This window comes from Cervus canadensis, chromosome 8, assembly GCF_019320065.1.
Source record: "Cervus canadensis isolate Bull #8, Minnesota chromosome 8, ASM1932006v1, whole genome shotgun sequence".
In the NCBI taxonomy this organism is placed as follows: domain Eukaryota; kingdom Metazoa; phylum Chordata; class Mammalia; order Artiodactyla; family Cervidae; genus Cervus; species Cervus canadensis.
In genome coordinates, this window is record NC_057393.1 from 14,969,296 (window position 1) to 15,257,653 (window position 288,358).

The 288,358-nt window shown below is 44.3% G+C and overlaps 1 protein-coding gene and 1 non-coding gene across 6 annotated transcripts; one reads left to right on the top strand and one right to left on the bottom strand.

Moving 5' to 3' along the window:
* The first annotated feature begins 12,460 nt into the window (after positions 1-12,460).
* On the top strand, positions 12,461-236,811 carry GFRA1 (GDNF family receptor alpha 1). 5 transcript variants are annotated; one of them, XM_043476412.1, is made up of 11 exons: positions 12,461-12,476; positions 13,056-13,349; positions 14,194-14,487; positions 15,730-15,813; positions 77,627-77,641; positions 168,744-169,080; positions 199,058-199,167; positions 202,004-202,138; positions 205,913-206,094; positions 233,713-233,766; positions 234,694-236,811. In XM_043476412.1, the coding sequence occupies exons 2-11, from the start codon at positions 13,310-13,312 to the stop codon at positions 234,847-234,849; spliced, it is 1,407 nt and encodes a 468-aa protein (XP_043332347.1). In that variant the 5' UTR covers positions 12,461-12,476; positions 13,056-13,309; the 3' UTR covers positions 234,850-236,811. The 5 variants fall into 5 exon arrangements, with proteins under 5 accessions (XP_043332347.1, XP_043332343.1, XP_043332348.1 ...); XM_043476408.1 differs by lacking the exon at positions 12,461-12,476 and adding an exon at positions 12,599-12,755; XM_043476411.1 differs by lacking the exon at positions 12,461-12,476 and adding an exon at positions 12,807-12,933.
* On the bottom strand, positions 49,775-49,846 carry TRNAC-ACA. The gene has a single exon. It is a non-coding gene; the product is annotated as a tRNA-Cys (tRNA).
* Positions 236,812-288,358: the final 51,547 nt, after the last annotated feature.

Here is a 288,358-nt window from a genome sequence, read left to right on the forward strand (position 1 = left end):
TTCTAAGTGGAGTCCTCTCCCTCACCACCGCGGCTGCCTTTGTTCAGCTCACTTTTTCGCCATGCACCCCGGGCTGTGTGATTCAGTCTCATTGTCTCCAACCTCTTCCCTTTCCAGTCTCCACTGCCGTCCTTAATACTGTCACTTCCCTGGTGAGAAATTCCGGAGACGTTCTAGATGAATCTCTGATACATCTGCTTTCCCCAGAGGGCAGAATCCAGAGAAGCTTCTGGCCCCCATCCACTTCATCAGCCAGGCCTCCTGCCATTTGCCTCCCCGACACCCTCTCCTTCACCTCTGGGCCCTCTGCACTGTAGCCAGACAGTCACACAGGTCTTCTCCTCTTCATCTCTCAGTCTATGCTGGGAAATATTGTTTCCATGGGGTGTTCACAGGAGTTAGGCCTTCAAATAGTTAAACATGTTGGAAAATGATGATAGTTTGCTATGCACTAAATGATGTCCCTGCTACCCCAAAGCTGGGCTTCCCAGGTGGCACTAGCGGTAAAGAGCCCACCTGCCAATGCAGGAGACATAAGAGACACAGGTTCAATCCCTGGGTCAGGAAGATCCCCTGGAAGAGGAAATGCAACCCACTCCAGTATTCTTGCCCGGAGAATCTCATGGACAGAGGAGCCTAGAAGGTTATGGTCCATAGCGTCACAAAGAGTAGGACATAAGTGAAGAGACTTAGCATGCACACGCACAAGGGGAGGCAAATATGCAGTGAGTGTATGAGTAAACAAGTTCTCCCAATGTTGTGAATAACTAATAGCCATTTAATATTCCTGAATGTTCTCCTCCACAAAGTGCATCTCTGATGGCTAGAGGCTGAGGCCCTGTGGAAAACAGTGAAAAACTGCCAGGGGTGAGAGGGTAAGCATTTGGGGGTGGTAAGATATTCCATTCTTTTATTTCTTCACTATCACTTGATCAAGGTCCAGTTTTGTAATTTGTGGGGCACAAGGCAAAATGAAAACGCAGGATTCCTTGTTCATAAATTATTAAGAATTTCAAAATAGCAACAGCAGAGCATTAAGCCAAGCTCAGGACCCTTGTAAACATGGATCCCATCTCATGCTCATGAAACCACTTCTTGTTTGATGGGTGTAACCTCGTCCTTTGTATTCTTAACACTGCTTGTCTATTAATTTCTTGTATTACATGTAGAATATTTCAGTGTTGGAAGTCCCCCAAACTATGCCCAGGTTCAATGATTTTCTAAAAAGATGCATAACATTCAGCATCTAGCTGTACTCATGTGCTTGGTTGCTAAGTCGTGTCTGACTCCATGAGGCTCCTCTGTGCATGGGATTTTCCAGGCAAGAATACTGGAGGGGGTTGCCATTTCTTTCTCTGATTTTCCTGACTTAGGGATCAATCCCACATCTCCTGTGTCTCCTGCATTGGCAGGCGGATTCTTTACCAGTGAGCCTCTTGGGAAGTCCTGTTGTACTCGTGGCCATGGTTTATTACAGTGAAAGGAGACAATGCAAGATCAGGAAGGGAAAAAGTATACGGGACAAAGTCTGAGGAAACCAGGCACAAATTTCAGAGTTTTCTCCCAGACGAGTCACAGAGGATCCATTTAACTCTCCCAACAAGGAGTTGTGACACTATGTGAAATACTATGTAACAGAGAAGTTCACTAGAGACTTGGTGGCCAATGTTTCTATTGGAGCTGGTCATATAGTCACCCTCTTTCCAGCATGAACCAAAATTCTAGACTCCCAGAAGAAAAGGGAGTATTTAGGATAAAGCATATTGTTTCCACAAACCATTTAGGCACAGTGAGTCATTCTTGTCAGGAAATGCTGGGAACCCTCCTGAAATCTAAGTTCCCTGATGCCAGTCAAGGGCCAACCTTTAAAACAGAGCATTCTCAGGATAGCACTTTAAGATCTGCTGTGTTGCCTTTTTTTTCCTGAACAGTTCCAAAGACATGTTTTCCACAATTCATTAGGTTTTGCTAATAAATGTTTATGCTAACAGGGAATAGTGAATTCAGACATTACTCATCTTCTCGGAACACTCTTTCCAACTCATGCTGGGTTGATATACTTATCAATGAATTCAGATTTCTTCTGTTTAGCAATTAAGATGACGCCTCTAAGAAGCCTGTAAACGATGACAGAGTGAGTCTCAGCTATCTGGCAAAGAAACCTTTCTATCTCGGTTCCTACAACTCACTTGACCATGAGGTAAAAGTGGGAGCTCATCATACCTTTTTTAGAAGTATTACCCTCAAGCATTTGGGTGCTGTTACAAACCAGCTCCAAGCTGACCACAGGTTTCCAGAAATGAGTCTCTTTTTGGTGAGCTTGATGCTCATCTGCTCCAGGACATGCTTGTCTGCTCCAGAAAACGGTGTAATCGGCAGCCCTTTCTCCTTTCAACCAAGTGACCACAAACTCAGTTACGCGAAAATAAAATTGGCTGAAAACACTTTCAAGCTAACTCTTGCAAGGATGTTGGTGTTTGACAGTGGGCAGTAAGTATAGCAAAGCCTTAAAGACGGATCCCCAGCCAGCAGAGCAGGGAATCATTTCGGTAGGACAGGAAGCTGTCCTGAACCCTCAGGCGCACCTTCTAGGCACTCTAAATTGTAAGTGTTCAACAGCAGCCTCAGTCAGTTCACTGAAAGGCTGCACTGACTTCATGTTCTTCACCATTTCTTAGTCTTCACAGTGATTACAGTGAGAATGACTCAGGTTAAGCCAACTGTCTCCTAATATTTTGCAGAGGCATATAGGTGAAGGGGTCTAGGGTAATAATTCAAATTATCCATATTTCTATTTGTCCATATTGTGTTTGGTCTTGATCATTCTTCAGCATTTCACGAAGGGAGCGATTAGACAATTCACCAACCAATGTTAAAGACATGTTTGTATTCCACACTTATCAATTCAGTGCACTAGGGAGTGTAGAATATAAACACATGGGTTTTACCCTTCAGAACATCATGGATCTTGGATAAACACTGTGGCATAAGGGGAAGGACGCAGGACTTAGAACTTGGCTCCTTGACTAAGAAGCTGGGTGGCCTTGGGCTAGTCACTCTTTGGTAAGTCATTAAACAGTTCTGAGCTTCAGTTACCTCATCTGTTCAATCAAATAAATAACTTCTCTCCATCACAGAGTAGGTATCAGGATCAAATAGTATGATTGAATTAATGTCAAAGTGGTTGGTAAACTATAAATTGTGTATGCTTGTGTATATGTGTGTGTGCACATGTGTGCATATGCACTTAAAGAACAAGAGAAAGTGATTGCATTTAAGAAAACCAGCACGTTTAATAAATGATGGCAATAACCCAGCCCCATTATGGGGAGCAGTTACTGCCATCCTTTGCATCAATGATGGTGCAATTAACTTAATTAACACATACCTCTGCGGTGAGTCTGCTGAAATAACACTTTGCCTTTTCACATGGCCCAGCCTTGCCAGCAAGGCGTCTCCGACTCATGCATCTTCCAAGTTGAGAAGCCAGAATGTTAAATGGTTTTGAGTTGGTATGCAGAAAACAGAATTCCAGAATACCCAGCTTGAATTACCTAGAGAAATATAAGAAAACTCATCGAAAACTTGTAGAATAAGGCAGACACCTTATTGGGAAAGAAGGAAGGCAAAAGGAGAAGAGGGCAGTAGAGAATGAGACTGTTAGCATCACTGAGTCAATGGACATGAATTTGAGCAAACACGGGGAGATGGTGAAGGACAGGGAAGCTTGGCTGCTGCGGTCTATGGTGTTGCAGAGTCAGACACAGCTGAGCAACTGAACAGCAGCAACAACAAAGGCAGACACCAATGCATCTAAAGTGGAGGCATGGATGGTTGTGACCCCCTAAGGAAGTCATTCCCACCAATGCCAGAATAACTTCCCACAGAGATAGCATCCTGTCCTTGCATGTGAAAGTGAAAGTCGCTCAGTTGTGTCCAACTCTTTGCGACCCCAAAGGCTATACAGTCCATGGAATTCTCTAGACCAGAATACTGGAGTGGGTAGCCTTTCCCTTCTCCAGGGGATCTTCCCAACCCAGGGTTCAAACTTGGGTCTCCCACATTGCAGGTGGATTTTTTTACCAGCTGAGCCACAAGGGAAGCCCAAGAATACTGGAGTGGGTAGCCTATCCCTTCTCTAGCGAATCTTCCCAACCCAGGGATCGAACCGGAGTCTCCAGTATTGCAGGTGGTTTCTTCACCAACTGAGCTATCAGGGAAGCCCTGCATGAAGTACAAACAAAAGAGCTTTTTGCCCATCAAGATGGCAACAAGGGCTTTGATAAGTGAGAGTGAGTCTGTGCCCGGATAAGGAACAAATCTGAGGATTGGCCACTTTGCTGTAGCATGGAGCCTTGACTGAATGCTCTAGAGGAATGGTTTAGGGAGACCTGGGATAAAGGGCATAACACTTCTATTTGGGGGTCTTCAGTTTCATTCTAGTCCTTCAGAGTAGCTGAAAAGCTCTCAAGAATGTTCCTTCTACTTCATGACCTTCTCTTTTCTCCTTTTCTCAATTCCATGGATCCACTCATTTTCTATCTTTCTACCTATCTCCTGTGACTCTGAGGAGCTTTATTTTTTATTTCCTTTCATGTTGACAATTCACCCTACACTCCTTTACAGTATTGATTATTTCAGGCACGCAGTTCATCAATGAGATTACATTTTCCTTCAGCTCCGATGTTCTTCTGTTATTTCCCACAGCAATTGAGCAGGGGGCTGGTCCATGATAGAGTCTCAGGAAACAATTGCTGGATTTCTTTTTCTTTCTTTTCTTCCGTTAGAAAGTGGATGTACTAGTTCCACCAGATTGGCTGTCTGTATTGGAGACTTAGGGGCTTCCCCGGTGGCTCAGTGGTAAAGAATCCGCCTACAATGCAGGAGCTGGAGGAGACACGGGTTTGATCCCTCGGCCAGGAAGATCACCAAGAGGAGGGCAGGGCAACCCACTCCAGTATTCTTACCTGGAGAATCCCATGGACGGAGGAGACTGGGGGGCTATAGTCCACAGGGTCACAAAGAGTCGGACATGACTGAAATGATAGCACAGCACAGCATTGGAGACCCAATATAACAGTGGCTTAATAACGGGCTTATTAAGGGGCTTATTAATTTGTCTCTCACATAATGCTGTGGAGATGGAAGGTCCAGGGTAGGCAGGCAGCTTTGCTTCAGGAGGTCATCCTGGGGACTCAAGTCCCTTCTGTCCACTGTTCTGTTTCTCTAGTTGCTCTTCTCACATGCCTGGTCAAATGTAACAGGCTGAGCAGCAGGATGGAGAACAGCAGAAAAATGTAGAGTAAGGATGGCCCTCAGTGATTCTTCACATCCTCTCTGTTACCTCTGATTCATCAGATCCAGGCCACAGGCCCACAACTGGCTGTAATGAAGGCTCAGAAGTATAGTCTTTATTCTGTCAGGTGTCCAAATAAAAATCAGAGCATTAATTAATTTCGAGCAGTGATTTTTCAAGGTTTTTAACCATGATTCATGATAAGGAACACATTCTACATGACAATCCAATACAGGCATCACATACATTCAGAAATTAAAAGTTTTTTGAAACTATTTTTACCCCTTCTCTGGATAATGCATTTTTATATTTCATAAATGTTGTTTGTGACCAATGAATGGAGCATGGCCTGCAATTTGAAAGGTACTACTCTGAAAGGATGAGAGAAGAATCCTAGCGGGTAGTTGGGAGTCTCTATTGGGAAGGAAGTATTTGGGTCTGACCTTAGGCAAGATCAAGTACCTGCATTCTTTGTAGTGTACATCACAGTACTATCCACCATACTGGATACATACAAGAAAATAAATAAGTCAACCAAAGTAATCAGACCACGAATCAATTGGGCAATCAATGAAATCTTAGAGAATAAAGGTGAATCTCTACTGATGCTTGAGACAGAGTATTGAAGGCTAGAGGGGCCTTTCCACCAAGAGATCCTCTAGGGATGGGAAAAGAAGAAATTCTTTTTGTCTCTTATTATGCGTTATGTGCAGATAAAACATTCACACAAATATCCATTCTATTGATCCTTCTGTATTTTAAGCTTAACAGATAATTCAGGTCAAAACCAAATTGATCTTGTGTTAATTCTTTGTCATGGCCTCAAATTTATGAACTGTGTCAAGGGCAGTCTCACATCTTCATTGCGCTAGTGTATCTCCTAGACTATCCTAATTCACTTTTGTGCTAGAATAATCTATATAACAGATTTGTCATTCCTTTGATACATTTCAAGTCTGGGGAAAACCTCATACCGTGTGATGTTTTCTTCTTTGACAGTTTCAACTGACTTTTGTCAGATTTTTGACAGGGGAAAATAAAACCAACAACGCGAAGAACATTACACTGCATTTGTTTTCTGAGCAACAGTTTTGGATGAGTTTGAAATGACTTTTAAATGATGTCACAATTGATGCTTTAAAACAGGCCCAAATCCTTTGTGCTGCAAGCACTGTTGGCTTAATTAGTTCTGGTGGGGGCTGCATCATTAACTGCCGGCTAATTGTGTTAGTGGGCTCCTACCGCAGCGCTGCCAGAGGTTTGGGTTTTGGTAAACAGTGCATTTCCATGGCATTCATTGAAGGATGCCTGGGCAAGTGGCAGGACAAGGGTGTGCTTTGCTACAGAGCTTTTCATTGTTGCAGGCAGGGCCTCCGAACCACTCACTCCCAAGTTTTTGGTCGTCTTTCCTGCTTCTCTATTTCATCACTTCTGGGAGAGGCCCCATCCTACCACTTTAGACCTAATGAGTAGCAAAATAAGTCAGAAGTTTTCACTGCCTTTAAGGCTGCTAAAAGGCTTCTGAAGAAATGAGTCAGTGTTTTCAGGCTTGTTTTCATTCCACGTCCCAAAGCTCATCCGGATCGGCATCTGTGTTTGCTGCCTCCGGAGAGTGAGAGGCTAATTACTGGACAAAGCTGGGGATTAAGCTTCCCTCTTGCCCTCATGATGGAACAGTCCCTCCGGAACAGGGTTTAGGGCTTATTAGGAGAGTGGTGTAGAGAAAAGGTGTTTCCTCAGTGCAGCCCTTCCCCATCCTTTCTGGATAAAGAGGAGTGAAATGTACAGGGCTTTTCATCTACCACCTTTGGCAATCGCTAAGAAAACCTCGCAAGTCCCCTGCAGATGGGGTATCTCTTGCTACCTAGCCAAGCTAAGACATGACAGGCACTTTATTGCATCAGAGCTGCACACCTTGAATGCATTTTGTGGCATAAGGCCAAAGTACAAATGACTTCCAACTCTCACAAAATGCAATATTCTTTCACAAATGCATTAAAACCCTTGCATTGGCTTATTACTACTAAGAAATGAAAAGTGCTTGAAAACTAAGGAGGAAGTAAGGTTTCCTACCAGAGGCTCCTAAGGGTCAGGCACCTTGACAGCCAATAAGAAGCTTCCATTTGCAAATAATGTTCAAAAGACATATTTTAATATAGTCAGGCTGGAAAAGGGCTCTGAAATCTGAGAGCAACGGCTCTTCTTGTACCCCCAAAGGGCAAATGTTGATGTACAGCCCTAAAGGGTGAAATTGGTGCTGCCATATAGATCCTTATGCCAGCCTCCTAGATTTGGATGATTTCTAGTTTCTCATTTTCCTGAAAGACTGCACGAGGTCTTGCATGTTTATAAAAGAATCACTAACCCTTGGCTTCTAAAAATTTGCTTTCGAGGATGAAGCCTCCAGGTTAACTGTAGTCTGGCCCTTCTAAATTCTTCTCTCCCAGAGAGAGACACATTTCCAGATGATTAGAGAACTTCAGGTGGGACTGTTACTCTGCCTCTGGCTTTATGCCTTAGAATATGACCTAAGGCAAACTATCATTTCCCAGAAATGAAATATGTCATATGTTACTATTAAAGTGAACCAGAAAAACAGCATTCTATTACAATAATGTTTTTTTAAAAAAAAAAAGTAAATGTCAAATCCCCAAAGGAATAATACATATTTGATACTATTATTGAAGCAGCAGTACCAGCAATTGCATGAGGTACTTATATTTAGTATTTTTCCTGTAGCAAAGGGATTTTATGTAAATCTTTTGGTTGAATTATTGTGTCGGAGGAAAATGAGAAACAGCATCACTTATTATGCGTGCCATCAGTGTACATTTCTTGGAGGTGACTGTGTGCCTGTTATCAGTCTAAATGGTGGGGATGCAAAAATAAAATGAATAGGAAATGTTCCTGCCTTCAAGGAACTCACATTCCAGTTGAAGATGCAGATATAGCAACCAACTATAACGCAGTGTCACAATAGTTGTGATAAAGACTCCAACTGGTCCATGAGAGTACACGTTATAGACAACGATTCTTCATAACCAAAGTCCTCACTGTCCTTAGCGACCTATTAAAGCTTAGCTGGATCTTCAAATATCAGGAAGAAAAGTGCATATGATGGAGACAGAACAGCATGGGCAAGCTTGTAGCAGGAAAAAAAAAAACAACATGGCACATTTAGGTAATAATGAGTGGTTTCTAGTAGTTACAGAGGTAAGCCTGTCAAACTGTCTAATGTCAAATACTTTGATAGACTAGTTTGAGTTAAAAAAAAAAAAACCTTGAGTGATTTGTGAGCAGTATAATTTGACAAAATGAATGTATTTTGCATTATACTCTATAGGGCCAAGGCAGTGAAAGTAGGAGACAAAATACTGCATGGAATAAAACTGTCATACTCACCATGACTCATCTGTTAAGTTATGAAAATACACTTACATCAAGAAATGCAAGAAAATTGCTCACTTCACGTGCTTATGGGTGGATTGAACCTAATTTTGTAGCATTAAAACCAATTTCCCACTGAGAAAACATGTCACAGATGATGGCATGAACCTTTATAATTATTAATAATATTTGATATTTCAATGTCACCTTTCATCCCGAGATCAGTCCTGGTACACACGGGAACAGATAAGCTCCAAGGGAACAGAGATAATACTAACACAGTAATTCACACTGCATTTCTATCTTTTATATTCCAATGGCTTTCCAGCTATGTATTTTTCTCGCTTTTAGAAAGTCGTGGATATAGTTGTAAAGCAGAGGCTTTTTTGAGCTCCTACTATAAGAAGTTTTAGGGTGGTGTACGGGCCACATCTTTCTGCACACAGCTATCCTTGGGAGATTACTTCTCTTTCCTTAGTTTCTTTACCTGTTGATCTCCTTCTGAGAACCAGCAGTGGGCTATGTTCTTATGGATTCTCCAACTTCCTTCAAACGATTAACATCATCATCATCATAATTACAATAATGGTGACTACTACCCTTGCTGCTTGTAAAACATTCACTTTAGGCCTGCTCTGTTCTACTTTCTGAGAACTTTATATACATGCCGCATTAAATAATTTCACACCAACATTATAGAGTAAGACTGTTCAGCAGAACTTTCTGTAATGATGGACATGTTCTATATCTATGCTGTCTGATATGGTGGCCACTAGCCACAGAGGGATATTGGGTACCTGAAATATAGCTAGTGCTACTGAATAGTAAAAAATCTACCTGCAAAGCGGGAGACCAGGTTTGATCTTTGGGTCAGGAAGATCCCCTGGAGAAGGGAATGGCCACCCACTCTACTATTCTTGCCTGGAGAATTCCCTGAACAGAAGAGCCTGGCTGGCTACAGCCCATGGGATCGAAAAGAGTCAGATACAGTTGGATGACTCACACAGTGCTACTGAGGAACTGCGTCTTTCTTTTATTTAATTTTCATTGACATACTCACATGGCTAGTGAACTTGATATACACATCACATAAAATAATTTTACACCATTGTAAAGTTCTGTTCAACAGACCTTTCTCTGATGATGGAAATGTGGCTAGTGACTATTGAGTTGGACAACACAGTTATATAATTTGTGGTTTATTTTTTCATCATCAGTAAGAACTTAAGACTAGGGTGAGTGAAAAGTTCAGAAATATCTCAAAGCTTACAAATATTTTAAAAGAAGTCCCATATTTTACATTTGAAGAACTTTTATTTATATCTTCTCCCTGTCAAAATTTTATTTAAAAGATGCCTGTGGAATGGTAGGAAAGCACAGGATAATTTCTTAACAAAGAACCCTTATAAAAGACCTGGGTGATGTCCTTAAATGAAATCTCATTGTCCTCCAACCATTTCACATGGTCTGCAATGACAGGCACTAGTCCAGCCACTGAAAATTGAAATTCCAATTACTGATACTTCCAAAGGAAGACATTCACCACCACTAAAATGGAGTGATGAAAGTTTTATGTTTTGGGTGTCCATGGAGAAACAATCTTCAGATAAACTCTTAATTCACATTTCTGTAATTCTCTCACTGAAACCACCTCCACAGGATTTCTCTAGTCTGTGTGTGAAAACATGGGAATAAACTGTTTTGACATGGAGAAATTGATTGGAAGACTTAATTGCATTTCCGCTTAGTCCACTCTGTAACTTAGACTGTTACCACTGCCAGAGACAGAGATTGCAAGTAGCCTTTGGTTTGAACCATCTGTCGCGAAAATGTGACATATGTTTGCTTTGTTTACTCAACAACCAAGCGTAAACTGATACACTGAACAAGAAATCCGTGTGTGGTGTGACTGCGTGTGTGTGTGCGCGCGCGTTTGTACGCGCGGCGCGTGTGGGGAGGGGGGTGCTTGCTGAGGGCTTCATACCCGCCCCCGAGGAACACGTGCACAGGAGCGCAGATCCATCGGATGTCCCCTGGGTTTGGAGCGCGTGTTGATGCCTCCGCGCACTCCAAACAAAGCGCAGCGCGCAACCCAGTGGCCGCCGCCGCGGTGAGGCACACGCCTGACTTAAGTGTAGTTGAATGGAGAGCTACGCAGCCCTCCGCGTCCTTCCTCCTTTTTTCCCCGCCCTTACACCCCGGCCTCAAACTTCAACCCAAGCCCCTGCCCTTTTCAATTATCCACCCTTCCGTCAATCAAATTGACCATTTCTCTCTCTCTCTCCTAGGCAGCCCATTGTCTAGTACGATGGGTTTGCATATTTGACAGCTGGGCTCACCTAGACTTGAAAACTCGGCTTCCCCAAGAGATGAACTTAGACACCAGCAAAGATCCCACGTACAAGTCCTGAGCCCCTGGATGAGCTTGCCACCGCGAGCTGTTGCCCAGACCCCTCTCTGGACCCAGTGTAGACGTTAATGCCCCGTGCGACCCCCGGCGTGTGAAGAGGGGAGCGTGTCTTCAGGGTGGGGTGGGGTGGGGGTGTGGGGTCAGCAACCTGGCTGAGAACGAGTGGTCCCAGGGGTTGGGATCAAGGGCTGCGCGTGTGTTGAACCTTTAAATTTATTATTATTTTAAATTTTACTCTTGAAACAGCCAAGATGGAGGTCAGCTTATAAATTTCCCAAAGCCAGGTCTGACGCGGTTTAAATGCAGTGGGCGAGGGGGTGCGCTTTTGTCCCCTTGTTCAGGCTGGAGAAGAGAGGCAGAGACTGCGTGTGCATGTGCGAGTGTGAGTGTGAGCATGTTGGCGTGGATGACTGGCTGGGCACATCCCGCGATCGCAGCTCCGAGGGCCAGGGTCTGAGCGTGTATTCAAACGCGCCCCGAGGGCCAAGGTCTGAGTGTGTGTTCTAACGCGCCAAATCTTGAGTCACAGCCGCGGGTGACGTGGGGAGAAACTTTGCGGTGAGAAGAAGGGTCTGGCTTGATTGCGCTAAGAGGGAAGGAAGAAAGAGGCCTTGTGCATTGTGCGTGTGTGTGTGAGAGAGAACTGAGAGAGAGAGACTAGCGGCGCTCGCGGCCGGCTGCATAGCGCTGTGTGTCCTGTGCGCGCTTGCGAGATCCAGCCCCGGGTCCCACGGCCCGTGAGTGTGTGCATCTACGGCGTCCCTGCGGGCGAGTATCGGAGGGGCTGGCGGTGTGCTGCGGCTGGCGGGAGCAGGAACAGGCGGAGGGTGCTCCGACAAAGAAATCTGGCCTCGGAACCCACTGTCCGCCGAACAGCTCCCAGTAACCACTAACATCCCTAAGGGACCTCCCGAGCCGGGGCTCTGCTCGGAAAACACCCTGGCCCAACTTGGTCCTCTGCGCTCTCGAAGATTACCGCATCTTTCTTCCTAGTGCAGAGAAGTGAGATTGGAAAGGGAAGGAGGGGGCGAGTACAATCCCCCCACCCCAACCCCCCACCCCCCAGTAAATAAATAAATAAACTGGCATCTTGCCGCAGCTGGTTAAGCCCAGGTTGGTAGCATTTGGATAGAGTTCTCCCATTCTGTCGGTTTGGGAACCCGTCGCCTCACCCTCATTCTCCCCTACCCGTCTTGTGGGCGCCCCTGAACTTTGGGGCGCAGCGTCTTGCGCGGCGCGGGGCTGCACCTGCCCTGGCGCTCCAGAGCTGCGGGCCCTGTGCGCTCGGCCAGGGTGGCGGCGATGATGCGCGCGACTCCGGGGCGCTGGGCTAGTGTCTACGCGGCGCGGACGCCAGGAAGCCAGCCGAGGACAGTGCGGCGGGTAGGGGCTCGCGAGCCGGGTTTCAGCCCCAACCGGGACATCGGTTCCCCCTCTCGCGACTGCCTCTGAATGGAGGCGAGCCCGAGGAGGAGGGGATACGGCAATGGGGGGCAGCGATTGGTGGTTTGGGTGGAGAGGGCCGGCTGAGCCAGCGAGCTGGCGCGAGGAGGGGGCGGTGAACTTCCCGGGAGAAGGGGCTCTTTCCGCGCCAGGGCTGGCGAGAAAGCTGCCGCCGCCGAGTGCTTCGACTCCAAGCAGCGGCCGGCTCGCTCTCGGAAAGTAACGTTATTTATTTATTTGCTTGCGTTCAACCTCTTGGATTGGACCCAGCAGACACCCCCTTGGACTTTGGGAGCTCGCGTCCGACCTCTCTAGCCTTTACCCTGCGCGTGCGGGCGGCTCCCGGGAATACACGCACATGCACCCCCGGGGGCCCCCTCCCTGCGCCCCGACCCGGGTAGGGGTGGGCCCTCACCCGGGCGCTAAAAAGTCCCCCAAGGCAGGAGCCGGGGAGGGCAGAGGGGCGGGGGAGGCTCCAGCGCTCTCCGCTCTCGTTTGAAAGCGCGCTCTCCCTTCCAGGTTGGGTCGGACCTGAACCCCTAAAAGCGGAACCGCCTCCCTCCCTCGCGCCAGCCGCCCGCCCGGAGCTGAGTCGCCGGCGGCGGTGGCGGCGGACGGACCGGGGAGTTTCCTCTCGCCCTGGATGGAGCTGAACTTCGGGCGGCCAGAACAGCGAAGCCGTCCGGGGATCGCTGCATGCTGAGCTCCCTTGGCGAGACCGAGCGGCAGGCCGGGATTTTCGGGGGGGCGGGGACCAGCTGCGCGCCGGCACCATGTTCCTGGCGACCCTGTACTTCGTACTGCCGCTTCTGGGTAAGTCGAGGCCGCCTCTGGCTTTCTCATCCGCGGAGTCTTTCCGGGAATACCAGCGGCAGCAACCACCCCCCCCACCCCCGGCCCCGGCCCCAAATTGCGTTGCTGGTGCGGTGGGGGTGGGAGCGGGAAGTTTCGTTGCTGAACCCCTCAGCAACCCCGGCTGGGGAGTGGGGCGCGGGCGGCGCGGCACTTGCCCGCAATTTTTCTTCCTTGGTTTTTGTTTCCTACGTTTTGTATTGACCTAGCCTGCGGGCAATGAAAGGGTCTGAGCCCTCCAGCCCCGAGCCCGAAGCTCCTTGGGAATCCACGGGAGCTCGCGGAGGCGCGGCGGGCAAGTGGGGTGTGGACGAGCACCCGGCCAGGAGAGCAAAGTTGGAAGGAAAAAACTTTTTCCCCAATAGCATCTCAGGGCTCCCCACCGGGCGGGCTGGGGACCAGGGTTCGTCCTCACCGCGGCCAGTGCCCAGCCCGTTGCTCTCGCCTTCCGAAAGCCCCTGGGCTTCAGTCGGGCCAGGCGGAGCGAATGGCTGCAACCGGGGCCGGCGGCCCTGGAGGTCGAGCGTACGCTGAGGCCGGTGGGTCCCGGGGCGGCAGGGCCGGCGCTCGCGGTGGGCAGCGCTGGCTCCGGGCAAATCGCGAGAAGCCCGCAAGCTTCGGGATGAAGTAGGGGGAGACCGGCGACAGGAGGTGCGAGGCGCGAAGATGGACTCGGGCGCAGCGGGGCGGGCGTGCTGGGTGCGCCGGGAGCCCCAGAAGCCGGGTCCTGCGCGCGTCCTCCCTCCCCGCTGGCGCCCCGCGCCCATGCCCCGCCGCACTCACGCGCCCTTCCCTCCGCCCGCAGACATTCTCCTGTCGGCCGAGGTGAGCGGCGGGGACCGCCTGGACTGCGTGAAAGCCAGCGATCAGTGCCTGAAGGAGCAGAGCTGCAGCACCAAATACCGCACGCTCCGGCAGTGCGTGGCGGGCAAGGAGACCAACTTCAGCTTGACCTCGGGCCTCGAGGCCAAGGACGAGTGCCGCAGTGCCATGGAGGCCCTCAAACAGAAGTCCCTTTACAACTGCCGCTGCAAGCGGGGCATGAAGAAGGAGAAGAACTGTCTGCGAATCTACTGGAGCATGTACCAGAGCCTGCAGGGTACGCGCGGCCGGCCCCTTCACCCGCCCCCAGCCCCTGAAGGCAGCGGGCCCCCAGGCCCCGGGGTCTGGCTGACCTCATCTTCCACTCAGTTCTCCCCAGCTGCAGAATGAGGACCTTTCATGGGCCCTCAGGGACGTCGGCAGCTGGTGTTTGCTGCCTCCCTAGCAGCCCTGTTGGGGCCTGGTTGTTGGCAAACCCGTGATGGGGTGGAGGGACAGCCCAGGGACCCCCGCTGACCTCTCTGAAACTTGGTCATAACATCGGAGTAGGAATCCATTAAAGGCCGCCTCGAGGAACCTGTGTCTTCCCTCCGAGGAGGAGAGCTGGCTCCCCAGGATAATCCGAAAGCTTGCACTGCGTCTTGCCTGGAGTTTCTCTCTCCTCCCCTTCTGTTCTGACACAAGATAAAGAACTCAGGATAAAAAGTCCAGTGGAATCTATTCTATCTTTACCATCCCCCCACCTCCAAACCTGATCAAAGGCAGATGTGGCAGAAAAAAAAAAACTGTCATCTTAGGTGATCTGAGTCTTGAACCAGCTAGTGTGGTTCAGCCTTGGTTCATACAGAAATGACTCAGAGAGGGACAGGTCTGCTTGGTACAGTCATCCATTACAATGGCAGTTTTTTGGTCCTTGTGTGCCAGAGGTGGCTCATGTTTGTAAATCTAACACAAACATTCAGTGCCTTCATTCTCCACTGAGACTCTTGCTGAAAATCTGTAATATACAGATTTGACCTCTCAGCTGCTACTTCCTCCAGAACCTGTTAATGAAAACCTATTTCACAGGCTGAGTGTTTAATAGCCAGAGTACCTGCTTTGTGACCGCATGTCATGTTTTGGGAGCCAAAAAAATAAATAAATAAATAAAGCAGGAGAGTGGGGGCTCTTTAGGGTCACCTTTCTTCCATTGGCTCCTGGAGGCAATCTGGGCTTGTGACGTCACTGATTCCTTCCTCTCTGGTTTCCTTCCTTTGCAAAGAGTGGGAGAGTTTTCTGGCAAGATCAGCCTGGGTTGCTCTCCAATGTTTTCATGGCACTCTGGGGAGATCAAGGACAACAGAGGCAGAGGGAATGAAAAGAAATAACCAGAGCCAAATAGATGCATTTGAAATCTTTGAAAGTTTCAGCATCTTTTTGTTACACAATCATCACATAATTAGAATTCAGATTCAGTAACAAAAACTGCCTGAAATATGCCTGTTTTCCAATCTGAACCCAATCTTTCTGTTGTTTTTAGGAAATGATCTGCTTGAAGATTCCCCGTATGAGCCAGTGAACAGCAGATTGTCTGATATATTCCGGGTGGTCCCATTCATACCAGGTAAGCAGATTCATACTTCCACTCTGATGCCCTCGCCCGCTTGAAATCCGTTGGCTTGCATTCTCTTTGGCTCTCAAGCAGTGTATAAGGAGATAGTTGAATGGCACAGTGTTTCTGGGAAATTAGAAACAGGATGATGATAATGAAGAGGCAGAATGCCTAGAGATGATTGTATGACTTGAAAGTAATTCTAAATGAAGTAATGTGGTGTGGTGGTTTGAAAGAGGTTGGAGGAAAGTGACTTGGTTGAATTCCTCCCCACCCCCCTGCAATAAAATATGATTGGCCAACTCTTGCAAAGGGAGTGCCACTTCTGTCTGTAGGTGGCAATCGTATTCCCTTCTTGCTGCATACTGTACACAGTGCCTCCCTGGAAATGGGATCTATTTAAATGATGCTGCTTTACTTTACAAGATGCTTGAAGATAATCTCAGATTGCTGAAGACTCTTGGACGGACTCACGTGTCTGCCTTTGATTTAAAACATTAAGTTCTATTATTTGTTAACTTTTTTTTTGTTTGTTTTTGATTTTTCCTGAGCAAGTGTGTGCATATATGAAAGAATGTGTTATTGCCCTTTCTAAAGTGGTCTCACTTCCCATGGTTTGTTTTGTCTTTGCAAAGCTACATTTGGTTTGGAAGTGAACTTAGTTTTAGAATTAAGTTTTCTGTAACATCTGCATTCAGATAGCCCCATAAATAATGAGTGAGGCAGTAATTTCCCTTAATGACACACAGATTCCAGACTGATGTTGTCTTTATTTGTTTACAGTTAAGACTTTCTCAAGTATACATGGCCATCACAAATTGTATGTTTCTTGGTGGTTAGACGTGGTGGTTCACATTGAATGCGATTCTATGAGATGGTGTTTTGGTCCTGGTGAGAGTGTTCTAGTGTTTTAAATGTCTTATGCTTTCCTGCAGAAAGTTGTAGAACCAAGAAAGTATGTGAATACTGAAATTATGTGTGAGTGTATTATACATAAATTCATTCACAGACATCCATTGAGCACCTGCTGCATTCTCACCATTGGGAGTTTGGCAGTGAGCCAGATAGAAGTCATATCTGCTCCCGTGAATCTCAGAAGCAGCCAGCAACTGGCATTTATTAAGCTCTTGTTATGTGCCAGGCACTGTTTAAGATCTTTTCATCACTAGCTTATGTAGTCTTCATCAAGTGTGTCTTACATATTGTTATTTCCATTTTAGAGATGAGATGATTGAGGCAAGGAGAAGTTAGGAAACCAGCCTAAGATCACAGAGGTCGTTACTGGTGAAACCAGCATTTAAACTCAGATTTATTTGCTTGGTTTTGTAACATTTGTCTCTTACTGCTCAGAGTGTACTCCTCAGACCATCAGCATGGACTGATGTCACCTGAAAGTTTGTTAGAAGTATGGAATCTCAGGCTACTTCCCAGAGCTGTGGGATGAGAATTTACATTTTAGGAAGCTTCCTGGGCTGAGTGCTTTATATGCTCAAGAAGCTTGAGAATCACTCCTCTGTATTATTTTTTGTGTGTGTTTATGTGGCCTGTTTCTGGGATAGAATATAAGAGGACAAGTTTAGTATCAGAGGCATTCATACATGATCCTAAATAATGTTGATAGCTTATATCCCAGATCCCTGTTAATATTCTCTGTCCCTTTGGCCCAGCCAGGACAGTGGCTCAGACAGTGGAGTAGGAATGCGCAGGCAAGAGTGTATGACCATCAGAGTTTTTGTGTTAGCAGATCAGTAGGAACTAGGGTTGGGTACCAGAAATCCGGCTGACCTTCCTGGTACCGTGAGGCGCAGTGCCTCCTGCTGGCTGCCTGTGCCTTGGAAGCATTACTGCTCAGTCTTTGTACCAGTGCCTGGAAGGATGTGAACCCTTCTCGCCTGCTGGGAAAGTGAGAGTAAGGAAATAGGTAAGGAAGAAGGTTCATGTGGGTTTTAATTTTAAAACTGTTATGAACTATAGGGCTGTAATAGACTCATTTTACTTTCTCTGGGTCTCTCTTTTTTTGGTATAATGAGACCATTGAAGTAAAAAATCCCCAGTCCTAACAGTCCATGATTCTGAGGGTGGATTGAGGTCACCTCCAAAATCCCCTTCTTTTCAATCCTTGCATTCTTTCTCCACTTAAAGTGACCTGGCCATTCTTGGATACCACTGGCTTGTCTGGATTTTTTTTTTTTTTTTTGATGATTATCAGAAATGCTTCTGCCTGGACCAAGTCCCAAGTCCCACCCATTCATTTTTTTGGATTGCTCTCTCAAACAGGTATGTTTTCGTAACAAATACATTGTAAGACCCAGCCTACCGAGGACCCAGAAGTTGTAATGAATTACTCAGGGCCAGGAAGATCTTGTCTGGAGCTATATTTTAAATCTCAAGGGCATTGGATTTAGGTTCCAGCTGTAATGAGCTTTGACCTCTACAGTGACTGTGTTCCTTAAGTGGGTATAAGAGAGCCAAATGGAGCCTCGAGAGGTTTCCAGCCATTGAATAATGCATATGATCCAGTTTGGCATTTGTAGGATGGAGAGGGACAGAGGATCGGGATGATGAATGCTGCTCTTCATGGTTTGAATCTGAGTTTCTAGAACATCTCTTCTGTTTTAAGAGTGTCTCTGAGGAAACCGGGACAGCAGGTCCTTTGCCTTTTACAGATAGGGTAGCCATCAAGAGTTTCCATATTTGGATGTCTCTGCCCAAGGTGAAGAGAATGTTTATCCACATATGCTAAGGGTGAGCTGAATCCTTTCACCGAACAAGACATGTTTGACGTTCTTGCATTTCCATTTTCCTTGGACTCATCAAACCCACAGCCATCTTTGCCACTGTTTACTTGATCACTAGTTAAAAGGCCATATGGAGATATTATCAGTGATGGGAACAAGGAAGGGACCAAAAATAAGGTTGAATAATGTAAAAACTGTCATCTGAAGCCTGAACTGCAGAAGGGAAATCAAGCAGGCTAGTCTGGCGAGAATTGAGGTGGGAAGTTGGAAGGATTCTTCTCTTGGAAGCACAATAGCAGAAGTGGAAGCATTGGCCTCCAAGGCACTTTGAAGGGCTCTAGGAAGTGCCCTTTCTGTGGGTGGATGCTGGTGTGGTTTTTAGGGGTCCCACCAGACAGTGAGCTAGAGGACACAAAGGAACAAGTGAGTCAGTGCAAGAGGACGTCAGAAGAGAGGACCAAACACAGGAAAGTGTCTTGGGAGCCAAGAGGGCAGGGCTGTGTGGGTGCTCAGGGTGTCTGAGGTTGGAGCTATCAAGTGATAATTTCACATCTGTGACTCTTAGCCATGACTTTACTCTTTCACTTCCATTCTGCCTCACCTTTTCTTCTTCACAAAAGTTCAAATGCAGCAAGAAATAAATAGTGATTTGAAAGGAAGATGAGCTTGTTGGCACTGTTTTTGGACTCTGGAGGGGGAGCGCAAAGCAGTGAGAAATTTGAAGAGTGGAGTGGGTGCTGAGAAGAGCCTGGAGATGGAGGATCAGAGAGTGGATATTAGCCCCTTGAAGGCAGCAAGAGATTTTTTTTAAGAAAGGGCTCCAAGATTTAAAAGTATTGATTGGGAGGTCGGATTTTGTAGAGGAGTCCAGAAATGCCAGACCTTCCTCAGGGGTAATCAAAGTCAATGGTATTTGCAAACAAGAGTCAAGTGGAGAGATTGTGGGACAAGAGTGACGCTGGTATTTGAACATCCTATATCTGCTTTGGTGAAAGACAAAGTTCTAGTTCTCTGGCTTTGCAACCATTTCCCTGCCAAGTCCCAGTCAGTGGCTTAGATTTTCACAGGAAACCTTAGGATCTTGAGATTGGTTCCCAAGTAATTGGAAATGGCTTGTTGCAGCATCAGATGCCCCTAAGCTCTCCTGAGTTTGGCTCCTTTTTGAATGATGCTGTAAATCATGAGCCAAGTTTAACATTTCTGTTTTAATGCACCATCATATTTATGTAACTATTAAATGAAAAGTTTCTTAAAATGTTTACATGTTGAAGAAGAGCCTTATAAGACCATCTGCTGTCTTGTCAAATTATGACAAGAGAGAAGAGCTTGTAAGTACTAGCTGCTAGGGGTGTATGGTGGTCCTCTCCTTTTTATTCAGCTCTCTAATCGTGTGTCCCTCTGTTGAGAAACCCTATAAGTCTTTTGTTCTCTATTCTGACATATGTTAAACTCCTTCACGGGGCTTCCAGGTGGTGCAGTGGTAAAGAAACCACTTGCTAATGCTGAAGCAGCAAGAGGCGTGGACTGGATCCCTGGGTTGGGAAGATCCCGTAGAGTAGAAAATGGCAACCGGCCCCAGTATTCTTACCTGGAAAGTTCCATGGACAGAGGAGCCTGGCAGGCTACAGTCCATGGGGTTGCAAAGAGTTGGACACGACTGAGCGACTGAACACACAGCACACGACCATCTTCCACACCTGGGCTCTGCCCTCCCTCTCAAAGCCACTTCACCTCTCCAGTCAAGCTCACTCTGTAGGCCATTCCCAGGTATTTCGTGTGTGTTCACTTTCCCATGCCTTGACACTTGGCTTTGCCTCCGTTTGGGAGGTTTCTATTAGTTCTTCAAGAACAAGATCAGGTTTCATCTCTGAGGGCCATGCTGGAATTCCCCCAGACAGGCACTTCCACTCAGGATTCTCTCACGCTGCAGTTCTCTCTTGCCTTTATGATAGCTGTTAATCACAGACTATCGAGAGGACTTATTTATGCGTCTGTCTTTCTCACTGGAAAGTTGGGGATTTGCTTATGCTGCCGGGTGTTTGCTCAGCATCAAGCGTCCTTCCTGGCTCCAAGCAGGCGTTAGCACAACCATATGTGCTAAGTCACTTCAGTCCTGTCCGACTCCTGGAACCCCATGGACTGTAGGCCGCCAGGCTTCTCTGTCCATGGGATTCTCCAGGCAAGAATACTGGAGTGGGTTGCCATTTCCTACTCCAGAGGATCTTCCTGACTCAGGGATTGAACTGGTGTTTCTTACACCTCCTGCATTGGCAGGCAGGTTCTTTCCCACAAGTACCACTGGGGAAGCCTTTATCAACCATGAAATTGAAATTGAAATTGAAGTCACTCAGTCGTGTCCGACTCTTTGCGACCCTATGGACGGTAGCCTACCAGGCTCCGCGGTCCATGGGATTTTCCAGGCAAGAATACTGGAGTGGGCTGCCATTTCCTTCTCTAGGAGATCTTCCAAACTCAGGGATCGAACCTGGGTCTCCTGCATTGCAGACAGATGCTTTATCGTCTGAGCCACTAGGGAAGCCCTTATCAACCATAGGTGGTTGAATATCAGAGAAGAGCCTTAGAGATCTAATCCTTTGCTTTTGCAAAATTGAAGTTCAGAGATGGGAAACCATTTGGCCTGGGCCACATTGCTTGAGGGTCTCCTCCAGAACCTTTACTTGGATCTGGTACTGCCTTAGAGAATGTCGGCGTTGGCCTCTTTCTGTTCTGCCTACTCTCTGAACTGACATCATCTGTCTCTGGGACCTCAGCTACCATGAACACTGATGACTTGGAGTCTTCCCTCCTGCTCCTCTCTAGCCTCTCCTGAGCTCTAAACCAGCATTTCCAGTTGAATCCCAGCTGAATCCATCAGGTTGTATCTCAGTTACTTCAAACTCAGTGCATCCAAACTGGATCTCATCATCTCCCCTTTTCTTCTTAGATCCTCCTCTCCCTGAGTCTCTTGTTTTATATAAAGACATTGTCTGCCTAACTCATAAGCTTTGGAATCATCTCCACCATCTCCCCTCCCCTCCTCAACTCCTTCCACTGGACCCATGACTAAGTCCTCCTGAAATTACCTGTTGTTTCTTGAATTGCCCTTCTCTCCATTCCCATAGTCTACCTATCTTATCTTTCACTTGAGCTTTGCATTGGTCTTCTTACTGGCCCCACGCCTGTGTCTAGTTTCTCCTTGTTCAACCTGGCCACCCATCGCCATCTGTAACCTTAGCACCTTGGTGACTTCCAGGAGTGATCTGGTTTCAGTCTCCCTTGTTAGATTCTTCTGTTAATCAACCTCCCATCTCACCTCAGTCACCTGTGTCTAAACAAACTAGGTTGACCAGCTGCTGTCCCCCCAGTGCTCTGGGCAGCTTTGCGCCTCTTTCATCTTTGTGTGTGCTGGTGCTGGAGAAGGGACGCAGGCTCCGGAGTTGCACTCACCTGGGCGGATCTCCAGCTCTGCCGCTTGTTTTGGGCAGGTCATTTGATCTCACTGTACCTCGGAATCCTTGGATATCAGATGAGATGGTGATAATACCTCCTTTACAGGTTTTGGGGAATTAAAAAGGCTATATGTAAAAAGCCTTGCCTCCTGCCTGAAATATAATTGGTCCTCAATAAAATCTCAGTCATCTTTAATGCTGTGCCAAGGCCGTGTTAGCTGCTGGCTCACTCCTGACTCCAAAAGTGGGGCTCATTTTCGACAGACCATATTCCCTGGTCCAGGCTTCCCAGGTGGCTGAGTGGTAAAGAATCTGCCTGCCAATGCAGGAGATCCCAGAGACACAAGTTCGATCCCTGGGTTGGCAGGATCCCCTTGACGGGGGAGTGGCACCCCACTCCAGCATTCTTGCCTGGATAATCCCATGGACAGAGGAGCCTGGCGGGCTTCAGTCCATGGGCTCACATGGAGTAGGATGCTGCTGAGTGACTGAACATGCACACGTGATTCCCTGGTCGTGGAACCATGATTCTATGTCTTGAAAAGCATAGCAACCCCCAAGCCTTCAGAAAAGCTGCTCATCAGCTGGGTTGGACAAGAAAGAAGAAATCTATCCAATATCTAAAGGGCCCTGGCAGAAAGCCCTAACTTTTAATAGCCCAGTTTGAGTCTTAAATCCCCCTCGGGGAGGGTCTTCCTTCTGCCTGCTCTGAGCCCCCTGTCCCTTCCTTTGGCTCTTTGCTGCAGCTGGCTGTCACCCCGGGTGGGAGCTCTTGCTGTACTTAAGGATTCTTGTGATCAGCCTACCCTTCTCAGCTTGACTGATTCCCATTCTTCTAACCTCTCCCCATAAATCTTCTCTGCAACGCCCCTCATAGCGGGAAGAATTACTGCTGCCTGAGAAGGGCATGCCTCAAACCTGGGAAAGGCTTCCGTCTCCACAGGCCCTGCTAAGTACACTTCCATTTCACTTTCACAGACCACTACTTTTCGCTTTTACTCCCTCACTCCGGCCCCACGGCGATCCATGTTTATGGTACGACAGTAAGAAATTACAAACAGGTAGGAAAGGAAAGCGAATTTAAACCATTCGTAGTCTCAGCTCCCGAGGATAACCACTGTAAACATCTGATAGGAGCCTTTGCAGCTTTTTTCCTATATATATGACTATATACAACTGTGTGTGTACATATATATTTATCTATTTTTTTCTTTTTTACAAAAATGAAGTCGTAGTCTACACTTGCTTTCTTATTGCCTGCCTCATGACCTGAGGAATCTGGGTCTTCTTATGTCACTGACCACTTCCTAAAGGCAAGTTTTATTATTTAGATGAACTGTCAACCTTGAGAAGTTTCATGAGTAAGGCGTCAGCTCTTTCCAGCGTCTCAGTGCTTCTGGCAACGGCCGGAATGTTCCAGTGCAGGCTGTGAAAGTAGAGACAGTCAGATATTTTGCATAGAATTACTGTAGGTCCCGTAACCCGAAGAGGGGAGATAAAACATCGGTGAGTGACAGGTAATTGCATGAACTGAAGATTGTTACAAGGTGCAAAATTATTTATAGCCAATATGTCTGTCCTCATTCCTTCTCCTTAGTCTTCTGAAGTATTTCTTTCTGCCACCTCTTAATTTTTCTGCTGTCGAAGCTTGTTTTTTCCAAAGAATGTCCTTTTTTTGTTGTTGTTGCTATTCTCTGGGATACAGTGGAGAATCGTCAAGAGAAGTCATCAGGATTGTTTTATCCAAAGAGCACACTGGTCCAGGAATCAAGAGCCTGTGTTCTGCCTCCAGCATCTAGCCGGTGACCTTGGGCAAGTGTTTGCCTTTCCGGAGAGACACCCTCTCCTTTTGTAAAATGAGGGCAGCAGCTGAAGATGACCTGTAACGTCTTCCTTCTTTCTCTAAGGGCCTAACTGTGGAATCTTGTGTTATTCTGTGACTTACTGTTTTTCTATCCAGCCTTTTCTTCCTACCAGAGAAAATCATCATCTCACCATATAGATTTTCATATTAATAACATTTATAAAGCATGATTTATTCAATATGTACCTTACTTTGCACCAGAGTGTATTTAAAGCATCTCATTTGAATACATGCAGAAGATAAAATAAGAAAGTGGAGAAAATAAAGGAGAGGGGAAAACGAGAGTAGGAAAGAGAAAAGGAAGCCAGGAGTGAAGACAAAATGCATGTCGTAAGATTATATTTTAACAAATCAAATTATTGGAAGTACAGTGCGAAAACAAAGGGATAAATATAATCCCCGATGGTAGATGCCATAGGACTTTTGGAGGTCATTCTAGTCCAATCCTTTTATTTTACTGATAAGAAAACTGAGAGTTCCATAAATTTCCAGGACGGTGAAACATAAATTGTCGAGGACAGTGATGACAAGTAAAATTAGGTATGTGTTTGTTTTTAAATTGATATTTGAAATTCTCCATCTCCTGGCATTTCCTCACCTCCTTTAAATTGTCCTTCACCTGCTCCTCAGCCATGCACCCTTTTATCTTGCCAGACTTTGTTCTCACAGTTAGAGTGAGAAGCACAGCCTTCGACTTCAGTTAAAGGGTTGGCTGTCCATTGTTTCGGAATTATTTCAGAACAAGGGTTAATTAATAGGTCTCTGTTTGGCAACAGAACCCAGTGGCCAGAATGTTCATTTTCTTATCTTTTGACGCCCTTCAGAATTGTCTGCAATGAAAACTAAGAAATTATTTGTTGCTTTAAGCCTGCCCAGCCTTCACATTTAAAAAAAAAATTAATCTTTTGTCTGGATTTTTTTTTGTTAAAGAAACTAACCGCTTCCCGTAATTTAGAGACTCAACTAGCTGGGTCAGTGATGAGAACGAATGGGTAATTTGCATAAGGGGCTAATTTATTATGTCCCCTGGGCATTTCTTTCATCTCTCTTCCCATTCTAATTAATGTTCTAAGAGGGTCTATCACCATATCAGAAATTAGGGGTGAAAGCAGCCATTGTTAACCTTTATTCTTATGATTTTTTATCTTCTGTGATCTTTTAACCATTTTCTTTTCATATTCAGGGATTTGGCCAGATAGAGCTGGGGAGAGCAGGGAGAGGAGATTTTAGGGGTGTGCTCTTTGCTGATCTTTCTTCAAATAGTGGGTTGTTGTAAAAATAAAAATGACTTAGGGTGGCTTTCCAACCACAGAGGGATTTGTAAAACACACAGAAGTGTACAGTCATGGTGCATAATTGTTACTGAATTTGAGCCCTCTAGAAACATCTATATAAACATGTATATACACACGCACAGATAGAGATATATTTATATATCTGCCTGTTCATGTGTGTATTTATAGCATGTGTGAGTGTGGATGTCTGTATTATTAAACATTTTGCCTCTAAAAGATCTTCCTTGACACGTGTTTCAGTCTGTTTTGGCTGTGACAAAGACAGCTGTGTGTGAGAGAGTGTGACACAGCTGAGGAAAGGCAAGAGAACAAGCAATTTCTTCGAAAATCAATTGCAATTTACTCCCGCTAAATTGGCCCATGGTCCGCCCCGTCCAAGCATTAGCATATGACAGACTTTTAATCATTTGGTCAAATGGCCTATTTCTGGTCAAACCACAGTTGCCTCTGGGACTCTGCCCTTAGTCCTAGAGCTGTGTTGTCTCCAGACCTGCTGTCTCTTTAAAGAGGATATAACTGTGGGGGGAGGAGTTCCTAGGGGAGCCCCAGCTGAGTGCCCTCAAGGCCATTATTTCCTTTTGATCCCCACCTATGCTAAAAGGTGAGCTCCCCTGGTGCCCGAGACAGTAAAGAATCTGCCTGTAATGTGGGAGACCCAGGTTCCATCCCTGGGTCTGGAAGATCCCCTGGAGAAGGGAATGACAATCCACTCTAGTATCCTTGCCTGGAGAATTCCATGGACAGAGGAACCTGGCAGGTTAACAGTCTGTGGGGTCGCGAAGAGTCAAACTACACTGAGCAGTTAACACTATGCTAAAAGGTAGGTATAATACTCTGATTTCTGAAAGGGAAACATGAGATCAGAGAGGATGATTAACTTTCTCAGCACCACACCGCCAATAAGTAGAAGAGTTAAGCCTCACATCTTATTCCTGCATCTTCAAAGCCTGTGCTCTTTCTAGTTATGTGATGAAATTTTAAGCACAGACCTGATCCTTTATTAAGGAGGAACCTACGGAGTTCCTGCTGTCTTCCCTTAATTCCCAGTTTCCCTTCCTCTGTTTTCCACCTTAAAGCACTATTTGACAAAAGGCCTTTAAAGTTGAAAGATAAACCAATATCTATTATTTTAATACTTAGCCCTGCATTCCGATGGGTTCTTAATTGACAAGTAAAATCCAGAACACGCATGCTATTAAAACCATTCCTGTGGAACTGCAGAAATATTAACCAAAGAAGCAATTTCTGGTTTGTATCTTTTTTTTTTTTTCATTTCAGTGTGAGATGGAAGGATTCTAAAGTAGAGCAGAATGCCTAGAGCCATTTTTTTGTCATGTTGTTGTATAAATAGCATTATACAGTGGTAAAGAAAGAAATACATACTTTAGTCCCACTTGAAGGTGACCTAATAGGCTATTCAGAAAACTAAGATCATGGCATCTGGTCCCATCACTTCATGGGAAATAGATGGGGAGACAGTAGAAACAGTGTCAGACTCTATTTTTTAGGGCTTCAAAATCACTGCAGATGGTGATTGCAGCCATGAAATTAAAAGACACTTACTCCTTAGAAGGAAAGTTATGACCAACCTAGATAGCATATTAAAAAGCAGAGACATTACTTTGCCAACAAAGGTCCGTCTGGTCAAGGCTATGGTTTTTCCAGTGGTCATGTATGGATGTGAGAGTTGGACTGTGAGGAAAGCTGAGTGCCAAAAAATTGATGCTTTTGAACTGTGGTGTTGGAGAAGACTCTTGAGAGTCCCTTGGACTGCAAGGAGATCCAGTCAGTCCATCCTAAAGGAGATCAGTCCTGGGGTGTTCATTGGAAGGACTGATGTTGAAGCTGAAACTCCAATAATTTGGCCACCTGATGCGAAGAGCTGACTCATTGGAAAAGACCCTGATGCTGGGAGGGACTGGGGGCAGGAGGAGAAGGGGACGACAGAGGATGAGATGGCTGGATGGCATCACTGACTCGATGGACATGAGTTTGAGTAAACTCCGGGAGTTGGTGATGGACAGGGAGGCCTGGCGTGCTGCGATTCATGGGGTCGCAAAGAGTTGGACTCGACCGAGCGACTGAACTGAACTGAACTGAACTGAATAGGCCATTCATTTGTCTTCCATCATACTGGTACCACTTTCCTTCACGTCCCTCTGATGGTGTAAGAAACACCATGCCAACTGTTATTCCTGTTGCCCTGTGTACATTATTGTTTTGTATATAGTTAATAATGTATGGAAATAAGTATTGATTGCATTCTTTGTAGAAATAGGCCAGCAGGTTTTCTAAAGCCCGTGTTTATGAAATGTTTCATTGATCCCTGTTAGTATGAGTTTCAAATAAACTCTTGATGAAGAAGATACCAGGAGATCAGAGAATTCTGGAGAGTTCTTGATGGAACCATTATATTCTCATATGTTTAGGAATGGCAAGTGGGATTTGAATGGGAGGAGTGACCAGGTGAACTCTAAACATACTCCTGGTGGAAATGGTTACACTCCCCATGAGACCTTAAGAAAATAAATAATAATTAGCAACATCTATGAGAGGCAGTGAGCTAGGTGTTTTACATGCAATAGCTTGTGTTAACCTTGTTCAGTAGAGGGTACTCTTAGCCCCACTTCATGGGTAAGAGGACTGAGACCCAAGTAAGGAACTGGCCTGAGGGCACATGCCCGGGAATGGGTGGAGCCACATTTTCACCCAGGAGGCCTGGCTCAAGAACCCACGCTGTAGTGTCTTTGCATACGTGTAACAGGAGAGAGAGTCCCTGAGAGTCAAGGGCACAAACTGCATGAAGTTATAGACATTTCATACTGAGTTATATATATGTGTGTGTGTGTATGATATACACATGTAATATATATTGTATATAAAATAAGTACACTATAACAAAGAGAAGAATTGGTTGATTTCTGTGATCTCTGTTGACTTTCAGTATTTTGGTGTGATAGAGTGGCATTTCTGTCAAATTCACTCATCACATACTTATTGAGAACTTATGATGATCCTAGTAAGAGGCCTAGGTGATTCAGACCCTGCTGTTGTCTTTTAAGATTTCTTTTTTCTTGCTTTAGGGATAGGTATAAAACAAACAAAAAAAAATAGGTTATAGGGATAGGTATAAAACAAAACAAAAAAATAGGTTATATGAATAGGCATAAAAGAAGCAGGTTATGTTGCTAAGTGGTAAGCAAATGAGTAGAACTCCGTACAGGTTCAGATGTAGCCTTAAGGAGAGAATATCTGACTAGATGGAGATATGGACCAGAAAAGGCTTCTGAAGGGGACTTTGAGCTGAGTTTTGGGGGGTAGATAGAAATCTCATACATAGAGTGGTTGGGGAGGGCATTCCAGGCAGGGGCAACAGCATGGGCAAAGGTGCAGAGTGTCCAGGTTGCAATAATAAGCTGCTTTCTACAGCTGGCGATGTCGGTATGAGCAGCGGTGGGAGACAAGCTGGGCAGAGAGGTGGGTTTTTCACGCTCAGGGGCTTGGCCTTTGTCTTAGCAGAACCAGGGAAGGATGACGGCTCGTGTATCTTAAGACTATTGGGATTTTTAGGTTGAATCGTATGAAATTGCCATTTTTGCAGGTCAGCATGGTAGAATAGCACAGATTTCACATGGCTCAACCTAATATAGTTTTGTGTCATAAAAGTACGTGGGGTTCTGGATGCTCCCAGGTTGGAGAACGGACATAGGGTTAGGGTTCGTAACTCCTCATCTCAGAAGGTACCTGCTTACTTCAGCTCCTGATAGACACAGAGCAAGTGGAGGTCAAGTGTAAGCTTCTCTCTTTCAGACCTTCTCCTTGGGGGGAGAAGATGCCAAAGGCACCCAGTGCACACAGCTCCCCAGTTAGGTGCCCAGGGCGGGCAGAAGAGCAGGAGTCGGTGAGGCCTCCTGGACCTCACAGGGTGGTCTCGGAAAGGGAGTGGGGCACCTGGAGAGCAGGTGACAGCAGGATTGAGTGCAGGAAGCAGGGTGGTCTGGGGCCAGGTTATGAAAAGTCTTCATGCTGTTGTTATAGGAGACATATTGACTTGTAGCAGGAGAAAGGGTGTCATGGAAAATTGTTCAGTGGAGCCTCTTAGACACCGAGTGATCTGGCTGGTGAAAAGGGAGAGCCTGGAGGTCAGTGGGAATGTGGACAGTCTTGGATCCCCCAGAGGAATGGCTCCCCACCTGCCTTCCTTTTTTTTTCCCCCTAAGATTAAATGTATCTATTTTTGGCTATGCTGGATCTTCATTGCTGCATGCGCGGACTGTTGTAGAGAGCGGGGGCTACTCTCTGCGGTGCATGGGCTTCTCATTGTGGTGTCTTCTCTTGTTGTGGAGCACAGGCTCAGTAGTTGTGGCACATGGGCAATGTTGCTCTCAGGCATGTGGGATCTTCCTGGAGCAGGGATTGAACCTGTGTCCCCTGAATTGGCAGTGGATTCTCTGCCTCTCAACCACTCGGGGCTTCCCTCATAGCTCTGCAATGCAGGCAACCCGGGGTCAATTCCTGGGTTGGGAAGATCTCCTGGAGAAGGAAATGGCAACCCACTCCAGTATTCTTGCCTGGAGAACCCCATGGACAGAGGAGCCTGGTAGGCTTTATAGTCCATAGTGTCGCAAGGGTTGGACACGACTTAGTGACCAAACCACCACCATCTCAACCATTCCAATGCTTGCCCGTCCACCTTTTGCAGTGCCTAAATCCAACCCCAGTGCTGTCCTCCAGCCTGGAATCAGGATGGGCTTCTGCTTTTTTGACTTGGGGACAGTGGTCAGTCATGGGTCAGGTTTGATCTCCAGGCCAGAGTTGTCCTCCTGGCTGGCAGAGATGGCCCTGCTCAACCAGTGTGTGTCCACCTGTTGGGAGGACTTGATATATGGGCTTGTTTCTGCATTTCTTTTCTAGATACTCTTTTATTCTTCTGGCTCCCTAGTCCTGGGTCTCACTTGGCAGTTTTCTGTGCCCCATTCTCGACTTGCTTCAGAACGTTTTTGCAAGAGTCTTTCTGAATAAAAACTCTAAGATTCTAAGTGCAGGGAGTTGTCTTAATTGATAGAGATGCCCACTAACCCCAGGGCAAGCCCAGTGAGAGAAGGATGAGGAAGGAGGGCCTTTGGGATTGCAGCCAGTAATTACCGAAGCTCATGGAGTGGTTCCTAAGAAGAAACCAGACCCTCTCTGTGGTTTTTTGAGCCCAAAGTGTGTTTCTGATGGTGTTTTAATGATACCGCTGGGGTGGGAGCAGGAAGAGGTTGTGCTTTGCCCTTTATGGCTGCTGCCGATCTCCTATAAGAACACACCCAGAGCCAGGGAGCTTTTTGCTAAAGCGCCACTGGGCAGACCATCTGTATTCATTCCGGAGATTGGGGTGGGGCTGGGGAGGGGCAGGGGAATGAGGTCCCAGTGATCCTAGGAAATTATGGAATGCAGAATAGCAGTAGTAAAGAGCAAAGTCTTGGGGTTAAGCACATCCAGATTTGAGTTCCACATTCCAGCACTTACTAGGTGTGGGACCCAGGGTTAATAAAGACTCAGCCTATAAGTGGGGATAATAATAGTATCCAATTCATAAGGTTATTGGCAGTAACACTTAGGATGAGCACTGAAAAGTGCTTGCGAAATGGTAGGTGAATGACTGCCAGGAGCTTCCTTTTACATGCGCCCTAACTTCCTGCCTTCTCCCTCCTCTCCCAATTTATTAGCATGAAACAGCAATAGTAGATTATTTGAGTGGATGTAGATTTCTTTTCTGCTCTGAAAGAAAAAAAAAAAAAGACACCAAGAGCCATACGGGAAATGATGATCACCAGTTCAGTTCAGTCCAAAACATCAAGTATCTTCTCTAAAAATAATAGTAGTTGCATTCTCTGAGAACTTCCTCTGTGCCTGGCACTGTGCTAGTTGCTGGGGAGATGGTGGAACCAGGAAGAGGGTGCCAAGCACAGGGATTGTCAGGGAGGGAGCGGGAAGGAGGAGCCACAGAGGGAAGTAGGATGCATTAGAGAGAGGAAAGCTCTGGAAGACAGGTGTAGGGATGCGAGGAGTGGACTCCAGGTGAACCAAGGTGCATTGGTAGAAAGGGAGCACAGAAAATTAACAATAAAATAGCCTAGCCCTGTGTTGAGCAGCTGTGAGCATGCAGAAAACCTAGTGTGTCTTTTTCTTGATTATTCTCAAGAATGTTTTAAAAAAATGTAATGTTTGCAAACAAAGTAGAAACAGTCGAAGCATTGTTTTCTATTAGCAGTATAAGGTTCACTGGCTATGGGTATTTTTTCATCCTTGTCTTCCAAATTGTAATTTTAAAAGATGAGGCATTTCATATTCAAGAGTTTCCTTTGTCTGAAATAAATTATTCATTTCTACCCACTTTCAGAAACAATGAACATAATACTTAATGCATCACAATTAAGCGGGTGTAGCTTCATATAAAATTATGTTCTGTGCATCTTGGTGGCAGACAGAGCAGCGTATCCTATATCTTGTCGACATTTGTTCCTCATAAGCAAAACACAGAGAAGGAGAGACTCCGAAACATGTTTTCTTTCCTCTCCCGATGGAGGAGGGGTAACTTTAGACCCGAGCAGCCCTGTTTTTGACATTCCACAGCTGCTGGGGGCTGTGTCACTGTGCAGAGAAAGTGAAGTTACTGTTACTATATTGTGCACGGGGTCAGGTGAGGGTCAGAATTCTTGAGCACTGCCCATTCATCTCAGCCCCCTTTGTCTGGGTTTGCGATCCCTCTAGAATCCTCTCTGAGAAGAGTATTGCCTGGATATGACTTCCTTTTGGATTTAGTGGCAACTGCTTCCTGAATGCTGGCCGTTTGGTCACACAATGCACTGTTTCTGAGCCTCTGGCTCTTTGAAGTACCTTTTTCTGTGTGTTTGTGACAAGATTCTGCCTCTGGGACATAGGCATTGCCAGCAAGGATTGAGATGTCCATCGCAAGCCTGTTCAGTCTTGAAGGGGATGGTCCTCAGGAACTCAAGTCCCACCTGAGAGGTCAGAGTCAAAGCTGGCTATGATTGCCAGAGAGCAATTGTGAAGAACATCACTTGTGAAATGCCTGCTGGCTTCCCAGCAGTAGGATACCAGATGCCTCCTTAGATTATTTCATTTCATCCTGAGTGTTGGCCTGGGGTGGGGTGGAAGCATTATTTCCCTCTTATGTAAGAAGAAACACAAACTCAGAGAAGTCAAGTGTCGTGCCGAGGACCACACAGCTAGTTTTTGGAAGATGTTGAATTCAAGCCTAATTTGTCCAGCTCCTAAGACCTGGGTTCTGGTATGCTTTTCTGCTTGTTGCTTTTTTTTATTGTTAGGTCAAGAACAAAAGCAACCACATGCAAGATGAGTTCTCAGTTATCTCTGGTCTCAGCACTATTGTATTCGAATAGAAATAATATCTTTCTAATTTTAAAAAGGGTTGAAACTTAGCTAGCAGGGCTTCCCAGGTGGCTCAGTGGTAAAGATTCTGCCTGCAATTCAGGAGCCACAGGAGATGTGGGTTTGATTCCTGTGTGGGGAAGATCCCTTGGAGGATAGCATGGTAACCCATTCCAGTATTCTTGCCTGGAGAATCCCATGGACAGAGGAGCCTGGAGGGTTACAGTCCATGGGATTGCAAAGAGTTGGACACAGCTGAAGTGATTTAGTTCACACCCACGCACAACTTAGTGACTGAACAACAACGACAAGGAAGATGCCCTGGACTTGGCCAAAGGTTTTCCCAGATACTTCCCTGCCCTTGACTCTGGTGTAGAGTGCTGAGTACCTGCCTTGGCTGGACTGACTGTGTCTGGCCTGTGGGTGTTCTCAGGGTCTCTGCTTCCACCTGCGTGCCTGTGCAGCTCCTCTGGACTTTATTCTGAGTCCCTTGCTCTGACCAATATCTCCCTTGGAGTCTTTGTACTCTCAGTGTGAGGAGCCCTCTTTGAGTCTCTTTGAGCTATGTCCATCCAACTTCATGCTGGGTGGTGCCACCAAGTATTGGAGTTATTCTGGTCGTAACTCAGATGTGCTCCATGTTGAACTCGTCTCTCTTAAACCCGGGAAACCAGGAAGAGGCTTGTTTAGAACCTTTAGGGAGATACTTTCATAGGTTGGGGAGAGTAGTGCCCAAGTGGAAAGAATGTGGATTTGGAGTCAGACCTGGGTTTGCATCCTGACTTCATCATCTCATAACTTTGGCAAGTTATTTACCTGCATTAAGCCTCCATTTCTTGCTTTTTCCAATGTGGATAATATCTATGCTGCAGGGTCAGTGTGAGAACTGAGTTGTGAGACATTATGTTTAAGTAGAAATGACAGAGGGCTTCCCTGGCGGCAATAGTGGTAAAGAACCCACCTGCTAATGCAGAAGACACAGGAGATGCAGGTTTGATCCCTGGGTTGGGAAGATCCCCTGGAGAAGGAAATGGCAAGCTACTCTAATATTCTTACGTGGAAAATCCCATGGACAGAGGAGCCTGGCAAGTACAGTCCATAGGGTCACAAAGAGTCAGACATGACTAAAACAATTTATCACATGCACGCAGAAATGATAGAAAATCTTACTTAAAAAAAAATGATTCTTACTAAAAAAAACATGAGAACTTACTCCTCAGCCTCAAGACACTGTGCTGCACCCAGGGAGGGGGTGGCAGTCCTGTGCGCAACCTTCTAGATTTCTCTCAGACCAGGTGATTGCTTTCTGCGGACCTACTAGTATATCTGAAGTTGCAACCTTGAGATGGTCGGTGACCAGTGGCCTGGTTCAGCTCGTGAAGCCGAGCTATGCCGGCTGTTTCTGTTTTCTTGCTGTCATCTGAAACCCTGCCTTACAGCTCCTTGATTTCCCCAAACATTCTGCAGCCTGGTGGAGGAGGGTCTGTCCTGGACTTGTTCCCCTGTGCCCTCACTCTTAATTAAGAGAAAGTGCAGTGCACATGGGTAGACATTCCAGAAAGTGCTCTTATGCACATCCTGTTCCTACTACTGTTGGGGTGCACCTTGGAGACTGGGGCAAGGAGAGTGCTTCGTGGGTTCACATGCCGGGTGAGGATGCTGAGTTGAATGCAGAATTTTCCTATCGGGAGCAGAACCAAAGAGCTTTTTAGATAAGCGCTCTGATGTGGGCCAGAAACGCCGGGCAAATATTTATCCTAGATGTAAAACACTCACTAAGTTAAATGTTATTTAGAAGCCCTAAAATAGAAAAAATTACACTCAGGGTTTTGTATCTGGTGATTGTTTAAAAAAAAAAAAGGCCGACTGCTGTTACCCCTTTCCTCTGAGCTGTTTTTTGTAACATGGAATGACAGCGGAGTGGTACCCTCCTGGCCTGCACATTCTGGAACTTTCCCTCTTGGTCCATGTTTACCCCATGCCCCTCTTAGACATGTACCCTTCCCTCCCACTCCCATTCCCAGTGACTCTGCTCTTCTGCTCTGGATGCCCCGACCGTGGACCTGACGCCACTCCACCTGTCCCTCCCCGTGGGTCTCCACGTGCCAAGTGTGGCATGCTGGCTTTGGCAGACGTCCCTCCCCACCGGTTTCCAGCTCCTGTCGACTAGGTTGTTTAAACTCCAAGAAGACCGGCACACTGGGGTCCTTGAGAAGGTCTATGCAGGTGTCAGACACCTGGGTTTGAGACTCTGAGCATCCCATTAAAAAGAGTTACTTTGCTTTGCTAGACCCCTCTGTTCCTCTCTGGCAAAGCAAGTGTATGTGCAGTGGTTCTGACCTGGCATCATCGAGCATTACGTACCATCATCGTCCTATGGGCAGGTTTATGACATCCTGATGGCACTCCCCACCCCCACCCCAGGCGTGCTGTTTCGGTTGAAAATTGTTGGGCTACAACTGCATGCTTTCCTTAGGAACTTGTCGGTTCTGACCTGTCTTGTGGTCTTTGATGCTTTGTCAGGGATCTTAGGATGACTTCTTCCTTCCGTTTATCAACAAATTTTTACCGAGTCAACCGTCTGTGGGCTGGACACAGCACTGGGTCCTGAGGACACGGCATGGGTGAGACAGATGGGGCTCTGAACTCAGGAAACTCATGGTCTAGTGGAGGAGGCATAATGAGTTCAAAGAAGCTAGTGGTTTTTGATAACAGTAAGTCATCTGAAGAAGATAGACCAATATGACAGCAAATAGAGGGGAGAGGGTAACCCCACTGCATCAGGATAATAGGAGGGCCTCTCTGAGCAAGTGACTTTGCCCAGGGACCTGAATGACAAAGAATTGCCTGTTCTCAGCACTGATCGGAGTGCATTTAGCAGAGTGCAGAGGCCCCCAGGTGCCGTCTCCGTGAACAGGGAGGCCAGTGTGGTAGGAGACGTGTACCGTTTTGCCAGTGATGGTCTCTTGCTGCTGCCCTGGGCAGGGGGCCAGTGAAGGGGGCAAGGCTGACACCGTGGGTCAGAAGGGAGCCACGGTGGAGCTGGGGGCGCAGAGAGCACTAGGAGACTTTGGAGCCATGGTTCCTGCTTTGGGGAGGCGCATGCATTCATTCACCTTACACAGGAAAGGTTCCGTGTCTGCATTAACCACTCTAGAATTCTGAGGTGTGAGCAAAGCAGCTGCTGGGGTTGGACCCGGAGGCTTTGTGTTTGAGTGTTTCTGACTTTGCTCTGTTGCCCTCCTGATATATGTTTTGAAAATATAATTCTTAAGTGAGAGTTCTCTTTCAAGTCTGGATTTATGGTTTCCATTGATTTGCCTCTTCTTTTAAAGACAATGAAATGGAAGTTAATTATAGACCATTGAGGATAAAAGAGTCTTTCTGATCCCCAAGTCCAGGCCCTTGGCTGATGAATGGATGACTGGACTGGAGACTAGAATGGCTGAGGGGCTTGCTAAGGGGGCAGACTGATCCAGTAATGGGGGTCAGACTCGGTCTGGGTGGAAAGAACATGCTGGGCAGGGAAGGGAGAGGTTGAGGCTGTGTGATGTGAGAGAGCAGGCAATGAAGGAGGCCCGTGGGAGCTGAGACTGGAGGAGCCACCTCCGTCTGGTTAGACTGGGCGGGGGAATGCTGGTCTGCACACACAGCCTGTGTGTCCGCTCGTCGGAATCCACTGTGGCAGGAGCTGCGGGCCTGCATGGTTTTCTCAGCCCACGGTCGTCATTGTCGCATTTGGGAAGGACTGACCACAGTCATCTGGAAAGAAGAGGCCCTGAGCCCAAGCTCTGGATTTCAGGGCTGCCGCTCACTTGCTTTTCAGAAAGAACCCCCTTCTCTTGATGATGCCCTCTGCCCTCCCGGGCTCGGTCTCCTCAGCTGTGAACGGGCTTACACTCCGCCTGCCCTGGGTGCTTAATAGATTCCTCGGCAGGCAGGCATGAGATGACACGTGGCATGAGATGCTTTGTGAACTGCACGGGTCAAAACCAGGTGGTGTTGATCTTCCTTCAACTCTGGGGAGAGACATGGATTCAAGACAGTGTGAAATGATGAGTTCTAGAACTCTGGGATCTGAAGGAGCCTGAGGGAGCCTTTTGGTTGACAGCTCTTTTCTCCTCCTCCCCCCTTGGTTCCCAGGCCACCGACATTCTAGAAGGAGTTTGAGACCACAGGTCTGTCTCATTCAACCTGTGGAACACACAAATGACTCCTCAGTTTGCCTCTTATCTTTTTTCTAACTTTTTATTTTACATGGGAATGTGGCTCCACGGTAAAGAATCTGCATGCAATTCAGGAGACGAAGGAGATGCAGGTTCAATCCCTGGGTCTGGAAGATCCCCTGGAGGAGAGCATGGCAACCCATTCTATTATCCTTGCCTGGGGAATCCCATGGACAGAGGAGCCTGGAGGGCTACAGTCCATAGGATTGCAAAGAGTCAGGCATGACTGAGGCAACGTACACATAGGTGATTAATGATGCTGTGTTAGTTTCAGGTGTACAACAAAGTGATTCAATTGTACACATACGTGTATCTATTCGTTTTCAAATTCTTTTCCCAGTTAGGTTGCTACAGAACATGGAGCAGAGTTCCCTGTGCTATATAGTAGTTCTTTGTTGGTTATCCATGTGAAGCTATTATATGTAAAGTTGATGTGTACAAACGCATCACTGAATAATTGATTAATTCTACAGGTATTTTCTGATTCTTTCTCTGGGCCAGGTACTGTTCTGTATGTTGAGGATACAGTGAGGAACAAGCCAGGAAGAGGCCTTGCCCTCAAGGAGCCCACATTCTGTCCAGGGGGAGACAGTTGGTAAAGGGATGTAGAAGGAAAACAAGCAGAGGAGAGAGAGATGAGAGGAGTGGAGGGGGAGCACTCGCTTAGACAGAGGAAGCCTTCTCTGGTGAGAAGTTTGACCCGAAGTAACAGTGGAATCTGATACAGTGTTTGAGGAACCAGCCAATGCCCAGGCCCAGGGCTGGGGGTACTGTTGGGTCCTGAACATGGTGACCAATGGCAGGACAATGGAATGAACGGGGGTAGAAGAGCCAGCTGGGGCGGGTGACATGGTTGAATGACTTGCTGGGCTATGATAAGGACTTTGGGTTTGTACCTCCTGGGACGAGAAGCTCTTGGAAGGACTGTGAAGGGTTTGTAGTTGTTGTTCAGTGGCTAAGTCATGCCTGACTCTTTGTGACTCCATGGACTGCAGCACACCTGGCTTCCCTTTCCTTCACTGTCTCTCAGAGTTTGCTGAAATTCATATCCGTTGAGTCAGTGATGCTGTCTAACCAGCTCATCCTCTGCCGTCCCCTTCTTCTTTTGCCTTCAATTTCTCCCAGCATCATGGTCTTTTCCAATGAAGGATTTGTGGCAAGATAAAGTCATGATCTTATTTGTCTTAGAAGTAGTACTCTTGATGGTAGATCTTGCCTCTGGTAGGGCAAGAGTAGAAGCAGGAAACCCAGTTAGAAGACTGTGTAGCATCAACCCTTGAGCCAATGGCAGCTCACACTGGGTTAGTGATTTGGAGCCGTTAAGACCCAAGGGATGCACTGGACTTACTGATGGGTTGAGTGTTAAGGGCGGCAGACAGAGAGAAGGCGGGGATGACTTCTGGGCAATTTGGATGCTGTCATTTAGCTGGGTGAAAAATGGTGTCATTTTCTGAGATGGGGAAGACCAGGGGTGAGTGCTGTTATTTGCTTTGGGAAGTGAGGATTTAGAATTCCGTTTTGGACATATTAAACTTTAAAATGCTTTCAGCCTTCTGAGCGGAGGTCTTCCGAATCTCTGGAATTCAGTGTTCACAGGGTGGCTGTTCATCTTGTCCATGTTTTGTGCTTTAGTGTATATGTATTTCCATGAATAATAGTCCACTGTGGGTGGGCGTTTAGGTTGTTTTTTTGTTTTTGAGATTACAAATAATGCCACAATAATGTTTTTCTTCTGGCCTTTCTGTATGTATATGGCAGAATTTATACTTGGAAACAGAGCTACTGGGCTATGGGCCATGTACATTTTATTTTTGGTAACAGTTTTATTGAGATATAATTCACATACCATACAAGGGGATGGATATTTTCATGCGTTTTTAAATCCTCCAAAACCACTTTCATTGTTTTTAAGTAGTCGGTACATTTTTCAATTTACTAACATATTTAACTGATTTATGTGCTAACCCTTCTGAGTGTTCTTTTTGCTGATGCATATCTTTAAATAGTTATTTCATAAGGTGTCCATGCCTAGTAATTGCTGCCCTTTTTTTTTCTTTTTAAAATCATAGACAATATTTTAAAATTTTAGATCTGTGGAAAAGCTAAGCAGATGGTATAGAGGTTCTTATATAGCCTCCTCCACAGTTCTCTCATTATTAATATCTTGCATTAATGTGGGACATTTGTTACAATTAATGAGCCAATATTGACATGTTATTATTAACAAATGTACTGTTCCCTTTTTCTGTTACATAGTTCTGTGGGTTCTGACAAATGTAGAATATCTTGTATCCACAGTTACAGTATCATGGCTTCCCTGGCGGCGCAGCAGTAAAGAACCTCCCTGCCAATGAGGAGATGTAAGAGACGTGGGTTTGATCCTTGGGTCAGGAAGATCCCCTGGAGAAGGAAATGGCAACCCATTCTGGTATTCTTGCCTGGAAAACACCATGGACAGAGGAGCCTGGCAGGCTATAGTCCATGGGGTTAAAAATGAGTTGGAGAGGGCTTAGCGGCTGAACAATAGCAGTATCAAATAGAATAGTTTCATGACTCTAAAAATCCCCTCTGCTCCATCTGTTTATTCTTGCCCTTTCTTTGAGCCTTTGGCAACCACTGATCTTTTTACTTCCTCCCTAGTTTTGCCTTTTCCAAAATGCCACAGGTTGGAATTATACAACTTTCCTCCACATCTTTTTGTGACTTGGTAGTTCATTTCTTTTTATTACTGAATGATAGCCATTGTCTGCATGAACCACAGGTGTTTTTTTTTTTTTTTTTTTTTGCATCCATTCACTTATGGAAGGATGTCTTCCTTTCAGCTTTGGTTGCTTTCGGTTTTTGGAGATTATAAATAAAGCTGTTATAAACATTTGTGTTGAGATTTTTTGTGGTGGATATAGCTTTTCAACTCATTTGTGAACATAGCTTTTCAACTCCTAAATACCTAGGAGTGCAATTGTTAGATTGTATTTTTGGTGTATAGTTAGCATTGTGAAAACTGCCAAACTGTCTTCCAAAGTGGCTATGCATTTTGTGTTCTCACCAGTAATGTATGAGGGTTCTCTGTATTCTCATCAGCTTTTGACATTGTCAGGTTTTTGGATTTTAGCCACTTTAATTGATGTGGAGTGATAGCTCATGGTTGTTTTAATTTGTAATTCCCTAGTAGCATATGCTGTTGAACACTTTTTCATATGCTTATTTGCCATCTGTGTATCTTCTTTGGTGAGAAGTCTGTTCAGATTTTTACTTATTTTGAAAACTGGGTTGTTTGCTTTCTTACTACTGATTTTTAAGAGTTCTCTATATGTTTTGTATGTAATTTTTAAAATCAGATATGTGTTTCACTGCATCTTTTTACACTTCAAAATGTCTTAATTTAGTCTTCATTCTTGGATAATTTTCCTAAGTATAATACTTTAGTTTGGCAGTTATTTTCTTTTAGCACTTTTACAATATTATTCCACTGCTAGTTGGCTTCTGTTGTTGCTGATGTGAAGTCTGTTGCCAGTCTACTGATTGTTTCTTTGAGCAACCTTTTAATTTTTATTTCAAATTTTTCTTTCTTTCTACTTAATCTGAGTAGTTTAAGGTTTCCCTGTTGTTTTCTATTCACTGATTTCACGGATATTTAGGTAGGATTTATTTTGAATTTCTCCTGTTTGGCAATAGGTATTATTCTGTCTTTTATCTGAACACCTGTACTTTTGTGTTGTTTGGAAAATTCAGTGATGATCTCTTCCAATATGTCTCTGTTCTTTCAGTTCTCTTTCTTTTAGACTTCTGTAAAACAGAGTTGTTACTCTTTCCTCAATTTCTCAGAACTGTGGATCCATAATTTTATTTCTGTATTTCTCTGAGTTCTTTAGGCCTGTCTTCCTAGTCATTCTCTCTTCTATGTTTCACTGAACTCATCTATGGAAGTTTTTATTTAAACAGTATATTTTCATTTTAGAATCTCTATGTTTTTAAAAAATCTTATTTTTTGGGCTGTGTTCTGTGGTTCCCATTTCTCTTTCTATCTCACTGAATGTGTATTTTTAAAAACTCACTTTCACATTCATCTCTTCTCTCATTCTTCCAGTTGTTGCTCCTGTCTATTTTGGAGTAGGTTTTAATATTGCAACTGTAAGTTTATCTGCAGTGACAATGGCTCTTCCTAGGAGTACTGCAGAAGTCTTGAAGGCAGTGTAACTTCGCATAAACAGAGTCAAGTCTGAAGTTTTGGAAGCATGTTTTGAAAATCTGAATAAAAACAGAGATCATTTCTTTTAAACTCCACCATCTATAAAAAGTCACTTAAGCAGAGAATGACTATTTGCCCCTCCCCCCCGCCCAAACAAATGCATATAAAATAACACATGTTCTTAATGGCTCTTCTTTGTGTTTCTCATTATTTCAGGAGAGAAGGTATTCATGAAAATAGGTGTTTTTTTTAAAAATTGCAATATAGTTGATTTATAATGTTGTGTTAGAAAACAGTTTTTAATAACAGAGAGCCCCTTCAAAAATTGCTGCCTTCTTATTCCAGAAGTCAAATTCAAGACCATAGGCTCTTGAGGTAATCTCTATTACTTGGCTGGGCTCTATGGATTTTATGGGTTTGGAACTCACGCATCATGTGAAGAGCATTCTTGGGACTCCAGACTCTTAAAAGATTCAAGCTTCTTTTTGTATCTTGCTCCAGGCTAGTGAGCAGAGATACTCTGGGTCTCTTTTCAAGTTCTAGAACTGCTGGGTCTCTGGTTTCATGCAGGGAGGGCTTTCAGAGTTTTCTGGTCAAAGGTTTGTGACCATGGCAGCTGCTCCCTTAACATCCTTAACATCCTTTAACATCCCTGTAACAGTGTACATTGGAATCACCAATGTACATTGGGCTGTACACTGGAATCATTGGAATTCCATGTACATTGTACATGAAATGTACAATTCAATGTACATTAGAACCACCAGTGTACATTCGGCTGTACACTGGAATCATTGGAATTCCAGTGTACATTGCAATCAACTGGGAGCTTTAGTATCCTGAAACCTGCACCTCACCACAGAGATTTTTTTTTTTTTAAGCTTCTAGATGATTCTAAATGTGCAACCCACATTTAGTAAGTTGAAAATTACTGCCTTATAAATATATGCCGAGGCTTCCCAGGTGACGCAGTGGTTAAAGAATCCTCCTGCCATTGCAGGAGACATAAGAGATGTGGGTTTCATCCCTGAGTTGGAAAGACCCCCTGAAGTAGGAAATGGCAACCTACTCCAGTAATCTTGCTTGGAAAATCCCATGGACTGAGGAGGCTAGCAGGTTATAGTCCATGGGGTCCTAAAGAGTCAGACACAATTGAGCATACACACATAAGCATGTGCCCAGTTCCCCGGACTTTTTCTAGCTTTCATGAGTCTTTGTTGTTGTTTTTGCATTTAGTATTTTATCTTTTGGGGGGGTCGGGGAGGAGTTTATATATCTGCATCTGTTCGGGTTATCGTATTGACCAGAAATGAGAGGCACATTTTAACCAATGTGTTTAGATAATCGGACTTAAATGGAAGGTTTCAAGAGCCCTCTCTGGCTTGTTGAATTCTTCGTGCGATTTTTAATTTCTCTGAAAAAGATAAGTCTTTTTCTGGAGCCCTTCCCTCTTCATTCCTTTCAGCATGTGTGCTTATCAAATATCTTTAATTAAAATGAATTTATAGTTTGGGGCTGCATTTGAGTTAGTGGCATTCTCTTCTTCTCCTTTGTGATATGAATATTTGAATATTTTCTGTGGTTGGAGATATATTCCAAAATAAGTTAGCTTTGGAGGGGGTACACATGGGAATTATGGACTTTTGGGAGGGGGGAGAAAGCTGATAGTTCAAAAATCAAGGTGAAAAGAAGTAATATTTAGAAAGGAGGTCATTTTTCTAGCTGATTTGAGAAATATATTTCTGAAGTGAAAAAGGAAGCAATTTTTGAAGGGATTCTTTGTTACTAAAGCATTTGCTTTCATAGATACTTTCTCTCCTGAAATAATCAAAGAATCAAATTAGGGCAGTTTTAAGGGTTTGTTTTATTTTATATGGATTAGGTCTTGGGGATAAATTGTCATTATCTGTGAAAGTGACTTTTTATAAGAGGTGGAGTTTAAAAGGAACAATCTCTGCTTTTAGTCAGAATTTCAAAACAGGTTTCCAAAACTTCAGACTTGACTGGTCTGGTCTGTGTTGAGTTACATCTGCATGTAATTGTAACCATAGACACTTGTGTCCCTAAGTATGTACATCTGCAAATGATTGTATTTTCAATTACCAATGCACAGGTTGGGTTTTAGGCTATGTCTAAATAAGAATAGTGGCGAGATGAAGCAATTATCTGGATAATTCAAGCTAAAAAATAAGAGTCCCCCATATTATATCTTCACTTTTCTGGATATTTCACTTGAGAGGATGTTTTGATTGAAATCATCTGGGTAATTGCCTCAGTTTTCCACTTCACTTTGTATGTGTAAACACAGCTGTTGTATGATTGACTTTTTTCTTCCAATTTCCATTTTGGAAAGCACCATTTTTCAATATCAAAACTCTTACTTGAACCTACTTTTCATATACTTGGGTACTCTCTGCCTTCCAGGGGAAATAGCTGGGTAGCAGGTTGATTTTCCTGCCCCTGATGTTGAAGGAGCTTCTTTCTGAATCGAGTGATATTTCTAGCTAACCTCTAGAGAAATCAGATGTCTAGCCAGTGCTGTCAAGTCCTGTACATTAAAAAAGCTTCGGTCTTCACCTGTATCTAACAATCACAAATAGCATGGCAAATACTCCTGTGTTTAGAAAAATATCCAATTTGACCATCCTATCAGTTCCAGATGGTACCTGCTTCTGATGAGCCTCTGTTTACTGCCAAAGTGGAGGCTCAGCCAATGCATTTTAATTCCATTCCCAAACTCATCTGCATTGTGCAGCAATACAGATTAATACCCATTGAGCTGCTGCTTGGATCAGCTGGGGATGCTAACACGGTCAAGGGGGACAATGATGAGATTCTCAGCTAGGAGGTTTCGAAGACCTTCAGAGACTCTGCATTGTTGCATCGGGGTGAAAGTACGATAAGAGCTGAGCAATTGTGTGGCTGAGATCTGTTTTGACAGATTTGGTTCTCCAGGGCACCTCTGTTTTCTCAGTCTCTTCCAGGCAATTTGAAATGCTTACAACCAGAGAGTTGGACCAAAGCATGGGGACCATGAACCTCCTGGTGACAGGTTCTTGGAAATGTGTGAATTCATTTTGCCCCCTGTTGTTGATTTTTAAAGTTCTTTAAGTTCTGGCAAAAAACACCCTGATACTACAATGTCTGAGAGTATTGTTTTTCAAAAATGCACATGTTTTAGAAATCCAGTGTGTCATGAAATTATAAATTATCCATTATGTGAAAATAGTTGCATCTTAAGTAAGGACTTGCTTTTGAGGATTGAGAGCCATTTTATTAATCACTTAAGTACTTTAGCACAATGGTTGAGAGCATAAGTTCTGGAACATATGGTTTTGTGCATGCCTGCTAAGTTGCTTCAGTTGTGTCTAGCTCTTTGAAACTCTGTGGCCCATAGCCTGCTGGGTTCCTCTATCCATAGGATTCTCCAGGCAAGAATACAGAAATGGATTGCCACGCCCTCCTCCAGGGGATCTTCCCAACCCAGGGATGGAACGCATGTCTCTTACATCTCCAGCATTGGCAGGCAGGTTCTTTACCTCTAGCACCACCTGGGAAGCCCCATATGGTGTGATACCAGGTCCCAACTCCTTAAGTCTTGGCTGGATAATTTTAACCTTTCTAAGCCTCTGTTTCATCATCTACAAAACAGGATGATCTTGACATACCTTTACGCACCTTATGAGATTGTCTTGAAGATTAAAAGCTTATTGTCTTCCCTGACATAGAGTAAGCACTCAGCTGGTTTCATTCATTTATTCCTTTTAGTCTACAAATATTTGTGTGGTTATGGAGAAACATAAGATTTAGTCTGTATCCTCTAGCAAGCTGCTCATGGCTAATGGGTTTGAAAGGCAGATGAAAGCTACCTGCGATACCCTATGATGAATGGTAGGCAGACATACCCTTTCTAGTTGTTTTCTGCCTATACGAAGACCTTCTTTTTTGCCACTCAAATGTCATTTATGTGTCCCTAAAAGGAAAATGTTCAAAGTGAGTCATTCACTCTTTGGGTTCTTTGGTTTTTGAGAGAAGCTAGGACTTAACCCCTTGAAGAGAAATCCATCTTTAGAAAACACCTCTTTGTAAATGTAGTTTTGTTTCTGTGTAGGGAAAAGAAAATAGCCATGGGTGCCAAGATTTTAGTCTTAATTTTTGCTGCCTGGGGAGATGGGTGAGGCATTGTCTGAGCCTAGAAAGAGTAATGCGAGGATAAAGCTGAGTAAGTGAGCCCAGGGTTGGGGGGTCTCACCATCCAGCAAGAACAGAGCTGTGGAGCAGTTAAGTCACAAGGATGGGAGTTAAAAGCAAGTGTGTTAGGTTAGCCTGGCAAAACAGTAGGAGCTTTGTTCTAGGATTTAGGATTATGGCAGCTGCTTCCTAAGACTCAAGTCACTTGGATTTTCTTGGTGGCTTGATGAACCAGATACAGAATATTTAAATGCAGTGGCTTCCCATTTTTTATAATATACCATGGAGAAATCAGACAAACACCTGCTGTAGATGCCTCTTTTTCTCTCGCTGAAGGTGAAGTGCTCTGATTTCCCGGATCCAGCAAGTCCTAAGAGACACATTGTGACCTTTTAGTCTGATGACCCTCAATTCATATAATGAGGATCCGTGCTAATAGGGCTCCACTGTGAAACATTTTCAAGGTTGCATTTATGGTTTTGCTCAGACTTAACTCTTCAAAAGTTTTGATAAATCCTGGGAGACTTGACTGTCGGCTTTGCTATTGTTGTTAGATTAAGAAAAAACCCAAATATAAATTATCTTTTAATGAAGACCAGTAACCTTCTTTTGTTGATGATGATACTTGTCTATAACAAGATAAATAATCATTTTAATTATTACCGTGGCATGGGAAACTACCTTTTCAAAAGAATTTCATTCTAAGTACATGACAGACTAAATTAGCATTTAGGAAGTATGAAAAGGAATTCATTGTTAAGTTACGTTTTTATCTTATGTCCTATCTGACTTTCTTTCTTTAATTGAATGTTATTATTTTGGACCACATAATATTTGCTGTGGGTAAAATAACAATAACTCATTAGATTCACTGCCTCTGTATGAGATCAATAACAAAATTTCCATTATTTATTTTCCCAGAAGACCTTTAGACACTGCACTTCCAGCACGGTATAAAGGAAAGAGATTTTTATAATGATTTACTTTAAAAAGATTTTCACCTCTGATATATATCCGGCAAAGACCCACTAGAATTGCACTGTGATAATAATAATTATAAAACAAAAATGTCAAGAAATTGTTCTGTCGTGATCTGCATTTTGACTATATATGAAACCTGATAAATACAGGCATGCAAAGCATAACAGTGTTTAGACACAGGCTTTGTTCACACAACATTTATTAACATAATGTGTTAGAAAGAACTATGTCTATAAACATTTTTAATGGAAACCCACAAATTAAGATGAACGTGTTTGTTGACTGATTGGCTGGGTGTTGTCTGTCTCTTTCTCTCTGGACATCTTGGTAAAATGCATTTTTCTGTTTGTTTCTAAGATAGCTGAATGTGGCTCCTGATATTCCTGCTTTGAGATTTCTGTTCTACGTGTTTCAGGGTGAGCCCAGTTGAGGAAAATGAAAGGCAAACACATAATCTTCAGAAATTTCTCACTTTAGGGAAATTGCAAATGTTAATCCTATAGCTAGCAAGCTAGCCTTCAAGATGGGCAAAAATGATAGATTCTTTTTTGGTATTGCAACCTTTAAAAGGAATGGCTATTTGTTTTGCATGTCAATAGTTTGGAATTAAATGGGGAGGAAGAGATTGAACTATTCTGTCTCAGGAAAATCTGTAATGTCGCATGGATTTTAGATTAAATGGATTAGATTAGAATAATTGGAGAGGACATTATTTCTTCATTGAGCAGATGACAACCAATTAAGTTGTAATTCTGAGCCCTTGTTGAATAAATAACTCTTATTATCAAACACGACAGCAAAGGATCAGATGGGTGTGTGTTTCTCAAGGCAGTCACTCACTTTCCAGAAATTTCACATGTTGTATACATATAGAGAATACATATAGAATACATATAGAGAATGTAGACGCAGCATGGTATATGTCACATTCTGAGTCGTTTTAAGTCTGGTTCATCTGAAGGCAGGCATCCCATGTCTTTGGAGGGGCTGGAAGGCTGAGTGCAGATGGTGATGTTTGTAATGTTCTCCTAACACAAGTCAGGAGAATTAAACCCTTCTGATACCTTGTGAGGTCACAGGGAGGTTACCTTCCTGGCCAGTGGTCCCTGGGGCCTGTAGTGTTGAAAGACGCAGCTTTCCTGCTGTCAGATACTTTACCTTCCCCGCAGCTGCTCACAAAGGCCTGTGAAGAAATCAGCTGTGTTTGAATGCACTTAATGTTGTATATAATTCTGGTGTTAAATTTATTGGACGGCTGAGCCGAACGTAAAACACAGTGTAAAAACAAGGCTACATGTGTCAGCTTTTTGGCACATTTGGAAGGAGCTGAAGGTTTGGGGGATGTCTGCATTATAGAGGAAAACCGGCTGTGAAGTCCGGGAGTGATCTGGAAGTTGGCTGTCTAATCCGCAGTGACGCTCAGATGTCTCACTGTGACCCCCGGGGTCTAGGCACAGGTGCTGTTTGGCCCCAGGAACTCTCATTTCCCACCTCCTTGTGACCTTCTTGAGCAGCCCTTTGGGGCTTTTGGCCAACAGAGGTGATGTTGCATCCATTCTAGGATATCCTTCATCCAGAGTCTGAATAGGATTAAATAATGTACACGGCTCCGGCAGGACCCAGGAATGGCTGCAGGTCTTTGTTCTGCTGTTACGATACAGTGTACAGAAGTAGATGTGGGTATCTAGAGAGTGAAGAATAGTGGTTATCAGTGAAGAATGCAGGAAAGAAAGAACAGAGTTGCTCCTCTTGCTATTTTTTCTTTTTTTTTTTTTTAATTTTTATATTTTTTGCAGTTTTGTTGGCTCATTAATCTACTCATTAAATATTTATTGAGTATCTGCTACATGCCAGGCATTGTGCCGGGCAACAAATACAGCAAATTGCTTAAGAGTTTAGGCCTGAATCGAATCAACTTGAGTCCTTTCTCTGCCACATACCAACTGTGTGACTTGGGACAAGTCACTTAACCTCTCTGAGCCTTAAGTTTTCTCATCTGTAAAATATCATAATGTAAGCATCCATGTGTCTATCAGTAGAAGTGTGGTTAAATATATTCTGGTTCAATCACAGAGCGGAATACTATATAGCTATAAGAAAAGTATGAGATAGTTTTCTGTGTAAAGATCTCCAAGATAAGTAAACATTTCCAAGTGCAGAGCAACTTGTATAATATGCTACCTTTTATATAAAACATGAGGCTTTTATATACATCAGCTGTGGTTGGATACATAAGACACGAATAATAATAGTTATATGTGAAAGGCCTTCTCTTGTGGCTCAGTGGTAAGGAATCTGCCTGCAATGCAGGAGATACAGGAAATGCGAGTTTATTCCTGGGTGGGGAAGATCCCCTGAAGGATGGAAATGCAGGAAAGGAGGAAATGGTAACCCACTCCATTATTCTTGGCAGGAAAATCCCATGGACAGAGGAGCCTGGCAGGCTACAGTCCATGGAGTCGCAAAGAGTCAGACACAACTGCGTGACTAAGCGCGGCATGTATGTGAAAGGGGTATGGGAACTTGGCCTATGGGGGACTGCAGTGGGAGGGAGGCTGTACTATATGCCTTTATGTTGTTGTTTTTAAAAATATTTTTATACCATGTAACTATATTGCCTCTTATAAAATAATAATAGTAGAGCCTTACAAGTTAGTTGTGAGGATTAAATGAGATCATGCACCTCAAGTTCTTATCCAAAGCCTGGCTCAAAAGAAGCACAGGTTATGTTGCAGTGGTGGCAATGTTGAAACAAAGTTACAGGTAAGAAGGAAGCCTTTCCTGTGAAGTGGAGAAGGGATACTCACAGGATATTACTAATGGGGTGCCTGGGAAGGTATAAAACATTCTGGAAGCCTAGTTGAGATTGTTTCCTGAGTGTCTTGGGAAAGTGATAGGGAGCCTTGCAGAGGTGGTGACAAGACCATATACCTTCATATCCTTTCTTGATTAAATAAATGTGTCATTTAGTTCTAACAGCTGCTTCTTCCCTCATATGGGATACCCACAGTGGATATTTAATTTGTATATATATGGAGGATTTATTTAGTAGTTTTCACTAGTTGCTTGGTTTTAATCATATTTTCCCCCACCTCTGGGTCTGTTTTTCCTCAGATTACCTGCCTCCTGGAAGGCAGGAACCGTATTAATTTAGCTTGTTTTCTTCCTAGTGATTTGTTCTTACTTGGTAATTTTTATAAATACGAAACAGTATGTACTTTTCTCCTTTTGTATCTGGTCCTGGCAACCTTCTTTTTGGGAATGGAGGGAAAATTTTCCACCCGGGGCCCTGTTCCGTGCTGAAAGGAAATTGTTGTTCTCCGTTCTGTGGTTCCTGGCGAAGGCATTGCCTCCAGGCTCCTTCCGGGGAGTTGCTTGGTGAGGCAGGGGAGGGAGTGGCAGCCCCATTGTTTTGGGGCCCCTCCCCTCGGGGGACATTGGGTAGGGGTGGTTATCCTCAGCAGCCACTAGGGGGCGCCCACGTTCATCCCTTGCTGGTTATGTGCCTGCAAAGTGAAAGTGAAGTCGGTCGTGTCTGACTCTTTGCGACCCCATGGACTGTAGCCTACCAGGATTCTCCATCCATGGGATTTTCCAGGCAAGAGTACTGGAGTGGGTTGCCATTTCCTTTTCCCGGGGATCCTCCCAACCCAGGGATCGAACCTGGGTCTTCTGCATTGTAGGCAGACGCTTTACTGTCTGAGCCAGCAGGGAAGTCCAGTGTGCCTGCAACAAATGCAGAAGCAAAGGTAAATAGGCTCTGGTCAGAATAGACGTGACCTTTATGGCTCCCTTCACTGGACTCCTCCTCTCTCACTGTCCTGAAGGGCAGTTGCAGAGCTCACAGGGGTGATGTCTTTCTCAGTTTACCCTTGAAGCCCTCCAGGTTCCTCTATCCATGGGTTTCTCCAGGCAAGAATACTGGAGTGGGTTGCCATGCCCTGCCTCCAGGGGAATCTTCCTGACTCATATCTCTTGCATTGGCAGGCGAGTCCTTTACCTCTAGCACCACCTGGGACGCCCTTGGGCTAGCATAACAAACACCACAGACTGGGTGCCTTGACCAATAGCGATGTGTTTCTCACTGGAGGCTGGGAAGGCCAAGATCAAGGTGCCAACAAGGTGTAGGTTTCATTCTGAGTCCTCTCCTCCTGGCTTGTAGGTGGCTGTCTTCTCTCTATGTGCTCACATCACCTCTTCGTGTCTGTTGGTGGTTGGGGGGTGGTTGGAATGTGGGGAGCAAGCTCTTTCTGGTGTCTCTTCTTCTAAGAGCTTTAATCTCAGCATGAGGGACCTCATCTCTACCTACCTACCTCCCAAAGGCCCCATCTGCAAATACCATCACACTGGGAGGTAAGGTACTAGCATGGTGTAGTTTGGGGGGAGGGTGGTCATAGACATTCAGTCTGTGAGAAGTGGACATCTGTCATTTTGGGGGAGGGAAAGTTGCTGAAACCCATTCTGGTGGACTCTGCCATCTTACTCAGCGTGGGGCAGCCACTGGCTGGATCAACTTCTTTGGTTCGGATTGGGGTTCCAGGTACCGGGGGTGGGTTATGAGTTAGCAAAATGTTTGGATATTCAATCAGATGTGGTCAGCACCATTTCACTCATTGTTAGGGAGAGTACATGCACTTGGAGATTTATTTCTTAAGAAAAAGAAATCTGTGGATCAGAAAATGAAACTGATTAACAGCCTGGGGCTTCTTAGGAAATGATGCACTTTCAGGCAAGTTATAATGGCCGTTTCAGCTACACGTGTCTTCCCTTTGAGTGGCCTTGGCAAACCAGCTCCAAGGGTTTGGTGTGGTTTGGTTATCTGCTCTCTGAGAAGGATACAGATGATCCTGACTCAGTGGATCTGGAGCTTGAAGACTGATTTTCCTAGTGCTACTCTGGGTTAGTGGTGTGGGTCCTTGTGTAACCTCTGGGCTCCATGCAGAGGCCCTGAGTAATATAGTTTTTGTCTGTCTGTAGTATAACTTACATTACCGAGTATTTGTGTATATAAGGGGGACAATAAGAGATCAAATGCATAATCTAACGGAGGGCAGAGTTTACAGGCCCATGTCTATGAAGAATTAGCTGATCCTGGACCCCAATGAGTGGACCTCCCTTGAGTGAGATCTCCATTGCTATGTATCCTGAGTTTAAGGTATACTCTGGTCAGAATAGACATGACCTTTATACTCTGAGGGTTCAGAAATATCCATCTCAGGTGAAAAAGGCTGTCTAAATGTTAGAATTCTAGCCCTGATTTCCCCACACCAGTTGGAGCTGGTTTCTTCTTTATGTTTGTCCCTTTATATCGCTAGATCCCAAGATGCTCTCCAGTTAAACAAGTAAGTGGTGTGACTCAAGTCAAATGAGAATTAAATGAGTTTCTGTAGCTGGAATTTCTTCCCAGCACTTTAAAAGTTACACTGGACAGGGAATAAAACAAGTCAGTGTGGGCATTTTCTTGAAAGGTAACCAAAAATCAGTGATAGTGGGGTCATCAGAGCACTTTTCTGGATTAGCACAAGAACTCTGCATTCATCAGAGCTGTAAATGTAAGTACAGTTTTACCTATTCCCAAAAAGTAAAGAGATTTAAAATGTTTATTTAACCCAGGGGCTGAGGAGCAAAACAAAAGGAACCATATCCAAGAGTGAATCGATTCACAGCTGCCCATTCCAGGCACCAGTTATAGTAAATAAAAGACTTTTCCCCAAAGCCATGTTAGTGAGGTTTAAGGAAAATAAATTATTTTTCCCCCTTTTATGTGAGATGGACTTTTATCCATAATTTGTGTTGGGGGAAAAAATGAAAAAGTGTGTTTGTTAAAAGAAGCCAGGCAAAGTAATCAGATTGTTCAGTTTTCAAAGAGGAAGCCATTTGGGCTGGACAGAAGGAGAAAGATGCTGATAGATTGGGAGTGTCTCACGGGTCGTGGCTCTGGGCGGGATGGAGAGAGGAGCCAGGTGAGCAATGGAGCAGGCAGGCTGTGTCTCCGTGGAGCCCTAGGTCTAGCAGGGCTCGGCGGGAGAGGGTCACAAGAGAGGAGAGTGAGTCCTGGGTCCTTAAACCAGGGAGACTCAGCATCCTAGCTGGGCCGGGCCAGGTTGCAGCAGTATCCGCCCAGGGCATCTGTGCAGGGAAATCATTGGATTGCTCTGAGATACTGGGGATTAATCCTGGGAACTCCCTAAGACAGGGAATCCTTATAATTTAACATGCTCACCCACTGCCAGGTGTACTCAGAAATCTGACTCACTCAATTCAATGTAAGTATACTTTTTGAATTATCACAAGACGGAACAGAAGGGAGTGTCTTAGAATTCTGGTTTAGGCCTGAACTTAACTTGTTCTTTGACCTCAACAAGCAAGCTGTATTTATTGAAAGGTCAGAGATCTCCTAAGCAGGAAAATACCTGAGAAGTGGACTTTCCAGGAGTTCCCTCTGAAGTGACTTATCAAGATCAAGATGGCACTTCACACTGATGATGACCCTTAGTTGTAGATCCTGGGAACATCTGAGCCTTTGGGGCCCCAGAATTGGAGATGGTCCCATAGCCTTCCTGATTACTTTTTTTTAAAACACCTTTGAGGAGTTTAATGATTAAAATGTGTTCCACTTCAGAAAACTTCAGAACAAGCTGTAAAAAGTAATTTGCAATTCTTCCTTTCTCCATATCTATGCCGAATGTGGTGTTTAATTACTCCATAATAGCTTTTTGTTCTGGTGATTTGTTACAAAAATAGACAAGTTCTTTATCATCATTAAACACCAGGATTAGTTGTTTTTTTTTTTTAAATTAGGAATCATTTAACTATCTTAAAGGTTTAAAGAAAAATCCCAAGAACTTTTTTTGAGATATGAAATTTTAAATACAATATCTTGATATTTACAATAAATGAATTCATTCAAATGGTGTATATTTAAAGAAAAGTCAAGGCACTAAAATACTCATCTCTTTAAATCACCCAATAGCTGTTTAAGACAAGATCCTGGAGGGCAGCCAAATTACACTCTGTAATGTATATTCCCTGGGAGGATGAATTCTCTGGTGTTTTCGCTCACGGTATTTCTGAATAGTACGGAATATGTTTAATCTTTAACCTATCTATTCTAACAGTTTCCAGAGTTCAGCAGCAGTTTTGGATAGTTTGACATAAAGAGGCAGCCTTCTTATCTGAAGCTCTTGCCCTTTGAGTCATCAGATATTTGTTGAAAAGAAGAGAATGTGAACCACTGAGGAAGAGAGAGGTTTGCCTCCTCTCTTCTCTTAGGCCATCCTCTCCATACCAGTAATAACATCATCATTCACATAGCCATATTTTGGGGGGAAAAAAAAAATCCCTCTGAAATGGTCCTCTTTGCAGATGGAAGTGCAGTTGATTCATATCTTGGCTGAATTCATTTTAAATAAGCTTGTGTGCCCAGGTCTTGATTTAGGTGCTGTGGAAATGTGAAGTAATGCCTGCCACAGAGCATTAGCTTTTATATTGTAGTTAGAATTTAAATTTATGGGTATATTCCACCAGATTATTTTTCTTCACTAAGCAGGTGAGTTGGGAAAAACTTGGCAGCTGTTTTTAGTTAAGACAAAGGTCTTGATTTGGAAAGGGAAAAGGGAATACTACTTTTTAAGGCTGGGAAAGGAAGACATTATGTAATCAAGGTAGCCTTCAAAATAAGAAACTTTCACTTGGATTTACTTAACATATATAATACATTAGAAAAAATACTTTACATAAATTATGTCTTTTGACTCTGCAATGAGATCCAAGTGACTTTAGGACTAGTTATCTCCATGCTTTTCATGATGCAAAGGCGCATTTGCTGTAGTGAGTACAGATTTGTAACTTTGTATCATAGTGGTTTAGAGTTAGATGGATTTTTAGCAATTACTTAGTTCAACCTCATCAGTTTAGGTATGGGAGGACTGAGGTTCAGGAAGTTATCATAACTTGACTCATGTCAGAGAGTGGTGAACAAGTTGGGACTAGAAATCTAGGCTCTTGGTCAGACCTCACAGACTCAGGACACTCACAAAGGCTGTACAGGGACCCATCTGCCATTGCCAATTCCCGTACCTCTCTCCGGAAATCTCTTAAAGCACAGCTGAAAACAGTTCACTTCCCTGTTCAGAAGTCTTCATGGCTCCCCTTGGAATGCATTTTAAGTATATATATATAAAACAATAATTTTATAATAGAAAATAATGTCCAAACTTCCCTTAACATCATATTCAATGCCTTCCCCAACCTGGAATCTACCCCTCTCTTACCTTTCTAGCTTCCTCTCTGTTTTTCTTCTGCCCTGAGAACACTGAGATAGATGCTCCTTTCATCCCAAGACGCTCTGTGTTTCCACATCCCCATGTTTTCCTTCTGCTTCTGCTTTTGGAGTGTATCTTCCCTCCGAAGCATACTCAGTTAATTTCAGTGCATGATCAGTTGCACAATTGTGTCTGATCTTTGTGACCCCCGGGGACACTAGACCGCCAGGCTCCTCTGTCCATGAGATTTTACAGGCAAGAATACTAAAGTGGGTTACCATTTCCTTCTTCAGGGGATCTCCCCAACCCAGGGATTGAACTTGTGTCTTGTGCATCTCCTGCATTGTCAGGTGGATTCTTTACCACGAGCCACCTAGAAAGCCCATTAATTTCACTGGCTGCTGCTTATTTAGCCCCTTTCTAGCTGACAGCTTTGATACAGTTCTTATTTTCTGTCCTATGATTGTGTGTATGTGTGCACATGTGTGTGTGCAGGCCTGATTTCTTTAGTAGAATGTGGGGTTCTGGCCTGTTTATATGCATGGCTTCTGTCTAGTAGTTGCTCAATAAATATTTCTAGAGTTGAAACCAGTCTTGTTTATGTCACCAAGAACCCTTCCCTGTACTAGCTAGAGAAGCTAGATTTCAAGTGAGAATCTCATATGTGTGTGTGTGTGTGTGTGTATACACACACATTGTAGCATTTTTTAAGAAATTTCTGGGGAACAAATATTTTCCATCTGGAAGGCCATCCAACATAGTGAGAAGAACCTGGATGCTGGCATGAGAGAGACCTGATTCTGAATTCAAGCTCCTTTATTTAATAGCACTATGACCTTGAACATGTTATCAGCCTCAGTTTCCTCATCTGGGGATAATGAACTCATCTTTTAGGGACACTATTGGAATTAAATCAGAAAACACATATGCAGTACTTTGAATAGGGTAGGCCCTCAGGCAGTGGTGCTGAGAATCATCCTAATGGATCAGGAATCCCTTTGGTTAGGAACCATACTTTTGACAAGTTTGTATGTTCTCAGTTACCCTATTTGCTATTCAATGATAAGCCCTTTGGGTTGATGAGATTAAACACTGAGACCTCCAGAAGGTTGTCAGATAGGTGGATGACTACTTCCTTGGATGGATGATGTGGTCAAGTACAAAGTGGCTCAGAGAAGCTCCAACACAATTACTTTCATCAGTGATAACTGCTTAAGATAAACCATCATCTCTTCCTTAAGGAGAAAAGGAAGAGGGAGAAGGGTGCCTACCAGTCCCTCCATCATGAACTAAGCCCTAACAGTTAGTTCCAGAAACTAACATATTTCCTTCAAACATGTGTGTGTTGAGGGGAAGGGCAATCCTACAACTAACTTTCTGTATAGAAGCATCATAGGTTTATGGTTTAAGCCAGGAGAGGAGCACCCTCCTCATCTCCCTTTGTCACTCCAAGTATCTGCAATGAACACAGCAGGCTACACTTAAGGAGGTTGGGGAGGATCAAAGTCTTAGGAGCAAGACTCGGGGAATACTACTCTTGCTTTCCCTACTCGCCTTCCACAGGAGAAGAGGTCTGTCTGATACTATGATGCTGAGCAGGTCCTAGATGAATAATGACGCAACAGTTCTGCAGAGCCGACAAGAACATACAGAGTCAACCCAAAGTGTTGGCTCCTTCTCTGCAGCCCAGCGCTTTGATGCAGTTTATACTTTCAATCTCATCTTTGATGGGAGTTGTATGGGGTCATTCCATAGAAATGCTTGAGCTTTCTTTGGGACAGAACTGATGAGTTGGTTAAGCCAGTTGTTTTGACTGTGTAGGCACTGTCTGGTCACTTGTCCTCATTGCCTGATATCTCAGTGTTTGGTTTGATGTAACCAGGGTGTTGGCTTTCTTTTGCTGCCCTGACAGATTATTCCAAACTCAGTGGTTTAACCAACGCAAAGTTGTTATCTTGCAATTTTGTAGGTCAGAAGTCTAGTATGGGTCTTACTAGGCTAACATCAACTTGTTAACAAGACTGTGTTCTTTCTGCATACCCTAAGGAAGAATCTATTTCCTTGCCTTTTCCATCTTCTTGAGGACACTTGGATTCCTTGGCTCATAGCTCTCTTCCTCCATAATCAAAATCAGCATTTTAGCACCTCTCTGGCCCTTTTTCTATCTGAGCATCTCTCTAGAGAAAGGCTCTCTGCTTTTAGAGATTCATGTGATTATATTGTTTCCACCCAGATAATCTGAGATAACCTCCCCATTTTAAGACCCTTCATTTAATCAGATCTGCAAAGTCCTTTTTGCCAATTAAGGTAAAATAGACACAGATTCCTGGGATTAGAACATGGGCATCTTTGAGGGGCCATTATTCTGCCCAGCATACCCAGAGATAAAGGAGAGAGTGTTGGCCCTGGCTATCCTTTGAAGCCATCTGGCTTCCTAGGAGTCGCTAGCTGGAGATAATTGAGATATCTTTGAACAGAGGGATTCAGACTTACGATGGTCTACAATGACATTTCCATCATAATTTCTTTACTTTTCCAAATCACACCACCCAGGGTTTTTCTAAGGCAGGCAATTGCTTACTGTCTCCCAGGTCTGGGAGAAAATGGAAGTGGTGGGAGGAGAATGGTTAATGAGAGCTTTGATTACCCGAGCCCTGAAACAGGCCGTCTAGAAATAGCCATGTTACAGCGGGTTCTTTTGAAACACAAAATCAGGTACATTTGGTAACGACTGCTATAATTTGAGACAACATCTCAAGCCACAAACCAGCTCCAGAAATGAGCTTTGTTCTTTACAGCCCACTTTGCCCCAAACATAGGCCCTTTAAAACGACTTGGTAGGCACTCACTGAGGAACAGCTGAGAGGGCAGAGACCCACAAGTGTGCATCTCCGCGTGTCCGGCGCCGAGCATGGGGCACGGCCAGCCTTGGGTGGTAGAACGAGCGTGGTACAGTGTGCCCTCCACTTGTGAGCGTGTGGAAGAAGTGGGTCTTTGATGACAGGACACTGAAGGAAGCCCTGTGTTCCCTACTTCTACCCACCGCACGCCCAGAGGAGATGAAGGATCCTGAGAGATTTTGTCTCTGCTTCCACTATGCGCAGAACGGAGGTAATTAAGCCAATGAAACTTGCCTTCCATTTCAGTTTACTGGAGCTACTGAACAGAAGTAGGTGTAGGAATTGAAGAGCATCTCGCTTGAGCAGGCAGGATTCTGGTGCATATTATCTTTTCAAAACACGTCACCCTAACCTTCTATTCCCACTGCACATACCCTAGAGTGGTGTTTGTGCAATGAAAGGATGACAGTATAGTTCAGTGCGGAAAAAGGTTGTTAGCTTTGGACTTTAGCCGTCCCATGTTGGAAGCGTGGCTGTGCCACTTACCAAGACTGTGACTCTGGATACCTTACTTCACCTCCAAACCTTCTCTCTCTCTTTCTTTTTAAAAAATATGTGTCTATTTATTTGGCTGCATTGGGTCTTAGTTATGGCATGCGGGATACTCACTGTGGTTCACAGGCTCACCAGTTGTGGGGAGTGGGCTCTCTAGTTGCAGCAGAGGGATTTAGTTCTCCAGTGGCATGTGGGATCTTAGTTTGCCGGCCAATGATCGAACTCACACGCCCTGCGTTGCAAGGTGGATTCTTAACCACTAGACCACCAGGGAGGTCCCCAGACCTTCTCTCTTAACTCCAGAGAGCCCAGGAATAAAAAGGTCAGTTGGCACACTTCTTTGGGCATTTGCTGAGTAAAGAAGAAACAAGATGTGTTGGTAGGGGTCTCAGCTACTTTGTGATCGCACTTCATCTCCATAGCCTGCCACATCTGAGGTCCATTTCTGTGTCCTCTCCAAGGGCACAGACATACCTCTGGATTTCTTATAAAGCTGCAACAAGGTCGGAAGTGTAGAGCTTGCCTCTGCCCCATAGGCCCAGTTCTTATTACCCTGGACATGTGGATCAAAGAGGGAGTCAAAGAAGGAGAAGTGAAAATCTCTAATAAACAACTCAGGGTTCACAATTGAGGGCTGAAGGGAACCCCTGCAGATGACATGCAAAGCCCCTTGTAGATGGAATTTCTTTCAGCAGAAATTTTCTGTGAATAGGCGCCTGTCATTTCAGTGTGATCTTTAATCATTTTCAAAAGGCAACCCTTTTGATCGTGAGTCTTAAAGAGTTCAGATGAAGTTTTCTGGGCCTGCCTTATTTGGGAAACATTTGTGCTTTGTGAAGACTTGGGCACGCCAATATTTAAAAGGCCAAGCCGAGCATCTTCATCTCTAGTCCAAGGGACCAATTGGCAGAGGGCAGCAAACAAGAGACCTTTTGTGCCTCCGTAATTGTAGAGCAGTGGGCATTTTATAACCGCTGAGTGGACTTCAGAGTTAATTACCATTTAGAAGTCTGTATAAGATAATCTTCCAAAACACTGGGGGTCAGGAAAGTTTCAGTGCTTTATTTATATTTAAAAACCTAAACCGGCACTGCCCCATAGAAACAGAATATGAGCTACAGATGTGATTTTAAATGTCCTGGTGCCACATTCAAAAGTAAAAAAGCACAGGTGAAATTAATTTTACCATCTACTCTAACCCAGTCTGTCCAAAATATCATTTCAGCATGTTATTCAGTATAAACAATTATTAATGAGCTATTTTACTTTTTTTGCTCAGCCCTTGAAATTCGATGTCCTTGAAATTTTACGCTTTCAATTCAGACTCAGCACGTTTAAGTGCGCGGTAGCCACCTGTGGCTAGGTTACACTGAAGCCCTGGGTGGTGATCCCTTGAGAAGTGAGGATGTTGTTTTTCATTTATGCACAGCGTTCTCACTGCTCAGCATGGTGCCCAGTACCTGAGCATGATTCTTTAGATGTGTCCATAGGATGAAGTGCTAGTTGCAGTTATGAGATTGGCTTGCCCTGCTGCGGCCCAGAGAAGTAGTGACATTGCCAGTCATTAGAAGTGTAACCAGCAATCCAAGACTCACTCTTTTTTTCCTCAATCGCTTTATTGAGATATAATTCACATACTATATAATTCACTCAAAGTGTACAATTTAGTGGGTTTTAGTATATTTGCTGGAAAAGGCAATGGCAACCCACTTCAGTACTCTTGCCTGGAAAATCCCATGGACGGAGGAGCCTGGTGGGCTACAGTCCCTGGGGTCGTGAAGAGTCAGGACACAACTGAGCGACTTCACTTTCATGCACTGGAGAAGGAAATGGCAACCCACTCCAGTGTTCTTGCCTGGAGAATCCCAGGGACAGAGGAGCCTCTGGGCTGCTGTCTATGGGGTCGCACAGAGTCGGACACGACTGAAACAACTTAGCAGCAGCAGCAGCGGTATATTTGCAGAGTTGTCCATCTGTCAGTCAGTCAATTTTAAAATGTTTTCATCATCTTGAAAGAAACCCTGCACCCCTTAACTGTCACTCCCTTCATCCTCTCCTGCCATCTACCCTAGCTTACTAATTTATTTTCTGTCTCTAGATTTACCTGTTCTGTACATTTCATACAAATGAAACCATACTTAGCAAACTATTTTCAAGATTCATCTACACTGTAGCATGTATTAGGACTTCATTTCTTTTCATTGCCAAATAATATCCCATTGTATGGATATACCACATTTTATTTAAATATTTACCAGTTGATGGTCATTTAGAGTGTTTTCAGATTTTGGCTATTATGAATAATGCTGTTGTGAACATTCATGTACTAGTTTTTGTGTGGATGTATGTGTTCCTTTGGGGGGGGCGGTAAACGGCTAGGAGTGGAATAGCTAGATCATATGATAAACTCTCTATTAACCATCTGAGGACCTGCCAGATTTTCCAGTGGGTACACCATTTTACATTCCCAGCAGCAGTGTTCCAGTCTCCCCAGATCTTTACCAACAGGTATGTTTTTGATTATAGCCATTCTAGTTATCATAGTCGTGTGGTATGGTGTCTCACTGTGGTTTTGATTCGTATCTCCCTGGTGCCTAGTGATGTGGACCATCTTTCCGTGTGCGTATTTGGCCATTTATATATCTTTGGAGAATTGTCTGTTTGGATTCTTTGCCCATTTTAAAATTGAGTTATTTGTCTTTTATTTTTGAGTTGTAATACATCTTTATATATAGTTTAGGTACAAATGTCTTATCAGATATGCGATTTGCAGTTATTTTCTATAATTCTGTGAGTTGTCTTTTCACTTTCTTGATGTTGCCCTTGAGACACAGGCGTTTTTAATTTTGAAGTTGTTCAGTTTATCTATTTTTTTGTTGTTATTGTTTGTGCTTTTGATTCCATACTTAAGAAACTATGGCCTAATCTAAAGTCAAAAGATTTACACCTGTGTTTTCTTTTAAGAATTTTATAGTTTTACCTTTTTGAACCATTTTGAGTTGATTTTTGTATATGGTATGAAATGAGGTTATTTATTAATTAAATAATTTAATTATTTTGCATGTAGATATCAAGTTGTTCCAACACTATTAGTTGAAAATATTATTTTCCCCCATTGAATTGTCTTATCAGAATTCAGTTGATCATAAATGTGAGGGTTCTTTTTATGGATTCTTAATTCTATTTCATAGATCTGTGTGTCTAAAATACATAACCATGCCACAGATCAATGTTGCTTTGTAGTAAGTTTTGAAGTGAGGAAATACAGTCTTCCAATTTTGCTCTTCTCTTTCAAGATTTTTTGGCTGTTCAAGATCCCTTACAATTCCATTTGAATTTTAGGATCGACTCACCAATTTCTGCAAAGAAATAATGGAATTTTGATGGGATTGTGTTGGATCTATAGATCAGTCTGGGGAGTATTGCCATTTTTTTCCACCCTAGATTGATTTTCCTTTTCTAGAATTTCACATTAATGAAACTGTACAGTATGTGCTCTTTTTGTGTAAGGCCTCTTCCACTCAGCCTAGTATTAATGAGATTCATTCATATTGTGTATTATTACTATTTATGTTCCTTTACATTGTTGAGTAGTGTTCTGTTTGATGAATATGTTGTACTTATGGTTATTTATCCGTTCTGTTGATGGACACCTGGACTATTTCTAACTGTTTTGAAGATTTACATACAAGTTGTTTTTGAGGAATTTGTTTTCATTTGTCTTAAGTAAGTACCTAGAAGCAAAACTGCAGGATCATGGTGTAGGTGTATTTTTAGTTTTATAAGAAATTGCTAGACCTATTCCCAAAGTAGTGCGGTTTTACATCCCTCCTAACAATGAAGGAGAGTTTTAGCTGTTATTTATCCTCACTGACATATGGTTTTGTGAATCTCTTTAACTTTAGCCATCCTGGTAAGTGTATAGTGATATGTTATTGTGGTTTTAATTTGCATTTTCTTTATGACTAATGATGTTGGACAGTTTTTGTGTGCTTATTGGTCATTTGTATATCTTCCCTTGTGAACTGTCTGTTCAGATATTTTGCCCATTTGAGTAACAGGTTGTCTTTCTATTAGTGAGTTGTAGATGAATTTACCTACTTGTAAGTCACTGGAGTATTTTGCTGTTTTTTTTTTTTTTTTCCCTAGAAATGTTGCAGTTTTAGCATTTATCTGCAGGTCTATGACTTATGAATTTTTTTGTGTATGGAGTGAAGTAAGGGTCTAAATTTGTTATTCTCTATATGGATGTTCAGGTACCATTTGTTGAAGAGACTTGCTTTTCCTCACTGGATTGCATTGACTCCTTTGTTAGAAATCACATGATTGTAAAGCTGTAGGTCTGTTTCTGGACTTAACTATTTTGCTCCATTGATCTGTTTGTCTATCCAAATGTTAGCAACACTCTGTCTTGATTATTATAGCTTTATTATATGTTTTGAGGTCAAGTAGTGTCAGTCCTCTGACTTTCTTTTTCAGGATTATTTTGATTACTCTAGATTCTTATATTTCCTATAAATTGTACAACTGGCTTATCATTTCCCACCAGAAGTCTGGTGGAATTGCTATTAGGATTGTGTTCCATATGTAGCTCAATTTGGGGAGAATTAGTATCTTAATAATATTCATTCTTCCAGCGGGTAAATACTGGAATGTTTTCTGACTCACTTATCTTGCCGGTCCCTTTTCTCTCGTTTTCATGTTTTGAGTCCTAAGAGGTGCAGTGGTGAGGAAGGGCCCTACAATCAGCTTGCCTGTGGGGTCTTTGACAAATTAACCTGATTGGTTAAATGGGAATAAGAAGGATAGTTACTTCTTTGAGTTTTGGGGAGCATTATGTGGAATATTTAAGAAAAGTCCTTAGAATTGAGGGTCATAAGTGTTGGGTTTGTTTAGGACTGCCCTTCAGGATCTGGCTTAGATTGTACCCGGTCCATGAAGACTGCTCAGAGTCCCAACCTTGAAGTATCTCTTTTCCTCACTGTGCTGTTTTCCTCCTTGTGTAAAATTTAGCACCTTTTTCTTGAGTGTATCTCACTCTCCTTATCATCATAAGCTCTTTGACTCTGAGGTCTGGATTTTAGCTTCTTTGGGGTCCATTAAGTGCTCATTATAGTGTGTTAGCTCTGGTGGACAATAAAAAACTCTCAAGAATTTTAAGTTTTTTTTCTGAAGGTGATCACATATACTTTCTTATATTTTCCTCAAAGAAATAGTTAAAGCAGAGTTTATTCTCAATTACAGATGAGGAAACTGAGGTGGAGCCCAAGAGAAGCTAAGCTACTAACTATAACCAGTTAGGAACAGAGCTAGAACTAGAATCTAGCCCTCTGGACTTGAAGAGTAATAATGTGATGTTTTCTTCTATTACATAATTTTTATATATTGTGTATTATATTATCCTTGTGTGTATATCATATTTATTATATTGTATATGTATATATTTTTATTATGTTATCATGCTTGTGCTCACTATTCAGTTGTGTCCACCTCTTTGCGACCCCATGGTAGCCTGCTAGGCTCCTCTGTCCATGAGATCTCTCAGGCAAGAATCCTGGAGTGGGTTGTCATTTCCTACTTTAGGACATCTTCCAGACCCAGGGATCGAACCCATATCTCTTATGTCTCCTGCATTTACAGGCAGTTTCTTTACCACTGAGCCACCTAGAAAGCCTTATTATGTTATAGATGCATATTATGTACAATGTGTATGTTATGTATGCAATATATGTTACAGTATTTTTATATATGTATATATAACAATTTCTTAAGCTCTGTGAGATGCTGGAATCCCTTTTATCAGGGCAAGCCAGCCACAAAAGTCCTTCATGAAAATGACATTTACATTTTGTGACTTTGTGATTAGGTGAATAATATCATATAGGTTTAAATGAGCACCTTTTGCAGAGGTGCTCAGTGGGGTACGATCTGTGGTAAGCACATTTACTGCCTGCTGACTCTTCTTCACAAGGATGGACATTTACAGCTACAGAGGTTGTTTGTAAGATGTCCTCAGCACTCCTCTCTGTCCCTCTGATCTGCTTGACTTCATGGTAGAAGAGCCCAGCGCAGCCTGAGGTCCTGCCACGCCCAGCTGTGACTGATGTGGATGCCGGGGGGGGGGGGCGGGGGGGGGCGGGGGTGGTGATAAGAGTTGCATTTGCTCCCAAACCTATGAGTGGGTGACTTTAAAAACGTACTGCCTTCCCCAAGAAAGACCTGTGCTCTGACCGATTCATGATGCATCTAGAGTTCACCTTTGATTACTTGCTCCAAGTTACCCATGAAAAATACTAGCACTTATGTGATGTTGAGTGTGGGGGTAATACTTGTAGGGTTTAACGTTTTTCTTGTGATAAGCATTGATCTTGCTTCCAGAGCACACCTGTGACTAGGAGAGAGTGAGTGCTCCCCTGCTAAAGATGTTTTCTATATCTCTCCCTGCCCCATTGCCCTCAGCAGCATTTCTCCATGCTGGAGGGTGGTGGACCTGGGGAGTAGACTGTGATATTTTACTGGCGTCTGGTTGTTTGATTTTAGAATCCACGCAAGTACATTTTATTCATCCCAATATAGGCATAATGGCTGGGGTGCCAAAGAACTTCGTTGATCTTAATGATACCCTGAAACTCAATTTCTCCCAAGTCTCTGTCCAGATTACCTGCTTCCAGTAAGTGCCTTCTTTGTGTCAGGCCCTGTGTTGAGTCTTCAGGAGCTTAATATCCTTTAATCCTGACAACAGCCTCTGTCACTCCCACCGTATCAGGTGGAGATGCTGAGATGGAGAGAGGGCTTCTAACTTGGCCAGTGGCAGAGCTGGGATCAAAACTCAAGCACTCTTGACTCTGGAGCCCGCATACATATTACCTGCACTGACTTACCAGTTACCTCCATTATTTCCCTCCCACCACCTCTCACCACCTGTCACACCCTCCTTTCCATGAATCCTGGTAAGATGACAGCTGGATCAGGGGCAGCTGCACACATCTTTGTAACTCCGCCATGTGTCCTTGTGTTGTCTCCTTTTCGTGATCCTCCTCTTGGAATTCTCCTGTTTTCATTCAGGTCTGCATCCTCTCCCCATGCCCTACCTTGCCTTAGCTGTTGCCATAAACCTAGTGAGATAGTTGCATTTTTTTAAAAGAGAATTTGTAAAATTTTAAAAATGTAAAGGTGCGTCTAGGTGGTTTCTGCAATTGGACCCCAGATTCACAGATAATAACGGTTAGAATTCTAGACATACAGGGATTATGGTATTAAAAATATTATGTGCATGGCTCAAATTAACTCCTGGGTGTGGGGGGCTTGGAAAGAATGCATGCTAAGTTGCTTCAATTGTGTCCCACTCTATGTGACCCTCTGGACTATAGCCTGCCAGGCTCCTCTGTCCATGGGATTCTCCAGGCAAGGATACTGGAGTGGGTTGCCATGCTCTCCCCAACCCAGGGATCGAACCCACATCTCTTATGTCTTATGGATTGGCAAGCAGGTTCTTTACCACTGGGGCCACTTGGGAAGCCCCAAGAATGTGGTATGTTTGCTTAATCATCTGTCTACACATCTACCAACTGGGCAATCATTGAGAGACAGCGTAGCTTAGTGGTTAAGAGTTAGGTCTCTGAGCCCAGGCTGCTTGGGTTGAATCACAGATCACTTTCTTCCTTGTGACTTTTGGCAACTTTAATTATTACCTTCTCTGAGTCTGTTTCCTTATCTGCTTGTAGTTATAACTACCTCTTATGGTGATTGAGAGGATTAAAGCAAAGTCTGTCATACACTTAAAATAGTGCCTGATACATGAGAAGCTTTGAAAACACATTAGTTATTGTTATTGTTCAGTCGCCAAGTTGTGTCTGTCTCTTTGCGAACCCATAATCTGCAGCATGCCTAAAAAGGCCAGCTGTGCGCTGATATTCTTCCCTGGATTTGGACACATCAGTGGACAAAACATCCCTGGAATCATAGTGCTTTCAGCTTAGTGAGAAGGAGAGAGAGAGAATTGTTAAGTGTGTATCTGTGCACTAAGAAGACATACAGGTGGGGTTTGAGTGTATCACAGAGGGTCCTACTGAAAGATCCTAATTGTGTTCTCTATAGAACTTTAGAGCAGGAAAGAATTGCGGTGACTCTCTAGTTAAACCTTTGGAAACTAGAAAGCTTAGATGAATCGCCCCATTTATTCAGAGATTTATGGAAGAGCCAGGACAGAATCTGTATCTCCTGAAACTGATGTCAGGCTAGTGAATATCACGTGGCCAAACCTCCTCCTTGAAGACTTGAGCCAATTTGCTGAAACATTTACTCCAAAATCATTCTCATCAACAATGCTTGATGCTGGGGCAGCTTCTCTGAACTCAGACTTTAATTGTTTCTGGCTCCCGGGAGCTCTTATGACAGTAATTTGTGCCAAGTCATCAGAATAATGATGATGGCCATTGTCTTACGTTTACTTAAAAGTTGTCCATTCTGGTAATGATCACCTGGCAAAGAAAAATTGTCTAGATTATTCTGCTAGACATTTGTAAATATCTAGTTTGGATTTAGGAGACTGGGTAACCAATCAAATTAAAACCCGGATCTCACAGACCTGCCTGAGGAATTCACATATGATAAAACTAATCAGTTGGCTTTGAAATGGGGATGAAAGCATCTTTATATGTTGGATGGGAGTGGAAGGGGATAAAAACTGATTCAAGGAAGTATAACCCTTAAAAGTTTCAGATGGTTTATAATTTATCTGTAATGGGGAAAATACTTTACCATCAAGATAATATCTTGGAATAAATTTGAAATCACCAGCCATATTATGGATATGTTTGTGGATGTATGTGAATTGTAGGGATTGAAATTTTTTCTGTGAATGTAATTTAGTGTGAATGAGATGACAGATAAGCTGTATGCCATAAAGCCCATTTGATATAATGTGTGTAATTTTAAACTTAAAACCATCATGTTTAAGAACCATAAGGGACTTTAGAGATCATCTAATACAAGTCACTTGGCAGATGGAGGAACAGAACCCCAGAGAAGGCAAATGGCTTGTCCCATAGTGTGAACTGGAATCCAGATATTTAGATTATTGAGTTTGGAGATTTTTTTAGAACATAAGGAGTGATACCCACACCCTCACTTTTAGTATTTTTTATTTTTTACCCATAGTGGTTTTATGGCATTGTTAATCATAGCTATACTTGATTTCTTTTGCAAGATGAACCAATTCTTCAGCTCTTTATACATGTTGGTGCTTAATAAAAATATTTTCTGTGACTCCTAATTAATGCTGAAATAAATTTAGGGAAGTTAGAACAATATTGTTTGTCAGCGTCTTCCTTGGTTTCAGCTATTAATGTGGTTTCTTATGATTTCCCAGCTAGCTGATTTAAAATAATTCAGAGAAAGTCATATATGCTGTGCTTTTCAAAGCAAAGCCCTGGTTGCTAGAGGGATGGAGTTTAATATAGTTTCATATCACAGAGGTTTTAATAATGCAGTCTAAAGTATTTGTACATGAATTCATTAGGCCTAGATTAGTCTTATTATAATTACTCAAAAAGTAATTCAATTTAAGAGAAAACATTTTAAATGGATATAAAATACCCTGTTAGCTGGGAAGCCATACTGTTCTAGTTTATCAGCTCCATAAAGTACTAGCAGATTTGAACATAACTTTCACAGTATACAGAATGCAATCATAAAAAGTATTATTCCTAAATCTATTTTTTTATGTTCTTTCAGTAGTTAAGAGCTTTATCCTTCTGTGCTAGGAATGAGATATACTCGGGATAGAGTGTCATAAAAATGTTAGGGACTTAACTAGCTTGCAGCCCGTGCACTGCCTCCCCAACTCAGCGCCAGCTGATGGGTCACAAGTACAGAGCCTCAGATTGATGCTGGTCGCACATTCCAGAGGAAATGGAGCAGGAAGAGACTTTGGGGCTTTTGCAATTTTTTTCTTAATAACAGTGACAGGCGGAGGAGGGGGGTCTTCATTTCTAACATGGTTAAAGGTGATGGGAGCCAAGAGCAAGGAAAACAATAGAACTTTCCCTGGCCCGCATCCAGAATGGGACAGAGAATAAAAAGGAGAGAGTGATGATATAGATCATACAAGTTAAAGAACAACTTAGTATTTGGCACAGAGGGCAGGAGGTGGGGAGTGAGGCCTTGCAGTTGGTCCTTAATGACCAAGACTCACCGGGCTCTGGGCAGTGGAAAGCTGCCTGGGTACCCCTGGGGAAGCAGGAGGGGCAGGGAGATGAGTTCTGTGGCCACGTGGCTGCCTGAGCTGTCTGTGCTGTCTGGCTTTGGAGACACAGAAAACTAATCACGGCCCCTGTGTGGTGCCATCGAGGCCAGGCAGGGGCTCTGGCTGGACTCCAAGAGAGCACAGACCTGCACTCGGACAGGAAGGGGTTCCACTTAAGTGGTTTGTTGTGTTCAAACTTTTACTAATTTATTTGATGAGCAGCAGAACCCTTTCCAGGCAAATTCTTCATCAAACCCCACTGTCCTGAGCAGAGTGGTTCTCAGTTCAGCTGCCACGTGCAGTCTTAACTTTTTTAAACCCTGGACCTGCACTCCTCACACCTTAGGGCAGGGATGGGTGAGCCCGTTCCCTGGTGGCCTTGAGACATAACGGCACAGGCAATGCCAGATGGGTGAGTGGTGCCAGAAATGAAGGCCAGGCTCTGGATTTTTGGAACATCTGGTGCTCATTCCAACCCCGTAAAACTGGTGTTTGGAGATAGGATGGCAATGGATCTCTGATCTTAAAGATTAAAAATAATTGATTCATAAAATAATATTTAATAATTGCCTTAGAATCTCTTAATGGCACGTAGCTACATGATGACAAGAAGGAATTAAAATGATCATTTAATTTTAATGGATTTTCCTCTTATGATATTTTACAGTCCTGTACAAGTCACAACTGGTGATTATTTTCAGATAAGATCTCCTGGAGATGGGAATGGCTACCCATTCCAGTATTCTTGCCTAGAGAATCCCATGGACAGAGGAGCCTGGTGGGCTACAGTCCATAGGGTCGCAAGGAGTCAGACATGACTGAGTACCTAAGCACATTCCCTACATACAAGTCACAAATGATGATTATTTTCAAATAGTAGACAATCAATAAGTGTTTGTTGGCTAATAATGCTACAAGTTATAGAAGTCTATCTAAATATTAGTCACTGTGCACTTTGTATGCTTTACCTCGTTTAATCTCCAAAGCAATTTATGAGACAGCACAAAAATTAGCTATTTTTATTATCTGCATGTTGCTGATAAGAAAAACACGGTTTTGGGAGGTTAAGTAATTTGCCTAAGATCACACCGTGAGACATGAAACCAGTTCTGACTTCAGGACCTGAGCTCTTTGCTACCCTACTGCCCTATTCTGTTGCTTATTGTTATACCAACATTAAAGTCAGTTACTGAATGTCTACCGTAAGCCAGCTCCATGTGCTAAAAGTGCTTTACATATATGATCTGGGTTGTCCTTATGAAGTTTGAAAGAAATTTTATTTTCATTTTTTACATATAGAAACTGAGACTCAAAGAGGTTGAATAGTTGCCCAAGATAGCTAGGATGGTAGACCAGCAAGTATTTGAACCTGGTATTATGTGACTTTGAAGTCTATGAGCTGCATGCTGATTAAATGAGCTAATTTGACCCTCATGATACTTCTATGGTAGTATAAAAGCTTATCTCTATCAGCTGATTTTACAAGTCAGAACATAGGCTACAAGAAGCTTCACTTTGAGTTTCCACCTGGTGAGGGGCTGGGGACCCAATCTTAGGTCATGGGTTCAAGTGGCCACCATCATGCAGAGACCCGACACTGGACTGTATTTAGGAGAGAAGGTGTTAACCCTGCTTTCCCTGGGAAGATCACCTGCCATTTTTGGACCTAGACTTCTTCAATTTGAAGCTGAACTGTTCTGGAGTGCTGAGGAGACTTTGGTGAGCCCCACTTGTCAACCTTGAAAATAAATAATTTCAGTTCATTTACAGAGATTTACAGAAGTATACAGACTGAATTCTAGAAAACTCTTCAATATCTGTGCATAGAGCTTGCTGGTTTTTGAAACTTCGCGAGGGGGCAGCTCTGCTCATCTTGAAATTGACTTTGGTTAATGGTGAACTTGACCCCATCCAACGAAGTGGTGTTCATTCCAACTGCTCCCTACATCCCTTCTTTTGCTCCTGGTTAGTTAGGTCCCAGTAGCATTTACGGGGCTTTACTGTAATGGCGTTTGAAAGAGAGTGGTACTTGAAAGAGAATTTTCTTTCTGTAGTTCAAACCACAGGAGGACTCACAAGACAGCTCTCTCCCCAGGTGAGACTTCTTAAATGGGAGTTAAGTACAGGCATTTTCAAGAAACTAAACTCCCCTCATATATAATTTAACTTAGAAAAGAAAGCAAAATTCAGAGAGTAGTATGATCACATTGTTTGAGGGCTAGTAACTTTACTTCCCCCAGTCTTACGGAAGTCAGGCACACTTTCACTGTTTGGCATATCTTTAATGCTGTGGGATGTGGGCTAGATGTGATACTGTAATAATAGTGAGGATTTCTCTAACCATAGTTATGAGCTGAGCTATGGATTGAAATAGTAAATTATTCCTAGCAGACTGAATGGGCAATAAGACTGCCATCTAGTTCTCCTCATAAAACAAAGCAATAGATAAATAAAGGAGATCCAACTCACTTAACCCGCGCGGCTCTGTGCACCGCTAATTATTAACCCAGGCACAAGAGAAGGGTTCACCCAGAGTGTGGTTAAATCATTTTTAATAGAGGTAAACACGAGCCATGTGGATGAGTAGCACTCAGGCAAGTTTTTAATCAGCAACGTTTAGGAATCACCCAGCCTAATTGCCATAACTTATTAATAATAATAAATAATCTGGTCTTTTTATGGCTCCTGTCTCTGGAGGACTCAGTGCATTAAAGATCTCTGGGGTGTGAATCTCTCAGTAGCTATGGGGGAGGTGGGCAAATATCCCTGATGCTCATTCCTAACAGAAGAAAGTGGACATTGAGGCCAAGAAAGGCAAATCTGAGTTCTTTCGTTCTTACTTGCTTCTTCCTACATCTGAATCGCCAATTTATAGATGCCCTTTCATCTATCTATAGGACCAGAATGGCTCTGGTGGGGGTGGTGTCGGAGAACAGGCTTTTCTTTGTTGACGTAAATGATTGGGGTTGAGGTTTTTTCCCTTGGGAAGTGAGTATGAGCAGAGCTTTGTCTGGAGGAGTTCATTTCCTCTGCACAAGTGTCCCTGGTGTCCTTTGGGTTCAACCTGACTGTGGCTAGGCTGGGCATTGGAAACTCCCAACTCCTTACTTGTGTGATTTCCAGTTCCTGGGGGAGCAGAGAAGATGGCACAAAGTCTTATTCTCAGTCATTCTCTGTTGCTGCGGATGGGGGATGAAGAAATGTTTGTGTAAATCATCGGACTTAACCTCCCCAACACCATGGCATGAGTGTTAAAATCTCTTCAGGTCAGCTTGGTTCAAAGGTTGTAAGTGATTGACTCCCAAATAATTCTCAGTGGTTGGTTAGACTGGAAGGAGATGATTGCTCTCCAAGTTTGAGGCTGTTTAATCCTTATAAGTGACTAATCCTTTTGGGTTGGGGGTAGTGGACACGTGCACCAGAATAGAAGATGACAAAAGGTATTTCTATGGCTGATGTCCTCTGAGGTCTGCAGTTTTGGCGGGTGTAAAATGGCACAGAATCTACCTTCTTCTCACTTATTTTCCATTCTTCTGTCCATGAATCATTTGAACATGAGCCTGGATGGCTGCTTCCGTCTGGAAAAGTGAAATTTTAAAGAGGGTACCCAGACAGTTATTATTCAGAGCAAAGAGCTAAGTAATGCTAAGAATGGAATGATTTATGTCATAGAGTACAAAAGACATAAATTTGGAGTGTAAATTACAAGATAACTCATGTGCAAAATTGTTGTAATATTTATACTAGTGTTTATTAAAATTTACATTTGAATAAAAAGGTGCAAAATGTAAATGAAGCTGAGAAGTGGATTTAAAAAGAATCTGAAGTAGCTTATATGAAAATCAGGAGAGTTTTCTGGGATAAAAGATAGGAATAGTACTCTATGTAGGTTTGTCTGTTAAACCATGAAATATACAGTGGGATTGGAACGAATAAGGTCTCTAATTCCTGAATCTCTGCCTGAATTTCCTCCCTCCCTGCCCACTGATACTTTCCAGTAATTCAGATCAGTACTGAAAGCCATGGAGAGGAGGTTGAAGCTTCTGGACGGATGTCGAGGCTGGATCCGTATTTGAAAGGCTAATCTCATTTCATTGATGTTTTCAATGTTGGAAATTTTTGTCTGTATTCATTAAAGGAGAATGATAATTCTCTAATTTGTACTTTGCTACTAATAGGGATGATTTTGTGCTTCATTAAGGTTAAATGAATCTCATGTCGTCCTGGCTCAACCTTTCACGGACACCATGTGTGATCTTGGGAGAGATCGCTTCCTTCTGTGGGACTCAGTTTCTTCATCTGTAAAACAAGGGGGTGGTAGCAGACGAGTGTTGAGAGAGACCAGCCCCCTGCCCTTCCCTCCTGTGTGGGAACACACCACGCCAGGCAGTTAGGATCCACAAAGGCCATCCAGACACATAGCTCTTGTTCTCAGGAGCACGTGGTCTTCATAAATAACTAATTATAGTATGAGCTCTAATTGCAACATGTACAAGTTACTCTGGGAGCACAGAGGCGGAAAGAGCGACTTCCTTCTCTGCAGGGGTAGACTCTGAGAAACGTCACAGTGGCTGTGCCATTTGAAGGGGGAGGAGGAAGGCTTCTCCAGGTGTGCAGGCTGGTCAGAGGGTGGGTGGTTCAGACTGTGCATTGCAGAGGGTGCAGTTACCACGTGACTGTGGTAATTTAGGGAGCTGCACACGGCCCTTCTCACGGTCTCTGGACCATCAGAGCATGGGGGCTGAGTAGCTTTGTATACACTGCCATGTCAGAACTTGGGCCAGTGATGAATTACTGAGGTTAGAGAGTAATGTATGGCATGTATAAATTAAAGCAGGGTTTAAGTTTTCCTGTAATGGCACCAGTCTGGCCCATTTACATTCCAGTTGGCTTTCCTGAGTGTGAGAGAAGGGGTGGTGATTTAGCCAACTCCCTGGGAGTTGTAAGCCTGTGTTGGTCTCATCTATCCTATAGCCACTGGCCTAGGTATGCCCTGGGGAGCGTGTGTATTGCAAGTGAGTGACACCCCTTATGAGGGCACATGTGCCCCAGTGGGGGTTTCCCTGGTGGCTCAGAATCTGCCTGCAATGCAGGAGACCCAGGTTTGATCCTTGGGTCAGGAAGATCCCCTGGAGAAGTGACTAGCAATCCACTCCAGTATTCTTGCCTGGAGATTTCCATGGGCAGAGGAACCTGGAATGAAAACTGTTCTCACCGTTCTTCTCTCCTTGCAGTCTGTTTAACCCATTAAGTACATGGTTATCCACACCATTTGTGGCCCCTTGGTTCTTTGTGACCTTGTGGGTGCTGATGTTTTAGCTGAAGACTGACAGCAAATATAGATGTTGATGATATAATTCTCATTTAGTTTTTAAGATCAGATAAATTTTAAATTCAGATTGTAAATATAGGGCATGTTCATTGTTAAATTTAAAATAATACAGAAATTCTTATGTAATATTTAAAATGATCTCAGATGCAATTACCTGAAGGTTAACATTTCTGTGGCCATCATCATAGATCTCTAGAGATATACACCCATACATGCACATACACAGGCTCAGGATACATGTTCCGTGTTACTGTCTGATTTCTTTGCTCAAAAATAGTAAAAATCATCCACCATTTTAAATGGCTGAACCATAATCCATTGTATGGATGTATTGTTTTTGATTTGGTTCTCTATTGACAGGCAAATAGGCAATCTCTGTTCTTTGTCCTTTATACACAATGCTGTAATGAACATCTTTGTAGACTTTAGGTATTTGAAGACCTTTACATATTTCATTAGATGACATTCCTAGCAGTGGTGTTGTTAGGTTAAGGATGTATATTTAACTTTTCCATACATACTGTCAAACTGTCTTGTAGAAGTTTTGTACCTATTTACAACCCCGTGTTGGCTCAGATGGTAAAGATTCTACCTGCAGTTCGGGAGATCCTGGTTTGATCCCTGGGTTGGGAAGATCCCTTGGAGGAGGGCATGACAACCCACTCCAGTGTTCTTGCCTGGAGAATCTCCATGGACAGAGGAGCCTGGCAGGCTACAATCCATAGGGTTGCAAAGAGTCGGACACGACAGTATGGCACAACCCCATGATCAGGGCAGGAACTGGCTTACATCTACATGGTGGTGTCTGTATTCTTGCCAGTGCTATCCTCCATCTTTAAATTACTGGTTGAGAAAGTAGGACCAGACAGGAGTGTTTTGGGGGTGATTGGGAGTCTGTAGAAGCAGGGTGAGCCTGATGTCAAAAAGTACCTTGCAGGGGCTTCCCTGGCAGTCTAGTGTTAATACTTCACCTTCTAATGCAAGGGGTAAAGGTTCGATCCCTGGTCAGGAAACTAAGATCCCACATACCTTGTGGCCAAAAAACCCAAAGCATAAACATAAGCAATATTGTAACAGATTCAGTAAGACTTTAAAAATTGTCCACATCAAAAAACAAAAGTCTTGAAAAATGTACCTGACCTATGCATTCATGTTCACCAAAAGATAGGGACAAAACATCACAGTGGGTAATTGCCCAACAGTTGTCTTCAGAAATAATCCAAATATCCATCCTCATTAGGATGGAGAAATAAATTATGATAAAATCATAAAATCACCCAGTAGATACCCAAAGCAATCTATAGATTCAATGCAATCCCTATCAAGATACCAATGGTATTTTTCACAGAACTAGAACAAATAATTTCACAATTTGCATGGAAATACAAAAAACCTCGAATAGCCAAAGTAATCTTGAGAAAGAAGAATGGATCTGGAGGAATCAACCTGCCTAACTTCAGACTATACTACAAAGCCACAGTCATCAAGACAGTATGGTACTGGCACAAAGACAGAAATATACATCAGTGGAACAGAATAGAAAGCCCAGAGATAAATCCACGAACCTATGGACACCTTATCTTTGACAAAGGAGGCAAGAATATAAATGGAAAAAAGACAACCTCTTTAACAAGTGGTGCTGGGAAAACTGGTCAACCACTTGTAAAAGAATGAAACTAGAACACTTTCTAACACCATATACAAAAATAAACTCAAAATGGATTAAAGATCTAAATAGCCCAGAAACTATAAAACTCCTAGAAGAGAACATAGGCAAAACACTCTCTGACATAAATCACAGTAAGATCCTCTATGACCCACCTCCCAGAATATTGGAAATAAAAGCAAAACTAAACAAATGGGACCTAATGAAACTTAAAAGCTTTTGCACAACAAAGGAAACTATAAGCAAGGTGAAAAGACAGCCTTCAGATTGGGAGAAAATAATAGCAAATGAAGCAACAGACAAAGGATTAATCTCAAAAATATACAAGCAACTCCTGTAACTCAATTCCAGAAAAATAAATGACCCAATCAAAAAATGGGCCAAAGAACTAAACAGACATTTCTCCAAAGAAGACATACAGATGGCTAACAAACACATGAAAAGATGCTCAACATCACTCATTATCAGAGAAATGCAAATCAAAACCACAATGAGGTACCATTACACGCCAGTCAGGATGGCTGCTATCCAAAAGTCTACAAGCAATAAGTGCTGGAGAGGGTGTGGAGAAAAGGGAACCCTCTTACACTGTTGGTGGGAATGCAAACTAGTACAGCAGCTATGGAGAACAGTGTGGAGATTTCTTAAAAAACTGGAAACAGAACTGCCATATGACCCAGCAATCCCACTTCTGGGCATACACACTGAGGAAACCAGATCTGAAAGAGACATGTGCACCTCAGTGTTCATTGCAGCACTGTTTATAATAGCCAGGCCATGGAAGCAACCTAGATGCCCATCAGCAGATGAATGGATAAGGAAGCTGTGGTACATATACACCATGGAATATTATTCAGCCATTAAAAAGAATTCATTTGAGTCAGTTCTAATGAGATGGATGAAACTGGAGCCCATCATACAGAGTGAAGTAAGCCAGAAAGATAAAGACCAATACAGTATACTAACACATCACATAAATATGGAATTTAGAAAGATGATAATGATAACCCTATATGCAAAACAGAAAAAGAGACACAGATGTTCAGAACAGACTTTTGGACTCTGTGGGAGAAGGCGAGGGTGGGATGTTTCGAGAGAACAGCATCAAAACATGTATATTATCAAGGGTGAAACAGATCATCAGCCCAGGTGGGATGCATGAGACAAGTGCTCGGGCCTGGTGCACTGGGAAGACCCAGAGGGAACAGGTGGAGAGGGAGGTGGGAGGGGGGATCGGGATGGGGAATACATGTAAATCCATGGCTGATTCATGTCAATATATGGCAAAAACCACTACAATATTGTAAAGTAATTAGCCTCCAACTAATAAAAATAAATGGAAAAAAAAATAACCCAAATCACCCAGTAGAATACTACCTAGCAGTGAGAATGAATGACCTACTACATGCCACAGCATGGATGACTCCCACAATCACTGTAGAGGAAAGAAGGCAGACAGAACAAATTCATACTGGATTAATCCATTTAGATAAAGCCTGTTGGCTCAACAGGTAAAGAACCTGCCTGCAATGCAGGAGATGTGGGTTCAATCCCTGGGTCGGGAAGATCCCCTGCAGGAGGAGGCCATGGCAGCCCACTCCAATTTTCTCGCCTAGAGAATCTCATGGAGAGAGGAGCCTGGTGGGCTTTGGTCACAAAGAGCTGAACATGACTGAAGTGAGTGAGCCCAGAGCCCAGAAGTATGCCTAGTGGTTACTGTTGGCGGGCGTTAGCCAGTGCTTGTTAATTTGTGCTTTTTGCTAATATGTGTGTTTTTAGATGCCAGACCTAGTGCTTGGCATATAATAGCCTCTCAAATATTTGTTGAAAAAGGTGAATTAGTATTTTTTTCAACTTGTCACAGATTTTGACTTCAGGTTTAATATGAAGACCTGGTGTTATTAGTTGTGAGTTATTAGTGGCGAATTCATACAGATTTCCTACTTATTATGATTTAAATATGGAACTTTAGTAGAGTCATGGGCCTTTCCTCTGTTTATCCTGTTGTGTGCCATTGTCACTTCTGTTGTTGTTTATAAACCAGCCTGGCAGCTTGGTAGTAGGCAAGAAGATGGTTTGTGGAATCAAGACAGATTTGAGTTCAATCCTGAGCTCATTGTTTATTCCTCTGTGGTCTCGGATCAGTTTCTCAACCATCTAGAAGCTCAGTTTCCCTATCTATAAAGTAAGGATAATATTGCACCTTGCCTCACAGGGTTGTAGTGAAAATAATAATATTAACATGAATAGCAACTGGCAGCTTTTGTTTACAATGTCCTGGGCACCAATCTAAGACTTTAAAACATAGGACACAGTTTGTTTAATCTTTCCAATGCAAATGTATTTGTGGTTTAGGAATCTGTAAGCCACAGGGTTAGTAACCATCGAGCCAGGATTTAAACCCACGTAATTCCCTTCCAGAGCTCAAGCTTTTAACCATTGCCTCTGAGTAGAGGAAATACTGTACAAGAGTCATACACAGTCAGTGTATGTTAGCTATCATGCTCATCACTGTCACTTGCAACACAGTTATTAATTTTTTTCTCCTTTCTCTCTCCCTTTTTCCTCCTGTTTTTCTTTCCTCCTGGCAGATGTTTTCCAGCAAGGTAAGCTCATTGCCTCTTGCCTGCTTTTCTATTGCTTGTGCTCTTTTGGGAAAGAGTATCACCTGTGTGCAGAGGGTCATGGGGCTTTCCATCCTTCTGTGGACATGCCGCAGGGACTCTAGGAGAGACGTACCATGAGGAGGATGGCCCAGGGTGGCCTGAAGTGCCATCAGCCTTCCAGAGCCTCTGCTGTCCAGCCTCTGCCGTTCCTCTGGACCTTGTTTGGGGGTAGAACGAGGACTAGACAGCTGGGGCAGGGACAGTGGGGACGGGTTCACGGCCGGGCACCTATCCGAGGGCAGGGCTGCTGTGGGCTTGTGAGACAGGTGGGGAGCAGGTGTCTCTGGAGGGGATCAGGTGGAGGCCCCTGTTTCTCGGAGCTCCTGCATCAAGGCCAGCTGCTGGTTGGCCAGGTCTCCACATGCCACCTCCACCCGGGGGCTTCTCTGCCAAGCAAAGCTGTCTGGGAGGTGTGGGCAAGACCATGGCTGGCCAGTCACTTGTGCCCTTCAACCCCGGGGGACCTCACAATCCTTCCAGTTGGGCCAGTGACTGAGAGGAACCCGGCAAGGGTGTGCAGTGTCTTTATATTTTTCCAGTCAAGTTTATAGGCTCAGGGGAGCTGGAGAAGGAAAGCGTAGCCTAGACTGTGTCCTTCTGGTGCATGTTTAAGTCCCCACTCAGGATACATAGCTTTTGCGCTCTGTGAGACTTGCGGGCATGGCCTTACCAAACCCACTAGATACACATTCGGGGCAACTGCCTCTTTCCGTTTTTCATCACCATCTGAGACTACTGGGAGAAAGTGGACAGTCCGAATTGTATATATATTTAAGGTGGGAAGCGTGTGTATCCCACGCCTGACACTTCATTCTCGAGTCCCAGGCTGCCTTAGGATAAAAGAGACTGGTGTAAAAAAAAAAAAATTCAGGCATCCCATAAGTAGCTTCCAAATAATTTTATGGGCTGGATATTTTCTCAATGATTATTTTACCCCAAACATGCAGCGTGTGATGGAGAAGGTCTGTCTGCTTTCTCTGATCGAAGCGCAGTTGTGGGTAACAATGAAGGGACTTGTGTTGTCTTTTAAGTGTGTGGAGTCATAGACCTACTTTTATAAATAATTCATAAATCTAAACCAGCCAGAAGTAATAAGTTCCATTTGGCTGGAGACGAAGCGATGGGCAAAATTGAGAAGGTGCCACGACTGTGGGTGTAAAGCATGTGCTAACGTCAGGGTCCTGGCTACGGTGTGTTTTCTTCCTTGACACATTGAGGGTTCAATGACATGCTGTGGGAGGCAGTTTGTTGTTTTTTTTTTTCCTATGAATTAGAGAGCCAAGCTCTCCCCAATGCCAAACTACATGTCTTCTTTTGAGACATAAAATGTGCGAGTTTGGAAAAGTCTTGCTGGAGCCAGTGTGCCGAGGCCCCTGGAGGATGGAGAGAGAAAAGGTTGGTATCAGATCTGGCTTTTCTACCCATAACCATGAGCATTCAGTTATTGTAGTCAGTATAAAAAGTGGCTTATCAGACTGCTCATGTCAGGTTTACCTCCTTTTTTAATCAGTCACACCATTCCATTGATGGGATTTGACTGTCGGTAACAATGATATGCAGAGCAAAACTTATATAATCACCTGCAAATCATGGACTATTGAGACTTAATAGGATCTTCCAGAGACAGAAGCTGCTAGCTACCCCTGGCCCCGTGAGATAGTACTAGGATTACAGATGGGGAGAACTGAACTTGCTTTTGTGAATTATTTACATGGCTCTGGCCTTGCAGGACCGTTTCATACAGAGGGACATTCTCTGAAATGATGGCCAAGAACTCACCAGCTGGTTCCCCTCCTTACCTCTGCTTCTGGCCATTCCGCCTGTGAAATGACTGCTCAGTAAAATGTGACAGTAAGAATGTGTCAGTGACAGTAACCTCAGAAAAAGACAAAGCTTCTGCGTCTTGCAGACAGTGTCTGCAACGTGACTGCACAGTATCTTCTTGGGGCGGGGGCGGGGGTGGGTGGGGGGTGGGTGCGCGGAAACTCTGCTACCAGAATTGTGCCATTAACTTGAAACACAGGAGCCATGGAGTGTGCTAGAAATAAACAGCAGAAAACTGTGGTTTTAGATAAACAGAATCCACAGGGCCGTTTCTGCCGCCCGTCCACACGAGGCAGCTGTGAGTGGCTCTGGGCGGACCATGCTGTGGGCATCAGGCCTGGCTTGCTTTGGTTTACCCAGGGACTGAAGGGCAGCTGGGTTGGGGGATGCTGGTTTGCAAAAATGTACTCTCGGCCGTGAGTGAGTGAGGTCTCTACCTGGAGGGATCCTTGCGTGTTGGGGCTGCCGTGCGCTAGGGCTGGCAGAAGAGGGAAGCAGGCTTGCAAGTTGACAACATCAGATGTTCTCAGAGGAAACCGAAGTTTTTTCCTCTGGATAGCATTACCTTTTATTTCACTACAGGTCAGTCTTGTTATAGCGGGTGACAGTGCGGCAGCTACTGCGGTCTTTCTCTGCTGGTACCGCGGTGTGTGCACGTGGGAGCCGATTCCTACCCTCAGAGCCATTCCTGAGCTCGTCTCAGTTCTTTCATCTGTAAATGCCACTTGCTGTGACGGTTAGACCACAGGGCCCAAGGACCATCAGGGACCAGTGGGTCTGCAGCTGGGCCTTCCGTGTGTAGGAGTCCTGGGGACCATGGGGCCACATTTTCAAAGAGCATTAATTGACCCACATTCTCCGGTATCCACAGAGCTCATGAGCCATTGGATGGCTCTCAGGAATTCTGAAGAGCCACAGAATTGCTCTTCACAACATCAAACGCAATTGAAAATGCTGTACGTGCGCATGTGTCTAGAATCTCGAGTTTTAGGGCACTTTTATACCGATCCCTTAATAATGAAGTCAAGACTACACATGCACACACACACCGCACAGCTCATTTGAAGTTACTGAAGCACCTTTGAATGCTCATCCATGGGCTCAACCTTGATTCTGAAATTGAACAGAAACTGAGTGGCTTGGAAATGAGAACACCACCACTCAGCTGGGCATTTGAAAGCATCAGCAGGCACCATATAAAGATTTCACCATTGAGTTAATTCTCTGCTCAGTGAACTGAAGTCCTTGATAGACTCTGTGCCTGAAGAGGCATAGCCTTCCCTCCTCCTTGGTTCTCACCTGGAGCTGGGATCTTGCTATTAGAGAGCGTTTTCTTCCAGCTCAAGTAATTTTTGATACCTTTCAAACATAATGCACTTGTTTATTTTGTAACCGGTTACTGTGTGCCAGGCACTTTCTATGAGGATAAAGGAGTGACTGAGACAGCGAAGTCCCCTGTTCTCATGGAACTCATGGTCGAGCTTGGGGAACATTTGATGCCAGCCATGCAAATTAATAAACTAGGTAAATTTCAAGAGGGATACAAGAAGTGAGGGCTTCTCTAGTAGCTCAGCTGGTAAAGAATTTGCTTGCAACACAGGAGACACCATTTCGATTCCTGGGTTGGGAAGATCCCCTGGAGAACGGATGAGCTACCCACTTCAGTATTCTTGGGCTTGCCCTGATGGCTCACATGTAAAAAATCCGCCTGCAACATAGGAGACCTGGGTTCAGTCTCTGGGTTGGGAAGATCCCCTGGAGGAGGGCATGCAACCCACTCCAGTATTCTTGGCTGGAGAATCCCCATGGACAGAGGAGCCTGGCGGGCTGCAGTCCATGGGGTTGCAAAGAGTTGACCATGACTGAGCGACTAAGCACAGCACAGCACAAGCAGTGAAGAAAATATCACGGATGGTTCTCTAGGGGCTCGGAGGGCCAGGGATGTTACATGGGGGTGGCCAGAGAGCGACAAGGAAGACCAGCTATTGGAGAATTTGGGGACCAGCAAGAAAACTTACAAGGGAGGGGTCTGGTGGGCAGGAATGCCCCCCGTGTTCCAGAATCAGAAGGAAGCTGGCATGAGAGAGGAAGTTGTATGAAATGAGCAAGGAGAGGAGGGCAGGCTAGGGGTCAAAGGAAGGAAGTCCATGGTGGTAGTGGTGAGATTTAAGTAGAAGAGTTGCATGGTCTTAGTTACATTTCAAAGCACCGTGCTGACTGCTGTGAAAATGCACAAGAACAGCATGTGAGAAGTCAAAACCAGAACCAAGACTGAGTGCCGAGCAGACTCCGGCCCGGCTGAGATGGGACCCTGCCCTCAGGCCCTAGTGGCTTCTTTGAGGAAGTGTGGTGGTTAGTGGGAACTTCCTACCCAGCCAGCTCACCTCTGCTGAGCACGATATTTTGTGCCTGTGTGGAGTCTTGTGCCATGACTTAAGGCTGGCAAATTATACTCATCAAAGACATCAACAGAATATTCTTCGGTGTGTGTTCAGATTGTAAAAAGCCACTTTTCTCCAGTACATACATATGTCTTCATCATCTGTATTCAGTTCAGTTCAGTCGCTCAGTCGTGTCTGACTCTTTGTGACCCCATGAACCGCAGCACACCAGGCCTCCTTGTCCATCACCAACTCCCGGAGTCCACCCAGACCCATGTCCCATTGAGTCAGTGATGCCATCCAACCATCTCATCCTCTGTTCTCCCCTTCTCCTCCTGCCCTCAATCTTTCCCAGCATCAGGGTCTTTTCCAATGAGTCAACTCTCCGCATCAGGTGGCCAAAGTATTGGAGTTTCAGCTTCAACATCAGTCCTTCCAATGAACACCCAGGACTGATCTCCTTTAGGATGGACTGGTTGGATCTCCTTGCAGTCCAAGGGACTCTCAAGAGTCTTCTCCAACACCATAGTTCAAAAGCATGAATTCTTCTGCACTCAGCTTTCCTTATAGTCCAACTCTCACATCCATACATGACCACTGGAAAAACCATAGCCTTGACTAGATGGACCTTTGTTGGCAAAGTACTATCTCTGCTTTTCAATATGCTGTCCAGGTTGGTCATAACTTTCCTTCCAAGGAGTAAGCGCCTTTTAATTTCATGGCTGCAGTCACCATCTGCAGTGATTTTGGAGCCCAGAAAAATAAAGTTAGCCATTGTTTCCACTGTTTCCCCATCTATTTACATATATATTCTTAATGTATGTGCTTCCCTGGTGGCTCAGATGGTAAGGAATCTGCCTGCAATGCAGGAGACCTGGGTTCGATCCCTGGGTTGGGAAGATCCCCTGGAGGAGGGCATGGCAATCTACTCCAGTAGTCTTACCTGGAGAGTCCCCCTGGACAGAGGAGCCTGGCAGGTTACAGTCGATGGGGTTGCAAAGAATCGAACATGACTGAACAACTAAGTACAGCACATTAATGTGTGTGTGTGTGTGTGCGTGCGCGCGTGTGTGCATGTGCGTGTGTGTATGTGCACACATGTGTGCATGTGTGTGCATTTGCGTGTGTGTGTTTGTGTGTGTGTGTGTGCTGCCTTTGTTGAGGAGGTGGGCCAATTGCTTTGCCCTACAGCCTCGGTTTTCCCATCTGTAAAATGAGAGCATTGGGGAGATCCCTGACCCAACGTGGCTTCCTGCTAATGCTCTGTCTTAAGAAGTTTTAAGTGAACTTGAGTTAATAAGAGTACAAAAATGTCCCATGCTGCAGATTCTGAGTATTGTCCAGAGAACATGAGTGAAAAGAGAGGTTGAGGATGAGGTGGCTGAGAATTAAGGTGAAAAGAAACTTGGTTGCAGAAGTGTCACTACTCTGAAGGCCTTTTGGAAACATCAGTTCTTTCCTTTGCATGTTAATAATGGAATTCACACTGGATGGCATTGCTTTTACTAATCTGAAAAGAACAATAAATCATAGTTTGCTTTCTGGCAGCCCAGCTCAGCTCGTTAATTGTTGAGGTGGGTTTGTGGTGACAGTGACCACTGCCATTTATAATGTGCTTGACTTAAGCTCTTTTGCATTTTTCAAATGTGTTGGTCTCATTGCTGGAGTTGGATCTTAGGTTTTTCCCAACCACTTCAGAAAACCCATCTATTATAAAACTCTGACCCTTTAGCCATGAATTATGGTCCCCCTGGTAACATTATACATTATGAAATATTGTTTTCTTTATGAATGTGGGATTTGGGTGAATAAATTAAATCTATTGTTACCACCTCCAGGGAAAAACTCCAAGTTGTCATATGATGCTAACTAGTAAATGAGAAAAATGCGTGAACATTCTTACGGTGGAAAGTGGCTGGTTCCCTGGTCACACTTCTCTATGCTAATATTTATGGTGTATATATATCATCCCCCTTTCTGTTCAGAGTCAGTAGAATATTCCGAGTCATGTAGGACATGCATTCATCTTTCCAGCACAAACTGAACATTACCATTTAATTTCATGTAGATTCACTTTGTGTGAGTGTGTTGTGTAGGAAAATGATAGGAATATTTAAATAATCACATTCTCTGAGATGCTTTATAACATTTTGCGTGGGCTGTTCAAGGTGGTCTGTTCCCTGCCAACTGGCCTAGTGTAATGCTTTTCCTTGTAGCAGATTCTCTGTGTCCTCACTCCAATCCTGAAGTATGAGTTTCAGGTGAGGTCTCAGAGTCTCTCCTCCCAGTTACTTGAGTTTCACAATTGCCAGATCAATGAAAGGGGGTAAGTTTTGTTGTTGAGATGGTTGCTAATAACAAGAGGAATTTTTCTTTTGTAAATTTTATCTTACTGGAATGATAATAATAATGATGATGGTACCACCAATATTTGTCCACCTCTTGTATCCCAGGCATTGGGACAGTTGCTTTGTACACATTTTCTCATTGAATCTGTCCCCGTATTTTTCGAAGTAGGTTTTATAACCAATAATCCCACTTTACAGGGGAGAAAACTGAAGCACAGAGTAGAATCCATCTAGTGATGTTTATATAAGTCATGAGTAATAGAGCCAGGATTTTATTTTATTTTGTGGGTTCGAATCCAACCAGTCAATTTTATTTTATTTTTTTCCTTTCCTCTTTTTCCGACTTTTTCTTAAAGGCTCCTACCCTTCTCCCCCTACCCTATCTCAGTGTTTTCTAGCTGGTTTCAGTTCCAACCTCAGCCTCTGTTCTGCTCTCTTCTTCTCTTACCTGTCTGCCCCCGGGGGCTTGGGCGGAGGCGGGCAGGACTGGGAGTGGGAGACAGAAGGGGAGGGCAAGTGGATGTGAATGCTGAGATAAAGGCAGGTCTCTGGCTCCTGGACACCTGGGGATTTAATAACCACTTTATACTATGCACTAGGGACTCAGGAAAGGACTGGGGCTGGACTGGGGGCAGAGGGTACAATCCTAGACACAAGGGGATGGGCGCAGGGAGAAGGGACAGGGACCAGGGAAATATATATTTATTTATTTTGGTTGAAAGACCTTATTCTACAGTAAAGTTTTAGATTTTCTGAAAAACTGTGAAGCTAGAGAGTCACCATATGCCCTGCATCCCGTTTCCCCATTACTAACATCTTACATTAACGTGGTTCATTTGTTACAACTAATGACCCAATATTGATCCATTATTATTAGCTAAACTCCATGGCTTATTCAGATTCCCTTGCATAAGTGCATGCGTGCATGATCAGTCACTCAGTTGTGTCTGATTCTTTGCAACCCCATAGACTGTAGCCTTCCAGGCTCCTGTTTATATGTAATTTTTCAGGCAAGAATACTGGAGTGGGTTGCGTTTCCTCCTCCAGGGGATCTTACCAACCCAGGGGTTGAACCTGCATCTCCTTTGTCTCCTGCAGTGGCAGGTGGATTCTTTACCACTGCACCACCTGGGAAGCCCATTCATATTCCCTTAGTTTTTGCCTAATGTTCCATCTCTTTTCTGGGATCCTATCCAAGACATCACATTACTTTTAGTAGCCATGTCTTCTTAGGCGCCTCTTGGCTCTGACAGTTTCTAAGACTTACCTTGTTTTTGATGACCTTGACAGTGTTGAGGAGTCCTGGTGTTTTCAGGAGTCTCTGTTGTAGATGTCCCTCTCTGGGAATTTGAATAATGTTTTTCTCATGATTAGACTGAGATTATGGGTTTGGGGGAAGATCACAGAGGTAAAGCTCCATTTGCCTGACTTCATATCAAAGGCATTTCCTGTCAACATGATCTATGACTCTTGATGTTGATCTTGAACACCTGGCTGAATTAGTGTTTGTCAAGTTTTTCCACTGCAAAGTTACTTTCCGACTCCTTTCCACACTGTACTCTTTGGAAGGAAATCTATGCATAGCCTACTCTTAGGGAAAGTGCAGAGTTATGTTCCATCTCATTATGCAGAGGCTAGCTACTCAAGTTATTTTTCTACAAGGGAGATTTGGTTCCTGTGCTTCATTCAGTCATATATTTAGATCAATATGGACTTATGATTATTTATTTTATTTTGTTGTTGTCATTTAGTTGCTAAGTTGTGCCTGACTTTTTGCAAGTCCATGGGCTGTAACCTGCCGGGCTCCTCTGTCCATGGGGTTTCCCAGGCAAAAATACCAGAGTGGGTTGCCATTTCCTTCTCCAGGGGATCTTCTTGACCCAGGGATCCAACTCACAACTCCTGCACTGGCAAAGGATTCTTTATTCTATGTGATAGTTGCTCAGTTGTGTCCGATTCTTTGCGACGCCATGGACTGTAGCTCACCAGGCTCCTCTCCTCATAGAATTTTATCCTATACCTTGGGTTACAGTGTAATTCATATTTTATTTACTTTCTTGGCTTGTCCATTGGAAGCTTTCAGTGGACTCCTTGTGTCCCTTTGACATATCACTGGCAATTATTTTTTGAGGCCTTCTGCAATACTTTCTGATACTATAAGATGCTTTAGGCTCATCTTGTATATTTCCCATCCCTGTCCTTGATTCAGCCATTTCCTAAAGGAGCCCTGCTTCCTTTTTTTGGAGAATGATGTTAGAAACCAAGATCTAGGTGCGGGGTATGCTTATTGTTATTGGGGTGTCATTTCTTTTAGACCCTCTCAGTTGACAGAGCAAAAAAGGCATGTGTGTGTATTCTAACCCATGTATATATGCCTGTCTGTTTCTATATACAACCACTTGTATCTGTATTAAGTGTGAGCTCTTACTGGTGTGTCTAGCTCTCATCATTACCACATGGATCATTCTAGGCTTCTCCTCTTACTTATATGCACATTCCCACTCCCAAGGTGAGACACTTGAGCCAGGGTTTTCAACGCAGGACGTCTGACTTCAGGTTTTACAATACACTGCCATGATTCCCGCTGAAGGACTTTCTTCTATTCCTGGTGAAGCGCAGTCACAGATCCTTGACCTTTCCTAGGCTTAACAGGACCACCCAGATGCAGAGGGGTGAGTTTATTAGGTACCTATCTATGTCAGTTCCGGCTGTTGTAACAAAATGCCATAAACTGGGGAGTGGGGTGGGGTGTCAAATAGCAAACACTTATTTCTCATGGTTCTGGAGCCTGAAAGTATGAAATCAAGTTGCTGGTAGATTCCGTGTCTGCTGCGGGCTGGTTTCCTGATCTGGAGAAAGTTGTCTTTTCTCTGTGTCCCCAGGAAGCAGGAGGGAATGAGCTCTCTGGCCCATGCTGATGCCTCCAATGTGTGTGTGTGTGAGAAGCAGGCTCGCATTTTCACATGCTCCTCTAATGTCTTTATTAGGACCATGCTTACAATCCCTGCAATGACAATTTATCTTGAAATGGTTGAGAGTTCAGCTCCCCTCCCAGTTCTTCTCCTAGATATGTCCCTGCTCCTGCTCACTTTGTGAAACTCAGCCTGAATCTTCTCTGCTGGGTTATCCTGACTCACTCATCCCAACAGGTGGAGAATTCTGCCTCCCACTCTGTGGAGTTTCCCATCACCCCTTCCTGCCTCCGTCAGCACTTCTCTCAACTCATGTTGTTGTAACGATCTGTTCCAGCAAGTCTTCCCACCCCAGATCAAGCCCCTGGACAGAGGAACTGTGTCTTTTAATTTGAATTCCCAACACCAAGTGCAGTACTTAGCACATAGTGGGTGCTCAATAGAAGTTTGATGAATAACTCTGGACTAAAGCTACAAAGCTCAGAGGAACTGCATTTTGTGTGTATGGTTTATGTGTGTGCACATGCATGAATAAAGACATGCACATGTACACACACTTCTTTTCATGTTTGGCAGTTTAGGTGCTTAGTAAGGTTGAAGCAGATGCTGTCACTGTAGCTGTTGAATGTTGACAGCCAAGCCAAATCCTTTCTTATCCATGAGTCCAAAAGTTTTTTCTCTATTCTGTTTCCTTCACCACTTTTTTTTTTTGAGGGGACAGGTTTTGGACCCAGAATGAATCAGCAGGTATTACCTGCTGTGGTCTGTGTGGGTACGAGCAGGAACATGAGATATATAGCAGACACATTTCTACCTTCCAAGAGTTGACAATTTTATTGGAAACTCAAAGCCAGTCTGTCTAGGGGCCAATGGGCACTACCCTTTCTCAGTGCTGGAGGAAGTCATAGGGGTTCTTCTGCTGAAAGAGTGGGGCTGGAGATGGTTTAAAGGTGGAAGACCTGAGTGGACAGGACCAGGGCAGACCTGTAGGTGGGCAGATGGAAGACAGTCTGAATGGAGGTGGAGGCAAAGACAAGTTTGGTGTTGTGTTTATGGGATGTTGAGAGTGCAGTAAACTCACCAGGCTCTAGGTTAGGACTGGGTGGGACCAGTGATGGGGGCTTCACAGCCTGTCAAGCCTCTCTGCTTACTTGTGCCCCCAGATCTACCAGTGTGATTGAAAAGATTTTGTCTACCAAGTGCATACTATTGTTGTTGAGTTATTGCGCTTTCTTACTCATTTTATTATGCCTTTTGCCGTCTAAGGTTGACCAATCAGTGTTTCTGATCTTTACAGTGACTTAGTTATGCCCTTGAGTTGATGGAATTCTAATCCATAAAAAAACTAGCTTGATATTTTAGATAGCTTGAACAATAGTTGTTCTTGGTTATTTTTAAATCTAGGCAGCAAAATTTAGATTTGTTCTAGGAAACACAAGAAAGCCATTGTAGCTTTTTGGGCAGAGAAATAGCATGTACTATGCACACGATGAAAGTGCTATGTGTTGGGTGGCAGAGGATAAAGATGGCCTCTGCTTACTTCTGTACAATGTGCCAGGCACATACTTTAACACCTTTCTTCCCCGGAATGACCCTAAGAGTTTCACATACTCATTTATCTTCATTTTTTATCCCCGTTTTTCATATGCTGAAATAGGTTCAGAAAGCTCACGTAGTTTTATTTTGCAGAGGGTCTCCCATCTAGTAAAGAACAGGGCCTGAATTCAGAACCAGGCAATTGGACTTAGTTCAAGGTCTTACCACCGTATCACAAAGTCATTTTGGAGGGACCAGATTAATGGTTAATGTAGGTGTTAGCTATATGGGTGTTCATTGCAAATTATCTCACCTTTGCTATATGTTTGAAGACTTCATAATATGGAGGAAACAAGGAAACTTAGTTGGGTTCTTTATAGGAATAAAGATCACATGGCCTCCACAGTCATGGATACAGAGGGGTCAGTCAGAGGTTGGGCCTCCCTAGATGAGGGGGCCAGTCCTGGGGTCCAGCTGAGGGGGGGACCCAGGTGAGAGACAGGTGGAGAGCAGGCTGAGTGCTCTGCTGGTTTCCTGGGTGCTCTTGTAATGAATAACCAAGAACTTAAGGGCTTAAACCAATAGAAATTTATTCTCTCACAGTTTTAGAAGTCAAGGGTCTGAAGTCAAGATGTTGGCAGGACTCTGCTCTCTCTGAATGTTCTAGAGGAGGGACCGTCCCTGCCTCTTAACCAGCCTGTAGAGGCTCCCAGAAACTCTTGGCTCTCCTTAGCTTGTAGCTGCATCTTTCCAATCTCTCCCTTCACCATCACATGGCCTCTTCTTATAAGGACACCAGTCACTGGATTTAGGGCCCACTCTAATCCAGTGTGACCTCATCGTAACTTGATGTCATCTGCAGAGACCTTATTTCCAAGCAAGATCACATATTGAGGTTCAGAGTGGACATGAACTTTTGGGTTGGGGACACCACTCAACCATCACAAGTGACCAGCCAGTCTGGGAGGTTCAGAATAAGGAGAGGGGATTATGGGAGGACGAGGCGGCCGAAGAGAAAGTAAAGGGTTGAAAGATAGGGAGGAAACCCTGAGCAGAGTGGAGAAGGAAATTGAATTAAATTTGATAAGAGAAAGAAACAAGGGCTCCAGAGAGAGGAAAACAAGGCAAGTAGGTTTTCGAGGAAAGGGCTGTGTCTCAACCGTGGGCCTCTCTGTTTGTTTATCTGCTGAATATCTTAAAGAATTAAAATGTAAATCTCAGAAATTAAATCCATGGGCACAATGTCAACAGAGAAGGCTTTTGCAGAACAGACAAAGCTGTTCTTTCTCCTTGTGAAACAGCCATGGTGGGAAACCACGTCTGTATGCACAAGATTTATTTGAGATGGATTAAGGTTCGTGATGAGCGAATCTCTGAAGGATTGGAGGTGCAGTTCTCATAAGCCTGCAAAAGTTCAGCTCCTTATCTGAGGCTTATCCAAACCTGATGAAACCTTTTAGGCCAGCATGGAGGTTAGGGACCTCCAGCAGCTGAAAGTTAATATCCTGCGTCAGGAAACCACCTGCATTGTGAGGGGCGGTGGGGAGAGAGGCCTATAAATTAATGTGCTCTTGGAAGGGAGGCCCTCTGTGGTTTGGGGCTTCCTGAGCGTGGACCACCCACTCTCTTTGGTGGGGGGATTACAAGCTCAGTCCTTTGAGCCCTTTGGGGGAGGGAGGTAATACCTCCTGGTTCTTGAGATCTTTTACCACATTCAGTTCACATGTCAGATTCAGTCCTCAGTCACCTCCTTAGGCGTCCATTTGGACTCTTGGACCCCAGAACATTCTTCCTGTAGCAGGCTGCTCTTTGTTAGGCAGTCACCTCTTCGGAGATGCCTCCCCTGGCCATCTTCATTGAAGATATTTCCCCAGACACGTTCCTCCATTGCCTCATCTATTTCCTTACAGCACTGTACAAGATGGGTATTGGGTTAAATAGTGTGCCCCAGGGAACTTCCCTGGTGGTCCAGTGATTAAGACTTTGCACTTCCAAGACAGGGGGTGCAGGTTCAATTCCTGGTTGGGGGACTAAGATTCCACATGCCACAAAGGATGGCAAAATCTTTTTCTTAAAATTTAAGATATAAAAGATACAGTTCAGTTCAGTTCAGTCACTCAGTCGTGTCTGACTCTTTGCGACCCCATGAACTGCAGCACGCCAGGCCTCCCTGTCCATCACCAACTCCCGGAGTTTACTCAAACTCATGTCCATCGAGTCGTTGATGCCATCCAGCCATCTCATCCTCTATTATCCCCTTCTCCTCCTGCCCCCAATCCCTCCCAGCATCAGGGTCTTTTCCAGTGAGTCAACTCTTTGCATGAGGTGGCCAAAGTATTGGAGTTTCAGCTTCAGCATCAGTCCTTCCAATGAACACCCAGGACTGATCTCCTTTAGGATGGACTGGTTGGATCTCCTTGCAGTCCAAGGGACTCTCAAGAGTCTTCTCCAACACTACAGTTCAAAAGCATCAATTCTTCGGTACTCAGCTTTCTTCACAGTCCAACTCTCACATCCATACATGACCACTGGAAAAACCATAGCCTTGAAAAAATACTAGTGTGCCCCCCAAGTTCATGATCCCTGAAACCTCATGATGTGACCTTATTTGGAAATAGTGTGAGTGAAGGATCTTGAAATGAAATCATCCTGGATTTAGAGGGGGTCCTATATTCAATGACTAGCTATTCCTTTAAGAAGAAGAGAGGCCCCAGAGAACTACAGAGAGAAGGTCACATGAAGATGCAGGCAGCCATTGGAGTGATGCTGCCACAAGCCATGGACCACCTGGAGCCACCAGAACCTGGAAGAGACAAAGAAGGATTCTCTCCTAGAAACTTTAGAGGGTATACAGCTCCACTGATGCCTTCATTTTAACCTTCTGTCCTCCAGAACTACAAGAAAATACATTTTTTCTATCTTCATTCACCAAGTTTGTGGTCATTTGTTGTAACAGTCCTAAGAAACTAACATAGCACCCAATACTGTCTGAAATTATTTGTTCATTTTTTTGTTTACTTATGGTTTTCCTGTCTCTTCAGCTGGAATATAAACTACTCAGGTACCAGGGCCTTGCTGTGTTGCTCATCCCTACATCCCAGTGTTCAGAATAGTGCTGAGTAGAGTGTAGGTGCTCAATAAGTATTTGTCAAATTAATGAACCCTGTGAGACAAGCATTGTTGTCTTAAAACTGTCACCCAGAGAGGTTTATTCACTCACCCAAAGTCACACATTTGGAAGAGTCAAGATTCAAACTCAGGCCTTCTGGCCCTCAGGTTGAGGTTTAGTCTACTGCATCACAACAGCATTAATGAAATTAAAAATATTATCCTTAGAATCTTTATGACTTATTTGAAATGCATCTCCCCCAAATAGTATAGTTTTATACCTTCCCAAGCCAGAGCTGGAACGTTCCCTGGGAGGTTTGGGGTCTTGGCCTGCCCTGGAGCAGAAGGAATTCCTCACAGGCACAGGGACGGGCAGCCTTCATGCACACCCCACCAGAGCCGAGCTGGACCCCCCTGGGGCCTGACCTCCCATGAGGGAACCGGATGCTCTTCACACCTGGGCCAGATGGGTATGCCTCTGTAGACAGACTGGGAAGGCACAGCACGCTGGTAGATTGTAACTCTGATGGTCACCCCTCCTCTCGTCTCCCGCAAAAAGAAAAAAGGAAACTTGGATTTGACTTTTTCCCCCCTGTTCATTCAAACACATCTCTATCACCCAGTAGGGCCTGCTTTTTGTGTTAGAATTGATCATCTTGTGGATTTGATTCCTGATGAATCTCTTGATGCCTGATCTAAACTCACCTCTAGTTCTCAAGGTCAGCAGGCTCACGTCACTCGTCCTTTTTAGTTCCTGTGGGTCTGCTTGTACCTGCATCTTTTCTAGCCCACCCTAGTGCCATTTACCTCTCTCTCTCTTTCTGTCACACATACGCATGATTTTAACTTTTTTTTGGGTAAAAATGTACATACTTTCATTTTTTTTTCTTAAAGGAAATATGCTTTGATGCACCAGCAGACCTTCTCTAGCCTCTGTGTACTGTAGCACTATGTGACTTCATATTTAGTATCTACAAACAAATTTTCCAGTTTTTACAGTTTTTAGCCAAAGGGAGTTACAGTTAGGACTTTTGTGTAAAGCTTGTCTTTCCCCTTATTACAACTTTCTCTCTCTTTTTTTTGGTAAATAATAAAACATGATTTTTAAGAAAAAGTAGTATAGAATATAGATTTTCTAATATCCTTTCCTAGTGCATGTCTGGTTATAAGAAGATGACTGGATTTTGGAAATAAGTTCAAGGTCATTCAGAGTTCATATCGCTGAATAAAGTGAGCCAGTCATCAGTTGTGGTATTGCCAGTCTGAAATAGAATGTAGTGTTGGGGTTAGCTGAATGGCTTTGCTGTCTCCTCCACCAGACCACAGGCTTCTTGTTGGTGGGACCCATCTTAGTCATTTTTTTATTTCTAGGCCTGATACACAGTGGGTATTTAATGGGAGTTTGAATGAATGGATGGGTGGATGGATGACTAATAGCTTTATGGTGAGCCTTATTCTGAAAAATAACCTTGTATAGAATTTAGAAAAATGATTATATGTGTGGCCACTCTGAAGGTACATATTAGCATTCTGTTCTGTTCTAGGAGGCTCCTCACTGTATGGTCATGGCTTATATGTTTGAGTGGATAAGTGTTAGTCACTCAGTCATGCCTTCCTCCTTGCGACCCCATGGACTGCAGCCCACCAGGCTCCTCTGTCCGTGAGATTTTCCCAGGCAAGGATACTGGAGTGGGTTGCCATTTCCTTAAATTCTTCTCTCATGTTTTCTTTTGGGGAGGGGGTGCTTTATTGCTTTGCCAGGCAAAGGGAGACACACCAGACGTCTGCCTCAAAAAACTATGTGTCTCAACCCCAGAGAACTTGATGAGGGTTTTTATAACGATGGATCAAAGATGGGGTTCTTATGTTTTCTTATAGTCACTAAAGTGTAATTGCTCTAAAATCTTAAAAATGTACAGATTGAAAAGTAGAATATTAATGTCATAGTAAACTGGCATTGAGGCAGATTTGAGGACTTTTGGGGCGATCGTACCTAACTACTGTGTTATCAGGGAAGTTAGTTTTCAATGCTTGAATTTTCTCATCTGTGAGATGAAGGGATTAGACAACATTTTGAAGACTATCCCTGTGTAGTCTATTATTCTATGAAATGATGACTTCTAACCACTTCTGCTTTGATGCTCTAAGCTGTTTACCTTGTCTCTTTCCCCAACCCCACCCCTAGTTTGGATCTTTCCTTCTTAACTAGCTTTTAGGCCTCTCCTCCATCATGGCATCCCCAGGGGCATGGTGAGCTGTGTATGTGTATTTCATCTCACTTTGAACTAAGTGTTAATCACCCTGAGACTGCCTTGGTTTTTTCAACAGCTCATCAGGGCTGTGTCTTTTCTGTGAACCTGCTTCTTGTTTGAAATAGTGGTATGCAGGTTTCCAAAAAGTCAATCCGAATTTTGGAGGGAGATTTTGAAGCCTCACTCAAAAGGTTTCTCTGTGTCTGGTGGGGATTCCCAGTCGGGAGTGGCCCAGCCGGTAGCACAACGCTCCTTCAGAAACTAACACCTGTCTCTTTGTCCGTATATCCCCTATTCTTTCAGACTTTAAAGATAGTATGGTAGACAGAATGTTGGCCGACCAAGGATCTGTGCCTCGAAATCCTTGAAACTTGTGAACTACGTTATGTTGCATGGAAAAAAGGACTTTGCAGACGTTTGCTTAGGGCACCCATGTATGCAGGGATGAAGGGTGCTCAATCATTATCAAATATGGTTTAGAAAAGCTTATAAGACTCTTCTTAAAAAGAGTTCAAGATATATATGGAAAAGGTTGTTTGATGCATAGTTTGGGATAACTAGGAGAACCCTAAAGGAACCCTCTTCCTTGGTGAGGCTTAGGGTTCACTGAACAGAGTTTGCAAGTTTGAGTCTGAGCTGAATTGCTGGGAACTAAGTAGGGAATCTGAGTGCCCCACTGATGGTCCTGGTTACCCTCCCCTAAAACAGCACTTGGCCTGCCTCCTACAAGAATGCTGAGATGCTGTTTAAAGGCTGTCAATTTGAAGGGCACAAAATTAGCAGTCCATTAGACAGGCTGTGACACTCAGTCTGATATTGAAAGTATAACAAAAAAGGTAGAACTAAACCAGTAGGTCAATTTAAAATAGGGAAAAAGTTCTCCCCAAAGGCACTAAGGAAGACTCAATGGAGGAGTTATATTTTCTTAAACTTGGCCATGAAGGTATAACCAAAAAAGATAGAACTAGATGAGTAAATTAATTTAAAATAGAGACTCAGTTCTCTCAGAAGGCACTAAGGAAGGCTCCGTGGGGGATGTGTTTTCTAAACTTGGCCCTGAAGGAAATGAAAATATTATTTTAGTGTAGGGGGTTCATAAACTGTGGCCTGCTAGCTGGTTATTTTTATGAATAAAACTATATTGGAATACAGCCACACCCCATCATTTGAATGTTGTTTATGGCTGCTTTTGCGCTATAGTGGTGGTTGAATGGTTTCCACAAAGCGTATGTGATCTACAGACTGAAAACATTTATTATCTGGTCCTTTACGAGAAGAGTTTGCTAACCCTTGCCCTCCTTTCCTCCACAGCAGGTATTTGGTCAGCAGACAGAATGAATCAGCAGTTTCAGAGATGGTTCTCAGTCTGTTGAGGGAATTAACAAGAAATGTTTGATGGACTGATGAAGTGAGCTTATCAGTGTCTCAGAAGGACTGCTAAATGTTGGAGTATCTTCTTAATTCAGTCATGTAGCAAAAAATTATTGATACCCCTCTATGTGTGAATCAGTAGGCAAAGGGTTGGTCATAAAAAGTTTCTCAGTGGTTTTGTTTCGGTTCTAACTGTTGAGCATTGTTAATCCATGGATGTATGGTAATTCTGTGTCAACCAGAATACTTCATTATTCAGAAAACTGGTCCTTGATCCAGCTAAATATTGTGTACTTAGTTAGATATCGACAAGAGCTATACTAGAAATTTTAATTAACCTTTCAAACTCCCTTTCGATTTCTTCAAGATAAATTAGAGAGCATGGAGTGTCTACTGGGTTCACCCAAAGTGAGATGTAGTTTAAAGTTGACCCAGAAAGGTGAGCTGGGTCAGGAATGATTCATTGGGGATGGCTTTGTTGTCTTGACTTTCTGGTGGGAAAGGATCTGTGTGGTTATTTTTAGATTTTCTGTTCTCCTTCATCAGTCAACTCTGGCAACATCGATTTACCTAACAGACCCAATTTGTAAATAGTGAAATAAATTCACAGGAATATTTAGAAACCACTGTCCGCATAGACAGCAGGTTGAGGGGCAGTAAATGATTAGTTACTCGTTCACCATCCTAAGGCTTCTCATTTAAGAGTTTATAATGAGCTTCCTCTTTATAGATTGTTGACTGGTTGGCTTTGGCCAGGGCTGGCACAAATGAATGGAGGGAGGAAGGGAGGGCTACCTGGAAGCAAGTTCAAATGTACGAGGACCCCCATTGCACTTGGCTTTGAGACTGTCTGCACCTCGTTTGCTGTCTTCTCAGGTAGCAGAATACAGAATTTTTCCAACAAAGACAGGATTTGTGTCTCTAAGGAGACCAGTCCTTCTCTGCTGGCTACATCAGAAAATACAAGACAGATGTAATTGATGGTGAGGGATTAGTGACATTTCCATGAACTTGGGACTTAATGAAGCCCTTTATCTTTTATCCCCAACATGTAGTTTTTTTTTCACCTCATCTCCCCAGAGTGTATTTGGTTTTAATTTCTTTTCAAAGGTAAAGAATAAGTTAATAGATTTTTAAGAATCAACTCAAGAAAACCTCAACATCTTAAAAATCCTTTGTGTTTCCTGCCCCTCCCCAAACTTTAATAGCCCCTGGAGTGGGTGTGGAGGTGGCAGGAGTCTTTTGTACTTTCTAAACCTGCTGTTTGCAGAAGTGGCTGTTATGACTGCCGCAACATAATTGCTCTTAAAATGCCTCAATAATGAGAAAAAAAAAAATCTATTTTTATTTCCTAATCTTGATGCTCCTTGGCTTCCATTTTTCCAGGCCACTTTAGTAACTTCCGAAAATTAGTCTGACAAATATGGTTTCCCAGCTTGATCGGAGAACAGCTCTTTGTCATGGGGGTTGGCTGTGTGAGTGGAGGGGAGCTGGGGAGAGATGAAGGTGGAGGGGGGAGCTATGAGAACGGCGGAGGGACTTGATTCCTAGGTGGCAGCCGTTTCTGCCTTCACTTGACCACTTTAAAACATAAAGGCAGAAAGTGGACCTTTTCAGGCTCCCCTGGGACTGTCTCTGTTTCTCCAGGCTTGATTGAGAAAGAAAGGAAGCATTTCAAATTCTCTGACTGTTCTTGGTGCCAGAACTGGCTGTTGGGACAGCCAGTTTGGATCTTGAGCGCTGTGGAGGGCCCATCCACCTTCATATGGAGTTTTCTGTGTTTTTATAAGCCCTGCTTCTAAGAGGATGTGATCGGGCTGAGGCTGGGTGGACAGGAACTTAGCAGCTTTGAGAGAGAGGTTTTCTCCTGGGGTGAAGGTGCACTAGGCAGGTTCTTCGGATTCTCAGATTCTTCAGTTTGACTCTTCCTAGATTCAGCCTCCAGACAAAGCCAGCTCTGTGGGAAATGCAGCCCACTCCAGTATTCTTGCCTGGAAAATTCTATGAAGAGAGGAGCCTGGCAGGCTAGAGTTCATGGGGTCCCAGAGTCGGACACGACTGAGTGCATGTGAGCAATGCATCTGACTCTTTGCGACCCCGTGGACTGTAGCCTACCAGGCTCCTCCATCCGTGGGATTCTACAGGCAAGCCATTTCCTTCTCCAGGGGATCTTCCCGACCCAGGGATTGAACCCGGGTCTCCCGCATTGCAGGCAGGCGCTTTAACCTCTGCGCCACCAGGGTAGTCCCTGAGCAGCCCCTAACAACTAGATGCAAGCAGTTTTCCTAGATGAGAGGCCTTAAGGCACCCAGCCTGCAAACCCCAACTCCCAGTCTCTGGTTGGAATGAGGATGTGTTTGTTAACTTTAAGATAGACATTCTTCACCCATGGGGACGAAGAATTGCTTGGGGGTGGGGTGGGGCGTTCAAAAAAAGTTCATTTTATCTCAGTACAGGCAAAAAGCCCCAAACCACTAAGTAATGAAATTATTCCTTCACACAGAGGGAGGAACAAAAGAAAGGATTCACTTGTACCAGACAATTCCTACCCACCTGTTGACTGCAGACTAACTTGCATTTGTTCACGTTGTCCCAATCACTGAAATATCAGGCCTTTAGTTTTCTTTTAAATGCTTTAGCTCAATTCAAAATGTTTTCAGGTACAGTCCACCCACTGACCCTGCCCCGGAATTGTAGAGGATCAATTCCAGGACCTCCCATGGATACCAAAATTTGAGGATGCTCAAGCCTCTTATCTAAAATGACATAGAATTTGCATATAACCTACACCCATCCTTCTATATATTTTAAATTATCTCTAGATTATTTATAATACCTAATACAGGGTAAGGCTTTCTTGGTGGCTCAGTGGTAAAGAATTTGCCTGCCATTGCAGAAGACGCAGGTTCTACCCCTGAGTCAGGAAGATCCCTTGGAACAGGAAATGGCAACCCACTCCAGTATTCTTGCCTGGGAAATCCCATGGACAGAGGAGTCTGGTGGGCTAGAGTCCAGGGGTCACAAATTGTGGGACAAGACTTGGCTACTCAACAACAACAACAATACTAGGTAAATAGTTGTAAATACAATGTAAATGCTGTATTTCACTTTTTGGAACTTTTCTGGAATTTTTTTTCTTTTTTCTGAATACTTTTGATCCTCAGCTGGTTGATTCCACAATGTGGAACCTCTGGCTCCAGAGGGCCAACCGTATTTGGAGGAGACAGGCTAGTATAAACTTTGTCATGTTTCCCTGGCAATGTGTGAGTTGTCCCTTCGTGCAGGGTGACAGGTATCATTAAAATTAAGTCAGATTGCAGGATGCTGTGTGACTTAGAATGTCAGTTTTTCACAGTGTGGCTGCTGAAAAGTTTATCGCCTTGTGCCAAAAAAAGTCATTCTGATTTCATTTTTGAAAGTTGAATTTAAAACTCAGAATACACTTTCTTTATAATTATGCTTCTTATTTGGCAACATATGGTGAAAATTTATACGGCCTATCAATGTAAAAGAACAGAGCTGAGGCTCTAGGCTTTTATGGTGATTACATCTACCTGTATGGGGGCTTTATGTGCTTACAATTTGAATCATTTATAGATGCACACTCAACAGAGTTCTAGCATAACTAGTACTGTGAGTTTTTTTTTGCTGACTAAATGATAGGCAAAGCAATTTTCAACAAATGTCTCCCAGTAGGCTGTCATCATAGAAGCCTTGTAATATTGTTTTTTAACCTTAGCACTGGCAGCTATCCAGAAATTATTGCATTGATACCAAACTGCCTTGCACCAGGCAGTTGCCCTTTTCTCCATGGGAACTAGTGAACGCTCAAGAAGGTGCCTGCTCCCCCTCTCGAGTCCCCTTGTTTTTTATTTCAGGGAGATCTTTTACCTGTTCTTGTTCAGCTGTAGGTAGCCAGGCACACAGAAGTTTAAAAATACAGCAAAACAATTCTCTGGATCGTGTTATTATGCCTTTAATGCATTCAATTAACATTCAGGGCTTTGTCACCAAATAAATGACGCACATCGGTGGCCCAAAGGGAGGGAAGGAAAAGGCTTTGTGGGTGTTTTTTTTTTCCCCCTTAGACAGAGTCAGATCAGACTTCCTATTTTCTTCCTTCTCTCCCAAACTCTTTGCTTTTCAATTTCTTTCAGAACCTCTCGTAAATGGCTTTTGGGAATTGGCAGATCCTGATCCTGTGTTTGGGGGAAGGATTTTTGAGACTTCTTTGGAAGGACTGAATGAGACATACATTCTGCAGTTGCTCTGCATAGGAGGTGGAACAGAGGGTGGGATCCAGGTGGCAGTCTTCAGGTCTCTGCAGGAAAGGAGCCCCCAGTGGGAGGAGATGATAGCTCTCCACCCCGACTTCCTGTCTGGGAGCCCTCACTCCAGTGAACCTGGCTTCCTGGGAGCCCACTACTCCTCTTGAACCTCAATAAGTGGGGTGCACTGCTCATCTCTTCTGTCTGGGTTGAGAGAAGTACATTCTGAGGATGATTCGGTTCTAGAAGTTTGACTTCAAACACCCGTGAAGTTTTGGGTACACCCACCGTGTGTCGCGGTGGGCACTGGGAATCTCACAGAGAGTGAACGATTCTTCTCTTATTTGATGGGAGCCTGCTGTTGTGTTTGCATGCTCTGTCGGCTCTGGGCCTGACTTCTGACCGCTCCCCTCAGCTGCATCCCAGTTGCCACATGTGAGCCCTCCCTAGCTCTGGTTTCTCTGTCTGCCTTGCCTGGGGGCTCTCATCAGGTTTAAAATGCCTCCCTGGGGGGGTGTTTGTCTCCTTCTAGAAAGCCTATGCCCATCTTCACCTTCATCAGGAAAAGAGTTCTTTAAAAAAAAACTCTAGCCTAATGCATTTACCTTGACCTTCTAAAATGATGAGTGTTATAAGTGGCGAAATAGATAACTATTATATATCCCTGGTTTTCATAGAGAATTCTGTCTTTAGCTTGGAAAGAAAGCATTGTACTGGATAAAATTGGAACTGTAAACTATAATAGAAAATCAAACTCAAAGCGTTGAATATAATTGGGGAAGTCAATGGTTTTCAACCTACTTTCTTTATTTCTCTTGCCTAAGAGATGTTTCACTCAGGAATTATCCATGAACGGCTGTATGAATGAATTTCAGAACCTGTTTATGTGCTAATTCTGCTGCACTTGATACTTGATGAGAATAAAACTTAAGATAGTTAATGTATCTAGTTGCAGATGTAAATGTTGCCCCAGAGGGTAAAACAGGCTTGGGGTGTAGCTGGAGTAGGGGTGGGAGTGTGTGGAGGAAGGACAGAGGGATGATGCCTTCTAAGACAGAAAGGAAGATGAATGTGTAGATGAACATAGCAGAGAGCTCAGTGGAGCTGAGGGGAGTACTAGTCCTTTGGTAAACAAGATGTGTTGGTTGAGAATGGTCCTTGGAGGAAATGTTTCTTGAGCTAGGATTTGGAGGAACAGAAATATTGTGTGCCAGTTGCCTCCTGAGACCCGCCGCCTTGAGCACTTGCCCTTTGTGGTGGAGAGGCAGAACCACATCTCTGCCTGTAGGATTCATTAACTGGCCCAGGGAGCATGCTTTGGTGCATTGAAAATGCCCAATTGCCTGCCCATCTATCTTTTTATTATAATTCTAGTAATACACATGTTACTTGTTCAGTCGTGTCCAATTCTGTGAGACCCCTTGGACTGTAGCCCGCCAGGCTCCTCTGTCCATGGGGATTCTCCAGGCAAGAATACTGGAGTGGGTGGCCATGCCCTCCTTCAGGGGATCTGGGATTGAACCCAGGTCTCTCTCATTGCAGCTGGATTCTTTACTGTCCGAGCCACTAGGGAAGCCATATTTAACGCCTCTGAAGTACACACATGTAAATGGTTACAATGGTCAATTTTATGTTAGGTGTGCCTAACATTTTAACCATTTTTGTGTGTACAATTCAGAGGGATTAAATACATTCACACTGCTGTGCAGCTGGGCATCTCTAGCACTTTTTCGTGTTCCCAGATTGAAACCCTGTTCCCCTTATACAATAGCTCCTCTTTCTCCCCTACCCTCGCCCCTGAGAGCCTGCCTTCTGCTTTCTGTCTCCGACAATTCTAGATAACCTCATATAAAAGAAGTCATACCACATTTGTCATTTTGTGCCTGGCTTACTTCATTGTTGTCTGCTTTTTTGGAGACTGGTTTATCATAACCAAGAGTCTATGTAACAGGTATTTGTTCTTCTCAACCTTGGCTCCTATGGGCGTATTTTCATATGACTGGATCTCTCCCTCTGCAGATTTTGGCTTAAATGGTGTTGCCTCAAAAGGGGCTGCCCACCCCAACCATCCTAAGAGGTTCTGTTTCCCCATCTTGATCCCTGAATTCTCCTTGTTGCCCTGTGCTGTGTGCTGGGGCTTCCCAGGCGGTGCTAGTGATAAAGAACCTGCCCATCAATGCAGGAGACAAAAGAAATGCGGGTTTGATCCCTGGGTTGGGAAGATCCCCTGAAGGAGGGCATCCAGTATTCTTGCCTGGAGAATCTCATGGACAGAGAAGCCTGGTGGGCTACAGTCCATAGGGTCGCAAAGAGCATCCTATCTTTATTTTTTTTAATTAATTAATTAATTTTAATTGGAGGTTAATTACTTTACAGTATTGTGGTGGTTTTTGCCATACATTGACATGAATCAGCCATGGGTGTATATGTGTCCCCCCATCCCGAACCCCCCTCCCACCTCCCTCCCCATCCCATCCCTCTGGGTTGTCCCAGTGCTCCGAAGAGCATCCTATCTTAAGATCCCTTCCCCCTTCTTGGCCTCTGCTTGTTGCTCTCATTTTTCCCATCTGCCTGTAATTATGTATAGGTTTATGGCTTCCTCCTCATTGTCTGATGGGTCCACCAGCTTATAAGATCTGAGAGGGCTGGGGCGTCTAGGCATCTAGATGTCTATCTAGAGCATGACCTAGTGCTTACTTATCACATGGTAAGTGCTCAGTAAACATTGTAGTGTAGTGTAATGGATGGAGGGTGAAGGAAGGCGTCTGTCTCTAGCCTTGGCTGTGAACCCTCATTAGGTCATACATGTGGCTGTGAGCCCAAGCACTTGGATTTCAGACTGCTTCTTTTCTTAGTGCAACAAGATTGTGACCTGCTTTGCTCTAGCCCTTCCATGGGTGTGTACTTAGAGAAGGTCAACCTATTTTAATACCCACCTAAATAAAACACAGTTAAAAGCTAAAACATTTCTGCTACAGAAGAGTCAATCCCCACCTTCCTGTGCCTGATAAAATGATCAAATGCCTTAAGTCTGAGCTGCTTCCCTGGATTATTCAAGCCACTAACTCTTAGATTATTATGCTAATTAGACTTTATTAGTATTAAAAATAAGATAGCAGTTTTCAGGTGTGGAGAATTCTAATATAACTCTTTGAAGAAGGCTAGGAAGTCTCAGAGGGGCTTCACTGAGCATCTAGTCCAACTGACTCACTGTATGAAGGAGAATTCGCGGTAGGGTAACTTCAGGGGACGCCCAGAGTTCTCCAGAAATGCTGGCTGAGCAAACACTGGAACAGGCTTCTGAGAAAACAATGTGTAAATACTAAATACTCACAGTATATTTGCATTCAGGAAGAGTTAAGTCTTTTTCTAGAATACTTGGTACTTTTTAAAACAAATATAAGGATTGCCCTCATTGTTTTTTACCCCTCACTGCCTTGAAAACCTCATCTTCCGCTGAAATGCAATGCTTTGATCATTTAAATAGCAGTTATCTGAAGGCACCTGTGAAAATCCTCAAGGTACCTGTACATTGAGCTCACGTTCAAGTTCCCAGAAACATTACTGGTTCTTGAGAAAAGAGCGGAGACGTGACCCTGTGTGAACAGGTCATCTCTAGTTTTGGGGAGTAATAGCTTGAAGGGACATTAGCTTGAGCCTGGCTGGTGAGTGGAAAAAGCACTTGATGTTTGCTCAAAGCTCACATGGATTTGAGGCACGAACTGCAGTTAAAATTGTTCTGTTTCTATGAGGGAAAAAGTCATATTCCTTATAAATACCATACTTTCATTTGCTGGGAAAATCTCATTTCTTTTATGTTCTCTTCACCTGAAATGCAAATAGGAGTTTGCTTGCGATTAATTAAGCAGATGATAGATGGCACTTAAAATAAAGATTCAGCATTTTCTCCTGTCTGTATACAGAGTACAGAGGTAATTGGATGAGAAACAATATGGCATTGAAGTGTAAGTTTTTTTAAAAGAGCCTTTCCCCTTTGACTTATACAGATAAAGAGTCTGGCCTTTCAGAACTGTGCAGTGTCACTGGCGTACGTGTAAACCAATCAGTTGGGCCACATGCCCTCATTCTGTACGTGTCCCGCTCACTTGGCTGTTGGCAAGACCTTGCTTAGTGGCGCATTAGTAATTAGGAACTGCCACCACCTCTGCGGGAAGTAATGTGGCTTTTTTCTCTCTTGTCACTTGGTTCCTCGGGGGAGGCGTGGGGGAGTCACATTTCATCACTGGTAAAATGCAAACCTATTTGGAAATGACGAGGTGGTCCGGGACTGTTCTAACCGCGTTTGAACCCTCAGCGGTGTCTCTCTTTCCTGGGGACTGTCACTGGGCCAGTGCTGCTGTCATTCCAGTTAGCAGCTGGAGGTTTTCGCACGATCCTGCACTGGGGGCCTGATCAAACCACAGAATAGGTACTGCTGGCTGACCCAGTGTTCTAAGGCCCTGAGAAGAAATTCCCCGTGGTACTTCCTCCATCACACCCCCCCAAAAAGAATAAAATAATAAATTTAAAAGGTTCAAAACTGAGTGGCATTGATATATATACACTACCACGTGTAAAATAGAGAGCTAGTGGGAAGCTGCTATATAGCACAGGGAGCTCAGCTCGATGCTCTGTGATGACCTCCAGGGGTGGGTTGGAGGGGTGGGATGGTGAGGTGGGAAGGAGGCGCAAGAAGAAGGGGATATATGTATACATACAGCTGATTCACTTCGTTATAGAGAGGAAACTAACACGACATTGTAAACCAACTATGCGTGCCCAGTCGCATCCAACTCTTTGCGACCCCATGAACTGTAGCCCGCCAGGCTCTTCTGTTCATGGAATTCTCCAGGCAAGAATACTGGAGTGGGTTGCCATTTCCTTCTCTGAGGGATCTTTCTGACGCAGAGATTGAACCTGAGTCTCCTGCATCTCCTGCATTGGCAGGAGGATTCTTTACCACTAAGCCACCTGGGAAGTCCTCCCCAAAATAATGAAGTTCATGAAAAAAATAATAAAAGGCCCTAAACTGCAGTTTCCTTAATGGTACAGAGTTCATACCTAGATATCAACTAGGGGAATCTAGTCCTATAGGACATTGTGAAAAGTACAATAATATATATAGTTAAAAAAGTAACAATAACAATGGTACCCAACCTTTATTGTCCAGCTGGTATTCAGCAGACTCCAAGAAGAGAATGTGTGTGCAAATGATTCCTTAAGGAAGAACTGCCTGAAAAAACTGGGAAAGGAGCAGGGGGGGCAGGACAGAGAAGTGGGAGAAGCCAGGGCAGATTGGATAAAGACCGTTTGGCATGTGGGCTCCTGGTGGAAGGGGTGTCCCGCCAAATATGCTCTCCACATGGGTCCTGGCTCCAAGGCGAAGAAGCTTCTAGTTCATCAGCCAGGGCTCTGGTTAGACAGCCAAGACCCCAGGGTGTAACTGATGTGGCCAGTTTTCCCTGAACCTCCTGCTTTGAGAACTCAATCCCGCCTCCTGCCATGGCAGGGAAGAGGCACCGAGGGGGCCTCGTGTCTCTGCTGTGACCTCTGAGAAGATGTTTCAATTAGTCCTGGGGCAGCCAGCCAGGGAGCCTGGCTACGGTGCCACCTCCCATTGGAAGTCAGGGCCTTGTGGGAGAGCAGCCTTCTCTGGTGGCCAAAAGCCACCCCAGCCTGTCTGGGGATTGGTTTGGGGCTGTACCCAGAAGCTGCAGGTCCCTGCCAGGCCCAGTAAAGGAACATGTTGTTCCTCTGGGGAAATGCTGTCATTTATCATTAGTTTGGTGAGTTGAGGGCACATTTGAAAACGAGGGAAGCTGATGGATGCTGGCATGTGGACCTAGAGAGAAGGAGCCCCCCTGCCCCATCTTCCTCTAAGCTGGGTAATTTCTCTTTCTTCTAGTCGCTCAGTTGTGTCTGACTCTTTGCAACCCCATGGACTATACAGTCCATGGAATTCTCCAGGCCAGAATACTGGAGTGGGTGGCCTTTCTAAAACCTCTCCTCTAACAGCCAGTCAGGAGGTCCTGGCAGTTTATGCTTTTGAGGGGCTCCCCTGGTCATGTGGGGGCTTTGGAGGGCATCTCACTGCATGCCTGGAGATAACGACAACCTAGTTAATAGAAAGTCAGGAAAGCTTTCCCTCTGGGCCTATCTTTACAGCATACGGAAATCATAGAATCTATTCCAGGTGTGCATTTCATGAGTAGTTGGTGACCTTCTTGGGAGGCTTCCTGGTGTGGTGGGCACCATACCTTGTGAAAATGATCTGTGCAACCTCAGGAAGCACTTTCTGTAGCCGGTGCCCTGCGATGCCCCCGAGCACCGACCCAGGCAGTGACGCTCATACCAGTGAACTTCCCAGGGGAGGCAGTGGTGTGACGTGAAGAACATTGGTCTGGTGATCTGGAGATCTGTCCCGGATCCTGACCGTGAAATCAGAGCATGTCCCTGGGGGTGTTGAGATGGAGAAAACACTCTCCCAGCCTTCAGGGATCTCGAGCAGAAACTGGACCCACAGGTGGGCAGTGATGCTCAGATCAGTGGCCCTGATGGGTCACCAAACACAGAGCAGCCTGGCACCAAAATGCCTGGTCAGGCAGCATCGGCCCTTGCTGCCCTTATCTGAATGAGGGACCCAGTGAACACAGAGGAGGAGTAGGTGAATGAGCCAAGGAAAAACGGGGACAGGGTGAAAAGAAGAGGGAGGACCATAAACTGGACATCTCTTCCCAGCCTGAGGAGCCCTGGGCCTTTCCCAGAGTGGAGAAGGATGAGAAAAGGAAGAACTGGTAGTGTCTCCCTCTTCCTGCTGCTCATGCTTTTTCCAGTTGACATATAAGCACCTTGCCCTCCATCCACTGGGTTCAGCCCACTTGGTGCTGAAAATGGGGGTGAAACAGCATGACTTCAGACCCACCAGTATTCACATCCAGCCTCTTGATCTTGAGTAAGTCTCCCTCTGTAAACCTGAGACCCTCCATGGAATGGGTATAATAAAGGGCCCCTCGTGGGCTGCTGAGACAATTTCATAATGCGTTTAAAACCCTTAGTAGACAGTGGCACGGGACACACACTGCAGGCAGTGAGTATGAGCTGTTAGGATTAGGTTGGACCGGTTGGGGTACTCCCTGAATGGTGGGTAATCTCCCAGTGTGAGGTGTGTTCTTGCCCACCTGGCTTTATCTCACCTGAGGGGATCAATCAGCATTGAACCCCAGTCCCAGGGAGCAAAGCTGCTTCCTCATCTTTCCAGAATGCACTGATGAGATGGTATTGAAATGGTGAAAGAAAAGAAAATTGATACACAAATGCTGTGCTTGTTCTTTCAGAGGAAAAGAATACATTTTTCCTCCCTTTAATACTCAAGACTTGGGAAAAGTCAGGAAGTAAAGAAAAACGAAGAGGGCAAAGTGTGTCCAGACAGACATTTGGGAAGGCCCTTGGGTGACCTTGATTCCGATAGATAAATTGTCCCGTGCTGTCGTCACAAACTACTGGGCTACTTTAGGCTGAAAGTGTGGGGGAACCAGGGTCTCAAGATTCTTGTGAAGTGTCTTCCTGGTGGGCCCAGCCCTTGGTGAGACTTGAAGATGGAGGTCATTGCCCAAGTGACTACAGACATCAGTCCTAGACTTGGCTTGCTGCCTGCCGCACTCCAAGCCCAAGCCTGGACCGCTCTCACAACTGGCAAAGTGGCAGCGAAAGTCCTTTGCATGTTTTTCCTCCTGTGGTGCGTGAGTTTGGTATGCGTGGGGTTTTCTAGTGTCCCAGGAGTTGGACAGGACACAAATGGTGGCTCCTGGGTCACTGAGTCACGGAGCTGCTTCTGGATCATCTCCAATTCAGAAGATGGGGAACAACTTGATCTGTTTTGGTACCGGCCTTAGAATCTAGGGTGTTCTTAAATGTAGCACAGTGACTGCTGCTGGCCACAGAGTCGAGAGCGCTGCAGCAGATCCGCTTACTTAGCAACTTTGCGAAGTGCTTTTAAATTAGGCTTTGACTTCTGGGGGCAGGGGAGTGATTACAGACAGAATGATGTTCAGTCCAAACTCTGCCACTTAAAACACATTTGCTTTTTAACTGAACATATAAGACATGTTCTCTTCCTGTGGTTCCTAAATAAAATTCGGAGCCAGAAAGAAAATTCTTGTGTTATTATTAATATCATCATTTGGTCAGTTAGTCATCCTCCTTGATTTATAGAAGACAGTTGTCACTACATTGTCAAAGGGCAGCGTCAGCCCCTTTGGTTTATCTAGGTTTATCTAGCTTTGGTATATCTCGATTTTCCCCCCTTCATTTCTCATCTGTGCCCTCCTCCCCACCCCTGACCCCCACTCACATGTGTTTAGTCTGTGTTCTTGAATATGTGTGTTCATGAATATATGTGTATCCATGAAAAAGATACTTTTATATGCCCATTTTTAAAAAAGTACAAATGATATTGCACTTCAGAGCACGCTCAGTTTCTTATCGTTTCACACAAAACTTTTAAAAGATCAACTCGTGTTTTTGGAGGTAGAGTGAGTTCATAACTTCCACTGCAGGAGCATTTTAATAAATTCTTGGAGGGACTTCCTTGGCGGTCCAGTGGTTAAGACCTCGCCTTCCAATGCAGGGGCTTGCAAGTTCAATCCCTGGTCAGGGAGTTAAGCTCTCACATGCCTCGTGACTGAAAAACTAAAGCGTAGAAGCAATATTGTAAAAATTCAATAAATATACTTTTAAAATGGTCCACATCAAAACAGTCTTTAACAAAACAGTAAATGCTTGGAAAAAATTGTGCTATTATGGCCATTTTACAAATAGTTAAGCTAAGACTTCTAGCCTAAGAAGAAACATGAAGGTGTACAACAGAGCTTCCCAGGTGGTTCTAGTGGTGAAGAACCTACTTGCCAATGCAGGAGATGTAAGAGATGCAGGCTCAGTTCCTGAGTTGGGAAGATACCCTGGAGGGGGGCATGGCAACCCATCCCAGTATTCTTGCATGAAAGATTCCATGGACAGAGGAGCCTGGTGGGCTATGGTCCATAAGGTCGCCAAGAGTTGAACACGACTGAAACAACTTAGCACGCATACACAACAGAGCTAGGCCTTGCTTCTGACTCTTGGCCTGTGTCCTTTCCACCACTGTATAAGTGACCTCAGTTGTTAAAACCTCTTGGTGACTTGAGTCTATTAAAGGGCCTGATCATAGTCATCTTGTTGATTACATCCTTATCAAGTCCTTGCCCGGCACCTGGGCACCCAGGCTTTTGGCCTCTCCCCTCATGTTCTATTAGTCTCACAAAGGCTGTGCTCAACAGACCATTTCTACCCATGTTTTCTGCTCTTTGTTACTCAACAGGATCTAGCAGTGCCTCCCATGCTCTCATGCAAAGGTAGTGTTCCCAGCATGTGATTATTCGTATGGCCATAAGAATAGTAGTGTCTTTGTTTCTAGGTTCCCACAAATGGAGTCCAGTGGGCTTGTTTCAGCTCATTATTACCACCCACCTCAAGAGCTTCATCAAAATCAGCTCTCTACCAGGAAACACATTACTTACGGATGACAGCAGTTGTGTGTGATGATTTAGAAGGGAGGAAAAGATTGGGTTTCTGGACCCAAGGCTTTTCCTTATTAGAATTGTGGATCTGTGAAAGGCTTATAAACGCTGTTCAGAAATGGAACAAAGACCTCAGAAGAGGGATGCTTTTTCTAAAGAGACTGCAGACGCAGTTTACAGACGAGTCTAGAAAGAGTATTATTTGAAGAGGGTGGTGATGGAGCTATGCAAGCTGAGAAGGGGTGGAGCTTTTAATTGGAACAAAAAAGAAGCTTCAATCCCAGAATTCAAAACTGAAGCAGAGCTTGGAATCCTTAAAAGAAGATAAGAAGTGGGGGGGGGCGGCTGGGGAACAGGTAGAAAGAGGCCAATGTCTGTCTGTTGTTGGGGATAGAAACTCGAAAGTAAGGATGAGGGACAGGCAAACCTTGGAAGTACTGCAGGCTTGGCTCCAGACCACCACAATCAAGCAGGTACTGCGATAAAGTGAGTCACACAGTTTTTGGTTTTCCAGTGCATATAAAGGTTATGTTTATACTAAAAACATATATATATTACACCTAGTCCACTGGGTGTACAATAGCATTATATCTCTACAAAAAGTACATACCTTAATTCAAAATACTTTATTGCTAAAAACCATCACCTAACCATCATCTGGGCTTCCGTAGTGTCTCAGTGGTAAAGAATCTGCCTACCAAGCAGGAGACTTGGGTTTGATCCCTGGGTCAGGAAGATCCCCTAGAGAAGGAAATGGCAACCCACTCCAGTATTCTTGCCTGGGAAATCCCATGGACAGAGGAGCTTGGCAGACAAAGGAGTTGAACACGATTTACCAACTAAACAGCAACAATAACCATCATCTGAGCCTTCAGTGAATCTTAGTGGTCACATCAAAGATCACTGATCACAGATCATGGTAATAAAAATAATAATAATGGAAAATTTTGAAATATGGTGAGAATTACCAAAATATGACACAAACTGAGCAAATACTGTTGGAAAAAATGGCACCAATAGACTTGGTTGATATGAGGTTGCCACAACCGTCAACTTTGAAAAAAAGATGCATTATCTGTGAAGCACGATAAAGCAAAGTGCAATCAAACCAAACAAGATCTGCTTGTAATTAGTTTTGTTGGGAGGAAAAGTTAAGAAGTTAGTGACAAAATTTGTAGTGACTGAATATTGACTGAAAGTTGATACATAACTTTAATTATATCTTTCTGTTATTTGTTACTCTATTATTACAACCCTTATTATTTAGCAACTGAATAATGAGAGAGAGCATTGATATTGATGAAGACCTTCAAGCTGAAGTATTTATCATGGGTCCCAACTTTCTTGGAATATGTGTCAGGGAGCATAGATTCACAAAAGAAAATTTCATATTTGTGAGGACAGTATAAGTATTTGGCTTTTATTTATGTTCCCACACTCTACACAAATAGGTTTTCTGCCCAGTGTGCTGGAATTTATGCTGCAGAGTCTTATTACAATATTGTAAATTGAACTATGTATGATTTTTCCCTTGGAAATACCATTATTTTTCCTGCGTGTTCACCTCAGCTAGGCACTTTAAAAACCTTTGAGTCAAAAAGGTGTCTGAATTAATTCTGTATTTGTTCAGGAAGAAATATTTGCTGAGTGGCATGGATGGGAATAATGATTATTAGGGAATCGAATTCATTTGACAAATTGTGGATTGCCAACGTTACAGGAGTCAGTAGGAAATAACATGCCTCCTTTGCAAGGTCGGCTTGGTGGGTGACCTAGAGTCTGGGGGACAGTGCAGAGGGCCAGCCTCTCTGGGCCAACGACTCATGAATTCTAGACTCCGCCCCTTGCTCTTCTGTTACCATAAAACATGCGTCTCTCTAGAGTACCTGCTCACTTCCAAACTCTTGTGACTCTTCAGAGCCTTCAGGACGGGTGAGTCGTCTCCAGCTGCCTCGGGCAGGCAGCCTTTGCTCTATGATGAGCATAGGACACGGTCCAGCCTTTTCTCCCACTGATTCTCCCCCTGTCCCCAACACCCCAGCCGAGCGAGTTTACTCAGGACCCCTCAGCACTTTCCGGGCTCTCTTTCTGAGCCTTTTTCTGCCTGGAGTAGCCTGCTCCCAGCCCTCTCTTTCTGTCTAAATCCCACTCCTTATTCCAGCCCCACACTGTGCCTCTCCATCTCAGACCATTCTCTCAGACTACTGGCCCCAAAAGGCCGGCTGTATCTTTTGTCTGTGGAGGCCAGTTCTGGTGTCTGCATGAGTGAAGGACAGTGTACTGTGATGGCCAAGAGGAGGGGTTCAAATGCCACCTCTGCCACCTACCAGCCCTATAACCATGGGCTGACACTTAACCTCCATGCCTCAGTTTGCTCATTGGTAAGATGGTGATGAAAGAATTTACCTCATAGGTTTTTTTTTTTTTTTTTAATATTAAAATTTATTTATTTTTAACTGAAGGATAATTGCTTTACAGTATTGTGTTGGTTTCTACCAAACATCAGTGTGAGTCAGCCATAGGTATACATGTGTCCCCTCCCTCTTGAACCTCCTTTTTACCTCCCTCCCCCTTCCATCCCTCTAGGTTGTTGCAGAACCCTGGTTTGAGTTCCCTGAGTCATAGAGCAAATTCTCATTGGCTATCTATTTTACATGCGGTAATGTCCTCATAGGGTTTTAATGAAGAGTTAATTACTCTTTATGAACTTAGATCAGTACCTGACATATCCGAGGCTTAATATGTTAAATAGAGTCCTGAGAGTATAGCCCCTTGATACTGAGGGCCTAGTTGGTTAGGTTGGGGTTGCAGTTGGTCTTCTCATCTGGACCGTCATCTCCTTGGGGGCCAGCCAACCTCATGCTTCTGGGTAGCTTCCTCTGCATCTAACACTGTGTGACGCACATCAAACGGTTAAGGAAGGAAACAGATGAGAGCTGGGCCTGGCTGGGAAGAGCTTTGGCTCTTGCAAACAGAGGTGGTCCCCCTATATACAGAGTGGTCCAGTGCATACAAGGGCTTCAAAGGATGGACTTGAGACTCCTCTTAGTGACCCCAAGCAAGGATGACCCCGTGGGGGAAGGGCCAGAGAAGAGAAGGGGGAAGGCACAGGGTGATGCTTCTCTATTTATGTGCCTCTGTTCCTTTCAGGGCAGTGTTTCTTTGGTTCCACTCAAGGCTCCCTTGGTTTGAGTATATTTACTGACTAGCCAACAAAGGTCCATATAGTTAAAGCCATGGTTTTTCCAGTAGTTATGTACAGATGTGACAGTTGGACCATAAAGAAGGCTGAACACCAAACAGTTGATGCTTTCAAACTGTGGTGCTAGAGATGACTCTTGAGTTCCTTGGACTGCAAGGAGATCAAACTAGTCAATCCTAATGGAAATCAGTCCTAAATATTCATTGGAAGGACTGATGCTAAAGCTGTAGCTCCGATACTTTGGCCACCTGATGCAAAGGGCTGACTCACTGGAAAAGACCCTGATGCTGGGAAAGATTGAGGGCAGGAGGAGAAGGGGGCAAAAGAAGATGAGATGAATGGATGGCATCATCAACACAATGAACATGAATTTGAGCAGACTCTGGGAGATGTGAAGGACAGGGAAACCTGGCATGCTGCAGTCCATGGGGTTGCAGAATTGGTCACTATTTAGCAACTGAACAGCATCAACTGACTTCAGCAAAGACATATACCATGACAGACCTTGATCACATCACAGATGGTGATTAATCCCAGCCCTCTTCTGGGTGTCCAGTGCTCACGGTTTCTCCCTCTTTTAGAACTTGGTACAGTTACTCATGGGTTGTGGATGTGTCTCCTGCACCCACTTTTGAAACCTTTTGGATTGCTTCTCCAAACTGCTAAATTACATTCATGAAGCGGTGAAGTTGTTGAGTGCATTCCTGCATGGTAACTCACAGAACAGTGTAAATCTCCTCTTCTTAAGAAGCCTGATATCTGGCTAAATGACAATTAAATAATAATAAATCAAGAAGTAGTTAATTAACAATACATTTTGTATGAGTTTTGGTGGGGGAGAGAGAGCCCCTATCCCACCACACACACACACCTTGTGGGCTGGAGTGCTCCAGGGGAGGGCTCCTGGTGCTGTGAAGATTGGCGTGTTTATAATTCAGCTTTATTTGAAAACTTCACAATTTACCGTTGGGAATAAGCCAAGCCCCGACAAAATCTATATGCAGTTCAAGGAACACTGCAGGCAGAGCTGTCCCTGCTTTTGAAAGTGTGCATTTTATAAGTCTAATGTGCATACTTTATTGTAAGAAGTGCCAAAGTGCAGATTTTGAGAATGCAGTTGTAGTGGTAGCTGTAGAACCTGTTGTTAGTGGATGTGGCAGAACGGGTTCAGACTGGCGTCTCATGGCTGCTCTGATCCTGGGCTCCTTGGTGGAGACTGTTTCATGGTAGCTCAAGAATTGGGAGGAATGATGCTGAAGCTGGAGCTGAAGCTCCAATACTTTGGCTACCTAATGCGAAGAGCCAGACTCACTGGAAAAGACCCAGATGCTGGGAAAGATTAAGGGCAGGAGGAAGAGGGGGTGACAAAGGATGAGATGGTTAGATAGCATCATCGACTCAATGGAAATGAGTTTGAGCAGATTCCAGGAGATAGTGAGAGACAGGCAAGCCTGGTGTGCTGCAGTCCATGGGGTCACAAAGAATTGGACACGACTTAGCGACTAAACAACAAAAACAGGAGTTGGGACATTTGGCCTTGTCCTCGGTGCTCCCAGATACACAGGTGTGTGTACTTATTTGTCAAGAGGAATAAATAGGAGGGGGTGAGTAGAGGTGTTTAATATTTATAATGATACAACTCAGATGTTCAGGAAGCAATTTTATTGTTCCTTGTCCATGTGATGCATTTTCCAGGCTAAAGTACCATCTCGTTGGTGGTACCTCATGTTCCTGTGGAGATCGGGAGTGAATGCTTGCTCCCCCTTTTTTTTTTTTTTCCTCTCTTCTGCATAGTCTCATCTGCCCTCCCGGTTGCAATCACCCACCTGTATTCCGATACCTGCCAAGCTTCCTCCCAAGCTCCAGATCCTCATTTCTGATGCTTCTTCCTCAGCCTTCTCTGCCTCATCAATGCCCTAAGCCCAGGCCTGCCCGCTTCCTGTGTTTCCTATCAGAATCACTGTGTCAGCCCTGAGCCTGTACTCAGCCTGTTTCCTCCTGTTCTCCCCTCTCCACTCACCACATGGATATTCCTTAGGATCCGCGATTCTACCGTCTGGGTCAATTTCGAGTCCTCCTCGTTGGTCCCATTCCTGCATCTCCTCTCTCAGCCCAGGCCCTAGTTATTTTGCCTGGACTATCACACCTGCCTCTTAATGGCCATGCTCTCTCTGTCCTCCACACAGTCACTGTGGCCGCCGTCATCACACACAGATATGCCCCTATAATTGTCTAGTTCATGAAACCTGGGTGACTCCTTATTGCTGGAGGAGGAAGCTTACGTTTCTTGTAAGCCTTTGATATTCTTCACAGTCAGGGCTCCACGTTCCTTTATACCTCAGCTTATCTAGCATCCTCTATTTTCAATGACTTTTTGCCTTTCCCAGACAAGTCAGATTTGGTACAACCTCTGCTCTTTTGATCATGCTGTCTGTTGGTCTCTGTCTATCTCGTCTCCTTCAAGAATACCTGCTCAGCCTTCAAGCCTCAGCTCAGAAGTCTCTTCTCTTAGAGCTGTGTACACCGACCACAGCTCTCCATCACCTGCCACGCTGCCTGGCAGTCTCCTGCTTGTCTGTTGCTATGTTAGTAGAAGGTAACTTCTTGCGTGCTGACACTGAATCTTACCTTTGTATCTCCAGGGTCAGTCCGTGATAAGCTTGACATCACTGGTGCAGGGATGGTTTGAAAGATAGAAGGAGGGCTAGCTGGATAGATGGAAGGACGGAAGGAAGGAGAGTTTGGGAAGACAGGAAGGAAGGGAAAAGGGGGAAAGGGGGAAGAAAGGAATGAATGAATTCCATTTGGAATCTTGTTCTTCAAGCAGGCACTTCTGTCTCATCTCCCTTATGCCTGAGGATGTCATATACTTTTTGTTTCCTGCTCCATGTCTAACCAGGAGCCCTGCACATAGTAGGCTCTTAGTAAGTATTTACCAATGGACATGTTTATGGAAAATGTGCTTTAAAACTCTTGGGCTGTGAAAAAGAAAAGAAATGCTGGTTGGTAGTTTTTTTCTACTTATAAATTGCAGATTTTGTTTGTCATCTTTTTAAAAAATAGTGCATTTGCTGGGTTACTTGTGGTGGAAACAGTCTGCCTGCATCAAACATTAGTAGCCCCTTTATTTTTTAAAGCCTCCACTTAGGAAAAAGCTAAAGGAAGGGCATTTGGTAACCAGCTGGGAACTCCATCTTCCATGCAGGCCTGCTTTTTAACTTAATGCTTAGGCCCTGCAAAGTTGAAATGGCCCAGTCCCTTTGGAAAATAAGGCAATGAACTTAACAAAAAGAGAAAAATCAAGATTTCCATTTTCTCCTGAACATGGAAAGCAGCATAACTAAATTCTTTGTTTCCTTTTATTACCGTATTGATGGTTACATTTTGTAACTATGATAAAATGGAGCAGTCCCGTGGTGAGGGATGCAGGGTAAGCAGTGCCCCGTAAACATAGGGACCCTGAGGATGGGAAATGTCTGGGCAGTTACCTTTACTGATTTTTCTGAAGCTCATAATTTAGCCCACAAAGTCAAGCTAAGCAAGGAAATCCTAAGATGAGGTTCCCCGGCAAGGATTGTAATGAGCGTAAAATCAACCCGCGTTCATCTCACCCTTTAATGATCTATGCATAGTAATCTAACATTGCATTTTTTCCCTTCTCCGTCCTTGGTGGAAGGCAGCCTGCTGGGCTCTCGCTTGCCCACGCTTTCTGATAAATGTCAAGCCTATCTTTTGGAGCTGGCACGTAGTTAGAAGTCACATATTTCCTCCAAGTCATCCTTTCTCCCAAGGATAAGGCTCCATGTTGAGGATAAAACCCAGTGCACATTCTGCACTCAGCTCAGAACAAACGCTATTAACCTGGAGGAAAGCTGACATTTCTGCAGGCTGCTGCAGCGTTGGTATTTTATTTGCTTCCCCTGGGGCCTGACTGTATCCTGCCTTTCGCCGTGATGTGCTCAGGTGAAGCTTGAATGCCGTGTGCAGGTTTTCTAACAGGTTGTGGAAGAAAGAGATTTCATTTGGAGTCCTAGGACCAAGGGAACCAGGTGCACCTGCCACCCGAAATTGATTAGGACAGTGCATTTGCAGGCAGGACCCGTGGTTGGGGCTTTTTCATCAGTTACGGGAAATAGTCGTGCAAGTCTTTTGGAAAAAAAAATACAATAAATCCATAGCTCTCTCAGAGCCATTTATATATTATATTTTGCTTTCAATATCGAGAGAAAAATCATGGTTTAAAGCTTATTAAAATGTTACCCATATAGATAGTTTTAAAAGATAATTTATATTAGCAGTGGTGCATAGCCTTTTAAATTAATAATTCAGAACTGTGACTAGAGGTTTCAGTACTCTCCAGTAGTATATTATCTGACTGTTCCACTGAGAAATTAGCACTTATGGACTAAGGAATAAAATTGAAAAATCTAACCCATTTGGTGAGTCTGTTCTTAGTTACGAAAGCCTTCTTAAATGAAAGTCTATTAGTGTGAGAATTCTGATTTCTAGAATCAAATCTGTTTTAGGTCATTATGGAGTTTTATAAAGAAAAGCCTCCTCTGCTCAGCCTGACAACACGTTGAAGTCTTAAAAGTAGGCAGACTATTGATTTTTAGCAAGAGTTTTACTGCCCCAGACACTGAAGAATGATTCTCATGACTAAAATTTATAGGTTATTAAGGAGAAGAATGCAGAGAAAAGACTAGTTGAAAGATTCAGAAAATTAGCTCATTTTGTTCGTTAGAATTCGCTAAGCGCCCTTTCCTGGAATATAGATATATCTGAGTCTGGAAAGGGCTTCTTGGTTACATGGTAAATTTATATGGATCAGAAATATAGTGGAATCGTATTTTAGCCCACAAGGACACGATCACTCTTTGGAGGTTTGCAAAGAAAAAGCAAAGTGCTTTTTTTAAAGAAGCTTAATTCGAAAAGATCAGGGTTGGCAGATCAGACCACTGGTGGACTTTTTTTTCACCTGCCAAAAAACCTGTTCAGTCCAAACTAAACAGACACATAACAGGAAGCTTCTTCTAGCTTAGGGGAGGTAGTCAATGCGATGTTTTGTTTTTAAAATATCAAATTCTGTGCCTCAGTTTAGAATAGGGGAATCGTTCTGAATCCTTGGGGGTACTAATCTGTCTTGTACCTTTCAAAGGGAATGTGTAGAGTTATTGGAAAGGCAGTCATGTGAAAGCAGTAGGGGTACTCTTCATTGCAGTTGGATTAAAATACAAAATGTGCCTTATGCCAGAGGCAGTGCAATATAGGAGAAATCACGGGGAAGGTTTGAAAGGGGCATCTGGTCTCAGCTCCATCACTGAGCTCCTGTGACATTGGACACTCTGAACCTCAGTTGCTCTACCTGTGTGATGGGGTTCACAGCAGTCATCATGCCTCCCATCATACCCACCCTCAGAACTGTGATCCAGCCTTTCCTATAAAGGAATCGTGACCACGTGGCTCAGAAACCGGAAACGCACCAGTCCTGTAGCACCCGCTCCAGGAAGTGAGGTGTTCTCACTACCCAGGACTGCAGGGGTGAAGTGTGAAGTGTTTGTTGGTGAGTCATGTCTGACTCTTTGCTACTGCATGGATTGTAGCCCTCCAGGCGCCTCTGTCCATGGAATTCTCCAGGCAAGAATACTGGAGTGGGTAGCCATTCCCTTCTCCAAGGTATCTTCCCAACTCAGGGATCAAACCCAGGTCTTCTGCATTGCAGGCGGATTCTTTACCCTCTGAGCCATCAGGGAGGTGTTCTCAGTATCCAGGGCTGCAGCGGTGAGGATGAGAACAAAACATCTGCGTGAAAGTGCTCTTTAAAGTGAATTGATGTACAGTATACTGACACATATATAGAGAATTTAGAAAGATGGTAACAATGACCCTATTTGCGAGACAGCAGAAGAGACACAGATGTATAGAACAGTCTTTTGGACTCTGTGGGAGAAGGCGAGGGTGGGATGATCTGAGAGAATAGCATTGAAACATGTATATTATCATATGTGAAACAGATCCCCAGTCCAGGTTCGATGCATGAGACAGGGTGCTCAGGGCTGGTGCGCTGGGATGACCCTGAGGGATGGGATGGGGAGGGATGTAGGAGGGGGGTTCAGGTTGGGAACACATGTACACCCATGGCAGATTCATGTCAATGTATGGCAAAAACCACTACAATATTGTAAAGTAATTAGCCTCCAATTAAAATTAATTAATTAATTAAAAAGAGACACGTGTAACCCAGTGTTCATTGCAGCACTGTTTACAATAGCCAGGACATGGAAGCAACCTAGATGTCCATTGACAGATGAATAGTTAAAGAAGATGTGGTACATATATGTGATGGAATATTACTCAGCCATAACAAGGAATGGATTTGAATCAGTTGTAGTGAGGTAGATGAACCTAGAACCTGTTATACAGAGTGAAGTAAGTCAGAAAGAGAAAAACAAGGAATATATGTATGAAAATTAGAAAAATGGTACTGATAAACCTAGTAGAGAACAGACTTGTGGACAAAGGTGAGGGTGGGACAAATTGAGAAAGCAGCACTGACATATATAAAATAGATAGCTGGTAGGAAGTTGATGTGTAACACAGGGAGCCCAGCCTGGTGCGGTGTGGTGACCTAGAGGAGAGGGATGGGGGGAGGGGAGGGAGGTGCAAGGAGGAGAGGAGATATATATATATTTATGACTGATTCACCTTGTTGTACGTCAGAAACCAACACAATGTTGTAAAGCAGTTTTCCACCAATAAAAAAATTAAATTAAAAACAAAAAGTGTGTTGATGTAAGAAACTGACCCTGTAACAACTTCTGATTTTAAAGAGTTATGTATCCAATGCCAGAGACACAGACTATATTCCGTAGATATGTGTGTGTGTGTATATGTGTGTGTATATATATTTATGTAGCATGAGTGAATGAATTTACATGTCAAAAATGATATTGCCTCCTTCAAAGTAGACCCCTGAAAGGTGCAGCTCACGGCCCACTGAGGCTGTTTTTGTATCAGTATTTTGTCCTCAGGGCTCTAGATGTCAACAACAGCTAACCAATGGGCTCTCGGTCTCTGAGCGCGCCCCTTCTTAAGCCTGCCTTCTCACAGAGATGCCTTTCTCCAGCACAGAGCTGAGCAAGTCCGTCTGTCCAGCAAGCAGGAGAGTAGGGATTGAAACCCTCAGGCGGTGACTGCCCAGCCCTGTTGGAATAGGGTCCCCGGGCCTCGGCCTGCACACAGGGCCGTGTAACTTGTGTCTCCTGCCAGCTCTCCAGCCTCTGTGTACACAGACTTCCCAGCAGGCCGGCTGGAACTACTCAAGTGTCCCCTAAGTTCCATCCAGTCCCTGTGTGGCCTCCTGCCTTCACAGCTGCCCCCCTTTCTGCCTGGCCCTCTCTTTCTGGACCTGTTCCCTTTCGAGAAGGGAACACAAGTGCTACTTTTTCTTGAAAACCTCCTCTTTTCCACCTATGTCTGAGCTTCCTCCTGTTTCCCACTGACAACCTTACCATGTTGGACTGTGATTTTTAGGATCCGTGTCTGCCTTCCTTACTAGACTCTGAACTTAGCGAGAGTAGGATTCCTGGGTCTTTGTTTCTTCTCCCTACCACCTCAGCCTCATAGGCTCTGACTAAGCATCTGTTGGGAGGGTGGAGGGATGCATGGAGATATGAAAGCTTCCACATCTTACTTGGTAACTTCTAGTGTATCAATTCCCAGGATCAAACGGCCTGGCAAAGAGATTGGGGACTGCATATTCTATTAAGATTGTGAGTCATCCTGGATTCTTTCTGCTCTTGTTCCAGCAAAACCCCAAAGGTTTTATAAAGCCTTTGGCAAAATCTGGCTCAGAAACATTTGACCTGGTCTCAGTTTCCAAGGGGTTCTCAGAGCCGAGGATAGTCAAGGATAATGTCTTAAAATGCAGCCCCCAGACAGGAAGGCATTCAAATGGGGGGCGGGGGGGGGGGACGGGGAGGGGGTGGGCTGCTGTTGGAAATGCAGGAGAAGGGAAGAGGTGAAACCACCAAGCTGGAACGTGGGACATTTGCGTGGGGACTAATCTGAGTGTTTTTTCCCTTGACACACCTCCTTCTCTGCTTCTTTCCACACCAACACCTGCAGGGTGACCCTTCCTGGGGACTCTTCTTTAATTGCAAGTGGGAGGGAGTCAGCTGGCAGAAACGTCGAAACCTCAGAGTCCATGGGAGAGGGCATGTGAAACTGATGAACTCTTGGTCTGAGAAGCAGGGAGGTTCAAGGGAATCCACTGCCAAGATACGATTGTGGTTCAGCATCTGCCAGCAGCCACCATCGTTCCAGCTGTGTGTGTGCTGCTTCAGGAAGCCTAATAAATCTGTTGATTTAATTACACTAAATTACTTCATCAGAGAACTTTTTTATGCTGCAAATTCTTACTTTAATAAACCAGAGAGAATAAAGAAAAATTTCTTGAATATCTTTGCCAAAATCAGTCTAGGCATCCATTTTCAATGTAATAACTAATAGCGGAGGAGATTGAAATAGATGTTATTACAGATTTTTACAAGGCAAAATATATTTAAGCAGGATCAGAAGGTTAATTAAAATTATAGTTGGGTCTTGTCATTACCCAGCCACCCTTTTTCTTCTGCACAGTTGCTCCCAGTTTAGCGTCTGTTTGATAAAAATGCTTAAAATGGAATCCTCATTTAAAAGAGAATTAGGCTCAGTGTTATTCCTGAGCCTGATCTCATGTACCTACATCGGAAATAAATGCATAATTAACCCTTTTTCATGATAAATTAACATTCATTTTCCTAGGATTAGTAGGAAATAGCATAATACAGGGCAGGGTTTGCCTTCATTCCGACAGCCTCCTGGGACCTCTAACACTCTTAACGGATTAGTGAAGCCGTGTCTATGTACATGAAAATACGAGGCAGTTGCTGACTGTCAGAGAGAGAGCAGTTCCTAATTGACAGCTTTTACAACTAAACATAGAAAGATTAGCCTGCAAATATTGTGAGGATGACTTTGGAGTCCTGGCCGGGGTGTGTTAGCCAAAGGACGTGTCCTGTGAATATTTAACATTGAAAATGAGTTCTTCTAAAGCTTTTCTACATCAGGTTAACAGCAACCATGCAAATCAAGGTCCCTGGAGAACAGATAAGCTTTCAGGAGAAGCTCTTTGTCTGGTGCCTTCTCGTCTAAAACTCTTGGGGGTTTTCTTGCTTATCTGAGCCCAGCTTTATCAACTGATAGGTTTAAATTTACATAAACAGTCTAGCTTGTTTCATTTGATTTATTATGATCAGGTTGGAAAAAGCAGGGGCCTGTTGAAGAATAGAATCCTGAGCCTCGTTGAGTCTTTAACTCAAAATTTCCAAAGCCTTGACCAACCTGAATAAGTTGCCTTCAGATATTTATTGAGCATTCCAAAGTCACAGCGTCAGATCTGCTTTTTATGTGTTTGAAGGAAGGGGTGGGGGAGGAGAGAGTGGAAGAGACTTCTGCTATTGCAGTCAGTTACAAAGAGGTACAGGTTTTCTTTGATTTGGCCCAAAATACGGGAGTTTAGCAGGGCGAGTGGAGCAGCATCTGTTGAATAACTATGATTTCCAGGTCATACTCCTGGCATTTTGCGTGAATTATCTGTCGAGAGCTTGAAAGTAGAGTGAGACGCTTGTGAGCCCTGTAGCCCAGAGAGAGCACAAGGTTAACCTCTCCCTCCTCCTTTGCAGTGTCACATACCCAGTAGATGCTAAAAAAATGGTTAAGGATTCTTCTCAATGTGTCCTATTCACTTTTTGTCGTTCAGTGGCTCAGTCGTGTCTGACTCTTTACATTCCCATGGTCTGCAGCACACCAGGCTTCTCAGTCCTTCATTATCTCCTGGAGTTTGCTCAAACTCATGTTGGTTGAGTCAGTGATGCAATTCAGCCATCTCATCCTCTGCCACCCCCTTCTTTTCCTGCCCTCAGTCTTTCCTAGCATCAGTGAGTGAAAGTCGCTCAGTCGTGTCTGACTCTTTGCGACCCCATGGACTATACAGTCCATGGAATTCTCTAGGCCAGAATACTGGAGCAGGTAGCCTTTCCCTTTTCCAGGGGATCTTCCCAGCCCAGGGATTGAACCCAGGTCTCCCACATTATGGGCAGATTCTTTACCAGCTGAACTACAAGGGAAGCCCTTCCCACCATCAGGGGCTTTTCCACTGAGTGAGCTCTTCATATCAGGTGGCCAGAGTGTTGGAGCTTCAGCATCAGTCCTTCCAATGAATATTCAGGGTTGATTTCCTTTAGGATTGACTGGTTTGTTCTCCTTGCAGTCCAAGGGACTCTCAAGAGTCTTCTCCAACACCACAGTTCGAAAGCATTGATACTTTAGCGCTCGGCCTTCTTTATGGTCCAACTCTTCACTTAGTAGACTACATATCAAGACAGGCTCAGTGTGAAGTTTTGGATAACTTTGGTCATTTTCCTCATAGTCTTATCCTTAAAGTGAGTTCATTGAGGCCTTTGATGAGTGGGTAGTTAGGGTTAGCTTTGGGGGAGGGAGTATTTTATTTCAGTTTTTAAAGTTTAGGGATACAGATGAGCCTTTGAAAGGCAAAGAATGAACTATAAAGTCAAGGAGAATCTTAATGCCCACATGGGGCGCTGGGTGAATCTGACAAAGGCCCTGGAGTTCATCCTGTGTTTTGAATTTGCGGGCAGGACTTCTTAGTGGCGAGAAACACCAGTGCAGGGAATGGGTACAAAGTGAGTAAAGGTCAGGGAACGAGACCCAGCCCACTGCCTGCCTCGAGAAATGGCTGCTCATTTCCCAGGGGCAAGGGCTGCCCCATCTGGATACACCTCGAAATACCACTTGGGGTTTTGTTTTCAAAGGGAAGCTACTGAAGTGATCAGAAGTACTAACAGATTGTTTACGTAGCAGAGTCGTTGTGGGTTTTGCCTTTGAAAGAAAATCTAGTATGTATGTAATCTGCAGGCTGAATGTGGTTGGTGTCAAGAAACAGTTGGATCAAATAAAAGTGACAATGAATAAAACAGCTTGAAAACAGCAGCCAATACACAGGAAAGATTCAGCACCCAGCCCCACAGCCTCTGCCTGCCAGACAGTGGAAGGGAGGCTCTCTGGGAACCTTAGGAAAACCCCTTGTCCAGACCCCTCAGGACAACCCTGTCCTCTCCCTCCCCTGCCCCCCTGCCGTGTCCCCTGAAGGGGGACCGAGCATTTCTTCCACGGGTCAGGCCCTCTGCCCGTCCTTCAAAGGCCCGCTGAGCAGGTGGGACCAGGCGAGGACCAAGGATGGCTCAGCAGCAGACAGACATTTGGGGAAGGAAGTAGCCATCTGAGCCGTCTGATCCAGATGGATCTTGGGCCAGGGCTGCCCAGTGTGGAAACTGGTTACACAGGCTCTGGATGCACGTGTGGTTTGACCCTCTTGGAAACTTTGGAAACCAGTTTTTCCCTGCCTGTCCTCCCTTGAGACCTGGTAACAGGTTTGGGGGGAGGCATTGATGCCCAGCTCCTCCAAAAGTCAAGTCTCTCGGGTGGGCAGGTTTTTTTGCTTTGTCTAACTCATTGCCATATTCCAAGTACCTAGAACAGTCCCTTGTACCTCGTAGGCTCTCAATGAATAATTATCGATGGACAATCACATTTACCTGTTTGACCTAAAAAAGTTATGACCATTGACTCTTAATAAGAATTAAGAATTTCATGAATCAGGACTGAACTTTGTACCTGATCCAGAGGTTAACTCTCATGGATATTTCATAGGCAGGGTTATATTGGGATTCTGAGTAGAAAGCAGGCTTCCTCAAAGTGTGGCATGGTATCACAGAATGCTTGATGAAGATACAGGTTTTGGAGATCGGGCCTAGACCCACTGCTTCAGTTGATCTGAGGGCAGAGCCTGGGAATCTCCATCTTAAACTCCAGGTTCTCTGGATTATTCTGCACAGTACAGTCTGAGAGCTTTGGTCTACCGGGGCCACCCAGTGAGAGTCTAACAAAGAAACTGGGAAAGGAAAAAAAAGGACTTAAGTCGTAGCTAATTTTGAAAATGAACTCCTTCAGCATGCAGCAGGGGTTCCATACCAGGCACTGGGCCAAATGCACAGAGGTTTTAAGAGGATGGAGACAGTCTCCATCAGCAACAAGGTTAGGATCTGGCCAGGGAGGGAATGATGCGAATGGAGATGACCTTGAGGTAGAGAGGAAGAGGGCGCAGATAAAGTGTTACAGTTGTTCAGGAGAGAGATAGACAGAGGGGAGCAAAGACAGAGGCATCATGGAGCTGGACCTGCAATGGTGGGTAGGAGTCAGACAGTGGGTGACAGCAGGAAGGCAAGTTCAAGTTTGAGGACTTTTTTAGCCTAAGTATTGACATGGGAAAGACTTGCAGAGCAGATGGCAAATTAGGAAGACCTTGAGAGTCTGGTGTCAGGGAGGGAAGCCCATGAAGGGAACAGTTGACAGTCTCCTGCTATTTCAAAGTTAAAGAAAATATGTCTGAGACCATGCTCTTGGATTTGAGATTAAGGAGGGCGTTGGAGTCTTTCAGGGGAGGACGTTCCATGGCAGGTTTTGGCTGAGATCAGAGTTAAAGGAATGGGTGGATTTGTTAAGGGAAAGGGTAAGAAAAGGAGATTGAAGTGTTAACTCTACTCTTTCCGACTCCAGGGAGGGATCTGGGATTGTCCATCGTACCATGGCAATTTGAGGAGCTGAGGGGAAGTGTTTTTTGGAGAGGGGATCTGAGTGTATTTTTAACTGAAGATGCAAGAGCTAAGGGAAGCAAAACAAGGATAGATATGGGAATGGGTTTAATTAGCCATGAGGTCACGTTCCTGTCTCTGTCTCTCTTTCATGTGTATATGAAAAGGGGGTATGTGTGTGTGTGTGTATGTGTGTGTGTGTATGTTAGAAAGAGACAGAGATAGAGAGACACAAACAGACAGACCGAGACCAAGGCAGAAACTAGAAACTTCATAGCTGCACAGTGACTTCCAGAATTGTTCTGTGGGCTGGGAGAATAGCAATAATCCCCCATTCTTATCCTGGTTAGAAGTGATTTCAGGGACCAAAGAAAATGCTGTTAATGACTGTGGGTGGGTAGTTGATCTGAATCACCACTAAGAGAGCAGAAAGAAGGAGTAAGCAGAGGATGAGATGGTGTTAGATAGCATCACTGATTCAATGGACATGCATCTGAGCAAACTCCAGGAAATAATGAAGGAGAGCCTGGCGTGCTGCAGTCCATGGGATCGCAAAGAGTCGGACAGGATGGAGCAACTGAACAACCGCAACAACAATCCATGATAGAAGATGCATATTTGAGTGATAAAAACAAAATATCGCAATGCAGAGTCTATATGTCTGCTCTTTTGAGCATTCTTAAGATATTTTTGACCACTGGGATGTGTTGAAGACAGGCCAAGGTACTTAAGAGAGAACCACCAAAGAAACATAAGACTAGTTGAATCAAAACTTAACGCAGGTGCAGAGATTTTAGGACTAAAAGCTCTGAGAAGCTTGGTGTTTCCAGAGAAGAGAGTCTGAAGGACAGTTATAAAATCCAGTAACTCATTATTAAGAGCTGTCTGTCCTTGGAAGGTAGAATGAAAAAACACAGTATCGGGAAGTAGTGTCAGTAACATACGTAAGAAGAACAATAGTTTTTTTTTTTTTTATAAGAAATCTTCCAAAAATTTTGTATGAATGATTTCATAAGTGAGGAACAAGATGTCGGCAGTACTTTTAAATGACCTTTTTGACACTGGTCACTGGGGCAAAAACCAAGGGATGGTTTTTGGAGGGAGGACAGGTCTGGTCAGGCTTCTTCTTGCTAAGGGTGACTCTGAGTTGCTGCTGTTTGGAAGTGAAGTAAAGATCTTATTTTTCAAGTGCAAATCGTATCTGACTTTAATAGTATGAATTCTGTCAAGTAGTCCATAGAATAAATTTGCACACAGTTTAACATAACACGAGTACATTAAATGGGATTTGGCATTAAAAGACCCAACACCAAATGGGAATCCGAAAATAAATGCCCACATTCTCCCCAGAAGACCGTTCACCCTGAGGCCTTGGGCATTAATTTAACTGAATGAGGAAGCCACTGGGGCAGCTGTCAGGAGCTTATTTGATTTGTGAATAAACAATGCCTTCATTTTAAATGCTGTTCACTCTAGCCCAAACCCAAGCAGGACCTACAGCACAAAAGGGACTAATTGGTTACACAAAAACTACCGAAAAACCAAGCAATCTGAGGTTTTTAGGGGGCCAGTGCTGAATTTTTATTCAAAGGGAAGTGCAGAATAGAAGAGGTGCTGGAGGGTTTGAAGCCCTGTGAATGGTACCTCGCCCCAGGTTGTGTCTTGCTGTTCGTGGATACGGTGCATTCAGACATCCAGTAATGAGGAGCTGGGGTGTGACAGGCCATCCAGGAGAGTGTGATCTTTGGGCTTGTCAGTCTGAATTAGCCAGCATTCTGTCTGGGGCACACAGAACCCATGTGACAAGAGGGGCTAAGAAACACGGCTGTCCTTTGTTGATCCCCTAAGGGGCTCTAGGGCTGTGCAGACCTCTTCAGGGACAGGAATGATGTCAGCTGAACTGGGGGTTCAGTGGGAGCATCTATGAAGCATCCACAGCAAGGATGGTTGACATTATGTAGGGACCACTGGCATGCAGTGTCCGCCATCACCCTGGTGCTGGGGAGAGGGATTGAATTGAGGACACAGACCCTCGAGGGTTCACTTGAGTCAGTCCCTAAATGTGAAGAAGACCTGTGACCAGCGTTGAAGGAGAATGTGAGGTTGTGGCCCACCCAGGGCCCCCCTGCCTCCGTGACCCCCACAGTCACCATGTGCCTTTCAGTCTGCGAAGAGAAGATGGGGGACCCAGGACCCCTAAGTGAGGGCCATGTGCTTTGCGTTCAGTGGACCTGCCTTGGGCCATCTCATATGGGGGGAGGGAGGCAGCCCAGCTCAGCCGGGAGGGAGGCCTCCTGGGAAAGGCCAAGGCCTGTTTCCAAGGAGCAAATTGTATTTATTCATGAATTCACATGAATTTCAAGATGCTGCTGGGCATTTGCACTTAGCAACTGACAACCAGCGATGAAATGGGCCTTGAAGGATTGTGATGCTGGAAATTTTGGTCTGTGGCTAAGTTTTTTTCCAACAACGTCTTCCATGAGTTCAGAACAGATAGCTCATCTGGGGTGTCGGCCTCTACTTTGACCCCTGGTGTTTCTCCAGCAAGTACCTGGCTTGTAGGCACTTAGTGAATGCTGAACCCAAACAAGGCGGGGTGGGGATGTACAGAAACGAGACTGAAAATGTTATTTAGAGTGCTCATGAGTCCTTTTCCTCCCCGAGTCACGTGTGTTAATGGAGCATGGGGTTATGCCCTATTCACAGATTTTTATGGTATTCTCTTTCCTGAAGAGCCAGCTAATAACCAGAGGTGTTCAGTGACCTTCTTTATGAGTGGGCTTCTCTTATGGGTCATTACATTGATTTCCCCGTCCAGGCCCAGAGAGATTAAGAGTGGGGCACGTGGCCTTTCCCACACTGTGGACCAGGGGTCTCCTGCCAGCAGCAGCCTGTGGCGGGAGAGTGGTCATTTGCCTTGTGACCATTACAGTGCGGAGGGGGCTGTCTTCACATTCTGTTCCACATGAAGGTATATCTTGCCTTTTGTAAGACAGAGCCTCCAGATCCAAACTCTGTCTTTGTGAATCTAGTCACCTCGTTCTTCCATTCAAGGCATGCACAGCCCTGGGAAAAAAAGTCTTTTCTAACATCAGTGTCTTTTTTTTAAGCAAGTGGGATATAATTTGCATAGCATAGACATCACCCTTTGGGCTTCCCCGGTGGCTCAGCGGTAAAGAATTCTCCTGCAGTGTAGGAGTCGCAGGAGACGCAGGTTTGATCCCTGGTTTGTGAAGATCTCCTGGAGAAGGCAGTGGCACCCGACTCCAGTACTCTTGCCTGGAGAATCCTCTGGACAGAGGAGCCTGGCAGGCTCCAGCGCACGAGGTCCCAGAGAGTCAGACGCGACTGAAGTGACTTAGCACACAGGCATGATGTCACCCTTTAGAGTGCTCGTTAGTACATTCACAGAGCTGTACAACCATCACAGCACAGGGTCCCTTGACAGATGGAATAATTGTCTTTTTAAAAATCTATTTTGATGGTTGAAAGTTTTAAACATGGGAATTTTGCATTCCTGTGAGCTTTTTGCATTAAGTGAAGTGTGTGTGTGTGTGTGTGTGAAGTGTCTGTGTGTGTGTGTGTGTGTGTGTGTGTGTGTGTGTACGTTCTCCAGAGGCTCTGTAGGTGAACTTTGGGATGGACTGTGAGGCCTGATCACGTGGCAAGAAGGGACTGCGAGGCAGCCGAGCTTTGGAAGTCCTGCCCAGGAAGGCAGCAGTTCGGGGAGGCCATCAAGATTGCCTCAGCCCCCAGCCACTTCCTCACTGTGATTAATTTGGTGTTCAGGTGTTCAAGCTGGTGGAGAAGTAATGCTCTGAGCTCTGAGACTAGAGTTAATGCTACTCTGTAGGATCTCTGATCTCTGCCTTTGTCTGCCTAGACCTTGGGTCCCTGATCTCCTCTGATTTGACTTTCTCCCCCTCTGATCCATGACATGGGCCAGACCAGGCCTGACTGCAGAGACTCCAGGTCCAGTTACTGCTGGCTTAACCCAGTCTTGGCACCTTTGGATTCTGGGAGAGCTGATAAGATGTGATGTGGGCAGAACTCAGGAGAGTCCCAGATAACAAATTCAGGAAGATAATCCTGTGAACCTGAGGGAAAAAAGTGGTAAACAGGAAACAACATGGAAAACAAACCCCTTCTTATCGCAGTGTTGCTGTCTGAGGTTGTGGCCTGAGGTAATTGTGAGTGTCTTAAACGGCCCTCAATGCTATGTTAACAAGGGCCACTTGACAATGAGTTTATCTGTGAGCCATTTGCAGATGTGCTTACAATTTTTGTGCAAATAGTAGCGGATTTTGCAAAGGATGCCTTTTTTTAATGGCAGAGTTGTAATCGGCTTCCTTTTTGACATAGGCGGTTTCCAGGCTCTGTTACAGAAACACCACTATTTCCAAATTTGTTCTTGTACAACATGGTGGGGTTCATCCTACATGAGAATCTGCATGTTTGAGAGTTGAAAGGTGAGAGTCTTGGATTCTGAACCAGCAGGAGAAACAGCACATCAGATGCTGTGAGTTATGGGAGAAGCATCAGATTAGAGAATTGATCTCCCAGTGACCTCACTGAAGAAAACTTGGAGTTTCAGAAGACCATGGAGATTATGTTTTCTAACGGAAAATTTCCCAAACCATGCTTAAAGATGCACCCCCCCCACCCTAATCTTATTAGTCTTATGGATGAAGCCCAAGGCACTGGGGCTCACCTCCCTTCTCCCAGCTGGCAGCTTAGCTCTTATGCCCGTTCTGAGTTCTCTCCCCAGCCCATCCTGCAGGCTGAAAACCAGCCTGTATCTCTGGTTGCCTGCTGAGATGGAGACACAGCCCCCAGTATGTCCTGGTTTCTACTCTTGCATGGATTTCCTTTGAGAAAGTGAGCAGTAAATTAAGATCCTGTAGCCGTAGAATTAATAATTCATTGTTGTTATTGACAGGTGTCCTCCTTTCCGAGTAGTTCAGGAACCCATGGTGGCTTGCGTAGAATTGAATGTGGCGTGTGAGTGGAGGTTCAGATCTATTCATGGCCATGTGCCTGGTGGTCCCTGCCACTTGGGGGTTGTCTAAAGGCATGATTTGTTAAAGGCAATACATCCTTTTGTGAAACTTATATTGCCCATTAATTGGTCATTGATCTCCAGCCCATTTAGGACAGTTATTCTTACAGATAATTGTATGCCTTTGTCATGTTGTATAACACTGGATCTTAGTTTATTGCTTGTGGATTATGGTTTCATCCCAGGCACTTGAATGATGTCTAATGATTTCTCACTGACATTCATCCAGCAAATATTCCTTGAGCATCTAGTGTGAGTGAGATGAAACACCATGCCTGAGCTACTCAGAGATGCGTAAGTGATGCTTGCTGCCCGCTAGGCATTTTCTAGACTGATTGTGAAAATAAGACATACACCCAAATAACTATTACAGGAAAGTGCTAAGCACCCTTCTATAGTGTTGGCAGGAATGTAAAATGGTTACATCAGTTTGGGAGAGTAATTTGACAATGTCTTTTAAAATTAAAAATAGCCTTTCCTATGACTCTGCTATCCTACCTATCTCTAGGAATTTAGGGTAAAAACGTGGTACCTAAAGACATAAAGTCTGGAATACTTGTTGCCACATTATTTGTAACAACAGAAAATAAAAGCCAAAAGACAAAAAAAAATCTTTTATATTCAGCAACAGGGGACTGGAGAATAAGTGACAGTCCTTACAAGGGGGTAGAGTGAAGTTGATGGCATGGATGAGGAGGTTCCGTGTGGTGACCAGGAAGGATGTCCTTAATATACTGATTGGTGAAAAAAAAAAAATTCACATAATTGTTTTTGTAAAGAAAACCATTGTTGCGTATTGGAATCTTTAGGGTTTAGTCATCAGTGGGAGGCGGGATTAATTAATAACTTATATGATTTGTAAGGGCATCCCAGGTGGCACTAGTGGCAAAGAACCTACCTACCACAGGCAGGAGACCTAAGAGACATGGCTTTGATCTCTGGATTGGAAAGTCCCCTGGAGGAGGGCTCCAGTATTCTTGTCTGGAGAATCCCGTGGACAGAAGAGCCTACAGTCCACAGGGTCACAAAGAGTCAGACAAGACCAAAGTGACTCAGCCCAGCCCAGCATGCTGTGTAAATTGCAAATTGGTGTTCTCTTTGTTTCCCGAGTCTATCTAAGTGCAGCTCTGGGGCGGAGCAGGGGGAAGCATGTGCTACCCTCTGGCCCTCTGTACATGGTCACCTCTGGCCCGCGCGCTGCAGGAGGGCACCTGCGGTCAGCAGAGCGGGCTGGAGGCTCCTTCGCAGCCACAGCCTCTCACCTCACCTGTCTGCGGACAGCACAAACCAAGCAAAAGCCTTGCCGGGTACAGAGAGCCTTCTGGGTTCTCACTTCCGGCCAGCCAGACCCAGGGCCCGGGCACCATGGAGCTTTAGACCCTGAAAGGAGCCCCGTCCTGGGGGGAGGTTTCCTGTGACGGAAAACTCTGGCCTCCTCTATTCTGGGACCCACTCTGGGAAGGAAGGTGGGGGACACCTCCCAGCACTCGGGGTCACCCGCTCGGGCGTCCTTCACGCGGTGGCCTGTGAAGTCTCTGAGGAGGTCTGCAGCGGCAACGCGTGCACAGGGCAGAGGGACTGGGCCCGGGAGGCCGGAGGAGGGGGCAAGGGGAGGAAGGGGAACAAGAAAGAAATGTGCTCCGCTTCTGTTAAACCAGGATGGCCCGAGTGTGTTGGACTGAGGAGACCTTCTTCACATGACCCCCTTCCTCCAGTTCTGAGGGGCACGTGAGGGAAGTGCTGGGTTGGAAGATCCACGGGTGTAGAAGGAGCTGGGGACAGTGGGGTTCCAGGTTACCCTGCCCCACTTCAGAGAGGCTGGGTCAGAAGGTAACCTGGGGCCCTGATCTTTGTGACTTTGAGGCCAGGACAGAGACTGGTTTGCTTTTCCTCCACCTTTTTGGCCTGCGCTCACTCATTTTGGTCCATGGCTACATCATCCATGTTTGAATACCGTCAGGACACACGCTGGCATCTGTTTTTGACATAGCCAGTTCACACTTTGCATGCTTGCCTTCCAGCGCAACAGTCTGCTGTGGACGATGGGCGGCCCCTGTGTGTGGTGGCGCTGAGGGGGCCCAGGGTGTGTGGGTGCATCATTTGTGGGGGCAGAGGTTGTGTCAGTGTGGGGCCTTCAGCACTGCTACTGAGCTTGGAGCACCCTGCACCCCAGTGAGCTCGCCCCTGGGCACCCACTGCCCTTGCACCAGGGTAGCCCCCAGGACTCTGGGCTCCAGCTTTCTGCGGGAACCCTCTTTGTTTTGCTCTCTCTGAGTGTTCCCCGGGGGCAGAGGGAACAGGTCTCTTCTTCCCCCTTCCTTATCTCTGGTGGACCCAGCATCCATTGAGCATTGGCTAGACCCCACTGTCTTCAGGCTGACTCTGTCCTTCCAGCACTGCTGGCTTCTCCTTTGGACTGATGGTCTCCGGTCTGATGGCCTGGCCCCGCTCCAGGGCCGTAAGCCTCACGCCTGCCTTGCACTGGACGCCTGAAGTTCAACTCCAGCTGCACAGAGCCATCTCTTTGGGCCTGCAGACTTTCCTCGTGAGTAAGATGGAGAGCAAACCACTTGTTTTGCCCACCGTCCAAGTGTTTGCCTGAATCATTCCTTCGACAAATATCTTTTGAGCCTGCCACCATGCCCATCATGGATTGCAGACCTCGGGGAGCTTTCATTCCAGAAATCTGGTCATGGCATTTCTGAATGCGCTTGATCACGGACACAAGGGGAGCTTCAGTCATGGGGTCACTCTGACTACATCGCTCATCTCTGGGCAGCATGCTGACTGGGAGTTCTGACCTTCCAGCCCATGGATGTTGACTCTTTGCAGAGTGTACTTACTGCCTCTACTGGTGGGTAGGAGAGGAGATGGATCTGGTAGGGATTCTGCATCAACACAACTCAGGGACAACTCCTAGTGAAAGCAGGAATAACAGGTCATACACCACCAGGACTAGTTAGTAGAAGTAACTCCAAGATGGATGATGAGCTTCCTAGTTGGAGGTTTTCAGACCTGCCAAGCTTACTCTTTGAGGAGCAGAAGGCTCTGGTCAGTTCAGGTTTGCTGTGTTTATGCAAAGCTAGGGGCTTGCCTGGTGGCTCAGATGGTCAAGAATCCACCTGCCATGTGGGAGACTTGGGTTCACTCCCTGGGTTGGGAATAACCCCTGGAGGAGGGCATGGCAACCCACTCCAGTATTCTTTCTTGGAGAATCCCACGGACAGAGGAGCCTGGCGGGCTACAGTCCATGGGGTTGCAAAGAATCGGACACAACTGAGTGACTAAGCACAGCACAGGGGATCCTCAGAGCTCATCAGAGATGCCCCTCATCACCACCCCTGAGATTCAAGACAAGAACTGGACTGTGGCCATCTGTCTTCAGTCGTTCATCAGGAATCACTGCTGTATATGGCGCTAGGAATACAAAGCTTATGAAGTAGTTCTGTGGTGAAGAACTCTCAGTTTAGCAGGACAGACAGATATGCCCACAAGTGCTGGACAAGAGTCACTAGTTCTGTGAGAGTGTGGCCTGGCCCGGAAGAAGATAAGGCTCATGGAGGACAAAGGCAGCACGGTAAAGTTGGCAGGGAAGGCTTTTTCTTTAGGGACAAGGAGGAAATTGGCAGAAGGGCGAGGAGGTGCTAAGGGTGTAGGGGCGGCGTGTTCAGAAGCATGAAGACCTGGTCAAGCAGAACCCTAGATTCTATGGAAGCTGGTAGAACGGATGGTGCCTCCTTTTGCCATTAGTGACTGGAGAGCTGGTGGGCTGAGTATTCCCCAGGCGGCTAGTTCAGAAATGTGCATGAAACAGCATTTTGACACCTGGGCATTTGACACCCTGATCTTTCAGCTTTTGCGAATCAAACCCTCAGAAGAAATCACTAAAACCCTACTTTGGAATCCACCTGGAGAGGAATTTGCATTCAGGTCAGCCAGCAAGATTTTCTCGATAAACTCTTTCGGAATACTCTACCTCCAGATTTTACTGTCCACTCACGTAGGGTGTCCAGAGAGCTGAGGCCAGAGGAAGTGTTTGGATTCACCTTTCCTTTAAATGGGTAATGTTTGAAAGCACGTTTTCACTGAGTTCACCTGATTCATTCGAGCTGGGAGACCAGCGCAGGTTGCGATCGAGTCCACTGTTGTCTCATGGTTTGAAGACAGTTTCTGCTGCTAAACTGCAAAGGAGTTAGGCAGTTGGGAGTAGCTGGTTATAATTAGCCAGCATTGGCAATGTTAAATTTATAAATGAGGGCACCGTCGTGCCACACGTTGGAGGAGGAGATAATGAACCCTCCCCTAGTTTGGTAAAACAATGGGTGTAACTCAAATTAAAGAACAAAAGAGAAACAGTGTAAAGCCTACAATGAAATACCGTCTCTAATTGGGTTTTCCTTCCACAATAGCACAGATGAAATACAGAAGAGTATCAACGTAACCTTTCCATTTGCTGCCTTTGTCAGCCAAAAACAGATGGTTAACGTGATTTAGATTTTTGTTCTTATTGTAGTACTTAGCCGTTTAATTGGAATCAGATTATCAAACCTCTTTGTAAACAACCTAGAATTGAGATGTTTGTTTTATCACTGAATAAAATAAATAAAGAATCAGTTGGGATGGAACGTGTGATCGATGGAACTGGAAAAACACTGTCTGGCAGACGTGGGGGGCAAGACAGATTTTTGAAACAGTTTTAGGTGTATTTCAGCATTCCGACCACCACACGGATCTATACACAGGCAAGGTTTGTAAAATCATGTAAATATTACTTGTCTTCTGAATGAAACATGCAAAATAGAATTCTTGGTAAATTCTGTGGAAAACTGAAGAAAATCATGGAAACCCATAACTTAATTTGAAATTACTCCTAATGACCTGTAATTTCCTCCTTTTGAAATAGTCCCATTACATTAATCCGATTGATGTGGTGATAGATTATTCTCATTAAAAGGCATCTTCTTTTGTTGTCCTTGCCAATCTACCATCTCAATTCTGGAACCAGGAACCCTTCAGAAAGCTGTGGTTCTATCCCACCCTTCAGTTTGGTTGAAAGTGGAGCCCTTTATCGCTTTCTTCCTTGACTCCAGAGACCCATTTGTAGACGCAAATAATCTCATTAGGTACCAGCTTCACATGCAGCTGATTTTTGGGGGGCCACCCAGGTCTACATGGAATGGTGGCTTTCTTTGTTTTCTAGCATTTTCTTTCAGCGGGTGTGCTGGAAAGCCTGTTCCAACAAAGGGCTTCTCCCTTTCCAACGGGCTAGATTCATCACCCAGAGTTGGTCTTTATAACCATCTATTTTTTACCGAATCTGTAAAGCACTATGGCTCTGGCACGGCCCGTGGTTCCACCATGCGTCTAGCATGATGGCTTTGTGGCACGGAGCAGGGCTGTTTACACCCTGACAGCCAAACCTTCAATGTTTCATGAGGTGCTAGAGGACTAATTGTGCCTTCTCGCATTTTCCCCAGCACACTGCTTTCAGAGCTTGCCTTTGTTCACCGTGTTTCCTTGAATCTGACTGTTGATAAAAATTGCCCAGCAAAGCAGTGAATCTGGGCGGTGAAATATGAAATCATATTTTCTCATCTTGTATTCCATTAATGTTTGATCAGTTTCTGGGCTCTGGAAGAAAGGTCTTTGTTTCCATCAGGGCCTTCTCTAGATGTTGATGGATGACTCGGAGCTAATCGTTCTTACCTTGGGGCTGCCTGTCCGTACCCTGTGAGTGACAAGCAGGTGACAGGTGGCGTCCTTTGTTTACCTCTTCCCTCCCTCGACTAGTGGGTGGAGGATTTAGAGGGAGAGTGTGTCGCTGTGTTGCTTTAAGAGCCACCAGTTCTTGAAAGGTATGCAAGCACAGGAACCTGCATTGAATTTATTTTGTTTTGCCAGTCATCAGCTTCATGACCGGGGGCAAGTTACTTCACCTGCTTTAAAACGATTTTCGTATTTTAAGTATGGGAATAATAAGGTGTATCTCTTCGGATTGCTGTGAAGATTAAATGACATCAAAATCTTGACATACAAGAGTTCTGAGAAACTCTTATGATAGTATTACTTTAAGAGGAGACTGAAAGTAGCAAGTTTTTTCAGCTTTTCTATGTCTAGTATATAAACCCCCACTCTAGAACACAGGTAAGGTTCTGGACTGTTGATTCTGTTACTCAGGGTAATTCCCTTTTCTGAAGAACTGGTAGAGTTGCTTTCAGTTGGATATCCCCTGGTTAGTGTCTGGCTAATTGTTTATTGATTTAATAGTCTCCACTGAATAGTCAGCAACAGCCAAGAGGGTGGGACTCAGGGACTTAAAAGCTGGAAGTGGGGGGACCTGGTCTTATGCAGGAGCAGATCTCCTTTCCCCTCTGCCTCAGGCCAGGACTTGGTATATTGTAGATGCTCAGTAAGTGCTTGTGATGAAGGTGTTAGGAGTCAGTATTTTTAGAGTTAACTTTTCATTGGAGTTAACTATACAGCTAGATGCAACTTTGCAGAGTGAACCCAGCCATGGAAGCACCACCTGATGGAGAAATAGGGCATTGCCAACATCCAGGAGCCCACTCTGTACCCTCCTGGTCACTGTTCCCCCAGAGGTAGCCACCCTATTCTGCCCTCTTTCATCATGGATTAAGTTTGCCCATTTGTACCTTTCATACATGGAAATTATATAATATGTACTTTTTGGGGCTTTTCCCTTTTTATACAACTTTATTATGTTCGTGAGATATATCCATGTTGCCGCATGGAGTGACAGTCCGTTCATTTTCGTTGTTATATAGTATTCCATCCTGTGACTACATCACAGTTTGCCTGCTCTATAGTTGTTAGACATTTGGTCATGTCCAGTTTGGGGCTATGGATAATGTTCCAGTAAAACTCAGCTCAATGTTATGTGGCAGCCTGGGTGGGAGGGGAGTTTGCAAGAGAATCGGTGCATGTATATTTTTGACTGAGTTCCTTTGCTGTTCACCCAAAAGTAGAACAAGCTTGTTAATTAGCTATACCCCAATACAAAATAAAAAGTTTAAAAAATTATTTTATGTTTCGTTTGGTGAAATTCCGTTTTATGCTACCAGTTTATTTTTCCAAAGTGGTTGTGCCAACTGATGCTCCCACCAATAGGCTATAAGAGAACTACAAGCTCCACAGTCTCCCTTACGTAGTTTTAAAAAATTTTGTCCCTTCATTTTAATCATCTTGGGGGGTGTGTAGTGGGATCTCATTGCAGTTTTATTTTGCATTTCTCTGATGACTAATGATATTGAGCACTCTCTATTGTGTGGGTTTTTTTTTGGCAACTTGAAAGTTCTCTTCAGTGAATCCATGTTCGAGTACTTTGCCCATTTTTCAACTGGTTCATCTGTCTTTCTGTGATTCATTTGTAGAGTGCTTATAAAGCCCTGATACAAGCCCTTTGTCAGATAAATGTTTTGCAGATATCTCCTCCTACATTGTAGATTGCCTTTCATTTTTGAAATGATATCATTTGATAAACAAAAGTTTGTTTATTTAGTGTAGCCCAACTCATCAGTTTTCTTCTATGATAACTGCTCTTTGTGTTTTGTTTTAGAAATTTTTGCCTATCTCAAGTCATTAATATATTTTCCTATTTTCTAGAAAGTTTATTATTTACTTTCAGAGTTAGTAGAGTTACTACTTTTTAAAGAACTCTCAAACAGGAAGCTATCCAAGGTGACATCTTAAGGTGATGACTGTTTAATTCCCAAAGCAGCAGGTAACACCCAGTGTGTCAGGAACTCTAGCATTGCTTAGGTGGGATGGATTTTATAAAGCCCTGTTGCTCCACAAAGGACGTGACCTTGACCAGGTAGCCATAGGAGATTGCTAACTTTTCACAAGTGTCCTAGTCCTCCTCTGTAGTAACCCACTCCTGCTCTAGGAATTACAGAAAGATTTATAAAGGGAGAGGGCATGGTGAAATGGTAGCCCTGGGTGCTCTGACAAAGTCTTAATTTTTTGTTCAGAACTCCCCTTGCTTACCTTGTCTCTGCATCCTTTGAAAATCCTGATGTCCATCTTCTAACCAGCTCCCCTGGCTCAGGAACTCCATAGATTCCTGACTTTGTATTGTTAAACAGATCATTTAACTGTCCTGAGTCTGTTTCTTGATCTTTAAAATTGGGACAATAAAGAGGACCTCTTAGGGTATTTATTTGTTGGATGGATGGATGAATGGTTGGTTGATCGATTGTTCTGTCCATTAAATAAGACTAGGTTTATAAAGTACTCAGTCCAGTGTTGACATATGATTTTGTGTTCAGTAAAAGGACTTAGAGGGCTTCCCAGGTGTCTCAATGGTAAGGAATCAGCCTGCCATTCAGGAGACACAGGTTCCGTCCCTGGGTCAGAAAGGTCCCCTAGAGGAGGAAATGGCAACTCACTTCAGTATTCTTGCCTGGAAAATCCCATGGACAAAGGAGACTGGTGGGCTACAGTCCATGGGGTTGCAAAGTGTTGGACACCACTGAGCGACTGAGCATGCACACACAGAAAAGGACTTATCTTCCACTCCCTACCTAACTTCAGCAGTAACTATTTGCTAAATAGTAAAATTACATCAGTGTAGCTAATCTAGTGCAGCAGGTACTAAATAAGTTTAAATTATGTAAGATGTCCACTTTGTCCATGTACAGTTTTGTTCTATGATCATGGTAGCAAATGTGTGCGATTTTGAAATAATACCCAAATAAATAAATGCATAAAAGACACTGCATATTTAAATTGGCCTATATGTGACTGCAGAAAGTTCTTCTTCGCTTCTGCACTTTCTGTAGAAAGCGAAGAACTAAAGAGGCTCTTGATGAAAGTGAAAGAAGAGAGTGAAATAATTGGCTTAAAGTTCAACATTCAGAAAACTAAGATCATGGCATCCAGTCCCATCACTTCATGGCAAATAGATGGGGAAACAGTGGAAACAGTGGCAGACTTTAATTTTTGGGGCTCCAAAGTCACTGCAGATGGTGACTGCAGCCATGAAATTAAAAGACGCTTACTCCTTGAAAGGAAAGTTATGACCAACCTCGACAGCATATTAAAAAACAGAGACATTACTTTGCCAACAAAGTTCCGTCTAGTCAAGGCCATAGTTTTTCCAGTAGTCATGTATGGATGTGAGAGTTGAACTATAAAGAAAGCTGAGCACTAAAGAATTGATGCTTTTGAACTGTGGTGTTGGAGAAGACTTTTGAGAGTCCCTTATTGCAAGGAGATCCAACCAGTCCATCCTAAAGGAGATCAGTCCTGGGTGTTCATTGGAAGGACTGATGTTGAAGTTGAAACTCTGATACTTTGGCCACCTGATGCAAAGGACCGACTCATTAGAAAAGACCCTGATGCTGGGAAGGATTGAGGGCAGGAAGAGATGGGGATGACAGAGGATGAGATGGTTGGATGGCATCACCGATGTGATAGACTTGAGTTTGAGTAGGCTCTGGAAGTTGATGATGGACAGGGAGGCCTGGCGTGCTGCAGTCCATGGGGTCGCAAAGAGTCAGACATGACTGAGCGACTGAACTATACTGAACATGAAGATGATGTTGTGATATTACATAGCGTGGAGGGCACTAAATAATTGCAGTAGCCTCCCAGCTGGTATTCCTGCTTCCTCTCTGGTCCACCTAACACCACCATGCCCATCCACTGTCTACCCAGCAGATGTGAGTTGGGTCTTATCACTTCCCTTATGAGAACCCCTCAGTGATTTCCCATTGCATTTAGGATAGTATCCAGATGTTTTCCTGGGCTTCTGAATCTGTGCATACCTGACCCTTGCCAGCTTTTCCATCTTATTTCCTACCCTTTCTCCCTCTCACATTGTGTTCTAGACACAGTAGTCGCCTTCCTGGTGTCTCTAAGTCACCAAGCTTGGCTTAATCCTTGAGTTCTGGGAAAGCTTGTTCCTTGACTTCTCCCCATATAGTTGGGTGGTAGAATTTATAGTTGGTGGTAGAATGTTCCTCTTACCACGATATTATGTATCTTGTTTATGTATTTGTTTGTTTTTCTTGCTTCTCTCCCTCACTGAATCTAAGCTGTGGTTCATGCCTGGAACACAGCAAATGCTCAATAACTGAATAAATAAATGAATGACCGCTTGTCATCAGCCTCTGGATTCTAGGGCCCCCAGCCTGCCAGGTGGTCATCATGGATCTGTTCTCCTGCATCCTATCCTCACCAACCACCAGGCCAGCTCTCTGCCCCCTTCACTGACAGTCACAGATTCTGGGTAGGCTCTCTTCCTTCCATCTTGCCATAGGAGCTTGAACCTCTTGACTTCCTGGCAGATTCGTCATTTCCATTCAAGTATCATCTCCAGTTTCATTTTATCCAGTGATAAGTTACTGCTTCAGTCCCCCATTAATGATCATTGGCTACCTGCCCTCACAAAGAGTCAGTGGTTGTGACTTAATGTGTGCCCCTCCCAGTTAGGCCTCCTGGTGGCTATGTGTTTGTAGCCTCCCTGTCTGGGAGGGGCTTCCTTCATCAGTAGCAGAAAGTATCAAGCTTCCCCTTTGGAATGTTTCTCCCTCAATGGTCTCTGTGGTTGGGGATAACAGAAACCAACGCCACCTGCTTAATTCATAGAGGGGACTAAGAATCTGGGTGCATCTTTTGGAAACCTAGGCACTGAAAGCCCATTTGGGGCTTATAAAAGGGTCTTGCCTCAATCCCCTTTTTTGGTTTTAGCAGTCAGCAGGGAGCACTGGAATCTTGTTCATCAGAATAGAGAGAGAAAGAGGAATGTGCTGGACTGCGAATATGCTGGCCTGGGGTGGGGGAGGGAGCTGGAAGGAGAGAGAGAGGAGGGGCAGTAGGCCTTCAGGAATGCAGTGGACCGAGAGGTGAGGCCTCTGCCTGAATTCAAATCGCAGCCGTACCACCTCGCCTTTCTAGGCCTCCATTTCCTCATCTTTAAAATGGGGAGAACAGAGTAGGATGGTGTGGGTGGAGTGCTTAGTTGACACCATGCTAGACATATAGTCAACCCTCCATAAATATTAACTGATATAACTAGTAATCTGTAGAAAGCTGAAATGTTGATATAACCAATAATCTTTAGAAGGCTGTAATTGACCTGCCCCCAGGGGGTCACTCTTGGAGCACTTGGAACATGTTAAGAAGGAAGATTCTGTATGAGTCACTCTTGGCCCCTGGGACCCTGATTCCAAGCTTTAGAAGAATTTCCCAGGCAAGAATACTGGAGTGGGTTGCCATTTCCTTCTCCAGGGGATCTTCCTGACCCAGGGATTGAACCCACAGCTCCTACACTGGCAGGTGGATTCTTTACCACTGACCCATCAGGAAAGCCCCTTAAAATGGTAATGGCTTTATTTTTATAAATATCAAACCACACTCACATCTGACCCACCCAGAGGATTTAAGGGACTTATTTTTATCTTTACGAAACTGGAAATATACATAAGAGGAGAAGTCCTAGATCAGGTCCTTTTTTTGAATGCCCTCAATGAACATGGGGCTTCCCTGGTGGCTCAGAGGTTAAAGTGTCTGCCTGCAATGCGGGAGACCCAGGTTCGATCCCTGGGTCGGGAAGATCCCCTGGAGAAGGAAATGGCAACCCACTCCAGTATTCTTGCCTGGAGAATCCCATGAACGGAAGAGCCTGGTGGGCCATATAGTCCACGGGGTCGCAAAGAGTCGGCCACAACTAAGCGACTTCACTTTCACTTTCACTTTCAATGAACATGTCGGAAGATACAACATTAGGGATGAGCTGAGTCCTTAAGTAGATTGGTCATGAATATACCTGGACTGATATGAAATGCTTGGAAATTATTAAGCAGTGGCAATCATGTACCAGAGAAAGAATACATTTTCTGCTTCTCAAATTATAGGTGCCTTCCTGCAGGGGCAACACGTGTTTTTTCCCTTCAATGTGTAGTAGGCAGTTTGTGTGCACACAGCCTAATACCCCTTCAGCTATGCATTTTCTTTGATCCTGAGCTTATTAAAAAATGCAAATCTAAATTGTATCTTATTAATGTGATCCTTTGTGTTAAAGCTGTGGGGGGTTAAAAATCCCAGTTTCTCTGGCATATTTGGATTTTTAATGTGCAAAGTGTGGCAAGAGTCTGACTATCTGCAGGCCATATTTTTTAATCAACTGTTATATGAAAGATCTTTTATTGTGCTGCTATTTCTTGCTTTCTTGGAATTCAGGGAGATAAAGAGTAATGACTTCATTGTTATACCCCAAATATTCTCAGGCATGTTGAGATCCTTATTAATTTGCTGTAACTTCTCCAAGATGACAGTGGTTCTGTCTTCTAGGTACATGCTGGAAGCATATTTTAAAGATGCACGTAACGTGGGAGATAGTTAATTCATATAATTTGCTGGTGACTCCCCTAGGCTTGGGCTTCCCAGCTTGTGGTAGTGGTAAAGAACCTATCTGCCACTGCAAGAGATACAGGAGACGTGGGTTTGATCCCTGGGTCAGGAAGATCCCCTGGAGGAGGGCATGCCAACCTACTCCAGTATTCTTCCCTGGAAAATCCTCTGGACAGAGGAGCCTGGTGGGCTACAGTCCATGGGGTCACAAAGAATCAGACACATCTGAAACGACTTAGCACGCACGCATGCTCCTAGGCTTGTGGGGCACTCGCGTGGTGACCGTGCCTAGATAGACCTTTGTCCAGGTATTGGCAGTCACCTTTAGACCCAGTGGGTTCTTATTATTAGAGCGATTTCTTTCCTTTAAAAAAATACTGTTTTAGGGATTTTATTTGAATTGAGTTAAAAATTGATCCCATGAGAATATAGATGCATTTTTCTCACTTGTCTCATTTCTAGTTTACCATCTTCTCATCCTCCCTCTCTTTTTTTCATGTCCTGAGAAAAAGCTTCATCCTCGTATTTAATCATTTGTTTTTCTTAAGATCAAAGCCAATTATTTTATAGAAGTCATCATGTGGAAATGCTCATTTCCTGTGTATCAGGCTGTCAGTAGGTACCCACAGTAAAGCTCTTTCTGGAACAAGGCCCTTGATAGTGGAGTCATGGCAATGTGGAAGAAGTAAGTGAACTAGTTAATGATAAAACTAAAACAGCCAACACTGTTGGCACGTCTGTGTGTGAGGCAGACATCTCATTTAATCCTCATAACACCTCTAAGAGGTTCCTACTCTGATATCATATCCCCATCTAACAAATGGAGAGATAGAAGAATAGAGGTTAAGTAACTTGTCCAGAGTCACGTGACTGTAGGGATCTGGGTTGAGAGTCTGTGCCCAGAGCCGCTCAGGCTCCGGCTGTGGGAAGATTCAGTGTTTCGCCTACCTCTGCTCTTAGCTTCGCTGTGTGGCTTTTTCTCATCTTTAAATGAGAATGTTGGACTAGATGATCTCCACACTGGGCCTTAAACTTTTAAAATTCATGGTAATTATTACAATAAAGTGCTCCAAGCTTAAGCCAGAAGACAAAAGGCACAATTCTGAAAACATCCTCCCCCCCTCCTCCCCTTTACCCCCCACCAAATAATTTGCATCAGTATCACTTTTGATGACAGCACAGTGGAAAGAATTCCAGCAGTCCCATCCTATAATATCCATCGTTTCCTGAAGAAACTGTTACAACTCGTATTCCAAAAAAGGCTCCGCGTGGCTTTCTGACACCTCCACGGTGGTCCCCAGGAAACAAGTATCTGGGGGAGGAGCGTTCGTCGGCAGGGAGAGTGGAGGGTCTATTTTTAAGCTGAGATCTTTTTGGAGGGTTGCTTCCTCCTCTGTCATCTCCAGTTGCAGGAGGCGAGATTTCACCTCGCTCTCATTCACTGAGGTGGCCATCGTGGTTCATAAAGGAAATTTTCTGTTGCTTGTTGTTGAAGTGTTTTACAAAAGGAGGCTTGATGTGCTCTGTGAGAGCCTGGCAGGTGGCAGCTTCCCGTGTCACCCTGTGACACGTGCCAGCCGATGCGAAGTGACATGTGGTGAGAGAGTCACGCTTGGCGCGGGCGCTTTCTTTTGTGTTGATAAAACAGGTAGCCTTTCTGTGGAGAGTCAGGAGCAGAGACAAGAGCCGGGCTCTCCTGGAAGAAGGATGTGTCACCATGTGCGTTTTTAGAGGCGTCTCAGACACTCAGGCATCTGGATAAGGGGAAGCTGATGTGGCGGATACGTTTAGTTTGAGTTTAGCAGGATATATTTAGGTGTGAACCCCCAGCTTTAGCCAGTAGTGCACGTGGGCTTGACCTTTGGCGATGGTCAGCTGTCGCAAGATCTGTCGGGCTTTGAGTGCCTCTAGAGCTGTCAACTCTCTCACGGCTATTTCCGTAGGGCTCTCTGCCACTCTTCCCCAGGAGATTTGGAAATGCAGGCATATTCAGTGGGCTCCATGTTCCCCGTCAGTGTCTCTTAATGGAACATTTCCCTTACACAAACGTAAACAGTAACATAAATGTAATATACAAGTACCCACCAACCTGGCTTTCTCAAATCTTAACATTTTGCTATATTTGCATCTGATATGTATGTGTGTCTCTCTCTCCGACTCTCTCACACACAGACTCAGACACACACGCACGTGCAGATAAATAAATCATTGCAGATCCCTTCATCATCCCCAGCTCCCCAGGGACGGATTTGCTGTGAAGCTAATGAAACTTAAGATGATGGTCCCTTTCTTCCACAGTCTCTAGGAGAGGCCCTAGCAAAGTGTCTCGATGATTATATATTTTTGTAAAGCTTTGCAAAATTCGCACTAGTGAGAGATTTTAGCTGCAATTGGTGCAGATCACCGCCTCTTTCCACCCTGACCTTTCTTCCATCACACGTTTCCCTCCTGTGTCCAGAGGATCAGACGCATCTCAGACACTCAAGCCTCTGGATAAGGGGAAGCTGACATTGCGGATAGGTTTAGTTTGAGTTGAGCAGGATATGTTTAGGAGGTGCCCAGTTACTTCATTGTGTTTTTAAGTTACAGCTGGACATCCCGATGGAGGCATGATGGCACAGCTTCCAGGAATACCCCACTGCCCACTGTTCCCACCCACTAGCACCACAACATGAGCGAGCGCACAGGACCAGAAGTCATAGAGTAACATGGATGTGTCCTGTGGGGCCACACCTGATATTTGTGGGCAGAAGAGGAGAAACAGTTTGAGATGTATAGAGCCGGAAACTAGTCTCAGATAAAAAGTCACATCATTCAACATGTTAAATTATAAGCAAACTATCCTACTGTGATCAATCCCAACTCACATTGGAAATACTCGATTAGAAATATATTTGATAATGTAGCATACATGGTGATAAACACATCATGATTTCTGTTCAAAACTCTGTGTTCATGTTTCAAAGAGCGCCTCCTGTTGTGTATGCTATGGCCCCCAAGCCTGTGGTGCGCTTAGACTCTACATTCTGTTCCCCTCTTGATTTGGTGTTTCTCATTCTCTTGCATGTTTTTCTTTTTTTTAAAATGTATGTGTTTGTGTGTGTACACTTGTTTTTTAATTTTTTTTTTAATTTATTTTTATTAGTTGGAGGCTAATTACTTTACAGTATTGTAGTGGTTTTTGCCATACAGTGACATGAATCAGCCATGGATTTACATGTGTTCCCCATCCCGATCCCCCCTCCTGCCTCCCTCCCCATCCCATCCCTCTGGGTCTTCCCAGTGCACCAGCCCTGAGCACTTGTTTCATGCATCCAACCTGGGCTGGCGATCTGTTTCACACTTGATAATATACATGTTTATATAAGTTGTTATTGAAATAAAGTGAAAGTCGCTCAGTTGTGTCCGATTCTTTGCAACCTCATGGAGTTCTCCAGGCCAGAATACTGGAGTGGGTAGCCTTTCCCTTCTCCAGGGGATCTTCCCAACCCAGGGATTGAACCCAGGTCTCCTATATTGCAGACAGATTCTTTACCAGCTGAGCCACTAGGGAAGCCCAAGAATACTGGAGTGGGTAGCCTATCCCTCCTCCAGTGGATCTTCCCAACCCAGGAATTGAACCAGGGTCTCCTGCATTGCAGGTGGATTCTTTACCAACTGAGCTCTCAGGGAAGCCCTAAATTGTTATTAATTCAGTACAAATACTTCTACAACTTATTTTCAGACACTGTTTTAAGAGTTATACATTTTGATACATACAGCTCTTGTTTGTTTATTTTCACTGGATTTATAGTTTTCATATGGGGTTCCCTGGTGGTTCAGATAGTGAAGAATTCTCCTGAAGCACAGTACAGTGATTGAATCTGCCCAGGTTCAGTCCCTGGGTCAGGAAGATCCCCTGGAGAAGGAAATGGCAACCCCCTCCAGTATTCTTGCACAGGAAATCCTGTGGACACAGGAGCCTAGCGGGCTATAGTCCAGGGGGTCGCAAAGTCAGACACAGCCGAGCAACTCACGCTTTTGTAGTTTTCATGGTGTGAATATACTATAATTTATTTGTCCTGTGTTCTGTCAATGGGCACTTGGGTTATAATAATGATGACATGGAAGTAAACAGCACACAATGAAAATCTTATTCATCTGTGTGAGAGATGCTCTATAGCTGTGACCTGTAAACTCTTTTTGCTCAGGTATTTCCTAAAAAAATTTTGAAAAGCTGTGTAACTCTTCATACATTTTTAATTGGCATCTGAAAAGTATTTCAATCTAAGTTTATGTACTTGGAAAGGATTTAATTTGCATAACATTGTAATAGAGATATTTAAAGATAAAACTGAAGATTGAAAAAGAATTCAATGAAATGAAAGTAGTGTAACGATTTGACTCTCACTAGCATCCATTTAAATAATATGCTATTAAAATATCCTTTAATAGTTAGAAAGTTTATATTACTTCCTTTGCCCTTTGAATTCGAAATTCTATTTTTCCATTCTCAGAATTTTGTCTTGATGCAGTACATTTTTATGTTTGACAGTCTATTATTGATAATCTCATCATATTTATCTCCTTCATATTGATTCAGAGTTCTAAGCGATTTTTGGATATCATTCTGTCGTCATTTTTTGAGTTTAAGTACCTTTTTCTAGTCATGGCTTATCTTTGTTCTGTGTGTTTGGATATTTTTTGTTCTACTAGGTTTCTAATTTTAATGCAGTTAGTTTATTACCATTTCCTTTATGGCTTGAGGATTTCTGTGTCTTCTTTAAAAATTTCTTATCTTAAAGTCATAAATATAATTTATGTTTTCTTCTAAAGGTTTAAAGTTTTGTTTTTCATATCTAATTCTTTCATTTATTTAGAATTTATTTTTGTGTATGGATGCCTTAGAAATCTAATTTTATTTTAGTTTTTTCAAGGGAATATCCAGTTGTCATAGGACTGTTTTTAAGTAGCTCGACTTTTGCCTAGTGACAGTTTTTGGTAAATTCAAATATATATATATATATATATATACATACATTCATATATATATAATATATACATATAAATTCATATATATACACACACACATTCATATATATATAATATATATATAAATTCATATATATATATATACACACACACACATATGTGTGTGTGTGTTTTATTCCTTGGGTATACTTATTCTTTGAGATTTTTAACAAGAAAGGGCTAACTTGCTTAGCTGGCATTATTTTGTAGTCTTCACAGGTAACCAGCACTACAGTTAAGCCCATGCAATTTGTTTAGCTAATATTCACTAACTTGACCTAAATGTAAGTGAATAGTCACACACATTTCCTGTCTTAGAATGACAGGGGCAAAATTTAGGAACTTAGCCTCATAGTAAACACAATAAATGTTAATGTTAAAATACGAGTGAATGATTGAATGAGTGAATTGATGAATGAGTTATATGATAGAATTCTTAAAGGATACTTGTTATAGCTTAGATTATTATTGGCTTATCTTATACTTTAGGATGCAGGGAAATTGATCTCATTAATGGACTTGGCTTTCTAGGAAGCCATTTTCTCTTAGAGCAGTATTTCTCAAAATGTGGCCTTGCGGAATCACATGGGAAGTGGGTTAAAATGCACATTACAGGATCCCACCCCAGATCCACTGAATCAAACTCTGTAGAGTGGGATCCAAGCTCTCCAGGAGATTCTTATCACTCAACAGAATTTTAAGTCACCTGTTTAGTGAAATGTCATTCAGAATCCCTATTCAGATATTCTGCCCGACAGAGCAGTGTCATTTAGGCCAGCTCACCTCTTTCAGCAAAGCCATCACACTTGCAGGTCAAAATGCATTAGAGTGGAGAAAACATTAGCTTAAGATTGGATCCTGGAGTCTCATATTCCAGGCTTTTTCTGAGGTCATGTGACCTCCTCATACATGTTTCTTATTTCTTCCCTGTGTGTTAATTTCCCCATCTGTGGCTTTTCCTGCTGGTTGGAGATATAGTTAAATTGGCCATGTTCGTTGTAGGGGAGAGAGACAGAGTTAAACTAGGACCAGAGGCCCTGCCAGCTGCTATCTTGTCCCTGACCCGTAAATCTGAATAACATTCACGTAGCAGTTGCAATGTATGGATATTTTGTCATCAGTTCAGAGCAAAGTGACCCTTTCTGAAATATGGCTTGGGGTCCAACCTGGAAACCACAATCACTGCCATTTGTAGGTTGTTGGCCACACAAACAGTTGTTTACGCAGAGTGCCTGAGGGTCCGTGGACCCATCGTGCTATGCTAAAGACAACCAAAGAATTTTGTTCAATCCAACCTTCTTAAGAGAGTCATTAGGACTTCTAGGTATTTAAAAAATAAATAAAAGGGAACTGACAGTTCCTGTTTGTCTGAGAAGTGCTTTGCCCAGTGTCCTAAAGCCCAGCCTCAGGAACTGATTCATCACAAGTCTCCAAAATACTCCAGCTTTTTCTCTTCACAGTAATTCAATTTGAATGAACATACACTCAGAGTATATGAACCGTACAACTGGTTTTAAGCAGGGATAAAGCTGGGATCATCCTCACCTCCATCCTGAATGGTACAATCATCTTTTATTTCATTCTGCTCGGCAGTGGTGGCAATTAAAGCTCCCAAAGTATGAAATGTTTTCATCAAGTCAGGCATTAAAAATATCGGCCTGTCAGAGGGGGCAGTGGACCCATGCTTTACTGCTGCTATTCTTCAGCTGCACCAGGGCATGAAGTGGTGAGAAGCATTCATTTCATGCAGTGGGAAAATAAGGCCAACTTTGGCTTTAATCTTTATTATGAGGAGGCAAGTCTCTGTTGGAGGGTAATGAGTGGATGCACCCCATTTAGCTTAAAGTAACAGATCTATATAGAGTTGTTAATTTGTAGATAAATATGGGGGTTTTTTTTGTACCATGGATGTCTCTTGATCCACACAAAGTGGTTATATTAATACTGAAACATTATTAATCAATACTTTGCTCTTTAAAAATACATCAGTAGGACTACCCAATTACCTTTAAGTATATATCAAAGGGCACAAAGCAATCTGATGTGTACTCAAAGTCCATTAGAAGCCACCAGACATATTAATTAAAATTCCTAGTTACAATGAACTTTACAATGTGCATAAAAATTTTCTGCTTTGAGTAACAAATAGGTATGGGCTAACTGAAAAGCTGGAGCTTGCAAGTCTATTTGAGGACAGGGGAGGGCCTGGGTGATTTTTGCCTTAGTGAAACCTGGGAATGATTTTATTTTACTTGAATCCAACATATAAAGGGCTGTTACTCAGGATTGTGAATGGAAAGGGTCAGGTTCCTCTCCTGTGTGTGTGTGTTGAAGGGAAGGGAGGAATTCTCATAAGTTGAAATCAAGCATTACCAAAATGGTGCATAGGGCTTCCCTCATAGCTCAGTTGGTGAAGAATCTGCCTGCAACACAGGAGATCAGGGTTCGATTCCTGGATCGGGAAGATCCTCTGGAGAAAGAAATGGCAACCCACTCCAGTATTCTCGCCTGGAGAATCCCTTGGATAGAGGAGCCTGGCAGGCTACAGTCCATGGGATCACAAGAGTCGCACACAATTTAGCGACTAAACCACCACCCAAAATAGCGTCTGCATGAGTACTAAGTCGCTTCATTCATGTTCAACTCTTTGCGAACCTATGGACTATAGCCTGCCAGTTTCCTCTGTCCATAGGATTCTCCAGCAAGGATACTAGAATGGGTTGCTGTGCCCTCCTCCAGGGGATGTTCTCGACCCTGGAATTGAACCCACATCTCCTGTATTGGCAGGCAGGTTCTTTACCACTACCATCACCTGGGAAGCCCACCAGTAGGTGCAATAAAACTTCACGGGAGATTAAAGGCAAAACTAAACACTAAGATGGGTGTCATCCAGCCCTTGCCGATCCTGCTGTGTGGCCAGGCATCGTTGAATTTGATCAATCTGGTTGTGGCAAAGGCCCACAATGAACGAACCCCACAGCATGGTCTCTGCCCTGCAGTAGCTATTTGTACTAATGGACGCCTCTGAATTTGTGCTGAGAGGTAGATAATCTACCATTTTGTCATCTAACAACAGTAGTGAGCTTTCATTTCAGACTTCATTTCTTACTGCCAACAGCCCAGCCGTATCTCCTGTCCAAGAAGACTCAATTAGCCAAACTATTTACAAGACTGCCCCCAAATTATACACAATCCAGGAGCTTAAAGAAAAAGAGGAGAGAAAGCCAAGACATGTGAATGCTGTTTCCCCCGCCTCCCCCGCCTTGTCCGTACCGCCCCTCCCCTCACCCCCCACACATCTGGGTTCTGTGCATCTGATTATTTCAAGGAGAGAAAGCATAAGCTCTTAGGGCCCAGGAACGAGATTTACAGTAATATGCTCACTAAACAAAACTCGACAACTAAGACCTGGGTGCCCCGAGGAACGTGCTGTAATGGTTCTGGACTCTATAGCCTCGTACATTTCTAATGACTTTGTCAGAAAGTGGCAGCCTCATCAGATCTAAGGAGGTGGCATTTAGATATGAGATCCATATTTAAGCATCACATACCCGAGCATTGCTGATTTAGGGATGTGCTCTCCCCCTACCCCTTGGCGTCTGTCCCTGGGCCATTATCCAGCACAAGTCATCCACCGAGACTAGTGTCAGGTGTAACTGATTGTCATTCAACGCAAGTGAAATCTTTAGGTGGACATTAGTCACTGCTTTAGACATGTTAGCTTCAAGTGGAAGCAGTCAATTACAGACCAGAGGTTTTATCGCTACATTATTACCATCATACGATTAGGTTTTCAGCAGTAGCATTCTGTGTGATCGATCTGTGCAAGGACATTGATGGATCACTTTGTTCTTCAAATGTCAAATATGTGGGACTTCTGTGCTTTATGTATTTACTGACACGCTCATCTCCTGTGGATACCTTTTACCCTCTGTGGTGTTCAGTTTTAGCACATGATTGCCATCCCTTTCCTTCAAAGACTGTATGGATTATATGTAATCACATTTATAATTTCCTTCCTATTCTCTCAACAGTGAAAAGCACTTCTGAGTTAACAGTACTATAAAGAAGTCTTTACCACACTAGAAGGATCTCTCACTGGTGTCAAGAAATATATTTAGACAATTGCTTTTATTTAGTTTTCTAATATGCAGACACCATACTAGAACTTAATTCCCAATTTCAGGGTATAGGTTAGACTTCCAAAAGTTTGATTCTCTGTTACTATGCTATTTGACCTGTCTTTCTTAAAGCTATGTTTAATATTTACTTTTTTTTTAACAAATGTATTCCCAAATCAAATCTCTGAACTGCATAAGCCACCACCCTCAAACATCAGTAAATATGATTTATTTAATATTGAACTTATAATATTGAACAGGATTTCTTATGTGAAATCCTTGACCGGCTCGTAGAAGACTCTTGGAGAGGGAGCTACTTTCAGTAAAACTGTTAGGTCTTAAATCTAACCCTGAAGATCATCTGTCCCATGCAATAGATAAAACAGAAACTGGGAAAGCTTTATTCCCCAACAAATGACCAACTGGGCTTCCAGTTGTTTTAAGAACTTCTCAGAGGGCACATGATGGTCCTGGGAATGCCAGCTTTCTTATTGAGTCAGAGCTATCTCCATTTCTACCTTAGGACCTATAGTTCTACCATATTTTTCTTTACATTTATTTTTATTTATTTGGCTGTTCCTGGTCTAGTTGCTGCATGGCACACAGACCTTTAGTAGCAGCAACAGTGGCTGACTTTATTTTTCTGGGCTCCAAAATCACTGCAGATGGTGATTGCAGCCATGAAATTAAAAGACGCTTACTTCTTGGAAGGAAAGTTATCACCAACCTAGACCAGCATATTGAAAAGCAGAGACATTACTTTGTCAATAAAGGTCCATCTAGTCAAAGCTGTGGTTTTTCCAGTGGTCATGTATGGATGTGAGAATTGGACTATAAAGAAAACTGAGCACCGAAGAATTTATGCTTTTGAACTGTGGTGTTGGAGAAGACTCTTGGGAGTCCCTTGGACTGCAAGGAGATCCAACCAGTCCATCCTGGAGGAGATCAGTCCTAGATGTTCATTGGTAGGAATGATGTTGAAGGTGAAACTCCCAATACTTTGGCCACCTGATGTGAAGAGCTGACTCATTTGAAAAGACCCTGATGCTGGGAAAGATTGAGGGCAGAAGGAGAAGGGGACGACAGAGGATGAGATGGTTGGATGGCATCACTGACTCAATGGACATGGGTTTGAGTGAACTCCGGGAGTTGGTGATGGACAGGGAGGCCTGACATGCTGTGGTTCATGGGGTCGCAAAGAGTCAGACACGACTGAGCGATTAAACTGAACTGAACACGTGATGTACTTTGCTGACCAGGGATTGAACCTGGGCCTTCGACATGGGAGCACAGAGTCTTAGCCACTGGACCTCCAGGGAAGTCCCCTCTACCGTATTTTCTACTTTAGGAACTTTCCCAACTCTCTTGGGTCAGTTTTATTAGCTAGTACCACAGGGAGGAGACCATTTAGTCTTTCCCAGTAAGGGAGGCAACTCTAAACACATCAAGGGAAATTCTCAGGAGTTGTTCATTATTCATTTTTTTAAGGCCAAGCCTGTGTTTGGCAATATTGTGGTGTGTGCTCAGTCGCTCAGTCATGTCTGACTCTTGCAACCTCATGGATTGTAGCCGGCCAGGTTCCTCTGTCCATGGGATTCTCCAGGCAAGAATACTGGAGTGGGTTGCTGTTCCCTTCTCCAGGCGATCTTCCCAACCCAGGAATCGAACCCTGATCTCCCTCACTGCGGGCAGATTCTTCACCATCTGAGCTCCCAGAAGGCTAAATCACAGACATAAAAAGGTCTAGCTCTGTGTGACTGGTTCTTCCTGTGTCTTGAAATAGGATTTTCTGCAACACAGAGCTTCTTCCATGAATGCAGGGGTGTTTGGGGCTCAGGCCTTCTTCCTATAAAGCAGAAATTCACAGCTGCTTTTCTTCTCTCGCTCCCTTTCCCACCAAAGAGCAGCGTGGCTGGCCACTCTGCAGTTGGCCTTTCTCACTTCTGTTGTCCCTGAATGCCCTAGCAAAAGGGTGACCCTGTACCTCTGGCGTGTCCACGGGTGCTGAGGACAGCATTAGCAGCTGGCCTGCACCCTGGCACTTACACTGAATGTCATTCCAATCTCTCCAGGCATAAAGTTGATGGAATCATCTTGACCCCAGCACTCACATCCAGCTTCAGCCCAGGGTTAAATGTAACCATTTGAGTGGTCACTTCTTGAAAAAAAAAAAAAACAAAAAACCGAAAACTAGCTACTATGCAAAACCAGATCTCTTATCAAAAAAGGCACATTTTGACACTTGAAGAAGTTTTAGGGTAGAACACGTGTATTTTGCCTAAACTGTACCTTATTTTCTGGAGGGGGGGCTTCCCTGGAGGATCATATGGTTAAGAGTTTGCCTGCAATTTGGGAGACTTGGGTTCGATCCCTGGGTCAGGAAGATACCATGGAGAAGGGAAAGGGCACCCACTCTCAGGTGGCGCTAGTGGTAAAGAACCTGCCTGCCAATGCAGGAGACATAAGAGACGTGGGTTTGATCCCTGGGTTGGGAAGATCCCCTGGAAGAGGGAATGGCAATCCACTCCAGTGTTCTTGCCTAGAGAATCCCATGGACACAGGAGCCTGGTGGGCTACAGTCCACAGGGTCGCAAAGAGTTGGACATGACTGAAGTGACTTAGCACACACACAGTACCTGTTTTGATGAAGCACTTGTTGTTGTTTAGCTGCTAAGGCGGGTCCAACTTGCAAAAGAATTGGACACCACTTGGCAACCTCATGGACTGTAGCCTGCCAGGCTCCTCTGTCCATGGCATTTCCCAGGTTAAGAATACTGGAGTGGGTTGCCATTTACTTCTCCAGGGGATCTTCCTGACCCAGGAATCGAATCCACAACTCCTGCATTGGCAGGTGGATTTTTTGTTTTTTTGTTTTTTTTTTTTTTTACCACTGAGCCACCTGGGAAGCTCTCTGAAGCACAGATCTAAGTGGAAATATCAGGTTCTAGGAGCTGGGGTTGTTCTCATTGAGCCCAGTGTTCTTCAGGGACACACTGTGTATGTACATCAGAGACACAACCGCTCTATAGCTGATATGCTCCTGTGAGACAGTGAGGAAGGACACATTCTAGGAGCAGCCTGAAACTTCTGGGTTACCCACTGCCTCAACCTGCCTCAGCAGCCTTGCAGCCTCCCATGGATGGGAACCAGGTGGGCGAACACCTCTGGGGAGGAGATGTGGCTTGGTGCCCACTGAACACCATGCAGGGATAGCTGTATTTACTCTGCCATTCCTGCAGGGGACAGAGCTGCAGATTAAGTTGCACAGACACAATGGAGGTCCTGGCTAAGGAATTTTAATGTAAAAATTCCCAGGTTTTAAACTTAATCCTTGAGCTCACTGGTATAGTCAGTCAGATGGGGATCTAATGAAAGTTATGCTGGGGCTCAGAAGGGTAAATGTGTGAATGCATTTGGAATCAATTTAAAGCTAGAAATGAAATGAACAAGGACATTTGCCAATACACCATTAAAATAAAACCCGGAGGTTCACTGAGGCATGTACATAGACAGGCATACATGCCCGTTCTGGTCCTGCTGTCTGCTTTCTGTGCAGCTCATGGAAGGTTGTGGTGGTTGGGGGGCGGGAGGGGCCTTGTCTTAGCCCACCTGAGAAGTATCTGGGCTGGGACTTCCTGATAAATCTAGTCTGGGCTTCATTATGAAGTTACACTGGAAGCACAGTCAGGGCGGATCCTCTCCTCAACAAGGTCTCCATGGAATGAGGCCTGAATGAGCCATCCACTGGAAGCTACCTCTTAGGGACTGCACTCCTGAAAGTGTGACCAGAACCAATCAGAAAGTCTAGATTTCCTAGGAAAATAAATGGAGATACAGGTGGATAGTAAAAAGAAATGCTTGATTGACTGAAGACCAGGGAATTCCAAGTCTGACCATTGGTAGTACCTGGGAGCTTTGTAAAAATACAGATTCTCGGGAGGATAGCACAGGAAAAACTTAGGAATCTGTGTGTTTGGGGCTTTTTTTCCCCTTATTTCTTCAAGTTTGTTCTCCAGAGAATTCTGAGGCCCCTGAGGTTTGTCACTGCTTGAAGCAACCAACTTTTCAAGCACTTAAAACCTGTTGGCAAAAAAGAGAGAAAATGTGCTAATTTTCATTGAAATAGGTCACCTAAGAATCTTTAACCAAACAAAATTTTATTAACCTGACTTGATATGAAACATCTTCTCGAGTAAAGCAAAAACATCATTAAAATATGTATATATATACACACATACATAATGATGAGCTTCCCTGGTGGATCAGCAGTAAATAATCCGCCTGCAATGTAGGAGCCACAGGAAATGTGGGTTCGATTCCTGGGTCAGAAAGATCCCCTGCAGACGGAAATGGCCACCCACTCCAGTGGGGAATTCCATGGACAGAGGAACCTGGCAGGCTACAATAGGGTCGCAAAGAGTTGGGCACAAATGAAGCAACTTAGTATGCATGCATACATATAGATAAAATCCAGATTCACAAATCTAATAACGATGGACGTCCCTTCTCCCCATCATTTTCTGGAATGTGGCTACACTAAGTCTAGACATTTCTGCCCAGCTAGTGGCTTTCTCTCCCTGAAACCAGCCTCAGCGTCTGGCTACTATTTTTTGAGAAAGCACACCCTGAAAAATACAAAGCCCTGCCATTATTATTCATGCGGCTTTTGTTTATCTTCCCCAAAGAAACAGTGGAGCTGTGGCAGATGAGTGATGGTTGCCGGGCTGTGGCGGAGGTAAAAGCCACTGCAGGTGGAGCGGCTTAATGGGGTATTAATTGGGAAGCAGGTGACGGCAAATAGGTAGCACAGCAGGTATGTAAATAGGCTCATGGGAAGAAAGGCATTGGATTTTATGCTCTTTAACTAAAAATAAAGACCTGATATTTAGCTTATCTTTGCTGAAATCCTGCACTGTGAGGGCCCTGACAACCGCCAACATCATCAATGATTCATTATTATCTCAGCATCGTCCAGGGGACTTAATAGGATCTTCAACCTCTTCATTTTTCATTGTTTCAGCTGATTCTTTGGCTTTAGAATGAATACTTTTCTTCTCTGTTTATATATCAGAGGTCAGAAAAGCTGTTACAGATTGTATAGTGATGATGACATTTAAGCCTCTGGCCTGCCTTCTGGTAGCATCCTTTTGCTCTGTCTCATTGGAGAAATGCAGCACATCGGCGTGAGTATGAATAGTAAAACCACCAAGAGCAGTAGTTGTCTTTCCAGTAGTCACCTTGAGGAAAAACACTTATTCCAGGGCTCTCATTGGCTCAAAACCTGTTCAGGAAAACCATTTCAATGGTTATTTTCATGGCCAGTTTGTAAGTGCCCCCATATGAAAAAATCCTTATATATATTTATCACTTATTTTCTTCCCCTAAACATTACCCAGCATCATCACCTATTTCATGACCACACTTAGTGCTATGTGACATTTGGCTTTTAAAATCCATCCCTGATGCAGAGGTTCACTGCTGGTCAGAATATTCCAGAGAACACACCTCAGGCTTCTAGGGAAGAGTTCCATGAAATGTCCAGAGTGTTGGCAGCCTCTTTGGGATAAGTGTCCGGTTTCTCAGAGCAAAGACTTTCCATGGCACACACTTAGAAAGTTCTAAATTTGGGCATGCTAGTTTGAAAGTTCAGGGCCATTATTTTAAGGCTATCTTATTTTATAGTAACTTAGAAAACTGTTAAACAAACCACTTCATGTTTCCCTTCCAGTTAGCTCTCTCTGGTATGTTGGTAGAAAAGTGAAGGGAAACTTAGGTTCTTGGTTGCTTGGCTGGTGCACGTTTATTGTTTTCTCTGGGAAGAAGCAGCACTAGTTTTGAAGAAGTGTTTAGCACCTTACTGTTGAAATGGCTAGATATTAGTGAAGCTTTCACAGGCTAAATATTAGTGAAGCCACAGTGTATATCCCGTAAAATGAATTAGGTTTACATTATCATGCAGATCTTTTCTTGTAGTTGAAGTACTCATTAATTTTACTGCTAAAGAGATGTTAGTAATTAAATACCTCTAATTAATGAAAATCAGACAAAAGCAAGAGCTGCTCTTTTTATCTTCAAAGATAGAGATGTTTGTAGATCTATCTCGTTGTGGCTTTTGTCTGTAGGAGGACCACAAATCTGAACTAGCTGGGATCAAGTGTTCTGGTCCAGAGAAAGTCATTTAAAGACTTTGCTTTTGGAAAATTAAAGGAGTAGGCATTTGAGGATGTTATAAAGATGATCTGAGATTAGGAAAAAAAAATACTCATAAATGAGAGTCAGTCCTACATGTAATAGCAAATTTCATGGTTGAAGATGCAACAGTGTTGAGGACAATTAATAGTTCTGAAGCAGTGGTTGAGTTCTGGGGTAGGCCCTCGAACACATAATTAGATTATTAAAAATGGCCTGTCTTAGGCTGACTATTACTAAATTGAAATCCAATTATGGCTTTATGATTTTGCTGAAAAATATTTAGCTGTTTTATTTGAATCCTTGTAAGAGATCATTTCCTCTTTGCATCAGCATTTGCACATGTCATAATATATTTTCCAAACAAATCTGACCTCAATTATCTTGGAATCTATCGTACATTAGATAAAATATATTTTAATGAGTGTTTTTATGTCTAATATCATACTTGTGCCTCTCCACACTTGAGGAATTAAAAGATGGCAGTAGAAGACCTTGCAAGTATCTTTTTAATGAGAGGCATGCATATTTTAGAAATAACTAAATTGTGCCATCTTAATACACGGAAAGGCATTATGCTCAAATATGTGCCCGAGTGTGCTGCAACACAGACTTGGTTCAATTCTCAGTAATTGGCATTGGAACTGTAATAAAGCAGTTGTTTGCAAAGAGATGGGCTTGGAATTTCCATGCACTCCTGCAGTGTGGATTTAAATGCTAAGTTAAATATTTATGAACCCGAGATTTTTATAATTGATCATTGTATGATTTATACACAGTAATTATAATTAGGTTGAAAGAGATTTTAAAAAGCCAGTTTCCTGGTAGCCAAGGCCATTAAATAACGCTAAGCTGCCAAAACAAAAATTAGATGGGAACCCAGCCATCAAGTTCCGAGTGCCTGTCCCCGGGTCCCATGTACAATGAGGCACTTCACCTCACCAGGCACCTCACCTGGGCACCAGCTCCTACATCTTCTGCTATCGTTTTTCATGCCTTTGTTTCAAACCTAGTTGAACATAAACAAGTAGAAAACTTCCAATGTGTAACAAAAGGAAAAGGTGGAGGAGGTTGGAAAGGTTAATTAAAAATGTAATGATCCCATTTGCTGAGACAGCACTATTAATCATTTTGCAGCAGCAAGCATGTGACTTACTTACACACCACTTATAGGAGGCATCTAATTTTTTAAGATATGGATAGTGCAGGGGGTGTGGGCCACAGTATGTTCTTTATGGAAACAGAAGCTCTAATGGGTGAACTTGGAGTGAGTGAGCGTGGGGCAGGTGTGAGACTCATGGTTAATACAGGGCACTGTCTTCACCAGGCAGAAGAATTATATCCAAATTCATAGATATTCAGAATAATTCAGTCACTGTGAACCCTAGAGAGAGTTCTTGGATATGACTTGAGGCTTAATGTTGTTGTGGAAGGTGTGAAAAAACAGGGCAAGGAGGAAATTCATCATTGTGTAATACAATATGTCTGAAACAGTGTATGAATGACAAAATGGGCTCCAAAGAGCCAACACTGCCTTTTAAATGTAATTTTTAGCACCCCAGCTGGAAAAGGCCAAGCTCTTGTAGGATCGATTACAAGGGTCACAGCCTGTACGATCAGATTTGCCATCTGATCCACGTGGACAGTAGAAGACCAGACTGTCAATGTGAGCTTCCAGAAAAGCCTGTTCTACCCCTGTGAAGATCTTGGAGCTTTTTACGTATATTTTATTTGCTGGGATAACACGTTAGAGGGAGCCTATTAGGAGAAGAACAGTAGTTAGGTTAACATGGTGATTAATCAAGCCAGAAAGAAAGAGGAAACTGGTTGTGAATTCAATTCTGCAGCCTTAAAAAGAAGGGCAGAAAGATACCCGGAAATTGGCAAGCATTTGTAAACAACGGTCTTTCACTGTGTCTTGTGAACTTTCTGCTTAATAAAAATGCATCTTCATGCGAGCCATGCAAATTTTAATATAGTTACTGTTCTATTCCACCTCATAACCTATAGAAATGATTTCTAGATCCTTGCATCTGTGTTTCATCCTGAATCATTTTGACTGGTTTGCTGGCCCGAGCATTTGCCAATAATGGTGGCGTTTTCTAAGTGTAAATAATGAAGGGCTGCCAGCCACAGCGATAGCCTCTTTGATTTGGGACAGTGTGAGGATTGTACTTGGGATAAAGGCAGATCCTTGCGCCAGAGGAATTTAGAATGGGCAAGCGTCTCCCAGTGCATAATTCATCCTTGACACCTCCACACCTCCCTGTATTGGAGGGACCCTTTACATTTGCTCCGTCTGAAGGTCGGGGTGAAAATCGTTGGTTCGTGTACTCTTTGGAGCAGCAAACAGCTGAGAGGTCAAGAGCTGGCTTGGTTTTGGTTTTCGTTTTTTACGTTCCATCCCTGATCAAGTTGTTTCCTAAATACTTGATGCTATAATCAGAAAAGGCAATTTATATTATAATCATCAAATCAAAAACTTTGAGGCTTGAAGAGACCTTAGCTATATCATCTTACAAATGTGGAAACCGAGGTCCACTCAGGAAAAGCACTCAGATAACTGGACCATGTTTCAACCCCCTGACTCTGAATTCATTGCTCCTTTGGCAACATCTTTTTATTCCATGGTCTGGGAACTGGCCCTCCAGTTGCTGTGAAGGTTATACCTCCCAAGAAAACAGGAAACAAGTCACATTAGATGTGATCACAGCCAGAAAAGCTTAGAATGTTGACAGAGAAAGCAATATGTAAACCTGCAAAGTAACAGCGTGGTGATGTGTAACTTTGAAAGGAAAAGCTGGGTAACGGGCCTCTCCATCACACAGTGCCCGGCAGGTGCTGGAGAGAGTTCTTTAGCCCGCCAAACCCACACGCACACGCCCTCCCCCAGAAGAAAGAATTTCTAGTAAACAGCCTTCATTCTGAGAATGCTTCCCATTCAGACAGCATCCCAGACATTCTACCGAGTTAAAGAATGAATAACAGCAGATGGAGGGGGATAGAGTTGGAGGAGGAGGGGGGTAGCGGCATTTTAATGCTGAGCTCTGAAATGAGCTGTGGAGAGGATGGCACTCGGTTACGGTAAAGCTATTAGGAAGCCCTCCCACACAGGCGACAAGGTGCGCGTGCCCTGCTCGTAAACCAGGCGCGCGCCTGCGCCTCCGCCCCCCGTGTGTGAGTGGATGGGTGTTGGGTGTGACTCAGTGCCCTAAATCCATGTCTTCTGGCCACTTCTCCTTCTGCCCTCAAGTCTTTGAGGTCACACTGTTGTGCAATGGGGAATGCATTTAATACAAATGGAACATCAATCTTCCCTCCAAGTAAAAACTCACTTCTAACTTCGGTGTCCTGTGATTTCACCTCTGCTTATTGTGAACTTCATTGTAGCAGGGTCTCTGAGAGAGAGCTGGCAGTGAATTTGTGAGGACTCTTAAGAGGGAGGTGAAAGTTTTCAGTGCTCAGGGTTGTTGTTTTCCATATTCTGTGCATGTGAGACTTTTTTTTTTTTTTTAAAGAATAAGGTATATACGTGAATCAACTTTTTTCAGTGTTTTGTTTGAACATTTTCAAACATACATTCAAGTGGAAAAAGTTTTACATCAAGCCGCCTTCTAGAAGCTACCTTTACATTTGAATGTAGTTGCTCTGTAAGTATCCATCCACCCATCCTTCTGCATCTAGCAGTTCATCAGAGTTTTAATAATGCAGCTATCAATATGCTTCCCCTAAATGCTTCAGGATGTTTACCATCAGCCAGTTCTTAATATTTAGTTCTTTTCACTTTAAGGTAAAATTTCTGTATGTACAGACTTTGTGTCCTATTCTCTGAGTTTTGACCCAAATTTCTACTAAGAGAATATTACCGTCACTCCAGAAAGTTCCTCTTCCCTTTTTCCAGTGAGCCCCCACCTCCATCCCCTAGAAGCAACCACTCTTCAGATTATTTTTCCATCATAAATTAATTTTTCCTTTTCCAGAACTTCAAGTATATGTTGAGGTGGCTAAAAAGATGTTTTGAAAAGAATCCAAATGAACTTTTTGGCCAACCCAAAATTATTCAACGTGTACATTTTTTTGTAAAGCTTCCCCCCCTCCCCCTTAGAACAGTGTTTTTGAGATTCATCCATGCCATTGTGTGTATAAATAGTTCATCTGTTCTTATTTCTGACTGCTATTCCATTATGTGGATAGACTATAGTTTGCTAGACATTTTCGTACTGATGGATACATGACCTGTTTCTAGTCTTTGGTTATTATCAATAAAGTGCTGTCATATTCTTGTCCAAATATTTTTATGGACATATAGCCTCATTTTCTTGAACGAATACCTAAAAGTGGAAATGCTGAGTTATAGGGTAGGTATATGTGTAATTTTATAAAAATCTGCACCCAATTTTCCCAAGTGAATGGATGATTTTACCTTCCTGTTGGAATGTATGAGATTCCAGGAGCTCCACATCTTTGTAAACGTTTGGAGTTGTCAGATTTAAATTTTAACCACCAACATAGTGGTTGTAATTTGCATTTCCCTGATAACTAATGATGTTTAAATTTTTTATGTGCTTACTGACTGTTCATACAACTTCTTTTATGAAGAAAAACCGATTTTTCAATTGGGTTGTTTTTTATGTTGGGCTTCTCAGGTAGCTCAATGGTAAAGAATCCCCCTGCCAAGCGCCCCTGCAGGAGACATGGGCTGGATCCCTGTGTTGCAAAGATTCCTTGGAGAAGGAAACGTCAACCCATCCCAGTATTCTTTCCTGGGAAATCCCATGGACAGAGGAGTCTGGCAGGCTACAGTCCATGGGGTTACAAAGAGCATGCATGCAAATATGTTTTAGATATTTGTCCTTTGTCAGATACATGTTTTGCAAATATTTTCTTCTAGTCTGTGATTTGTCTTGTTTTCTTCATTTCTTAAGAAATTAAGTGTCTTTTGATGAGCTTTTAACTTAGTGAAATCTAACTTACCAGTTTATTTAATGTTGTTGTTTTCTGTGCTCTTTTCTAAGAAATATTTGCCTGTAATTTTCTTCTTTTTTTTCCATTAGATTCTATTATTTGGGTAATACTGGCTTCATGTATCAATTTGGGAAGGGTTATGAGAATGTTTTGTGTGAATGAGAATTAGAAGCAAAAAGTCACTCATTTACTTGTAAGCTGGAAATCAGTTAGTGGCCTCTTGCCTATCTTAATGTGCCAGGTTCTGCATTCTGGAATCTGTCTGAAATAATGATAAGGAGATGGTGTTCTAGCAGTATTATTTATCAATGAAAACAGAATCACCTCAAAGTGAGGCTGAAGCATGCCAGGTGCTAAACGGAGTGAACTGTGAGCGATTGGTTTGGACATAAAATGATTCATCCTGTTCCCACTTCATGCAAAACTTTTCTTTGGATTTCACATATAAATGTGATCAGACAATATTTGTCTCTGTCGGACTTATTGTACTCAGCATAATGTTCTCCAAGTTCACCTGTGCTGTTGCAAATGGCAGTATTTGCTTCCTTTTATGGCTGGATAGGGTTCCATTGAATACATACACCACATTTTCGTTATCTGTTTGTTCCTTGATGAACACTTGACTATTGTAAATGATGCTTTAATGAACATGAGTGCAGATATTTCTTTGACAAAGTGATTTTGTTTCCTATGGATATATATCCAGGAGTGGAATGGCTGGATCATATGATAGCTTGCCGTCATGTGAGAATGTTAGCTCTATTTTTAATTTTTTGAGCAACCTTTATACTGTTTTCTATGTTTTCTGTAGTGACTGTACAGTTTACAGTCCCACCAACTGTGCACAAGGCTTCTCTTTTCTCCACCATCTCACCAGCACTTATTATCTCTTGTCTTTCTGACAAGTTCTCTTATCTCTTGATGACAGTTGTTCTAACAGGCCTGAGGTGATATCTCATTGTAGTTTGATTTTCATTTCCCTACCAGTCAGCATCTTTTCATGGACCTGTTGGCCTTTCATATATCTTCTTTGGAAGAATGTCTCTTCAGGTCCTTTGCCCATTTTTTAACTTGGGTTATTATTATTATTGTTGTTACTTTGGTGATTCGAATCATGTAAGTTCTTTATATATTTTGGAAATTGACTCCATATCAGAACATGATTTGCAAGTATTTTCTCCCATTCCATAAGTCACCTTTTCATTCTGTTGATGGTTTTCTTTGCTGTACAAAAGCTTTCTAGTTTAGTATAATTCATTTTGTTTATTTTTTGTTGTTATTGGTTGTGTCATACCCAAAAAGTCACTGCCAAAACCCATGTCAAAGAGCTTTTTTCCAGGCCAGTTTTTAAAAACTGTATTATATGGAGAACTGCCGGAGAGAAGTAAATTTTCTGGACCTTGTATGTTAAGTTTAATTATTTTCATTATAATTTTATTTGAAGTTTATAAACATAAAACCATCAACTCTTATTCTTTGCTTTTATACAAACTGTAAAGACAATACACAAATTAAGTATTAACAAAACATTAAAAGCTATGAAATGTGAGCTGATAATATAAATTTAATATGAGAAATGATATTGTCTGCTGAAACTAAATTAGTGCTTACAGTTTGGATGTAATTCTCTGTTTCAACATGTATTGGTTTGAGTTTGACAGGCCTACATTACTGGGTGCCATATGATGACTTAATTTTTCTGTCACTTTTCTCTATTTGAACTTACATGAACTGCTTGTTCCTATGTCCCTGGGTACATCATGTAAGTATTAAATCAAGCTATGTGCCTATATTCCTTTCATTTTAGCCAGAGATCATAAAGTACCATTGAACACCAATGAAAGTAAAAATGTAGGTGGTGAAATTGCACACCAATATCCACCTGATGCGAAGAGAGAGACGCTGATGCTGGGAAAGATTGAGGTCAGGAAGAGAAGAGGGCAACAAAGGATGAAATGGTTAGATGGCATTGCTGATTCAATGGACATTAGTTTGAGCAAACTCTGGGAGATAGTGAAGGACAGGGAAGCCTGGCGTGCTGCAGTCCATGGGGTCACAGAGTGGGGCACGACTTAGCAACTAGCTTTAAGGGCCTTATCCGGATGATCCAGAGTTTGGTCATATTCCTTTATCATCATTCCAAAATGCATAACTTAGAAATCTCCAGGACTTCCTTTGGTAGTCCAGTGGTTAAGAAACTGCCTGCTGATGCAGGGGACCTCAGGGGTTAGATCCCTGGTCTAGGAAGATTTCAGATGCCGTGGAGCAGCTAAGCCCCACAGTTACTGAGCTCACACACTCTAGAGCACACGTGACTCAACTAGAGTGTGTCCCCACTGGCCACAACTAGAGAAAACCCAGGCACAGCGATGAAGACCCAGACAGCCTTAAATGAAAATAAATAAAAGAAATCTACAATTGTAGTCCTTCAGGATTATCAATCAACGCTGCCAGTGGGCCCAACAGCACCACCTCTCAAAAGAGGAAAAAGCTAGAAGTGTCACCAGGGCCTGGTGGAGGCCCTGGGGGTCTGTTAGGGCACGTGGTGCATATTTCACTCCTCGGGTCCTGAAGTGCCCGCATGTGAAAACAGAGGCGCAGGAGCGAAGCCACTTTGGGAAGATGACGATGTGGAGAGAAGGCCCCAGGTGTGCTTGTTAAACCAGCAGGATGTGTGCGCAGCTGCTGGCTTCCTGCTCGGCTCACCGAAGAAGGGCTGAGGGTCTCGTTTATTGCCTTGCGCGTTAAATTGTTGAATGCGCGCGTCATGGAGAGAAACATGAACCTGGGGCATCATAAAGTTCTGCTGGTAGTGCCGGGGTATATTTTTGTGATTTCAGATATTTACACATAGTTCTTTCTTAAAGTGAGGCACACCATCAGTAGACCAAGGAGAACTTTTCATTCCCTGAAATGTTGGACTTACTGTGTCTGTTCTTGTCTTGTATAAAATCTTGCTTTACTGTAGCAGAACATTTAACATGAGATTCTGGTGGCTCATGTGGTAAAGGATGTGCCTGCGATGCAGGAGACTTGGGTTTGATCTGGATTGGGAAGATCCCCTAGAGAAGGAAATGGCAACACACTCCAGCATTCTTGCCTGGAAAATCCCAGGGCCAGAGGAGCCTGGTGGGCTACAGTCCATGTGGTCACAAAGAGTCAGACTTGACTGAGCAACTAACACTACTTTCTTAACACATTTCTTTTTTTAATTTTATTGATTTACAGTGTTGATTTACAATGTTGTATCAGTTTCCTCTATACAGAGAAGTTACTCAGCCATGCACAGATATACATTCTTTCCCATTCTTCTCCATCATGGTTTGTCATAGGATACTGAATGTAGTTCCCTGTGCTATATGGTAGGACCTTGTTTATCTGTTCTATATGTAATAGTTTGCCTTTGCTCATCCCAAACTCCCATATCGTCTCTCCCCTAACCCCACTCCCCCTTGGCAACCACAGGTCTGTTCTCTATATCTGAGTCTGTTATTGTTTCATAGATATGTTGATTTGTATTGTATTTTAGATTCCACATAGAAGTGATATCATATGGTATTTGTCTTTCTCTTTCTGACTTAGTTCACTTAGTATGATAATTTTTAGGTACCAGTGGGCAGAAGACCTAAATAGACCTTTATCCAAAAAAAAAAAAAAAACCACGGATGACCAATAGATGCATGAAAAGATGCTCATTATTAAGAGAAATGCAAATCATAACTACAATGAGGTATCACTTCACATCAGACAGAATTGCCATCATTAAAAAGTCTACAAATAGCAAATGCTAGAGAGGATGTAAAGAAAAGGGAACCCTCTTCCACTGTTGATGGAAATGTAAATTGGTGCAGTCATTATGGATAACAGTACGGAAGTTCCTCAAAAAAACTAAAACTAGAGCTGCCGTATGCTTCAGCAGTCCCACTCCTGGGCATATACTCAGATGAAACTATCATTAAAAGATATATGCACCCCTATGTTTACCGCAGCACTATTACATTAGCCAAGACATGGAAACAACCTAAGTGTACATGGACAGATGAATGGATAAAGAAAAAGTGGCTTATATGCACATTGGAATATTACTCAGCCATCAAAAAGAGTGCAATAATGCCACTTAGACTTTAAGTGCACAGTACAGTATTGTTAACTGTGAGCGTGATGTTGTATGGCAGATCTCTAAAACTTATTCATCTTGCATCACTGAAACTTTATACTTCTTGAATAACAACTCCTCATTTCCTCTCTTGCTGAAACAAGGGAGGAAATGGGGAGTAACTACCATTTGTACTATTGAGTAGCAGTAACTATCATTTGTACTGTTGAATAGCAGTAACTACCATTCAACTTTTTGCTTCTATGAGTCTGAGAGTTTTAGATGCCTTGCAGATGCAGAGCCATAAAGGATACTGTCCTCCTGTGACTGGCTTATCTCACTTGGTATCATGTCCTTAAGGCTCATCCATGTTGTTGTATATGGCATATTTCCTTCTTTCTTTAAGGCGGAAAAATATTCCATGTGCCCTTTATGTGGATACTAAATGCACTGTCCTATCTTTCAGTCCCATCCAATCCAGTTGAATTCTCTTTCCTCTCATGCTAATTCTCAAATGCCCTCATGGTCCCTGTCCACGGGGAACATAGAGTGAATGAAAGGGGGTTTCAGAACCCAAGAAGGGGCTGAGGCCTGAGCGGGAACTTCCTGGGGTTTGAATCCCACAGTTGTGTGGTGCCTGTCTGTTGCCTCCTAGCTGTCCCTGGAGGGTCATTGCTGCACCTAATTATCAATTTTCCATGGACCATATTATATATAACTTGGCTCTCAGAGGTTTTTCCATCACTTCCCCCTCTCTTTGGTAAGACCTATAAGGGCTTCATTTCCCTTGTCCATTCATCTTTTAACTTTGCCCGTTGGACTTGGCCCTGCCAGCCCACCCAGCCACCCCAGTGAGCCCCACCTCCTCTGTGATCTCTCTCCAGCCTCACAGCAGACCTCCTGGCCGTGGACAGCCCTGGTTTCTCTGAAAGCCTGAGCACAGAGGGCTTGGGCAGAAGGCAACATATGTTTTTTTGAGATTCCTAAGGCCTATGGTTTGTAAGCCCATTGAAATTCTATCCAAAATACTAACTGAATTTTTCTAATCTGCAACCTCAGTACTCATAGATCCCATATTTTCTATGTGGTAAGTTAAATGGTAATTGAGGTTTGCAAATTTTTATGTAATTTATTCTGGTTTCCTTCCAGTGGCCTGTGAGCTCAAACTTAAATACAGCTTCGATGTAGTTGCTTCTTCCTGTTTAGAGAGCTGGCATAATATTTTGTCTTCTGGGCTCAAATAACCATGCAATTACTCTGTAATCATATAGTAATTAGCATGTACTATGTGCATTTATTACATAATTATATTCCTGGAGGATCGCATGGCAATTATACTTACATTCAGCATATCATTTTATATACTATATAATAAACAAGTATATAATTTGCTGCTTTTTTCTCCTATCCTAATTTCAGTTTACCAGCCTGGAGCTGGAAACTTGTCCTCCTGTTGCCTTGTTTAGACCCAGGCAGGCAGGTGTCTGAGCTCCTTTGGCCTCACTCAATACCTCCTAATTATACCTCTGAGACAATGCTAGGAGCTGGAGTGCCGCCGTGGGCTCCTGGCCTCAGTGCCCCTGATGCTTCCTCATTGTCACAAACTCATTAAGTTATTAGCTTCAAAACACAGAGCTGATGAGAGCTGCCAGGCCTGCCAGGTGGTGAGAGGCCAGATCGCAGTGAAAGCAGAGACCTGTGCGAGCCGCGCCGGCACCTAGCCCTGTGGTCACGGCCTGCCTCTCTCTCCTTTTGCAGTGGAGCACATCTCGAAAGGGAACAACTGCCTGGACGCCGCCAAGGCCTGCAACCTGGACGACACCTGCAAGAAGTACAGGTCGGCCTACATCACCCCCTGCACCACCAGCATGTCCAACGACGTCTGCAACCGGCGCAAGTGCCACAAGGCCCTCCGGCAGTTCTTCGACAAGGTCCCGGCCAAGCACAGCTATGGGATGCTCTTCTGTTCCTGCCGGGACATCGCCTGCACGGAGCGGAGGCGGCAGACCATCGTGCCCGTGTGCTCCTACGAGGAGAGGGAGAAACCCAACTGCTTGAACTTGCAGGACTCTTGCAAGACCAATTACATCTGCAGGTACGTGCGCCGGCAGCTGCGTGATGAATGAGGTGGCAGAGAGAACCTTTTTGCGGCTTCAGTGGCCCGCTTTCTGTTTTCTGAATTTCTGCGTGGGGGTGGGAAAGGGGAGTGGTTGGGATGGATGGGGCCAAAGCTGACCTCTGCCTCCAGTCCAGGGTTCTTCAGAAACTGATCAGGCATCAGGCTCTTGCACTCAGGAAGGTTTCCATCTTTAATCTGAGAATAAGGGAATGAGGGAAATAGGACTATGCTCAGTAAGTTCAGAGAGTCACCTGAGGTCAGGTGAGCTTGAAGGCTTGTGCCCCTACTGCTAGAACTGAGAGCTGCCAGGGGTCAAAAAGGGTTAAGTAAGTGGGATGAGGGCTGGTGGAAATATAGGGGCTCTTTGCATCAAGATCACAAAGCTGGAAGAAAGCAGCAAGAGGGTGGAGCTGTGTCCAGCCCTGAAGAGGAGAACTTCCAGAAGGCCTAGGTCTGTTCTGGGCCATTTAATCATCGACCTGTCTGAGAATAGATGCTTTCCATGCTTCCGGATCTCAGCCCCGATCAGAGACCTGGCAGAGTCTGGGCTGTGTTGTTGAAAACAGGCACTTGCTTTTCCTTTTTGGCCATGTATACATTTATTTTAATGTTTCAGGGACTCCAGGAATATATTCTATGTGTATTTTTTTTTTAAAGCAAAAAAGCTGTAGAGAGTTAAGTAGAAAGAAAGGAAAGGTTTCTTTTCTTTCTGTTCTCACTTGCTCCCAGCCGTCACTGTTGACAATGTGATGTGTGTCCTTCCAGAACTTCTGGTTGAATTCATTGCTGATGGAAGCGAGTAGATTTTGATTAGCAGAGACTCGAGTCTTTGCAGCCTGAGGCAATGCTGGTGCTGCATTCAGAGCACAGAGTGGATGTCAGGTTAGAGATGCAGGCGGGCATCACCGGACAGCACCTGTACTCTGCCCCCGGGGCAGAGTCAGGAGTCTTCAAATACCGTCGCTGACAAAATCCCACGCGCTTGACAAATTTCACGGGCGGGCAAGTAGGTGAAGGTGTGACTATGTGCTTGTGTTCTTCTAAGATTCCCCTTTCTCAGGAGCAGAAGACAGAGAAGAGTCTGTCTGATAGTTGGGAGGATTCTGGTGAGTGAACGTTCTGGGCATTTTAAGTTTTCTTCTGATGGAATGGAGTCCCATTCTTTCCTTAGACTAGCTCTGGTAGTGACCAAAGGAAAATAAAAGTGCTCATTATCCGTAGAACCCCCTCATGCTGAAGACTTTCTGGAAGTAGTGTCTCCATTTTTTTTCCAAGATGGAAACTCTGTGAGGAAGAACTCAGATGACTGAGCTTGCTGTGGGAGAAGTCAGGTGTTCAGGCAGTGTGACGCTTCCTCACCAGTCACCCCTGTTTCATTGAGACCCTCCTAGCTGAGGGTTGTGATCAGGGATGGCTGTGCTCCAAGAGTCCTGAGGAAGAGGCAGGACCTCCTTGCAGCCATAACCTAGGGAAACCAATCATCCAGGGATTCTGAGAAACTCTCTAGTGCGAAGTCACATCAGTCCTGTCTGACTCTTTGTGACCCCCATGGACTGTAGCCCGCCAGGCCCCTCTGTCCATGGAGATTCTCCGGGCAAGAATACTGGAGTGGGTTGTCAGGCCCTCCTTCAGAGGATCTTCCCCACCCAGGGATCGAACTCACGTCTCTTATGTCCCCTGCATTGGCAGGCGAGTTCTTTACCACTGAGTGCGATGAGGGTCCAGACCAAGGGAGAAGCCGCAGGAGCTTCACCTGGAATTAGAATGCCAGGGAGCTGCAAATCTAAAGATTATCACCTGAAGACCCTGCACCCGAAACCCACGTTCATGGGCCCTTTGAGCAGAAGGAACCCTTCTGCTAAGAGCAGGACTTTCCAGGGTTTTCCTTGGTTGGAAGCCAGCTACAGCCATCCCTGTCTGCAGGAGATGTTACCTTTTCACTGATCAAGCCAGGAGGCCTGGAGATGCGAGACTGCTGTAAGGGGAGGGGATGGAGCAGTGAGTCAGCCCTCTGTCCACTGGGCCACGGCTGGGAGGGGTGAGAGAGCATGGTGATGGAGCCTTCCCTCCTCTTCTGTCGAGAGGTCCAGAGGGGGTTCCTGACACCCCCAGTGCAGCCTGAAAGCCCATTCTGAGGGTTCGTTTGCATCACTTGGCCTGCTCTATAAAAAGAGAGACTCTTTGGAGGATTGGTGAGAACTAGTCAAATCAGATTGCTTCCCTGCTAAGCTGCGGTGAGAAACAGCAAGAAGTTTGGGAACTTTGGGAGTGTTCCGAGGAGGAGTCAGGAGTCTGCAGGTAGGGGGATGGTTTGGGTGCTGTGTAGGGACCAGGTTGGCTCCAGGGACCTTCGGCATTGTGGCAGCCCCGGGGGCACAGAGTGACTTCAGCTGATGGAGGAACAAGGAACAGGGGACAGCTGGACAGCCCCCACCTTAGAACTGACTGTGCCTGGTCACTCCCAAGGTCAGGCTGCGGTGACAGCAGCCACCAGGCAGCGGGCCGAAGTTGGACTGGACTGGAAGTGACAACCAGAAGCCGCTTTTGTGCATCTGCCGCGTTTCTGGCTCTGGGCTATTTGGGAATCTAGATCCTAGACTGTCGGGGGCCCTACCAAGTGATACTGGCCTCAGTGTGATTGATGGCTTTTATACCCCGTCTTGAGTCCTCTCTAGGCAGGTGAATCAGTGACTTCCCCTGGTGTTACCTGTCGTTATTTAGATCAGATTTTCTTTCCCGAGTCGAGCCTAGACTTATTACTCATGATTACCCCCTCCCTGTCGCATGTGGTAAATGTAATTTAAGCTGCTAGGTAGGCTGGCAGTGTTTTCTTTCATCAGGTTTTATTAATCTTGTCTTTAATTTTATGCCTTTTATTGCATCCCTGCTCGATCCATCTCAGTGAAGCCCTTGTAGTTACTACTACCCACAGCAGCAGCTGGGGCTTTGGCGGAGGGGGATTCATGTTAAAGTAGCTACAGTGTTAAAGTAGCTTTGACCTAGATCCATCAGAGGAAGGGAGGTACCCCCAGTGGGATGGCGAAAGGCCCAATGTGAGTATCCCCAAAGGGAAGGGATGACAAGAGGGGAAATCGCTTCCTAAAAAGCATATTCTTTGAAAGCTCGCCTTTCCAATGCTCCGTTGCCTTCTCAGCATCAGCCATTATCAAAGAGCTGCTGAAGCTCATTAAAACTTCCCTGCACTTAATGTTTTCCAACTCGAAGCACACAGGTTTCCTTCCCCAGGGTCCAGCAGTGCCTCTGCACAAAACCTGCCTCTCCGGCCTTATGTCTTCAAACAGAGGAGACGCAACTTCAGCGTTTCCTTTTGACTTTATTTTCCTTTTTGCCTTCCCCTTTTAGAGAAGCCGACAGGTTTCTTTCCTCTTGGGGTGGTAAGGGAGAGGCGAGCACTTGACTGTTTAGTCCTCTAAGCTTGTCTGCAGAAAAACAAACTCGGAGATAGTAGCAGGAAGGGGGTGATGAAATGTAACAGCCTCCAGGTCTTACCCTGAAGCACAGTGTCTCCCTCGCCAGTTTTCTCTGGTTGCCTTCCTTAGTGCCTGGAAGGATGTCAGGACTGGGTTTGATCCTAAAGGGAGCCGATTCCTTTATCTTTGATGCACCTGGTTATATGTACAAAATTTAAATTTGCGACTCTCCTCCTTCCCCCCAAGCTCTGACATACTAAGTAAGCTCAGCACTTGGACCCCGGCTCAGTCCAGTCGCTCAGTCATGTCCGACTCTTTGTGACCCCATGGACTACAGCACGCCAGGCCTCCCTGTCCATCACTAACTCCTGGAATTTACTCAAACTCATGTCCATTGAGTCGGTGATGCCATCCAACTGTCTCATCCTCTGTCATCCCCTGCTCCTCCCGCCTTCAGTCTCTCCCAGCATCAGGGTCTTTTCAGATGAGTCAGTTCTTCGTATCAGGTGGCCAAAGTATTGGAGCTTCTGCTTCAGCTTCAGTCCTTCCAGTGAATATTCAGGATTGATTTCCTTTAAGATAGGCTGGTTGAATCTCCTTGCAGTCTAAGGGACTCTCAAGAGTCTTCTCCAACACCACAGTTCAAAAGCATCAATTCTTTGGCGCTCAGCTTTCTTTATAGTCCAACTCTCACATCCATACATGACTATTGGAAAAGCCAAAGCTTTGACTAGACAGACCTTTGTTAATAAAGTAATGTCTCTGCTATTTAATATGCTGTCTAGATAGGTCATAACTTTTCTTCCAAGGAGCAAGTGTCTTTTAATTTCATGGCTGCAGTCACCATCTGCAGTGATTCGGGAGCCCAGAAAAATAAAGTCAGCCACTGTTTCCCCATCTATTTGCCATGAAGTGATGGGACCAGATGCCATGATCTTAGTTTTCTGAATGTTGAGCTTTAAGCCAACTTTTCCACCCTTCTCTTTCACTTTCATCAAGAGGCTCTTTAGTTCTTCTTCACTTTCTGCCATAAGGGTGGTGTCATCTGCATATCTGAGGTTATTGGGTGCTACAAACAAATATGTTCATAGCTCTTTAATTTTTCTAATTAATCACTCAGGCACCTTCGCTGTTCTTCATTACCAAAAGGACTAGCATCTTCCTCTTGAGCAAGCCCCCTCCTGTTTTCATCTACAAATTATAGACTTATGTGCCAGAACTTGTTCTGCTTACAACACCAGGCAAAGAGGGAGCCGGAGGCTACACCAGCCCTCCTGACCTGTGACTCCAGCAGCCGCCACATGGTGTCGCTGTTGTGAACAGCCTGGAGGGTGCTTGGTGGTTTGGTGGCTGTGCCCTTCTTGGTCATTCTGCACCTGCAGCACAGGCCAGAGAAGGCAGTGGCAACCCACTCCAGTACTCTTGCCTGGAAAATCCCATGGATGGAGGAGCCTGGTAGGCTGCCGTCCACGGGGTCGCTAAGAGTCGGACACGACTGAGTGACTTCACTTTCACTTTTCACTTTCATGCATTGGAGAAGGAAATGGCAACCCACTCCAGTGTTCTTGCCTGGAGAATCCCAGGGACGGGGGAGCCTGGTGGGCTTCTGTCTATGGGGTCGCACAGAGTTGGACACGACTGAAGTGACTTAGCAGCAGCAGCAGCAGCAGCAGCTCAGGTACCACATCCTTGGGTGCAGACTAACAACTCTTAGTTCATACTCAGTCTGCAGCCACTATTTCCCAAAGTGTGATGTTTTGTCCCCTGGGGGCTGGGTCCTAGAGGATTCCCATCAGACCCAGCCCTGCAGCCTGAACACACAGTATCTCAGACTCTCCCTTGCCTGGCAGTGCATCCTAGGTGGGATTGAGTGTTGTACTTAACATTTTCCTTCTTTTCTTGAAGTTTTATTGTGTTAAGAACGCTTAATATGAAATCTACTCTCTTTAACAGGTTTTTAAGTGTGCAATATGGAATTGTCTACAGGCAAAATATTGTACAGTAGAACTCTAGAACTTACTCCTCTTGTATAATTGAACTTTTGTTCCCACTGATCAGAAACTACCTGCTTCCCCTCCCCCTAGTTCCTGGCAGCAGGCAGTTCTATTCTTTGCTTCTGTGAGTTTGATGATTTTAGATACCTCGTGTGAAGTGGAATGATGCAGTATTTGTTCTTCTGTGACTGTTTTATTTCACTTAGCATAATGTCCTTCAGGTTCATCCATATTGTTCCATATTGCTTTTTTAAGCCTTAAACAGTGCATGGTCAAGGGTATTGCATACCTTTTCAACAGATTCTGATAACATCGAATTTTAAAAGGAAAGGGATCAGGGCCCTCTGTCTCCAAGGCTTTCTTGGCTACACCTCCTCCAAGATTGACTTGCTTCTTTGCCAATGCAGGGGCCTTCTAGGTGGCGCTAGTGGTAAAGAATGAGTTGGCCAATGCAGGAGACATAAAAGACGCAGGTTCGATCCCTGCATTGGGAAGGTCCCCAGGAGGAGGGCATGGCAATCCACTCCAGTATTCTTGCCTGGAGAGTCCCATGGACAGAGGAGCCTGGTGGGGTCACAGAGAGTCATAGGGTCACAAACAGTTGGACATGACTGAAGCAACTTGACATATACACACACTGCCAGTGCAGGAGACTGGTTTTCAATCCCTGGGTTGGAAAGATCTCCTGGAGAAGGAAATGGCAACCCACTCCAGTATTCTTGCCTAGAAAATTCCGTGGACCTGGCAGGCTATAGTCCATGGAGTTGCATAAGTGCCAGGTACACTTAGCAACTAAACAAAAACAACTCGGTACCCAGTCTCTGCCTCCCCATAGTTTCTGTTTGACCAAGTGACCAAGTATATATGTTTTTACCTTTCCCCAGGAACTAAGGATCCTATAATTGTATCCTGGAGGCCTGGTTGTTTTGTTTTGCTTTGCTTTTTTAGCAGAACCATGAAGGTCTCCTTTGGTACAGCTCCAGAGGAACAGCATATGTAACTTTCAAAATTCTACCCTAGCCAACACCACATTTTCCACACTGAGGCTGACCCTGTTATACTTAGAGGAAGTATGTTGTTGTTAATGTGTTAACTGGGACAACTGGAGAAACATGTCAAGACCATGCAGCAAATGTCTTCTCCAGTGACTTACTTGGTCTGACAGTGCTAATATATCTTTAAAAGGGGAGGAATGTATTTCCTTTGCTTGGAATCAAAGCTGTTTTGCATAATAAACTGCAACTTTTAAAGAGCAAGGACATCCTCTGCTATTTGGGCTACCTTCCTGAGTTGAGAACTAGATTCGACATCATGGGATCTCCAGGCTTGTCTTGACATGTGGCAAGCGCAGGAGAAAATGGCTCAGAGGATAATTAATGCCTAAAACTGGAAAGGGAGATTAATTTGGCACTTAATTTTATTTTACGCTGATAAATTCACAAATGGAAATCAGCAATTAGACAATGCAAACTTTTGAACCATGGAAAGAAAGGTTCAGGAATATGAGAAAACACAAGTAAAACATTTTCCAGTTCATTTGAGCAGTTTTCATTTCAAATGATTACATGGGTGTCTTTAGCGATGCAGGGTGCTGGAATGGCTCATTTTTTAAGGTGCCCCACCTGCGCGAGCTGCCTGCCACCCAGTCTCCAGGCTGGAGCCCCCCCGGGACTCCCATGGGGTCGGGGAAAGCTGTATGTGTACAGATTCATCAAGCAGAGAGCAGGGATGTCTCCTCCCAGCATCTGCTGAATGGTGGGGAGGAGCACACTTCCTGGTGGACCTTCCAGATCTCCACCCCCAAGCCGGCGCATCCACTTGGCACCAGCTAAGCAGGGTCTGAGCCTGCCATGTCCCTGTCTCGCAGGGGTAACCTGAGCTGTGAATCAAGCGGAAACCCACTACAACTTTCTCTGTCTTGTCGCCTCCTCTCTCTCTCCTTATCTCTCCTTTGGCAGAGGCGGGTGTGAAGCCATTTGTCTGTTCCTGCTGGAGCCTGTTGCTGAAAAACGCCTGTCCAGATTTACTCAGCTCTCTGGCTATCCCCAGCCAGGCCCTCCCTGCGCCTGCCCAGCTCAGGGGCTCCGCTTCCTTCTCCCCACCCCATACAAGAGGTGCTTGTCTTGTCACCTCATGATCAAAGAGTGGGCTTCCCCCACTGAAACCTTGGAAAAATCCCGGTCACAGACTTTAGCCTTGTTTGGCTTGTGTACCCATCCCTAGACCAGCCAGAGGGCCCATGTCCTCTGGCCCAGTGGAAGCCGCCATAGGCAGTGTCCGCAACAAGAGGGAGGGGAGAGTACCAGGCTCAGGGAAATGAAATGGGGTCCACAGTGCACGCTTCCATCCACATGGAAGTGGAAGGTTCATACAGCCAGGCACTCAGAGATGAAAGCACAGTCCTTCTAATGATCTCAGAGTCCAACATGAACTGTCCCCTTGCCCTTACCTATCTGGCCTCTTCTCTGGCTCCCCTGGTTCTGCCTCATCTGTTTCAGATACTCTGGTCCCTTTGCTGGTCCTCAAATGCACTAGGCGTGTCCACCTCTAGCCTTTGCTCCGGCTGTTGTCTCTGCTGGCCCACTCTTTTCCCAGATGCTCTCAGACAAACTCCATAACCTCCAAGTCTCCTGAAATCTCATTTTAATGAGTTCACACTGGTCACCTTATTTAACATGTAAGTCCTTGCTCTCTCCCCTTAGCGTGTTCTCCTTTTTTTCAAGCACTTATCAGCTTCTAACATACTATATAATTTATTTATTTGTTTTACTGTTTGCCTCTTTTTTCCACTATAATGTAACTTCCACAGTTAGGGTTCTCGAACTGTGATATATCCCAAATGCTTAAAACTGTGCCTGAACAGTGTTCTATACTTAGTATTTGCTGAATGAATCAACTTAAAATCTGAGGGAAGGTCAGAGAAGGGGGTTGGATATAGGGATAGATTTGAGGATCATCAATATAGAAGTCATTGAGGGTGTAAATATGATAGAATTTATTCCCCAGAGAAAGTGGGTGAGAAGAGAAATAGGCCAAAGACTGAACCTGTGGAACATCAGGTTTATGGTAAAAAGTATCTGTAAAGGCCTTACAGAGGCAGGAAGTTGGAGAGTTGGAGAATCAACAAAAGACCTCAGCAGAGCTGAAGGAGATCAGATTCTTAGGAATAAAAGTGGGGTAGCCTTGTTGTGTCACTCAAAGGTATAGAGGGTGGAAGAGGAGAATTCAGAATGGATTTAGCATATAGGAAATCTACCTGTCCATCTATCCATCCATACATATATCTCTCCCTTCCTCCAATTACCCATCCATCCATCCCTCGTCTGTCCATCCATCCTGTCATCCATCTGTCTGTCCATCTATCCAGCTGGTCTGCAGTTACTGTGCCAGGAGTAAAGACCTAGTTTCTTACCAGCCATACAGAAAAGAAGAGGGGTGCAAATACAGTTATTTCAGCCTGATGTGAGAGTCTGTGGTCAGGAAGACACAAAGTTCTATGGGAGGGCAGAGATAAGAATAGCCAACTGGGCCTTGGCCTGGGGGGTCAGCAAAGCTTCCCGGAGAAGCTGCCCTCTGAATAGGGCTGAAAGGATGAGTGGCATGGGAGAGACCAGCAGTGGTGGAAATGGGATAGAGGCCCTGGGCTGTGGATTTGAGGAAGACGTGGGAGCAACAACTCATTTGCTGGGTTTTAATGATGAGAGGCACTGGTCTCCGTGATCCCAGCCCGCATGGAGGAGCTGGGTATCAGCCTGGTCTCGCTCACTCTGAAACCTGCTTGCTGTCATTCTTTCCAAACGATTGTCTTTCACGACAAGAATGCAATGTTCTTACATTGTTCAGCCTTACTACCTTTCGTTCCAGACAGGCAGAATGATCATCCTGGCCAGCCTCTGGATCTCGATGCTTTTTATGCTTCAGTAACTAAGACAGCATTGGTTTTAAAGACAGTTTTCACAGAGCTTAGGACATAATGTTCATCACAGCCTCTTAGCATCATCTGAAACATTAAAAAAAATAAAAAGCGCTCCTCAGGTAATACATGCTCATTAAGTTCTTACTTTATCTAATTTCCTTTTGAGCACTCATTGCTTATTGTAGAGTGGTTTCTCTGTGACAGCTTACTGATAGCAAGAGTTGTTTCTACAAATAGGAAAAAAATCTTTCCAGACCACACTGATTTTCTTATTATTTGTATTAACTCAGGTGCTTACTCAGGCACATTCACTGAGCGCAGTCTGTCTGACCTGAGGGTCCCAGGTGTGGAAGTCACGTGACTGTTACCCAGGAGTTCCCACTCACCTGGTTGCTTAGGGCTCTTTCCATAACTCCTTGCTGAACTGTCCCTGGAGTTTGGAGTCCTTGACCCTCACCTTCCCCTGGGCAGCAGATACCAGGGACTTGGCTGTGTATCTCAGGGGAGATGAATTCTCTGCTGTCACAGAGTAACAGCCGGCTCTAAACAATCCATGGTTTTGTCCCCAAGTTGGGGTCATCCAAGTGCTGGTCTTCCTACATATGTTCTCCTTGCCCTCTGGCCAGTTCATGAATCATAGGAAAACCTCCATGCTGTGGCTTGCATCTTGAATGCAATGCTGATAAAACATGTGGTGGGTGAGAAGTGATGAAATGGAGGTGGGTGGGGGACTTGCAGGGAGCTCTGGGACCCTAGATTTCAGACCATTTCATCTCAGATCCCAGTCGGTCCCCTCTGCTGCTTTATGCAGGTTGTTGCTCTTCCAAGGGGACTCTTCTGCTCTGCCCAGTGACCTTTTCAGGTATTAGGGCCCATGAAGTTCCCAGACAGGGTCACCTAGCTCCCCTGTTAAGTCTAAATCTAAACCCAACATACAGATTTTGGAGTCTCTCTCTGTTTTTTTTTTTTTTTTTTGGTCTTTCAGAAGGGGATGCTTCCATTTCATAGCATTCTTTTTTTCACATGTGTTTTATCCATGGAGCAAACAGTTGGGGGAAAGAGAGGTCCTAGTATTCCTAGGGACTTCCCCATTATCCAGACAGACAACCTTTGGGGTCCACGGGTACCTGTTTTGGCTGGCATACTGGACCCTTAAGCTGAGGCTGTTCCCTCCCATCCCGGCCTCCACAGGACACAAGACTTCTTTTGATCATGCACGGTTTGTAACTGACACTGGTTCCCTTAGCCTGTGACCCAGAACCATCTCATTTTGTGCAGGCAAGTCCACCCCCCCACCCCGCCTCACACCAGGTGGCTCTCACGCCTACACTTGGAGTCCCACTCCACCCAAGGACACCCCAGACCCCCACTCAGGCACTACCCCAACTTAGATATCCTACCGTCAGGTTTGCATTTGCATTTCTACGAGGCATTTCCAGCTCAGTGAATGGGAAATTGGCTCTGTGATTTCCGAAAGCAATTAATTATGCAGAAAATGTTGCATTAAAAAAAAAAAAAACAAAAAAAACAAGCATTTAAAGAACCATCAATGTGAAAAGTGCCACCAAGCTGGAGTTGGGACTTTTTTCCCCCTTCCCCAGTAAGCTGTCAGTGTGTTTGTGAGTGAGGCGGCCCTGGTCTCTCATCTGGGTTCTGCTGGTTCAAGGACATGAACAGCTTATGGCCTCAGTTTTGCATCTACAAATGGAGGTAATGACTCCATCTTCACAGGGCAGCCATAAGGGTTAAATGCAATATCTAAGCAAAGGCGTCAGCACAGAGCCTGCCACCTAACAGAGCAAACACTAATAAATTTTTTTCCTTTCTCCCTCCCTCACACTTTCCACACATTTTGATCATAGAGGACAAAGGAAGTGTAAGATTCCAAATGCAACATTTCCCACCCCATCCCTGCTCCATCAGCAGACGGAGACCTTTAAAGTAGGATTTGTGGGTGGAAAGGGTAGATTTTTACTGCTTTACACTTTTATGCACCCACAGCATTAAACGGCACGTGGAAATTCCAACACTATTACATGAAGCTGTGCTGCTCAGCTTCATATTGATACATCACCATCTTTTCAGTTGGTACCATTAGGGAAAAGTGGGAGGCGGAGGTGGGGGTTGACAGAGTCTAGAGGTGTTTGGAGCATGTGTCATCTCAAGAACGCTTCTGTCTAGAAGAGACAATTATCACCATACAAAGATACCCACTGAGATGCGGATGGAGCTGGCCACGAGTTTGTTGGGCCTGGAGTCCTAGATTCACTATTGTTTAAACTGAATGGGCAGTGGGGGTGCCCCTGGCAGCCTCTCTGGGCACGTGCTGCTTCAGTGACCCAGAGGAACCGTGAATAAAGTGTCCTTAGAGGTGCTTGTGTCTGAGTCAGGGATGCAAGGCATCCAGCAAAGGGCAGTCACTGACTCAGTGCCCCTGAATCCGACCCTTTCTCTCGTCTGTGTGGTTCTGTGCCATGATTCATCTGATCCTCCTGTCAGGAAGCAAGCCCCTGCCGGGCTCAGGATGGCTCGTGCAAGACTCAGGGGCTCAGAATCTGCAGAGCCAGGGACGTTATTGCAGGAATGTGTGGGTGACAGTGATGGTGATGAAGGTGGTGACGAAGAGGGTGACATTTATGTGACATTTGCAGTGCGCCAGGCACTGTGCTGGGCACTCCACCACCCTGGAAGTGGGGGCTGACGTCCTCCTCCCTGGTTCACAGAGGAGGGGGCGTGATCTTGAGCAGCTTCTGCAGATTTCCAAGTGGTGTCACTGGAACGAGAGCCCAGAGGGTCCAAGGGGCTGCAGAGCCAGGGTTCTGTCCTCTGTCTGCCTGTTTCTGGTACGATGCGTGTGTCTCCTGAAAACCACCCGCTCAGGGTGTGTGGAGTCGGATATTGCAGGTGATTTTGTTTCTAACTCTTTATTTATTCATTTTAAAGCAAAAATTTTAAATAAGAGACCTTGGGATCTTGATAAGGCATAAATGCCCCCTCATTAAATATATTGTGTTGGCCAAAATGTTCAGTTTTGCACACGATGTTTCGGGGGGAGGGGGGAAACCCTGAAAGAACTTTCTGGCCAACCCAGTAATTCAGTTCTCATTAGGACAGTGGTTTTCAAACTTTTGGTTTCAGAACTCCTTTATATTCTTAAAATTACTGAGGATCCCAAAGGGCTTTTGTATATATGGGCCAAATCTATCTATGCTTACCGTATTGGGAGTCAAAGCTGGAAAAGTGTTTATGTATTTATTACTTCATTTAAAAACAGATACCCATTACCAAGATAATGGTAAAATTATAAAATGATAAAAACCAAGATACCCATTACAGGTTACCATAAATAACAGAACATAGTTTTATTTTTTGAAAATCCTTACATTTGCAAAACAAAAAAAAATTCAGGGAGAAGGGTGACATCATTTTACACTTTCAGAAATCTAGTGTCTGAGAGGACACCTGGATTCTTCTATCTGCTACGGCATTCAGACAATTTCAGTATTGCATGTCACCTCTGGCCTCTGGAAAACGCCACGGTACTCTTCGAGAGAACATGAGAATCAGAAGGATAAACCAAGACTCAGCATGGCTGGGAAAATAGTTTTGACTCAAGAACACCTAAAAGGCTCTCTGAGTTTGCCAGGGTCCCCAGACTTCACTTTGAGAATTGCTGCACTAAGACCAGAATCGTGTTGGGCTGGAAGACGTGTGCCTGCAAGCGTCTGTGTGGTCTCCTGGAACTGAGACAGTCTGAGTGTGTGTGTGGCTGCCTCGTGTCCAGCCTGTTCACTCCCGCAGGTCAGGATGGCGAGGCTGGGGGAGGTGGCTGGGAGCCGGTGCCGCAGCCCTTCTAGGTGGAAGAGGGTACAAGTAACCAAGAAGCTGCTGAACTTCCATCAGCTGTCACTCCGGGGCTGTGTGGCAGTGAGGTAGTCTGGCCCAGCCTGGTTTCTTGCCCTGAGAGATGCCTTCCTGACAGACAGCACTTTCTTTTGGTTTCTAGTGCAACAAAGCATTTTAGCATTGTATTCAACGCAGTCAGGCAGAACTCTGGACTGACGTGTAAAAACACGCTGTGTCCGAGACTCGGTGGTGCTTTTTTCCCCTGGAGGGGCTTGGTCAGAGTCTCCTGGGTAAACGTCTGGTCCTTGCAGTGTGTGGAATGTGGGCCATGTCAGAGGCAACCCTTCTTTCTCTGCTTTCCCCGCTCCATCATCATTTGCTGTGGGGGAAACGAAAGGATTGTAATGGACTCAGGCCTGAGATAACCCTCAGAATAAGAAATGCTGGGGAGCTGGCAGTTTGAGAGTCCTGTGAGCACCCGGATTTGGAATTCCTGTTGGATGGTTAGCTGGCTCCACGAACAGCTTTAAACTTCTTAGTCATCTCTCTGTGTATGTTTACTCCAGCAAAGGATCCTGACATCGTCTTGTGGGAAATAGACCAAAGCAAATGGGAAATGTTTGCTGTTCCATGTTCCAAGTTCAAAAATTCGAGTTGAAGCATTTTTCACTACAAAGATGGTTTGAGAAAGCTGACTTTCTGCTCAAACCTTCTAGCAGGTGGTTGGTTCCTTCAGTGGCTCAGCAGAGCTGGGGTGCCTGATGCTTTGTGGGGCCCAGAGCATTCCCAGTGATGCTGATGTTGATCTGGGCTCCACACTTGGAAAGACACGGTCTTAAGGAATGTTGCTACAGGAGCCTGGTAGGCTACAGTCCGTGGGGTCACAAAGAGTCAGACACGACCTAACAACTGAACAAAAATAAGAAAGGTTGACTAGGTGATAGCCAAGGCTAATGGGCTGCACCCTGCTGTAGGGGTCTGCAAGCTGAGGATGAGAAGGAGTGGGCAGCCAGATGGGCCCTGTGGGGCACTAAGACTTAGCAGGCGCCCTAGAAGAGGCCAGCACACTGTGGCTGAAGTGTGGACTGTTAGCCCAGATTTGGGGGGGTGCATGGGAGGAGACCACAGCTGGGCAGTTTCTGTGCTGCTCTAAGCTGGGCTCTGGATGGCTGTGGGACCCACTGTGGAGGACTCTAAGGTCTTCCCAGGCCATAACTGAGCCATGGATGGGTCAGAGGATGCTGAGCCACGGCCACGGTGAATCTATTTAATTACTGCCTGAACTGGCCCCACAGCAAGGCAGAACCCTGCCCGCATTGATTGTGCAGAGAAAGTAGACAGTCTGGTCATCCATAGGCTGAGCTTGGCCTAAGACTGGAATTCATTTGGCCAAGTTATGCCGGAAAAAAGGAAAGCAAAGCCGAGCATTTTAAGACAATTATCTGAATAGAAATCCTTTTCTAAAATGACCTTCGGCTCAATCTTTGGCATGAATGATTCACACGAGGAAAGCTGACATGCATATTCTGCTCTTCTTGTTGCTTTTTCCGAGTGGAAGTGTCTTTGGTTGTCAGGAGGGAACTCGGGATGGGCAGTGCCTATGGAGGAACTATGACTCAGGCTATTCAAGCACACATGGATGTTCAAGATTCAAAAGTGGTTTCATTCCATGAGCAAGATCACCATGAACCTTGACTTGTTCAAATAAATATGCAGGCTGTCTCCCCACCGCTAACTCACTGCTCGTCGTAGGGCAGGTGCAGCTGGTGGGAGACAAGGTGCAGTGTCCCAGTGGGGCTGTATCTCCATCTTTGTCCCTGGCCCACCAGGGCCACCACCTCACATGCAGCGTCTTGCATTGTAGGTACTTAGTGACCGTGGTCCTTGGACAGTTGGTGTCTTTATTGAACCCAATGCAGCCTGTGCCAGCACTGTGCCAGGCGCTAGGTGATTAGCACCCTTGGTCTTGGGCACCTAGATGCCGAGGTACCTTTGTTAGTCTGTTAGTCAGATGCTGGGGTTCTGTCTAGGCTGTTCCCTAGCATCCCTAAGCTCAGAGGAAGCAGGAAGAGCTGTTTTCTGGAGGTATGAGAGGCGCCGCTAAACACTGCCTGTCCATGGGACTCTATATCAAGCCCCTTGGGAGAGCATCCTCTTGAGGGAGCCAGGCTTAGTGTCCTTGTCCACATGGGGGAGGAGGGTGCTGGTCTCAGGTGCCTCCAGAACCCAGCTGAGGTTGTGACCTTCCTAGGCTGAGGGTCCTGGAGAATGCGCTTGCTTCCTCTATACCTGTCCCTACGTGTGAAGGGACACTTAACTCACCTGCCCTGTTACCTGCCCCTCAGGATTGAGATTGGAGAGACAGAGCTGGCCTTGAAAGCCCTTTGATAGTAGTAATGGCTGCACTGATATCCAGTCCTTCATGGAGCGCTGAACTCTGTGCCAGGCACTGGATTCTGGGCCTTAATCCTCCCACATCCCTGCTATCAAGTACTTGCATTTCACACTCCCTTGACGAGGATGACCGTGTTCACAGCCTGGGGAGGTGAGATGCTCAGGGAGGGACCACCTGGGCCAGGCTGACTTCTCCACATGGCTGTGTCCTCGGAATGCATTTGGACCTTACTGAGCAGTAACAACAGATATTATTTTTTATTTTATGTTTTTAAACTGCAAGCACTATTAAACCAAAAGAATGCCCACTAATTCTGTCATTACATTTTATTGGGCCTAGTAAAGATCACTTATATCCCTTTAAATCAGATTTCAGCTTCTTATGTGCACAGTTCACAGCAAAATGGCGGCAAATGTCCAAGAGCTAGAACTAAAAGATGGAACATTAATTCTTCTTTCATTGCTACAGGAGTGAATATAAGCTGGAGGATCCCTGGTCTTCTTTGCAAAATCTGGCTCTAACTCTTACCAGCTGGATGTAGGCCTTTCTGGATCCTGGGGTCCTCCACTGTAAAATAAGACTAAGCTGGCTGGTCAGGTTATGGGGTGTTATGGGGCATGGTGACAGGCTGTGAATAAACCTAGCTGTTTGTGCAGCACCTGGAGCAGTTGGAGGTGGACTGCTGTATCCCCTCATCTGAACCCAACTCCTAACACCAAGATGTTCGTGATGAATATTGACCTGTAGGTGACTGGAGCCATATGTAGTGTGTGGCACTTGGATTCATTTGTTCACTCACTCATTCAATGAATGTTTTCTGAACATCTGCCTTGTTGTTCAGCCTCTCAGTCCTGTCCGAATCTTTGCGATTCCATGGACTGCAGACGTCAGGCTTCCCTGTCCTTCATTATCTCCCAGAGTTTTCTCAAACTCATGTCCATTGAGTCGGTGATGTCATCCAACCGTCTCATCCTGTCACCTCCTTCTCCTCCTACCCTCAATCTTTCATCAGGGTTTTTTCCAATGAATCAGCTCTGCACATCAGGCGGCCAAAGTAATGGAGCTTCAGCATCAGTCCTTCCAATGAATATTCGTGGTTGATTCCCTTTAGGATGGACTGGTTTGATCTCCTTGCTATTCAAGGGACTCTCAAGCATCTTCTCCAGCACCACAATTTGCAAGCATCGGTTCTTTGGTGCTCAGCCTTCTTTATTGTACAACTCTCATATGAGTACATGACTACTGAAAAAACCATAGCTTTGACTATACAGATCTTTGTCAGCAGAGCAATGTCTCTGCTTTTTAATACACTGTCTAGGTTTGTCATAGGTTTTCTTCCAAGGAGCAAGTGTCTTTTAATTTCATGGCTGCAGTCACAGTCCACCTGTGCCAGTCATAATCCCAGTTGCTTGCCTTCTCATGGCGGAAGCAGTGTATCATCAAAGTGAAAAGGTGAAAAAGAAACTGATGGAGGGGAGATGTGGATGCAAAGACCAAAGCCAACACACTCCGTGGGGCTCAGAGCGGGGAGGAGAGTTGATGGGAGGGCTCAGAGGAGACCCTTGATGTCACTGTAAATGGGTTGAAATAACTCTTCAAGATCACCCGTTTGGGTGGAGTGGTTGAGGGAACAGTTCATTAGAAAATGGTTTATGAGAACCATGGAAATCAGCTGCTCTGCTCTGCAGGGGGGAAAAAGGAGGAATGTAGTTTTAAATTCAACTGAGAGCCTTAGGTAACATGTAGAAACTGGGATTGGGGGTGTGGGTGCAATGGGGTATGGAGTGAGGTGGAAGCGTGCTGTTGAAAGGAGGATGTTAAACCTGTTAAAGGAGGATCCTAAAAAGAGTATGTATTTTCTGAAAAATGGTGGGGGGGGGAGTTATCATCTGATGGCATTGGAATAAGCAATTTATTCTTTTGACGTGTAATACCACAATTCCTTCTCCCAAACAGTGCCCCATCTAGGAAGGAAGATATTAGGGACTAGTTGTTTGCTGAGCTCAAAGTCTTTGTTGACCTTAAAATAACTTGCCTGGAAGAAAAATGACCTCGTGTGTATTTACTATTGAACATAATTTTCCTTAGGAAGTCTGCAACACTATTAAAGATTAATACGAGATCTTCTTTTCATATGTTTCTGCTTAAAGTTGTTTGTGCAAGTGCAGCCTGTAACCATTCAGACATCCGTGTGCCTTTCCCCCTCCCCACCCTCTCTCAGGACACAGAAACTAGGCTTCTTTAATGTGTGGCAGATTAACATTCGACTGAGTGGAGCTTGGAGCTTGGGGCTCAGGTCTCACAGGGCTGTCCTCTGGGTGTAGAGAGGGGCAAAGGGGCAGCTTTGCAAATTGGTAAGTTGAGAGAGCCTGTGTAATTTTAATTTTTCATCTTTTGGGAACCCTTGAAGCAGCAAGGTTTGGCTGAAGAAAGCTAGGCAGCATTTGGGAGAATTTCTAGAATTTACCTATGTCTCATCAAAGAAGTATCCATAGTTATTGTTAAGTTTCTCTGACATAAGCATTTTGGTGCAACATTATGTTCTTCTGGGGGTACAGACAATACCTCCTTAAATTTACGCTGGCTTGATGCCAGCCAGGCCAGTAGAGGATACCGTGTGGGGATCATGGGTGGTGACCTGTAGAATTGCCTTGACCTGTTTCTGTGGGTGTGATTCCACTGCCCTATAAAACTCATTTCTTTTCTTGAAGATGTAGAGGACTCACCGGAAAAATCTCTCTTTGGTCCTAATGGAAGGAAAAAGCCTGATGTTAATCTTGAGTTTATCGAGCACATTCAGACCTTGAACAGGTGGATTAGTGACCTCAGGACAAAGCATTTCATTTGCCAACTTAATAGCAGATGGATTCTAAGGGAAATATCTGTGTGGTCATCTCTACCCTCGGGCTTCACAGAGGTCTCAAGGTCAGAGCAGAACAGGAAACAACAGCGCAGATGAGCGCTACTCTCATCTAGGAATCTGCTTCGGTTGTAAACAGGTGATAGGTGCCAGGTACACATAATCCTTCAGGAACACTTGGAAGGACTTCCTGTCATTCAGCCAGAGTAAATTAAGCTTCAGGAAAGTTAAGGTACTTGCCCCAAATGTCATGGTTTAGTAAGCGATTGAATTGAAATTTAAGTCCTGGCCCATTTTCAAATTCTATATGCAAAACCTTTACTGAGTCCTGCTTTTTCATAGTGTTTTCATTTTCTGTTGCTGCTGGAACAAATTACTATAAACGTGGTGGCTTTAAATAACACGGATGTATTCTCTTCCAGTTTCTGGAGGTCAGAAGCACTACCTGGATCCCACTGAGCTGAAATCAAGGCATCTGCAGGGCTGAGTTCCTTCTGGAGGCTTAAGGGGAAAATACACTCTATTGTCTTATCTCATTTCTTGACTCATGGCCCCTCCCTCCATCTTCTAAATCAGCAGCAGCCAGTCCAGTCTTTCTCACATGGTATCACCCTGACCTCATCGGACTCCCTCTTCCACTTTTAAAGACCCTTGTGATTACATTGAGCCCATCTGGACCATCCAGAATAATCTGCCCACTTCAGGGTCCACAACTTTAATCACATCTGCAAGGAGGCACTATTACCATGTCAGCTGACATATTCTTAGGTCTCAGAGTCCAGCGCCTAGAATGTATACATCTTCATGGACCATTGTTCCACCTTCCATAGTAGTTTCTCTGCTGAGCATCCATCTTGTTTTTAACTTTTGGTGTGTCATGGATTGTGCAGCTAGATTCCCTCCACTGCCCTTCCCAGTGGTTTCTAGAAATCACAGAGCCAGGTACCTAGCTTTCATCTAGCCAGGACAATGTGTGCATTTTGTACTAACCACACCACTGCCTCTCTATTATCTTTCTTCAGCCCCAAATGCCCACATTAATTTTTGCATTTATTCTGTTCTTTAAAGCTACATCTGAGTTCATCTCAAAATTCTTCCTGAAGCAAGAGTGGGCATAAATAAATGAAACTATGGTGGGTGACTTTTGCTGCCCTGGGTACCTAAGGCGGTTGACTTAGAGTTTCTTAAGATTCCAAGATGAATGTCAGACAACTTCTGTAATTCACTCCTGAAGATGGAGGTATCTGCAGAATTCTTGTTGGTTTTGTTTTTTAGTTTGCTACATTGTGTCCTACTCTTTGTGACCCCATGGAGTGTAGCCCACCAGGCTCTTCTTACATGGCATTTCCCAGGCAAGAATACTGGAGTGGTTGCCATTTCCCACTCCCGGGCATCTTCTCCACCCAGGGATCAAATGTTCTTCTCCTTCAATAGCCAGCGGATTCTTTACCCTGAGCCATCTGGGAAGCCCCATCTGCAGAATTCTACATGAAGTAAATTCACAGCTTGTTGGTTTGGAGTTTTAAGATGTGGTTCTACTAGCGAAAGATTGGGTGAACATCTAGATTTTTATTTCTCCTAGTGGCCAAAAGTCACAAAACTGATTACTGAAGTTTTCCTGCAGAAATATTAAAGAAAAAAAAGTATTGGATAAGATTCACTCAAGAGTTTTAGTGTCTTTGTCACAGACAGCTGTTGGATACTTGAGAGCATAAATGATACTTTCATCATCCAGAAAAGAAACTCCCAATTTCTTTTCTACCTCCATTTCTTCCTATAAGATCAAGTACCACCAAAGGTAGGTTTTCTGCAATAGTGGGCATGCTGTAGCATGGATAATACAGAACAGATTTATTTGATTTGACTATGCAGCATAGCGTTGTTTGTGATGTAGCTGTACTCCCATCATGACTGAGAGTCTGCTTACTGCATGGCCAGCAACGTGTGCGTTGGAGAAATTTGCTGAGGCAGCTGAAGGGAGGAGTCTCAGCTGAAGGGCAGCTCTGGGGCATCGAGTCAGGGACTGCAAGGAGCCTCTTCTGGGTTGGAATGGCTCCCCGTGCCAACTACCCTAGCTTGCTTTTCAGATTTGCCATGTAGAGATGAGCTGTCAAGCCCTGTCAGCCATCTGCAGATGTGGATGGACGGCTGTCAGTGTTCAGGCAGGGTGGCTTGGTGAGGGGTGTGGAGACTGAGCTGATGCTGACCTGGACTTCCCTCCGGGGGCTGCTGCAGTTCGATGTGGACGGAAGGGCTGAGGAGGCATCGCATCTCTGCCCTGCAGCCTGCTTTCACCGAGCCCACCACCCAGAGATAGACCCCAAGCAGGACACGTGGACTAAAACGATGCGTGCTCCACCTACATTCGCTCTTGTCATGGGTCAGGCTCAGAGGGCAGTGACCACAGCCTCCTGGGACCCATGTGCTTGACTCGGAGCCGCCAAGGAGCCAGCGGAGCAGGGCCTCCCCAGGGTGAGGGGCGCAGGTGTGGAGCGTTGGGTTAAAGGGTCTGGAACCTCCCTAAGAATCTGGATGAACCTGAGCGGGGACTTGAGGGGAAACAGGCATTGACTTCTGCTTGGTCACAGGGGCCTTTCTGTCCCAGGAAACACAAACATTAGGCAAGCCTTGAAGACTGCTGAATCTTCACACCTCCCTTTCCCAGTCACATGTAGCTGCGGCCTGGCTAAGTCACCAAGAAATGCATCAGTTGACTGAGGGTGGGACGCCGCATCAAAGGGCCGAGGAACACAGTGGGGCTTTGGTTCTCTGCGCCTGGGGCGTGCGAGCCTGCCTCCAGGGCCTTGCTCCAGGGAGGACACGTTTGCTCCCAGAGAGTGGGAGAACCCAGGCTTTCTGAAGGACAGCCCGTCCCTGGCAAACACTGGGCCTCTGCTTCAGGAAGCCAGAATGTATGGTCCAAAGAAGGGACCAGAAAGGCAAGAACCACCACCCCCCACCCCCCGGCTGCAAAATCTGTTCAACATAGACTCTGATTTGCCGAAGGATGCTTTCCAGATGTGTTCTCCAGTAGGCTGCTGGAGGAGAAGGGTTAAGGTAATTTTCTAAAAACAGAAAGAGGAAAAATCTGTTTTGTGTCACTGTTCCAGAAAATTACCATTCCCCTGCTCTTGCTTTGTCATCTTAGGCAGCGTGTTTTTCTAATTGATTTTATTCTTCATAAGAGATCAGCAGTATTAACAAACTTACTGATGTTTAGTCATTTAAAAAATATATCTTTTCCCCCTAAACTCCTGGGGGAAATAAAATAGCTTTTCTTAAAATGCTTTTATTCTGTCAGCTCATATGGCTGAGAGGTTTGTAAGTAACACCTCAGGATCCCTAGCTTCAGATTTGTTGAGTTTGTTTTGGTCTGACTTACTGCCCTCAGTGACACAGGTTAACCTGTTTTAGGCACAGATGTGTTAATACTTCATTTTAGTGCACTTCGCAGAAGCTGTGTTTTATACAGGTTGAAAGTTTGCGACAACCCTGCGTTGAGCAAGTCTGTCTGCACCATTTTTCCAGTAGCATTTGCTCACTTCGTATCTCTGTGTCACATTTTGGTAATTCTTGTAATAGTTAATACATAAGTGATTTGTTGTGGTGGTCTGTGATCAGTGACCTTCGATGTTGTTATTGCATTTGTTTTGGCATTTTTAATAGCAGAGTATTTTAACTAAGGTATGTACATTTTTTGGACCTAATGATATCCCTCACTTAATGGGATGGTGTACAGTAAAAGCATAACTTTTACATCACAGAAAGTCAAAATACTCATGTGACTTCCTTTATTGCAGTATCCGTTTTACTGCAGTGATCTGCAACCAAACCTGCAACATCTCTGAGGTCTGCTCACCTGTCATATAAAGACCAGCAGAAGATAGATTAATATACATATTTCTCTGTGTTGAGCTTGCTGTATGTTTTTGTGGCAAGTGCTTCACATTAGAATGGACCAGAAATTGGGGAGAAAAGATGAAGCATCATGGGAAATAAAAATGTATTGCACAAGGTGTATTCTAGGTTCTGAGCAAGGTGCTTTACATAACTGTCAGTAAGGTATCACGGCAGCCGTTTAAGGCAACTGTAATTCCATTACCCCATTTTCCTGGTGACAAAACTGAGGATTAGAGATGCCCAATATGTAGCTAAGTTATTTAACCATGGAAGATAGGAGTGGGACTAGAAACAGGTGCATGCCACTCCCAGGGCCGTCATTTTTTTGGCTCGTCCAACTGACCCACTGAGAACGCTTATAGAAACTAAATGACTTGGGTTGAGATCCAAGACTTTAAAGCCCTAACACTCATGTTGGATTCAGAGCAAAACACCAGTGATTTCTAACACAAGCAAGTTAATGAATGGATTCTATTCCAAGCTTCTGAGTTGCTAGTGGGTCGGCAAGTCTCGCAGTCTTAAATGGGCAGTGGTGTTGCCCCAAAGACTCCTTAATAAAGGGTGGCTTCGTCCATGGACAGACTCACCACCTTCTTGGGCAGAGTCTTGCACCCTCTCTGACCCCTCCTGAGCCCCAGTGTTGCCTGCGAAGTGCTCGCTGAGGCTAAGTCAGTGGAATCTTAGGAAGAGGACTGAACACTCTGGTCAGACAGTGGGAAGAACAGAGCAGTTACACACTAGATGACTTTAATTCAATCCCAGGGAAGTTAAAGTCCAACACCCTCCTTACTTCTCCCTTTCTGGGCTGTTACAGACAGCTAGCAATTCCTCTTCCAGTGAAAGCCCTCTGCCACCGCTTACCATGTGACAGTGAGCAGGACCTTAACCTCTTTGGCCCTCAGCTTTCTTGAATGTGAGATGAGGGGATCCCATAGAAAGATCTGATCTCTAGGGACTTTGCCGGTGGTCCAGTGATTAAGCCTTCACCTGCCAGTACAAGAGGGTGCGAGTTCGATCCCTAGTCAGGGAGCTGAGATCCCTCATGCCTTGGGGCCAAAAACCAAAGCATAAAATGGAATCAGTATTGAAACAAATTCAATAGAGGACTTTAAAAAATGGTCTTCATCAAAAACATCTTAAAAAAAAAAAAGATGTGATCTCTATACTCAACAGAAACCAAATGCCTTGACACTAAAGTCATGTGTAATGGTGAAGTGGAATCATGGATGAAAATAATAATAATGCATGAAAAACAAGTGGATTTCTTCTCCAAGTAGCTTCAAGTGTCCAACAGACTGTTCTGAAGTGGAAGGGAAATCCAAAATCGTCAAACATCATATGATGATGTTCAGGAACTCTGGTTAATTAGTGTCAGAGCCTGGATCCCATTCAGGATCTCACAGTTCTTCGCTCAAGGCTCCATTCCATCAACCACACAGCTTGTGTCCAAGTATGGGATTTGCCCTGGGGAGAAAAAAACATTTACAGGATTAGAATAATCCAAGATGAGTGAAGCTGGGCATTACTAGTATGTTTTTGAACTGTTCTCCATAACTCTATTTTCCTAAAATTGTTAGCAGAAAAAGTAGGTAAATGATTTTTCCTCCACTGTCAAAAGACCATCTGCTATTTGAGAAGACTCTCCTAGATTTTATCATTATAATCATTTTTCTATTTCCAGTTAGCAGCATGCTCCCTTTAATACGATATTTTCTGCATAAACCACTGTTTTCTCTTCAGCAGATTTCCTAAGGCCAACTTGGCATTTGCCGGCATTTTTCTCCTCTTTAAGGGTGGGAAATTTCTCTTTCAGAGGGAGATACATTTCTACATTAGTGCCTACTCATTTTCTTTTCATTTTCTCAGAGAAAAACAATCAGGTTCATCACTGCTGTCGTCATGGAGATTTCATGTCTCCAGAAGAAATGCACTTGTGGAATTTCTTTGTTAATCCTACCCCGGCCATGTAAGCTTTCTTGTTTGGATCACTGCAGCCCAGGCAGAGGAAGTCATTGAAAAAGGTTACATTGTGGTTCTTTACCCAGGGTGGGCAGGAGGATGCCTGCACTGGGCAGTCCTGGGATGCTGGGGCTGGTTGGCCACTGGACAGATGAAGGTCTGAGAATCGCACAACCTGCTAGATGCTTGTCCTGTGGTGCCACGACCTCAGCACAGTCACAAGCCACCTCTCTTATCTTCCTTGCAAACTGTCCTCTCCTTTTCCTCCTCTGCCCTCTGTGACTCCACAATCTACTGAGCTGATTCTGCCCCCTCCTTTTTTTGCAGTCTTGCTTTTCTTTTTAAAAAATATCTATTTATTTGGCCGTGTCGGGTCTTTGTCGTGGCACTCAGGATCTTCGCTGCATCACTCGGGATCTCTGGTTGTGGCACACAGGCTCTGGAGCACAAGCACGCAGTACTTGTAGCACTTGGGTTTAGTTGCTCCACAGCATGTGGGATCTTGGGGCTTTCCAGGTAGCGCTAGTGGTAAAGAACATGCCTGCCAATGCAGGAGACATAAGAGATGCGGGTTTGACCCCTCAGTCAGGAAGATCCCCTAGAGGGGGACATGGCAACTCACTCCAGTATTCTTACCTGGAGAATCCCATGGACAGATGAGTCTGGCGGGCTACAGTCCATAGGGTCACAACGAGTCAGACATGACTGAAGCGACTTAGCACACATGCATTCAGGATCTTAGTTCCCCAATCAGGGATTGAACCCAAGTTCCCTGCATTGCAAGTCAGATTCTTAGCCACTGGACCACCAGGGATGTCCCCAGTCTGACTTTCATTCCATCAACACCCACCACAGGCTTCCTTGGTGGCTCATTTGGTAAATAATCTGCCTGCAATGCGGGAGACCTGGGCTTGATCCCTGGGTTGGGAAGATCCCCTGGAGAAGGGAATGGCTACCCACTCCAGTGTTATGACCTGGAGAATTCCATGGACTGTATAGTCCATGGGGTTGCAGGTTAGACACAACTGAGCAACTTTGACTCACTCACTCAACACCCACCATTCAAGGGCATCCTCTTTCCCTCCTCCTCTTCTAGTCCTCAGTTCTCACCTCAGGGTACCCAACTGGCTTCAGCCTCCAGCACAACTGTCCTTCCTTCCTTTGGCCAGTTCCCTGCTCTTCTCATCTTCTGCTAGAGCAGGGAGGGCACAGAAGAAGTTTCAAGCAAATCTTTGCTTAATAACTGAAACACCCAAGAGTCCTTCTGTTCTGCAGACCTGATCATGTTATTTCTTTGTTTAAAATCCTTTGGTGGTTCCCACTGCTTTCAGGATAAAATCCAGCCTCTTAGGTCATTCAAGGCCCTTGCTGATCTTGCTGGCACCATCTCCTGTCACTCACCATGTGCTCCCTGTGGCCCAGCCATCCCAAGTCAACAGCTGACAGTTTTCTGGATGATGCATGCGTTAGGTGGTGGTGGTGTTTTTGTTTAGTTGGCAAGTCATGTCTGAGTCTGTTTGACTCCATGTTAGGTGTAGTGGTTGAGAATGTACTGTGGCTCTGGAGTCACCTAGAATGTGGTCACGTTTCAGTTCCAGCACAGAGCTCTACAACCTCTGAGGAGTTACTTAACCTCTCTTTGCCTCAGTGTCTCCATCTGCTAAATGGGGCTGGTAGTATCACCTACTGCAGTTAAAATTAAATATGTGAATAAATGCCAGACGCTTCAATCAGTGCAAATAATCTGTGATTGTTCTCCTGGGATTTTTATGGATGTGGTTATTTTATCACTTATTGCTTCCTTCTGCAGAGGGAACACCCTCTTCCACCTTTACTTGAAGGATCCTACTGATCCTCCAAGCCTCAGTCTCAATATTACAACTTCTCTGAAACTAGTTCCTGTTGTGTTAAAAGCTTAAATTGTAGAATCAGAATTTGTTGTTGTTGTTGTTCAGTTGTTAAGAAGTGTCCAACTCTTCGCGACCCCATGGACTGCAGCACACCAGACTTCCCTGACCCTCACTAACTCCTGGAGTTTGCTCAAGTTCATGTCCATTGAATCGGTGTTGCTATCCAACAGTCTCATCCTCTGCCACCTTCTTCTTCTGCCTTCAGCATAATGGTCTTTTCCAATGAGTCGACCCTTCACATCAGGTGGCCAAGTATTGGAGCTTCAGCTTCAGCATCAGTCTTTCCAATGAGTATTCAGGATTGATTTCCTTTAGGATTGACTGGTTTGATCTCCTTGTTGTCCAAGGGACTCTCAAGAGTCTTCTCCAGCACCACAGTTCGAAAGCATCAGTTCTTTAGGGCTCAGCCTTCTTTATGGTCCAAATCTCATTGAGTACATGACTACTGGAAAGACCATAGCTTTGACTATACAGACCTTTGTTGGCAAAATGATGTCTTTGCCTTTTAATATGCTGTCTAGGTTTGTTATAGCTTTTAAATCCTGGTTCTGCTATTCACTATTTCACTCTAGTCTAAACTCAATAAGCTGTTGTTTCCTCCTCTGTGAAATTAGGATAACAGAGTAATAGTCCTTACCTTATTAGAGTTGCCAGGAAAAAATATAAATTATATGAAGACATACCTAACATATCCTAAATACTTGATTCATGTTGTGTTACTTTTATTAGCAACATTTCTTATCTTTTATTGAGAACTAGCCATCGTGGTATTATCATCTTTTTACTTGTTTCTCTGGGCTTCTAGATGGCAGGTTATTTGGGTTCAGGGACAGGGAACTCATTCATCCTTATTAACACAAGCACTGGACCCGTCATTCAGTCAATACAAAGGACAAGAAGTCAGCTGCTTTGTCAATACCTGTAATCGTTTGCACACGTTGCTTTGAGAGATTTCAGTGGCTGTGTTGTTGGGATGGGAGCTTCTGTTTTCTTTCTTGGGAAGAGAACTGTTTTCTTTCTTCGGAAGATACAGGAGACTGGAGGTTAATTTATGACACCGTTTCACATGTCATTTGACATAAAGGTGATTAGGGATGGGAGAGGTAGCTCATCCAGGAAGTGCTGAAATTCAACTCCCAAGAACTTTGAGTTCCCAAGAACTCAAAGGAAATAAAGATACTTCCTTTATATGTGGGATTGACTACACCATGCTGGTTTTCTGAGAGCATTGTGCTAGTAAATATTTAACAACTGGTTCTCTAAGAACAGCATAGGGTTGTGATTTGTAGAGCTGACTGATTACCATGATGAAAATTCTCCCACCTCATCCACTTTCAAACTACCATTGTGAAGTTAACCAACTCGCAGAATTCATGGAAACATACAAGTCCACCCACTTGAGCAACCACCGTATAAACTTCCTCTGCCTTCAGTTTCTCTGTTAAATGTGAATCCCGTAAAGTGATCATCGTGTCTCCAGGCATGAATGGCAAAGGGAGGTGGGTCAGAGGTGAAGGAACCAGCAAAATGTTCATGTTTCAGCAATGCCCTGTAGGCTTATTTTTGAAACCCTTGCCATCTGCTGGCTGGTTTTGTCTTAGGACTGAGATCTGGGCTGACAGTCTTCTCTCTAAAACCAGCCTGTTCGAGGAGATGCTCAGAGCAGTGTATCTAGTTTTATCCTCCCAATCAGGGTTATGTTCTCTGCAGCAGACTAACTCAATTAGCCTTTCATTCCAGAGTCCAATTGTGAGTCAATTCTGAGGTTGTTAAGCAAAATGAGTCTGGTGGCATTAGCCTCCCGCTGGAGGATAGTAATCCGAGTCATGGTGCTGTTCAGTTAATAGTCTGCACGAGAGACTGCAAGAAGCAGGAGGCTTGGAGACAGCGCGACCTTTCATCCCTCTCTGGGGGGCAGCTGGGAGCGCGGGGCTGCCAGGTCAGGGAGCTGATGGGCTTGTGTGCAGAGCTGGAGTCCCAGCTGCCTGAACCACACAGTTGGCCTCTGCAAAGTTAGAAGCCCAGTGCCATGAGATCATTAACTTTCATGACCAGGAAAACTCTTCTGAAATTGACACTCAATCCAAGATGGATGCCATTGGTGCCAGTTGAGTAAGTCTGAGTCACCTTTAGGGATTTCTTCTGAAAGATAAATCCTTTAACCAGGCTGCAGAAAATGGCCAGGTTCCACGCCCTTCGGTGTGTTCAGTTAGAGTCAGAAAACACCAGCCAGGCTCAGACTGCGGGAGGGATGCAGCCACACACACACAGGCGCATGCACCAGCCTCATTTGGAGGATTTTTGCCAAGCCACTTAGCTGCACCACATGGCCCCGCTCAGGAAGCGTTCTGAGGAGTGTCAGGTGCTATGCAAAGAAAATAGAGCAGAGCTCCAGCACCTGCCCCGGGGAGTCACAGTGATGGGACCTGGCACACGACATACGGACTGTACAGATCGGCACAGATAGGGAAGCTCAGACACGCCTTGTTTACATGGGTTCAAGGAGAGACCAATCCCAGAGGAACACTGTGCAGCCTTTCCAATGTGCTGTGCACACAGATCACTTCATAAGGCCTTTTAATCTTCTTCCAGTTCAAGTTGTAGGAAAAGGGCCCAGAATATGCTTCCTACAGACCCTTTACAAACCCCTGTGATCTCCACACATTCTACCTTGCCCAGCCCCACCCAGGCAACCCTGTTTATATCATTAGGGATGCTAAGTAAATACAATTTCTTGGGTGGAAAGAAGTAAAAACAGCCCCGTGTATGTTGGCTGCCAACTCAAGTGCGCTAAAGAGAAGGAGCTAAGACAGCCATCCATTGTCTCCTGTAATCGCCAGATAATTTAGCTTCTCTTGAAGTCTATTGTGTTCCTCACATAGAAACAGAGCTGTTGTCTGCTCGGATGACCTCAGAGATGGCCCAGTTCTCATTTAGAATTTCTCCAACAATATCCTCTTCAGACTGAAAAACAGCCGGTTGGCCACAAAGAGCCCCTTTCCTCTGCAGACCAGTGATGTCTGCAGCCCCTTTGTGCTTCGGCAACTTCACCAGCACCCAGGGCTTCTGGGTGGACTGTGCTGGCCCCTGGAGGCTTCCTGAACTGCAGACAGAAGCTGTGCTTCGACCAGGGGACCCCCTACACCCAGTCGCGTCCTGACCAGTGTCACCAAGTCCCTTTTGCCTTTCCCTGCAGTGCTGGAAAGGCAAACTTCCCCCTCAGCATCCCTTGGCTGGAATATACCACTGCCCCCTCCCTGGGGTGGTAGATGAGAGATGACTTAGAAGACCAGATACGCATATTCTTAAAGCCACTAGGAATTACGGGAGCAGATGGGCTGTAGGATCCTATTTGGACGCCAGGGACATGTTTCTGTATAAAGTAAATATTTTCCCACTGTGGATCTCCGGTGAGTGTGTGCAGAAGCATATTTCCTAAAGATGCAAATAAGTCTAGTCAGAAATAAATATTGAAGGGAAACTTCAAAGCGTCAAGATTTCTCCAGTTGCAGGCCCTGAAGACTTCTCTGCAAAGAAGCAGACACAGTTGGGCGAGGGGATGGCTGGGGGCTTGTATATAAGAGAAGATGCTAACATTTTAAGAGTCTACACTCTCTGTATTCTGGGATGTTGAAAAAGGCCTGTCGAGAAAGGAATAAGGAAAAATTATGTCTGTGCAGAAGAAGCTTGGGCTATTTTCAAACACATCCTCCCCCCTCCCCCAACTTTCTTCCTGTTGCAGATCTCGCCTGGCCGATTTTTTCACCAACTGCCAGCCAGAGTCAAGGTCTGTCAGCAGCTGTCTAAAGGAAAATTACGCTGACTGCCTCCTCGCCTACTCGGGGCTTATTGGTAAGATGGGGAGACATGGGATGGGAGAAAATGCTGGTTTACAAACACCCAGAGTCCTTCCGTTGTAGCCTGCCACTCTGTGGATGTAAAAATCTCCTCGGAACCCTCTGTGCTGGTGTTTTGATGTTGAGTCCTTTAGGACTTGTCTCTAAAAAAAGGGGGGCAGGCGGGGAAGAATAATGGATGCACAAAAGCAGGGAGCAGGAATTATTAAAGAGCAGGGAGGCAGCAAGTGTGAAGACCGGGGACGCATCTCAGTTGAAGAACTGACTGCACAGAACAGAGTAAGTGGGGAAGGCATGGTTATGGACGAGGAGAACAAGTCAAACCAAATTAACTGAAGTAGGTAACTTTGAAGAGGGGGAGCTTGGATGTCACTCAGTCTGGGGAAATCAGAAAGGCTGTTTCCCTGAAATGGCCCTTTGGAAGGAAAATCCCTAAAGACTTGGTGTTCTGCTTGCCATTAGTAGTCTGGGTAATTCAGCTCCTGGTGGGGAGGGAGGGAGGTTTCCTTAATATTTTTTTCCCTGAGAACAAACATAGCAGAAGTAGTCTTGTTCTGTCTTTCAAGACCTGAGGTTCTTGGCATTCCGGAGAGCAGTGCAATTAGGCAAGGCACTGGTGAATTGGGAGAGGACAGGAGTGAGGCAGGTTCGTGCCCAGAAATAAAGAGGGCAGCAGTAGAAAAGGATGGGGCTCCTGGTACCAGGGCTGTGGGAAGCCTTGGAAGCAGGGCTCCCTCACGACTGTCATGTGAGAAGGAACACATAGTGAAAGCTGGGCGAGGAGGAGAGAAATCACAGTTGTCAGAAGCCTGATGGCTCAGCCAGGGCGCCAGCTCCTGCCACTATCACACTAGTCACTGGGCAGGAAGAACATCCTATCGAGAGTGACAGCACAGACCAAAGTCTTTGTCGCCAGCATGTCTTCAGCAAGCGTCACTGGGAAAATCACTGGCCATACTGAGTGCTGGGATATTACTGGTGCTGTACACTCAGCCCGATTTTTTTTTTTTTTTTAGCCCGATTTTATTTGCAAGGATACCTGTGCTATCTTGGGTAATACCTTTCACCAGCGACTGACCATTCTCACTGATAGGTCCCATGAGCTTATCTTCCTTAAGTCAGCCCTCCATTTTTATTTATTTTTTTCTTTGGCCATGCTGTGAGACTGGCAGGATTGGCATGTGGCTTCTTAGTTCCCTGACCAGGGATCAAACCCGTGACCACCCTGCAGTGGAAGGCTGGGGTCTCAACCACTGGGCAGCCAGGAAAGTCATTCCTCCAAATTTGCATTCAGTTTTTCCTTTTCTTAAATACAGTAGTTCCTAGTAAGGATTATTTATCAACGATAGAATTACATGTTTAAGAAATAACAGAATGAATTAAATCATGTTCATTGTAGAGTTTTTTAAAATGCAGAGAAGCCCACAGTGTTAAAAGATCTCTAGCCCCACTCCCAGATGTAATCACTGTTAATGCCTTAGTCTGCACATTCGAGGTGCACACGCTCATTGAAAACTCCATGTGGGTTCAAGCTCAACAAGCTGTTACATACCTGAGGATAATGAAATCACCTAAGGGAAGAACTAGTTGAAACAATGCATTCTGTGAGCCAGAATTTATTTCTCTCTTGGGTCCAGATCTTTCCCTCCACTCTGGCCACTGGGTTCTAAGATCTCTGAAGATAAAGCTAGTTCCTACCTTTTCCAAATGTCAGAGATCCATTCTGGAGCCAGACATACAGTGGGTGCTTAGCAGACATACTCTAACCTCTTCATTCAGTGTTTGGGGTGCCTGTTCCTTTCTCACCTAAAGTTACAAACTTCTCTCTGCTGTGGGTTGAAGTTTTCATCCCAAGGTAGAATGGGACATTGTTTAGTTCAAGTCAGTAAGGAATGTAGGGCAAAGAAGATATGTCCTTGATCCATAAGAGCTTAAAAACATTTTTTTTTTCTTTCTCTGAACCAAATATATCCTGTGGCTCACTGGACTGCCTATTACTTCTTACTTCCACAAAACATATAAAAACAGAAGGCTTCTTGGCATGAGTAGGCATTGCCTGGTGTGAGCCACCCAGGAGAAGACATTTGGGTCGTGTTAAGTGTAAATGCATTGTTTATTTGCACCAATACAGAATTCATCAGAAGAACAATGAATACACAAGAAGATGTAGGCAAGAGACCACCCAGCGTTTCTTTGAGGATTTTTGAGGACTATTAAGACAATGCCACTGGCTTAGGAAATTTCCACTGTTTATTTCCAATTCCATCACAACTTGCAAGACCTTGTTTAAATCTGTTGAGAGTCTAGTGAGCAGAGGCATCCTTGAATACATCTAGAACTTGGGTTAACCCATAAGGAAAGCTTCTAAGCTTCCCTGGGTTACTCTGAAGGAGCCATTTGCTTCTGAAGGAAGTAGATGCAAAGTCCTAAAAGGCCTTTTAAGATATGTAAAACCAGCTCTATCTATTTGTGAAGATTAATGACATTTTCAAGAAAATGCAAGGGATTTGGCAATTCATGCATTCTAAGTTAATTCCCTCCTGCTCCATGACATCCATACCATTTGTGCAGAGAAAAATACCCTAAGCGCATCTCAAGGAGTTCTGTTAGAATTTTTAAAGTAAATGTGCAAATTATTTTATGTGCTCAAGATAAATTGCCAAAAAAATGCACTGCTTAACATAATTTCCCACTCAGCAAACACAGTGTTTGTAATTATCCACGGTGTTATCCACGGTGCATCTGAAGTCAGAGGAACATTTGTTTCTTTTCAGGCTATAGGAAAGTTTATATCATCACAAGAATAAAACGCCTTGTTTTTACTCTTTTAGGTACAGTCATGACCCCCAACTACATAGACTCCAGTAGCCTCAGCGTGGCCCCCTGGTGTGACTGCAACAACAGTGGAAACGACCTGGAGGAATGCTTGAAATTTCTGAATTTCTTCAAGGACAACACATGTCTTAGTGAGTTTGAAAAAATAGACAACAGCCACACAAACGTTTTCCCCTAAGTTCAAACTGTACTTTTTGTGTTTCCTATGTCTGCCTCCTCTGTGTGTGTGTCTCTTTTTTTTTTCCCTGATCGCTGCTGGTGAATCCAGATCCTTTTAGCCACACTGCGTGGTGCAGCTGGACCAGAGCAAGTGACGAACTGGGTGCCGCCCAGGTGGCGAGTCCAGAGGCCCCGGGAAGCGAAAGACTCAATAGCCAAGGGCACATCGTGTGGGGAGGAGCACTTCTACCCACAGATGAAATGTTGATCTTGGCAATCAGCCCCACGTCCGTTCCAGAGGTTTTTAAAACCTGGGCAGCATACACAATGTGAAAGACTTCGGGCAAGTTAGATGAGGGTAGGCCCCCAAAGGCTCTGTGAGAAAAATTAGAATGTTAACATCAATAGCCCCCTGGATGTTCAGGGTTGGCTCAGAGGAGAAGCAGCACTTCTTGAGTGGAATGGGCTGGTGATGCAGCCAGGAGCTTCAAATATCTCCGGAGATGAGATGAGCTGGGGGTGGCGGTCGGGGGGAGGTTTCTGCTTGGAAACAGTACCATTATTATTGCAGGGTCCTTTAGGCAATTTGGAAACACGTTTCCCAGGGGAAGAGGGATAGAGAGAAATGTACGGGTGTGAACGATGGGCCTCATCAAATGAACTTCGAAAGCACTGTGCCAGATCTCCCTTCTATCCACCGAGTTGTGTGCGCCCCAGGCGAGGAAGCAGCTGAGTACCTCATTTGTGTCTTGCAGCAGCCGCCATTCATTTCTCGGGTGCCTCCTCTGTGTGTAAACTCCCTCTAGGAGGAGTGTAACATATATCCAGTTGGCCAAAAAGCTCATTCGGGTTTTCCCGTAGGATGTTAGAGAAAACTTGATCAAACTTTTTGGCCAGCCCATTACATTGTCTCATTGACTGTAATCTGCACAAGAATCCTGGGAGATGCACTAATTAGTATCCCCATGCCCCAGTGGAATAAGCAGCTGGTATTCACCTAGACCAGCCACGCCAGAGATAGGATCCAAAGCCCCACCCAGTTCCTTCCTCTGCACCCCGGGGGCTTCTGAATCAGGCCTGAGATTGAAGGGCTGATGGATAAAAATACAAGCCTGAACATCAAGGACCAGGTAGAACTTTCCAGTGGGAATCCTGGGCCAAGGTTCACCTGCCTCTGAGCACTGTGCCCTTAGGTGACAATTTCTCCATGGTACTCTGACTGATTTCTAAAGAATTAGCCAACTATTTACTGCTTGCACACAGGAAAGCTTTTAAGTGTTACTTCAAAAACCTCCTCATTGTTTCTTTTGTTGAAAAGACAAATCTAAGAGATTCACTCAGTAGGTACTTGGCTATAACCAAATGCTTTGATTATCTTAAAACAAAAACAAGCTTTTGGATACTGAAGTGAAATTTGAAACTAGTCTAACGTGTGGAGACATTTGCCAGAATAACATTGGGCACTATATCGTGAAACTATACCTTAAACCTCTTCTTTGGTCTTAACTAAAAAAAATCGTGTGTGTGTGTGTGTGTGTGTATCCTGTTTTTCACGTCCTGCACACTCTTCTGGCAGAATCCAGCTTTTAATGAAGATAAAGCAATGACCATAGAGGTCAGTGTGAGAAAAAAAGATTATACTCACTTGGGCTGGAAAACCGCTGCCTCAGAGAGAAATTAAAGTGGTCCCTGCTTAATAATATTTTGGTGAAGGGAAGAATGGTATCTTAATGCTAATGATTTTTTAATAAACATAAACACATTTGGTCTTCAGTGAGGACCAAAGCCAGCCAGAATTTTTCATAGTCATTCCATTTATACTTTGATTAGATGGAGCACAGCCTACCAAAGACACAGACTAAATTCAGCCTCTTGCAACAGGCCTTAGGGTAGAAGGAACTGGAATTTGTAGGTTTCAACCTAAATGCGATAACCCAGTTCCCCCATCCCTTCAGATTAACCAAATCTCTCTAATTCCCCTAGCACAAGCATGATGCCAATCTATTGCTTCCCTGGTGGCTCAGACGGTGAAAGAACCTATCTGCAGTGCAGGAGACCCGAGTTCAATCCCTGGGAAGGGAAGATCCCCTGAAGAAGGGAATGGCAACCCACTCCAGTATTCTTGCCTGGAGAACCCCATAGACAGAGAAGCCTGGCAGGCTAAAGTTCATAGGGTCGCAAGGAGTCAGACGTGACTGAGCAACTGAACAACAACAATGTATTGTATGCTTTCTCTGTTTGCCCCCTCAACCAGAATATAACCTCCAAGAGGACAGGGACTTTTCTGTCGTGTTGGTGTCATTTGTCCCCTGCTGATTCTCAGCACAGAACAGTGCCTGGCACTTAGTAGATATTCCATTGACACCTGAATGAATGAGTGAGTGAGTGGACAATCTTCCCAAATGACAAGGCAGACATGCTGGAAATCACAGTTTCAACAAATGACATGGTCTCCTGAATCTACATGCCTTAACAGGACAAAGGGAGGTTTTGTTTTATTGTTGTAGTCCTGGGTTATTTGAGGAAACTGGTTGCCCAAGTACCACCTTCTTTACCTTCCACCCACCCATTAAGCTCTGTAACCCAACTGGGAGCTCAAGAAGCATTGATATTAATTTGAAGCTGTTTCCTACAGACTTAGAAATGTAAAGTTTTTGAAAACAAGCTTCCAATTTGCTGAACTTCAAGGATAACAATTTTAGAACAAAATGTCACTTCTGAGAGGAAGATTAGGCTTAAATTATTCTGTCTCATATATTGAAAAATGCCAGCTAAGAGTCATATATTAACAATTTGCACATTCAGGTCCCAAATGGAAGAGTTTGATTTTTTATACAATGAATATGAAATAAAAAAAAAATCCTAAATCCAGGCCAAATCCCTGAGGACCTGATTAAAACCTGTTTTTTATTCATCTCGGGGAGGGGAACAACACACAACCAATTTACTCTTGCCATAAAAAACAATCTAATCCCATGAAATTGTAATAAGCTTTTAAAGTTTTACATTTTAAACTTTTCATTTAAGCAGGGCTGCGCCTTCCTAATTATGCAGATTTTGTTCAGAAGACTGGGAGCAGAAAGGAAAAAAATAATCTTGCTTACATTTTCACGATATATTATTGATGAGGTTTGGGATATATTTTTCTTTAAAGAAATCGGTTGTGTTTGTACTTTGAGCAATGCCGGGCTCATAGTAGGTGCTCTTTGGTAGCGGATCACATTTTTTTTTTTTTTGCTGTTTGATTTCACTGCCTGCTGAATTTGTATGAATGCAACTGAGTCACCCCAGCCTCATAATTAGGGATGTGGTACTTACTAATTAGCTTGCCATTAGTATAGAATTTTGACACAGGCATTTTTTTGAAAGATGGAACAGTGATTGTGATCCTAAGTAGCAGGTCTGAGGCTATTTTGAGTCAAGTTTCAAAAGACTTGACTGATGAATGTTTCAGGGAAAGGATCTTATTCAGTGCCTGGTATCTGAAGAGGGGCACGATAAATATCTGTTGCACTTATAGAGCATAGCTAAGTGTCCAGCTCAGGGTTTAATGAGTGAGTTGATTTTAGAGCACCTGACCCCTGGCTGGCTCTCAGTATGTAGGGAGTGGATGGATGGATGGGTTTTGCTCAGAGAAGTCCAGTGCTCTCGTCAGAATTCCTAGGGTACCCCTCTGGCTTCACGAATCCTGTCCGTTACATTTGCTGCTTGACTTCGAAATTGGATTTCCTCCTGTTTTACTGCAGAAAATGCAATTCAAGCCTTTGGCAATGGCTCGGATGTGACTGTGTGGCAGCCAGCCCTCCCAGTTCAGACCACCACTGCCAGCACCACCACAGCCTTCCGGGTCAAGAACAAGCCCCTGGGGCCAGCAGGCTCTGAGAATGAAATCCCCACTCACGTTTTACCACCTTGTGCAAACTTACAGGTAAGAGAGGAGGCCCGAACTCTCCGTTGGCATGGACTTCTGGGTGGGGACGCAGACTCATTTTCTGAAATGCATTTAGAGATGGATGGAAAGAGATGGAATGCTGCTCAGGTTTAAATCTTAAAAGTGCATTTTAAGCATGAGAGGTGGAGATCATGACGTACTGTAGAGTGGAGAGACAGATGGACTCTGGGACCAACTCTGCCATTTACGAGGCATGGGCCTTTGGTCCAAGCACTTGTGTTGGTCTTGGTGTCCTCACCTATGAAATGAGGGGCTCGGACAGATGAATCCTTAAGCTTTCTGTTTGTGAAGTGGTAGATTTGAGTTGGCTATTTGTTTATTTAGTATGCTTTTGCAGTGTTCTGTCCAAAGCAGCAGCATACAGAAAAGGAAGAAGAAACTCTTGGCTTTCTAAAAAAAAAAAAAATTTTTTTTAATTTTATACAACTTTTATAGGTTACTTTCCATTTACAGCTATTTCAGAATATTGTCTATATTCCTTGTGTTGTATAATACATCACTGAACCTGTCTTATACCCAGTAGTTTGTGCCTCCCACTCCTGTATTGCCCCTCCCCCCATCCTTCTCTCTACTTGTAAACACCAGTTTATTCTCTCTGTGAGTCTGCTTCATTTTTGTTATATTCACTAGTTTATTATATTTTTTAGATTCCACATATAAGTGATAAACAGTATTTGTCTTCTTCTGTCTGACTTATTTCACTTAGTATAATGCCTTCCAGGGTCATCCATGTTGCTGCAATTGGCAAAGTTTCGTTCTTTTTTATGGCTGAGTAGTAGTCCGTTTGTGTTTGTGTGTGTATCTTCTTTATCCATTCATCTGTTGGTGGACACTTAGGTTGCTTTCATATCTTGACTATTGTAAATAGTGCTTCTGTGAATATTGGGGTGCAGGTATCTTTTCAAATTAGCATTTTGTTTTTCTTGTATATATACCCATGAGTGGAACTGCAGACTCATGTGATAGCTCTGTCTTTAGTTTTTTTCTTTTTTTTTTTTTGAGAAACCTCCCATACTATTTTCCACAGTGGCTATACCAACTTACATTCCCAGCAACAGTACTCAAGAATCCCCTCTTCCCACATCCTCCACATGTTGTCTGTGTCCTTGTTGATGCTGACAGGTGTGAGATATCTCCTTGTGGTTTTCATTTGCATTTCCTTGATGATTATGATGTTGAGCATCTTTTCATGTGCCTGTTGGCCATCTGCATTTCCTCTTTGGAAAAATGTGTATTCAGTTCTTCTGCCCATTTTTTAATTGGGTTGTTTATTTCTTTGATGTTACGGTGTATGAGCTGTTTATATGTGTTGGACATTAATCACTTATCAGCCATTTCACTTGCAAATATTTTCTCCCATTTATGGGATTGTCTTGGGAGCCCTTGGCTTTGTCTCCATCACCAGCATTTAGACTCAACGTGGAGTATTTAATTCTATCTAAAGTTATGCCAGAGACAGTGTTATTAGTGAATTATTAAGGCAAATGTAGCATCCTGGACAGCTTCATTCTTCAGGAAGCACAAGAAGATGCTCTTTCGTTTGAGTTGCTGTGAGACACTGCACTGCAAACCCCTCGCGTGAAAACAGAGTCCAGTGAAAATGGCCCAGAGACTTCTTTGGGGTTGAGGCAGATCTCCAAGGGCCAGGACCACAATGACCTACAAATGGTCATTTCCTGACTTTAGTCAAAGCAGAGTGCCTATTCTGCCTTTATATTTTTTTCATCATAATGAGTATTCAGCTATTTGGGAACCTGTTCATTTTCACACACTTCACCTCTTCGGATATTACCCTCCCGATGGCTGGGGGAGAGATGGTGTGATTGTGTTGTTACGGCAGTGTTGTTCACCTTGTTCTTTCATCAGAGGATGTGGGGCTCCGTGAGGAGACACTTTGTCCCGAGCCCACAGAACTGGCAAGTCATGGAGCCAGCCCTGGAATCTGAGGCTTGTGTTCTTTCCTTGGTTCCTCCTGGATTTGAGAGGCAGTGGTGACCACATGGTGACTTCTGCCTCCTGCCATGCTAGGGGAAGGGACATGTGCCAAGCACAGTGATGTCCCTTCAGCCTTGTCACAGGAATACGTCCTCCCACCTCTCCATCACCCTCTCCTGGGGCCCCACCGAGATCCCCCTCACCAGAACACTAACCAGAAACTTCTCTGCAAATACCTTCTTGACTCACTGCCTTGTCTGTTCCCTGGAAAGTATTGGGGCAGTTTTTCTTTTTTTCTGTTTTACACTGTTTATTCATTTATTTGGCTATGCTGAGTCTTCATTGTGGCACGTGGGATACTTCATTGTGGCGCTCAGGCTCCTCGCTAGTTCTTCTCTCTAGTGCAGTCCCCAGACTGAGTTGCCCTGCTGCATGTGGGACCTTCATTTCCTGACCAGGGGTCAGGGATCAAACCTGCATCCCCTGCATTGGAAGGTGGATTCATAATCACTGGACCTCCAGGGAGGTTCCGGGTCAGGTTTTCTGCTCCTGCTTTGCTTGCTCTCGTCTCACCCCAACACTCCCCTCTTCTTCTTAAGATATCCCACCTGCCATTCAGCCGAGCTGTTTCTATTCTCGTCCTCCTGGGTCCCCACCAACATCGCACTCTCAAATGCACTCACACAGAAGACTAAGGAGAAGGTGGGTGGGAAGGCACAAGCCTAGGGTCAACCAGATGTTCTTCATACTTCTAAAGCATTTCCTGAGCCCTTCTCATCTTCAAAGCACCGTGCAAAAAATGCCAGAAGTAGGGGGAGGCTGGGGAATACTGCGGCATCTAACCTCGCCAGCCTGCACAGAGCCCTGCGGTTCAGGGAGGGGAAGCCACTTGTGCTAAGTCACCAGCTGGTTAGAGGTATGTCTAGAAGCAGACATAGCACCGCAGAGCAGTCTCTTCTTTCTCTGTGGCCAAGCCTCCGTGTCCTGCTTCCTCTTAGGTCAACCTTCCGTTCTTGTCGGGTCCGCTCAGATTCCAGCATCAATAAAGACTGGTGGCCAGATGAGAGTAGGACCCTGTTACAATCAGGTGATGACAGTGGCCAGAGGTGGTTCCTGACCACAAGAGGAGGCAAAGCTCTGGCTGCAGCAGAAACAGGTTCTTCTCTGCTCATATCTAAGTACGTGTAGCTTGAGGTAGAGGCATTGTCCAGCCTGTATATTAACCTCCTTTGGTGTTCTGGAAACTTCATGGAGGTGGGCATTCAAAACTAAAATTCTGTCCTCCGTGAATGTACAAATGGTAGGCAAGATGCAGCTGGTCAGTGTCTTTGGAAGTTCAGACTCTGTGAATAGGTGGCATCTCAGAAGAATAGTCGTTGCTGGAAACTCCTTCAAATTAGTTTTTCCCCATGGGAGAACAGTCTGCAGCCATGAGGAGGTGTTCTTCTCTGCATCTCCCTGTCAGCCCCCACCCCCCCAGATCATCTGTCCTCTGCTTTTTGGGGTACAGTGCTTGGCTTGGCCACCAGTGTTTACCTCCAGCTAGATCTGCTCTACCATCTCCCCTGTAAGGGGAACCCTGTACCACTGCAGGGTTTCCCTGGCAACGTCAGGGGACCCATGAGGTCTATTCCCAAGAAACAGGCTTTCCTTCCCCTGTACTAGTGGTAGGGACTCTGCCTCATAAACAGAGGGACAAAGTGCAATTAAAGTGTGATGTTTGTTTCAGGATTGCCATTTAACTTCTCAGCAGAGTGGGGCAGTGGAGACGGGGGAATACAGAGGAAGCAGGGGGACAGCCACACCTCTCTTCCTGATGACACGCACAATCCACCCATCTGGGAGCTAAACAGCATTTTACTTCTAGGGAGCTCTTAAGGGTTCCACGAAACCTCACCTTACCTCCTAAGATGATTCCCTATGAGAGCCCATTTTTGCACGCATGAGGCAGGGGGTGAGGGCTTGGGTCAAGCATGTGTGCAGACCCAGGCTCTCATCCTCACCAGCATTGTGACCTCTCCAAGCCTCCACTTCCTCATCTACAAAATGCTAGGACTTCTTTGGAGAAGGAAATGGCAACCCACTCCAGTGTTCTTGCCTGGGAAATCCCATGCACAGAGGAACCTGGCCAGCTGCAGTCCACGGGGTCACAAAGAGTCAGACTTCCTAGCTGCTAGATTGAGAGGATTAAATGGTGGTAATTTTTCATTGCCTGGGGTAGAGTGAATGTTCCAGAATGTCACATGTGATGCTTAGTCCCAAGTCAGTTGGCCATTTTTAGTCCCTTTGCAAGAGATGGATGGTGGTATTGTGCTTTGCTTGGGGTGTTACACTGGGGAATGGTGGTGTGAGTTAGCACTAACAGTTGTAGAGCAAGTTTCATTTTGTGAAACATTTCACATGCATTGTGCTCTTTAGTCCTCACAGCATCCCACGAGTCAGGTATGGTAGTTGTCCTTCTCTTTTACAAATGAGGCAACTGAGGCAGGGACATGATAGGAACTTAACCGAGATCATACAGTAATTCTCTGGTGGGGCTAGGATGTCTGACTCTGAGGCCAGTGCACGTTCTCCTTGCTCCATGACCTTGGACAACCTGGGCTCTTTCTTTGAATTAGAAGTGGATAGAGAGGAAGAAGTAAAAAATAGAAAAGGAGGTCATGCAGTATTTGTCTGTGTCTTAGCGTAATGTCCTCTAGGTTCATGATCTCATTTATATGTGGAATCTAAAAAAGTTGAACTGTTTAAAGCAGAGACTAGAATGGTGGTTACCGGGGGCTAGGAGTGGGAGAAATGGGAAGATGTTGGTTATAGGGTACAAACTTTCAGACATGCAAGGTGAACAAGATCTGGATATATATAGCATGGTGACAGTACTTAGCAATATCATATTATATGCTTGAAATTGCTTAGAGAGTACATCTTAGTTGTTCTTACCCCACCCCATGCCCAAAACTGGTAACTGTGTTAGATGAGTAATAATATGTTACTCAGCTTGATTGCTGTAAGCCTTTCACAATGTCTGAAAGTGAAAGTGTTAGTTGCTCATTTGTGTCCGACTCTTTGGGACCCTATGGACTGTAGCCCACCAAACTCCTCTGCCCATGTGATTCTCTGGACAAGAATACTGGAGTGGGTAGCCTTTCCCTTCTCTGGGAGATCTTCCAGACCCAAGGATCGTACTCAGGTCTTTTGCATTGCAGGCAGATTGTTTATCATGTGAGACACCAAGGAAGCCCCCAATGTATACATATATTGAAACATCAAGTTGTATGCCTTAAGTAAATACAATTTTTATTTGTCAATCATACCTCCATAAAGCTGAAGGGGGGTAGGAAGGATCGAAAAAAAGGAAAGGAGAAGCTGGATTTTGACAGACCCATGTGTCCCAGTGCTTCCTGAAGGCAGCAGTTTGAATGATGGAAAAAACAGAAAGCTCATGCTTTAGGCATGGATGTTTCATGACTAAATCCCAGGAGAGAGAGTATAAGGGAAAGACAAAGTTTGCCAGTAAAACTTCTTGCAGTTTGATGATCTCTTTAAAATGACCTACATTAAGAATGGTTGAAAGAATCAGTGGAAGCCAGAGGATCGGGAGGGATGAGTGACTGATGAGAAATGGGACTTAGCCCACGAGAACGTGGTCCCTGGCGTTGATTTAGAACTCTTGCTTCAACATAGGGCTCCCAGGAGACTCATTCTTCCCATCTGTCCTTCCTTTGCCTGCCTGGCTGTCTTCAGACAAATTACCATTTGCCAGGGGGTCCTAGAAATATCTTAGAATGGCGTTTGTCCCAGTGCATGTGTCATTACTCAGAATAGAACTGACTTAAACCAGCTTGGGATCCATTGGTAACAGATTTGGAGAAAGTCAACTATCTTTGGCAGCTCTAAAGTTCACTTCCCTTGAGAAGCACCCTCTTGTAATATTTTTAAATATACAATAATATGAGAAAACTCGGAGGGACTTGGGTTTCTGTCTTAACATTTGAGATAGATTTCCCCCTTGGAAGGGAAGAAATAAGAATAAACATTTTCAACAGTCGGTTTCAAAGTGTAATTATCAACAAACCAAACACAGTTCTGTTTGGGGAAAAGAGTAGCTTTGGGTGTGGTGTATATAGGGCTCATCTGCAGTTTCTATGAAAGGCTCAGCTTTAAAAAAAGCAAAACTGATTGATTAGTATAAAATGTCATAGAAACGTCTAAGAGCTAACCCCCTGAGGTGATAAAATACCAGGTTTTGGGTAGCCAGCCAAGCTCCCATGTCAGGATTAATTGGCAGGCATATTAGTAACAAGCGTGACACAGGCTGGGCTATTGTTGGCATATCCCTTTGACTTGTACAAAGTGGTCACATGATAAAGAAACATTAAAAATCCTACCAATTATTTCATCTTCTGTGCACTTGAGTGGCCTGGGAGCTGGAAAAAGCTCAGCATATTTAAATCAAATGTACTGTACTTGTCACTTATTTAAAGTAAATATCTTTTGGAAGTGTAGGTGTTAGAAAATCTCTACTTTGCGTTGTTGAACATCACTTAACTCTGGTGGCTTAAAGTGACGACCTCTTAAAGTAGCCTTTCTTTTGGCCCTAGCTTACAACGATCAAATAGGATTGTAGAGACTGGGGGATACAGCCTTGGGACTAGTGCTGAGGATCCTTGAGAAATCTTCACTGCCTCTGTCCCTTTTCTTGGAAGGAGATGTGAGGTGTGATTGAGAGGAGAAAATCTGATAGGTGGGGGTTCATGCTCAGAGCTAAAGCTGCAGGATGGAGGTCAGGTGGTTGTGGGCACTTAGTGGGGAATCTTGGGAACACAGCTAGTGACATCCAAAGTCAGTTTGTTTTTATGAACCAGAAAAACACATCTGTGAGTGAGACATGGAGGGACAGCAATTGTGGATCTCAGGTTTACGTCCCCTCTCCTCATCCTAGTGGTACTTTTAAGGCAGCATTCTAGAGAAGAACTCATGAAAGCAACTTTTTCGATCATAAAGGAGATGTGAGTGGGGTCTAAATGAATAACTTTTGCAAGAATGCTTACTCCTAAAGTCAGCAGTGCAAAAGCTGGCTGTCCCTTCCCCCCTTCAACAATCATGTCATCTTTGGCAGTCAGACTCTGCTGTCCCCGAGAGGGACTGTGCTGGCCCTCTGTGGGCCATGAGGGCAAAGACTCTGAGGTGGGCATTTTTTTTCTGGAGCAGACCACCTGGATTCACTCGATTTCAGGCTAGGTCTGCACCTCCCTGGTCTCTCAGGAAAGCCTCAGTACAGTCCCTTCTCTTGGCCAAGTACAATTTGAAGTTTATAGAAATGCATTGGGCACTTGTATGTTGTTGTTTAGTCACTGAGTTGTGTTAAACTCTTTGCAAACCCATGGACTGTAGCCCATCAGGCTCCTCTGTCCATGGGATTTCCAGGCAAGAATCCTGGAGGGGTTGCCATTTCCTTCCCCAGGGAATCTTCCCAACCCAGGGATCTAACCCGCGTCTCCTGCATCGGCAGGCAGATTCTTTACCACTGAGCCACCAGGGAAGCCCCTTGTGTGCTGAAGCACAACATTTACAGGTTGGTAGTAGGCGCAGGAGAGTGAAAAGTAAAAGTGAAAGTCACTCAGTCGTGTCGACGCTTTGTGACCCCGTGGACTGTAGTCCATGGAATTCTCCAGGCCAGAATACTGGAGAAGATAGCCATTCCCTTCTCCAGGGGATCTTCCCAACCCAGGGATCGAACCCAGGTCTCCTGCCTTGCAGGTGGATTCTTTACCAGCTTAGCCACCAAGGAAGCCCAGTAGGGGCAGGGGGTGATGCAATTTGGCTGTCTTTAACCTCTGCATATAACCTCTTTAACTCATACATATTAGAATATTTGAATATTGAATTTGAATGTTCAATATTAGAATATTGCAAGAATCTCTATCTGATAAGATCTTCCATCTTGGAAAAACAGCATGCCTTACCCTTCTACTGCCCCAGTACCTCATCAGGCCTAAACAAAGTCCACCTGCCTGGATAGGGCCAGACCAGACCGGAAATGATTTTGAAGCTCTTCCCAGACAGGCCAAACCCCAAAAGTCTCAGTATGGCAGGAAGGCAATTATCCAACCCTGCTAAATACCCAGGACTCTGCTGGCTGTGACCAAGTGAAAATTTTAAGTGTTGAGTTTTAAAAGGAAAGCTGCCAATGGGTGTTCTGTAAATCATTTGTGCCAGAAGACTGACCCCATTATGTCAGCTAATCCTGGAAATACAGGAGGTAAATTTAAATCTTCTAGCATGAAGCACTTAATCAATATTCTAAATGTTTTCCTTGCAATTTATGCTAGCAGAGCAATGGGGTGCTTTGGCGTCCCGTTAATCTTCTGGAGAAGAGGCGCTGGAGAGTAAGGCTAGGGTGGTGGGGTTTTGCACAGGCTGACTGCTGGGAGGATGGGAAGCTAAGAAGGAGATAGGGAGAGATGCTTATTCCACATCCGGCCCCTTGCGTGGCAGACTTGTCCCCTGGACTCATGCCATCCTTACCAGTGGTTAGAGCTGCCTGGCAGGTACCTCCTTTTCAGCCTGTGGTTGACAACCTCAAAGTTGCTTTGCTGGGAAGAGCATGATCTTTGGAGTTGGTTGAACTTGAGTTAGGTTCCTAGCTCACTTCCCATTGCTCTCTGCCCTGGGGCATATTTCTTACTGTCTCTAAATGTCTCCTGTAAGTTATCACCCACCTCTTGGGTTTGTTGTGAGGATTAGAGAACTAGCACCGCTACGCAGAGGGCTCAGTGTGACTAGCCAGCCCTTTGCACTTGGAAGTGGCCACTGTTACGATGATTGATGAGCTTTAGCTCTGGATCTTGGAGCCATACAGGAAGGTTGTTCTCTGCTTTGGGTGGGGCGGGGGTGGGGGTGGACATGGATGAGGAAAGATGGAGCCCTTTAGGTTTTGCTTCCTTAACTTGCAAGAAGGGTTTGAACCTCATGATATCCTGCTGGTTCTACTATGTGGTCATTGTAGAATGTCCCAAGGAAGGAGGGGAAGGGGAGGAATATTCTATGGACAGCTGGCCAAGAAGGAAAGGAAACCCAAGACAATAAAGAAAGGACCTGGGATTAGAACTGTTTGAAATTCCATCCCTCCATGCCCAGGAGTCTCATGAGAAAACCACCTAAAATCAGACTCTCAGTGCTGTGAACTTGGAACCACGACAGTAGTCACGTCTTGGTCCAGCCTGGGTGTAAGAGTAGGACTCTGATTGCCACATCTTCTGAACTAGTGCTGACGTTGGGAAGAGGTGACACGCTGGTAAAAAGGAAGCACTCTCATTTGCTAAAAAGATAGTGTTTGAGAGCTAACCCTGCCTCTTAGCCTCAAAGACCAGAAGTTTGCAGTCTTTCCTGTATCTGCATTCCACCAGCGCTCTTATTTGCCTAATATTTATCTTTAAACTCAGTGTCTTTTAATAGGCATACTGTTAATAACATTTGTGAAACCAGAATCAATGCAATAGCTCTCTATATTTAAAAAATCATTATATATATTAAAGTAATAAAAATGTTTTTTATGCTACTAAATAATGTCCCATATGCAAGTGGTTCCCAAACCCCACTTTAGGAAACATTAAAATCTATTCATATGACAGATCCTAGAGCTATTTTCTTTGGTAATTTGCATCACCTCTGCTTTTTATGGTTTTGTATTAATAAAGCAAATATGCAAATAGTTCTTTCAGTGGGTCAAGAACTATTCTAAGCACATTACATAAATACATATATATATATATATATGCTATATGATGCTGGGAAAGATTGAGGACAGGAGGAGAAGAGGGTGACTGAGGATGAAATGGTTGGATGGCATCATTGATTCAATGGACATGAGTTTGAGCAAACTCCAGGAGATGGTAAAGGACAGAGAAGCCTGGCATGCTGCAGTCCATGGGGTCACAAAGAGTCGGACATGACTGAGCAGCTGAACAACAATATGTATGTGTGCATATATGTTATGTATATAAACTCATTCAATTTTGATAGTAACTTCATGAGGTTACTACTGTTATGATTCCCATTTTTCAGATGATAGACCTGAGACACATAGAGCCTTGATCAGGAGAAGAGAAAGTGAACAGCAGCCTATTTCTCCTCTGTGCATTTTTAACTGGCTATACTGTATAATACGTAAATCAGAACATTTTACCTTTTTGTTTCTGGATAACATTTTTCATCCAATAGAGACTAAATCAGTCTCTAAATTCTTGTTGAACATCTGGCAGATTGAGGTGCCAGACTGGTTCATAAACCAGCATAAAGAAAGGTAATGATGCTTATTCTGACGCCAACTGGTGTCCTGCGGTACAGCTCAATTCTGACACTAGCCCCCTGAGTTATCACAGATGCTACAGGTTAAGGGCATGGTCCCAACAAGACTGCCCACTTCAGATGCCAGCCAAACTCCAGGGGTCTCCAGGCCACCCGCTTTTCTGACCAGCTGGCTAAAAATTCAATTGTGAAACTTCCATAAAGGCTGTTCAGTGACCTCTTGGCTATGAACTGAAGAGTTCTGTAGGTCAGGCTTACTCAGTTTCAGCCCTGTTAGCCTGTTGGCCTGGTAATGCTTTGTTGTGGGGATTGCCCTGTGCCTGGCAGGTTGTTGAGCAGCACCCCAGGCCTCTGCCTTCTAGATGCCAGGAGCCCCTTTCCTCAACTGTGACAACCAGAAGTGGACCCACACACTTAGCAAGTGTCTCCTGCAGGACATATTCACCCCTGGTGGGGGACCACTCAGGTGTCTCAGTGGTAAAGAATCCACCTGCCAGTGTGGGAGACAAAGAAGACTCGGGTTCTATCCCTGGATCGGGAAGATCCCCTGGAGGAGGGAATGGCCACCCACTCCAGTATTCCTGCCTAAAGAATACCATGAACAGAGGAGCCTGGCGATCTGCAGTCCATGGGGTCACAAAGAGTCAGACGTGACTGAGCACACACACTCGCCCAGGAAATGAGGGCTGCTTCAAAAGCCCTCTCTCCTTTCTACTAATATCAGAGACGGCGGTGTGTGAGAGTCTTCTCGGGTTTCTTCCTTGTGTGTGGTGAGGAACATCAGGAGATGGAGGAGCAGATGGGTGCGTTGGACCAAATCTAAGTTGTGCCAGCAAGAGCAATGTGAAAAGGGGCTCTGGTGACCACCACATGCCCAATTTGCGACACTTAGCTTCCCCAAGGCCACACTCGCCTCAGAGTGAGGCCCGTGATAGAATCCTAAGCGGTGTTAACAGAAGTATTTGACCCGCTTCTCATCATTCAGGGACCCACAGGTGTCTGCGGCCTTCGGACCTTCTCTGAGGCCTCAGCCCTTCTGAGTGATAATTTCACCCATCCAGCATCCCAGATAAGCGCCCTACTGGTGACACGTCAAAAGACTTCTACTCCGCAACCAGAATGGATAGAAGTGTTCAGACCAAACTGCAGTTGGGTTTCTTCTGCATGGACTTTGAGGCTGGGGGAGTTTTAGGAGGGGCTGCAACCCACTGGGATCATGAGGCCAGTGCCAGATGGGTCAGCACTGAGCCCTCAGCACATGCGCTGAATCTAGATGAGTGTGACTTCTGGGTGCCATTTCCTGGGCCTTTTGTTTAAGAAAACAGTCTTGGTGCAGTATGTTATTTGTAGCACTTGGTTTGCGGTTTCTGAGAGGTTGCCGTCATTTCTGTGTAATACACAGTGTTTTCTAGCACCCATTGTGTTTTGTGTGTCATAAAAAAAAAAAAATTTCCAAATTTTGGCTGCACCTGGAGTTTCCATTGCAGAATGCTCTCCTGCTCAGAGGGAGTTTATGTCCTGGGAGAAATGAGCTGCGGGGGGTTGGAGGGGGTGGGGATGGTCTTCCTTTAGCAGAAGCATGAAGCCTCAGGGGACCCTACCCGCCTGCGGCCCCTGGGTTCCCCCAGCAGCCTGCTTTTGGAGCTTGGGACCAGACTGCCAAGTGGCCCCGGGGCCCTGTGTGATGGGCCCAGCTACTCATTGCGTGGAGACTGACAGTGACCTCCTGGGACTTAATCTTCCCGGTTTTAGGTGCCAGCAGATGAGCTCAGAGGAAGCTGTATCCCAAAATCCACCCATGTTAGCCCCGGGAGGAAATAGGCTGTTGTAAAAACACTTTTGGAAATAACTGCTTGTAGAGCGTTTTCAAAGCCCTTCATCCAGGAGAGTGCTTGAATTCAGAGTTCAGAATTGGGTAGGACTCTGTTAAGGCTGCCATACAATCCAGCATGCCAGAACGCATTTTCAACTGTGTAGTCAAAGCCTATTGGAAATGGAAGCTTTCAGGGTAAAATGGGCACCAAAACACAGGAATGTCATCTCGGAGGCTAGGCTTCCTAGTAGGTACATATACACGTCACCTTGTAGCACAGAGCACGGTGTCATCCCTTGTGTTCATTTGCTGGGGCAGCCTTAACAAAGTACCTGCCGTAGACTGAGCGGTAAGACAACAGAAATGTATTGGGTAGGGAACCCGAACAAACTTTTTGGCCAACTCAGTCCTTCCCACAGTGTTGGAGGCTGGAAGTCCAAAGTCAAGGTGTCAACAGGTTTGGTTTCTCCGAAGGCTTCTCTCCTTGGCTTGTAGATGCCTTTCCTTCTTGCTGTATCCTTACGTGGCCTTTCCTCTGTGTGTGCACACCTTGGAGTCTGTGTGTCCAAATTTCCTTTTTGTATAAGGATGCCAGTCAGATTGGATGAGGGGCCACCCTAATGGCCTCGTTTTAACCTAATTGTCTTTTTAAAGATCCTGTCTCCATCCATTGTCACCCATGTGACCACCGATAGTCATATCCTGAGATAACTGAAGGTTAGGAATTCAATGTATGAATTTTTGAGCCCATAACATAACACGTAAGTGGCAGGCACTCAGCAACAAAACATTTGACATTTTAAAAATCTCGCCTATGGCGTGACTTTAAGGGGAGAAGTTTGCTGTTATCATAAGCAATTCTTCAATCCCCAGGGCTCTAAGTGTCCCCTGTGCAGCCTTTGAACATGAGAGGCTCTGACTGTTGGTGGTTCTATGGTTGAAGGAATATGGGGAGAGGAAAGGCACCTCCCTAGGGGACCAGCTCTCCTGAGAAGCCTGCAGACATCAGGTGTTGTGTGCCTTGCTGAATCAGATGCTATCAGATTTCGGGCTTCTGCAAACTTAATTCAAGTAACGGTTTCTTTGTGATTGGTGTATTAGCATGGTAGCTGACTTCAGTTCAACATATTGTTGGAATCCACAATACTGTAATTTAAGATTATTTTATCAGCAGTAAAGGGTTTTATAATTCATTTAAAAAGTTGTAATGGGCTCGAGCATCTTCAGTATAGTTTAATAATATAACATTTTATAGCTGGCTGTAAAATTTCAGATTACGATTTTAGCAATTGCGCAATTCTATTTTATAGTTTAATAATTGTTCAAATGAGGGAGAGTGTAAAGTTCCTAAAAACCAATTTAATGACTGAGAAAAATAGCCGTTATCCAAATCTATTGTACACCTTTAATGAACCCAGATGTCACCTTCTCAACAAAGGCAGATCGCGACATCTATTTTTCTCAGCCACAAAGCCCCGCAAATTAAGCACACAGAGTACAGTGTCTCTGAGTTATAATTTTCTCCTTTTTCCCTCTTATATCCCTAATCTCCTAGAGCTGGAATAAGCCTGTGGCCCCCACGGGGTGAATGGCAGCCAGGCCAGTGAAAGTTTCAGTAGGAACAGGGAGTGAATTGGCTTTCTCTTAAGAAGATTCTGCATTTTACAAATAGCCCCTTGATCTCACTACTTCAACCCCAACCCTTAACTCTAAGAAGTTAAGAAGTCTTGTATAAATGCCTCCAGATAACTCCCTACTTCTCCATTCTTTGGTGTAAGTGGCAACATGGGGAGCCCTACATTACTACATTGCTCTGCTATGCTTAGTTGCTCAGTCATGTCCAACTCTTTGTGACCCCATGGACTGTAGCCCCCCCAGGCACCTCTGTCCATGGGGATTCTCCAGGCAAGAATACTGGAGTGGTTTGCCGTGCCCTCCTGCAGGGGATCTTCCCAACCCAGGGATCAAACCCACATCTCCCACATTGCAGGCAGATTCTTTCTGAGCCACCAGGGAAGCCCGCATGATCATAGAATTGTACACTATCATTGTTGTTCAGTCACTCAGTCTGTCCGACTCTGCAACCCCATGGACTTTAGCACACCAGGCTTCCCTGTCCTTCACTATCTCCTGGAGTTCACTCAGACTCACGGCTATTGAGTCGATGATGCCATCCAACCATCTCATCCTCTGCCACCTCATTCTCCTCCTGTCCTCAATCTTTCCCGACATCATTTCTAGTGTGTCGGCTCTTCACATCAGGTGGCCAAAGTATTGGAGCTTCAGTTTCAGCATCAGTTTTTCCAATGAATATTCAGGATTGATTTCCTCGTTACACAAAATTAAAGTGTTGGCATATGGTATCGGGGAGAAGGCATTGTGTCATGTTATCATTGGAGTTATAGTTCGTGTTATTATATTTTGGGGGTTTTCCAGGTATATCATCCCACCACTAAAGTCAGTAGATAAGAGGTCCTGGGCCAGGTACGCAAACCCAATAACCATGGAGCATACAGAGCATACCTTGGGAATACAGTCCCAGAATGGTTGGGTGCAGTGTGTTTCTCCAGGATTGTGAGGGGGGTGGAGCTCTTGCTCAGAGCCCTGTTTTTGTTACAGAGAAATGGCATCAGTCAGAGGAAGCCTTATGTGGCTGGAATCCTTTCTCTCTGAGATGCAATCTGAGGACTTGGGGCCCACAGCCTGTTTCTACTCTGTTGTAAGCAGCCATGTCTGTTACATGAATAGTGGGGAGGCTGACTCTGAACTGCCCACCTGAGAAGTAAACAGGGGAGTGGTCATCCGTAGTGACTGCAGCCCATCTCCTGTATCATCTGGAAATGATGCAAGCTTATCTCCTTTTCTATCTCACACTTAGGGCCCTAGTTGATTGTTGTTGTTGTTTAGTCCCCAAGTCATGTCCAACTCTTGCAACCCCATGGACTGTAGCCCACCAGGCTTCTCTGTCTATGGGATTTCCCAGGCAAGAATACTGGAGTGGGATTGCCATTTCCTCCTCCAGGGAATCTTCCTGACCCAGGGATCAAACCTGCTTCTCCTGTGTTGGCAGGCAGATTCTTTACCGATGGCCACCAGGGAAGCCCTGCTCTAGATGATACACCCTTCTTAGTCAGCTCCAGAGAATTTCTAGTTGAAATTTGGTGTTGCTTAGGAACAACATAAGGCTGTCCATTATCCAATGGCATTTGGATATCTTTTGGCAGGTCAGGGTCATCTCAGCATTGATGCCACAGCTGAAAGGCACTGTTGCTGCCCAGGGACAGTCATGTGCTCCAGGCTTCAGCTGCTATCTGCACTTATTCCCCACCCCAGCACTCGACAACCCCTATGTCATATCAGGGGAGGGTATCACTTAATAATTCTGGATTCCTTTGGAGAGTCAAGGCAAGGCCATCATTTTTTTTTCTCCCAAACCAAGTTCACATTCAGGTAATATACCTGAAGCCTTGTCCATGCCGATGCTGGACAAGGGATCATGCAGATGGTGTATCAAGAGTGGCATGGTTATTTCTCAAAGTTGCTTTTTTAGGAAAAAGAGGCCATGTGCCTCGAAGTAGAAAATACTGAAGGACAAGACTTCCTGCTACAATAAAATCGGGCCTTCCTGTAGACTGCAGCAGACAGTAGTGTCAGCTCCCCAGTCCTTGGATTCATCGTCTGTAATATGGGGGTAATGTGCAGGCCACCTGGAGGGTTGTGATAATTAAACAAATTAAAATTCTTAAGCATAGTTACTGAGCCTCCAGCACAGTAACTGTTTATATCATTATTTTATCCTCTTGGTTCATCTGTGCTGACCATGAGACAGAAGGAGCCTTTACGAAGGGACCATTCAGTGGCTTTTATCCCAAAATAATCTGGGGAATGAACGTGGGCATTGTACAGGGTGTGGACCCTGTGGAAGTGGGTCTCAAGTTGAAATAATTTCACATGGTCACCCATTTATGATGTGTTCTCCTAAACATTTTTGGGTTTTTTTGCTACTTTTCTCAAAAAGGGAAAATAGCCACTTAAGGATGGGGAAGGGAAGAGTAGGCCCCCTTGATGCATTCTGGGTAAAGCCATCAGGCCACCAGCCCCTGTGGTCCAGAGGGCAGTGAGGCCAGCCCATCAGAGGGATAGTAATTCAGCAGTTGGACAATTGCTTAACCCAATTGCTGGGTAATAAACATGCTTAATAAAAAGGAATAGGACGTCTGCACCATCTTGGCTATAAATATGTTCTCTTGTTCTGGGGAACCTACAAGAATACCTCTGAGCACACTTAGATCGCATACTATAAATAAATCCAATTTCTTGTATCCCCTACTGACCTTTTATCCTTAGGACTTCTAACCGACAGTGCTTCCCTGAATAATAGACTGTGCCTGTGTTTGAGCTGTGGAGCTCACTTGTGGGAGGAAAATGGCTCTGGTTCTCTTGGGGGGGAGGTTCAATGAAGCGTTCCCCTCCCCTGCGTCCCTCCTGTTTGAGGGCCAGTCACATCGTGGATAAGGGTAGAGAGCGAGCTCAAGATGGTGTGCACTGAGAAGACATCGCAGGATTTTCCCCCAGGGCAGCTGTCCCCTGCCTGCCCCTTGGCTTCAGGGACCTTAGATGTGACCTGACAGATGCTCACCTCTGGGGGCTCTTGGGGGAGCAGAACCCACCAGGCCTGGCTTGACCTCTGATCCCTTGGGTTGATTCTAGGCTGCCTCAGCTGGCTCTGTCCATGCTGGCTGTGTGACCCCAGGCGTCTTACCCTTATTATTCTAAGGGTTGATTTAAGGAATATGTGTGATAATAGGTAATGAGTACCCTAGTGGCTCAGATAGTAAAGAATCTGCCTGCAATGTGGAGACCCAGTTTTGACTATCCCTGGGTGGGGAAGATCCGCTCAAGGAGAAAATGGCAACCCTCTCCAGTATTCTTGCCTGGGATATCCCGTGGACAGAGGAGCCTGGCAGGCTACAGTTCATGGGGTTGCGAAGAGTCAGACACGAGTGAGCGACTTAAAACTTCAGTTCACCGTGTCTGGCATGGAGTTAATATGCATGAGTTTTACATTCAGAATCAAAGAGATTCAAATCTCAAGACAGCCACTCAGAGCTGGGGAAACTTGGGCAGGTCCCAACCTCTCTGAAACCCTTGTGTCCTGATCTGTACCAAAGGGGACTGCACCCCTCAGAAAGTCATTTGAGTTCTTGGAGAGCATTCAGTAACATGTGGATGGAATCATTATCAATGGAGGCTATTCTCTTTTTTTTTTTTGAATTTTTTTTTCATTTATTTTTATTAGGTGGAGGCTAATTACTTCACAACATTGCAGTGGGTTTTGTCATACATTGACATGAATCAGCCATGGAGTTACATGTATTCCCCATCCTGATCCCCCTCCCACCCCTCTCCACCCGATTCCTCTGGGTCTTCCCAGTGCACCAGGCCCGAGCACTTGTCTCATGCATCCCACCTGGGCTGGTGATCTGTTTCACTATAGATAATACACATGCTGTCCTCTCGAAACATCCCACCCTTGAATTCTCCCACAGAGCCCAAATAGAGTCCACACAGAGTCCAATGAAGGCTATTCTTAAAGAGTAGCAGTCATGATCATCACAGTCATTATCACTATCAGTCTACTTGGTTTTCCTCTATTTTCTAGAACATTTTTCTCTGGCTATTAAAAGCACAGTCTTTAAAAAAAGTTCCTCAGTTTTTTGCCTTTGCTTGGTTTCTTGCTGCCCCATGAATGCTCTGTCTTCCCATCCAGCAAGTGAACAAAAGCCCAGGGTCCATCTGTCTCCAGACCTGGGCGTTTTATATCAAACCTTAGTTGCCACCATAAGTCACAGAACCATTACAGGGCCACTCTCCGCGGCACATAAATGCACAGGAGAATGAGAGGCTTAATAAATATTATCTGATGGTGATGAGGGCGCGTGTCTGATGAAATTGGCTTTATGCACCTCTCACCAGGGACCACGATGAATCTTTTCTGCTGCTGTCTGCACACTTGCATTTCTGAATGCACATTTGGGAAAACAAATGCTTCCTTTTGGGGCTTTCCCCCCTAGTCACTGTTACACCATGATCACTGAATATTGGCTCTACAAAGTTCCCCCACCCCAAACCAAAACGTCTGTTTCAAGCAATGTTTGGTATAATCTTCCTATTAATTGGACCTAATTTTCTAAAATGCAGCTCATAATTGCTTCTTGTCTGAATATTTTACTAATCAAGCAAGTTAAGCATGAATGAAAACACCCGGTTCTCTGATGTAGTTGGCAACTTGTGTTTGCCTCAACTTGGGGGAAAGCGAAATAGATGTAAGATGATCTGGTGAAGTTAGGGAAAGAAGAAAGGCCAGGCCGAGTGCCGCGTTAAGCTCCCTGCTGTAGACAGTGTCTGCACACAGCGCTACTTGCCATCCTGCCATTAGTGTTAAATTACAAGCGCCAGGCTGCAGACATCCTTTTATGGTGTGCGGGAGACTGACAGGCCAGCCCGAGGGACTGCTTAGCTAATGGAGGACTGTTGATATATCTTACAGGACTGTATCTCTTTCATCGCATTCATTTTTTAAATCCGAGGAAACACAGAAGATCACGAGCCAGTTCTATTCAATATCACGTTCACAAGGCAAATTAGCTGAAGCTTTTGCATTTTTCCCACCCCTGCCTGAATCCGAGAACACTCAGCATGGGGACCATAGAAGAGCTCGGAGATCATCAACAGCAACTTGGATTTTTAAAAGCACTTCCAACACGAGTATCACATTTGATTCTCACAACTCTGTGAAGTGGGCAGCAGGGTGCAGTTATAATAATTATAGATGATGGTTGAAAAGCCAGGACAGGACCTTCCTAACCTGTGTTCTTTATAGCATACCATATCAATCAAGCTGGTACCAGGAGTGAGTTCTAAATCATTCAATTTAGAGTTCTCAATCAGTTCTAGAAATTCTAACTGACCCACATTTAACCAATTCAGCACATAAGCCAACCTCGCCACCATCCCCCTGTAAACATCCGATGCCCAAGGCAGGCTGAATGCCCCACACTAGGGGCCTCTCTCCTTCTGCTCACCTGGGCCCCTTGCTTTCTCCAGTGGAGATGCAAGCTTAAAAGATTCAGGATCATTTATTCTCAAACCTTTAGGTGCTGTTGTATTTGGTATTTTGCTTACCTATTTTAATTATTTATTTGGAGAAGGAAATGGCAGCCCACTCCGGTATTTTTGCCTGGAGAACCTCATGGACAGAGGAGCCTGGAGGGTCCATAGGATTACAAAGAGTCGGACACGACTTAACTACTGAACATTTTAATTAAATAAGCTGACTACAATGTAGTTTAAATTCCGCTTCCATTTAAAAGTGGCTTTGGATTAGGTGTAGGCCAAACAACAATAAAAGACTGAGAAAAAAATTTTAAGTATAGGGAAATTGTGCACTGAGATTCCTTGGTGGGTATCAAACAGAAGTCATTTCTGTTTTAAAGAAATGAAAACTGGATGTTGTAGATTTCAAATGATAGGTGTAGCTTAGGCAGAACGTAAGCCAGGGAATTCCAGTCAGCAAACTCTTTTTTTAAAAAACTTTTCAAAGTGGCCTTGATTATGTATCCAAAAATCAGTCAATGTATGACATTCAATTTTTAAATTAAAATGTTTGATACAATACAGCCAGTAGAATATTACTTGGCCTTAAAAAAGGATAAGATTCTGCAATATGCAACGATGTGAACAAATCTGGAGGACCTCATGATAAGTGAAACATCCCCATCACAGGGACAAATACTGCATGATTCCACTCTCATGGGGTATTTAAAATAGTCAAATTCATGGAAGCAAAGAATAGAATTTGTGTTTCCAGGGGCTGAGGGAAGGGAGCATAAGGAGATGTTCAGCAGGGACGCAGGGTCAGTTATGCAAGATGAGTAAGTTCTAGAGGCCTGCTGTGTAACCTCGTGCCTGTCCGTAACCGTGCTGTGTTGTACACTTAAAAATTTAAGAGGGTAGATCTCATGTGAAGTGTTCTTACCGCAGTGATTTTAAAAAGGAGTTTCTAAATTTTAAAAAATGGATACAAATGTGTAATTTTAAAGTGATTTAGTGATTTTGCTCTTTAACTTAATTTCTTTAATGACCAAGGGCCCAGCCCCCAGGGCGGTCAGGTTAGAAAGTTTCTACTCTAGGCTTGGCCGTGCATGCTAAGTCAATTCAGTCATGTCTGACTCTTGGCGACCCTGTGGACTGTAACCCTCCAGGCTCCTCTGTCCATGGGATTCTCCAGGCAAGAATACTGGAGTGTGTTGTCATGCTCTCCTCCAGGGTGATTTTCCCGACCCAGGGATTGAACCCACATGTCTTATGTCTCCTGCATTTGCAGGTGTGTTCTTTACCACTAATGCCAACAGGGATTGAACCTGCACCCCCTGCATTGCAAGGCAAAGTCTTAACCACCGGACCACCAGGGAAGTTCCTCAGGCTTGGCTCTAAGCTCAACCTAAATTGCAATGTTACACTTAGAACAACCCACAGGTACCAAGTCTCCAATAACTTCTAGACTCTAGAACATGAATCCATATCACCCAAACACACACTCACTTCATGCAGTGAGTTCACTGCACTCTGGTTGTTGGAGGCCTTGTCTGAACAGCCCAACTGGGATCTGAGCCTATGCTTTCTTGGGATGAGGAAGTATGCCTTCAGGCCTCCAGTCCTCTCCCCACCCCCTTCTTATGACTGGCCTCAACCTGCCCAGAGTCTGCCAGACTAACTAAACTTGGCACCCGTGAGCCTTCCGAAACCTGTACTGAGTGAAACATCTTTATAAGGTCTTCTTAGAGCTTAATATAATGAAAGCCTTTTGGCTGAGGTTCAGGTAATATGCAGACACAGTGTCTTGGAGGGAGTAGGTAGACGAGACGTGGTAGGAAAGCTGCCCAAGAATTATTTCACTCCCATCTCATTAGTACCCTCCTCACAGACTCTCTGCCCCTTCCCAACCCATGGGGCTGGCAAAAATCAGCTTGGAGAAAACAGCCAAACATAGGCTCTGAAAGACAAACACCCAAACCCAGGGGCTCAGAGCAGACCTTATTTATGTGTCCACTTGTTTTACACGCTGACTTGACTACACATTATTCAGACCAGTGGTTGCAAGCAGTTGTTACTAAGTTCGTAGCAAAAGCAAATCACCCGGAAGGTGAGTTTCAAAACAGACAGGGACAGGGATTTTAGAAAGGCTGGCCAACTGCTTGTGACCTGACCAGAAATAAAACATCTCCTGCCTCTCCCAAAGTCAACAGGCAAAATCTGAAAAGCTGAGAAGTGTGCCACTGGGCACACGACCATTACTTTGCTCAGATCCACTAGGCAGGCAGCTTCTTTTTTCTGTCTTCTTTGTGTGTGTAGAAATTAATTTGGGCAAATATGTGTCACGTGCACATACAGAATTGTTACATAGTAAGGTGTACCCATAAATGTCTATAATCAGGTGAATTCATTTTGTTAAAATGCAGTGTGAAAAATGAGAAAGTAATAACTGATTGCTCTGTTATCCTTCAAATTAGGTACACAGCCTTCTTAGGCTTTGTCTTATGAGAAAATATAAGATGTGCAGATTTAAATTGAGAAGTGGCTTTGAGTTCTGGACTATTTCAGAAAGAGCTCATGCAATGGTTTTCCCTAGCAACGGTCCAATTTGTGCTGCAGAAGAGGCTCGTATGCTGATAAACTGGTATTGACAAGTGTGATAGATACAGCTCGGTATTTAGTGAGTGCTGGAGAGCAAAGTTGATTGCATTTTACAGTCTGTGTATTTCTCTGTTTATTGCTTGTATTCTGTCATTAAGCAAACAGGTTCTTAATATAGCAAATCTCTCTAATCAGTAAGGCAAGGGAGAAAAGAACCAGAAGCATCATTAATTATGACCATTTGGCTGCAGCCTGGGCAATCTGTTGCTATTGGATTGAGCAACTTCCTCCAGTTTTATTTTCTGGAGGTAGAGCAGAAACTGGCTTTTCTTATACATGGAGGAGAGTAGAGAAATGTTCCATGCCCTGCTGGCTGACAGCTGCCTAAAAACCCAAGATTAAACACTAGTCCTGGGGCAGCAAAAGCCAAGCTGCAAGTGGGTATGCTATTAAGTCTCCAGTTTCGTAAATAGAGCAAGTGTGCAACTCCAAAGCCTGATCCCACCCGAGGCTCTGGGAGAGCCCTCTGTGGCCAGAACGCGTGGGGCACGCGGTGCCTGATGAGTTAGCTTGACAAAGAGTTCTGGACTCTATGTATGTCTGAGCATTCTGTACAGGAAAGCAGTTGGCACCAGGCAGGCTTTCCAAATGCTAATCACAGGGTTAAAAAGCAGGAGAGTCATCGTCTGACTCCAGGTAACAGAGATTAATAGCATCTAATGCATTTATTAACCCTCTAGTGCCAGGGACTGGTGGAGTCTGGCTGCAATTACAGTGACATGGAAATTCTATTACGTGACATGCCTGGACTTGGGGATTACTGCCAGTGACAGTTTTATAAGACTATTGGAGGGATAAGGGTTGTGAAGAGCCTAAAGACCAAGTTCCAGAAAGAGAGAAAAGCTACAGGTTTGTGGATGGGTTTCTCCAGCAGCCTGTTCACTGTCTCAAGATGAAAACCTCGTGGTCCCGTGTTTTGGTGGTTTCCCCCAACTTGGAGGCTTCTCTCATAACCACATAACTATGAATTAGGTGATATGAAACCCTCTTTCATAAAAGAGATTAAATAATTCATTTTTCAACATGCTGGAACTATGGTTAAAATTGACTTTTAGAAAAACTGAAATTCATTCTCTTCTTTTGTATCCCTCTTTAAAAAAAAAAAAGATCATATTTTAAAGCCACAAACTGTACGGTTTGGTGTCTAGATAGATCTAGCTAGTCAAGCTTTATGCTGGGCCCCTGTATATCTTTTTTTCTTTTGACTGCTCCACATGGCATATGGGATCCTAATTCCCAGACCAGGGATAGAACGGAGTCCCCTGCATTGAAAGGCAGACTCTCAACCACTGGACCACCAGGGAAGTCCTCTGTCTTCTTAATAAGCAGGGCTTGGCAGATGGAACTCGTTCCATTACTACACTCCTGCTTTTATCAATTTAGAACTTGGAAATGGTGCTCTCCCAGTTTCTTCTACCTTACCTTATACTTTGCAAGGTCTCAGAAGTTTTTGTTGGTTTGTTTTGTTTTCAGTTTTCCTGGGACTGTCCCAGTTTTCATCAACTGAGTCCATGTTCAAAATATGTAAATTATCTTTGTAATAGTTAAAAGTGGGAGATGCCCTGTAATTGTATCTGTTTGCATTTATCAGACATGACTAGTAAGACAGTGATAGCTGATGTTTTAAAAAGCACTCAGGATTGTTGTCGTTGTTGTTCAGCCGCTAAGTCATGTCCAACTCTGCGGCCCCATGGACTGCAGTAGGCCAGGCTCCTCTGTCCTCCACTGTCCCCCTGAGTTTGCTCAAACTCCTATTTATTGAGGTTGTGATGCTATGTAGCAATCTCATCCTCTGCCACCCCCTTATCCTTGTGCCGTCAATCTTTCCCAGCGTCAGAGTCTTTTCCAATGAGTTGGCTCTTTGCTTCAGGTAGCCAAAGTATTGGAGCTTCAGCATCAGTTCTTCCAATGACTATTCAGGATCAATTGCCTTTAGGATTGACTGGTTTGATCTCCTCGCAGTCCAAGGGACTTTCAAGAGTCTTCTCCAGCACCACAATTTGAAAACATCAATTTTTCAGTGCTCAACCTTCTTTATGGTCCAACTGTCACATTCATACATGACTACTGGAAAAAGCTTTGACTATACGGACCTTTATCAGCAAGGTGATGTCTCTGCTTTTTAATACACTATCTAGATTTGTCATGGCTTTCCTTCCAAGGAGCAAGTGTCTTTTAATTTCATGGCGGAAGTAACAGATTGCTCAGGCTTCTACAAGGGACTTCAAGAGCTGGATTTTCTTAAGTGGGCTCTGGATATGTGTAGGGGGATTTTTGACCCTTGGTGGTCGTAGGAAGGATTCAGAATGAATACAGGACTTATAAGCATGCAAGCTGCTAGGCACGCACAGGTATAAATTCCCAGGCTCTGCCCCTCCATCTGCAGCTTATGAACCCTTAGAGGCATTGGACACCCAGCTGACACCATTGAGTCCAAGCAGCAGACCACTGGCCCTCCAGCCCAGGTTTGGTGTGGGATTTAAAAGATCTCATGTCTGTGTGCAGTCTGATTCGTTTATGCAAGTGTTATCTGCCCTCTGCCTCCTAATCATATCACAGATCTTACTGTGGTTCTCATGAGGTTCTGGGGGAATGCAGGGTCTTCTCTGCCCTGCCTCTGAGGTTGTGAGGGTTTCCGGGATCCCCCAACCTCTCGATGGGAAGCAGTGTCAACTCACTATATAAGCAGAGTATTTAGAAGCCGGCATACATGGACTGCTGAGCTTCTGGAGTGCTGAGTGCTTCTGTGGATTGGTCATGGGTTTGACAGGAGAGAAGGCATTTTCTCAGAGACTGCAGAAGCTTGGTGGCACATGCTTACTTTCCCTCAGCAGTTCATCCAGTTCTGCTCACAGAATAGTTCTTGAAGCCAGATGAGCTTGAAGTTGCTGCCTCTAGCTTTAATGAAGCCATAGGGCTGCAGGGAGACAAGGCCAGAAGTTGACTATTTACTTTAGACAGAGGCCAACAAGAGGCCCGCCTTGCAGGGAAGAAGAGCCCAGAGCCTTCACAGGCTTGGAGTTGGTCTCCATGTATTTTCCTGTGTGATTTGACCAGTCATCCCAACCATTCTCAGACAGAAGGCAACAGCCTGGGAACTTAGACCAGGGCATGTCTACACAGTTGTACAACTGTAATCCTGTACACAGCTGAACTCTCAGTGACTAGTTTAGGACCAAAATTTACCTGTGTCAATGCAGAGTCCATTTAAGAAAATTAGTTAAAGTAGCGACAGGGTTGCAAAGAGTTGGACACGACTGAGCGACTAAGCATAGCACAGCACCAAGACCTTTTAAACTCTGTTGGTGGTGGTAGCCCCTTCACAATCAGGTAATATAGATGGGCGTTTTTTCTAATACATCAGCAGGTTTCTAAAGTGACTTAGAAGTGTAGCCAGTGAGTCTCTCAGACGGTGCAAACAAAGAGAAAAACACTGCAGTCTGTTGCTAATCATATAGAACAAAATAGGAGGGAAGCCCAACCAGCCCTTGGATCTCTTAGTGGGCACTGCAGTCTAGGACACGGAGGTGTAGCTTAACTGTGACAAAAGCACAGAAGCAAATTGAAGGATTAATGTGTCCCAGACAAGTCAGGCTGCCTTCTCTGCACGTTTTAGTGAACTTCTTAGTTATGCAAAGGCCCTGGGCAAGGCTTTATGTCTCTTACAGATTAGGGGCTTCCCAGGTGGCGCTCGTGGTAAAGAACCTGCCTGCCAATGCAGATAGATACTGGAGACATGGGTTTGATTCCTGTGTTGGGAAGATTCCCTGGAGTAGAAATTGACAGCCCACTTCAGTATGCTTGCCTGGAGAACCCCATGGACAGAGAAGCCTGGCCAGCAGGCTACAGTTCATGGTGTTGCAAAGAGTTGGACGTCTTAGTGAACTTCTTACTTATGCAAAGGTATTTAGCAAGGTTTTATGTCTTTTATAGATTACCGCCTAGAAAAGAAAAGACAGAATGTGATGTTTCGGGGCCATTTTGGTGTCTGGCACAATTCCAGCTTTGAGCAGAAATAAAATGTGCAAAGTTCTACATATTATTCTCTATAGGTTACAATGCAGTGGACCAGATTTGCTATTAATATAGATTAAAAGTAGGCTTTTGAGGAAGGCTCCATCCCTCTTCTGATTTGCCCTCTGATCTTCTTATACGTAACATTTAGTGACCTTTGAACAGCCCAGGGGTGCTTCACAGTGTCTTTTTCTTGATGCCTGTTTAAAGGTTTCGATTTCATATTCACAGCTGGCATATGCAAATATAGGTAAAGATTATGATGCCTCCCAAGTAGCATTATGGTCAATAAATTACTCCTTGTGTGAATATAACATGATCTCAGCCTAGCATGTCTTCAACAAGTCGCAAAAGTTGTCTTGCAGTAGGCAGCTTGCCAGTGCATCCCCACAGAGCTGGTTGCCCAGATGCTCCTAGATTCAGGTGTGATGCTTAACCAGGGCCATCCTGTTGGCAAACGAACTCTCTGTCTTTTGCTACCAAAGGGCTCCTAGTTTCAGGGGGAGGGGTATAGGAGGGTTTCTTTGAGTGGATTTGGGAGGCAAGTAAGTAGCACATGAAGAGTCAAGCATGCTAAGATCTCTGGGAGAAACACTGGAAAACAGGAAAGAGCACGATTCCGTTCAGAAGTTTCAGAGACCTGTATTCTAAATATTGACTCTACAACTTAGATCACTCTGTGACCCTGAATAAGTCACTTAACGTCTCTGCTCTCTAATTTGTTTTCCTTTATAAAACAAGAGAGCTGTATTGGGTCAGCAGTTTTTACTATAATTGAGCAATGGAGTTTTTCCTCTAACTCAATTTCTCAGGTGGAAACCCGGTGGAAACTTGTTCCATTTGTGAGAAAATAGGGAGCTTAAAGCCCTCACAGCTCAGGAACTTATAACTGCCCAGGAAGCAGTTTTAAGATGGACAGATCTGGGGTCTGTGATACCCTTCACGATTCTTGGAAGGGACCTGTCAAAGGGTCCTTGCCCTGTGCCTGAGGCCCCCAGCGCTGAGTGGTTTACCCACCAGAAGGCAGGCCCATGAGCCCAGGACCACATCTTTTGTCATATGCCCAACCCTGGAAAATTGTTCAGTAAGTGTTTGTGGACTGGAACAACTAATAAACAAATGAACAAATACACAAGATTCAGGAAAACCTATCTCTATGTTACTGATGAATGAGAATTTTTATTACAACATTTTTACCTAGAAGGCACTTCATAAACATTAACATTCAGAACTATAAATGAGTATAGATTATAAATGACTTTAAAACTTTTTTCTTTTGTAACCTGTGCGGTGGCTTTGAGAGGGGGCAGGTACAAACTGAGGTGTATTTTGTCCAACACACCAAATTTTGAAGACTTAGTGTGAAAGTTTAAAGTATGTAGAAAAGTATCTCATGAATCATCTTATACTGGTTACATGTTGAAAAGGTAATATGTTGAGTTAAAGAAAAGGTCGTTAAAATTTTCTTTATCTGTTATCTCTTTATTTACGGGATTAATAGAAAAGTTTTAATTATATTTGGGCTCATGGTTGTGACTCACATATTTCTAACAATGACACGGCCTTATACTGTTGATCATCAATAACTACTCTTCCAAAATGGTTTAGTCGCTCAGTCGTGTACAACTCTTTGTGACCCCATGGACTGTAGCCTGCCAAGCTCCTCTGTCCATGGGATTTTCCAGGCAAGAATGCTGGAGTGGGTTGCCATTTCCTTCTCCAGCTCTTCCATAGTATGTATGAATAATTGTGTGTTTGTCTTTTCCCAGGCACAGAAGCTGAAATCCAACATATCAGGCAGTACCCACCTCTGTCTTTCTGATGTAAGTTGTTTCTTTCTGAGTCTCCCTGAATCTAGAAACAGAGCCTAGAAACACCCTGGAACAGGGTGTGATGTGAAAGGACTCAAAGACAACAAGGTTTCGGGCCCCCCAAAAATCCGAGTCTCCCTTGGTGTCCCTCTGCCCTTGGAGCCAGGTGCAGATCCTGGTGTACAAAGCAAGCGCCAAGTGTGGGATCCTCATCTCAGAACTGGACCAGCACAGATACCATTGTCCCGGTACCATGAGAACCTCTGTGACCACAGTTACATAAGTTCAACCGCACAGAGAAGATACATAACACCTCTTGCTGCTTACCAGATGTCCCCTAGACTGCTCCTTTGACGTTCACAGTGACCCAGAAGTAGCCAATGCAGGCCACGTTACCCTCCCCAATTTACAGTTATAGCTCATGGTGGCAGGATGTGGTTTTCTGGGATTGAGCAGGTCCTAGGGATGGGGATGAAGGAATCCATCCTGGGGAAGAACAGCTGTGCTGAGAGTCCAGGAGCCTGGGTCCTGGCTGGGACTCTGACTGACAAGCAGGGCAAATCCTCCATCTGTAAAGTCCAGGGTTGAACCAGCCAGCGGAGGAAAAGGCTACTGCCAGGCTCCAATGCGGTTTGTGACTCATCTCTCTGTGAATCCCTACTTGCCTGGGCAGGCTTCCTGAGGTGATTCTTCCTGCCCTCCTTCATGATAGAGAGAGCAAGCATCCCTCCTCAGTCGGTGATACCCAAAGGGAGAATGGTTCTGTGTTGCACAGCTGATGGGTGACCTTAGGAGCAGGGGTAAAAATCTTGGGTTGGCTTTGGTAAACCGTACAGCTAGTTGGGGGCAGGGATCGGAGAGAGAAAGAATGAGGCTAAAATATGCCGTGATAGAACAAACACATGCAGTGGGTGATAATGAAAACATTCTTTCTTACAGCGTGATTATGAAAAGGATGGTCTCGCTGGGGCTTCCAGCCACATAACCACAAAATCAATGGCTGCTCCTCCAAGCTGCGGTCTGAGCCCACTGCTGGCCCTGGTGGTAACTGCCCTGTCCACCCTATTGTCTTTATCTTTGGCCGAAGCATCGTAGCTGCATTTACAGAATCATATGGACCTGTAAAAAGACAAAAACCAAGTTATCTGTTTCCTGTCCTCTTGTATATCCGAAATTCCAGTTTTAGGAGCTCAGTTGAGACACTGCTAAAACAGTTTCATCCTACTGGAACTTTTTTCTTTCTTTCTTTTTTTTTTTTCCTAAGAAAGCTTCTTGTGATCCTTAAGGCTTATATGGGATCCCCCGATACAGTGCTACATTCCACACTCAGAAGGCTTTGGGGCACGTTGGATTGTAAAGGGATGGTTTATTGTTGATGTGGCTGTAAAGTGAACTGGAGCCTTGGCTTTCAAAATCCTGATAAGGTTGATGATTTTTAACAGTTTCACTCTGGTCTCGACTAGCTAGAGAAGGAGTCAGTATTCCTAAAGAATCTTCTATATCTCCTGGAGTAGGTTTGCTTTTTGATGATATGACCATACCACGGCAGTGGTACGTGGAGGCCAAACTTTTTTTTGTCACAAAGCGAAGATTCTCATCAAGACAATCTTGATGGACTTTGTACAAACAAGCTTGTACCAGTGTTCTTTCTATATGTATTAGCGTTTTCCACGCTGATGTTTATGTACAGTAGACAGCTCTGCACTCTCTTACGAAAACAAAAAAACACCTGCCACATCCAATGTAGTGTCTGTCTCCTAGTCAAAATAGAGAATGAGAGTGGGTGTGAGACGTCACAGAACCTTGAGCATTGAGACAGTCTCCCAAGCCTTACTTGAGTGAGAAGCCCTTACACTAACAAGAGGCAAATATAGCTGAAGCATCATTCTAATAATCTTTACATGTATGAGGTTATATGTAGAAAAAAATTTTACTACTAAATGATTTCAACTATTGACTTTCTATATTTTGAAAGTAATGATATTGTCTTCATTTTTTTTTTTACCGGTGGTTTAATACAAAATACATGGAGCTTGTTGTCCTCTCATAAGTAGCATTAGCTCCAGTGTTGACTTCTCGAAGACAGGTCTTCAACAGCAGACTCTGAGGAGCCTCATGCTTTAGCAGAAAGCTCTGCATCACATTACTGTGGATAGGCAGCAGGAAACAGAGCAGCCAAGCATTGTCTTTTATCATTTCTGGAAACACAAGCGTGCATACCTGTGGGAAAACAGGTGGCTACTCGTCAGTGTTCTACAAACTCTACAAATGGCACCATTGCCAGTTGACACAAACCAGGACCTTGGTTTTCATGTTACCTGACAATGGCAGCTTTGACTGGAACAGGAGACAGGACGTGCTGCCCTGTCTTCGGAAGCAGATCCATGCCCAGGATACACAGCTCTTTTCCTAAGGATTGTCTTGACTTGCAACTGTGATGGCTTGGCCGCTCTGTGGATCGGTTAGGTCTGAAGTCATCAGATATCTGCTCGCACTGTGTTCTGTGTCCTCCGTGATAGACTGTGACTGACTCTGTAAAAAAAGAAAAAATGTTTGGGGGATGAAGAGGGTCACGGTCACCATTAGGTCCATGGAGATAAGTTGGCCCAGAGACACAGAACAGGGACTTTGGATATAAGGCATCTGACTTGTTAACTGCACGTCTCTTCCATCATTCTCTTCCTTCAGTGAATAGCCCCGAAAGTGCACTTCTGAAGTCTGGTTGAAATGGTGAGATTTGAAATCTACAAGGATTGAGTGCTAGTAGCCATGTTTCTTTGCAGCTGAACAGAGGCGAGGAAATTCCACCCAATAGAGTGTCTGAAGCGTTGGCTTTCTTCCGACATCAGTAGAGTGGATGGAGGAGGAAGCCCACAGTGCCCATTTCATCCTGATTCCCTTTGCCGACAGATGATTCCCTTTGCCTTGTAAGAATTAATCCAATTACTAGGGTGGGAAATCTGTTAAACCCAAGATGAAGGCATAGTCTTTTAGCTCTGTTGGTGTTTGAAGTACATTTATATCCAAATGTTAATAAACATAAATGTATAATACTAAGTACCGAGTTTTTTCACTTCAAAATGTTTTCAAGGGAAATTCATCAAACAAGTTCGATTAGTGGAAGGTTTCATAAAGACTCGTACTTTGAATAAACACATTAAATGTGTTGAAATACTTGGAATTCCAGTCATCTGTGAAAACATATCTCTTCAGAGCATATTTTGTTTTAATTAAAGTATCTGTGTATCTACATTGGACTAATTGCATAGAGGTCGGATTCTATGTAATCTACTGTAGAAAGCTATTGATTACTTCTGTAATAAACAGCATCTCTAATTAGCTTCAGATGACCAAAGAGGAAATGGAAGTTACCAGAGCTAACAAGGGTAGCCTTCAGTGAAGAATGCGTGGATGTGCAACACATAAATTAAATTGTAAACAGCCTCATCTTTCACCAACATAGATCGCATTTTTCTTCATAGATAGAAGCACATGAGAGTTACCAAATCGTCAGTCTGAAAATAAATTACTGACAAAATAAACAGGGGGAAGGATGTGCCACAACAACTCATTAGAGAGATTCTTATAAAATCATGCCAGGACTTTCCCGGTGGTCCAATAGTTAGGACTCTACATTTCCTTTGCATAGAGTGTGGGTTTGATCCCTGGTCAGGGAACTAAGATCCTACTTGCTTCTCGGTGCGACCAAAACAAGAAAAATCTTGCCAAGCAAGTGTTTATACCATTTGGGGTGATTTCAGTTTAACATGGTGACCTAGAAACACGATCATTTGCCCCAGTACTGGAACAGGCCAAACCTTTTATCTTCTCTGGCTTCCTCTGGCAGCACTAAAAGCAAAAAATGATTCACTACTTCCTGTCCTTTATTGCCCTGCATTGAAGGTGCCACCAAAATCCAAGAACTGTTTGCTGAGGTTTGGGCTTGTTGCAGAAAGCATCTCATAGTTGATTTTGGCAAAACATAAAATAGTAACTTAAGTGCATGGAGACCCATGGCCCCCAAATCAAGTCTAGCCATGCCCCACTCGTTTCAGAGAGGAAAAAAAAAGCAAGATTGCAAAACCAGTTAGAAGCACATACAGTCCACTTGAGAATGTTGAGTATCTTTGACCAAGAGGTGTTGGAGGTGTTGGAGCGTTTAAAATAGAGCACATGAAGGAAGAAGGGCACAATAAAGAGAGGAAATTTAGAATGCCACCCAAATATTTATTTTTCCATATTTGATTTTTTCCAAGGCTCTAGTAGAAAAAGTGTAAGTTGAGAATGACACAGATTATTTTTCATTAAGTATAGCAAACTGTATCCAAAGTGTGATAGGAATGTGGTTTCCATTTAGGAAAAAAAAAAATTTTTTTTTTTTTTAAATTCTTAATCCTGTAGTAAGAAATGTTTTAGAAGCTGTGTCTTCAAGCTTATCAAATATAGGCCACGGCTCCTCAAGAGCTGCTATGGCCTTTGATCTGGTCTATATTAAGATTGTTCCTATCCTGCACATGCTCCAAGGATGGGTTGTCTCCAGCTGTATCCCCATCCCCCACCTGCCCCTTTGTAGTCTAAATCAGACACTCCCAAACACTCCATCTGCTGAGCTAGGGAAGTGGGGGAGCGGAAGCATTTCTGAATCAGTGTTAAGTGCTTGGGAAAAGAGATGTAAGAGCAGTGGGAGTTTATATAATTAGCAAATTCTTTTCTTAGAATCCAGCTAACATGTATTTCTGTTGTTATTATTTACAAAATAGTGGCCTCCAAGGAGCTGTCTTTTGGAAAATAAGTTTTCATTCATGTAGTCAGGCATGCACGACTTACTTAAGTCAATAAACTGTGGGGCCAGAAAATGCCTGTTTAAATGAAAGCACAGTTTCTCATTCTCTTTCAAACTGTTCTTGATCTCTTGGATTCATACACCCCTGATCTTTATTGCTCCTGCTCTTTGATTAAACAAATGAGACCATGTCAGACCCACCATTTCAAGAACAACCCCAAAGCAATGACAACACACAAGAGTGAATTATCAACGGCCCGAACATGATGTTGGCCAAAGGGCCTGTCTGCCCTGAGCTTGGAGAGTTTGAAGAGATGGAGCAAAGATCAAGGTGCCACAAGAGACCACGCGCTATGGTTGAATGGTGCGTGCTATCTGATGCAAATAGGAAGCTTGTCCCAACCAAACAGCCAGAGTTCCCTGAATTAGATACCAGTCCCTTTGTAGAAAGCAAGCCAGAGCTAATATCTCAAGGACAGAGGAAGAAATTCCTTTTTCAAAATTATGAAACAGCTGGGAATTTCATTAGACACCCTTTCCAGCTATGTTTCTCTCTCTTCCCTAAGATAAGCATCTAGTGTGTTTATCTGATACTTCTTGACTTTGACACAGCTTTTATTCTCAAGTAACCATTTGTTTGCAGTCTTGTCTAGGATTTTCAAGACGACTATACCTCTGAACTTCATTCTCATTGCAGAGGCCTTCAATCTGTGGATTTGGCCACTGCCTCCATCCTGGGATGTATTCAGTGAGGCAGCTTATTGCCCAAGGGTCGTTAAGATACCAGCTGATTCCCTTTTTTTGCCTCCTGATTATTGATAACCCCAGTCCCCGCCCTTGTTACTTATTGCCCAAGTAATTAACAGAGTCCCTTCCCATCAGTTCTTCATTGTAATCATTCTAAATTTAGTCCTACCCAAATTAATTCCTGTTCAGTCAGATGCTGGTTTGACACGTAACCCTGGCTTTTTGAAGCCGGAGAAGTCTCTCTGAGGAGCCAGGCGATTTGAAGATGATGCTAATCCCTGAGTAGAAAGTTCATCCAGCCAGGCCTCTCCCGAGCTCCCTCTTCTGAACTCCTATTGTCTTCTCTGCTGCATCCCTTTGTTGCTCCCAGAGCTCTTTGTTGAGCTTCTCCTCCCTCCCGGAGATAGCCCGGGTGGTTCAGCGGGTTGCGCCACCTGCACTTCTGATTGCTCTGAGACCCAGCCCGGAGGGGTGGGGAAAGCACGCAAGCCCTGTTTCAATAAACGGCCTGCAGAGAAGGCAGCCTGCTCACAGCCATGGCGCTCCCAGCCCCCTGAGGGCTCCGGGCTCATTTGACCAGCACAGCTGCGACTTCGGCGATCTGCTGCTGGCAGGTGCCTGCTTCAGCATCTTGTCCCACTGCCACCGGGAGTTTATTTTTGCTCAAGGGCAGCTGCCAAACCCAGCACCAGCATCAATAGAAGGTTTTCTCCGATTTTCTTCTCTTCATCCCAGGCCCGGCTTTCTTACCCATCCCTGTTTTTCGTTTTGCAGAAAATGCCAAGGGATTGGCCAGAGACCATCACCTCCTTCTTTCTAACATTTTTTTCTGCTCACCGTAGCAGCTTCCCTAGCAGAAACTATGACCCATAGCAGGAAGTTAAACACTGCTGGGTAAATGAAAAACTTCAGGACGTCAAAGGGTTTCCTCTGTAATACAGTAGTCAGGACTGGCCCATTTAACGTCCTCTTGCAGCCATGAAGATGCTGCAAGGTATCCTCCTGAAGCTATTGAGGGTGACCAGGGAGAAAGGGTGAAAAAAAGCATTAAAACCAAAGTGACTTTCAATCTGTCTGCTTCATTTTCTGCTGAGAGATGAAAACCTAGCACTTGTCCCCAGGAAGAGCTGAGCGTGATGGGCCAGCGTCACCAGAAAGAACAGGACTCCACATGGGGTGGACTTCGTGGGAAATTAGCCAGTGAGTCTGCTGATGTTTTAACCTTGCCTCAAGTGCAGGATGCTGGCAAGAAAGATGGACCATTCCACCAGTCTTGACCCACCCCAGGGATGCAGCCTCTGCCAGCATCCTGAGAAGTGAACTCAGGTGCTGAACAATTCAGCATGTGTGTGGAACATCTACTGTGCTTGAATGAACCATCATTTGGAGCCAAAGCTGAGTAAATGGAGGATACAAGGCCCTGTGACTGCAGCTTAAGGGAAAAACCATCATTTCCAGATTGGCATAATCTTTCACTCTGATATCTTTTGGAGACTCTAAATTGTCTTTGCAGATAGTCCATAAAGCTGTTTTTCAGACTCAGTCTGTAAGAGGTAAGTCCCTTTCCACATGCCTACAACCCACCCAGCCCACCCATCATGAATAAGGCAGATATATCCACTCTCAGCCTGCACCCAAAAGGCCACATGGAAAATCCAATGGGGTCACCCCTCTGAGCCTCCAGGGGCTGTGAGCACGGCCAAGTCCACAGGCCAGTGGAAGTCCCAGCTGCCAGGCATCAACCATGGTGCTGGTGGGAAAGGGAGACCCCAGAACTGTCCGCCAAGCACGGATCTTAGAACTAGCCAAGAATAGAATGAGAAATCGGAACACCCAGTGGATGCCCCGGGTGTAAGGCTGTTAGAAGTCAGTAAGAGCCTACCACCTGTCACCAGGCTGGCAGGATGTCTGCATGGGTCCAGGTGAAGGTACTCTGGGCTCTCTGAGCCAGCAGCACTTAAAGCTCCATCTATAAAGCTCCCATTCTCTTTCTGTGTCACAAGGGCTGCAGGGCTGGATGATCCAGCTTTATCTTCTTGGTCTGGAATTTGTTTTTATATTTTTTAGCTTTAGCTGAAGGCATTTCTGAAATGCGTTCGGTGGGGGTGGGGCGGTGCAGGAGAAAAAGAGAATGGAAACGGTAGAACCAAATCACAGATTGCCTGCCTGATTTGGCTGTGGTCTTCTGGTAATCAGACATTCCTGATGTGTTTTTCTGGATTCAGAAAGAGCTGATTGTCCTCAGAGGGTTGAAGCAGTGGTTTCAGAAACCTGAAATCCAGGGCCTTAGAGTTCTCCTAATTATCTGTCTTTTCTCTTTTTCTCCCTTCTTCCCCCAAGGGAAGTGGGCAAACACTTTTTAAACCAGAGTTTGCTTTAAAGAGTTTTCTCATCCTCTGTGCATTTCCCCTTGATATTGAAATTATTTTCTCTTGTTTAATCCAGCTCCTGCTGAGAAGCCCTGTGAGCTGTAGGAAGTGGGGCTGTTTCACTGTGTCTTTTGGATGGTGTTGCATTTTTACTCTTAACCGGAGGGTACATCTCAGTTATGTTCATTCTGTTTCATGCAAGTTAACAATACAGGTGGAAGAGAGGAAGGATTCTGGGTTTTAGGATCGTTTTAGAATTCTGTCCTGGGAGAGGGGTTCAGATACCCAGCCTCATCAGAGCTGGGGTGAGGGGTGGAGTGAGCCCTGCAGAAGCCCCCAATTAGAACAGAGTATGGATGAGCAGCTTTTCTTCTGGTCTCCTTTTCACATTGTCTGTTTCCTGAGTTTTTCACGTGTAGAAGATAACGTGTTTATTTCATCATCTCATGTATCTGCTTCCTGAGGAACCTGGATGTTCTCCTGGGGTCCTTCCCACGCAGCTTCCTCACACAGCTGTTTTGCACCTTGCTTTATCACCACCACCCACGCAAGACCATCTCCATGCAGAAGTACACCTTTTGTTCTTTGGACTTTTGGAAGTAGCTTTGTGATGTTTGAATTTTCTGTTAGCATATTGCTCAAGCATTACAGAATGTATGTACGGAGTCCGTTCAACCATCTCCCCTGCCCCAGAATATCCTAATAAACATTGTTTTCTTTCTTTTTTTTTTTTTAAAAAAAAGTGATTATCGTGATGCCTTTTTCTTTTATTGTAATTCATTGGAAAGTGATACTGAAATCTCCAAACACTAGAAGTTCCCAGTGTCATGACATGGAGGGGTTTCTGGTCCTATGCATTGTAAGATGTTTAGCAGCATCCCTGGTCTCTACCCACAGATACCAGAGGCAGCCTCTCCCCTCCGCCAAAGACACTGTCAAGTCCCGGCGAGGGGGTGGCAGCAAATCTCCAACATCACCACCTGTTGAAGCCACAGTTTTAGACCCAGCCTAATAGCTCCTTTGTGCTGCTTTCCATGAGGAACCTGGCTCTGGTGTGTCTGATATTTATCTCATGTCTTCAACGTGCAGTTTTATATTAAGAGGATAAGGTTGGTGGGTTCTCTGATTACTATCATACATGTATTAAATTATTTGTATTCAGTTACAAATTGTAAGTATTTTGATAAAAACTAAAGACAGAATTTTAGCAAATTCCAGGAGATAGTGGAGGACAGAAGAGCCTGGAGTGCCACAGTCACAAAGAGTTGCACACGACTTAGCGCTCAGCAACAACTGAGGCAGAGTAGACAGTTTTTGGCCTGTGAGATCTTAGTTCCCTGACCAGGGATCGAATCCACACCCCCTTCAGTAAAGGCACAGAGTCTTAACCACAGGCCCACCGGGGAAATTCCCGGGGGCTGTTTTCTTATTTCCAGCTTCTAACTCAGTGCTGGGGCAAGGAGGAATCACTTTATACCACATAAGTCTGGATTTTTATCGTGTTCATGGTTGCTCAAAATATGACTTCCTCACTTCCCTGGGAAAGTCATCATTTCTGGTACCAAATCACCACCTGGTTTTTTTAAGGTAAATTATTAAAACCCAAATCGTAGCAATTAACATCACCATTGTTACTTGCTTCAGTCTAAAAACTGCAGCACACTCAACACCAAGAAGACCTTGCTGTTTGTTAGGACAGAAAAGGCTGCATTTTGCTTGAGATTCTGTAGAACATATTTTTATTCTTTGTGAATTTTCATCCAGTTGCGTTTTCCTACTCCTTTTCTGAACTGCTTTCAAATGATCAAGTTTAGGGTGATTTCTGCCAGACTCAATAGTTTGGATTCAAAGTTTGTGAGCCTTTGGAGCTGAGCCTGGTATTTTAAAGATACAACAAAACCCTAGGCCCCAACATCTCATCAGGCTTGGGGCAGCCTGATCAAAACTCCAAGCTCAGTCCCAGACCAGCAGCAGCAGGCTGGCCCCCCAGGAAGGACAGAACTCTGACATCCCCAGAATCACCAAACAGAAAGGGGGAGGGAAACCTCGAGCTTCCTCCAGCAGTTCTTAGTATTCTAATCATCTCCCAAATACAACCAAATCCCCAGCATGCAGGTGATAGAAATTTTAGGAGCTGGAACAAGCAATGACTAATAAAACCCTGAGAGAAATGCCAAGAAAGTGAATAAAAGCAGTGACAGAAACAAGATACAAGACTGCTTGTGTTTGGTGAAATAAAGCATAAACGAAAACACAATGATGTGAAAGATACGAAAGGGGTATCCATAAAAGTCACATAAACTGGCGGTGCTGCTGCCCTGATGGGTTTTATCCTCGAGAAGGTTTCTCCCTTCCCAGCTAGTAGACAAAGACTTCACCATGTTTCAAAGATAAAGTGAGCGCCTGGCCTGAGAAAACCTTGGGTGGGTACATAAAAAGGGGCAATCTTTTTGTAGAAGACCGTTTGCCGATTCATATCATAATTTAAAATCCACATCCTCTTTGAGCCAACAATTCCACTGCAGGGAGTTTACCCTGTATTCTTACACAGAGTGCCAAGATACATGCAAAAGGATTTTCATGGCAGAATAATTTGCAATAGCAAAACACTTGAAACAATTTGATGTCTATCAACAGTGAACTGGTAAAAGAACTCATGGTGCATTTGGATAAGGGGATATTAGGGCACCTGATGCAAAGAGCCAACACATTGGAAAAGACTGATGCTGGGAAAGATTGAGGGCAGGAGGAGAAGGGGACGACAGAGGATGAGATGGTTGGATGGTATCACTAACTTGGTGGACATGAGTTTGAACAAACTCCAGGAGATAGTGAGGGACAGGGAAGCCTGCTGTGCTGCTGCTGTTCATGGGGTTGCAAAGAGTCGGACATGACTGAGTGACGCAACAACAATGCAACTACTTTAAAAATTAGATGTACATCCACTGAAAAGGAAAGTTGTCTATGGTATATGTTAAATAAAAAAGGTACAGAACAATGAAAATACAGTCCTATTTGTATACATTTAAAAACATGATAGATGATATATAGATAAGACAGATGGTAGATAGAAGATGTAAATGGGTGGATAGATAAATAGATGATGAATAGATGGATGGATGGATAGATAAAATTACCTAGATTCAGCATTTTTACCATGTCTGGATATTATTTTTACCAATAGTGTTAAAGAAGAAAAGAATACAGTAAACTGAGATGTGCAGTGGCTGGAATCCAGCTCAGGTTTGACCCCGGCCCTTTGGAAAAAAGAGGCAGGTGCAGCCTTGGCTCAGCCCACACTCAGGACTGGAGTTTTCCCCCTGTGTCCAGCAAAGCCCCACAGAGCCCAAGAGGCAGTGAGCATCTGCCTCGCAGAACCTCTTTAGAGATGAATTGCCACAGTTTGGGAAAGAAGCGCCTCAGAGGTGCTGTGTACACTGTGTGCATAGGAGGATTTTTTAAATAATTCCTCACTCTGTGGTTGGTGACATGGGATGAAGTCCTCTCTGTGCAGGGCCCATCCAGCCAAGGGGAGGCTGGGTCGGCTCTTCTGGTGACAAGAGTGTCAAGGGTTTGCCCACCCTGCACTGTGGATAGTGCCCTCAGAATGCTCGGGACAATCAGTTCAGTTCAGTCGCTCAGTCGTGCCGACTCTTTGCGACTCCATGAATCGCAGCACGCCAGGCCTCCCTGTCCATCACAAACTCCCGGAGTCTACCCAAACCCATGCCCATTGAGTCGGTGATGCCATCCAGCCATCTCATCCTCTGTCGTCCCCTTCTCCTCCTGCCCCCAATCCCTCCCAGCATCAGGGTCTTTTCCAGTGAGTCAACTCTTCGCATGAGGTGGCCAAAGTACTGGAGTTTCAGCTTCAGCATCAGTCCTTCCAGTGAACACCCAGGACTGATCTCCTTCAGGATGGACTGGTTGGATCTCCTTGCAGTCCAAGGGACTCTCAAGAGTCTTCTCCAACAATAATGGCCTGGTAATAACAGCTGGTGGAACTGGATGCTCACCACATGCCCCCCAGGCCAGGATGGATGGGCTGTGTGCATGGGATCTCATTCAGTCCTCACAATAACTCCCAGATAGAAGTAATCTCGTGTTGCAGCAAAAGCCACTGAGGCTCAAAGAGGGTGAGTGACTGATGCAAAGTCACACAGCCGAGGGAAGCAAAGCTGGACAGGAATTCAGATTTTTGAGGGCTGTGCCCATTCAAACTCTTCTCTGCCCTCCAGCCTGTTGGGGAAAAGTCTCCTGACTTCTGAGTAGGAAAGCTCACAGACCCACCTGCATTCCCGCTTCATTTCCCTCCACCCACACTTGAGGCCATGTTATGAGAGCAGCCCAAGCTGACATATTGCAGCATGCATTTGTCTTCAAAAGATAATTACATTACCTCCCTCGCCTTAAGGAAAAGAACAGCAGATTAAAAATGAAATGTGACAAGCCATCTGAGTGCCAGGACCGTTCCCTTAAGAGTCCCACTTCCATCTCGGTCCCTCACTCTAGACATAAAACCAATTAAAGTCGCTGCAACATACACAGTTTACACCAAGTGACAAAAGCCTGCCTAACTGCTTTCAAGATCTCATTTACCCACGGACTGTGCCCAGAAAAACATGGCTGGCCTGTTACTGTGAAGTTTGGGTGTACTTGACCCAGTATCAACTTCGAGGGGAGCCCAGTTTTCATCCTCAGAACACCCCCCCAACTCCCCCAGCTGTCACTGTCAAGGTGGCTGGCTCAGGAAAACTGCTTCATCCCTCATACCCATCTTGCCCTAAATTTGACCTCTCCCACTTCTGCCCCATGACTGGAAGATGTGTGGGGAGAGAGAGGGCCTGTGGCTTTAGCAGCTGTTTTTATCTTATCTCAGCCCTGGGGTATCTACTTTCGAAATGGACAGACCAAGAGTGGTGATGGAAAGTGGGTTTTATTCCTTGACTTGCCAGGATTCCATTCCAACTCCAGGAAAGGATCTTCAGAAAATGTTACCCAAATTGAGAAGAAAATGGACAACAGGCAGAAAGAAAAGTGATTTCTGCAATGCATGAGCCTCATCTAGGTTTGCTTCCCTTGCAGTCAATTGAGAATGAATCCCCAAGCCCCTCCCACTAACTGTGGGAACGTGTATTGAAATAGGCAAGAAGCAACTGCGTTCTGATGCGACAGGCCTTGGTTTTCATTCTTCCAGAACATTTCTGTCCCTGGGGGACCCTTAGGGCATTCAGATATTATCTCTTTTCCCTGCAAGTGCTTTGCAGTTTGCCAAGCTCCTTTACACACGTTCTCCTCCCGTTCCCCGACTCCATGTTATGGATGCAAAATAGCCCAGAAAAGTCTTCATCCTGCAAGCGGTAGAGAAGCCCCCTGCCCCCAAGTCCTCACTCAGCCCCGCCTCCGACCACATGACCTTCTCCTTAGCTTCCCTTCTCCTTTGCTGGCATCTTCCCACTCACTGGGGAATTGCAAACTGTTTTGACTATCAGCTTTTGCCTAGCACATCTAGAGGTTTTTTTTAATTCCACTGAGTTTTTCAAGGCAATTTTTAGAGGGTATTAAGTGTTCTTCTGTAATCTGTGCTGTGTGCTTAGTCGCTTACTCGTGTCTGACTCTTTGGGACCCCATGGACTGTACCTACCAGGCTCCTCTGTCCATGGAATTCCCCAGGCAATAATACTAGAGGGGGTTGCCAGGCCCTCCTCCAGGGGATCTTCCCAACCCAGGGATCGAACCCAGGTCTCTGGCATAGCAGACGGATTCTTTACTGTCTGAGCCACCAGGAAAGCCCAAGAACACTGGAGTGGGTGGCCTATCCTTTCTCCATGGGATCTACCCAACCCAGGAATCGAACCGGGATCTCCTGCATTGTAGGCGGGTTCTTTGCCAGCTGAGTTACCAGGGAAGGCCTCTTCTGTAATCCAGAACCTTCGCGCCCATCTGCTAGGCAATCTGTGCTCTTCCCTCACTCTGAGGTTTCGGCCATGGTGGACCAACAGATGAAGCAGAGGCAGGGGAGGGTGGCCTCCGTTCCGGGGATGGTGGCAACCTCAATAAAATGTCTCAAGGTTGCACACCAAGTAAGAGCAAGGTGTGGGGGCGGGGTGACGAGGGCTGTGCCGATGCTGCCCACTGGTGGACCGCGTTACCTCTCGGTGCTGGTGAGCTGGCCTTGCCTCCCCCGGCAGGGAGCCCCCACGTCCAGCGTGGCCGCATCCTCAGAACTCAGCGCTTGCACAAAACCAGCAAAGCCCAGGCACGAGCTGGAAACTCCAGATCTGTCCCCGGCCCCCACTCCCAGCGCCTCCCGTATGGAGCCCATTTCTAGTCTGGTCCCTGCTTGCTCCTTGCCTTTTCCTATCTTCAGTAGAAGATTTGTGTTTCCGTGTGCCCTTCATTCACTGAGCACGTACTCATCTAAGTAATACTGACCCTCTTTTTGGATCTTTCCAGCAGCCCTGAAACGAGAGCTGCTGTCCCAGTTTTGCCGATGAAATCGCCTCAGGGGTTAGGTAATTTGGCCAGGAGACCCCAGCATTCAAACCCCAGCAGCTCAACTCGAGGGTCTGCCTGATACCAACTGGGTGTTTATCCTACAACTGCTCGACTCCTGAAGCGGCTTCCTGCAAAATCACATCATTTGTCAAAGCCACAGAGGGATTAGGTCTTTAAGGAAACCTGAGCTTTTAAATTGGTAATCCTCTTGTGATGTAAAAAAACCAAGGTATGTGTTTGGATTTTTTTTTTCTTAATTTGGGATTTACTGACAGTGAAACAGAACTGTCCTTTAAGCAATGAACAAGCCTGTCATACAGAGTGAAGTCAGAAAGAGAAAACCAAATATATGTTAATGCATGTATGTGGAATCTAGAAAAACGGTACAGATGAATCCATTTGCAGGGCAGGAATAGAACTGCAGATGTAGGGAATGGATGTATGGACACGGTGGGGGTTGGGCTGAATTGGTAGATTGTGGTTGACATATAAACATCTATACCATGTATAAGACAGATAGCTAGTAGGAACCTACTGTCCCGCACAGGAAGTTCAGTTAGGAGCGCTGTGATGACCCAGAAGGTTGGAATGGGGGGTGAGGGGAAGGTCCAGGAGGGGATATATCTACACATATAGGTGATTCACTTCATTGTACAGCAGAAACACAACATTGTAAACCAACAAGCAACTATACCCTATTTTTTTTAAAGGCAATGAATGAAATGGTGGCACTTTCATGAGTTCTGACTCCAAACTTTGCCTGTGTATCTACACAAGCAACTCCCCTGCCGGCAAAGGCTCAGTCTCTGTTCCTCTGTTCTTTCTTGCTGCCCTGCCCTCTTTGGCAATTTCATTCTTTGCCCCGGCTTGGCTTCAGTTGCCACCTGGAGTGAGGACCCAGGACGACATTCCCTATGCCCTCCCACCCCCGCCGTTTCCAGTATTTCCTGCCTTCCTTGGAAGAATGAACCCTCCTCGAACGAGCCTGCCCACAGGGGAGGTTCTCCTCCTTCCAACTCTCGCAGCCCACTGGATTTTTTGACTTCTGTCAGCCCTAGTCATTACCAGGCATCCTTCCCACAGGGGATGGGTTGGAGGATCTTTTTTGTGTTTGCTCAGTCGTGTCTGACTCTTTGCAGGCCTGTGAACTGTATCCACCAGGCTCTTCTGTCCAGGAGATTCTCTAGGCAAGAATACTGGAGTGGGTTGCCATTTCCTCCTCAAGGGGATTTTACCGACCCAAGGATCGAACCCAAGTCTCTTCCATCTCCTACACTGGCAGGCAGGTTCTTTACCACTAGTGCCGTCTGGGAAGCTCAGGTTGGAGGATAGGAGAGGACAAACCTTTCTTCCCATTGGCGCTTACACAGGCAAGGGAAGAGCATTTATGATGGTAAACAAATAAACTGTGAGCTGGCCAGTTCTCTGATCTCCTCATCTGAAAAATAAGGATGATAATGCTTAAGGGAGATGCTGAGGATTACGTGAGCTTATTCAGGCAAGGTGCTTACAATATGGGCACACAGTAAAGCACTAAATACATGGGAAGTGCTATTGAGTTTGAGTGCTCAGTCGCTTCAGTCATCACCAACTCTTTTTGACCCTATGGACAGCAGCCCGCCAGGCTCCTTTGTCCATGGGATTCTCCAGGCAAGATTTCTGGAGTGGATAGCTATGCCCTCCTCCAGGAGATCTTCCTGATCAAACTCTTATGTCTCCTCAATTGGCTGGTGAGTTCTTCACCACTAGCGCCACCTGGGAAGCCCATGCTCAGATGTAAGTGAAGTGAAAGTCGCTCCGTCGTGTCCGACTCTTTGCGACCCCATGGACTCTACAGTCCATGGAATTCTCCAGGCCAGGATACTGGAGTGGGTAGCCTTTCCCTCTTCCAGGGGATCTTCCCAACCCAGGGATCGAACCCAGGTCTCCCACATTACAGGTGGATTCTTAACCAGCTGAGCCACCAGGGAAACCCCCTCAGATGTAAAGTCCAAACATTAAGAAGGCACCAGAAGTGGGGAAGGAGTGCTCCAGGCAGGTGAGCGACAGTGTCAAGGTCAAGAGGTGGAAATGAATGTGGTCAGTCCAGGGAGGCTGGAGGCTGGCATGGAGGGACCGAGGAGAGAGATGGGGAAGCTGGAGAGGGGTAGGGACCCTGTGCACTGGGAGAGGGCCCAGCGCTGTAGGCAGGAGGTCTCCCCATATCCATGAGGCCAGCAAAGGGCCAGAGAGAACAGTCAGGGCCAGCAAAGTGCCCGTGCAAAGGAGGGTGGGGCAGGTTCTGAGGGCAAGAGGAGTGGATGAAATTAGGAGGTAGAAGTCCCTTACTACCATATGTTAGGGGCTTTCCAGGTGGCACTGATGGTAAAGAACCTGCCTGCCCATGCTGGAGACGTAAGAGACACAGGTTCGATCCCTGGGTCGGGAAGATCCCCTGGAGGAGGGCATGCATGGCAGCCCACTCTAGTATTCTTGCCTAGAGAATCCCATGGACAGAGGAGCCTGGCGGTCTAAAGTCCACAGGGTCCCGAAGGGTCAGACCCGACTGAAGTGACCTAGCATGCATGCACCGTATGTTGAATTCTACCAAGACAGGCTCCTACCCCAGTGACAGGTCTGCACAGTTGCCCAGCCAGCTGGGTGGTGTTGCTCCAGGACTTGACAGAAAAGAGCCACCTTTGCTTCTACTCACCTTTTCTCACTTTATCATCATTATATAGGAGCTCATTGATAGCCCCTCAATCTGTTATGAAGAGTTAAAAGGGTTTCAAATCTAGTCAAACTCAAAACTGGTTTATTTGCCTTTTATGATGATCAAAATGATGCAAACTGTAAAAAACCTTATGTTCAACACTCAGCGATATTAATTTCACTTGACTTTATGACTTAAGGTCAAATATGTTAATCAAAGCCGCCATCATTAGCACAGTTTCCTTTTCTATTAAGAGATTATGATCACTTACTATTAATGAGTCGTGAAGTTTTAATAAATTTTTGCTGGTGTGAAATTGCAAAACAGTAATTATGACACATACGGTATGGATGGCTTGTTCCACGACGTAAATTTGGTCTAATGTTGGTAAAAATGCAAAAGAACATTAGGTAATTAATTAGTTGCCTCTATGGAACCAAAATAAGCTTTCACTATGAAGGTAAATGAATGAAAAAATGGAAAACCTTTTGCTGTTAATTGTGAACTGTTAAACAGTGAGACCAAGCCATTCAAAAAGACCCAATCCGTTCCACCCCCAGATAATATCTTGACTTAAGCCAGAGGAGAAATAGCTTTGCAAGAATTTCTTGTATTGAATCAATATTTCTGGCATGGGGCTGATTATACGACAGTATGGGGCAGGATAGGATGGTATGGGGAGGCTTCCCCGGTGGCTCAGCTGGTAAAGAACCTGCCTGCCAATGCAGGAGATGTGGGTTCAATCCCTGGGTCAGAAAGATTCCCTGGAGAAGGAAATGGCAACCCACTCCAGTATTCCTGGAGAATTCCATGGACAGAGGAGCCTGTTGGGCTATATCTTGCAAACAGTTGGACTTGACTGAGTGCACACGCATCGTCATGGGGAAGGAAGAGGATTTTGAAATAAAATTACATGTTGACACAAATGGATTGATGGGAATGGGACCGAAGAATCACCGTCTCAAAGCTGAGAGAGGTCCTCTGAGCCTAGGATAGAACCAGAGGCAAGGATCCAAAATGCACATCGGTTTATAGGGCACGTAAGAATCTCTAGATGTGGGACTTCCCTGGTGGTCCAGTGGCAATACAGAGGATGCAGGCTTGATCCCTGGTCAGAGAACTAAGACCCACCTGCCTCTGAGCAATTAAGCACATGTGCCACAACTAGAGAGCTCACACGCCGCAAGTAGAGAATCTGTGCACCGCAATGGAAGATCCCTCATGTCGCAACAAAGATCCCGCATGCCACAACAAAGATCCCGAATGCCACAACTAAGACCCGATGCAGCCTAATTAATTAATTTTAAAAAGAATCCCTACATAAATATGTTGAAATGCAAATTCCTGGGCCCCCAGAAAGTCTGAAATAAGGTCTCGGCATTTCCACACGCTCCGGATGATTCTGATACAGGTCATATATGACCCACACTTTGAGATAATGATCTAGAAATCCAAAGCCACAATTGTGAAAAACTATATAGAAAGTTAAAATTCTCACTGAGCAAAAACGTATATGTCAGGCCCCCTATGAAGCACTAAATTATAAGTTTTCTGGGTTAAATTTATAATTGAATAAGAAAAGCATGAGATGTCTTTAAATAATGATTAAATTGTCATCTAAGATTTCCTGAACACTTATTCATATTGTGCCAGCCATAGACCTGAGAATTTTTTATGCACAGTTGGATCTGACTTCACCACAACCCCATTTTACAGATGTGGAACCTGAGATGCAGAGAGACTGAGTTATTTACCCTGTGTCAGCAATACCAAGCTGTATTAGCAGTAGACAGTTCAGGCAGGGAAGGAACACAGCCGGAAGTTACCAAAGATACCCCTTATGACAGCAGCATGCAACAGGGGTTGGGGGCCCTTTGGAAGGCAGTCACAGTTTTCCAGGGCAGTGGCTTTCAAACTGTTCCCCAGAGCTTTGGGGTGAGCCCCAGGGTCAGGGCTGAAGGGGAGGGTTATGTGCGGGTGCTCATTCTATTGCCCTCCACTCCACACTCCCCATTTTAACTTATATATTGGCTCTTGGGGAATGCTGTCATATTGAAAGTCCCTGGCTTGGGAAATAAGGGAAAGAGGTAGAGGATGCAAGGAAGGTTCAGAGATGCTTCCAGGGACAGGACCACGGGAGGTGGGGGTAGGGGGATCACATTGGATGTCGGGGCCAAGATATTTAACATGCTGGCTGAGAGTTGGTGGAAAAGTCTACAGGGAAGTCAGGCGATTGAGTTGGCAGTTAGGAGATGAAAGACTTGGTGAAAAGTGAAAAGTGTCAGTTGCTCGGTCATGTCCAGTTCTTTGCAACCCCATGGACTGTAGTCCACCAGGCTCCTCTGTCCATGGAATTCTCCAGGCAAGAATACTGGAGTGGATTGCCATTTCCTTCTCCAGGGGAGACTTGGTACTTGTTTTTGAATCAGCTGTGGCCAGTGATACCTCCGGAAAGCAGTGTAGTCAACCAATTCAACTCAGATTGAAGCTGAGAAGGACCCCAGTGGCAGGGACATTCAACCCCCATCTCCCACCCTGGGAGCTCCTCACTGTCACCCTGCCCACTTGATAAGAGAAGACTCACTGAGTGCATTGACCACCATCAGCAGCTCAGCTACCCTCATGCAGCACCCACCATGTGTCAGGCACTGGCAAAGCACTTTACATTTCACCTCATTGACTCCTCGAGGCAGCCCGTAAGGAAGACATGATGATTTCTCCCATTTTACAGATGATGATTATAAATGCATCTCTCTCCTGACCTAGCATGTTGGGAAGTGAGATCCCCAAGCTCATGTTCTTTCTCTCCATCCATGATGACATGGATAAGACTCAAGCCATCTTAAGAAATCAATAAAAAAAAACAAAAAACAGAGCAGCATCACTTTCACAGTGTAAACTGGGTAGATGGGCCCTGCCTGTTATAATAATTTACAACAACATAAAGGTCATTCAGGCACTTCCCAAAGCTCACCCCATCTTGACATCACCCTACCCACAAGAAGAGATAGGCTGTCTAAACACAAGAATAAGTTAAGGGTGTCTAGAGAACAGAAGTCCTGGAACTGGGATACACAATCTCGCAGAAAATGGACGAGATGTTTTCTGTTACCACCAAAGACTCCCTGGATCACTTCCCTAGGAACTGATTCTTTCCCTTTAAACATCCCATATGTCATTATGAACCCATGAGTCCTATAAGAACTTTCTGTTGAGTTCTTCACTAATAGGTCTCAGACCTCAGAACCTAAGCATGGAATCCCTGGCCTTCAGATGACTGTCACCCAGGTCTGCCAAGAGCAGTGTGAGAACCAGACCCCAGCCGGCACATTCTGCTTCCCATGTTCCTCCCAAATAGGGCCCCCTCTCTTATTCTTGGCAAGACTGTGTCATCTGACCTTCACTTCATTAAGTTTTTCTCAATCTTTACCCACCCAGAAGGCAAAACCAATAAATGAAGACAGGACTGTGCCAACACAGAAATCAAAATAATGAGTGGATAATCTGCAATTCAGCAGCTTACTCTAAGGTACTTCAGAACAGAAGAGCTGTTTGTAGCATCCTTGTCAAATTTTGGGGTAGGTTTGGGATTGTTTTACACAATCTGGTGTATAGAATGAATGGGCTGCATATCCAGATTCTGAATTAGAAGAGGAAGACACTCCATCTCCACTTGGCTGTGATGAAAGATACCCCTGCAGACAGACCCAAGATTTTCCATAGCACACACCCCAAAATATCTGTTATAGACAAATAGGGATTTGTGCCTAACATTTTCATGTCATATAACTGTAATAATTTTATCTCAAGATGTCTTTGCAATAGGAAAACTAGATATCTACCTCATCCATAAAAATGCACCATTGAAACATCTATGGGGTGCAATGCTGAGAGTTTTGCCCACCTACCCGAGCAAGTTGCCAAAATTTAATGGCAAGGTACGTGAATGAGGTGAATGGCTGAGGTGGTTTATTAGCCACCCAGCAGCTCATGATTGGTTTTGATTCTGGCAATTATTAAACAGCATGGCCAGTTGTTCTTGAGGTTAATTAGATGAGATCACCTGGATTAATAAGTCTGGATAAGTCGCAAGAAAGGTGAATTGTACAAAGTAAACCCCCCAATGTCATCCTCTTGCTCGTTATTGTTACTGGCCACTCCCAGGTGGTAACAGCAAACTATCTCCCTGGCATATTTTTCTATTCTTTATTGCATGTAGGCACTCTCCAAGCTCATTCAAAAAAGTGGCCTCACTTGATAATATACATGTTTCAATGCTGTTCTCTCAGATTGGATGCATGAGACAAGTGCTCGGGGCTGGTACACTGGAATAACCCAGAGGGATGGGATGGGGAGGGAGGTGGGTGGGGGGTTCAGGATGGGGAACACATGTAAATCCATGGCTGATTCATGTCAGTGTATGGCAAAAACCACTACACTATTGTAAAGTAATTAGCCTCCAACTAATAAAAATAAATGAAAAAAAGAAAGTGGCCTCAATCACTAAGGAACAAGTTAAAAAGATGCGGATGCCAGAAATTGTTTCCTTGGTGCTGGAAATTATTAACTGATCAGTCTGGCAACCATTTGGGGCTGTGACAGTGATATGCTCAGTGGTATCCCAGTGCGTGGTCTGGACAAGCCTCAGTAACAAGACTTTGTTAGGTTCACACACATTGGCCTATAATTGGCTGTAGCCAGGGAATCAAGAAGGAGAGAAAGGTCTGTGAAAATAGCCATCTAATAGTACTCCTGACTTACTTTTCCATCTGCACCTCCTATAAAACACCGACCTAAGAAATTCAGGCTGGCTGTGCACTGTGGATAAAACATGTATAGTTATAAGTGTCATGCCCAATAAACTAATTGGTCTGTAACTAGGGAAAGAAAAAAAACAGGGAACTTGATATTCATTTCCAGCAAAATAACGAGGTACCTTGACCAATTTTCCCATTGAAAATAGTTCGAAATATTAGCAAAAAAGAAAAATTGTAAACACCTTCTGAAGTGCATGATGAGCTAGCAAGAAAATAAGGAGCATGAAGACAAAAAAAAAAAAAACCAAAAAACAAGCAAAGGTATAAACCCAAGAGGTAAACAGAAAACCCAGCAGCTTTCATTCACCCTAGGGGCATTTGCAGAACTAAATATAGTGAGCTTAGATTTTTCACAGCTTCACAGGGTACAGAGGACAAGAGTGCAGGGTCCGCCTGGGAAGGAGTTGAATAGGAGACACTAACTAATAAACCTAGGATCCCAGGAACTGCAAGTTCCATGTAAGGCTGAATTAGAAGTAACTCTACTACCTCCCTACTACCAATGGCATTCCTGGAAATGTTACCTTGAACTTTGGAACAAAGAATTCCTGAGAACTGATACCTACAAGCAAGTCCACGCTCAGGTCTGCAGTCAGAATTCTTATGACCTGGATTCTGAAAATCCTCAACCCCACAATTTAAGTGACCCTATCTAGGGTAACTAGGGTAGTGATTCCATCTGGGTTAGTGATTCCAGGCATACAGCTGAAGCCAAATTAAGCCCTCACCAAAGGAAGCCACCTTTATTCCACAGATAAAAAATCCCCACATATAGAGTCCCAAGGAAAATGAACTTTGCTCAGCATACACAGAAACGAGGAAGGAAAAGTGATTGGCAAAAACAAAAATCTGTATCAGCTTTGAATACTAAAATTATCAGAGACAGAACCTAAGAGAATTATGTTTATAGAAATAAAATATAATATTGAGTATAAGCAGAGATAAGGAAACTATGGGGCTTCCCAGGTGGTTCAGTGGATAAAGAATCCACCTGCAATGCAGGAGACGCAGGCAGATGTGGTTCGACCCCTGAGTCAGGAAGATTACCTGGAGGAGGGCATGGCAAGCCCATGACAACTCACTCCAGTGTTCCTGCCTGGAGAATCCCATGGACAGAGGAGCCTGGTGGGCTACAGTCCAAGGGTCAAAAAAAAGAGTCGGACATGACTGAAGCGACTGAACGCTTTAAAAAATGACAATATAGCTTAAGAAAGTGGTAGTGAATTACCAAATTACTGTCAAGAAATAACAAAGATTTAGAATATATGAACAAGACATTAAGAAATAGGAAAGATAAATTAAAATGTTTAATATTAATATATAAGTCAGCAGTTCTCAAACAGGGGTAGTTTGTGCTTCCAGAAGAAATTCTTAGTGTGACAACTGACAAAGGGTAGAGGGTATGAGTTATTAGTATCTAGTAGCTAGAGGTCATGGGTGCGGGTCTGTTCAGTTCAGTTCAGTTGCTCAGTTGTGTTCAACTCTTTTCAACCCCATGGACTGAACAAGCCAGGATTCCATCTATCACCAATCCCAGAGCTTGCTCAAACTCATGTCCATCGAGTGGGTGCTGCCATCCAACCATCTCATCCTCTGTCACCTGCTTCTTCTCCCGCCTTCAGTCTTTCCCAGCATCAGGGTCTTTTCCAATGAGTCAGTTTTTTGTATCAGGTGAACAAAGTATTGGAGCTTCAGCTTCAGCATCAGTCCTTCCAATGAATATTCAGGACTGATTTCTTTCAGGATTGACTGGTTTGATCTCCTTGCAGTCCCAGGGACTCTCAAGAGTCTTATCCAAAGTTCAAAAGCATCAATTCTTCAGTGCTCAGCTTTCTTTATGGTCCAACTCTCACATCCATACATAACTACTGGAAAAACCATAGCTTTGATTAGATGGACCTTTGTCGGCAAATGTCTCTCCTTTGAAATACGCTGTCTAGATTTGTCAAAGCTTTCCTTCCAAGGAGCAAGCAGATCTTAATTGCATGGCTGCAGTCTTAGATAGCCTAAATATTTTAGATAGCCATGCACAACAAAGAAGTGTGGCAATAGTGCTGAAGTTGAGAAATCTGGATCTATGTTAAGTTCCGGAATTGTAGTTAAAAAGAATGGAGCAAAAGTAATATTTGAAGAGGTAAAAAAATAAATCACAGTGATCCCCACAAATATATAAAAAGAAACACACACATATGAAACTTTAATACACCAAAGATAGAGAGTAAATATTTAAAAAGCCAGAGTACATTAGGCTTCATTATACGATTCTGTGTTCTTTGAAATTTTCCACATGGAAGATCTGAGAATAAAGAAGAAATAGAGGAAAGAATATGCTTAAATTGAAACATTGATTGTTCAGAATAATGATGACAATAATACTGTTAATGGTAGTGTCCTAAGGTTTAAATTTTAACCAAGTCTCTAGGGGAAGAAAGTTGAGTGACTTCTCTGGTTGTCCAGTGGTTAAGAATCCACCTGTCAATGCAGGGGACAGGGGTTGGATCCCTGGTCTGGGAAGGTCCCACAGGACTTGGGGCAACAAAGCCTGGGCTCCACAACTGCTGAACCGGTGCTGTAGAGCCCACGAGCCGCTGAAGCCCTCGTGCAGTAGAGCTGGAGCTCTGCAACAAGAGAAGCCACTGCATTGAGAAGCCCACACACCACAACAGAGTAGCCCCCACCTCCGGCAACTAGAGAAAAGGCCGCAGCCAGCAGCAAACGCTCAGCACAGCCAAAAAATTACGAAAGAAGTTTTAAAAGAAAATTGATGCAGTTGTGTTAGTAGCAGATCGAGCATTTTGGATTTTGAGAAAAAATCGTTAGTGGAAGTTAAGGTCTTGAAAATGATAAAAATAAAACACAAAGGAACCTATACAGATTGTTTTAAAGATATACATCACATCTTCAAAAAGTGATACAAATACTGACATACTACAAGGATGACTAGATATATTTATAATCATTTGGAATATTTTGACACATCTTCCAGAAACTGAGAGCTTAAACAAGCAAAAATTCAGTAAAAATAAAGGACGTTTGAAAATAATCAAGTCTGGTCTAATGGACATGCAAAGAAGACTGAACTAAACAAATATTCTTCTCAAACTCTCATGAAACATTTAAAAATGTCATCACATACTCTGCTGTAAATAGGATAACACATTCTGGTTTCTAGGACAGTACCAGTTTATATATCTTGTCTTCCCATCTATTCAGTTTGGCAGTTACTCCAGATAAAATTGTCCCTGTGTGTACATTGCATTATATGATCATTCTAGCTATAAGATGAGTCTCAAAAAGTTCCATATAACTGTTATCATGCAAAGCATGTTTTCTCTATAATATGATTAGGTTGGAAATCAATAACTAATGTAACGAAGAAGTAGTGGCTTTCTCCTTTCACCCAGCCGGTTCTCAAAGGATGGAATCTCTACCTTGATCAAGACACGAGTAAGAATACTGAGTCCTGGCCATCATCAAAAAATCTACAAACAATAAATACTGGAGAGAATGTGGAGAAAAGGGAACCCTCTTGCACTGTTGGTGGGAATGTAAATTGATACACCCTCTATGGAGAATAGTGAGGAGGCTTCTTAAAAAGCTAAAAATAGAACTACTATGTGACCCAGCAGTATCACTACTGAGCACAGATCCTGAAGTGAAAGTGGCTCAGTCTTGTCCGATTCTTGGCAACCCCAAGGACTATACAGTCCATGGAATTCTCCAGGCCACACTGGAGTGGGTAGCCTTTCCTTTCTCCAGGATATCTTCCCAACCCAGGGATTGAACCCAGGTCTCCCGCATTGCAGGTGGACTCTTTCCCAGCTGAGCCACAAGAGAAGCCCATATATACACTGAGAAAACCATAATTCAAAGGGACACATGTACCCCAGTGTTCATCGGAAAACTACTTACAGTGGCCAGGACAGGGAGACAGCCTAGATGTCCATTGACAGATGAGTGAATGAAAAAAATGTGGTGCATATATACAGTGAAGTGTTTACTCAGCCACAAAAATGAACAAAACTGGGTCATTTATAGTGATGTGCATGGACCTAGAGTCTATCATACAGAGTGTAATAAGTCAGAAAAAGAAAAAGAAATACAGTATATTAAAGCATATGTATGGACTCCAGAAAGACTGTAGAAATGAGGCTGTTTGCAGGGCAGAAACAGAGATGCAAGACGTAGAGAACAAACATGTGGGCACAGTGTGGGGAGAGGAAAGATAGCGCTAAGCTGTGTCCGATTCTTGTGATGCCATTAACTGTAGCCTGCCAGGCACCTCTGTCCATGGGATTCTCCAGGCGAGAATAGCATATTGGAGCGGGTTGCCATTTCCTTCTCCGGGGGTGGTGGGGGGAGGGGAGGGTGGGACAAACTGGGAGAGTAGGATTGCTAAAAATACAAGTGTAAAACAGAGAGCTAGTGGGAAGCTGCTGTGTGTAGCACAGGGAGCCCAGCTCGGTGCTCTGTGATGACCTAGAGGAATGGCTGGGCGGGGAGGGGGGCTCACGACGGGGGCAGGGGGGGGGGCGGGATATGTGTATACTTATAGCTCATTCACTTCATTGTACAGCAGAAACGAATAACATTGTAAAGCAATTATGCTCCAATGTTAAAAAAAGAAAAAAAAAAAGAATACTGAGTCCTAGTCACCCTTGTCCTGGCTCACAAGGCCGCGGTGGGTGGCTCCATGTCAGGAGCAGCAAGTTGAGAAGCTCTGAATCTATTGCCTCCCCACCACAGCTGCCCACCAAGTCCTTGGCTCCTAAAAGAGGGTTGTCACTCAGACACCTTTGTTCTCCCGCCCAGCTCCACAACTGTAGAGCAGAGACTTTGCTTGGGGGAAGGAATGGAGAAATCCTAATCTCTCCCCAAAGTAACTGACTTCGTCAGCAATGGAGTGTGGAGAAGTCTAAGAGCACTCTCAAAAACCGTGGGATTTGTGGTAAAAGGCATTTGAGAGGAGACTGGTGGATTCCTTGGAGATACAGGCTAAATTGTGGGCCAGTAAGTTTGCTGGAAAGACCCAGGGGAAGAGACATCAGGGAGGAGCCCTCCAGGGTCAGAACAAATCTAAAACGCCAACTCTGGGAATTATCCCTTCAGAGGAGCTTGGATTTGATTGAGTTTATCAGTTTATGCCCTCAGGGCCAATGTTGAAAAAGTAGAATAATCAGATGGCAATTAGTATAATTTAACAGCTGAGTGTGGCCAGGGAGAGAGACAGTCAAAAACTACCCTGTCAAAACTACTGTCATCCCTGGGTGATCGTGGGCTTACTCTAAGCCGCACCCTCTGACAAGTAATGTTGGCAGCTTCACATTTTGGGGAGGGGAGATGAAGTGAAAGTGAAGTTGCTCAGTCATGTCTGACTCTTTGTGACCCCACGGACGGTAGCCTGCCAGGCTCCTTCGTCTATGGAATTTTCCAGGCAAGGATACTGGAGTGGGTTGCCATTTCCTTCTCCAGGGGATCTTACCGACCCAGGGGTTGAAACCAGTTCTTCTGCATCACAGACAGACTCTTTACTGTCAGAGTTACTAAAATAATCCAGCCAATCACTCAACAATTAAAGAAGCAAATAAAAGCAACAAGTCCCAGGGAGGGGCCAATAACCAGAGTAGCTGTGACATATTATCTAAAACATCTTCTTTCCAACAAAATGTATGAGACATACATATATAGAGGAAAGAATGGCCTGTACAATGAGTAAAAAACAATTAGGTGACCGAAAATACCTATGAAAGTGACTAGATGTCATGTATCTATAAAAGAGGAAAGACTTCAAAATAGCCATTGTGAATGTGTTCACAAAAATAAAGGAAACCATGCTTAAGGAAGTAAAGGATGGCAGTATTATATCAAATAGAGAGTATCAATAATGAAATAACAATTTATAAAAAAAGGACCAAATGGAAATTCTGGAGTTGAAAATTCAATAACCAAAACCAGAAATTCATTAGAAAGACTCAACAGTAGAATGGAACCAAAAGGAAGAATCAGAAAATGAGAGAGACAAGAAGGCGGGTCACCTGTGAGGTTGGTAAAGTTTAACTTAGAAAGGTACAGTTTTTGATGAGGTCTAGTGATGAGAAATCTTACCCGGGCATTTATAAAACTTTAGCTTTTTGACCAGTTACACAACAAAAGGCGACACTATGTGGTTTTCACTAGTTCCACAGCAATAACTGAACTCTGGTTTGTAAAGCTGTGACTAAGCCTTTGAGGTATCATTCAGGATCTGGGTCAATATAGCCCTTGCAATGTGGTCACATCAGCTAGCTAAGTGAAAGTTCTCTCAGGACCAGATCTGACTGCCAAACTTAGCCTTCCTCTGGAGGTTCATTTCAACTAGCTTCTTTGAGAGAATGAGAAATACTAGCTAAGCTTTCAATTTTAATGAGATCCTAATAGCCCCTTCTGATTTTTATTTCATTCGTCATAACAAAATCTTGGCACATATTTTGTATTTCATTTGTTTGTGATTATTTACTACTCAGAAGTTCTTATGAAAGCCTATACACGTTGAGGCGATGAAGTTTTTCTGTGAAACATAACAGAGAATTGGTTTTAGCTCATCCACAAGCCATTGAGAAGCTATGATAGAACAAACTTCAATTGCCAGAGATAGTTAATAGAAGATCCTATACTGGAAATGGCAACCATCAAGCATGAAGGTGCGTGGTCAAGTCCTGTAAGTCTCTTAACTTCCTGGTATGCTCTGGATAAGCTATAGCAAGGATTAAAATGAGAAGAAAAGAAGTATTTCCAATCCATCCTTTACATATAGGATGGTAGATAACAAAGCAGGGCTGGTTAACAGTAACGTAGAATAGCTCTTCCCCCAACAATCACCCTACTGTATTTCACAGAGGTTAATTTCATAGGAGGCAATAGTGTTAGCTAACACTATGATCCATCTCCCCCTTGTGTTTCAGATATTCTGGGACTAGGTGAGCTAAACCTTCCACCTTCCTCCTGTGGACCAGGAAGAATTTAGGTGATGGTTCTAGAAAAGCAGTTTTCTGTTCATATACAATCCCGCTGCATATAATAAAATCCCATACCTCTTGTACCTGTGTCCTTTGTAAAGTAACTCTGAATCTCCGCCCTCAAGACCTGGTGTCTATTTCTCCACCTGTGAATCAGGACTGGCCTTGTGACCTGCTCTGCCCGCCAGAAGACAGTGGGAGTAACTTGCCAGAGAGGGCAGTTCTGAGCTCAGGTTCCAAGAGCCTTGAGACCTTCTCCTGTCCCAGAGCATGTCATCGCCCTGTGAACAAGCTCAGCTGGCTTGATGGTGGGTGGGAGACTGTGTGAGCAGGGCCCAGCAGTCCTAGCTGAGTCCCTCTTAGATCAGTGAGGCCCCAGCTGACCCAGCAGCTCACTGCATGCATGAGCCCAGCTAAGACCAGAAGAATCATATGCTTCCAATCAGCCTAAATGACCTGCCTATGAGTTGTGACCCATACCTAGATGGCCCCAGACTTAATCACAGTTCAACTTGAGATTTTTCATCTTTATAATGGTGTGAAAGCCATTGTAAAAAAACCCAAACTTCAAATTTTGAATTTTAATCTTTTCCTGGGCTAGCAATATTCCATGTGATATTGCCTCATGGTGCTGGGCAGATGCCTCACAATCACGAGGGTGAACAAACAGCCTACACGCTGACAAAGCCAGTCTGTTCCCAGACAACCATGCTGTTTTCCACTTTCAATACAGTATTTAAAGGGGGGGGGGGTGCTTCCCTGGCGGTTCAGACAGTACAGAATCTGCCTGCAACCCAGGAGACCTGGATTCAATCCCTGGATTGGGAACATCCTGTGAAGAAGGGAATGGCTACCAACTCCAGTATTCTTGCCTGGAGAATTCCATGAACAAAGAAATCTGGCGGGCTACAGTTCATGGGGTCTCAAAGAGTCAGACACAACTGAATGAATTATCACATACACATACATTCAAAAAATTACATGAGGTATTCAACACTTCATTACAAAATAGTTCTGCGTTAGATGATTTTGCCCAACTGCAGGCTCATGTGCATATTTACAGTGGGTGAAGCTTAGCAATGCAGTTTTGGGTAGGTTAAGTGCATTAAAGGCACTTTTGACATGATAATTTCAGCTTAGGATGGGCTTATACCCATCATAAGTCAAAGAAGATCTGTAAATGGTGGTTGCACTCAGCTACAACCGTGGAGCAGGTTGTAACACAGGAAGAGTGGGTTCATACCGTTAGTGGGGATCAAAGCTGGGAGGTGGGTAAGTGCATCCGCAGCCAGGAAGCACAGGCCATGCAGGGGGCATGGGGACCTATCCTTGGGGCTGAGGGCTCTGGCCAGGTGCAGGGACGAGCAGCGTTGGGAGCACTTTCCTTCCAACCAGGTGGACTTGGAGGACCTGATGGCCTCTCCAAGGCGCACAAACCCAGCCCTTGTGTTGGTCTGTAATGCCTGGGAGATAAGAGTACTTGGCACAGGAAACGGGAGGATGTGGACTGGGGTCCCCAGAGGGGAGTGGGCAGGCTTTGCACATGTTCCAGAGGCAGCCAACTCACACTTGACCCCCTGGCCACAGATGCAGGTCGGGTCCAAACCCTGGGAAGAGTCTGGGGAATGTCTTCACTAAGCGAAAGCGGCAGGGAACCGGAGACACCGCTGGCTGCTCACTCAGGGACACTTTTCCTGCAGTTAGTGAAATGGAAATGTGCTACTAACAATCAGCGGGATCAAAAGAGAGGTCTGCCCTTTGCAGGTGCTCTTCTGAAGTGCCATCTGTTGCCACTAGCCTCTCTTCTCAGGGGCCCAGTGTTCCAGCAAAAAAGACGCCAAAAAAGAATTGGAATGGAGTTGAACTTGCACTGTGTTTATGATTTAACGCGAGCAGCAGGCCGGGTCAGTCAGGAGTTACGGAAGAGGAGGAGAACGGGTATAGCCCTGACGAGCAGGTGGAAAGACCTCCCCCACTGCCACCAGGTCCCTCCCTTGTCCCTGGCCAGTAGCTGGTGGGGCTGGGTGCACGGAGGGTGTGGTTAGTCAACCTTCCCTGGGTCCCAGCCTCAGTTTCCCAGCTCTCCAAATCACCTGGTGGACAGCCAGCCCCAGAGGGCTGCTCTCCACCATAACGCGACCCCACACCCAGACACCAGTAACCCCAAATCAGCCCGAGGTACTGGATGCCCACCCACCCACCCACTGGGCAGAGTCAGACACCCTGGATTTGAATCCTGGCCCTGCCAGGCGTTAGCTGAGTGACACTAGGCAAGATAGTCCTCTGTCTTCCTCATCTGTCCCATAGACATGAACATGGCGCTCCCTTCACTTGCAGGGGCTGAGGTGAGGCGTGAATGGGGCGACTGAGGACCCATGCTCAGCACAGGGCCAGGCACAGAGGGGAGTGAGTGCAGATGGCATTTTCAGCTCCTGTTTACCAAGGACCCACCGAGGGCCAGAGTCAGGGACATAGCAGATGTGGTTCCTGCTCCTGAAGGACCCCCCTGAACGAATGAATGAAAGATTTACAGAGCAGCTGATTCACAAAGCGCCATCCCCGTCCTGCGAGTACCAAGGGAGCCATTCTGTAAATCTAAGCTGGTGCTCCACAGCAAGAGAAGCCGCTGCAACAAGAAGTTCTCAGGTGGCAACTAGAGATAGGCCCAGATCGGCTGCACAGCAACAAAGATCCAGTCAAAAATAAATAAATTAAATGAAAAAAGGAGCCCCAGATAAGGCCAGGACTGCCACTCTGTGGACCATGATTCAAGTGGCAAGTGTTTCTCAAATTCAGGTCATAGGAGAATCACCCTGGGTAACCTTTTAAACAGGTTGAGATATAATTCACACACTATACAACTTACCCATTTAAAGCATACACTTCAGTGGTTTTGTTGTATTCACAGTGTCATGCAACCAACACATGACTTTAGAACATTGCATCACAGAAAAAGAACCCCTGTATCCATTAACAATCCAGTAAACTAGAATCCTCATTTCTCCCCAGTCTCTCCCCAGCTTTAGGGAATCATTAATCTGCTTTCTGTCTCTATAGGTTTTCCTCTTCTGGGCATTTCACATAAACAGAATCATATGTATGTCCTTTGTGTCTGTTTTTTTATGCTTAGCATAATGTTTTCAAAGGTCAACTATGTTGTAGCATGTATCAGTACTTCATTTCCTTTTGTTACCAAATATAGTCTATTGTATGGATATACCACATTTTATTTATTCCTTCAAGGGGCTTCCCCAACTGCTCAGTGTTAAAGAATCTGCCCATAGTGTAGGAGACATGGGTTCAGTCCCTAGGTTGGGAAGATCCCCTGGAGAAGGAAATGGCAACCCATTCCAGTATTATTGCCTAAAAATTCCCATGGATAGAGAAGCCTGGCAGGCTACAGTCAATAGGGTTGCAGAGAGTCAGACACAACTGACTGACTGAATACACATTTATCCCTTCATCAGTTGATGAACATTTGTGTTGTTTCTGCATTTGTCTATTGTGTATAATGCTGCTATGAATACCCATGCACAAATTTTTAAGTGAATGTGTGTTTTCATTTCTTTGGAGTTTATACTTAGCAGGGGAACTGCTAGGTCATATGGTAATTCTACAGTTAACATTTTTGAAACATTCAGGCTGTTTTTCAAGCTGGCCGCACATTTCACATTCCTACCAGCAATGGATGAGGGTTTCAATTTTTCCACATCTTTAACAATACTTGCTGTCATCTGTCTTTTATATTATAGCCATCCTAGAATCTCATTGATTTTCTTTTCTCTGATTGCTACCTGGGGAGCTTTAAAAAAAAAAAAAACCACTGATTTCCTATCTATACCCTGAGGATCCTGGTGGGCTACAGTCCATGGGGTCACAAAGAGTCAGACACGACAGCAATATACTTTCTATCTATACCCTGACCAATTAAATCAGAATATCTGATTATGGGGCCCAGGAAATTAGTATTTGTTTCAAAATCCCTAGGGCGTCTCATGAGATTCATGTTTAAAGATCTGTTAGGTCTTGTATTAGTTAAGGTTCCCCAGAAAAATATAACCAATAGGAGATATAGAGATAGAGACAGAGACAAGAGGTAGAGATAGATAATAGATCTATGTGTGTGCTAAGTCACTTCAGTCGTGTTCACCTCTTTGCTATCCTATGGACCATAGCCTGTTCGGCTCCTCTGTCCATGGGATTCTCTAGGCAAGAATACTGGAGTGGGTTGCCATGTCCTTTTCCAGGGGATCTTCTCAACCCAGGAACTGAATCCGTGTCTCTTACATCTCCTGCATTGACAGACGTGTTCTTTACCACTAGCACCACCTGGGAAGATAGATGCCTATTTGTCTATCTATTTATCTATCTGAGAGATTTATTTTAAAGGATTGACTCCCATGATTGCAGAGTCTTGCCAAATCCAACATCTACAGGGTAGACCAGCAGGCTGGAGGCCCAGAGAAGCATTGCAGTTCTAGCTCAAAGGCAGTTTGTTGAAAGAATTTTTTTTGTTTGTTTGGAGAGAACAGGCTTTTTCTATTAAAGGGCTTCAACTGATTAGATGAGGCATGCCAATATTATGGAGGATAATCTGCTTTACTCAAAGTCTCCCAGTATAACTATTAATCTCATCCAAAATAAATACCTTCACAGAAACATCTAAGAATAATGTGTAATCAAACGTCTCAATACTGTGCCCTGGCCCAGTTGACACATAAAATTAACCATCACAGGTTTGTTATTCATTATTCAGCAACATTGACTAACCACCTATTATGAACTGCCCTACACACTGGGGACATGGAAATGAAGACCTGGTCTCTGCCCTCAGAAAGGTCACAGTGTAAAACAGGGACATTCACATGCCTTCCTCATAGGAAGAACAGGAAGCTTAAGTGGAAAAATGGTAAGCGTGGCAACCGGCATCAAGCCTGGCAGCAGTGGGGGCCCAGGACAGTGTCTAAACATTAGAACCCAAAGAGCAACAGTTCTAAGTAGTATTTTTCCAGATGATAAGAATAGTCTTATTTTCAGAGCAATTTCATACACTAAGCCACTTCCAGAGCTGTCCCCTGATACAATATAAGAAGCCCTCACCCGAGAGAGATTTACTGCTATAAAAATATTGCCCTGTTGGCCAGGAAGCCACAGTGCATGCTGTGCCCAACGGTGGCCCGCTGCCCACAGCCACACACACCAATCTAAGCAGGATTATTAAAACATAAATCCCCATCTCTTGTCTCCCTCTCATTGGGCAGAAGTATCACCATGTTCATTAGCGGGAAATGTGAGGTTATATAATCTAATTTTTATAACTCTCCAAGGATAACATGGGTCATACATTAGGCTGAGATTTCAACCTTTAAAGATAAGGGGAATGTCATTTTTATTAAAAAGGACCACAAAGCATAAGAAGAATTATTACCCCCAAATACACAAAATAGCCTAGGATCCACAGAAAAGCGTGTTTCTAATTCTAATACTCAGTCTCTGAAGCAGGAGTGAAAATTATGCAGCTCAAGGGCATTGCCAGAGCTGTTCAGATGCACCAGGGCCTGGCACACAGGCTGAAGAGGGTGTGGGGCCCGGACTCCTGATGCCTGGACAGCGGGAGTCTTGCCCAGGTTCCATCTGCATTCCCTGCTTGAGCGTGTGGGGCTTTGAAAGGAAGTGGAGCCTGGAAAGCACAGGTCCCATGGCTACCACTAGCATCCCCCATTCTGGAGAACATGGGCGGGCGGGCACCAAGGAACATGCATTATAAGAAGCCTATGTGGTCCATGAGAAGAGGACAAACCAATATGTCCACTCCAGATCTACAAATGCCAGTGCTGGCCATTCCCTCCTGGCCCTGGTGGCCCCTCTCAGGCCTCTGCGAGCTGCCGGGGCAGGGGGCTGTGCTCCCAGGATGAAAGTGCTCTGGAGTCAGAAGTGACCCAAGAGACATGGCCTCAGAGGCATCAACAAAAGTCACCAGCATTTAGTTCTGTCTGTTCATATGTTCAAGGATCTCATGATAGATTTAATTAACTGTGTAGAGAAGTGCAAACCCATTGGTGGTCAGCACGTTCTCAAATTTACAGTTTCAAGAGATTCAAGAAAACAAGATTCAAAAGCTTTGACATCAAATAGAATACAAATCATTGATTTCCCTGGTGGTCCCATGGATCTGCCATGCTAGCTGCATGTCCCACCAGGCTCAGGAGGTAAGATCTCAAACCTGGACTGCTTCCCTGTTTGACTTTTCCTGTCCCCACCCCACAGCTCTGCAGGCATGGATGGGGAACCCATTGATTCAAGTCTTTCTGTTTCCCCACCATTCCATTGCCCCAGTCTCTCCTCGGTCCCCTGCCTATCCATCTTTGAAACTGTCCCACTCAGTGAGTGAAGTCATTTCCTAAATGGTCCTCACGGCCTGCCCTTTCCACCCTCTCATTTTCCTGAAGCTCTGCCTATGGATGAGACTGTTGGGTGCTTATGGCTGCCTTGTTGGCCAGTTGATAAGATGTTGAGTGCAGCCACCCAGCAACCAGAACGGTGCCCAAGGTCATCATGCTGGTCCCAGTCCTCCTGCACTGGTTGACTCCATCAGAATCCTTTACAACTGCATACATGGGAAGTGAGAAAACAAGCTAAATTCCTTAAAATTCACTTTCCCATATTTCCAATTATGCTGGAGACACATCCTGTCTACTCTGCAGCTCAAGGAGAAGTTCACATTCCAAGGAGATGTGATGGAAGTCTGAGGACAGTAAGGCCCGTGTAAGAGTTCTTCACTCTCATAACCCAGGTTGGTCAGGCAGGAAGTCCTACCTCAGCTACTCTACATCTTTCTTGTTGCTGTTTAAGCCGATTTCCTGGGCAGCATGATGCACTTTTCAACAAGGACACATGGGTGGCAATTAACTTTGAGAGTGGTTATTACGGGCAGGAGCAGATGACAGCCTTTTACGTTTTCAGAAGTGTATGTGTCTTTATTCCATGCCATATGGACTTCCTGCTCTGTTGCTCTGCATATTTAAAACCCCGTCTTCTAGCTTATCTATTTGAAATACATTTAATCCATTGGAACGGTCAGGACATCAAGTAAAACCATATATGCAGCTTCTGATCAATACCCCACCAAGGTAAGTGCTCAAGCCAAGACGACTTACCCACCAACCCAAGCGAGGCTCTCTCAGAAATGTTCCAGAACTTCACTTCTCCCCCAAACCCAAAACTCCAGAGATTTCTGATGAAACACAGAGACAGATATTTATAACCAGGTTATCCTAACTTCAGGGTATATTTCCTTAGAAGATCAAGTGCTATTTTGCAAATGTTTATTATCAGGTTATAGTAACTTTGAAAGTAGGCCTCCATAAAGCACCCTGTGCAATTTTAAATAATAAACTTTTATGTATAATTTTTAAAGTCATCCAAAGGGAACATTGTAGTTAGGATTTTGGTAGCTCCTTTCCCATAAAAAGATCTAGACCCCCTGGAGAAGGAAATGGCAACCCACTCCAGTATTTTTGACTGGAGAATCCCATGGACAGAGGAGCCCGGTGGGCTGCAGTCCATGGGGTCACAAAGAGTCGGACTTGACAGAGTGACGAAGAAAAAAAAAGAAAAAAAGAAAAAAAAAAAAAAAAAGATCTAGACCCTGAACCCAGACTCTGTGGAAATAAATATTAATGGAGATTCTGGTGCTGAGCTAAACTTCATGTTATCTTTTCAAACTATCCAGAGTGAAACCAAACGTTGCAAAAAAGAATTTCTCCATGCTTCAACAAAGAGCTGGTTGAAGACTGAAGCTTTAATTAGAAAAGTCTCCTTCACCCCTCATTTTGTACAGGAGACATGTTTTCTGTCCTGGTGGTCGGCTTTGGAATGTTATTAATTTTTCATAATATGTGCTTATAGGAACTTTGTCTCTTCCTCTCAGCCTCTGCTTCTCATTGGTGCTGGGCATGAGGAGAATACTCAAGTTTTGAAATACTTCCCGAGTCAGGTGTGTGCTCCGTCATACAGTCGTGTCCAACTCTTTGTGGCCCCGTGAACTGTAGCCCACCAGGCTCCTCTGTCCATGGGATTTCCCAGGCAAGAATACTGGAGTGGAGTGTCATTTCCTTCTCCACAGGATCTTCCTGACCCAGGGATCAAACCTGTGTCCCTTGCATTGACAGGCAGATTCTTTACCACTAGCGTTTAATGCAGAAGGGACAGACAGCTCATTGCTGAACTGTAACAAATCTGTGCTTATGATTTAAAACAAGGGAAGTACTCATTATTTCAAAACAAGTTTTGGGGGTTCACCAAGGCAGGTTTTTTATTTCTAGATGTCAGACTCACTAGACCCTCAGGACAAGGTTTTCTCCTACAAAGGCTGGAGCCCCTGCAGGGAAGATGGCTTTATTGTGATCCAGAGTAAGGGAAGATTTTTGTAGGGTCAGGGTAAAATGACAGGGTGTTCTGGTGACAGGGTGGGGTTGGGAATGGCTTTTGGACCTCAGTTCTGGGACTTGTGGGTCATGGAATGCCTCTGGAATGAAAAGCCAAAAACACAGCTTCAGCTTCCATGAGTGACTGACCTGTTCCTCCCAATGGTTTCTTGGAACAAAATGCCAATGGAAGAGTGGCAGAAGGAAAATCAGTTCTGGACAGGAAATCAGAGGGATTCTCAAAGGGGATGGGAGAAAGAACAGAAAGTATTGTTCATCTAGTTACAATTGTTAAAACAAACATCCTAAGTGTTATAAATAATCAAAAGAGTCATTAGTCTCTTTGGAGACACCATTGTCAAGTTTCAGATCTGAACAAATCAACTTGGTCTTTGTCAGTTCAATAGATATGTGTTTAATTTTAGTGACAATTTTTTAAAAGATATGAGTATTACATGGATTTTTTTCTAGTCTTCAATACTTTTTCTCCCTCTCGGATGAACAGGAAATCAAAAGACATTGAAATAAAAAATTCACTTCCAAACCCCTCAAAAAACTAAGTGCACTTTTGTGTAAAAATTCTAATAGCTAAGTCTATCTGTTAATACAGATAGAAAAATATTAAAATCAAAATCACTTTATACTAAAATATCCCATTATACCCTCTCAGCCTCCACCCCCTTTCACTTTACTTTATTGTCTTTATTATAATAAGCACAAGAAGAAATAAGATGCAAAAGCAAGAAATCCTGGCTCCAGAGAGGCAATTGCATTTCCAAGCACAAGAATTGATCATCTAGTCTTCCTCTTCATGCTGTTCAAACTCATATTGGTCTTTCTAATTTTAACACCGAAAGTCAGCCTAGAAAGAATGATTTTGTGCATATTTTCACAATATGTTAACAATTCCAACTGCAAGGAGTCAACCAGTTACAACATACATCATAATCATCGAGACTGCAGTAAGAAGAGATAATTAGGAATGGAAAAAATATATATTATTTGTGTCTAATAGTAGCTCTGGATGATGAGACAAAGGCCTTGCTCATGAGAACACATGTTTGGTAATTGAGATCTCATTCTGAAGATTAATTGTTCAGTGACAGCTGTCTGAGACATATTCCCTTGTCACTGACAGAAAATGGCTCCTCTGTGTCTGTCCTTCTGGAGTCCTCAGCTTTGGGCTGACAGTCGAGCAAAACCATTGAGGGCCCAGGGCCATGGTTTTGAAGGGGCCTTTGGTTAAGGATCTGCCTCAAATCAATATTCCTTCCCACCAGACTCTTAGGGCCAGAGCCCCCCGAAGGATGCCCTGTGTTCTAAAGTTGGTGGACAAGCTCATTTTAGGTGAGACAGATGTAGACTTCATTTTAATCTCTATGGAGTTACTTTCCTGGGTATTATTGAAAGTACAATTAGCACACCCAAATGTTCCAATAATTTTAGAGGTAGGATTACTTAGAATGAGGCAAAATAATAAAAGTCAGTATGTTTGAAGTGAAAGTGTTAGTTTCTCAGTTGTGTCTGGTTCTTTATGACCTCATGGACTATAGTAGCCCACCAGGCTCCTCTGTCCATGGGGTTTTTCAGGCAAGAATACTGAAGTGTGTAGCCATTTCTTTCTCCAGGGGATCTTCCCAACCCAATGTGTGTTCAGTAGCTCAGTTGTGTCTGACTCTGTGACCCCATGGACTGCAGCCTGCCAGGCTCCTCTGTCCATGGAAATTTCCTGGCAAGAATACTGAAGTGACTGCTATCCCAACCCAGTATGTTTGTACAAGTTAGTTGCTCAGTCACGTCTGATTCTTTGTAATCCATTGGACTATAGCTCGTCAGGCTCCTCTGTCCATAGGATTCTCCAGGCAAGAATACTGGAGTAGGTTGCCATGCCCTCCTCCAGGGGATCTTCCTGACCCAGGAATCGAACCCACATCTCCTGTGTCTCCTTCATTGCAGGTGGATTCTTTACCTGCTGAGCCATCAGGAAAACCCTCAGTATGTTTAGGTAAATATAAATAACAATAAGTCAATCATGGAACTGGTATGCTTCCCTGGCGACTCAGTGGTAAAGAATCCACCTGCAATGCAGGAGATGTGGGTTTAATCCCTGGGTCAGGAAGATCCCCTGAAGGAGGAAATGGCAACCCACTCCAGTATTCTTGCCTGGGAAATCCCATGGACAAAGAAACCTGGCAGGTTACATTCCATGGGGTTGCAAAAGAGTTGGACAAGACTGAGTGACTAAACAACAGCTACATTACTTAGACATGGCAGGAGGCGTGAAGACAGTTGGAGAATGACTGAGGTTTGGAAACCACTGCTGTGAAACTTTGTCTCTCCCCAGACAGATAAGACAGAAGTTCTGACTCCTCTTCCTGGGAAAGAAGGCTGGGATGTTGGGAGGGTATTTAGATTGCATGTGTCCAACACTCACACTGAATTCAGATACATCAGTGTTCTCTAGTGGGCTTAAAAACACCACCAATTAGCGTTCCCAGGACTGTCAACACATTGTCCTCAAAATTACAATCCAGACTTCGATTTTGGCATCAAAATGGGAACAGCAGAAGCAAAACAATGTGTGCCTCTTTGGATTCTATGCCTTTAAGTCTCCCAAGCCCTGCTTCCAGGAATCTTACCCACCCAGAGCCAGAGACTCAACCAGTTATAGAAACGCTGAGACCTGCAGCAGCAGCAGCAGCAAAGCCTGAGCTGTGCAGGGGCGGCCCTGCTCTAGATCCTCAACCGGAAGTACCTCATCCCAGCCTCCGGCACTCCTGGGGCAGGATCATTAGTCCCGTTCTATGATTTTCATTATTCATTTGGCTGCATTGGGTCTTAGTTGTGGCATGTGGGATCTTTTGTTGTTGTGGGCAGGCCTCTCTGTAGCTGTGGCCTGCTGGCTCAGTAGTTATGGGGTCAGGGCTTAGTTGCTCCACGGCATAAAGGATCTTAGTTCCCCGACTAGGGATACACATGTCCCCTGCATTGGAAGGCAGATTCTTAGCCAGTAGACCACAAGGGAAGCCCTAGTCCCATTTTAAAGATGCAGAAGCTGAGGCATAGAAAGTTTACCCCTTGTACATGGAAGAACCTAGATGCGAACCCAGATCCAGAACCTTTGCTGATAACCATCACAAGTGTTATAAACACCTCAAACTTCCGGTCACTCCATGCTTCCCCCTCATAAAGTGGTCTGAAATGTGAAGTTCACAGTGAGGCCCAAGTCCAAACCTCCTGAGCCAGGCAAGAATGTGGAGGTTGTTGAAGCATCACGTATTTAAACAATTATCTGTCCCATTTTCTGAAGGCTGTGTCCTTGACTGATCAGCCATTTTCAAGAAAAGAATGGAGGTGCTGTCAGTAAAGGGTGATGCTTACAAGAAAGTGATAGGTAATTGTTTTCTTTCTTTTTATTTAAATTTCTGGTAAGTAAGAAATTTAATATTGTGGTAGCATGATAGAAAAATGTCTGACCACTGTCTCAACTTTATCAGGAAAATGAAACTAACTCCTTTAGTCATCCTTTTCTTTCTTTTATTTAAAAAAAAAAAAAAAACAACACCTTGATCTTCTCTCCCAGACTCCATCACTTCAGGATCGGATATGCCTTTTGAGAAAACATGATTGAAGAGCATCTGCACCTCATTTCTCAGCTTTCCTTGGCTTTTCCCAAAGAGAGCGCCTGTTAGGAGGCACAGAGGTGATTTTTCAACTCTGCTGTCAAATTGCCTATGAAAACGACTCTTCTTCTCAAGGTCAAATTAGTCTTTGAAGAATATTTGGGATCACTGAAGGAAAATTATTCTTAGGCATCCTAATGATAGGTAATAAAAAGAGAACTCCAGTCCCCTTTTAGAGTTATGAGAATGAATCAAATGCTAAAATTAGGTAATAAGAAAAATATGCACTGTGTGGAGAGACACACAGTATTTGAAGTGGGTAGGGAGCAGGCTAGGAGTTAGTTCTACTGTGGCACTGATACTGGTCAATGCCAAGTTTATGACATGTACCTGGGAAGCTGCTAGACCAAAGCCCTGGGTGTATTTGCAAGTTACAATAAACTTGTTACCTTAGGTTGCAAGAAACCAATTGTGCTTACCAGGGGAACAAGACAAAAAGCCATCTAGAAGCTCTTATCTCCTTCCCCCTGTGTGAACAAAGGCATGAAAGGAAAACTTAAAAAAAAAAAGTCGAACTGTTTGTGTAGTTAAAACAAACAGCCTAGGAGAGAACTCCCTAAAGCCAATCAGTCAAGATTCACCTAGGTTTTGACATTGGAATTGTCTCCCATTTTCTTCTTTCTTTTCTTCCATTATCTCTATGTCAGATCAGCACCAGCCAATGGCAAAACCAGACCTACCACCCTCACTTGGAGCCTGGGTTTTGTGGGGCAATCAGATGACTGGGCTTCAGTGAGGGGCACAGCCAAGTTCACGGCCCCCAATGCTTCTTATCAGGGCAGCTGACTGACACCTTATAGACCATTGAAAGCCCATTCCCAGGAGAAGGAAATGGCAACCCACTCCAGTATTCTTGTCTGGGAAATCCCATGGACAGAGAAGTCTGGCGGGCTACAGTCCATGGGGTCACAAAGAGTCAGACAGGACTTAGCAACTAAATAGCAACAACAACAAACTGAGTCTTATGATGCCTTGTGGCAGAATGATTGTCACTAATACATCTCTTTATGAATAATTGTAGAGAAAATCATAGGAAGAAGGGAGAAAATGTGGCAGAATTCTGTACATTAAGATGCTTTTTAAAATCCAAAGTTAGAGATTTCTTTTTATACCGAATTCCTGAAAATGTGACCCCCACCTTGTGAGCCAAATCTGACAAAGAAATAAAAGTATGGGAAGAAAAAAATAAAAGAAAAGTCCATTCCCCAAATTCCCTGCCATCTGAATGGTTAGGACTCCGCACTTCCACTGCTGAGGATCCAGGTTCAATCCCTGGTTGGGGAACTAAGATCCCTACACCCACTGACATTTGCATTCTCAAGAATTCATGAATTAAGGACATTCGTGGAGTCCACACAAGCCCATTGTCTACACTGCCTTTCTCATGGCCAGCACCAAAAAGTCGACCAAAGCCATCGATCCAGTTCAGTAATAACTGACATTACCCAAGCTTTTACTGTTTGCCTGACACTGTGCTGCCAACTTTACTGAATTATGATTTTTCTTTTCTTTACAACAAGAAAAACTCTCATGAAACCAAGGAAGAGAGAAGTTGCCTTGCTATGAGGAATATGACTGGACCTGGCCTGAGACTCTGGCAGGGTAATAAAGCCCAGAGCATACACTGTCAATCCTGGTTAGTTCAAATCCCCCTGAAGGTGGGCTCCTGAGCGTGATACTGATGCCCACTGCTGTGCTGTAGAAATCCTTCAGGAGGGACCCACCACAACGGCAGAGTTGCCTTGCAAAACACATTTTTCTATTCACGAACTCCATGCAGATATGAGCGCCTCCCGTGATCCAGACCCTGCTCTGGATACTCATGATACAGCTTGGTTAAAAAAAAAAAAAGGTCCACCAAGCCAGGAAGCTTCTGTTCTAGTGAAGGGTGAGAGACAGACCAATGAGCAAAGAATACGGCCAGCGGTCAGTGATAAAGAAGAATGAAGGCCAGTAGGGAGTGGTGGTGTTTCATATCAAGTGGGCAGGAAGGTCCTCTTCGATGAGGAGACAGTGAGTAAAGACCTGAAGGAAGTGAGGGAGGAAGTTACACAGATAACTGAAACTGGAGTGTTCCAAAGAGCGGGAACAGTGAGCATCAAGCCTCTGAGCAGCAGTGTGCTTGGAGGAGCCTCACGGAAGGACAGAACGGCTGAGGTTAGAGAAGGCGGGACAGTGGGACCCTGTGACCACTCACTCACTGAAACACATACTGAGCACCTCCTGTGAGCTATGAGGCCAAGGGAGGAACAAGGAGCAATCCAGCTTGAAGGAGGAAATACACCCACTCGTGACTCAGGACACAGAATCCTGGAAGAATTACTGGGGGGAACAAGAGAGACTAGTGCAAAGTGAGCTGAAGGAGAACACAAAGGAGTCAGCAGACATTCCTGTGGCCTGCGAGCAGCTGAGAAGGTATAGGAGGGAGTGGAAATGTTCTTTGACCTTGAAAGGTGGCAGGATTCCTATAGGCTGAGAATAAAAGGGGACCAGGTTTATTCAACACAAGCACAGTGCCTGACACATAGAAGATACTCCATGAACTGAATAAATTAATCAACAAACAGGGAAGCGATGGGAGATAAAATTGGAAAGCTAATTGGGGTCATCCTTTCAAGAGAGCTGAAAGCCACCCTACCACATTCCATAGAGAATTAGGGCCTTTCTGTTCATTTCAGCCTTAAGAACAATTATTAATGTACTTTTAAGATTGCCATCTTATTTTTCTTCCCACAGGCAAACATCTTGAATATATTGTCTAGGCTGCTAAAAAGGTATCAGCACATGAGTTTAAAGTTTTTCTTTCAGTGGCTTTGGTCCAACTGTCATTAACAAGACCAGTCTATAAAAACTTGTGATGAAGTTGTATGTTTCATAAAGAGATGGAAGGCCAGGCAGTGCCCAGATCTTGTGAAGGAGAAACTCAAAAATTCACAGATAATTGCTTCAGTAACTCCAGATTCTTGTTAATGTTAGAGTTGCATGCCACTGTAGATTTAAAGTGCCGATGGGCCTGTTTCTTGGGAAATGGCAGCAGTATTTTACTGCGATCCCTTATTGCAGCAAAGCATTTGAAGGAGACTAGTAAATTACATCACACTGGTTGGGGGAAAACCTTTGTTTTATTGTGGACAAAATCTCAAGCTAGGTAGCTGTTCTATTTTCCCCTCCAGAATTAGGGCAGCATGTAAACTTCAGAAATGGATCATCCGCATCCAATTGTCAGGAGAATTGGTTTTGATGTGAAATTGCAATTTGGACTGAAGACCAATATCTTATATGCCATATTAAATAAAACATCACATAAAGCTTAGAAGCAGTAGGGGAGAGAGAGGAAAAAAAAGGTTTGAAAAAATTTAGCAGAGTCATAGATGCCAGTTAAACTTGAGACAGAAGCTCTCTTCCCAAGACACTGTACAATGGCCTATTGCTTCTAGGACAATGCAAAACAACACAAGCAATTGAGCCACCATAGAGCTCAGAACCGTTATAGGAAAAAAGCGATTTGTTTATATGATCGGCAGAACTCTCCAAAAGCAGCAGCTGCGCTACAAGAGGTAATTCACAATCAACCATCACTTGGCACTGTTGTTGAATTTATTAAAAATTAAAATAAAAATCAACTCCTCCTTTTGTCAACTTCTGAGCAAACAAGGCCAAGGTTCAGCATTTCAAGTTGAAATGAGGGATGATGATGTTTCCTCAGAGAGGGGAAAGTAGACGGTACAGAACACCAACTCTCAACTTTATTCTTTCATTCCCCACTAGCTCCCTGCCCCTCCTGCTCTTCCTGGCAGTGTAAATGCACACCATACCAAAGGCTTTGGCGTGGGGTTGGATGCAAGTGAGGTGAGAAGGTTGTCTAGCCTCTAATTTCTACACACTCTTTCATCTTAGCAGCCAATAAAGGAGAAGGTACTTCTTTCACTGCGTTCTGCTCTCACTTACCGGGCTTCCTTGGCGGCTCAGTAGTAAAGAATCTGCCTGCCAATGCAGGAGGCTCAGGTTTGGGTTGGGAAGATCCCCTGGAGAAGGAAATGACAACCCACTCCAGCACTCCTGCCTGAAAAATCCCATGGACAGAGAAGCCAGGCAGGCTGTATTCCGTGGGGTGACAAAAGAGTCGGCTATGACTTGCTGACTAAACAACAAGAAGCTCCTATTTCCACCAACGGCAAGAGGGCACTTAGAAGAAAAGATCTTAAACCCAAAAGAAAGTTCAGCCTGCCTGGGAAAGATGAAGTGGCTCCTGTTTCTTTTTTAAAAAACACACAAAGGCCAATAAATGAGCACCTTCCTGTACCTCCTCGGAGCAATGACTCAAGCCCCAAACCCAAGAGAGACAAGTTTGATGAATTTTCAGGAGATTAGGGCAGGGACTGCTGTGATCGATTCCCCAGAACCGCGCATCTTTAAGATGGAAAATAGGCGTGTTTCCTGTGCTCTGATGAGGACTTCATCTTCTCAAGTCCGGGAAGAGGAAGAAAAGCCTGACTGATCTTTCTGATGACGGCATTATTAAAACTTCCTGTCTCTCATCATTCCATTCCTTTCTCATTGTCTAGTGACCTTTTTTATTGGATGGTGAAGACAGAGCCTTGTTGCCTGAAACTTATGATCCATTGCCTCGATTTAGTATTCTATTTACTCAAAAACATATCTATTGCCCAGAACCTCTGGCAATATGTTGGAAATACAGATGGGAAAAATATGACTCTTATCGGCTCAAGCGCTTGGCTTAAAAAATAGCCCAAAGTATTATCTAGCAGAAAACATCAGACAATGCATGCAATGTGTTGCATCCCAAGCAAAAAGGTCAAAAAAGTGGGAAGGTGGCGGGTATGAGGCTGCTGGGTTTTTCAAGGACATTGGTAAGGTCCAAATCATTGGGTACCAAATTGAAGTTTCAAATCTGCTAAAAAATATGGGTAAATATTTATGTCCTAATTCTTCCCTCCTCAATGTAGTTGTCCCACTTATACATTTGCTTTGATGAATTACAGTAATGGTTCTGAATGGTACAAGAGTGCTTGCAACATATATTTATAGAAGGCTAATTTATTCATCAGATAATCTCCAGGGAAGAGGGTTTGACTGATGGTATAGGAACCTGTGTATGGGAGAAAACAGCTTTTCTCCTTTCTTGTCATGGAAATAAACATGCATTTCCATTGCTGACATAGGGAGTTAGAAGTCCCAGATAGAGAAATGTAACTTAACAAGTCCAGCTCTTCACAACTGTCTGCCGTGGAATCTAAAACTTGGAAATGTGTGGTTTTCTAGTTAGTTCAGTTGAACTTCTGGTGACCTCAGAGAGAAAGGCAGTGGGTCGAGATCATCATAACATCTGGGTCTGAGGAGACTGTGATCTTCAGGGGCGGCCAATGAGGAAATGAAACCAAAGACTAAAACTCCTGGAGGTCGTCAAGCCTCTGTTTAACATCAGCTCTGACAAGCGTGTCTCAAGTTCTCAAATGCCAGTGGTAGGAGGTACTACAGAAACAGAAGTTCATGGCTTTTATTCCTGCCCTCCTTGTGATTATAGTGTTAGGGAAAAAAACCTACTCAGGTTTTCATTGAGGTTTTATTTTCCCCTGAATGAAAATTTGGCAATGAAGGATGGAAGGTCTTCTCCCAAAACTCTTCCAACTCTACAAAACCTATATGTACCACATTTAAAAAATTTTGGTCAACTGTCCAAATCATGCTAGGATTTGAGAAGCAAACACCAGTTGAGAAAAAAAGAATAAGAAGGTCATTTTGGCAAAAATAAAAACTATTCCAGATCCAAGATCCAAAGTTCAACAGCCAAATGAAATTTCTAAGAAGAAAGAAAGAAACTAGTTCTAACTATTATGAGTTTTAAAAATAGTGGCAGGGAAAAAAATGGTGGCATGAAAAGTAATCAGTCCAGGGTCTGCAGCAAATGGGCACTCCATTTAGAAGACCAGGTGAGATTAGGACTGCCACGCTGACCTAGAACTCTGCATCTAGATCTGAAGCTATCCCTGAGGACACTCTGCCAGCAGGTAAGGACCCCAAATGAGAAATGCCTGAGACCAGAGACCCTCCTGATCTTCCCACTGAGGCTGTAGCTAAATCTAAACCTGACAAGTCCTTCAGAGAAAAATAGCATGTGAGTCCAGGACTTCTTCATGGAGTAGGTGCATTTAAACTGTTACATCAGAAGGTGAAGTTCAATTTCTCTGCCAGCATTGGGGCTGGTCCTGTGGCTTCTTTACCAGTGGAAGGCTCTGAAAGTGATGATGAGCAGTTTCTGAACCTAGGCTTTCAGGGGACTGGCAGCCTCAGATTCATTCCTCTTGGTATATATGTGTCTCAGAGAGACTGAGGCCCCAAATCACAAAGTCTGGTTACCCTACTGGAACAAACATAGCAAGAGACTGTGCACAGAAAGAGGTCTTGAGGCCAGGTGGAGAGAGAGAGGCCCAGTCATTCTAGCATCCCATCGGCCTTCATACAACTCCAGCCCCATTTTATTGCAGCCACCTGCGAGGCTCAAGACCAGCAAAAGAACTTCCAGGTTGAACCCACTCAACTCACAGAACTTTGAGATGTAATAAAATGGTTGTCATTTTAAACAACTGGGTTTAGGGGTTATTTGTTACACAACAAAGGAAAACTGAAACACAAGGACATCTAAGTGTCTTTTTTTTTTCATTCATTCTTATATTTGTCTATCTGACAAATACTTGCTGAGTACCTGAAGCATACGAGGCACTCTTTTAGTTGCTGGGGAATCAGCGTATGTGAAAGTCGCTCAGTCGTATCCAACTCTTTGCGACCCCATGGACAGTAGTCCATGGAATTCTCCAGGCTAGAATACTGGAGTGGGTAGGCTTTCCATTTTCCAGGGGATCTTCCAACCCAGGGATCGAACCCAGGGTCTCCCACATTGTGGGCAGATTCTTTACCAGCTGAACCACAAGGGATGCCCAAAAATACTGGAGTGGGTAGCCTATGCCTTCTCCAGCAGATCTTCCTGACCCAGAAATCAAACTGGGGTCTCCTGCATTGCAGGCGGATTCTTTACCAATTGATCTATCAGGGAAATCAGCAGGAACACAATATACCTGATTTCTGCTCCCTTGGAGCCCCCAGCTCAGCATCAGAGATAGCCATGGCCATCAACAAATAATTATTAATATAACCATGATGGGTGCCATAGAGCATAAAGACTAGGATGCTGTGGAAGGAGCACAAAATATCCAGTACAAAAAAATGTAAAATTCATAATATTTGGCATCTAATAAAAATTATCAGGTGTGTAAAGAACCAGGAAGAAACAACATGTAAAGAGGAGGAAAATCAATAATAGAAATGGACCAAGAAATGACATAGATGCTAGAATTAGTAGGCAAGTACATTAAAGCATTTATAACTATATTTCATGACAAGGAAAGACATGGTAGATATTTTAAAAACTCAAGTCACACTTCTAGAGGTGAAAATTACACAGAGATGGAAAATACACTGGATAGTATTAACAGCATCTAAGACAATACTAAAGAAAACTGAACTTGAAGACAAAGCAACTAAAAATGCCCAAAATAAAGCACAGAGAAGGAAAAGAAGACTAAAAAGCAAACAAACAAACTACAAAGCAGTGATCTGTGAGGCAACATCAATTCCTCTGGATAAGGAGGAGGGGACAGATAAAATATTTTTAAAGTAATAGTTTTAAAAATATTTTCATCAGTTTTTTCCCCAAATTTGATGAAAACAATAAATTCACAGACCAAACACCCTCAAAGAACCTCAAGCACAAGAAACACATACATAAACTGTACGAAGACACCTCATAATCAGGCTGTTTAAAACAAGTGGGCTTCCCTGGTGGCCTGAACAATAAAAAATCTGCCTGCAATGAGGGAGACCCGGGTTTGATCCCTGGGTTGGGAAGATCCCCTGGAGAAGGGAATGGCTACCCACTCCAGTATTCTTGCCTGGAGAATCCCATGGACAGAGAAGCGTGGCTGGCTACAGTCCATGGGGTTGCAAAGAGCTGAACATGACTGAGCACCTAACATTTAAAACAAGTGACAAACTCTTACAATCAGGCAGAGGAAAAATAGTGCATTGTTTACAGAGGAATAAAGGTAAGAATGACAGAAAATACCTTCTCAGAAGTAACGCAAGCCCAAAGGTAGTGGTTAGATATTGTTAAAAGGCTTTTTGTCCATTTGGTTTGGGGCTTCTTTTGTAGGGGAGGGTTTGGGCTCTCAACCTAGAATTCTACAGCCAGCAAATGTAGCTTCCAAAAATGAAGATGAGGAGTTAAGTCAGCTTGTCATCTCACATTTTCTGGTATCACAACTGTTTTCTACTTTTGAAGTTGAGGAAATAAGCTTGGAAAGGCAACTCTCAGTTCTCCTCAGGTTGATCTATAGGTTTGACACTACGTATTCCCAATAAAAATCTCAGCATTTATTTATTATTTTTGGTCACGAATTGACCAGCTATTTCTAAAATTTATATGGAAGAGGAAAGAACCTAGAAAAGCCAAAGCAAATATGAGCAAAAGAACACATTTGGAGAGCTTGCACTAAATGGTTTCATGACCTTGTAAAGTTGCAGTGATTACAACAGAATGGCATTGGTCTAAGGTAAATACATAGATCATCGTAACAGGTTAGCACCCACAAATAGGCCTCCTTTGGTCTTTTTGATTTTACAAAAGGTGTGAAAACAATTCAATGAAAGTTGTACAATATTTTTAAGCCAGTGGTGCTGGAATAGCTGATTAGCCAATAAATAATTAAATAAAGCCAAAAAGAGCAATTGGATTAAAAGAAGAAAAAGTCCCTCAACCCTTACCTCATATAATACACAAAAATTAACTCAATGGATCATACACCTAAATGTAAATGTTTAAACTATAAAATTTTTAGAGGAAAATGTAGGGGAAAAATTGTAAGCAATCTTTTACTTCCCAAAGATTTTATTAAGCAGGACATATAAAGCATAAACTACAAAGGAAACAAACTCAATAAATTGGGCTTTATCACATCTAAGTTGTATTTAAAAGGCACTATTATGAATACAAAAATGCAAACCACAGCATGGGAAATAATATTTGTAAAACATATACCTTATAAAGGACTTATCATTAGATTACGTAAAAAAAAACTCTTACAACACAATAGTGAGAATACTAGCAAGTTACTTCATCAGTTACTTATACAGGTGGCAAATAAGATCATGAAAAAAGGCTCAACACTATTAGTTATTAGGAAACATAAATTAAAATCACACTGATATACCATTATACATTAACTGGAATAAATAAAATTACAAAACCTGACAAAAGCAAGTGCTGGCCAGGATGGGAAGCAACTGGGACTCTCGTATGCTGCTTTGGGAAATGTAAAATAGTACAACCACTTTGGGGAATAGTTTGACAGTTTCTTTAAAATTTATTCGTGCAGCTACCATGCGGCCCAGTCACTCCACACCTAGGTATTTATCCAAGAGAAATATAAGCATGTGTTTACATATGGACCTGTTTGAAATCAATGTTTATTGGAGCTTTATTTTAATAGCTCTAAACTGGAACTAAATCAAATGTCCATCAAACAGTGATATAGCTCTACTAAGGAATATAGCTCTAAACTGGAACTAAATCAAATGTCCATCAAACAGTGATATAGCTCTACTAAGGAATACAATCATTAATAAAAACAAATAAACTATACATGCACACAGGATAGATGAGTCTCAAAATAGTTATGCTGAGCAAGAAGAGACAGAAAATCAAGAGTGCATACTGTATGATTCTACTCATACTGAATTCTTGAGAATCCCCATATACCACTCTACATTCAGTCCATACCACCTCTTTGCACAACAACTTGCAATATGTAAAAAACATCAAATGCACCTACCCCTTAATCTGGCAACTCTACAAATATGAATTTAACTTATAAACAGCCTCACTTAAAAATGAGAAAAGGTCTTGAATAGCTACTTATCCAAAAAGGCTATACAGACAGCCAATTTACAAACTAAAACAGACACAGAAAATAACAAGCGTTGGCAAGGATATGGAGAAATTAGAACCTTTGTTCATTGCTGATGAGAATGTAAAATGGAACAGTCGCTGGAAAATGGCAGCATCCTCAGGAAACTAAACATAGAGTTACTGTATCATTCAGCAATTTCATTTCCGGGTAGATGCCTAAAAGAAAGAAAAGCAAGGACACAAACAGGTATTTGCATACTAATGTTCATGGCATCATTATTCACAATAGCCAAAAGGTAGGAACATTTATTGATAGATGAATGGATAAACAAATGTGGTATATACCTAATATGGAACACTGTTGTTGTTCAGTTGCCAAGTTGTGTCCGACTCTTCACAAACCCATGGACTGCAGGATGCCAGGCTTCCCTGTCCCTCACCATCTCCCAGAGTCTGGAATATTATTCAGCCTTGGAAGAGAATTCTGATGCATGTTATGATATAGATGAGCCTTGAGGACATTATGTTAAGTGACATGAGCCTGTCACAAAAAGGACAAATACTGTCAGATTCCACTTACATGAGGTATCGAGAGTAGCTAAATTCCTAGAGACAGAAAGTAGAATGGTGGCTGCCAGAGGATAGGAGAAGGTAGGGGGTGTGGGGTGGCAGGCCTGGGCCAGTGAATAAGAAATTATTGTTTAATGGGTGTAGAATTTTCATTTTACAAGACAAAAAGTTCTGGAGATGGATGGTGATGATATTTGCACAACAATGTGAATGTACTTAATACCACTGAATTGTACATTTAAAATTTTTATTTAATGCATATTTTATCACAATAAAAAAGAAAATATGTTAACATGAGATATTCCCTGCAATGCTGTGTGTAATAGCAAAATACCAGAAGCAACCTAAGTGTTGGTGAATTGGAAGCTGGTCCAAAAACAAAACAGCACATTTAAGAAAATGTAGCCATTAAAAATAATTAGCTGGCTCTCTATGTATCAATAGAAAATGATTTCCAAACCTTCCTTGTAAAAGGGAAAAAAGCAAGAAAATAGTATCTGCTCCCACCCAATTACATAAATTTAAAGGAGGGTACTTGGATTTTACACACAAACTCAGGCACATACCTAGTTGCATGTGGATACAGTATCTAGAAGGATGCATAAGGAATTGGTGCCAGTTACATCTGGGAAGAGTGAGAGAGATGCTTTATCATTTTCTGAATTTTTACCATGAGCATGTGTAGTTTTTTCATTTAAAGAGAATTAATTAAAGAAATTGTCACCTGTGCACTAGATTTCATCCTCTCACAGCTCCTGAGAAACTTCCCTCCCACTCTTAGCACCTCCTTCTAGTAAATTCCCCAGCTTGCTCCTCACCAGCTTCTTGCCATCTGCCCTCAGAATAACATCATCCCTACAAAAAGCCTCTGCTCAGACCTGCTGCCTCCTCTAGAGATGGGTTTTCTATCTTCCTCTCACTGATAAGCCTCCTGAAGTGGTGGTGACGGCAGCTGTCTCCACTTCCTTGCCTGCCAATCACTCCTCAGTCTTCTGCGATCAGCCTTCTGCTCTCTTGATCTCCCTTGGATTGCTGTCTCTTCTCAGTTCAGTTCAGTTCAGTTGCTCAGTTGTGTCTGACTCTTTTCGACCCCATGGACTGCAGCACGCCAGGCTTCCCTGTCCATCACCAACTCCCAGCGCTTGCTCAAACTCATGTCCATCGAGTCAGTGATGCCATCCAACCATCTCATCCTCTGTCATCCCCTTCTCCTCCTGCCTTCAATCTTTCCCAGCACCAGGGTCTTTTCCAGAGAGTCAGCTTTACACATCAGATGGCCAAAGTATTGGAGCTTCAGCTTCAGCATCAGTCCTTCCAATGAATATTCAGGACTTATTTCCTTTAGGACTGACTGGTCTGATCTTCTTGAAGTCCAAGGGGCTCTCAAGAGTCTTCTCCAACACCACAGTTCAAAAGCATCAATTCTGCAGCTGTCCCTCCTAGCCTCTGGCAACAGCTGCCTTCTTGTCAAACCCAAAAGCTCTACTTGCTGCTCCCTTTCCTCATTGACTTCTTGGCAGCAATTGGCAAAGACCACTTCCCTGTTTCCAAATCTATCTTCTCTCATTGAATCATACGTCCCATGAGTCTCGGAGCTGCTTGGGTTTTGAGCAGCATCGTCACCATTATGTCCCTGGGATCAGCAAGATACTTTGCACAATGTATCAGTGAATATCTGCTAAGTGAACCAAGCCCTCCTTCCCCGTCCTACTTAACCACCTGTTCCTTTTCTTCTGCAGAACGTCTTTCACTGTGGCTTTGCCCTTGTGCCCTTGTCTATGTCGAGACATCTGCACACCTTTCGCCTGATGCAACCAATGAAGTGCCAGGCCCACACGTTGGTCCCTCTACAACTCTACCTCCAATACTTTGAAGCCATTCCTTGGATGGATCTTCATCCATTTACAGGAAGAGCAGGTCTGAATGTATCTGTTCCTCCAGGCCCATAACTTCTCCACTTTTCATGAACTTTGCATTGCTAATTATCATCCATTTATCCAGCCAGCAATCTGACCAGCTCTGCCTGTAAATGTTGCTGCATTTCCTTACCCACTCACCTCATTTCTGCTTCCCTGGTACAAGCCTCAGAGGCTCCTCAGACCCAGAGCCCTGCCCAGACCTCCAACTGGCCTCCCTGTCTCCTATCTGTTTCCCTACCAGGACATCCTTCATACAGCCACCAGATTAATATTTTAAAAGTTTTTTTTCCCCAACCACAATTAGATGTTAAGGTACTTACTTTAAAATGGTTCATTTTATGCTATTAATATGTGAATTTCGTTTCAATTTTTAAAAATTCAATTACTGAAGCTGTTGTACCACTTTACTAGCTCCTTCATTAATTACTGAGTTAAATAAAATTTTCAACAAGTGTTTATTTTTTAAAAAATTCAGTGACTATGCCCTCAAGAATCTGCCTGCAGTGTGGGAGACATAGGTTCGATCCCTGGGTGGGGAAGATCTCCTGGAGAAGGGAATGGCTACCCACTCCAGTATTCTTGCCTGGAGAATTCCATGGACAGAGCAGCGTGGCAGGCTAGGATCCATAGGGTGGCAAACAGTTAGACAGCACTGAGCAACTAGCACTTTTACTTTACTTCACCCTCATGTAACCTACTTAAATACCATAAATGATCCCCTGATGAAAAATCCATATTCTTCAGCATGGTGTTCGGTATCCTAGGATGTCCATTAAAATTTTCTGCAGTGATGGAAATGGATGTTCTATAATTGCACTGTCCAATACAGTAGCTACTAGACCTTTGTGACTATTGAGCACTTGCAATGTGACTAGTGCAAATATGGGACTTAATTTTTAATGTATTTCATTTAAATTAATTTAGACTTGAAAATAAATAGCCACACGTGGCTACTGACAAGCACAAGGGACAACACATTCCTAGACCATCTGTTGGACACTGGTTTTTCCATCCTACCATTTCTTCTGCATGTCCCCAGCATGAACCTTTTTTAACCAACTAGGCTGGTCTCTTTTGAATGGGTTATGTCACTGAAGATTTTCATCCTTTGCTCTGATTGCCC

Excerpts from the sequence above, each read along its gene's own strand:
- GFRA1 (XM_043476412.1), top strand. The coding sequence starts at position 13,310 with ATGTTCCTGGCGACCCTGTACTTCGTACTGCCGCTTCTGG. Across the intron at positions 14,488-15,729 it reads CATGTACCAGAGCCTGCAGG|GAAATGATCTGCTTGAAGAT; the intron begins GTACGCGCGGCC and ends TGTTGTTTTTAG. Across the intron at positions 199,168-202,003 it reads CGCCTACTCGGGGCTTATTG|GTACAGTCATGACCCCCAAC; the intron begins GTAAGATGGGGA and ends TTACTCTTTTAG.